The 269,750-nt window shown below is 32.5% G+C and overlaps 11 protein-coding genes and 1 non-coding gene across 20 annotated transcripts; 8 read left to right on the top strand and 4 right to left on the bottom strand.

The window, feature by feature from the left end:
- Positions 1–10,104: 10,104 nt before the first annotated feature.
- LOC131855597 (E3 ubiquitin-protein transferase RMND5B) lies at positions 10,105–14,752 on the bottom strand. The gene is made up of 6 exons (XM_059206882.1): positions 14,435–14,752; positions 13,594–13,686; positions 12,647–12,807; positions 11,312–11,881; positions 10,747–10,898; positions 10,105–10,364 (listed from the first exon to the last, which is right to left on the bottom strand). Exons 1-6 carry the CDS (start codon positions 14,568–14,570, stop codon positions 10,298–10,300), a joined length of 1,179 nt encoding a protein of 392 aa, XP_059062865.1. The 5' UTR covers positions 14,571–14,752; the 3' UTR covers positions 10,105–10,297.
- A 309-nt stretch (positions 14,753–15,061) lies between these two features.
- Positions 15,062–16,307, top strand: LOC131855613 (prohibitin-2). The gene has a single exon (XM_059206902.1). The coding sequence runs from the start codon at positions 15,163–15,165 to the stop codon at positions 16,060–16,062; it is 900 nt and encodes a 299-aa protein (XP_059062885.1). The 5' UTR covers positions 15,062–15,162; the 3' UTR covers positions 16,063–16,307.
- Positions 16,308–20,998: 4,691 nt separating this feature from the next.
- LOC131855522 (transcriptional regulator ATRX homolog) lies at positions 20,999–44,975 on the top strand. The gene is made up of 28 exons (XM_059206798.1): positions 20,999–24,047; positions 25,155–25,228; positions 27,146–27,318; positions 28,350–28,471; positions 29,148–29,179; positions 29,698–29,898; positions 30,501–30,603; positions 30,732–30,824; positions 31,358–31,498; positions 31,909–32,025; positions 32,456–32,622; positions 33,001–33,164; positions 33,536–33,673; positions 33,832–34,007; positions 34,327–34,448; positions 35,571–35,694; positions 36,459–36,527; positions 37,279–37,420; positions 38,357–38,528; positions 38,823–38,935; positions 39,422–39,530; positions 40,020–40,191; positions 40,567–40,779; positions 41,304–41,463; positions 41,724–41,860; positions 43,457–43,541; positions 44,168–44,289; positions 44,742–44,975. The coding sequence occupies exons 1-28, from the start codon at positions 21,087–21,089 to the stop codon at positions 44,973–44,975; spliced, it is 6,636 nt and encodes a 2,211-aa protein (XP_059062781.1). The 5' UTR covers positions 20,999–21,086.
- Positions 44,976–49,750: 4,775 nt separating this feature from the next.
- Positions 49,751–50,730, bottom strand: LOC131855657 (uncharacterized). The gene has a single exon (XM_059206954.1). It carries the CDS (start codon positions 50,554–50,556, stop codon positions 50,014–50,016), a length of 543 nt encoding a protein of 180 aa, XP_059062937.1. The 5' UTR covers positions 50,557–50,730; the 3' UTR covers positions 49,751–50,013.
- A 197-nt stretch (positions 50,731–50,927) lies between these two features.
- On the top strand, positions 50,928–54,990 carry LOC131855662 (DNA repair protein REV1). 2 transcript variants are annotated; one of them, XM_059206961.1, is made up of 2 exons: positions 51,459–51,532; positions 51,646–54,990. In XM_059206961.1, exons 1-2 carry the CDS (start codon positions 51,526–51,528, stop codon positions 53,886–53,888), a joined length of 2,250 nt encoding a protein of 749 aa, XP_059062944.1. In that variant the 5' UTR covers positions 51,459–51,525; the 3' UTR covers positions 53,889–54,990. The 2 variants fall into 2 exon arrangements, with proteins under 2 accessions (XP_059062943.1, XP_059062944.1); XM_059206960.1 differs by having other exon boundaries at positions 50,928–54,990.
- Positions 54,991–55,882: 892 nt separating this feature from the next.
- On the bottom strand, positions 55,883–102,675 carry LOC131855663 (tubulin-specific chaperone cofactor E-like protein). 3 transcript variants are annotated; one of them, XM_059206963.1, is made up of 9 exons: positions 102,530–102,675; positions 101,608–101,804; positions 75,895–76,145; positions 74,921–75,423; positions 74,259–74,358; positions 63,929–64,113; positions 58,327–58,458; positions 57,506–57,605; positions 55,883–57,032 (listed from the first exon to the last, which is right to left on the bottom strand). In XM_059206963.1, the coding sequence occupies exons 3-9, from the start codon at positions 76,138–76,140 to the stop codon at positions 56,904–56,906; spliced, it is 1,395 nt and encodes a 464-aa protein (XP_059062946.1). In that variant the 5' UTR covers positions 76,141–76,145; positions 101,608–101,804; positions 102,530–102,675; the 3' UTR covers positions 55,883–56,903. The 3 variants fall into 3 exon arrangements, with proteins under 3 accessions (XP_059062946.1, XP_059062945.1, XP_059062947.1); XM_059206962.1 differs by lacking the exon at positions 102,530–102,675 and having other exon boundaries at positions 101,608–101,903; XM_059206964.1 differs by lacking the exon at positions 102,530–102,675 and having other exon boundaries at positions 55,883–57,023; positions 101,608–101,903.
- Positions 89,986–92,891, top strand: LOC131855537 (uncharacterized). The gene is made up of 2 exons (XM_059206812.1): positions 89,986–91,812; positions 92,877–92,891. Exons 1-2 carry the CDS (start codon positions 89,986–89,988, stop codon positions 92,889–92,891), a joined length of 1,842 nt encoding a protein of 613 aa, XP_059062795.1.
- LOC131855675 (U5 spliceosomal RNA) lies at positions 100,037–100,154 on the top strand. The gene has a single exon (XR_009358117.1). It is a non-coding gene; the product is annotated as a U5 spliceosomal RNA (small nuclear RNA).
- Positions 102,676–103,011: 336 nt separating the features above from the next.
- On the top strand, positions 103,012–107,494 carry LOC131855612 (persulfide dioxygenase ETHE1, mitochondrial). 4 transcript variants are annotated; one of them, XM_059206899.1, is made up of 7 exons: positions 103,050–103,076; positions 103,282–103,321; positions 103,793–103,922; positions 104,114–104,258; positions 104,985–105,199; positions 106,538–106,808; positions 107,291–107,494. In XM_059206899.1, the coding sequence occupies exons 3-7, from the start codon at positions 103,794–103,796 to the stop codon at positions 107,329–107,331; spliced, it is 801 nt and encodes a 266-aa protein (XP_059062882.1). In that variant the 5' UTR covers positions 103,050–103,076; positions 103,282–103,321; position 103,793; the 3' UTR covers positions 107,332–107,494. The 4 variants fall into 4 exon arrangements, with proteins under 4 accessions (XP_059062883.1, XP_059062882.1, XP_059062880.1 ...); XM_059206900.1 differs by lacking the exon at positions 103,282–103,321 and having other exon boundaries at positions 103,012–103,076; XM_059206897.1 differs by lacking the exon at positions 103,050–103,076 and having other exon boundaries at positions 103,090–103,298.
- Positions 107,495–121,901: 14,407 nt separating this feature from the next.
- Positions 121,902–258,307, top strand: LOC131855550 (amyloid-beta-like protein). 3 transcript variants are annotated; one of them, XM_059206826.1, is made up of 17 exons: positions 121,902–122,034; positions 247,288–247,449; positions 248,362–248,497; positions 249,983–250,201; positions 250,589–250,783; positions 251,143–251,312; positions 251,626–251,733; positions 251,857–251,982; positions 252,515–252,652; positions 253,329–253,475; positions 253,894–253,989; positions 254,306–254,488; positions 254,805–255,008; positions 255,487–255,582; positions 256,170–256,271; positions 256,925–257,098; positions 257,938–258,307. In XM_059206826.1, exons 1-17 carry the CDS (start codon positions 121,969–121,971, stop codon positions 258,046–258,048), a joined length of 2,433 nt encoding a protein of 810 aa, XP_059062809.1. In that variant the 5' UTR covers positions 121,902–121,968; the 3' UTR covers positions 258,049–258,307. The 3 variants fall into 3 exon arrangements, with proteins under 3 accessions (XP_059062809.1, XP_059062810.1, XP_059062807.1); XM_059206827.1 differs by having other exon boundaries at positions 249,980–250,201; positions 251,161–251,312; XM_059206824.1 differs by having other exon boundaries at positions 249,980–250,201.
- LOC131855552 (putative nuclease HARBI1) lies at positions 159,633–161,883 on the top strand. The gene is made up of 5 exons (XM_059206828.1): positions 159,633–159,962; positions 160,056–160,324; positions 160,491–160,646; positions 160,733–160,889; positions 160,965–161,883. The coding sequence occupies exons 1-5, from the start codon at positions 159,712–159,714 to the stop codon at positions 161,215–161,217; spliced, it is 1,086 nt and encodes a 361-aa protein (XP_059062811.1). The 5' UTR covers positions 159,633–159,711; the 3' UTR covers positions 161,218–161,883.
- On the bottom strand, positions 162,551–163,689 carry LOC131855553 (uncharacterized). The gene is made up of 3 exons (XM_059206829.1): positions 163,596–163,689; positions 163,191–163,448; positions 162,551–163,089 (listed from the first exon to the last, which is right to left on the bottom strand). Exons 1-3 carry the CDS (start codon positions 163,608–163,610, stop codon positions 162,685–162,687), a joined length of 678 nt encoding a protein of 225 aa, XP_059062812.1. The 5' UTR covers positions 163,611–163,689; the 3' UTR covers positions 162,551–162,684.
- Positions 258,308–269,750: the final 11,443 nt, after the last annotated feature.

The raw sequence follows: 269,750 nt of genomic DNA, 5'->3' as shown, positions 1-269,750 counted from the left end.
TACTTACGATTTTGTACATAACATGTTACGAACAATTTTATCAAAGCAAAAATGTAACCGCTAATTTAGTATATTTGTTTTTGTGTAGGGAGTGTCGACGGGCTGCATGTAACACACCACTGTTATGTCGTCCCGCCACCAGGCATACCATCAAACGTTTGAACATATATTTTCAACGCATATGTGGAGCAAGTAAGAGTGTACCTGGAAAATGGAGAGTGCTGAATATTGAACGCGCCTCTGTGTGCACAGAATGGACACGGTATGTTAAAATTCAAATGTTTGTACAAACTTACATGTTCTCAGTGCATATTTCAACTTTATTTGTGTGTTTGAAAATATGCCTGGCGTCGGCTTAGGAGAATAGCCCTTATTACTCAGTACAGTTACAGTAAAGTGCTGGCTTTAAATTGTAATACGCAATGTGTAACAAAATTAACGCAATGATTCTGGAAATTGATTCTTATGTTCGTCATATATAGAGTTTAAATTGTAATTGTAAGTCGTGCTGACAAATTATGTACGAACGATTATTTCCTTTCTATTGTAAAATATAAGTGTATTTCAAATTAATGTACTGACATTATAATAGACTAAAATTGTGTTTGACTGAAAACAGTAGACAAAATTTATAAAAAGCTAAATTGTTTTATAATACATTAGCTATTCGCCCCGGCTTCGCACGGGTGTAAATGTATTATACATATAAACCTTCCTATTGAATCACTCTATGAAAACTACATTAAAATCCGTTACGTAGTTTAAAAGATAAGAGAACAGAGAGCGGAAGCAACATCATTTTGTACTACATAATAAAGATTATTTTTGTTACACGTTGCTTGTATAAAAAAACATGTTACCACAAGTCCGAATAATAATAAATTATGTGATTGAAAAATAATTTTAATATATAATCCAAAGGATTAAGGCGTTACGCATTTCACTGTACTAAACACTATGCTTGAACTGGTTTCTTTTTCTTGTAAAAATCCATCTGTTACAAACCAGGATTAATTCGCTGCAAAGACGTTGTACTATATTAGTAGTAGTAGTTTAAGTTTTATTGATTTGTGTGGTTCAATTTAATTGGAAGTGAAAATATTTGAAATATTAATATAGCTTAAGGTTGGGTTTGGTCTCGATACGAACTATAAAGACACAGTATTACAATATCTTTATTACAGTAGCGCAACGCGTTTGATGTTGGACAATAACGTTACGTTTACGTCTGTTATAAGGCTTCAGAATTGTTGACTATGCTTGTCTCATATTGGATGTCATTGTAATAAGACTTAGTAATTTTCCAAAATTAAAAGTAATACTCATGATAATTTATTTAATAAATAATTTTTCTTTATTATCCAATTCGAGAAAGTTTCAATGAGTCAGTTATTAGAGAACTCCTAATATATCACCCACAATATACTGCTTGCAGTATGATGATACTGATATCGATAATTATCGGTATTCAGTTGTTATTAACTAATTTATTTTAGTATTCACAAATTGTCTTATTAGGCTGCTGGCATACAGCCGGTTAACTGTCACGTTGCCTGGTTGGTGTATTTGGTTCTTATGCCACACTCTCTTTGGAAATTTGCTAATCGGAATGCATAGGAATGTAACATTAAGGCAACCTGGCATCTGAGTGACTGTATATCAGCAGCTTTATGCGGTTTATTATATATAGATATACCTAACTCAAGCAAGCTTAATAGCAACAGACCGCAGCACACGTTATTGTCCTACACATAATTTGTTTTTCGTATGTTGCCCAACTGTACGGATTGTAAAACTGTGATAGTTAATATATTACAGTAGCTTTTGGAAATACGTGCTAGACATAAAAGTGACGATTTGTTGTAATATCAATTAGTTTTCTGCTCAAACAGTTGTCTCTAAGAGTATAAAAATATATTATCTTCTAAAGTATAATGACACCAACTGTATTTAAAAAAATACGGGTCGAGGCACAGCCTCTAAACTCGGTTATGGGTTGACACATACAAAAAAAATGTTCTTGGAACGAGAAAATGTTTTAAACTAAAATTTGTTGCTTACGAATTTCTATTTTAAAATTATTATGTCTATTGTCCCAACTAAACAATAGACAAAAATGTATACCTTTCTCTAGTCCAATAAAGACAGTGTTTTAATAAAATGTATAAAGGTATAAACAAATTTTATTGCAACTAGTTAAAATATAGTTTAAAATATTATATCAATATACACTTCTTACATAGACCTGTTTCCAGTCAACATTTCTTTATGTAAAATATATTTCACAAAATAATATGTAGTCTAAATAATCTCTAAATATAATAGAATATGGTTCATAATAGTGATTTCATAGTGATAGACGTGATACTGATACGCAAAAAAAAAATAATTACAAACTATTGATGTAGCTTTTTCTATATGCATTTAGTTCCTCCGTTTATTTATGTTGATCACTTTTCTTAATTTATTATGTTTTACGGCTCTGGATACAAGTCCTTTTGAGCCCAAACTTTATCGATCACTTACATCTGTGTTGCCACATTTCCTATCAGCTGCTCCATGCCGAATGTTGCCAGATGATTTTTTTTGCAACTATTTAGACGGGAATATAATATATATACATATATATAGATTTAAGTTTAAAACGCCTAGTTAATTATTTATTTAATTCTACTTCGGTTGTAATCACATTTTCGAATTCGATTTTTTTTATTTGCGAATAATTTTATTCGAATCATAATAATTCATAATTTAAACTGAGCAATATTATAATGTACTAAATGTATGTAGATATGTGATCTGACCGCCAACCCTATACAGATACTGTATGACGGCGGTCGAAAGATAAAAAATATATTCATCGCTATATATAAAAATCATGCATATGTATATAAACTATTTAGTATTAAGTACACCATATTTTGTGTTCAAATCAAGTGATCTATTTCGTACAGTCGCCTATATTTAAAGAAATTTTATTCCTTATATAATTATCAATAGTAATTTTAAGAACAATAAAACTGACAGAATTGCAAACTGACGTTCAAACTTATATATCTCCATGACGTATAGAAATTACTAAATGTAATCTAATATACATATGTATATATCTATCTACTGACAGTTAAGTCTCTCATAAATGTAATAAAAGGCACTCGCCTAAATTAGTAAAATGTACTTGAATATGAATAGTTGTAAAGGTTACTTTTCTATATATATTTTCCTCTACGTAGTAAATCCGAGTAGGTATATACCTATTGTATGTGTAAATATCTCTAAGTACTAATAAAGCTCAACAAAATTCAATTTTAACGCTTTATATGTAGTAACATTCAATTACATTTTGTCTTCTACTAACTAATGGGAGTTAATATCAACTTAAGATATTATTGTAGACAAGTAAAGTTCTATAATATATTCTAGGCGAAATATATTTAAAAATGCCTTAACCCTTGTTTGCATGGTGAGGGAAATTTCAATCATAGTATTTAGTCAACAAAAAAAGGTACTCAAACCCCTTGTACTGTAAATTTGTTGTTGCTGGCAACATTTTAAGCGACTATTGCGTACAACAAAACTCAGTTGTTAAAAAATAGCAAACGTCACTTTCAATTACCAGGCCTAGAACTTGTCATTCCGCTGTATGTTGTGACTGGAAAAAAGGAGCGAGATTTTAGTTTGTTTTATGGAAATAAACGGATATATAAAATACAGTAAAAGTGAAAATGAGTGGAAATAAGGTTTGTTTTCATGTTTTTGTTGTTTTATGTACAATTTAACACAAAAAACACTGAATAAATTGCTCAAAACTATGTGATGGAAATTTACATCTCTATGCAGTAATTTCACTTGTAATGTATGGCAAACATTTTTTTGTAAATGTTTATTTTATGTTGTTTTTTAGGGAAACTTGAATGAAAGAGATATTGAAGATTATCTTAGTAAGTTACAAGGCGGTTGGCTCTCAGAAGATGACCTCGATGACCAAGATTCCGATGATGAAAACCGCGATTCTGTTGACGTTATAAGAGTGTTGCAGGAGGAGAACGACGATGATGATGATGGGGATGATGTGGATGAAACTGCTGACATTGATCCTCCTCTTGTAGAAACAGAAGATCAAGAACCCTCTCACCCATCAACTTCATCCAATTTGCAGTCTTCATCCAGTTTTCCATTTGACAAAAGAAGCTTGATTTGGAAAAAAAGGAATCTGGTGTATGACACAGATAAAATTACTTTCTTGGGGACTTCTACTGCTTCAGGTGGTCTATCACACCTAGAAACTCCATATCAATGTTTTAACTATTTTATCACTGATGATTTTATCAAAACATTAGTAGCGGAGACAAATTTATACATAATACAGAGTAATCCCAGTTCATCTATAACAGTTACAGAATATGATTTGTATAAGTTCTTTGGTATATTATTGTACATGTCAGTAATCAAATTTCCTAGCACAAGATCATACTGGTCGCCAAAGTTTGGATATGAGCCCATTTCTTCAACAATGCCACTGAACAAGTTTGAGAAAATAAAGTTATCATTACATTTTAATAACAATGATCTCCACAAACCTATAGGTCATCCAGAACATGACAGGCTTTATAAAATCCGCCCTGTTATCAAGCATCTCAATGAGAGGTTTGCCACAGTGCCAATGGATCAAAGACTTTCTGTGGATGAACAGATGTGTTCTACCAAAATAGGGCATTTTTTAAAACAATATCTGCCTAAGAAGCCCCATAAATGGGGCTTCAAATTATATGTTCTCTGTGATTTGATGGGATATGCCCACAAGTTTGAGGTATATTCTGGACAAGAGAATACAGAAAAGCTCACAGATGAACCAGATCTTGGTTCAACAGGAAATGTTGTAGTTCGTTTACTTCGAGGAGTGCCAAGAAAGCAAAACCATATCATATACTTTGATAATTTTTATACATCTTTGCCATTGGTAGTTTTTTTAGCTAAATCAGGCATTCACACAGTGGGAACTGTGCAACAAAACAGGATTCCAAATAATAAACTTCCAGAGAAGAAAAACTTCATGAAAAAATCTGTGCCCAGAGGTAGTTTTGAGGAAAGAGTGTCTGTGCATGATGGTATAGATTTGAGTTGTGTGGCTTGGAAAGATAATAAAATAGTAACCCTGCTATCTTCTTATGCTGGAGCATTACCTGTAACTAAAGTCAATAGATATGACAGGACAATAAAAGAAAAAATTGATATTACTTGCCCGTTTATTGTCCAAGAGTACAATAAACATATGGGAGGAGTAGATCTCATGGATAGCTTTTTGGGCAGAAACCATATAACAATAAGGTCTAAAAAGTGGTACTTGCGTATATTTTATCATTTATTAGATCTAGCTATTATAAACTCTTGGATTATATATAAAAAAAATGCTCAAGAAAGAGGTGAACCCAAAAAGAGTTTACTTACAATGGGCCAATTCAGAAATGAATTGGCCTTTGTGCTATGCAATAGAGGACCCACCAAAGACGCCAAAAGAGGTCGTCCTAGTACCAGTTCACTAGAAGAGGAATTACTATCAAAAAAAAGAAAAGGTTCTCCAGCACCACCACCTCCAAAAGACATAAGAAAAGATGGTGCTGAACATTGGCCAACAGTAGGTGGGTCACTCCGGTGCAAATTTCCCAAATGCAAAGGCTATTCCACAATTTCGTGTAGTAAATGTGGCGTCAATTTATGTTTAAATAAAAATAATAATTGTTTTTTAAATTATCATAAAGAATAAAGAAGATTGAGTAAATAATATTTTTTTATTTATTTAGTACTGAGCCAAATATGTGACAATGCATGATGATGTAAATTTCCATCATATTGTTTTTTACATAATACATATTTTTATTTACATTAGGATTTTTTTTAATATTTTTCCTTTAATCTAGAGCATTAATTACATCACCCTGATTTATTTAAAAAAAATAGCAAAAACCATGCAAAGAAGGGTTAAACTGACTTCATCTATACATACTATAGCCTGCCAAAGTCTTATTTGAAGGAATGAACTTTGAAGACACCCTTAATAACATATTTTCCATAACCCAAAATTATAAGATACTAAGATGAAATTTACATTACTTACCCGTGAATTGGTAATTTAGATAATAATGTAATTGCGAGATTGTACATCTTTACATTTCACACCAGTTTTGGAATAGTCATCATTGCGACTTTCTTACAGAACTCTCCAATGAACTTAGGGATTTATGAAATGTCTAAATTAATACTTAAAGTAAGTGTTTATTGGAATTTAAAGTGTTCTTTCAGTGTCCAAAAAGCTTTGAGAAATACACCAAGTACCTAATAAGTGTGATAATACCTGTCATATATTGATACTTTGACGCTTTATGTACAGCTTCTTATGGAGCGTCGAATGTAAAAAGTATACATTTTTTCGAACACTCGTCTTCAATTTGGCTATTAGATCGTTAAGATAGTATAGTCCATAAATAAAAGTACTACGATACATCCCTTATGGAAATTACACTCAGTAAATAGTGACTAACATATAAACCTATTTTAAATACTGGACTGTTTCGTCACTCCCTTTCAAATGAACAGAATAAGCTTAAGAGCAAAGGACAAAACAGTTCAAATTAAAATAGGTTTATAAGACATTTGAGCTAAAGATTTTCATAATAGAAACTGCAATAAAGGTAGCGTTACATGTTAATTAATATCTGAATAAAATTACATAATTTATAAGATAGTACGAATCATAATCTAATTAGTTCATAGTTACATGAAATGTATATGATTCATTAATCTGATTGACCGTGCGGAGATAAATTCATCGTAGATAATATTAAAATTACTGCATAATGTATATAAAGCACATATTAATAATGACATGATCACGACTATGTAGATGGCGAAGCAATGAGAATGCATGCATAGAAACAAAGACTAGACTGATGTAATTGACTGATTTGTGATGAAGCAATATTATTTATTAGAAAAGAAAATTAAATTATCCTTTATTTTAAAAACCCATGGTCTATATCGTTTGCAAAATCTTGATACTTTGCTGTAAAAATTGCGTTGCTATAAACGTGTCTTATGTATCTGTAGTTTATTGCAAATTATAATAAAATACGATCAGGTACAACGATAAAGAAATATTATTACGGGTGTATATTGTAATGTATGATTATACAAGTGATATCTGCATATTGCAGCGGAAATGACGTAGTCGATCTTCCATAAAACATCAATATATTTATAAACTGGATACGATCAATATAATAATGAGAGTAGCGCCCTCTGATGTTTGCTTCTAATGTTAAAAAGGAGTGTAAGGTCGTCAACGGTATTTTTTTAATCAGTCCAATGTCCATTAGATGATCAAAAAAAGATTACTCAGCGTCATCAACGAAGTTCAGAGTTGCCAGTATTTTCTTGTTGTTAAAATTATAAAACACTTGATTTAGTTTTTGACTATTTTAATTTAACAGCTTACAAATACGCATTTGTAAGCTGTTAAATTAAAATATTATAAATATTAATATGTTTGTATATTTCATTATTATCTATATTTTATATAAAACAATCTCTGAACCTTGCAACTTTATTCAAGACTGATGAATAGCTTATTTGATAATGTAATGGAACTAAACATGATGGATGATAAACAACAATATTAAAAATGTGCTAATTAAATGGGGTAATTTATTCATAATTTATCAAGAACTCGAAGAGTATTTTTAACCTATTTTAAATTGTTTTAGATTTCTATTTTAATTTGATTTTCTCTTTAGATGGTAAAGTGTAATGGTATATTTAGGCAAAGGTCGCTGTGTGCCAAATGTAAAAAAATAACATATTTACGAAATAGGAAGCAAATACAAATTAATATCCGTAATATGAGTGTATTTATATAATAAAATATAGATTAGATCGTAAGTGATATTATGATAAAATATAGGTATTGTAATTATTAAATATAATATGAATACATAAATTTTTGCTGTATTTAGGAGCGTCTTCCATCTTACTAGTATTGTTTTCTCTTAGATTATCACCGCTGAGGAGAAAAGTGCATGCGTTTTTTTTTTATAACACTGGCTGATGTTGTCTTATCTTAGCGACCAGACAAACCAGTTGAAATAATCGTTAAGTTTTCCGATATGTTCTAATTCGTTGCATGATTGCCACCACAACGTTCCTAAAATCTCTCACAGAAATATTGTGGGATCACCAAATATCAAATAAAATCCCTTTTCCTCATCTATATATCTGAGTAATAAGCTATAAAGACAAGCGATCGGTGTGTGAAAGTGAGAATGGATGTGAGAAAAAGAAGTAAGTGATATAGGAGTTTGGAAGAATAAAGTGTATCTGAGGACGTATGGTAAGAACGAAGTTTTGAAGGGTTTGTTGTATCGGCATATCATGCGGAGGAATCTAATGGTGTCTTATAGAGGTAGAATATAAACGTGGATAGATGTGGAGAAGGAATGACCAAAGAAAAGGTGAAGACAGTTTGAGCGACGTAAGAGAAGAGTAAATGCTCTGATCCTAGTAGCGGTCAAAAAGATAAAGAAGAACGTTCATAATCTTTTCTCCTCGGTTGTGGAAACCAGCCTTTCTTTTGGTGGTATAAGTAGATAAAAATTTACAGCAATAATTAGTACCTAATCGTAGTACGTTGCTGGTAGATGCTATATAATACAATTATGTGTGATAACTTGCTATTTATTTATTAAGTGCTAAAGTGTTTCATTATATTCATAAACATCATCAGAAACTTTTTAAATGGTTGTCATGAGAATTTCGAAATAATGATATATGTTTATGGATATAAAATAGCTTAATTTTTAAGTTTTTCAACTATGATATTAAAATTGTTGCGGCTTATTGTCAAAATCAATCAAATATTTTCATGAATTAATTTATTTTTAGGTATAATGAACTGTTATTTAATTTCGTGTTCTATATGTTTATAAAACTAATAATTAATATAACTTTTTTTTTAATTATTCGTTTTATGAACACTAGTGTTACCACTAAGATAATTATTATAGTCATACTACATTATCATCTCGCTCACACGTAGTTCATGTAAGCAGGATAGCAATAATAGTACGACGAATGTTACTTGGGTGACGTGAGCACTAGCTAAACTTAGTTATTATTTGGTATGTCCGAACTAAGTATGTTTAAGTATGGAAATTATTGTTGTTGTTGATATTTTGCCGGCTTTTAAACGACACCACTCTTTATTAATGCTATTGTTGAGAGTTATTGCCAAATTTTTATTTGTTCTAAAATCTTTGTCTTTGTACATATCCATTAAATAAATTATGTACCGAGGATCAATTTGTTTATTTATGTTACCCAGACCAAATCCTTACAGTAGTCGCCTAATTATGAGATTTAACATTAACCTTGTGGAAAATTATAGCATTCATCCTCATCCGTAGTAACTCAAAAATCGAGTCTGTATTTACTCGATTTGCTCTCTAACCTTCTACATTATAGTATTTTACCCGATTACTGTGGGTAAAACATTGTATACACGTGTAGTATTAAAATGTCCCCGTACCGAAATTCAATAATGACAAGGATTATCGTACGGTTGGCGTTCCTGTGTGACAGCAAATTTTAACATCGACATTCACTGATTTAATGTAATAGCGCGCGCAATATCTTTCCGTCCTATATCACGAAATCACTCCCTACAAATTGCAAAAATACGAAAGGAATAATATCATCAATCTAATTTTGTTCTGTTTTTTTTTCTCATAAACGTGGGGAACATAGGAATTGTTTTGCTATATTTCTAAAGCTATAGGTTTCATAGTGTCTGTATAATCTTTATTAGATTATAGATATCTTTATTATTAGTATGAAATATATATTTAATAGATATCTTTATTATTAGTATGAAAATTTTTCTCTGTCATATTTTTCTTTCCAATATGGGTTGGCACAGAGTAGGTTCGCCAAAGACACGTTTAGGGAACGGGAAGGCGGAGTTTTGTTGTAACTTATGTCTACTCAACACACTCAGGAAAATGTTTGTAATTCCAAAAAAAAATGACAAATTTAAAAACTTTATAATTTTATTACAAAAAGAACAAAGATTGTTTCTACAGTCCGTATTAAATATACAACGATATATTTTTTTTATCTTAATATTACAAGAATAGCGTATTTAAGAACTATATGCATATCAGTTTAATTTCATTGTCCATTTAGTTGTGTTTGGCGCTACAATACACTTTTTATAAAAATGATGTAGCTAGTCTAGTGAGATGGAGTTTTAAGAAAAATATATCTGTCTGGCCTCTGCGGGTGCTTGTTCCATAGGGCAGTAGGGGCATTTCAGTCTGTAATGTAAATATATGGAGTTATTATAAATAAATATAATAAGGTGCTATCCACAAACAATGTCACACCAATATCAGGCATTATTACTCGCACCACACAATGACACAGCTAGTCATATTTTGCTAGTTAAAATTTCGTGTTCCGCTACTAGAAGGATAATTTCCTAATTTTCAGTGTTTCTTAAATAAAAGTCTTAATTTTGATGTGTTTTTACACGAACTTTGTCAGTCCTTCAACCCTTCGTTATAAATATCATACTATGTTAAACACCCTCCTTTCCCCCATTCCCTCCAGTAGTTGAATTGTATTTTAACTTCTCCATTTTACGGAGAGTAGAGATACATAATCAGGCCCCTGTTTAAAGAAGAATGATGTACATACTTGGCACCCATGGCGAGTTTGTTGAGCGCGTCCCGCGAGATGACGTGTCCACAGAGCAGCCGCATGGGCGGGTTCTGCTCGGAGGCCTGCTGCCGCAGTATGGGGCATGCGAATACCGAGTGGTAGCCACCGCCGTCCTCGCCCAGGTCCACCTATATACACACATTTCACACACTTCATGTATATACATACAATTAGGAAAACAAATATAGTTTGTCCAGATGAGAATCGAGCTAGTTTCAATAATAGCACGTGAGAAGGTAGACAAATATGTCTGCAATCTGTGTTTTCAGAATGAATTTACAATTAAAAATAAATTTAAATATTTCTATCAATGACTTAGTAAACATAACACAAGCTCTACTTAATTTGGAACTAGATGGCACTATGTGTATTGTCCTATAATTATTTTTCAAGAATGAGATCTGATTTGATGGTTCACTGTATTAATTTAGTAGTTAAGGTAGTAGTACTTTTTATGTGACATGCCCCACATTAGGCTTTCTAGAATTCTTGTGCTCCTCACTAACAACATTAGAACCCTGAAAAAAAAACCGGCGAGTACCTCTAGCGGCAACTCGTCGTCGGACCAGGCGGCGACGACGTGCGGATGCGTCATCTTGGCGCGGATATCATGTAGCGCGGGCAGCACGCGCGCGCCCGCCAGCACCGCGCCCGCCAGCGGCGACAGCGGCGCCAGTCGCAGCAGCGCACACGCCTCCCGCACGAACAGCTCCGCGGCCTCCGCTCCGAGCGCGGCCGGCGCGAGTAGACGGCGGTAGGCCCGAGGCGCCGGGCCCGCACCCGCCCGCACCCACGCCAGCGCGCACACTGCCGCCTGCAGCTGCCGCTCGTGGCGCGCCGCGTGTCGTGGAAACTGCTCGCGCGCGTACTCTATGGCCGCGCGCACACCTTCGGAGCGCGCCAGCCGCAGCGCTTGCATGCGGTGCAGCGTGAACGGCAGCGGCGAGTGCTCCAGTCGAGCTGCGTGCTGCTCCGCCCACTGCAGCGCCGGCCCCGGATCGCCGGCCGCTAGCGCTACCGCGCATCGCTGCAGCGCTGCGAATTCGCACGACCGCTCCACGCCCGTCACCCCGCTCTCCGCCACCACCGCGTCTCCCACCTCCTCCAGACCCTGACAAGTGCCCGTGATAGATAATTTTTAAATTTAATGTATCAAAATGTTTTTATTATTAATTATATTTGTTGCGGGATCGTAACTGTGTCCCATAATATTAATACATTTTTTTTACAATACCTAAAACCAAAAGTAGTAATTGTATAATAGGTTAATATTAACCGATCGTAATTATACTAAAAAGTAAGAAAATTCACGAGACCTTGCCAACTTATTGGTCGGCATCGACATCAGCTGTGTCGGTTGAGAACGTTGTTCGGGAGAGGGATCACTGGTAATTTAACAGAGCAGAGCTCTCCACAAAAATAATAATGCTGCAGAGCAGGTGATCACTATACATACTTTATTATTAGTGCTGTTAACAATTAGAGACATTGCATAACTTTTGTTTGTCATTATTTATATGTGATTACATATTTATGTATGTTTACAAATATCCAAATAAATTAATTACAAGTATACACTGGATTTTCTCTCTTAGTGCTTTTATATATTGTCATTTAAAATCAATTGTAACTATTTAACCAATATAGAATTTGCTTTTATACGCGGCACTTTAAGATCCACTTTAAAATGTTAGAATTTTTAAAAGATTACCTAAATTTATAGGACTGAATTGTCCAATGCAATTTTTTTATAGTCCTTTGATTGAAAGTCTTCTTTATTAAGATTGTAGTTCCTTTCCAACATAGAAACCAATACAAATGCGAAGAGGACTCATAATTCTGCACATTTATCATAAGTTTGATAGCAATTTCTCACCTGTCGATATATGTGTTGGGCTATGGCCTGTTCCATAATAGGTCTGTTTATATCTGAGCAAAACAACTCTGCTTTAGGAGCGACTGATCCATAGTCGGCTATGAAGTGTTTATCAATTGATTTGCCCACTCGTGACACTGTGGCATGCAACTCTCTATGTTCTGTATTGAAAAAGATATTCTTGTTTTATACTAACATAAAATATCAAGTCATAATTATAATTATCACAATTTCCATTCTATAATAGTAACAATTATTTAATGTATATTAAAAAAATCAGGGAGAAAGGTTGTTTAAATTTTATACACCACCACCTAAAACGCAGTACACAACCTTGTGTGATTATATATTTTGCTATTTGTTGACCTTGTAATCCTTGTATCTCCCTGCGTGGGTAGTAGTAGCTATAGGTAATAATAAAACCTTTGGTTGCTAAATATCTTATATATTTTAACCTTTATAATTTATTTACAATTTAAACAAAAGACCATTATATGTTATAAGAAGGGTAAGTGGATAGTTGCCATATTTAAAATTATACTACTACTAAATTTAATATAGAGTTGGTAAACAATGGTTAAAATAAATTTCTTAAATGAAAGAACTGTAATGAACTTTAAAGTTATAGCACATAAGGGCTATTAATTATTAACAAAGGCCCTTTGCTAATAATTTACCAGGTCGGCTTGACCTCCACTTTTAGTCCCCTTCTCTTACATTTAATAGATTTTTAGTACCTATGACTAAAAATACAGTCCACATGGGAGGAGTTATGAATGTGAATGAAGCAATGAGAACACTCACTCACACACTTGTGAGAAAGTAAAGATCTAATAATACTGATCTCTGCCTAAATCAGTGATCAGGTGAAAAATATAAATATATTCTATATAAAGTTTAACTCATAATGGTTAGAATTAAAAGGAAATACTGTAACTTCTTCATACCTGTGGACATCTGAAATACGGTTTGTTTGACACGAGCAGCCAAATCACTGACCACCATCGCTTGAGTCTGAGATAATGGTGTGTCTGGAGGATCTTTAAAACAAGCATATATAAAATAATCAATATAATAATAATCCGAGGGCAATACACACAGCACTCTCTAGACCCAAATTAAGCTAGCTAAAGCTTGTGTTATGTGTAACAAGATAACTGATACAAATGCATAGATTTTTTTATTTAATTCATAATATTCATGGTGTTTTTTGCACTTGTAGCTAAATTATGTAATCTAAAGAGAGAAGATGACACAGTAATAACAAAAGAGTTAATTTATAATATTGTTTTCATTTACATTTCACTACAAATTCAATAGATTTACATGGTAAAAATTTAAAACCATTAACCAATGTATCCTCATTACATTTCATCTCTAATAGTCAGTTAGTCAGGACAGTAAAACTCAAGGAATTGCTAACCAAGCCCAATAGCAGGTATGTAATCGGTCAATATAAGACGCCTGAGAATGCTTGTGAAATGTTAATAGTTTGTAAATGACTATGTGTAAAGAAACCAAATTATATACATTTATACATATATTTAAATAACTATATAACAGATTCAATTCAAAAGGGAACATAATTTATATATGACAATTATCAAACACATTGTTTTTCTATGCACTTTGAGAGATATTTATTACAATTAGTATTGCAAGATAGGAAAGTGGCAAAGTTGCATGTCTTTCAATCAACATTTTTTCATGCTTTCTCTTTGTTACAAAGAGAATAGTTAAAATTATCTATCTGGGATACATATTGGGCTAATATGAACATACACTTACTTTGAGCAATTTCTTTCTTTAAATTCTGGACTTGTTCTATAATATCCTGCAGAACTATATCAGTGTGATCATTTATAGCATTAAATTTTGAAATAGCTTTGTCCAAATCCTGTTCAACACCAAGGCAGGACTCCATATTTCTCGATTACTACAACCTTGTAACAAATTACTAAACACTAGTATTAAAATTAATTGGTTTAATTATGATCGGTTGCTATAAATACTACGTTTAGACTAAAATAGTCATTTTTATCATGAAGTTACAACTTGATAATAAAAATAAAATTAAAGCGAAGTGAATAGCAAAGACAACAATGACAAGACAAACAAACATTAAAAAATATTGACTGATAGGAGTGACACTATATTGTCAATCTTGGTTCAGTCCACAGCACTGAGCAAATAATCACTACAACAAAAGTAACTACATAATTTCTTTTTGCTTGTCATAGAAAAACCTATATTTTTCAATTTACCAACTAACATCCAATATTAGTTAGCAGTCGTCGACCTATTATTAAAGCTCCAAAATTAGTGAGACAAATATAAGTAGCAGTGTTACTATTAATAAAAAACAAAAGAAGAACACGAACTTCTAGTCTTGAAAAAAAATACATTCTGTCTATGGTCGTGTATTGCACAATTTCGTCTACCAAAAAGTTAGGTTATTTTAAAGTGAGGAATTACCATTGAAATATCTGGAATAGTTTTAAATTTGTTTCTTAATTATGGCGCAGAGCAAGTTGAATGATATGGCTGGTAAATTCGCAAAAGGTGGGCCACCAGGATTGAATATCGGTTTAAAAGTGGTAGCCGTGATCGGAGCGGCAGCTTACGGATTCTCACAATCCTTATTTACCGTCGAAGGAGGTCATCGAGCCATTATGTTCAACAGAATAGGAGGTGTCCAACAGCACGTAATGAGCGAGGGTCTGCACTTCCGCGTACCTTGGTTTCAGTATCCTATTATTTACGATATTAGATCACGACCTCGCAAAATTTCGTCACCCACCGGTTCCAAAGACTTGCAGATGGTGAATATCTCATTGAGAGTACTGTCGCGCCCTGATGCTAGTAATCTACCAATAATGTATAGACAACTGGGAACGGACTACGATGAGAAAGTGTTACCCTCTATTTGTAACGAAGTTTTGAAGTCAGTTGTTGCAAAGTTCAATGCATCGCAGCTGATTACACAGCGCCAGCAAGTGTCACTGCTGATTAGAAGAGAACTAGTTGAGCGGGCGGCTGATTTTAATATTATTTTAGATGATGTATCCTTGACTGAGTTGAGTTTTGGCAAAGAGTATACGGCAGCTGTAGAAGCGAAACAGGTAGCCCAACAAGAAGCTCAGCGCGCCGCTTTCGTAGTAGAAAGGGCGAAGCAGGAACGCCAACAAAAGATTGTTCAGGCTGAAGGTGAAGCTGAGGCTGCAGAGATGTTAGGTAAAGCCATGGGTATGAATCCTGGTTATTTGAAGTTGCGTAAAATACGTGCAGCTCAGAGTATCTCACGGATGATTGCACAATCACAAAACAGAGTCTTCCTTCCTGGCAATAGTTTGATGATCAATTTGCAAGATCCCACATTTGATGATTTATCAGAGAAGCTTACTAAGAAGAAGTAACATATGGCGACGGTAGAGTGTGTTAGTGAATCGAAGCAAATGACCACTGCTGCCGATGATGATACTGCCATTATGATTAGTGGTGCTGCTTCTATCTCTGTCTAGTGCATTTGTGTTAGTGTATCACAAAATACAAGTAACTATTGTCTGTATCTATTGTGATGTGGTCTGTTTATTAGTTGTAGTTTTATAGTATATATGAGAATCATATTGGTTTTAATAAAATTGTTTAAAACTTTGTGTCATTAACTTGTTAAATATAACATTACTGATTGCTTTATAGTTTAATTAGATGCTTTTACTAACCTTAATAATAATATAAAACACTCATTACATTAGTCCTCAAGAAATACTTTTGCATTTGAAATTATGCAATAAATTCTTATTCCATACAAGTACTTACATCACGAACATCTACAATTTAATTTTGAAATGCAGTTATGCTTTGGAGAGAAAGATAAACAGTATCTATTACCTATCTGCACATATATCATTAACCACACTTGTAATAACATTTAAAAACTCAACTTTAAAGTTTAAGCCTTAAAGTTGATATTAAAGATATAATTGTATATATGATACCATATTGACATTTCCATTTCATAACATATCACTAAAAACCTAGTAAGATAAATGAGAATAAAAATATCACAGCTTGTGATGTCAAGTACTTACAATCCAATATATATTTATGTTCACATTTGATCCCAAACAATATAAATTGATATCAAATTAACTTTATATTTCACCCTTTTCACTATCATGTGGATACAATTTTTTACCGTTCATTCTGAACTGAACCTGATTAATTTTCATTTCAGTGAATATAAAATATTTCGTCAATAACAATTGCATATCACCTTGTCTCATATTGATGCTTTTAGAAAACTTAACACACTGTCTCCAGTGAAGAATGCCTGATGTACTACATGTATTACTACCAATTTAAAGCTATACACTATTAAAACAATCAAATTGAAATCACAACATACCAGCCATGTTATTAAATTAGTAAATGGAAGGATAATTAAGAAGCTATCTTTAAAAATTTTACTTCTATCAGGTTAAATTACCAGTAATAGAGAGTTCCCTGAGCTTTTCTACCTTGCATTCTGCAACTTCAATTCACTGATCCCTGACACTGAGTCTCTGGTTGGACTACCTGCTCAACTTCTATGACAGTCATATATTTTAGCCAAAAGAAAATACATGTTCCACAGAAAATTAATTCTTTTAATAGAGTAATCTGCATATATTTAAGTACTTAACTGGCTTAAAATTATTTCAAAATATATTTAGCATTTAAGATTGCACACAAATAAATTTTAGAATAATTGGTTTTTTAATTTGAATTGTAACAGTACTTACTCATGAAGAAGTCATTGTTATTTGTTTATTGATGTTCTACAAAACATACACCTATTAAAAATATGTGTGTGTATTCATCAGCAGTGATATAAGACATTCTCATACTGATCAATCACTATTCACCATAAGGTCTTATGCCAACTGTTATACTTTCAATCCTTAGTTATCTCAATCTCTAAACATATATAAAATGAGAATTTTAAACAATTCACATGATAGTCGCAAGTTAACAGAACTTGTGTTACAGGTACTAGGCAACTTTTAGAAATGATCAAATAAGTACATTTTTTGTAAATATGTAATATATATATAAAGCACCTAGTCCAGTACCATCATATTAATGAATACAAATTTTGTTCTTACCATGCAAGGAATTGAACCTGCTACCATTGGAAGTAAGATGAAGTGTTAAACTATCAATGCCATAAAATATTGTATCATATAAGTCCTATAAATAATTATACAGCTAACAATCCAGCATGCATACAGAATTGATGATGTTACTTCATAACCCTAGATCAATCATTATAGTTAAAATAACAATCCTAATGTCTCATCTTTCTTATATAGATATTTTATATCCTTTATATAAAGTTACTTTAAATGATATTATCACAGCAAATATCCTATTTATGTAATGTCTAAAAATGTTGAACATAGAGGTACATCAGATACAGCAGAAAAATTAACCTCAGTGAGTTTTATTAATATGTGCAAATAATTAATTTATTTAATCATTGTCTTATGGACAAAATAAGTTTTAGCACTTCACAAATGTAAAAAAAAGAACATGGGTATAAATAATATTTTATTTTATAAACTAAACATGGTAAACAAATATACAATCAATTTCCTACTTCAGGGCTGAAGGTTGTGGCAGTCTATACTTAGCCATTTCGACCTCCGCTTCGAAAAAGCTGACGTTGTCATAACAAAAATATTCTGGGACTTTGTAAGCTCCGGTCTTCCCAGGATCCACATCAGGCCCTACAGGTTGAGTCGCTGTATGGACTACTGCACTGCTCAAACCTGAAACATTTGCATTCACTTGCGTAACGGGCTTAGATGTAGTCGGATTTTGGATTGGAGGTGAATTCTCGCTATAATATCTGCCCAATATTCTTATTAAATTATTCCTTAAAAGAGGTCGGATCATTTTGGATTTTATAGCTCTAGACGTAATTTAATAATGAGGAATTATTAATTTTTAGTAAACTACAGCAAAGAATATACTACTCTCTACAGTCAATACAATAGAGTCTACAAAATAAATAGATAAAAAGTGTCGAAGTAAAATTTGATGTCACACTTTGACATCAATGTCAACGTCAAATTTATTTTTTCGCAGGCAACTGAATGTTGCCAATATAATATCATTCTTAAAACTAGATAAGTAATTACGCGTACATGGTATAAAATTATTAGTAAATAATATATATTAAAAGTTTGATGTGAATTTTTATTAAAAAAAGTAATTTCAGCAATTGTTTTCTTACAGATGGAAGACAAGGAAAGTTGTTATGTGGTATTAGACTAATAACTTTTTGCGAAATGTCTTATAAGTAATGTATTCTAACGCATTTATTAATAGATTATCAATGCTATATAAAAGTACTCAATAAAATCACACCGTAACATACCGCCTTACTTGGTCATTGGTTAGATTTCTACTACAATGCAAACATTTTTATTAGTAGTTGGTCTGGGTATTTTCTATATAAGCTATATATGTATTTACAAAAATATGTAATTAGGTAGGTATTTCTAAATAGTCACTACTAAAATTAAATAGTGACGGGTATCCCAAATTCCCAACACATTGCATCGAGGTGACGATTTTATTTATTCAAAATAGGACGTTATAGACTATAGGATAATTTTACATACTTATCACAACACTTTTCCATTTAGGAGCTGAGCAATAGTATGTTATTTAAAAATCAGACATTCTCATTGCACTTAAATTCATAAATAAAGTTTGATGGGGTTATCAGTATTTTTATTTTGACCTAGCATGTGGTGATTGCTCAGTGAGCCAACTAGGTACACAAGGGAGAAGATGTTAATAATGCGGACTCGTGTGGAGACTTACCTCAACGCGATTCCCTCTGAAAACCATCCTAATAAATTCCTACTAAATTTCCCACGATGTACTAACCGACCTGACCTATACTATGTGGGGCTCACCGCAGGCGAGTGCACCATATAATTAACAGTAATAAAAAAATACGGTACAAAATTACATGAGGTAGGTACTATTTAGTCTATTCTATATATTTTTTCGATAATGCATACAACTGCTGCTCTCTTTATAATATTGCATTATCAAGTGAGCGCTTTGTGCACGCGCACGAAATTGCTGGCACAACGGTATTAAAAACAGTTACAGTTAAGGGTAATTGTTTCCTTACGGGCTTTGTGTTCATCGAAATAGGATGCCCTGACGCCCACGTCAGGGCATCCTATTCCCAAGTCAGTAACACAAGTTGCAATATTAATATACCGATGTTTGTTGCTTACCTAAGATCAGAAGACCAAGTGAATATTATATAATTAATAATTTATAATTATACCCCACGCTATGCATAAAATATAAATTGGTGAACGGTACTTAATTATTTAATATATGTCACCGCGTCATGTATATTTGTCCATCCATTGTAATGCCGAAGCCTTTCACATGTCCTCGCTGCTTTTTGGCAAAAACATAAAAATGTCACAATAAACGCCTGCCCATTTAACTATTAGTTTTTAGAAAAATTTCGTAGTTTTCTTGTTTTACTTCTGGCAATACTATAATTCTCTATGCTCTATGGTTCTTTTTCATGACTGTTTTGTATAGTTTACCTTGCGTATTTTGCCGATTTTTCGGTCGAGAATTGAAATATGTGTATGATTTAACGTTTATTCTATTTTACAAAGTGCAATAATGTATTCCAACTATAGTTAACTCTGGTTACAACAAAGCTTTCAATAGAACGCTAGTTCAGCCATTTACATGAAAGGTGAGTATAAAAAATTGGTACCTGAATGTTTTTTTGTTATTTATAGAGGCCAGTTTTCATAGTTTCGCTATGATTTATTTTTATGTTAGTAATTTCATTGGTCTATAATCTCATTTGGTTTCAGTTAGTAGATAATTCACAAAATATACATACATCGTCGTATCTATATTATAGTCGTCAATATCTATGCATGTACCTATTTGCCGCTACTCTGTATCTACCAACATATTTATATAGGTATATAGAAGTATAACCCGTCCAAATTGAATAGGTTCTGCTACATACGTTCCATTTCATAATATTCCTAAACTATTACATCAATGCATAAATGAATTACTTTCATTCATTTAAATATAACCAAATTTAAATATATATTTGCATTTATTTTGGTAATTTTAAATAGTTTTTTTGTGGTTTTCCTAATTTATTTCAATTATAAATATACATTTTGTGTTCCAAAACCGTAATTAGGAATACATTTTTAGTCTATGGTTATTTTTTTTAAATGTATCTTACGGCTTGTGTATTTTACATGCGTATTTTGCTTAGAACTCAAGTATAAGTTATAAATTTAATTGAATAAAGATAATACTAATAATATTACTTTAATTTAAGTAACATTTACATGTTCAATATTTGTAAATACGTGAAATGGCGGACGATACCTCTGTTTGGCTTGTGCTACGCGAAGCGACAGAATATCTGTCAAAACTAGGTTCCAATTTGCGAACTCGATCAGAAAATCTAAAAGAAAAAAGAATACTCCGAGATAAGTTGAAGAATTCTCATGCAGCGAAAAAGGCAGCGGACAAAGTGCTTTTAATTTGTGAACTGTCAAAAAAGTCGCTGGAAAATGTCGAAAGTGGCGTTACCAGAGTGCTATCAGTATTACACGCTGCCCAAAGTTCAGCAAGTGGCGGGAAAACACCGGCGCCAAGAAAATCATCAGATCAAAAAACTAATTACCATTATTTCGAATATGAGTCTTATAAATTGCGCATATCGAAAAAAATTCCCCTGAAACATTTCATGTCTGTAAAAGTATTGACACGTTCTATGTCAATATCAATGCAGGATAAATATCCAGTTTATCATGACTGTAAATTGTATCGCATTAGAAATAAAGGACAGAAAGCTGTGAAAAAAAAGTGTACCAATGAACAAATTTCTACAAGTGACCAAAAATTAGATAGTGAACAAAATAAATTAGATATACATCACTCTGATAGTGATAACTTTAACCATCCTGAAGGTGTCACAAGTAATTCCTCCATCAATTGTATTAATAATGAAAATAGGAAAGATAAACTTAAAAGTACAGACGAAAATATAAATGTGCCTGAAAAAAATTTGCCAGCTTTATGCAGTAAAACTGAGGAACCCATGAATCATTTTGAAAAGTCAGTTTCTACTAATGGCACAAAGTTGAAAGAAATTACAAGTTTATCACCTAACAATGATTCTGATAATGTAACTTGTGCTGATATTACTTCGCCTCTAGAGATAATAACTGATAAAAATGTGTCTAAAATAAATAATAATGAAAAATCAAAACCTAATAGTAATAAGGTATGTGAAAAAAGGAAACAAAGTTCTGAAGGTGATTTCATTAACAACTTAGATACTGATATTCAATTAAGTGAAGGGATAAGTTCTAGAAAAGACAGTTCTGCTATGATTAGTGAAGAATTGGTTTCTAATAATGATAAGGAATGTATTAATGATGTAACTAATGACAATGTCTCTGAGAGTGACGTAGAAAGAATAAGAAAACATAGTCGAAAAAGTAGAAACAAAAAAAAGTATGTCCTCAGTGATGATTCTGAAGATGTCTCTACCATGACTGTCACTTCAAATAGTGAAGTAATGACAAACCAAAAAGACCAGGATTTGAGTAAAAGTAATATAAAAAAATCTGTTAAGAGGAAAAGATTATTACTTACAGATGAATCTGATAACGATGAAATTATAACTAATTCTGATGTTGTAACTCAAACTAAACCCACTACTAGTGCTAACTTAGAATCAGAAAAAGAATCCACAAGTAAGGAATTACCCAGATGTTCAAGCAAAGAAGCTAATGCAAGCAGTAAGCATAGTGATGAAATTAAGTCAAATAGTGCAAATGAGGATGTAGTTATTACTCTGGATGACTCTGTTATTAATCTAGATGATAGTGATAGTGATACTAAGGAAACAAGTTCCACCAAGAAAAGAAAACATAAAAAAGTAAAATTTAATGAATCTGATACAGACAGTAAAAAAAATAAAAATAGTGGTTCTGAAGACAGTGATAGTAACATAGACAAAGTAGATACAGGAAAGCCTCTTATAAAATGTGTTAGTATAAGTAAATTACTGAAACCAGATATATTAAATAAATTTGCAAATATTTCATCAAAAAAAGAAATTATCAAAAAGAAAGTTTCACATAAACAATATGCAAAACATAATAAAAGTGAAAAAAGCCTAAAAAAATCACATAAAAAAGAGATAGAAGAGGAATATTGGTCACAGAAAAGAGAAGAAGTAAAAAACTTCAAAGAAAAAGACTTTTTCATAAAGTTAATTAGATTACCTAATATTTCTGTAGATTTTTTGCTTGCACACAATTTGAGAAAGATTATTAGAAATGATTTAGTTATTTGTGAAGTACCCGATGAAAGGAATGATTTAGCTAAAGAATTAAGTCCCATATATAAAAATTCATCTACAGCAGAGAGTTGCAGTGGAATAAGTAATATGAGAAAGCCTTTGTTAAATGACTCTAGAGAAAAATCAAAATCAATTAAAAATCAGAATGATGAAAGGACTGAGAAGGATGAAACAGAAGCAGTTAAAAATGCATTGCTCAATGAATCGGATTCCAATGACGATGAGAATTGTAACAAAAGTGATAACAAAGAGGAAAATAGTGAGAAAACACATTGTAAAACTAAAAGTCCAGAAAAAACTATTGATGATGTTCAGAAATATAAAACTGCATTGCTTTTTACATCAGATTCAGAGAAGGAATTTGAAGGATTTGATAAATCAGCAGCTAATGACAATTTTAAGCAAACTCTTAAGGATAATTCATTGCTCAATGATAAAAATACACAAGATAATGAGCAATCAAAAGACAATGATAATGCTGTATCACCTGATAAAAATGAAAGAGAAAGTGAAAAACAGATGTCACCAAAAGATTCTGAGGAAATAAAAACTGCTTTATTGAACTCTTCAGAATCTACACAGTTTAGTCCTCATAAAAAAAAAGAAGACAAGAGTGTGACACCAAGGTCTAAAAGGAAACATATAATGGAAAGTATGCATGCAAAAAAAATGTTACTTACATACTCATCCAGTTCTGAAACTGAAGATGAGGAATTAAGAGGTGTTCTTAAAGAAATAAAAGATTCATTGCTTAAAGGTGTGGCTAGTTCGGATGATGAGAAAAATAAAAAAAATGAATGTCAACGGAAACTTAATTCTTCCTCTGGTTCTGAGGATAAAGAAAAGCAAGGGAAACTATCACCAGCACAACAGTCTACAGGCTCAAAAAATAATTCTGACAATGAGTCCAGGAAGTCAAGAGATGAAGATGAGCAGTCAAATTCCAGTAGCAGCAAGGTTAGGACTTAATATTTTATAGTCATTACTGCAGTGTTCCATAGAAATTAGGCAATACTACCAGCTGCTACTATTTAACTCATTACTATGGCCTATATTTCCCAGGTATAGCATTCTTATATATATAGTTCATTCTACAATGACGCAGTCCAATCCTGATCATTTATAGTAACAGCATGTAATCTTCTGGTACTACCATTATGTATATCATATACACATTAAGCTGGAATCATGGGAAATTATTATAATCAAATTAGTACTAATCACCTTCTCAAAAACAATTATATTTTGTTTCTTCAACTATAATATCACAGTTTAGTATGTGTCAAACATAAATTCCTTCTGAGTTCAATCTTTCACAAATTAAGAACCACACTTTTGTCAATGGAGCTCTTGTCATTTCCCACAACTTTTCATCATCTTTAAATGTTGATATGTCAAAACTCCAATTTAGATAATTTGATAATTCCATTCTAAATGTAATTATTAAAATTAGTACAGTATCCATGAAAATAGCATGTAACATAGACTCATAAAAATATTGATAATCTTTTTCTTTTTAATTGTAAATAGTCATACATATGTGTAGCTTTCTTTTTGGAATTCATATAATGGTTACAGAGACCAGTTGGAAATTAAGAATATAATTATGCTTTATATGTTATATATCACTAATAGAAGATGTGAAGTTAAAAAGAACAATTAATATATTATGTTTAATGTTTATTATGTGTCTCAAAGTATTCACACGTAAAAAAATATTTTTAAATAGAATTTGTTGTGCATTTGTAGATTTCCTGCCATATTACACATATATTATTATATAATATGTTAGAAATTAGTTATGTACTCACGTGACTTTAAGTGTATTTTTGACTTTAAATGTGTCTATAATACCAATTATTAAAGACTCGCACATGATTTTGATGTTTTATTAACAACCTACTAGGTTGACGTTTATTATATTACTATTATTATAATGGACATCAAGCTAATTATATTAAAATGTATAGACTAACTGATAATAGGTTCATTCTCGCGATATAGCTAATATAATAAATTAGTTTTGTAAAAGTAGTCTCTCATGTACATTGAAACTAATTACAGATTGGCCGTTCTATGGCGAAAACTGGTGGTTCTGAGGAGAATTCAGACACGAAGATTGATAAAGAGTTAGATGGGTAAATATAGTTATGGTGTAAATAGATTGGGCCCATCAGTTCAGTGCTAACTCATAATTTCTGAAGATAATGGATCTAATTTCCATAAAAATGAAGCACAAACAATTTGCTTCCATATTTAATAAAGAATTTACATTGCATGTGTTTGAAAAATAACAATAAACTATTTATATATGTTTAAAAAGTAAGGAATTATAATTCATTAAATATATATCACAACACAATGTATAATCAAATAGTTTTTTAGGTAGTCCCGCGTGAAAAAATGATTTAATAATATATGTATATTAATAAAAAAAATTACGAAACAAAAACCACAGAACACAGAAGCTTTAAACTTAGAATCGTATAGGACTTTCAAAGGCATTATATGCCTTAGTTATCTAGAGCACCGTAGCGAATTTATACAGTTTTCAAATGTTTATCATTGAAACAGAGCAGATTATTAAGGCTGTCTTTATTATCGATCGATGCTAGTATGCAAGTTTCACGGGGCGCCCATTCGAGCAATTTTTACAGTATCTCTATTAAATATAAAAATCGTATCATACTATATGAAACTACAATGTACAGATGTAAAGATCACACTGTACAGTCCTCTTCATAATGGATTCAAACCTGCAGAACAAACTAACATAAAGACATTACAAATTAAAATATTCTAACTTTTAAACAAAACATCAAAGTATTATTATTCTTCTATAGCTCCATACTATTTTTTTTTTTATAATGAAATTATTTTTCCCGTCTGCGTTAACGGTTTACTCTGGCGGGGCACCAATGATAAAATGAGCATAGGTCAGTTAGTCTATCATGACAAATTCACTAGGAATTTATCATGATGGTTTCCAGGGGGAACCACGTGGAGGTTAACCTTATGTGATACATTGTTCGCAATGAGGTTATTATATTAATCTACATTACTAACAATTTCTTTACCCCCTCTATACTAATATTATGAAGAGGTAAAGTTTGTGAGGTTGTAGGGCGTAATCTCTGGATATATTGAACCGGTTTTGAAAATTCTCTTAGTTTTGGATAGCCCATTTATTGAGGAAGGCTATATAACATCCCGATCAATAGAAGCGGCGCTGCAATGGACAATGTAGGAAAACGGGGCAAATGTGACGCAGATAAGTTGCGCGGGTTAGCTAGTTATTAATAAAGACGTACGATACGAAATTAATAATACTATAATATACTAATAGGAATCTAATACAAAATGACGTTAATATAAAAATACGACAATGTATGTATTATTAGTTATAAACCTACAATTTTATTTATAAAGGAAATTTTTTTTTTAAATAAGTTAGAGCTTTCTTTTTGGTTAAAAATAGGTCAAATAGTTTTGTATCTCTACCGATACGGTAGTGACGAAATGAACTAAAATAGGTTTCTAAAGGATAACACGTAAGGTATATACTAACATGAATAACTGGCAAATGGAACTTTTCACTTTTCCCAATGAAACAAAGCGTAAATTCTTTGTATAAAGTGGTCTGCGAGGGTATGTCAGTCTTGAAGCCGCTAAGAAACTTGCCTTAGCTGTATTTCGGTTGTAGGATGAGATTAGTCAGTGGAGTTATAGGATAAGCAGCATAACTTCTTACTCCTTTGAAATTGCAACGTTTGAGTTTATCACTAGCGTCACATGATAACGTGATGTCCGTGGTCCTGTTCATGTGTATAGACGACGGGTACTTCTTACCATCAGGTGGACCGTCAGCTTGTTTATCATTATAAAAAAAAAAATCTTACATAATATTGCTTGTGTCTATTTAGTATAGTCTTTTTTACCATTTGTTTCTTAGTGGAAGTAATTTAAGTTTTACCTGGTTTTTAGTATACCCAACATATAACATAATTGTTTATTTTTTTAAACACCTCTAGAAATACATTAACATAATTCTGCAGGCTAACGAATTTAAGTAACCTGAACAAAAAACGCCGACGGCGAGGTTCGACATCAAAATCCACCAGAAGTCGCAGAAAGATGTCAAAATCTCCACTCATAAATCCTGAGAACATGCTGCAGACCGAGAGCAGCTCAGATGTGGGTTCCGGCGCTGAAAGCGAATGTGGAGAAGGTACCTGTTACTCTTGTACGCTCTCAAAACCCTAAAGTACTGGTTTTTGAAAGTAAAATTGATACAATAGCGTGTTATGATCGTTTGGCGTTATTAAGAAGTATGTTTACTAAAAAACCTTTTATATTTATCTAAAGAATACATAATAAATCCTGAGAATAGACGATGCTATTAAGGTGTCTCTGAAAAACTCTGTTGTCATTGAAAAACATCTAAATCGTTAATAGTTCAGATTTCGTGTTTCAATACTTAGATATTTTAGTCGCGAAATATAGGACCCCTGACACTCCTTGTGTGACCTCATTTGTCCACGACCCCTAATATAATAACAAAGAAGGTAAATGGTACCGGGAGAAAAGGTTGAGAATCACTGAACTATTTATGTTTAATTAGAATGGTAAACAAGCTGGCAGCTCACCATCTATTATGTGGCGACAGTTGTCTATATACATGAAACAGATCACCATAGACATCACGTTATCATAAGAAGTTCGCTGTACCCCTCATGCGTTGTCATTCCGAAGAACTAAGAGGCACGAGCGTCCCTGTATTATTTTGTTTCTTTTCTTTTATTGGATGCTTTAGGAACGATGCGTCCGCATACGCTACTGGTTTATGCTAGCAGGGCACCAGTGGATAGGATAAGCGTGATGTCAGGTCAGTTGGCCTATCGTGACAAATTCACCAGGGATTTATCATAATGAATTTGTTTTATTTTTTATTTCTAATTTTGAGCGTATTTGACTGCAATCGCACCTCATTTTAAGTGATGAGGCGGTCTAAACTGTTACACATAAGCTCGATAGTAGCTATTCTCTCTTGACTTGAATGACCCAATGTTGTAACAGGCATAAAAACGGACTGACTGCTACTGCTGCTGGGAGAGAGTTCCACTCCTTAGCCACTCGCATAAGGACAGATGATACAAATCGGTTGATACGAGCAGTAAACTGAACTAATAATCCCTTTCCCCACGTACGCTCTAATTTTACTACATAAAATAAAAACATTTTTTATTACATTTCTTGCAGACTTGCCAACAATAACGCTATCAGGATTAAATGGCGATAGCATAGGACATATCGCCAAGGATGACTTACTCGGTGAATCTGACTCATCCAGTTCCAACGTAGACAAAGAAAATGAACCAGAGGTGATCTTAATATTATTTCGTAAAGAAATATTGACTACTTGCCCCTTAAGTAATGGTAAACAGTAACAGTCTTCTATATACATACTGTTTTTTTTTTCTTATGGATGATACCTGCGCTAGCGGTTTACGCCGGCGGGGCAGTGGAGGATGATAAGTGAGGTCAGATCAGTTAGCTCATCATGGTAAATTCACCATAATTTATCACTATGGTTTCCAGGTGGAATCACGTCAACCTGATATGGTACATTACTGCTACGCTGCATATATGCTATTTATTTGTATTATTACGTTATTAGTCTACATTACTTACAATTCCCTCCCCCCTATATAAACGGAAGGTGTAATATTATAATGTGACACTCAGGATACCTGTGTTGCATTCCAGTTCTTTTTTACACCAGGTAAATCCATCATGGACACATTTTCCATTGGAGACGAGTTATTATTGCCGGATTTTTACCTGCTAAAAACCTGATGGTATACCTCTCAGGGCCACGGGACCAGTTCACTGTCTTCCGCTTCAAATACCTATTATACTTTTCTCTGCCTAATCGCAACCGATAACCGAAACAGTTTACAAAGCAACGCTTAGCGGCTGTAATAGGGTAGACGACATCACTACGGATATCACTTTTTTTTCTATTTATATTTTTATCAACAATTTATTTATTTTCAGGACGTAAAAAAAGAAGACTCAGAAGAAGAACAGTAAGTGTCTTAATATATATAGGTTTCGATCCATAAAATCCCATGCTGTTAGTACATCACGTTTCTCTTCTATCTTCAGGATAGACAAGCAATAGAATACAAAAATATTTAATGTTTTTTGACATCTGTCTCCCCCAATTTTGTCTGATTCCGTTCAAAAGAAGGCTACCTTTATACCTGAACTATTTTTTATTTTTTAAACTTGAACAATTCACACAACGTCATCTAGCTCCAAGTAAGCAGAGCTTGTGTTATGAGACTAAAGAACTGATATAAATACTTAGATTTTGTTTTTTTTTTAAGTCCATAATATACGTAGAAAGCACCCAGACCTATACAAACAATAGTACTAAGGAATACATATGTTTGCATAGGAATTTATAGGAATATAAGGACAAAGATTGGAAAGTAAGGCGTGTGCTCAGGATTTTTTATTGATATTGAATTCTTTATCCTATGGAGCAAAGTCTATAATTGTACTACAATACATACTCTATACTTCATTAATATTTTTTCAGTGTCAAACTTAAACGTCGCAAACCGAATGCTATATCGTCAGATTCAGAAAATGGTTCAACGCGCAAAAAAAACAAAGATGTGAAGATGAGCGATTTTGAAGATTCAGAGGAGGAGAGTTCAGAACCGGCCAAGAAGAGTAATAAAAAGAAGAAAGGTACCGACAGTGATGCATCTGTCGACCACTCCTCTGATGATGGAAAGTGAGTCATTTTATCCAATAGTATTTTGAGACCTACCTTAGGTACAATTTACAGAAAGTCATCTTATTTTAATTTATTTTTAAATTCGTTCACTATTTATTACACTTTTTTAACTCTAGATATTTGGTTTGTATTCACACAAATGACTAAAAAGTGTGAAGTTATATAACATTAAATTATTGTGAGTTAGTAGTAATTAGAGTAAGTGTGAAGTTATATAAGATTTAATATTTCTATTCTGAATTGGTTTCTCGGTGCCACCTAGAACACATATTTCAACATACAAGCAGCTTGCTTTGCTTTGAAAGCTGGTTCGCTCGCAATATTTTTGCTAATTTCTGTTGATGGTGTAAACAGTTGATAAAGGCTTTGATTACTTCTTTTTTAATAATAAGTCAGGAAAACTCGCACGAAGGAAGCTTCGCACGGGTGTACATGTATTTATTATACATATAAACCTTCCTCTTGAATCACTATGTATTGCTAAAAACTGGATTAAAATCTGTTGCGTAGTTTAAAAGATCTAAGCGAACAGACAGCGGAAGCGACTACATTTTATTCTATGTAAAGAAGAACTTAACCAATATTTTATGAATTTCCAGTAAAAAGAAACGTCGCCGAATCAAACAGGTCGACAGCGAAGAATCAGGATCGGACACGGAAAATGAGGGCCGGAACAAACACGGAAGAAAAAATATCAGAAAGGTATCAATTATAAGATTATTGTAAATCTATCTCTGAATCTTATAACTGATGTTGTGTTAATATTTCCACTAGAATAATTTCCTTTTCAATATTTTATATACTATCAATAATCTATTTTTATTTTTCAGGTTATGGGAAAAAATCAATTGGAAGAGGCCACTAAGAAAGCTGCGCGGGAAGAAAAAGAAAGGATCGCTCGTATTGCGGAAAGACAAAAATTGGTATGTTTCTATGTCTCTAGATATTTTATAATATATAGGAATTTGAAGTAGGTATATAAATTTGGAAAATCAGTTACGGGATGAGAGTGATATAAATTTACAATAAATAAGAATATGTTTGTCACTAATCGCAAATAATTGACTAAAAGTTTCATAAAAAAATCAATTTATGATTCTCATAATATGAAATTTGAATAGAATATTCCTCTACAATTATATTAGGAATGGACAAACAATTAAAATTATCTAGTAGCAGTTTAGTTTAACTGTATAGTATGTTTGTGAGAAACATACACAATCTTGAATAATAATTATTACCTGGACAATATAAACTTAGTTTGCAACATTCTTCAACTAATTACAGTAAAGTATATTTTGAACTAATTATATTGCGAGGCGTTGTCTGCGTGAAATCGACAAAAAGTATCATATTAAGTACACTACGATATTATTTATCTGTGTTCCAAATTTAATTTGACTCCTATAGATAGATAACATTTTTTTAATCCAATATTATGTTTTTTCTTTGCCAGTATAACAATTTAGAGTTTGACGAGTCTGGTAAACCAGATGAGGTGGTGTTAGAGAAAGTGGTCCTTGACTTTGATCCTGAAACAAAAGAGCCGCTCATCGAAGTTGACAGGGGACTGGTGAAGAAGTTGAAGCCACATCAGGTGACTTTTAAAATCATTTAACCGGAGTGGGAAGTGAGGAATGATCTTAGACATCAGATTTGCACACATTGTAACAATACTCTTCCGAAACGGCCAGACCGATCGAGACCATAATTTCTACCTATGGGCCTCCAACGTTTATCAATTAAATAAACACCCACACATTATTTCTGAGTGACTTATAAAAATCGGTAATTAATATTAATTTCTGATAGTGGCTCTATTAAAAAAATGCAAAAACTTGGCAACGTGATAATGTCAAATTTGTCTCCAGGATTAAAAAACAGAATATAGGTGCGCCGTCACTTTGTATACACATTTCCAATGGTATAAAATAAATTTAATTAATTTTATTTTATATATTTATTGTATTATATATAGTATATTGATTATATGTAATTTGATTACAGGCTAACGGTATCAAGTTCATGTGGAACGCGTGTTTCGAAAGTGTGAAGCGCATTAAAAAGGACAGGGGTTCTGGGTGCATTTTAGCCCATTGTATGGGTCTCGGAAAGACATTACAGGTATGTTCTTTAGATCGTGGAAGCACTTTTATATTCCCAATTCCCTTATTTGCTCTCAATTGCTGAAAGTCTTTAAATAAAAAGGTCTTTGTCCATTTTATCCCAATTGTGTAATAGAGCCGAGTGTGTATAATATTGTATGACGTTTTGAATCAAGTGTGTTGACACTTGATTTTAAATAAACTGGACGATAGGGGGCGAGTGCAGATGGCACTCTAAACCCGTGGAACGTGGAAGGATGGAGCGGCTGAAAGACAACTCCCGTCTGACGGATATGACTTCTGTCAGAAGGCACCGCTAGTTGTTCTGAACCTCTGCTCAGGCCGTCATAATTTCGATCCCCGTTTGATTAATGGATTGATCGGAGGGGAAAGAGCGTGTTGTGTGTGTTAAAAATTACCTTTGTTATAAAGTGGTGTATGTGATATAGGTAGTATCACTGACGCACACTCTGCTGGCGGCGGCGGACCTGACTGGTGTGAACCGCGTGCTGGTGGTGTGTCCGCTGTCGACGGTCCTCAACTGGGTCAACGAGTTCCGCATCTGGCTGAAGCACGCGCACGCCGCCCGCGACCTCGACGTCTACGAGCTATCCAGGTACTGACACCGTCTGGACATAATATACGACAGTCTCCACCCTTCTGGGTCAACGAGTTCTGTATCTGGCTCATCACTTCTATATAGAATATATAAAAGTGATGATCCTGATACAGAACTTAGTATTCTTAACATTTTTTATGTAATTTTAATGACAATGTTGACGATATATTATTTATGTATCACATGTAAATTCAGTTGTTTTTTTTATTTATTACTTTTTGGGCTTTTGGGCTAAGACCAAAGAGCTGCACCACTGCGACGAGCATAGATATATTGTGTTCACTAGCTCTTTTTCAAAATTCACTACCTATAACCGTCAGGGACTAGAAATGAAGGATATTCTGATTCTCTCATTCTTTTAAATGTTTTACTCAGGCATAAGCAGAACTCGGAACGCGCATACCAGATGCAACAGTGGTTCGAGAGCGGCGGCGTGTGCGTGCTCGGCTACGAGATGTTCCGTAATCTATCCGCGGACAACGCTAAGAAATTCAAGAAAAAGATGCTTCGTATCTTCCAAGAGAGTCTCGTTGATCCCGGTAAGTTATACCAACCCCTTTGTTAACCTTTTCGACTCGTCACATGGATCCTCAATACTATAAGTGCTTCGCATAAAACATTTTTTATATATGTTGGTCGGAAGTGGCTTGTTAGTAATGTGAACTTACTAAGCCCATTGCTCATGTCCGGTTGACTAGCAAAGTATCATATCTCGTTGACCTCCACTCGGTTCCCCATGGAAAGCATCGTGATAAAGTCCTGGTGTATTTGTCACGAACGGCTAACTAACTTACCTATGCATGCTTATCATTCTCCACTAGTGCTCCGCCAGCGTAAACCGTTAGCGCAGCGCGCACCATTCCATAATCGTCCGTTCAAAAAAAAATATAACATTTTGTTTCTCAATTAGGTCCCGACTTGGTGGTTTGCGATGAAGGTCACTTACTAAAGAATGAAAAAACGAGTTTGTCGCAGTCTATGAACAGGGTGAAGACGCGGCGGCGCATTGTGCTCACGGGGACACCGCTACAGAACAATCTCAAAGAATGTAAGTACTTTCTCATCTATGTATATGTATATCTTATAAGCTTCCGGTATTTCTATTCCTTGACCACCAGATTTTATTCTTTTTAGAACAGTCTAGAAACTCTGGTTTTACTAGTTTTTAACTGAACTGTTTATTAATGTGTTTAATTCTCATTACAGATTACTGCATGGTACAATTCGTAAAGCCTAATCTGTTGGGAAAATACAATGAATATCTTAATCGTTTTGTGAACCCCATTACCAATGGACAATATACCGATTCGACGGAACACGACATAAGGGTGATGAAGAGACGTTCACATGTACTACATAAAATGTTGGATGGTGCCGTGCAGGTAAACCAACCTTATTACAATTAGTTTAAATAGTAATTGTGTTCCCATAATGTAAAATGAAATGTAAAAAATGTGAAAATGAAGTGTTGCTTCAACACAATATAAACAGAGCTTGGGTAAACAACCAATAAAAATAATACATATAGAAAACACCCGGATTAATACTAACAGACATATTAATGTATACAAATAATTCTATAATAAATATTTATCGAGAATAGAATTCGCTACCATTGTTGACGTAAGTTGGTGCTCTAAACCGCTGGGCAACCGAGGCGTCACAATTCACTAGTGATAACACAGTGCAAAATTATTTCAGAGGAGAGATTACGGGGTGCTGGCGCCCTTCCTGCCTCCGAAGCACGAATATGTGCTATTCATCACACTCACAGATGTCCAGATAAAACTCTACCAGCACTACTTAGATAACTACTCAAGGAGGTATGACATTTTTTTTAATGGATGATAAGGAATATTACACTTGCTTGTACTAACGGTATACGGTACGGTACTGGCGGGGCATCAGTAAAGGATGATAAAATGTATATGAGGTTAGCATTGGTATTCTGTAAGCGTTCTATCAACTCATTTCTCTCATCGCTTCAATAATGGCACTCATATCCGTTTTCAAATATAAAGAACCTACTGAACTTTCGAGCTTGCCCATATTTAAAAAAAACACTAGTGCCTGTTTTACCTCTATCCCGCTCTCGAGCATGGGCTATCGGGTTTTACAGAATGTACAACCTCACCGCAGATTCCGCTTTTGAATTCGTAAGTGATGCTTACAGAATAGCTCTGCTGGTCAGTTAGCCTATCGAGACAAATAACAAGGACCTTATTATGATGGTATGGAACCATAGTGGAGGTCAACCTAATGTGGTACATTGCTAGCAACGGGGTTATTAATCAACATTACTAACAATCCCATTCCACCATTATGACCATATTTCATTAGTTATGTCATTAGTTTTCACCCATTATTTCATTGGTTCATATAATATAAGGGGTCTATTACAATAACTTATTTTCGTGATGGATGAATTTGGAATGGTGCACCCACAGCATAAAAACCGTATATTCTAAAAAGGTGTTTAACACGCAAACACCTTTTTACTTCAATGTCACCTACATATTTATTTTTTTCTTTGTTTCTTTCTTTCTACCTATTTCAGACGCCAATTGGCTTTATTTGTGAGATGTATTTTGGTTGTAGGGTGAGATTAGCCAGTGAATTACAGAATAAGATGCATGACAGCATAGTCAACTCTACTCTATTCTATTCTCTAGAATAGAATAGAGTAGAATGGCAATGGATAAGTACCACTGGTGCCAAGTGATAACGTGATGTCCGTAATGTTATTCATGTAACCATCGCCTATATAGGCGATGGTTACTGTTGACCATCAAGTGGATGGTAAGCATGTTTCCGTTTACATAAAAATAGAAATACCAATTTATAATTACGAATAAAAAACAAAAAAATAATGTTTTTTTATAACCGTTATTTAATACCTGGCTTGTTTACGATATTATTAAATATAATGGACCCCTCATCCCCAGACCACTACCGGGCAAGTCGTCAGGTTTCCTGTTCCCTGACTTCCAGTCGCTGCAGAGGATATGGACGCACCCACTCGTACTCAAATATAACTCTGAAAGATACGAGATCATGCAACAAAAGAAAGTAAGTCCCTCCAAATGTCCTTCAATAAATAACTGATAAATTAAAAAAAATACACTAATATGAAGCATTTGAAGAGTTTGTTTGGTAAATACTAGTTCTAATTACAATATACTTTTAATGTTCGATACCGTATGTATCTAGAAAAGATAGCTTATAAGCTATATAGTATTATGCTATGCTATAACCAATAGGATCACAGCTTAAATAAAAGTAGTTGAAAAAATGTAGAAATATCACATTGTCCATTTTTTGGGTGAACGAAGTTGCACTTGTCTCTACTTCGACAAGCCCAATCAAAATGCACATTTTTTCCATAGGCCATAATGGGTTGATGCTCACGCCTAACGGTATACGGTATACACTGGCGAGATATCAGTGCAGTCAAGCTGTTAGCCGCAACTTCGTTCGTGGAATTTACTCGTTTTTTTATTAAAAGACAACATTTCTAAAATAAAAGTAATCTATGTTAATGACCTTATAACGTTATTTATCTGCGAGTGAAAGATCCGTCAAAATCGGTCCGGCCCTTTCAGAGATTAGCAAGAATAACAGACAAACATTTTTAAAATTAATTTATTCGCCCGTCATGATGAATTGAACAGGAAGTAACCACAATAGCTTCCAGGTGGTTGAGGCCATTCTGACATGGTACTTTGCAGGGAATGAGGCCACTACTTCCCGTTACTAACAGTCCCCTCTCTAACTATGAATTGAGTATGTACATGATATAAGCAGTCTATTGATTGATTTATTTTATCTGTTAGAGGGAGAGAGAAGAAGAAGACTCAGAGGGATCATTGGCAGACTTTATAGACGATGATTCAACGCCAGAAGTGAGTATCACAATTTTTATTTATCTGTTAACTTTTACATTAATGAATATATGTAGATAAAATGGTTTAACAACAATCCCTGCACTAAATTCAAGGCTTGTGTAGCAGGCAATATTTGATCCTAGCAAAACCAGAATACTATGGGTGTGTCTAATTATAGCTATATGTTTTATATTATGTAATTGTTTTGTCCGTGAGAGGATCAATAATAGAGTTTTTTATTAAATTATTGATTTATTTATAATAATAATAATCTCAGGATAAATCATACAGCGCCATCTAGACTCAAGTTAAGTTACCCTAGCTAAAGTTTGTGTTATGGGTACTAGATAACTGATATAAAAACACCCAGACTAATACAAACAACCATACTCATGAATACAAATGTTTATGCTGTGCTAGGAATCGAACTCAACCATCGGAAGTAAAACGGTGTGTTAAACCGCTAGACCACCGAGGTAGTCAATAAATTTATATATTCTTTATTGTACCAAATATTAAGATACAAAAGCAGCCTTATTGCTTATGCAATCTCTGCCAGACAACTTGTGAAGGATGGAGATCAAGACAACGAGCAAAGAAAATGGCACATGGCAATGGCGGTATAGTCGTAAAATATTGTAATTGACTGACGTATGTCACATGTAAAACAAGTGTTTATAAAAAATATAGACAATAAAAAAGGTTTATAAAACAGTTTCCAACATAACAATTAATTTATCTCCTATTTATTAATATTTTTATCGAATAGGAGTCGACAACAGAAGAATCAACCGACGACTCCTCGGACATGAGTGATGACAGTCACAAAAAGAATAAAAAAAAGAAATCAGGGAAAAAAACTAAGAAGGAACAAAAGGGGACTGCCCGGAGAGGGACGAGAGCAAACCCAGGTTAGTAATCTTATATTTTTTGTTTCTATGAATGATGTGAATATGATGCTCTGCATATATGTATATAGTTATATAGATAGTGCTTTACGAATACCACTTACCATCAGGTGGGCCGTTATCTTGTTTGATGGATATTATAGTTATAGAAAAAAGTACTAAAATTAAAATTAAACAAAGTTTTTTTATATAATTGCGGAAATCATATAAATTGTTAATGGTCAATTATTTAAAAAAAAATTACTAATTTCAATATATATTGAAACTAAGAATGTTCCACTGAAAATGATGCCATAAGCAATAATGTTATTTTCCGTTAAACGAGTGATTAATGTAATATAATATGACACTGCAAATATATAGAATATAATCTTGATTCATCATTGGATAATCTATATGTAAAAAATAAAAATTATCTATGTTCATGGAAGATATATAAGAAAAATTATTATCATCATTATAATAGAACGCAAAGCAAGTCTGTTATTTTCACCATATTGGTGACAATACAGCATACACCTGATTGTAAACGGTTAATATATAGACGTCTGAATCAGGGCTGTCATATGCGCGTTGAAACTACCCTTAAGGATCCTTAAAATACCATTCTTGAAATGCCTCATGCTATAGTCTCCATAAAAGCCCTTGGCAGGTAGTTCATCTGAGAGCTTGGAAGAAAACTGCATTAGTAGGCGCTAATCTCAAAAATGGCTTAACCGATGTAACTGATCTATGTAGGTCGCAATGCTACAGGTCTAAACATCTGACAATAGCCCAAATCCCTCAATAAAAATAAAAAACCGATGTGGGTGCGGTTATCATTGATTCCACATCACTTAATTTTAAATGTTTGTTTATTATATTTTGTTCACATTTGTTAGTTGCGAAGTTACGCTGTTTTAACTATTTAATAATTGTAACATAACTATTATTATATAGTGGAAATTGAAGACGATGATATACCTGAAGTAATGGAAGTGAAAAATGAGAACCCAACAGAGTGGTGGATCAAGTTGGTTTCTGACGATGAACTGGAGGACATGAGAAACTCACACAAACTTGTGCTGCTTTTCGACATATTGCGGCAATGCGAGACCATTGGTGATAAGTTGTAAGTACAGCGGAAATAAATATAATTAACTCTTATTTAACACTAGCTGTGCCCGTAGTTTCACCCACGTATGTTATTATGATGTATAAGCTATATTACTGTAAAGTTTCATTAAAATCCATTCAGTAGTTTTTGAGTGTAAGATTAACAAACAAGCATCCATCCACAGCTAGTATATGTATAAGTAAAGTATATTTCTTTGGGGGCGATGAACTGACTAATTCTGTTAAATTTGAATAAGAAAAAATTAAGGACAGTGTTCATTCAAATACATATATCTTTTCAACTTTTCAGACTCGTATTTTCGCAGTCACTGTACTCATTAGATCTTATTGAACATTTTCTTGGGAAAGTAGACGAAGCCACACAAGAGGGGCGTATCGATGAGAAATTAGGAAGTCATGTTGGTGAGTACTTGTTGAATTTTTAATTAATTACCAAGAAAATCTTTCAATGCCATTACTTGTGGCGTGAGGATTGGCCAACCAAAGCTGTTATTTGTAAATTGTGTTTTAGAATAGGATAGAATATTCTTAATTCAAATGAAATTTAAGCATTTTAGAGTACTTCATAGTTATACTTATTTTTTAATCTACCGCTCGTTCGGAAAGCAGTTTTGATGTAGTAGTGGAATTACAATATACGGGAACATAATCTCAGTGCCCCTGAATGACAACGCATGAGAGATAGATCACGGGACGGGCGTCACGTGATGATGTGATCGCGCTTTCGCGTATGTAGGCGACGGTTGTTTGATTGTTTAGATATAATTAATTGTTAATAGAATAAAGGTGTAGGTGATATATTGTGCCTAAATTTATAGATACACTATGTTGGTTCCATTCCGTTCATGGAAACCTCAAACGAAAAATTAATCGACACTGACTTTACAGGTTCATGGTCACCAGGAGTAGATTATTTTAGATTAGATGGGTCCACATCATGCGAAAATAGGTCTATTTGGTGCAAGAATTTCAACAGAGAAGATAATCCTAGAGCTAGGTATGATATTATAATCCAATATATTATGTAGGATATAAGATGCTTATTTTAATTTTTAATATTGTCTTTGTTTTGTATTTGAATAGTCATGTAATTTACTGTACTGTAAATTTAAGTAATTGTTTTTTTATACTAATAATTAAATATTAGTGTAGTGTGTAGTAGTATTAAAAATAAATAATTTTATACTAAAAATGCCTTGGGATTGTTGTGAGATTCTTAGTGTTTGGACTAGTGTCCTCATTGCTAATCTATCCAGTTGACCTGCACACGGTTCTCCAGGAATGAATTCCAAGTCATCAGGGTTAATTCCTGTTGAATTTTCTGATGAGCTGACTGATTTCACTTATTTCGTATCCCACCATTCTCCACTGGTGCCACGTCAGCTTATTTCGTAGCCGATAGCTGGTATAACATTCCATAATTAATAAATAATCGATGAATAATAAAATGATTTGTATTAATACTATTACACCATGTATGTTGCAGATTGTTCTTAATATCTACGAGGGCAGGTGGGCTCGGCATTAACCTGGTAGCTGCGAATCGCGTCGTCATCTTCGACGTCTCCTGGAACCCTTCTCATGATGTGCAGAGTATATTCAGGGTCTACCGATTCGGACAGAAAAAACCATGTTATATATATAGGTTTCTTGCTATGGTGAGTTTATAAATAAATAGCTGGGGCTGGCCATTTCGCCCAGGTTTTCATAACAATCTGAATCAGTTTCCTCAAGAGCAAGGGGTTTTATATTCAGGTTTCTTAAAGGTCGGCAACGTGCCTATGGACTATGGACGCCTGAAACATCAGGAGTATCACGTGCGCATTGCCGACCCTTAACCTTAACATACCCTTCTTGAAAACTCCATGCTGTAGTCTCTTTAGAAAACCTCGGCAGGTAGTTCATTCCACGATCTGCGGGAGGCGGCTTCTCTCAAACCGCACCATCTAAGATCACTTAGGTTCTAGCATGAGGGGATAAATTCCCTGACGATTGCAAGCGTTGCGATGGTATAATGGTGATTGTGACAATAGGGCACAATGGAGGAGAAGATCTACGAGCGTCAGGTGACGAAGCAGGCGATATCGAAGCGCGTGATCGACGAGCAACAAATCGACCGGCACTACGCGGAGAACGACCTCGCCGAGCTCTACAAGTTCGAGCCAACGCCGCCCTCGCCCAGGCAGCTGCCACCGCTCCCCAAGGACAGACTGTTCGCGGAGATGCTCAAGGAGCACGAGGCACAAGTAATGGATATTTTAGAATACGATAGAGTTCCTTGTTTATAGCATAGGTGACAAACGAGCTAGCAACTCATAGTTTGATAGTATCTGATTACCGCAAGTTGGAATTGAATTGCAAGTGTAAAAGTCCGACATTTTAAGAAGAAATAATCTCTTTTCTTATCGGTTTGGAAATATTATTGCTGGAAGGTGATTTCACAATATCACGTGGGAAAAACAAAAATAAAAAGATATAATTTTTATTCAAATGATAATAATATCTCAGGACAATTTACAAGGTCCCATCTAGTCCCAAGCTAAGCATAAGTAGAGTTTGTGTTATGAGTACTAGATAACTGATATAAATACATAGATATTTTTATTGTAAATACATACATAATATACATGAAAAACACCCAGATCGATACAATCATACTCATGAATATAAATGTGTGCCTTGCGAGGACTCGAGCCCGTGACCATCAGAAGTGAAGAAAAATTTCTTTCCCTGCAATTTAGGTATATTTCATGTAACATATTGATTTCAGATCTACAAGTATCATGAGCACGATTCACTGTTAGAGAACAAAGAAGAGGAGACATTAAGTGAAGAGGAACGCAAAGCGGCCTGGGAAGACTTTGAGAATGAGAAGAATCGACCGCCGCCCGCGCCTTTCCCCTCTGCCTGGCCCATGCACAATGGAATGGGTTAGTTTCCTTTTATTTTAGAAAATGGTTACCATTCTGTATAGACTCTCCTGAGGGACTCTCACTCATAGATAGTTAATGTTATAAGGAGTATGGTACTTTTATTTTAATAAAAAAAGTTTAATTCCTTGAATATGGTAATGAGAAAGAAGAAAGTTTGTCAGATCAGCTAGTATTTTTGTATTTTTCTTATTGTGTAAAACCTCTATTTCAAAACAAATTGTATTAAGTGAATATGTAAATAAAAAAAAAAACCATAGTTCCAGGATTGCTGGCACAACAACAACAGCAGTTGGCGTATGCAGCATTAGCGGCAATGTTACGGAAAGACATACCCAACATTAACGACAATCAGATACGGGACATGCTGCCACTTATATACAACAGTAATCCACAGGTATGTATGTAACACTACCGAGATCCTTCCGATCGATCCCTCGTCTAATTCTAATGGGGATCGAAATTACGACGGCCTGAGCCAAGGCGTATGCGTCAGGCGGGAGTTGGCCTTCAGCGGCTCTATAAGTCCTTCCATCTGCCATCTGCACTCGCCCCCTATCGTCCGGTGAAGCTGTAAAGGCCAGATGCGGCCAACAGCCAACAGCATTAGAGTAATCCGAAAAAAAAACTACAGAGGTACACTATGAAAAAAGTCGTCAGTGTGCACCTCTGTGTGCTTATTTCACCCGCTAAGTAGCTTGCATTGTAAGTTGAGTTTCGGTTGAAGGCAGAGATCATTGTTGCAATGGTATTCTCTTATTTTCATGACAAATTACAAGATGAAAGGCAGATATCTCATAAAGACGTAATGTCTGTGACGCTATTTATGTATATAGGCGCCTATTATAGACTAGTAGGCCGTCAGTATGTTTATTAGTACTTAACAGGAAAAAAAACATATTTTACGTTAATTTCTTTATTTAACATTCGAAAGCTTATGTTCTTTACAATATGAGTGGGATACACATTTCCTTTTTGTGAGATTTTAGTTATATAGTATGTACGTAGGTTTATAATATGTTGGTAAAAGAGAGACACTAAATGCAGCCAAATAATTGTCAGAAATTCAAGACTGGGGTATTTTGAAATAACTTCAAGTATTGTAAGGTTCCTAAATATTGTATGATGAATGAAATTTTATGTACATATAGAATAGGCCTTATATTGATGATGATGCCTCTTAGTGAGTCTTAGTGACTTAAGTTTGTATTCAGCTTCTAAATAAAACGTGATACAAAGAATAGCTTTAGAAAAAACATCTATCAAAGGAACAACAAAATTTAAATTACAATGTACAACATAATACAACAGGCCTAGTCAAATAAGAGATGTCAAATGATAAAATATCTGCACGACTGCAAAACTAGATGATTTGTCAGAGATATAGTTATATATGTTTTTATGTTTATGCAATTGAGATGCACACATTTTACTTGTAATTTTTGTATTTTTTTCTCTACGACCTTCCTTATATTTGTATATTATATGTAGTTTCTTTTAATCTATGCTATATCTGTAGAAAAATAAAATGTTTTAAATGGAGGTTATATTAATTGGTATAACATTTATCTGTTCAGATGTTCGGTGGATATGACTATGGCGTAAGTTTCATGTCGATATTACTAGTCCATTGGATGTCGTACCCAGGGGGCTAACACGATCATTTTACTGGATTTTTAAAAAAGTGATGACATTAATAACTAACAAATCTGTTTATGTGATAATCACATAAAGTGCACATTTTGCATGATCGGACAAAGTGATTATTTTAGCCTCCTACTCTAAATAATACTATTTATTTAATATTGAAGTCTATTATATAATATTTTGATATATTTAAATAAACGTGTATAAAGATGGTGTTGATGTTCACAACGATATAGAACCAAAGATATAATATAAATAAAACGAAAAATATTGTAACATCTTTAAGAAATTACTATTATATATTATTCATGTGTAATGTTTATTAAAATTAATAATCTGTTAACAGCTGATGCAGAAAATGAGTGAAATGTACAAGTACACACAACCTGGTATGATGAATCCGGCAATGATGAATGCTGTAATGAATCCCAGTAAGTACAGATATAGTAATTAATTAATTAATATGCCTTAAAGACTTTGAAAAACTTTGAATTTGAATGCCTTAAAAACTGTTATCCCAGATGGGTAGTTAAAGACATTATCAACTGTTGATGTCGTGATGAATTTAATATTTGACATGCCGACATATCGCGGTATATTTGAATCCAATGTGGAACGAGGCGGACCTACCGCCCTCTCTCGGATTTCGTTTGTTTATTATAGGTCACTTTTAAAATATATATATTTTATTTCACGTATTTTATTTTAGAGACATGTCTAAGACTTATAAATTATAAAATGTATAATTATCTCTATAATTATGTTTTTACTTCATAATCAAATGTCTACCAATTTGCAATGATATTTAATTATTAAAAAGACGCTAAAGCTCGCACACTCCAGCGTACTTCAATCGTGCGTGGCTGGCGTTGTGCGCAGTCTTTCTTGTTCTCTTAGTTTACATTTACATAATGTGTATGTCTTTCCTGCGTGAAAGCCTATTAGCGTGTAAAAGAGCGTATGTGTAAAGGCAGTTAATAGGTTGCCAACTTTGCTGGTATTCAACTGGTTTGTTCCACTGGAATGATTGATATATTAAAAGAGATATGTAACGTAGGTGGAGGCGGTGGTGGCGGTATGGGCGGCACCAGCAGTCTGCAGTACGAGCCGCCGTGGCAGCGCCAACAGCAGCAGCAGCACCAGATGCGGCTCCAGCAGCTGCTACAGCAACAACAGAACGTATGTGACATCGTAACCAATATTATATAAAGAGTGTATATAGTATCTCATTCATTGGTTGTCATAGATATACTTAAAAATATTTGTAACAATTCTATAGAACAATCTACTAAAAAACTAAATTCCTTAGGTATTCATTAAAGTTACTGTTTAAAGTTTTATAATTGTAGTATTAGATGTTTAGATTTTTTTGTAGAATTATTATAAATGTCATGCTTGAGTAACCTTTTTATCTTTTTGACTCTTGTGCGTCATAAAACACACATACGTGTTCGTTTGCGTGCCATGGTCACCTTCGTTACATCATCCGTCACCGGTATCCTGGAAGCGTATACCTTTATTGCAGGCGGGAACAACTATATCTATGTAAAAAGTGGCCGCGTTTCGAGATACTTTCGAGAGCAACTAGTAGCTATGTAAAATGTGTCGATATAAGCTAGTCGGTCGTACAGATGGGGGCGAAGTACTACGCGGGCGGGCTGGGCAGCCGCGACCCGGTGGCGATGGCGCTCCAGCAGCAGCGCGCCCGGGAGATCATGGTCGGGGAGCGCGGCGCCGCCCCCGCCCCCGCCCCCGCCCCCGGCGCCGGCGCCGGCAGGCCGCGCGGCCGGCCCCCGCACCACCCGCGCCCCACGCCCGCCGCCGCACCCGCCCCCGCTGACGTCGTCAACCTCGACTCCGACTAGTCAGTACACACACATACTTGTATCCACGTAATAATAATATCCATATATTCTATTTTTAATTTTAGCATTTTTAAGGTGAAATGTGTGAATGTACGCTATGGTATATGTTAGTTTGTCTTCATACATCAGCATGGAGTTTTTCGAGAAGGGTATATTAAAGTTTCTTAAGGGTCGGCAAAGCGCATGACACCCCATTTCTGGCGTCCATAGGCGACGGTAACCGTTTACCATCAGATGGGCCGTATGCTTGCTTGCCACCCTAGTAGTATATATAAAAAAATGCTAAAAATGTAGTTATAAATAAATTACTTAAAAGACTAGCACACTAGTTTCTTGCTCATTCGTTTTCTGATGAGACAGCTTTCAAAATAAGGGGTAGATTAAAAAAATAAGTAAAAACTATTCAAAAATGCCCAAGTATGTAATTCTATGCGCCTAATATGAAAGTACTATTTCGAATTTTAGGGGTGTGTCGCCGTAACCATACTGGGGGGTTAGAGGATCGTTAGTAATAAGATTTAGTGGCCCTGTTACTAATAAGATTTAGTGGCACTGTTACTAATAAAGCAAAACTATTAAATAAAAATAATGCTCAAATATAATTTAGAAGCCTAATGTTTACTGTTCAGCATGGCTATAAATTCGACAACAATGAGATAAAGATCACAAATAGATATCGCTTATAGTAGTGGTGCTCATGATTCTGTACTGAATGATTGTGGTTTCAGATATGCTAATGAAAAAAAAATTTTACTTACTAATTAATGAAATGGTCTTCCTTCAAATAACATCTAATTCAATAAAATGATAATAAAATCTAATAACTTATATTTCATAAATGTATTTTAAAGGTCCACAATATTTGCAGGTTTCAATACCACAATAATTGTCTATTTTATTTGCAGGTTCAACTGTGTATAATGAACTGATGTGTATAGTGAACGATATATAAGGTGCTACGTGTCGTCTGAAACAGTGCGAGGTTTTTATGAGGCGCCGAATCTAACGGGCGACGAGCAACAGGTTCCGACGTCGCCCCATACGGTTATAACAAGCACAGAGGCATACACATAAACATCGTGTTGCCACGCAACTGCTACGACTTCCCAGAATGAGCACTGGCGGGTACTGTGTCGGTAAAGTTTTCACTCTGCGTATGTTGTCCTCTGTGGTATAAACAGAGTCTGTGCTGCGGCGACGCCTGGCCAAACTGAGCAGTGATATATGCAAACGGTAGATGTAGCTTTCGCCTTGAGGCTTGCGTTTGACCACATATCATGAATCTCAATTTTATTCTCGTCTCCACTACAACGATGGTAATGATAATTTTAAATAATCTATATTTCGATACATGACTTATGATTGATATGACAAAAAGGCGCGATAATCGCCTCTCGGCTTACGAAGAAAGTTTAAAAAAAATACAATATATGATTAAACAACAAAAATAACAAAACTGAATGACTTTATAGAAAATACATGTAGATTCTATTACACAATGAAATTTTATGTGATGGAATTGTTATCTCAGTAGAATACCTTAGCCGCCGTCATGTTAACATATCAAGGAATCTCGTCTTTGTGTTTGTGCGTACATACAGTTTGTCCTACTTAAAATTACAAACAACGGAAGCCTAAGGCGTAGATGTAACATTAGGACGCGCAAGATTGTCATATTTTAAGTATAAACAGGATTATATATGCTCAAACTTAAATTGTGACACTTGTGCATTTGGTATATAAACATTCTGTGATCTGACACTCGAATTAATGTCGATTTTCTTCGTTCACTTCGTGTGAACATAAAAAATTGGCTCATTAGATATTAGTAAACACTATCACACGGCTTTCGAGTCATTGTTTTTTCAAAAATGTACTTGAATGTACGTTTGAAAAATGCTTTAATTCCATTACATCACTACATTGTATCGTAAAACGCCTGTATGAATAATCATATTTAAATTTCATAAATCGTAAATTATTAGTAGGTACTTTGAGTGTCAGATTGATAACTTTAAATATCTCTCAGTACAGGAACTTAGTATTAAGTGTACTTATGATATATGTGAGTAGCTAGAGAACTTGTGTGTATCGGCATTATGCTAAGGGGCCCTTACTAAGTTAGGTCACATGATTTTCATGATTTTTGACCCGTCCTCGTTTATCACGGTTGGTTGACTCATTAATATGACATATTTTACATGTAGTAATGATTAAATTAAGTAGTTTGAAATTGGTTTTATTAATAAAACATAGATTTTTAGTTATTTTTAAACTTTCTTGTTTAATATTTAAATTATTTATATTATTAACCGGTTCTAACATGAATAATTTTATGGTATTTAAATACATTTTTAAATGTCATGTCATGGAATTTATGTAATCCCACTCTTTGTACACCGTTTTACTTCTGATTATCGCGGGTCCTATTCCTCGCACGATGCAAACATTTGTATTAATGAGTAGGATTGTTTGTAACGATGTGGGTGTTATCTATGTATTTTATGTATGTATTTACAAAATAACTAAGTACTTATATCAGTTGTATAGTATCCATGACGTAGCTTAGCTTGGGACTAGATGGCGCTGTGTAAATTGTCCCGAGTTATTATTTTCACTTAGTCGACCGCCTCCAGTCTTATTAAAGTGTGACGTAACTTATGTATAGCCCCTAACGAGAGAATCGATCGACTTACGCCTACCTGCACCACTGTCCGCACTTGTGGACAGTTCAGTATAGTTGTGTACATTATTATGCTATTATTGTAATTGGAACACCAATCTAAATTAATATTAATGTTATATATTTATTTGTGTATCAATTAATTTGTGATTCGAATGGATAGATATTGCTTGAGGATATATGAGTAAAACAACTTGTGACATAGAGCAGACGTGAGCATAGAGAAATACTCAAACTATTGCCAATTTATGAAGCTACATTGTGAATTGTATTACATGTTGTTTTGTTTCTGATTGAAAATTATAAGTGCTGAATCAATTAGGTAACTATCGCCTATGAATATATTTGATATGATTTTGGAAATTGTAAAAAAGAATCATTTTTTTAATATATACCGTTAAGTTTTATTTACAGGTGGATGGTAGATGTAATATATAATTATATAGTGGTGATATAGTATGTATACATAGTAACAGAATGCGATATTGTATGGTATGTTGCATCAAAAGACAAAAGTTTAAATACATATGTATATATATATATATATATATATAAAATAATACATTATAAATTTCAACTTAGATGTAGAGAAATAAGTTCTGATTATATTTTATAATCGTTTGAAATAAAAATACAAATAGTTTCAATGCACAATTATTTTTTATTTGGAAATATAGTCATATCTCACAAACAGTACATTTTGACATGTCCACCTGTAATATATTATAATAAAAAAATAACTGAACATGTTTTTAGTAATTATTTTTAATTGCATGCAATATAACAAATAACATCCTATATATTTTCTTAATTTATATTCAAAGATGACAATCCAGCAATTAATGGCTGCTCAATGTTGATTTGCCAGGCAAACAAGTATACCAGCTGTTTTGTTGGGGATAAATATATTCATGTTTCTTGCAGGTGATCAGCAAGTATTGTGTATGGCGAAAACTGTTTTATTATTTATTTGACCTGATTATTTCAGGTGATTTAGTTGTGATATTGCCTAATCTTAAATTTTTGTATACGTTTACTTTTATTCGAGTCACCAGTGTGACTTTAATGTTAGATGCAGCAATTGTAGGATTTAAATAATATAGATAATAGATTAAACTAATTATCAGTTTGACATAAACAGCATTTTGTGGGTGGTTTAAGTTTTTATAACAAGTTTTTAATTTACAGATTTCATAGAATTTATTCATAAGATAATTATTTATAGTTATATATATATATAATATGTTAAAAACAAACAGTATTTCAGTTAGTGTTTTAAGATTGTTTTCTATAATTTAGCACATAATGACTTATCATTATAATAACAATAGTGTCGCTACATGATTATTGTGAGGTTGCTGCATATGAGTGAGGACTGCTGTAATTGTTTCATTATTTATGTAATATATAACTGTAGAAAACTTCCTATTATTTTGTAGTACAATTAAAGTGTAATAAATAATTTTGAAATGTGTTTATGACTTATCATTTATTGAATTTGGCAAAAAAGAGTACAAGTAATAATTTTATTTTACACTAACTGTACCCACGGTTTCAGCCGTGTGGTATCAATAGTTATATTATCAACAGTTGTAAGTGATCTCGGTGTTTTCATAATCGGAAATAATCAATTATACATTTACATTATTTATGAAGGAAAGTCAGAAAATAATTCTATATCTGGAGAAGAACAGAGTTAATGAAGCACTCCCAATTGTCTTGCACTGAGTATTCAACGATCTTGTTAGTTAACTTCCAGAGATACATATTATGTATGTAATTTGTGGGATTTTGTGAGCATATTGAGAAAGTGTAAGGATTGCCTAGTTTTGGTTGTAAATAAATAAATACAAAGGTGTATTCAATAATCCATTTACTTATTGTTGCGAATTATAAATGACTATAAGAATATAAAAAGGTCAAACAACCTTTTTCAAGTTACATGGGATGTACATAAAGAATTCACCAGTTTCATCAAAATTGGATAAATGGACTAGGAATGCATAAAGAATTTTAATGAAAAACATAATTCTTTGAGTAATTTTATTTATCAAACTATATAGTAGATAACATTATATACTATTGTTGCTTCAATCACATGTTATTTACTGTTCCATAAAGTATATAGTGAAATTATTCCAAAATTAATTCCTTTTATTCATTTTCAGTATAATATAGTATGACATATATGTATTTTAAGTTTAAGTGCACATTGTTAGATTGCTCCGACAGTGAAAGCGTCTTTATATACAGAGTTTTTTGAGATTTCCAGAAACTACAATACTTGTATGTAGATTGCAGATGCTTCCAAAATTGTAAGAATTATAACATTCCAGTTATCCATTTACATACATTTCACACATTTAAATTAGGAATTCCAGTTTTGATACCCAGTGATACTTCCATATATTTCAATAATTTTCGTGCTAAAAACATAGCTTCTTCAGATTTGTAAACATTTGATGTTAACAATTCCAACTTCAATTCTGTGTGAAAACTAATCAAATCTCCAGCACTCACAGCCATTCCATTTACCGGCAATCCACTAGCGTTCACAAGTATCAATCGTCGACTTCGAAGATCAGGATGAACTTGGTTCAAAACTTTTTTTGTCCATTCTAAACAAGAGATTCTACTTGTGTCCAAGGCTAAAACTACGAAATCTATTGCAATTTTACCCGTTATATCTGTCTGCCTGACGATTTCTTCTAAGTGAAATGAACGTAATAGTATCAATTTCCACCTAAAGTTGCCTTTGGCGTGAACTTCTTCAATGGCAACTGCGATCTTTCCAATAATTTCAACATTTGATGAGAGTATGATGACTGTTAAACTGTTTCTGCAGCATGTAGGACCCACCCAAGGGGCTATAACTGTATCTTCTTCAATTGTAGACATTTTTTTTTATACTTTGTAAACTATTTCAATATTTTCAACTTAAGATAGATTTCAAATTTGAAATAAAAATAAAATAAAACCATTAAACTGAATTCAAAGAGACAAACGGTTTCCTTAAGTCACTGTCATTAATTGTCAACGTCTACATATGACATGTGCTACTCTGTTCTATGATTAGTACTTTGTTATGTTATTGTGATGTAGAGGTTATGTTAGTTATTGTTATTTTGAATTTTCTGAAATGCCAAGTTTTATATTTATTAATTTAATTTAGTTAGAAAATAAATTATTATTCTTCTAAAATATATTATTCTAAATATTACGATCTATTTAGATTAAATAATTACATATTATATGGCAGATACAATTTATTTTCACAAATAATATATTGTTTAATTTTTAGGTTTAAAGAATGTTCTTGTGTTGGTTCACTTTATTTAATTATAATTATTGTTGCAAACTATAGGAACATATATTATATATTGAATTACTGAGCCGGTATGATTGTCGTCAGGAAATAATAGTCCAGAAATTTTAATATAATGTGGCGAAGAGATAATAAGTTCCCAGAAAATGGGTTTGAGGCATGGGGTGGATATATGCAAGCTAAAATTAATAAGCTTGAAGAACAGTTTTCTTCCAGAGCTGGAAATGAAGCGAAAGAGAGTAATATTTTCAATGGTGTAAGTATTTATGTCAATGGGTTTACAATACCATCTGCAGATGAATTAAAAGCTCTTATGGCTAGCCATGGAGGAGTCTATCACACTTACCAAAGAAGTGACGACTACATAATTGCTTCTAATTTACCAGACACGAAAGTAAAAAACATGTCCCTAACTCGAGTAGTGAAGCCTGAATGGATAACAGATAGTATCAAGTTCAATAAATTGTTGGACTATAGACAATACTTACTATATCGGAACTCCGTTACACAGCCACAACTAAATTTCATGAAAATTGCTAAAAATGAAAGGTATTCAGTTGAAAATTCTCTTCAGTTATCAATAAATGATATTGAAATAGAAAATAAGAATAATTCTGTGAAAAAGGAAGAAAATAAGGAAATAGAAAATATTGTTGTTTCAGATGCAACAACTGGCAATATACAAGAAATTACAAATATTAATAATTTAACTTCAATTGTTCAACCAAAAGTAGAGAATGATTCTAAGTTTAATATAAATGAGATTAATAAAATTAGTCAAGTCACAAAGACAGCAGCTGATCCTAACTTCATTTCCGAATTTTATAACAATTCAAGGTTGCATCATATATCACAACTAGGTGCATGTTTCAAGCAGTATGTAAACGATCTTAGAGAAAAGAGTAATTTTTTGTTTCCATTACGTGCTAAGATGAAGGAAGGAATATTATCATCAGTTGAGCAATCCAAATCATCACAATTAAATTTTGAAAAAGGAAAAGTCATTATGCATATTGACATGGATTGCTTTTTTGTATCGGTTGGATTAAGAAATCGACCAGATCTCCGTGGTAAACCTGTTGCAGTTACTCATTCCAAAGGTGGACAGTTCAGATCTAAGAGATCTGGTGTTGATAGGAATACAGAGTTCAAGTTATATAGACAACGGCAAGCTAAACAAATTGGTAAAGCAGCAGGAATACCTGAAGATGAAGTAGAATTTGAAAGTAGAGTGGATAATGTTGGAGATGAGGATGATAAATATGGTTCATTGAGTGAAATAGCTTCATGTTCCTATGAAGCTCGTGCTAAAGGCATTAGCAATGGTATGTTTATGGGGGCTGCTTTAAGACTATGTCCTGATTTACAAACAATACCTTATGATTTTGATGGTTATAAGGAGGTGGCATTTAGTTTATATAACACCATAGTACAATATACATTGGACATAGAAGCAGTATCTTGTGATGAAATGTATGTAGATTGCTCAGAGCTATTAAAAGATATAGAAATAAGTGTACAAGATTTTGCAACATATTTACGGACAGAGATAAAAAGTAAAACTGGCTGTCCATGCTCTACTGGGTTTGGTAGTAATCGTTTACAGGCTAGGTTGGCGACAAAGCACGCCAAACCTGACGGCCAATTCTTTTTAGTTGCTGAATTAGTTGAAGATTTTATGTTTAATATCAAACTCAGAGATTTGCCAGGCGTGGGAAGGCAAACAGCACAAAAATTAGAGTCCATAGGACACCAAACTTGCGGTTCTTTGCTATGTTTATCTTTGGTCAGTTTGCAACAGCATTTAGGGAACAAGACAGGATCATTATTATATGATCAGTGTAGAGGACGAGATCCCATTCCATTATCCTTTTTTACTGTGAGAAAGTCTGTTTCAGCAGAAGTCAATTATGGAATCCGATTTGAAAATAATACACAATGTGAAGAATTTTTGAAGCAATTGTCTCTTGAAGTACAGAGTAGAATGCACCAATACAAAGTTGTAGGAAAATGTATAACTTTAAAACTTATGATTAGAGCTGAAGATGCACCAGTGGAAACAGCCAAATTTTTAGGACATGGGTTTTGTAATGTTATTAACAAGTCATCCTCATTAAATAATGCTACAAATGACTCAGATGTTATAATGAGAGAAACAATCTTGCTATGGAAAAAGCAACACATTGATCCTAAAGAAATGAGAGGTGTGGGTATTCAAATTACAAAATTAGAATCTGTTAATTTTAAACCATTAAAAGGTACTATAAATAAATTCTTATTAAATGTTAAAACTAAGACAGAAAATAAACGTGAATCTCTAAATATTCCACATGGATCTGAATCAGCAAATTTGAATCAATGTAAACAGGAACTTAGCATAGAGAATAATTTAAAAACTACTCTTGCCTCAGCTAAACAGAAATCACCTGTAAGCGGATTGATGAAATCTCCATTACGGAAACGTGGAAGACCACCAAAAAATGCGAAAGGTCATATTCCTTCAAGAAATCTTGTAGACAATTTTATAAAAGGATCACTTAAAAAAGATACACCTTACAGGGATCCAATGATTAATATAGTAAATCACGAAAAGGAAGTAATTCAAAAGGAAGAGAAATCAGAAGGGTTACTTAGACTTCCATGGGAAAAAATCCGTGAGTTGCTAAGAGCTTGGTTGGACAGCGGTCAAACACCGTTGCTATTGGATGTCAGTATGGTATCTGAATACATGTGTGAAATGGTCGCAAACAGAAACATTGAAAAATTGTATGTTCTAGTTAAGTTTTTGAGAAGAAGAACTAGTGAAATTGGTAGTGAAGCCTGGAAAGAAGTTTACAGGAGTATCATTGAAAATGTGCAAAATGCTATGATAGCTGTTTATGGTAGCCCCTTATTTATAGATTGATAACTTCAATAAAACAATTCCAATAATGTCATATATTTATTTTATTATTTTGATATTTTTTCTACAGACAAAAACAATATTTTAAAGTTTATTAAACAAAAGTTACTGTATACACTGCCATTGTAAGCAATTTTATTTTCAAAAATTTGGCAGCTTCACAAATCACAGCAGTAAAGAGTAATATATCGCGTCAAAGTTACGTCTGACAATAATAACTTTTAAAATAGTTAATTTTCATATTCAATCAAAAGATGCCTATCTAATATCGTATCTTGAATATTAATTACAAATTGAAGACACATGGTATACATTTAGTTTGCATGGCAGTTAGTATCACTAGATATTGATAACTGATAAGCACTTTTATAAATAGTTTTAGGTAGGTATATAATATTTGAAATATATTTACAGAAGTATGCATAGTGATCTGACGTTTTGTGTAAAAATATATAAGTAGTACAATTTAGAATTTAATAATAATTTAGGCACTATCACAGTTGCTTATTGCAAATAAAATTAAGGTTCATATTCACACAGAATTTTACAATTCAAATTGCTAAATTTTACGCATTAGGCGGTTTGTAATTTTTAAAACCCATCGATATTGCATAAGTACCTAATGTAAAATAGATGTAGTTTCAGACATACTTCGATCTAGTTTCTTTGACAACTATTGTTTAATTTCTCTTACAAGTATTGTGCATGAACTAATATAACTATAGGTACTTTAAATAAAATCATGCTCTTCAAGCTTACAGCTTTGCACCAACTAGAAACTAAATGCATTAAGGACAACCATTGCTAATTACATTAAAAGTACAATATACCTATAGGTAAATAATTTGTGACACGAGGCAGAAAAAAATACATAATTTTAATAAATTAAAACTCATCCCAAGTAATTTGTTAGTATACAAACATGTAAACGTTATTTACACTTAGTTGGATCCGTAGACGATGAAATTTATAACATAAATATAATTAATTTCGCCAATTACACAAAAATGTGCGTTATCTGTTTGTTTCAGAATTGTGGCAACATTTTGGCTGAAATATTTGGTTGGATATTTTGTTTTATACCAGTACAAGAGACAAAATATCCCGAAACATACGAAATGGCATTAGAGAGTGTCCTAACACTTGCCTATTTAAGATTAAATTTTAATAGTTTCACATAATTTCTAATATGACTAGGTAAAATCATAATAGATTGTTAAATGATAATACCAGTATTTAAAACAAATTCACGCAATAAACTGCCGTTGTTCGACATGCGAGTATAACATAGTGCCACCTACAATGCACAACACTGAAAGGCAACTAGGGAATTGTTCTAGTTATAGGCTATAACTATCTAATAACAAGTAGATACATTGTGTAGTCTATGGACAGTGATAATAAATTATTTCTATATCATTAACAGGGGTTTAATTATGTAACACGATTGCTAACAATTCTCAATTGTAATAGATTCATATCTTCATTTATGTAGAAATTGATTACAGTATAGCAACTAAACTGCAACTCTTAAGTAGTTCATAAAAAACGAAACTTGAACAATTGAGAATAGTTACCAATTGTATTTCGTAATTAAGCAACAATTATAATATGGACTTTATTACCTATAAATAAAAGTGTAACATTGAAAACTGTTTGTTTTTTAACATTACACGTAAAACGACTGGAGGAATCACAATATTTTTTTTATGTTGTTAAATATGCGGGTAGAGGCTAAAGAAAGCTTAGGAAAATGCACCCTAAGAGGCGCAATTTGGATTTTTTATAATTTGTTTTAGTACACCATCTACTATTACATATATATATTTAAATATTGAACCGATTTTGAATATTCTTTTAGTGTTACAAAGCCCATTTATCGAATAATGTTATAAGTTATATAACATTAGAGTGGGAGCTGAGTTGCAAAAACAGTGAAAATGTGACGCAAAGTTACGTGCGTCAGCTAATTTATAATATAATATATATATTATATTATATATATTGTAATAATATACATATAATAAAATAGATGATGTAGTATAGTAGCTTTATTTATTGTTGTCGTTTGATACCTAATATCTCAGTAGCTGGCGATTTGAAAATATATGCGGCAGTAGTAATATAACAAAATACATTATTTCAACATACTGATAATAATTAAACTAGAGTGCATTGTAGGTCAAATTGTTACCAATTGCATACTAAGAGAATATCTAATAATTTTCTGATATCTGACGCTTTCCAAGCGAACCTCGTCCAATTACATGTGAAACAGCCTTACGTCACACAGTTAAGAGCGTCACTAACGAATTCTAGCATTTATCAATCTCAAAAACAATCCAATTTAGTATTATAACGCTTAAGTCTGTCTGTCTTTTATATTTTTTCACTATTAAACTGATAGCTGTTTCTAATGAAATTTGATGTGAAGATCTTTTATTATTGATTTATGATTGTTTAAAGTGCTAGTTTTGGTAGCAAATTAAAAAATGCACATATATACTTATTTTTATGGTAGAACATGTAAAACGTTTTATGACTGATTACAGTTTAATATACTGCTTTTTCAAGATTTCAATTATTTTTTATTATAAAATTACAATTTACAATGTTTACCATACAAATTAAATTTTACATCAATATCGATGTTGACTTACGTTTTAATTATATCATTGTTGCATGACTTACGTTTTAGTTCGCTACACATAGCACTTTTTAATTAACATAAAATATATAATAAACATCTATATTATAAAGAGACCCATTTTGATTTCTATTTTAATTTATGTATATTAATATGTACCAAAATCCATGACTCAAGGTTTAAAAAAATTCCGGTAGTAACGTACGACATTCTACGCGGTCAAAGCTGCAGGATAAAAGTAGTCTCCCGTAAATCATTGTTTTTGAAAATTGACAAATAATTCAGATATTGAAACTACTATAGTGCACGCTCTTAAATATATGTAGACAGCCTTACTTAATAGAAATGCATCCAACACTGTGGCGATGGCTTCACGCGGTCGAGTTAGCTGACACAGAGTGTTTCAGTTTTGAGTCGATGATTATTTCATCACCCGACCGTATGTTGTAGGAATACAGCTGCTTCGTTGGATACTTCATCTCTTCGGGCCCCTGGAAAAACTCCAGAAATAAAATACTTTGTTAATTTGTGATGAATTATATTTTTACACAATATTTGTACTAATATGGTAGAATATTTGGGAAATTTTAGATTAAAATATACAAACAAAATTACGATACCATAGTCCTCCTTTGGAAAGTATATACTATATCCTGAGGAGATAAAAACCATCGGGACAAAATGGTTTGTATCTCAGGATATAGTGACACGGGTCTAGGTAGCGAATTTTAAACAAGGCCGAGCACAGGTCGCTATGTTACAGGTCTTAGCACCTGACAATAAAACAAACCCCCCAATAAATATAAAAAAAGCTGGGGCGGGTAGCTAGTATAAATTCGAAGTCTTGATGAGAGTAATAAAGCAGTGAAATAAAAAATTATGGAGTAATCTATTAGTCCTTTGGAATGGCCGTTGCCGTTGGAAAGAGCAAGAAGAAGCGACTCCAATAACATAAAAAAGGACATATATTCACCTGGGTGTCTCTCAGCTCCTGATCGACATAGAACAGTCTCATCTTCGAAGCGGGGAAGCCTGCCAGTCGCTCTAGTCGCGTTTTCAGGTCGGAGACAGTTCTGAAAATTCCAATGTATTAAAGTTAATGCGATAATTGTGGCGTATATCAAAATTGACGATGCCGTTGGATTAATGGTTTTAGCACACCGTTTTATTTCTGATGATGGCGGGTTCTATTCCTTGCACAATTAAAATATTTGTATTCATATGTCATTGTTTGTATTGATTGTTTTCTATGCATATTAAATACAATTTTAAAATCATTTATATATGTAGGACATTTTAGCCACTTATGAACGTCAATGTTTTTAACCGTCCAGTTCAGTATCCAATTGAGAAGAACTGGCAAGAAACTCAATTGAATTTCTTACTTTTTTTGAAAGCCAGTTTATTTACAATATTTATTTATATATGTGTCTATGTCTAATATTAAATGAAAATCCTGTGCATGAACAACTATTGCCATGCACGCTCGTCAACATTCATATGTAAATACATAAAAACAACTTATACAAATACTTAAATACATTTTTTTGTAAATACAAAAAATGTATTCAAGTATTTGTATCAGTTGTTTAGTAGATCTACTACTTCTAGTGTAGACCGTTAGCGTAGGCAAGTTCAACATTCCATTATCATCCATTAAAAAAAAACAGTCGTTGACAGTTGATATACTTCTGGCTACCCCATTTAAGATAATGGCCTTGAATAACATTTTTTTTTATTTCTCTTGCACCCTTGTTAGGTAGTTAATCAGTAGGAATTTTAATGAATGAGCACCTGTAAACATCGATAGTCCTGACTTCACTGTTGTCCCCGCACGTGAAGGTGATTTGGACTCGCTTCTCTGGTCGAAGGTCCACTGACACCAATGGGTCCAGCTTACCATGGACGCCTACTAACTCCCAGTATCTGAAATTAAATTAAATGAAATTTATTTTGCGATAAACATAGGTCTACATGTAATTATAAAGATTATATAAAATTTAATGTCCCATTATGTTGCCTTATTAGGGATGCAAAATTTTAAATTATTTGAAAAGTAATTCATTATCACGGCATATCAATTATAAATACATACTTTTTTGTCTGTGTGTTTTCTATGTATATTATGTATGTATTTACAATACATATATGTACAATGCAGCATGTCAGGTTGACCTGCACGTGGTTCACCCTGGAAACCATCGTGATAAATTCATGGTGAATCTAGCACGATGTGTTAATTGACTAGACATGAGGCTCATCTTATCATCCTCCACTGATGTCCCGACAGCGTAAACCGAAGTAGCGCAGGCGTGTGCACCATTCCATTATCATTATTATTATTATTATAACACTTTATTGCACCAACATATAAAGGACATGAATGAATTAAAAACAAAAAAAAAAAAACTAAGTACAAAAGGCGGTCTTATCGCTAATGCAATCTCTTACAGACAAACTTTGGAAAGAGAGTCTTTACAAAAAAAAAAATAGAATAGGTGGCGCATTAGTGGAAACATAAAAATTGTATACACTTATGTAAACAAAATAAAATATAGTACATACACAAATTTACATATATATACATACATACGAATACACAATAATATAATATAATAATATAGTATACATCAAATAATTATACATAATCAAATATTACACATATAAACCAGAAAAAAAAAAAAATTATATCATACTAGTTAAAAAGTCACAGGTAACAGTGTAGAAGAAGGAAACATATTTACAAAGAGAGAAAATAGGATTTGACTAGATGTTTAAAAATGGCTGGGGACTGAGCATTACGTATGTAGGGCGGCAGCGAGTTCCACAAACGCACCGCCTGTACAGTGAAGGATTTTGTGTAGTAGCTAGATGTATGAGTAGGAGTCTTCAGCCGAAGGTTATTTGCACTGCGCAAACCACAGTTCTGCACCTCACCGAGAAATAAAAAACGTTCTTTAAGATAAGGCGGAGTAACAGGATTAAATAGGATAGAGTAGAGTAAACAGAGAATGTGCCAGTCACGACGAAGACGAATCGGGAGCCACTTGAGCTGAGAACGAAAATGAGATACGTGGTCATATTTACGTAATCCAAATATAAACCTAATGCATATATTTTGAAGGCGCTCAAGCTTGTTTAATTGGCTATCGGTGAGGTTCAAATAACACGTATCTGCGTAATCCAGGATAGGAAGGAACAAGGTGTGTGCTAGCGTAATTTTGGTGCTAAACGGTAAGAAATTACGTAACCGCTTCAGTGAACCCGCTACAGCAAAAATCTTTTTACTGAGCTCAGTAATTTGAGTCTTCCAAGAAAGTGTTTGGTCAAATTGAATCCCCAAGTTCTTAACATTTTCGCTATAGTCTATAGGTTCTCCGTTAAAAACAATGCGAGGAATAGAACTCCAATTTAACCTAGAGACATAGTGAGGGCTACCGATGATAATGGCCTGGGTTTTTGAGGGATTAACAATCAATCCAAAAGATTGGCACCAACTTGATATTCTCACTAAGTCTTTATTTATTATATTTATAGCAGAGCTGATGCTCTCTAAAGACGCTTGTGAATATATTTGTAGGTCGTCTGCATAGAGGTGGTAGGAGGAATGAAGTTCAAGAGTAATGGAGTTAATAAATAATGAGAAAAGAAGAGGTGATAAGACGCCACCCTGAGGAACGCCGGCAGAGGTATGGCACCATGAAGACAAATTATTGTCTATACGTATACGTTGCCGGCGACCATACAGGTAAGTTTGAAACCAGTCAGTTACGATTGGAGATATGTTAAGAGATCGCATACGTTGTAACAGGATATCAAAGTCAACTGTATTAAAAGCATTACTCAGATCGAGTAATGTAAGGACAGTGAGCTGAGAATTCTCCATCCCATAGCGAATATCGTCCGTGATTTTTATTAGGGCAGTTGTCGTGCTATGACCTGGACGAAAACCGGATTGGAAAGGGTTTAGGAGATCATTATTTGAAAGGAAATTATTTAATTGGAGGTGGACAAGGCGCTCAATAGCTTTGGATAAGAAAGGAAGAATGGATATTGGGCGATAGTCAGAAAAGGCGGACGGATTAGATTTTTTGGGAAGTGGAATAATGTGTGCATCTTTCCAAACAGAAGGGAACACACCAGAGGATAAGGATATATTGAAAATAGTTGTGATAATAGGAAGGATAATATCAAGGATAGGTAGAATCATAGCACGACTGATATCATCTGTACCGACAACATCAGATGTAATTGAGAGTAAGCTCTTCTCAACATCACAATTCGTAACTGAACTAAAAGAAAAAGATGAAATGGTTGGGGTTGGAATTGAGGAAAGTTGATTTAAGGTATTCGCTTTGATGTTGCTATTGATTGCAACTGAAGAAGAGAAATGCCTATTAAGGCTGTTGATATCTAAATCGATAGAATTGGTGACGCTATTTTTCCCGACCCCAAGAGATTTTAGAAATTTCCAGACTTTAGTCGGATTGCCATTCTCTATAGATTTGTGAATGTGGCGACGTTGTGCCTCTCTACACACCTTATTGCAGCGATTCCTAGCTCTAATATACTGTTCCCGATAGACGTCTGGGTTCAACTTAAATTTTGCCTTGGCTCTATTTTTTTTAGCTTGTAATGATTTTATTTCTTCTGTTAGCCAAGGTGCCGGTAAGTGCTTAACGCGAACTGGTCGTACGGGAGCGTGACGATCGTACAGCTCGGTAATAATGGAATTAAATAATTCTACCCGCTCATTGATTGAAGCCGCCTCATCCAAAGCATCCCAATCACACTCCGAAGCATCCTTACGCAGGCATTCTAAGTCAATAGCACCAAAATTACGCTGCAAGAGGATTTTGTGCTTACGTTTAGGAGGTCGAATTTTATAAGAGAGGAAAATGAGGTCATGACAGGAGAACGCATCTGCAGCACACTGGCCATGAGTCCCAACAAAATCCGGACGAGATACTAAAATTAGATCTAGCAAAGAGGGAGTGGAATTTGGAAAAAAATGAGTAGCTTGTAGAGGTAAGATGTCGAGATTGCAAGCGTTCACTACAGCCCTAAGACAGTTTGTGCGATGGTCATTCTTAAGTAAGCATGTGTTAAAATCACCCATAATGATAGTGTGCTCATAGGATGGGGTTAAATTTTCTAGGAGGTTTTCTAATGAGGAGAAGTAGTTAATGGCGGAAGAAGGACTATAAAATACACCAATAAGAATTTTTGTGTGGGAGAGACTAACTTCGGCGAAGAGATACTCAGCTTCGTGGGATGGATTCAGGTTATTTGAGGAATACACTATTTTGTAGGGAATATTTGTACGTAAATAGATTGCAACTCCACCACCGCCCTTGCCAATACGATCGTTGCGTAGGAGAACAAAACCTGGTAAAGAATAACTTGCGGAAGGCAAACAGGGGTTCAACCAGGACTCGGAGACGAAAATAGCGTGTATATTACTTACATCAAACGTTGCCAACATATCAGGGAAATGAGCCGGTATGCTTTGTGCATTAATATGTACAATATTAAAATTTTTAGGAACGTCGGAAAAAGTAGTATGTAATGTTTCATGTAAAGGAATGGGAATACTGTGAAAACTGTTGTTATCTGAAGAAGACGAGGAATAAATACTGTAGAAACTATCATCCTGCATGTCGTATTTAACCGTATGCTATTTTACTTATGACAATAAATTATAATAAAATATATCTATGTATATATAATATATAAAAAAAATATGATATGTAAATTATAACAAAATTAAGTTATATAAACTTATATCCACCCGCCAGTCATTATATAAAGTTAAAAATTACTTATCACAACAATTTCATTACAATTAAAAATTAAGATAGGCTAGTAAAAATAAACTACAACACGAATACAATTAAAAAGGCCCATTTAGAATTAAGGTTAAAAATAATAACATGCATGGCTAGATGAAAATAAAAAATAAAAAAAGTAAAAAAAACACAATGACAAAAATACTTGATTGAAGTCTCCAGTGCCGTAAAAATTACAAATAATTGACAGTTTTGACAGTGAGGACAACAGAAACGTCATACGTTAAAAACAGAGTCTGTGTTATTATTCTGGACAGGCTATAAAAATTATAGACACAAACAAGTCGGTGGAAAGTAAATTGCTAAATTTTAGTGACTTAAATTAAAAAGTAATAGTAGGTGAATCAAGATTCCTTCATTAAAATACACTTATTATAAAAATACCTGCAAGTCACGAGATAAGTAAGATAAAATGTAAACAAACTAACTATAAAGCAGTTTGAAGCCATGCATATTAAAATTTAAGGATTCATTTCTTCACTATGCGTTTTGACCGAGTTGCATTCACAGCAGTCGCCTTGGAGACAGTCAAAGCACTTGCCTCTGATGTATCATCCATATTATATGTAAGTATTTGTAAAAGCTATCTAGTATAACACAAGTTTTGGTTAACTTGGGACTAGATGTCGCTGTCCTGGGGTTATAAAAAAAAATAAAGCGTTGAGAATCATCTTATTAGCGAAATTCTGTAGTAATTTGGGTCAACTCGCCCACGCATCTCCTTATAGAAAGGACCTTCGAATCTATGCACATAATTAAACTCGAACCATACTAGACTGGTTGATATTGGAATTTCATTGAGAAAATATATTTTCTTAATATAAATAACCATAAATTAATGCACAAAATGTTGAGAGTCATAGTATAACATATGTAATATTTTTATCTCACGACCGTCCCAACTAGTCAGTTTTTCTACTCAGGGTCTGGTAATGTAAATTTCATTTAAATTGGTTCAGTGGTTTTGGCGTGAAAGTAAAACAGATAGACAGACAGTTATTTTCGGATTTATAATATTATTACTTTGATTAAATAAGAATGTTAAAAGTGTATAAATTTATGTGAATTTAGTGGACATTGTATTTAAAAAGTAAATATATATATTAAAAAATTAAAAACCTAATTGGGCTCCAAAAATTACGGGTCTATAGGTTGCCTAGACCTTAGTCCACCCCTGCACGCGAGCAAAGGTGGAACGGCGAGTACGTAGGTATGCCAGATGACCCGGCAACCGTTATTTTGCCATATAAATTAATATCGCTATTAAAAAACAGGGATTGGCGATAGAAGAGTGAATATAACATTACAACACAACACAACATAATGAATAATGAATAAAATTTTGTCGAAAAAATGAAAATAAATTTTTCGAGTGAGCCACTCTTACTTACTTAACACTTAGTAATAAAATTAAAAAAAATAGTTATAAATCTATTCTCAGACCTACTGAATATACATATAAAATTTCATCAAAATCGGTCAAGCCGTTTCGGAGAAGTATAAACCTGTGACACGAGAATCTTATATATTAGATGATAAATCCTTACCGATCCGGCCGGTCGGACTCCGGTTTCTCCATGTAGTATCTAATGAAGGCACGCTCGGCCGCGTCTCTCTCTTCCACCGGCACCGCGCCCCCACCGTTCAGGGTCCTCACATGGGGCAGCCGCGCCACGAGCAGTAACCGCCTCTCATGCTCCGTTGACTCGAACCGCTCCCATAGTGGCCAACCCTGGAAGGACACAGTATATTTAAATAAAAAAAAAACATCACATAGTGTATTCACACATCGCAGGAAAATATTATTGGGAGATTTAAACGTTTTATATTTAACAAGCTGCGCCCGCGACTTCGTCCGCGTAAAATGACGATACTTCTATATAACCTTTCAACCCCTTGCAACCCTTGTTTAGCATTAAAAAGTAGCCTATGTGCTTTGTCAGGGTCTAGACTGTGTACCAAATTTCATTTAAATCGGTTCAGTGGTTTCGTCGTGAAAGCGAGACAGACAGACAGACAGACAGAGTTACTCTCGCATTTATAATATTAGTAAGGATTAATATGAGTTCAATTACTTACAATTTATATTACATTATTTTGTTTAAGTCTGCTATCATTAGCAGGTGTGAGACCATACATACTGATTGCGGAAATTACTACTAGTAGAAGCATTACGACTTTATCTACTAGTGATCAAATTCCGACTGTTATTGAATCTAGACCCATATTGTGACACGTGCTTCGTCTCTGGATGAGGCATCACCAGGCAATCATAGAGCTCGGATATAGCTTGGAAGCCTAGTGTTACTTTTCAGTAACTACTACACCATAGACGATTAATGTTTTTTACTAAAGTTTGGTAGTATTTTTTAAACTTTTACAGTACATTATACTTTACAGGCTGTGACCGCGGTTTCACTCATATGAAAATTGTAGCCTATGTTTTATACTGATATATAAGCTAATATTATTGTAGTTTCATTAAAATCAGTTTAGTAGCTTTTGAGTGAAAGAGTAACAAACATCCATACATCCATACATCCATCCATATTCACAAACATTTGCGTTTATAATATTAGTAAGATTTAAAATTTAATGTTATTGTAAATTTTTTTTTTAATTTCTTTTTAAATTTAGGGACTTTTGTACCATCTAAGTACATGTCAGTCCCATTGTACCCTAAAATCAATCACTCCATTACCTCACCAGTGAACAAATTGCCTTAGCCGCACCGCCCGATTATTGTAAATTGTAAATGTTTTGCTTTGCTACGAAGGTAAATAAAGACGTGTAAGAAGTCACGGGCATTGCTGTTAATTTAATTATGGGAAAATTGTGAGAAATTAGGTTGTGTCTATCAAAAGCACATGTGCACAGTTTAGACAATGTAAATAAATATGGAACTTCACATGGACTGGGCAGATACCGGACTCGTTGCATTTTCAGCGGACTTCGTGAAAAATTCAAACAGTTGTGAAAATAAATTGTACACATATTTTTAACGCCTGATATTCAGAAACGATCGAAATGTAAACATAGTTGTTATTTAGTGCACACACCATGTTTCCATAAAAATTCTGTAATGGATTACGTAAAAAATAATGGATTTCAATTTATTTTTATCGTTTTGTAACTATCTTCTTATACGGCTTTGGTGGTCTAGCTGTTTAGAATACATCCTTTCTTCCGATGGTCACGGGTTCAATTCCACGCATAGTACAAACCTATGTATGCATGAGTCATCATTGTTTGTATTGGTCTGGGTATTTTCTTTGTATTTATGTATTTACAAAATATATATTAATATCACTCTATCTTAATGTTAAATGTAATTAAGATCCGTTTAGATATGAAAATGCATCGAACAGACAATCACGCATACTTTTGTATATGTATATAAAAATGAATCTCTATTTCTCTTCGGCACGGCATCACGCGAGAAGACTAAACCGGTATAGGTAATTCTTTTTTGTTATGTTTTTTCTTTGTCATATGAAAATTCTTATGAGAATACAAACATGGAGATCCAGTGTTTAAAGATCAGGGATGCTGCATAAGAAGAGTCAGATGTAAAATTCTTTGTATCTCTCTGAATAGTTCACTAGTACAGGTTTCACGAGCGATGATTTATATGTGCGACATGGTAGCTAGGAAGTGGTTTAGAGAAGTAACAATGAAATTTCAGTCTTATGCAAACGCGTTATAGATTGAAATGTAACGATACTATGTATTTCGTATTTCTTTGTTCAAGCCACGAAGGATCACGTCGCGTGTGCTCAAACGAGTATCGTCTGGTTTTGCCTAAAAACGGAAGGCGGAACATTTAAATGCAAATTAATATATATTATGTTTCTTATTTTCAATAATAATCGATTTTCGCAATTCTGTGTTTATATGGCTAAAACCTATTTCTATTTGACGTCTAGGATATCACCTATCAGTGTAACAAATTCCATCCCAATTAATCTAGTTATTTAAGTGTGATAGAGTAAAGATCAAACTCAAAGATATTTTGACATTTTTTAAGTGAACTTCTATATAGACCGAATAACCGACTGTTTAGTATTTCAGTTACATAAAGTCCCGACGACCCAATAACGGCAGTCTCCCTACGGGTCCACCCGTCCCATCCCGACCATACTTTCACACATACACACGACACCGTCCTCGCCGGCGAAGACGACGACTTCAACTATACCGTGCAATCAACTGGGCACCCGGGCGCTCCAAACTGGTGCCCCCGGCCGCCCCTTCGATTCACCCCCGTCCAATTCAAACAGGGATCGTAATTAGGACGGTTTGAGCTGAGGTTCGAACCCTAGTGGTACCCTCAGACTAAATTCGTATCCGTCAGACGGGAGTTGGCCTTCAGCCGCTCCATAAATCCTTCACTATCACAATCCACTCGCCCCTTATCATCCGGTGAAGCTGTAAAGGCCAGCTGCGGCCAACAGCATTAGAGTAGCCAGAAAATAGTTACATTAAAAAAAATTAACATAGACATATCAGTGTGTGCAGTAATTAACCGTTAAAACGACGTATGACGTATAATTGAATGCAGGTGTAGTATTTCGGTTTCGTCCCACTCAGTACCGGCTCCGTTCTGAATCAGTGCGTCCTATCGATTACAGCGTTTGTATGCATTGGTGACCGTATATATTTCGGTTGGGTACCATATGCTAATATTATTATTATATATAGGAAATAACTGTGCCCGCAGTTTCACCAGCGTGAAATTTACAGCCTATATCTTATTCTGCTGTATAAGCTATATTACTGTAAAGTTTCATCAAAATCCGTTCAGTAGTTTTTGAGTGAAAGAGTAAAAACAGCCATCCATACTCACAAACTTTCGCGTTTATAATATTAATAAGATTTATGGTGTAACTGTTTACTGCGATTTCGTCCGTTTTTTAACTTATTTATTCATTAAAATTAATATAACTTTGAAAATAAAAATAGCCTATGTTACTTTTTATAACATTAAATATTTCCGAATGGAAGTCCATCAAAATCAGTCCAGTCGTTTCAGAGATTAGTAAGACTGTTCTTGCTAATCTCTGAAACGACTGGACTGATTTTGACAGACAGACAGACAAAAATTTTTTATGTATATTTTGCTAAATGCGTATGAAAGTCTCACTCTAGCTAATGTTATAAGAAGTAACTTAGGTTACTTTTAATTTAAAAATCTTATTTAATTTAATTCCACGCAGGCGAAGTCGCGAGTAATGTCTTTTTTTTTATCTATGCCACGATGTGTAATACAAATTTATGTGAAATCGTCTTTAAAATGAAAGCATCAAAGTCATATATCCATTTTTCTTAATGCAATGGAGTTTATTAATTTTCTTTAACGTTATAAAAAATATAAATCTGACCGTTGATGGTGACTCGTATGTGGGCGGAGGTACAAAAACATTGTTCATCGCCACGTGAATCATAACGCCAGTAAACTGGTTGACTGTTGCTGTCACCCCACGCAGGTAATGTGTTATACCGACTTCAAAATGAAGCAATTTGATTGTTAATGTTGTTTTTTATTGTAGTACAGTTTATTAATGAAATAATAAGTCGACATATTGATGAATAAATTACTTTCTTAATAATTATAATTAACAGTAAATTTTCTATTAAACAACTACTTCTTTGTTTCATTAACCCTCTTGCGTTTTTCTATCTCTCCAGTTATGCGTTTTTACTGACAATTTGGTGATAAATAGATAGCGTATATTTTGAAGAACATACTATTTGTAATATAGTAAAGTAGATACAAATATTGTATTATAGACTTACATTTACAATAAGGTGGCCTTACCGTCGAAAGCAATCTATTCAAGGCAAGTTTAGGGAAACTAATAAAAGTAACAAGTAGGTAGATTACTTACAAAAAAGGAGACAAAGATAATCACATAGCAATGAAGGAAAATAATGTTAAGAATAACAAGAAACAGATATGTATAGTAATAATAATAATTTAAACTAGATACATATAAATGGATCTTTACAGATAAAAATTACGTGTCACGTTGTTTGTCCGGAATGGACTCCTAAACTACTGAACCGATTGCAAATTTAATTTGCACATTGTGTGCAATTTGATCCAACTTGAAAGATAGGATAGCTTACATTATAGGATAAGATAGCTTCAATTTACAGTTGCAATATTATTTGACCTTAGCCACAGCAACGCGTGGCCGAGTGTGTATATACATATATATTATAAACTATTTATATAATTATAAATTAAGCTAAATATAAATTTATATTTGATATGAATTAGACGTCAAAATATGAAGTGCAGAATGCAATGTAATAGTTCCCTTCACTTTAATGCGCTTGCGCAATTGCACCAGATATACTATATTTTCAATGACATGTAACTCTTCAGAACGGTAGCATCCAGTGCGATAAATAATTCAAAATTTCAAATTTTTCAAGAACTGACAAGAAACATAGCTCTATTCATTTCAAATGTTATACATGTTTACAATAATACAGATTTATTATACACATATTCAAATTTAGGAGATTAGAGAGTAATTCAAAGTTTACCTAAGAATGTCGCCTTAGGAATGGATGAAAATTGACGTAAAATTGCAAAATAATTTTATACAATTAACTATTATGAAACTGCGTCCAAGTAATTCTATGTTAAGTAACATAGAGACGCGAATTGAAGTTGTAAAGAGTATATTGCTGGACAATTTAATTACTGAGCATTATGTTACAACTTTACAGCCATTCATCAAAACATCAATTTGATTAATACCCATACATAATGAATGTTCAATCTCCCAGTACAATACAAACATTTATATTCATAATTATGACTCTTTGTATTGTCGGTCTCATTTCTATGTATATTAAGTATATAGATAAAATATTTAAAAATAGCAAAATCAGTTTTATTATCCATAATACAAACTCGGCTTAGAACTAGGTGGTGCTGTGTGAGTTGTCCAAGATTGTACATATTATGTACTTTATTATCACATTAATAATTGTTTGTAGTTAAATTATAATTCCGCGTTTTTAATGTATTGTTATTTTTTCATTAACAGGATGCCATCATATGAAACAACTTGTAAATTTCTTTTATGCAAGGAGATTAATCCTGAGCAGTGGGATCATATAGGTACTAGAAATTTTTAAATGTATTACTTAATATACATAGACAAACACCCAGACGTATAAACAATAATATTTATGAATACAAACATTTACGATTGGAGAGATCGAACTCGCAACCATCGGTAGGTGCAAGATACACCAGCAATGTAAATGGAAACAGCTAGAAACGGTCACGCAGCGTTTGTCTGGCCAATCCTCTCATCTCAATGGCAAACCATAAAGCCCGGTCTGCTTCTGATCTCAGTAATATCGAGAGCTTTTCACAATTGAAACGTATTTTTTTTATTTAAACGTTGGAATATTTATCATTATTGAATGGCCCGCCAAAGTGCAGAACGGTTTGTTGGAAATATATAGCTCATATTTCTTAATACCAATACTTACCTACCTAAACACATTTATAGATACACATTTATACAGATATTTAACAATATTTTACTTAATGTGTATTTATTAACATTACATAAAAGTCTTTTTTATAATTTTGACTATAGTACTGGTCTGCTTAAACTTGAATTTTATTGTTATCACTTCTAAATTATTATATACCTTAGGAACCAAATGCCCCGTTGTTCTTTCCCTGTAGTAATTGACTATTCTACTGGCGGTCCTATGCCAAAAAATAAGATGCAATTACAAGGTGTGATCTTTTGCCTACAAGAAAGTAATCGGAAGTTTAAGCAGTATTAAACCACTAATCCAATGAAGAAAAAGTTACAAGGTTAAGTAAATCAACTGTGAATGTGAACGACCGACCATGCATGCTCTGCATTGGTTCACTTATTACATTTAGGTATTGCAATTTCGATATGACTCAGCATGGGGCCTTTCCGTTAATTTCAGTTGTTATTTCGTGCAATATTATCTTTTAAGTGCCGTGAATCCATCATGCCTGAAGGCCATGTTGTTACGATGCTGAAATTATGCCATTAAATACTGTATTCGATACTTAATTGCTATTACTGTAGAACGATTCCAGATTTCGAGATTAGTTTCTTTTATTTTTGTCTGTGGTTTTTACCGCATAAATTAGGATATAATCTGTGAAATGAAACAGAAATTTCATAACAATAATTGTACAATCTACATAAAATTGATATTCAATACCAAATCATATAATTATGAGCCGTAATTAACAACTATAATTAAATAAATCTTTAAGTTATAGTACGTAAAAAGAAAATGCGCGTGCATATGCATAGATAACGAAAATAGTACAATGAAATTTTATTATATATCTTTTTATTTTCTAACGTAATTGGAAAAGAGTGTTCTGTTTTATTATTATCTGTGAGTATTTTATACGATAACCTTTCTAATAACATTAACTATTTATTCAAAATTATGACTACTGGTGTTTAATGAATTTTGACGGAATCAATGAATAAAGACTGTACGGATATACTTTCTTCTGATTTCTATTTCTTTTCTTTTTATCAGGGCACAGGAAAAGAAACTAAACAGCTTTCCTCACCAGTTTGGATTAAGAAATAACGAAGCAAACCACTTCGTATACGTTTCATATAAAAAATTACATAAATTGAAAAGATATGACGTTTTTTCACACTTGTATATGTCTACTCATATATACATCCTCACGCACGTCAGTTATAATAGAAATTATTGCATTACATGTGTAACAATGCTTGTAATCATGACTTTGATATATGGTATTAAACGGTAGTTAGTATATACTTATTTTTTTATGTAATTCGAATTGCAAACAAGCTGAGGACTACGTGTTGGTAACTATAAACTCGTCTATATACATGAACATGTCAGACATCACGTTATCATACGACAACCATGATACCACTTATACATTGATATTCATTATTTTGACGACCTCGGTGGTCTAGCGGTTTAGCACAGCGCTTCACTTCCGAAGATTCCGGATTCGATTCCTTGCACGGTGTAAACATTTGTATTTATGAGTCTGATTGTTTGTATCGGTCTGGGTGTATTATATGTATATTATTTAAGTATTTACAAAAAAAATCTAGCTTTTTCCGCCAAAGTAGATGAAACAGAATCCACGCTGACGACTTTGTACAAAGTGTAGTAAGTTATACCTGTAGTTAATGCAGTCCTATCGATCTGATACCTTAAAATAACAATACAATACCTATTTGCAGTTGTTCAGAATCACTTTCACATTCCTTGTTGCGTGACGGTCACATATCAGATGTGAGATTAACAAACGAATAGTAGCTTTATGCATTTAAATTATGGATTATATTAGTTTGCAACGAGCCACATGCTGTTTAGACCTTTCGTATTATTGCACCTCGATTGCGGGAATGTCATAGGGTTGCCCATGAACTTCTGGAGTTTATGAGGCGTAGCATATGGATATATCTAAAACGATCATGCCTAGACCTTTGTTATTTGAGTAGCTCACCTTTTCCAACAACTGGGGTTAAGGTAATATGGAGACTGTTTTTAACCGACTTCAAAAAATACGAAGATCTCAACTTTTTTTCATTTTTACATCATGCGATATGTCGTATATCATTATGTTAGCAAAGTGTTTAATCTTAAAAATTGATATTTGATCAATGCATATTGATATTTTTTAATTCGACAATGTGATTTTTATACTACTGTTGTTTCAGGCGATCCTAGGAAATGGTAAATCTTTACCATCAGATCAGTTACTTGTTTGTAAAAAAATCTCTATATCAAAACTTCCTTAAAGTCGCCTGGCATTAGTCGCTTTTAGTATACGTATATACGAACAAGCTGTTATCCGCGAGCGGATTTATTTAATAAAAATAAATAATATTTCTAAAAAAAGTAGCCAAAGTTACTCGTTATAATTTTAGCTATCTGCGAGTGAAAGTCCTGTGAAAATCGGTTCAGTCGTTTCAGAGATTACAAAGATCGAACAGGGAGTGAGATAAAAAACAATATTTTTAAAATATAAGTACATTATACTTTCATATGTAATTAGTGCTTTCATATGTAATTTGAAATTACAAACAGACACTTCAATTTTAATTTATTTCATCATCATCATTGCCTTTATCCCATTATTTGGAGTCGGCGCAGCAAGTCATCCTCTCCCACTACGTCATCATAACTGAGCATACTCTTTTTATTCATATCATCTATCACATCTATTGTATTATATTTCAATTCTATTAATTTGTATAGATATATATTGACCAGGAAGTCTATCAATTAAAAAATATCAAATAAAATACACATTCATTCCACGTTTTTGCTACAAATACATAATAAGCAGTAAATACATACACATAGAATGTAAAATCCAACTAGTTCGACACCCAAGGCTGTGATGATAAAACGCCCGATGTTCCTGATATGCGTGCGCATACGCAGCGCGGACGTGACGCAATTATGCGTGCCCGAGTGTTTATTGGTTGTGTAATAAACGAGTCAAGTAGGCCGCCACTATATCGGGAAGACCTTAACCCGCATCGCGGAGCTCCCGAGGGTTCCAACCCGGATAAATTAAGAAGGCACGCTATTAAAATAGAATGCTCGGTATCTGGTAATCTTTAAATCGGAAGCGTTATTATACAAAGCTATTGTTAATAGAATTTGGCCGGCATTAAACTTGGCAGGTATTGGTTTAAGATTTAATGGTTGCACTTCGATAATTAGGAAGATTGGGGTGTGGTGTGGGGGGGGGGGGGGGGATGATTATTTCAAGTCCTATACATTTGTGTGACTCCCGCCCTCTGACAGCCTTGGTGTATTGGTTTAGCACATCGCCTTATTTTCAATTTCACAGGTTCGATTTCTGGCACGGTACAATTATCTGTTTTCATGTCAATTATTTGTTTATATCGATCGGGCGTTTTGTATGTATTTACAAAAAAAGTATATAAGCATTTTGTGTTTAGTACCCATAACACAAGCTATGCTTAGCTTGGGACTAGGTGTTTTATATAATATTAGTATATGTAATATTATATTATCTGTGGTATAAGTATATTTCTGTCTTCATATATAAATGTGACGCCAATCGCCATAATAAGGATATGACAATTTGAAATTTTATTAAATGGAAATATTTTTATTACTTAATAGTTCACGCGTTTTGTGACATCAAAATCTAACATATATATTTTGAATATGACGTTATGAAATATAAGACCTACACCTCACGAATGTCACTGTCACGAATCGTCACACTTTGACCCCCTCCCATCTCAACGTATGACGTAATTTATAGAAGGGTTTAGTAGTGGCGGGAGCATCACAACATACATAATTGTGGTATAAAACAAAGTCGCTGTTTGTCCCTATGTATGCTTAAATCTTTAAAACTGCGCAACGGATTTTGAAGTGTTTTTTTAAAATAGAGTGATTCAAGAGGAAAGCTTTATATGTATAATACAAGCGTAATATTGCAGAGAAACACTGATAAATTTAGAGAGGAGAGTGATGTCGTAAATAAACACATATTTTTGAGCTTGCAAACGCTGGCTGAACCCCACGAGATAAATCAAAATAATGTAATACAGTATTTACACACCTTAAAAAGATCAACAAAAAAGTCCGCGATAGTATATGTCTATCTCATAAGGATAACCCATAATAACCATTTTTTATCCATTACATTATACGGGAAAAATTGCAATTTAAGCAATACAATTAGTAGGTAGGCATATTTAGTACCAGCATTGCACACGTGCGAAGCCGGGACGGCTCGCTAGTCATTATATACAAATAAAAAGCATATCGTGAAGGTAACATAGACACATAACTTACCTGTACCCGTAAACTCTTCAAGGCGGGGAACCGTGCCAGCCGGTCCACTTCATCCCATGTGGCCAGCCCCGTGTTGTTCAGGTTCAGGAACCTGAGGCGACTGGAATAGCAAAAATCATCGTATTAAAACAATAATAAGACCGCCCGATAACATATTGTAAGTCGTAACACAATGGGTCACGATTGTTCACTGGGTCAATGGCAATGAGAACATATAATGTTAGTTTGAGATAATGAATCGAAATTTTGTAATCATTGTATGTAATTAAATGTCAGACATACTTTAATTATATTAGAATGTATGTTGTATGTTCATTTATAAAATAATAAATATGCATTTATTGTCACTTTATTGCATACTAGTGACAAGTCTGGTTCCGCCCGGGTGCTCATAATTTTGGAAATTTTATATAGGAATGTCGGGTTGTACGCGTCAAAGGCACTGGATATCTATTTACCGCTGGGTACCCAGTGCATCTGGAGGTGGACATAGATATATGAACTGAGGGGATATACCTATATATTAATATTTGCTATCTTGTTTTAATTGAATAGTTTCAAAGTATTCAATATAGAATATTGAAATTCACCAATTCACGTGGGTAAAGCCAAAGATTCAAAACTAGTAATAAATAAAAAATATAAACAGATTTAAAACTTACGGGAATGCATCGTGGCTCTTTCTATTTCCATTGTCATCTTGGCATTTTTCACACGGATCTGGTGCTAATGTTGTTATGGGACAGTCGTTCAACAAAAGCGTTTCTAAATTAGGGAAGGCATAACCCAGTTTGGATATCTCCCTCCAGCTGCTGACGTGGTTCCCGGAGAAGTGGAGTTTCTTCAGTTGCTCGTGGACAGTATCGCTGTTCTCTATGTTCAGACGAGAACAATCCTCGCAACGGTCCTTCTCGTTCACCTCATTGCCACTTAAGTCCACGTACGAATACTCATTGAGGCTCAAATGCAGCTCTTCAAGAGCTGGTAGAGCTTTGAGCAGCCCGTGGACACTGGGCCAGCCGACGTACGTAGAGTTTAGGACGAGATGGCTCAGACTGTCCCATCGTGGCCGGAGAGCTTGGGCAGCTTGGATCTGTGCTGATAGCCGGTTGAAACTTAGATTCAGGAAGCGTACTCGTGGCGTCTGCTCCAGTACAGCGAAGACCTAAAGAATTGCTACATTAAGTATATATGTTGTTGTCTTCGTTAATTCGCAGGCATTGTTTGTACCAATATCAGTACCAATACTTCTTTTTATACTCTTTATAACATTTACAATCGGTGAGTGAAAGTCTCATTAAAATCGGTTCAGTCATTTCATAGAATAATAAATCAAAACGTATGTTCTCGGATATAACCAATTGTTCGCCTAGTTTAGGCGTCTCGTGACCTCTATACATATAAACAGCAAAGATGAGGCACTTCGAACACAATGTCTTGAACATAAAACACTATGGGCAATGTAATACTAAACCATCTTCCGGTTATAGAAGATCGTTTTTTGAAACGAACCTGTGAAAACTTGAGTAAGTATCGTATATATTGTCATTTCCATTTAGTGAAAAGCTGATCATTTGAAATTACTAACAAACACTTCAATTTTATTGATTTGTATAGATTCTGTTGAAGATCTTACCTCTTGCCATTCTGTGAGTTTGTTATTAGCGATGTCCAATTCCACGACATCAGCACACTTATCCGCCAGGGCGCAGGGGTCCCCAGCGCAGTCTATGTCACAGTCATTGAGCACCAGTAATGTGGGGACACTCAACCGGGGCGAGCGTTTGGGGACAAATATCGCGACTGGCATGTCATCGATGGGGGGATTCACTTCGCCCTTAGCCCCATATTTGCGCTCTAGAGCTTCTAAGAGTGACGGCATCGTACCTGAATTAAAGAAAAATAGTTTCTTGTAAAAAATATAAACAAATTTAGCTGCTATTAAAAACTAATTGTTATTCGCGACTTTGTCTAAATTTCTTCATGATATATGAAATAGACTATGTCCGACCTAGTAATATAATCTACATATTTTGTCAAACCTGCAGTCGTTAAAAGATAACTTTATCCTACAGATAGATACACACTAAAAAAAAGTGTATCTATCTGTAGGAGATAGATACACTTTTTATGATATTTATCACGGCTACGGTGGTTTAGCTTCCCAAGGTCGCGGGTTCGATCCTCGCAGGGTACAAATATTTGTATTCATGTGTAAAAAAGTAAATATTTATATAATTTGTCTAGTACGCATAACACAAACTCTGCTTAGTTCGGGACTTGAGATTGCGCTGTCTAAATTGTTCAGTGTGTATATATAAAAAATGAAATCTTTCTTTATTGAGAACTTCTATATTAAAGTAGATTTAGGCCTTATATTAAATTAGGTTTATACAAAAGCCCGTTGTTCTATAAACAAGAGATGGAACAAAGGCGTGAACAAGAATAGGAAGTAAATAATTCGCATTACGTAGTTCCATGTATCTGATTAGATTAGAATTATACAAACGTATACATAGTATATCTGTAGATATACTTATTGAATGCACATACAGAGCTAGTAAACATTTCAATGTTAAATAACGTGTCGCAAGGTTTGCTTATTTGTGACTAGAAAAAAACAAAGCCATCGAACGACTTGCAAATTGCCAATCGCTTTTCCTATCCTTACTAATATTATAAATGCGAAGGCAACTCTGTCTATCTGTCTGTCTCGCTTTCTTGCTAAAACTTTTAATGCCAAAAATAGGTTGAAAGTGAAGATGAAAGGATGCATACAACTTCTATAGAATATATTTTTTAAAGCAAGGTCTTCGAAATTTATGTTTTAGGCTGTTTATCAAAATATAAATAAATATGACATACAGTTTGTTAAAATTTTATCCATTACCCCATTTTTATAAAGAGAAAAATTAAATTTCCCCTGGACCACGTCGAGGATATGACGGCCTAGCGGTCTAGCGGTTTAGCACACTGCCTTACTTCCGATGGTCGCGGGTTCGATTCTTCGCACGGCACAAAGATTTGCATTCATGAGTATGATAGTTTGTATTGGTGTGGGTGTTTATATGCATAATATGTATGTATTTACGTTTGAAAAAAAATTATTTGTATCAGTTTTCTAGTACCCATAACACAATTTAGTTGGCGCTGAATTACCCTGATCTTATTATTATTTTAATATCGAAATTCTAATATAAGTCCCGATTGTCTATGGTAGAAACTACCTATAAGAACAATATTGTAGAAACTGGAAGTTTTTCTGTTGCACATTGCAGCTTGTGTCAAACTGTATAATTATACCACTAGAGGTTGTAATTAATGAGCCAATTAAGGTGTTTCCTGAGGTACTTGCAACTAGCACAAACAGATATTACTCACACTACATTACAGTCCTGAAGGCTATATTAAGTAGAAGTGTATACGAAGATTGTAGGGAAAAAAATACTACTACAAAAAACATGATGTTCATAAGCGACTAAAATGTCCTATATCATAAATTAATTTTTAATTTGATTTAATTTACAACACAGCCAAGTTGAGTATCCATGAAACTAAACCATTTTCAATAAGAAACAAAGTAGAAAAGTGAAGTTCATAAGCGACTAAAATATCACACACGGATAAATGATTTTTGATTCGATTTAATTTACGAAGAGAGTCAGGTTGAAGACTCATGTAACAGAACCATTTTCACCAAGAAACAAACTGAAAAATTCTTTTATAGACCTTCCTAATAACAGCGCGGTCAACATTTTGTTGATGATGTGTTAGTGATGAGCAGCGCTCTTATAATATAGACAATGGAATCTTTTGCTTATTGTTGATCGATTGATGTTTACAAAACAATACATTCTAATAAACAAAATATACTAATCAAGTATGGTTTGCATGATGCATTTATTTGCGTTGATTTATAACGAATATGATTTTAGAAGTACTTAATTAAATAGGTATCTGGAAATTAAGATTTTTTTTCGCAAATAATTTAATCGTTTTAAATTGTGGTAGACATACTGTAACGGTATTTTACCGTACCATCTTAATCCACTATCATCACCTGTATGTTTAACTCAAATAAGTCTAAAAATTACATGTTTCATTTCATTGACCATAATATAGGTAAAGACTAAAGATAAATAAAAATAATTATATTATTTACCAAAATATGAAATCGTACATTATCGTCATTTACCTGTTTAATTACGATAACGTGGAGAAGTATCAGATTTACGTTAATTTATTTGATCTCATCATAATACATTCACAGTCTACCTAGTTAAGAAGGTATCCTTAAAATCTGTCACATATGTGTTGAGTTTATTGATTAAAATTAAAAATCTAAATATTGGTAGAGATAGAGCACACGATAATTTCAACGATTTGCGTACTTTAATTACAAAGACCTGTGATTGAAATGCGTAATAAAAACTCGTAAATGCTACGTAAAATTTCAACAAAATACGTGATTAGTCTCCGAGAAAAACTCTGATGATTAATGACAATCGTAATCTATTGAGGTATTAATGATTACCAAACAGATTTCGCGACAAAAATCATTAAGTCATTTCGGTTTCAACAACGCGCGGAACGCCAGGAACTGTTTAGAAGGGGTGTTGCTCAATTGCTGGATTGTAGAGGCCATGCCGTGACTGCACCCAAGGTCTTATCATGCACTTAATGAATATAATTAGAAGTACCTATCACATCTTGGGTCCAGACTAATGTAAGTGAAATTAAGTTCAGGTGACCCTCAATACCGTAGCGCTTTATTCCATTCTGACCGTTTCGAAAGTCTTTATATATATATAATAATGTATAAAAAAATATTATCTATACATATAAATAAAACTGTAGTCTCTGTTTGTAATATTGAAATAACAGTTTTTTACTATATGCATTGGGTACATAAACGAAAATAACTTTTTTTTTATAATTTTTGTCTGTCTGTCTGTCGGTCTCTTTGTTCCGGCTAATCTCTGAAATGACTGGACCGAGTTTGACGGGACTTTTTTTGGCAGTTAGCTGATGTAATAAGGAGTAATTTAGGCTACTTTTATTTTAGAAAAATAAAGTTAAATTCCAAGCGGACGAAGTCGCGCGTACAGCTAGTATAATATATAATAACCATATATAATATAAAGAATAAGAAACAAAAGAGTTTATAAGCGTGTGTGTCAATTACATAGTCGTGTGAATAGTGTATTTTTTATGCATAACTTAAAAAAAATTACTGCATTCTGTACTCCTTCTATATAAAAGAACTATAAGTGTGTGAAATTTCATACTACTCCGTCTGAGCAATTTTTGTAAAAAGGCGTACAGATAAGAGTAAAAATGGCTCAATCGTTCTTGAGTTTTGCACTTAGCAACACATTAACAATAGCTTTTTATTTATAGAAATATCAAATAAAAAAATTAATATATTTTTATGTACCTGTTAAAAAACCTGTTAAAGATACAGTTAGAATGTATTCTACAAACTAACCAATGAATAAATTGAATGTATAAATAATATATAATAAAAAAAACTTGCTTAGACGGCCAATCTGTTTCTGTTTATTTTCTTCAGAATTTTAAATTTTAATCTGAATGAGAATCGAACCCAAAATAATAATAACGCAGAAACCGTAACACGGTTTATGAGTATCACTGTGCCACTGTGGCCGTGAGTTGATGTTATTAATATGAACAAGGTCGCGGTAATATTTAATTAAAACCTGCCAGATAACCATCTCGTATGTGTCTTCAGCCATCCGTTATAACTGAACAAGTGAATCAAGTATACATATATTAATTAGTTTATGTAATAATCACATAACTATTATATGTTGTAGTATATGTTACGGAAGACTATATTTAAATAGTTTAAAGTGAGACACGTTCTTTGGTAAGATAATTATATATAATGTAATATTTAGATCACCTTCAAGAGAAAAAATAATACAAAAAAAGGCATCAGTAAAACAATCGCTATAAAGAAAAACATAAAGAACATAAATAGAAATAATCTTTATTCAAATAAACAAAATTCAAATTATAGGCACTTTGGAATAGTCACATTTTTTTATTCTACCATTCATTCGGAATGTAGGTTCATCAGAAGAAGAACGATGAAGAAAATTTAAATTGTGTCTTGTTCTTTTAATTTTAAACGAATGTTGTTCTAAGTATACATACATTAACAAGGATTAGGTAAGCGATAATCAACATAGAAACAACTACGTACTCAATTTTTGTGCAAACAGATAATATTGTCAGCGCTATGAATTTTAAGTTAGAATTTGTATATAAAAACATTATTATCCTATGGTAGGTCTCACACCTCCGAAGCCCTGAATCCGAAGGACTAAGGCGACATGCCTCTATATCTTATCTCTGTAGTTCAAGTTATTTTAATCTTTTGTTTCAATTAAACAAAAATTTAAGAAAATTCTATTAGAAATTCTAATTTCCACTGTATCGTTCGTTCTGTTTTACCTATATATCCTTCATTTATCAGAACATACATTTACACCTAATCAGAAATACCACCAACAGCGCACGTTCACGCAGGCAACAGTATACAATTTATAAATTTTAAATTAATTAATAACAGATTCCACTGAAAATCAGCGTTTCGGCATTACAGCCTGAGTGGAAACCATAATAAAAATAAATATATTATTCTTTCTTTCTTTTAATAATTTTCTACTTTATTTACAGATTAACTAAAGAATAGAATTTCACGCATTTATTCTAATTCCACCAGAATGGCAATCGTAATCAGATTGTTGATAAACTTGTGCTATATATGGCAACATTAATGACCCGGCAGTATGATACTAATACTCGTAAAGTAATGTACATTACTCATAAAGTTCCGGGTTTAGTTCGCGTTGTGTATTTACTATAGTATTTGTATAGTTGTATACACACATACATATACATCATTGCATAGTAATAAACTCGTTCCCACTGTCTGTATGCTTAGATCTTTTAAACTACGCAACGGAATTAAATGTAGTTTTCAGCAATAGATAGAGGAATGCAAGATGAAGGTTTATATGTATAATACATGTAAACCCGAGCGAAGTCGGGTTGGGTAGCAAGTATAAAATATGTACGAGTTCCAGACATATAGACTTAGGATGAAGGAGTATTTTTTTTGTATGGTATGGTGCACTCCACTAACGGTACAAAAGCATTAGTGTAAGATTATAGAATGAGAATGCACTCAGATCAGTTGTTTCAGATTAATCACAGTATTTTCCAAGAAAACACAAGTGGACGTGGACCTACCTTAGTGCATTGCGTTCCCTAATTCCTATTACTAGCTATGACTACAACCGATGGAAAAAATCATGTTTATAATATGATATTTTCTATGATGAATGCAGGTCAATCAGACTAAGTAAGATCACTATACGTGTTTTTTAATAGGTGATAATGAAATGATACTCTCTTGCGCTGACAGTATACGAGGGCAGGGCAGTATACATATATATACAGTATAGCCTGTCTGTCTGTCTGTTTGATCCGGCTAATCTCTGAAATGGCTGGACCGATTTTGGCGGAACTTTTTCTTACAGGTAGCTGATGTAATAAGGAGTAACTTAGGCTACTTTTATGATAGAAAAATTCTTTTATGAAATTAAGAAAAATAAAGCAATATTGCAAAATTCCACGCAGTCGAAGTCGCAGGTACAGCTAGTGTTTGAATATAAAACTGTTTATCTTTTACAGCTGCCATCGATAATTGATATTTGGCAAGAGCTGGGGCCAATAATAATACATTTGAATTAATAAGATTTTCCTTTAAAGTCGTACAGTATCAATATAGCATAGACACGTCAGTGGGTTGCATAGTATGGACTTTTTCAGACGTCCACTATCCGTATTTATGGTTACACGTTACACGTTATTGCCCATAAAACTGGCGACGAACAATGATGGACGGTACGCATCGGAATATTCCACAATAATAGTATAGTCAAGGTTATACAATAAATTCACATTCTAGACCGCTATTATTGATATTTCATACCATATTAACCCTTACTAGTATTACGTTATTAGATATTGAGGGATCAAATAAAACAATTGTATTTGATCTCTCAATATATAATTAATTATATTTCAAATTCCAGACAGACAGACACTTTTATTATATTCATTTATGAATAAAATAAAAGTGTCTGTCTGTCTGGAATTTCAAATTAAAAACTTTTACAAAATGCATATGATCTTACATACCTACCTATTTTTTTGTAAATACATAATATACATAAAAAACACCCAGACCGATACAAACAATCATATCCATGTATAGAAATGTTTACACTGTGCGTGTAATCGAACCTGCGAACATCGGAAGTAAAGCGGCAAAACCGCTAGACCACCGAGGCCGTCAAAAAATGTTTCAAAAACGGGCAACATGTGACGTAGACGAGTTCATAATCTTAAATAACAATATCACCGTTATATACTTTCAATTATTCAAGTGAGGAAATAATTACGTGCATATGTCGTAATCGTAACTCGTAATATAAAACACCGTTAAATGTTTCCATAACACATAATACGATATGACACATAAATCCCGTGCCAGATTTGAAATAGTGCGTATAATGCACTATTACATATTACTACGGTTTGGCAACGATGACTATCATTGTGCAAACAATCTTCATATAGCATAATCATTTAATAATGTAATTCTGCAGTGCATCGAGTCTTCCGCGTACATACACGTACACAGCCAGTTAAACTGTACCACTGATGTCTTTTTATCTTTACATATAATCGTAGAATCGTGACGAGGCGAAATTTAGTTTACCTTTTTGCGGTGAGGTTTCGCCTAAAAACGTTTGTGTACTAAACTTTTTTTTATTTAAATGTGTATATATATATATATATATATATACATTAATTAAACGTATATACACACATTTAAATAAAAAAAAAATAAAACATGTATTAATTTAATAATAAGTATCCTATTGGAAAATGTTACCAAAACAATATTTCATTTCCTTTTTATTGAACTCCTGTTTTTTTAGTGACATATAGGCTAAAAAAACAGGAGTTCAATAAAAAGGAAATGAAATTCCACTTATTATTAAATTAATACATGTTTTATTTATTGTCATAGTTTATTTATTATAACCAGACAACTATATATATCGTCTACAAATGGACACGCGTACCACAGACGGGAATAACTACTAAAATAAAAACAAGAACTGCAAGACGAATACACAGACCAATGGTAATAATACACAAAATGGAGCTGTGCTGATCATCGGAACTGACGGTAAAAAACATCAAGTCAGTTCAGGTGCCGACCTAAACCGGCTCATTAATTTGTCTCAGAGTGTTGTGTGTGATAATACGACGCTGCCTACAACTTCCCAGCTCGTCACCGCCCAGAAGACATCCGATATGGCAGCTGTAACGCGATCTAAGCGCATTTTGAAGAAATAATCTGTTCCTCGGCAAACTGTTGTAGTGGTTGTGGTGGCGGTATTATTTACGTAGGGTTTGTTCTATATTTTACCAAATTCTGTGGGTAGGTAAATTTAACTAATGTATTTTTTAATTTTTCTTTGTATCTTGTGACATTTTTAAAACTTTTACTTTTTCTATTATCAACCCACATTAAAAACATTTTCAATTATTTTCACTCGGTTGATTTTTTTTTTTTTTTTTTTGGTTCTGTTTCCCTTTTTAGGGAAAGGCAAAAGGACTCAGCCCATACAGCCATTGTCTTCAGTAATATTTTCGTTTTTTTTTTTTTTTTCTAATACTTGTCTTCAGTAGTTATATATCTTGAAATGTTGTTATTACGTACTCGAAAATGGGTTTGTATGTTTCTGTGTTCTTTAATAAATTCTGGATGGAGCGCGGGATCTCCATTTTATCATATATATTGATCAATTTATCAATAAATATTAATCGCTGGATTGCGAAATGTTGACATTCAAAAAACAAGTGATCTAATGATTGATCTTCGTCGGCAGAACAATAATCACATATAGGAGACGAAACCATTTTCATCCTATGCAAATGCTTTTTATATCTTCCATGTCCAATTCTAAGACGACATAAAATTGAATAAAATTTTCTTTCCACATATTTTCCTTGAACGAACCATGGCGTTTTAAATTCTTGCTGTATTTCTCTGAACCATTTCCCTTTAACTTTTATAGATTCTTCCCACTGTTGTTTCCATTTAGTTTTAATTGTTTTTCTTATTTCAACGATAAAATCTGAAGCTGGGATTAACATATTTTTCTTTTCCTTGAATTTGACAGTTTGTGATGAACCTAGCCAGTTCATCAGCTTTTTCGTTGCCAGTGACATCAACGTGAGCTGGAGTCCAGATAAGATTAATATCCATATTAAGCCGTTTTTTAAAATCATATATTTTCCTTTGAATATTTTGTATAACGAAAGATGTTTTACTAGAAGAAACATTCGCAAGGGCCAACAAGACACTCATGCTGTCCGTTAATATGACCCATTTATCATTATTGTTTGTTTCACCAATATAGTCTAGCGCTGAGATAATAGCGTAAGCTTCAGCAGTAAATATGCTCGCTTTATTCGATATTTTTGTACCGAATGATATTTTTTCCTTGGCATCATAAACAGCAATAGCCGTGCAGTCTTTATTTTTAGCACCATCCGTATACATATGCCTATAATTGTTCCATTGAGATATGTAATCATAGACATCATATTTATTATGTAAATTCTTATTTATAAAAATGGGGGTTTTAAAAAAATTACAATCATATGAATTGCTATTGTGAACTAATTTCTGATTAATAAATATGTTGGAGTTATGTAGACTTTTAATAATTTCAGTTATATTATTAGAGAGGAAATTATTAGGAGAGGATGGATTTTTTAATTTATGTAATAATTGGTTATCATGAACAGAATAAAGTTTCAGTAAAAACATAAGTTTTAGCAATTCAAAACGTAACGGCAATGGGGGTATATTACATTCAACTTGCAACGAATTTATTGGTGATGTGCTCATGGCTCCCAAAATTAATCTTAAATTTATATTTTGGAGTTTTTCTAATTTATCAACATATTTTTCTTTGTTACAAAAACAGAAGAACGCATATTCAAAATGCGTTCGGACCAGCGACTTGTAAAGAATTAACAGAATTTTAGGGTCTGCTCCCCAAGTAGTGCCGACCAAAGATCTGAGAATATTAGTGGACATCATGGCTCTATCTGATACACAATCGACATATTTTTTAAAACTTAAATTATTTTGAAATATTACACCTAAAAATTTTGCTTCTGGCTCTACTGGAATTATAGCGCTCATATATTTCACCTGACTAGATGAGTCTATATTTAAATTGTTATTACTAAACACTACCATTTTGCTTTTAGAAGGACTGATTTCCAAATTTACATAAGAAAAATATACTGAAAGATTACTAAGAGCAATATTGATTTTGGATAATGTATCCACAATATTGTCACCATAACAATATACAGCTAAGTCGTCAGCAAATTGGAGATTATGGACATAAGGCCCTAAAGCATCATTAATTCTATGAACATAAATAATATATAATAAAGGACTAAGTATACCACCTTGTGATACTCCTACATGAGATAAGCGAGGACCTATACATGAAACATTACTAACTTTAACGTATAATTTTCGACCATTCATAAAATTATATAACCATATTGCTAGTTTATTTGAAACTCCGACAGAAATTAAGATATCTGCCAAAATCTTCGGATTTACATTATTGAATGCACCCACTATATCCAGAAAAATTGCTACCAAATGTTGATTATTTTCTAAAGCTTTCTTAATATCGATATAAAAATGCCCTAAGCTTTCCCGAGCTGAAAATCCTCGTCTGAATCCAAATTGATTCGACGGCAATAGATTTTGAGACTCGAAATAAAACTCTAGTCTTTGTTTAAGCAATTGTTCAAAAACTTTTCCTATACACGATGTTAATGTAATGGGCCGATAAGAATCAGCAACATATAAATTTTTATTAGGCTTTAACACAGGAATAAGATAATCTGTTTTCCATTCTTTTGGAATTATAGAATTATACCATAATAAATTTATAATAATTAAGAAGGTATTTAAATTGTTACCATTTAATGCTTTCAACATTTTGTATGAAATATTATCCAACCCAACTGCTGTGTCCCTTCTTGATTTTAATGCTGATTGAAGCTCTGCTAATTTGAAAGGTTTATCAAAGAAAATATCTTTAGCTTTATCAGAATTGTTAGGAACTGTTGTAAAAGGGCTCGCAACGTAATCTGGAGTATATTTGTGTAAAAATTCATTTAACCACATATCATCGTTACCTGAGTTGTAAGTGCGAGGTTTATTTATATATTTCTTATTAAATTTTCGAACTTTTGTCCAAACATTAGATATAGAAGTGGTTCTGTTTAAATTAGAACAGTATTCATGCCAACTTTGTAAACGCACAGTTTTAATAGTAAGTTTTTTTTCCGCTTGCAATCTTTTAAACTTAATATAATTATCTGTGGTAGGATCATATTTAAAATCTATATATGCTTGTTTACTTTTACGAACAGCTGTTGCACAAGTGTCATTCCACCATGGTACTGGAGGATGCTTATATTTTGATAGTTTAGAATTGCTAGAAGAATTACAATTGTATTGTTTTTGATGTGCCGATGAACTCTTATTTAGAACAATATCAATAGAATTTAAAATAATATTACAAAAAGTGTCATATGTTGAACACGGATCGCTCTCATTGACAGAAAAGCCTTGTAATTTGGAATTAACAATTTTACTGTAATTGTCCCAGTTTACAAGTCGCAAGTTACGCCGATTTACTGGAACTGATACACAATTATTTGCTCCTTTACAAGAAAAATTGGAATATTGTAAATTTAATTGTGTTATTGTTGGCAAATGATAACTGCCTAACGGATCTTCGTAAACATACCAGTTACATGAAAGGGATAAAGAAGGACTAACTATGGTTAAATCCAAGCCATTTGGCTTCCAAATATGACTACCTACAGTAGTGACATGACCATCGTTTAATAAAACTAGGTTACATTCATCTAAAGTTTCCAAAATATCTCTACCTCTGGGTTTAATTGAATCACAACCCCAAATGGTGTGATGTGCATTAAAATCACCAGCAATTATAAAAGGCTTAGGAGTATTATTTACAAAGTTAACAAGTTTAGATTTTGTGAAAGGTACTGAACAATTGGTGGGGCAATAAATAGTAGCTAATGATATTTTTTCATTGTTTATAATGATCTGAATGACTAAAGTTTGTATTGAATCGTCAGAAAACATATTAATTCTATTATAATGAAGGTTTTCATGTATGATAATAGCAACACCGTTGTGGTAATTACCCGAGTCATTGCGTTCTATTTTATAACCCTTTATTTTTAATTTATGATGTGGCCGAAGCCAAGTTTCACATAAAAGTGCAATATGTATGTTATTACTGTAAAGAAAATGTGTGAGTAAATGTCGATTGCTCAGCAGACTTTGAGCGTTCCACTGAGCTATATTTAAATTATTTAAGGTGAATTTTGAGAGCTAATGTTTTTGTTACTGAAATTTTCAGTAAGAATGTCTAATAAATTTTTTGTGCAAATTGAAGTATTTTGAGTTTTATTTAATGTAATCAATTTTACTATGGACTCTACTAAGAGACCAAGAGATTTATCATCATTTTTAAGAAAAGAAATCAAATCATTATTATATTTATTCTGTCTAGTACCTAGTGATGGGAAAGATTTAAATACATCTGCATATGAAGATGTTTGAGCTTTGTTTCTGTTTTCTATAATTTTTTTTTGTTTGATTGGACATTTGGAGGAAATACTAACATGATTACCATCGCAATGGAAACATTTGGCATTTTCTACTGGTGTATCGCATATTTTAAAATTATGACTTCCTTTGCATATGGAGCATGTCTCTGCATTTTTACAATATTTAGCTAGATGTCCATACCTCAAACAACGGAAGCACTGCTTCACAGGAGCGATGTATGGTGATATATCGTGTCGCCATCCTTCAAGGTCCACATAATCTGGAAGAACTGAAGCTGCAAAAGTGATTGCTATGGTCTGAGTTGGCTGTAGAAAAAAGTTAGTATCATTTTTAACTTTACGTAGAAACCGCCGAACACATATAATTTTTTTATAACTTGATATCATGGTATATATCTTCTTATTGGATAGGTTTAATGGGACATTCCTAATGACTCCTGTAACTTCTGTGGATCCAGCTGGTATACTCGCTTTAAATTGGTATTCTTTAAGAAAGGTAAAATTATTTAGGAAAGCATTTGCAAGGCCAGGTTTCTCAAAATATACTCCTATTTTATACTTATTTAAGCTTCTGAGATACTTGACTCCTTTATTAAACCTTTTTAAACAAGATGAAAGAGATAGAAGGTCTCTAGAGCCTATTATAGTTTTAGGGTCACTAGACTCAACGAATACAACGAATTCAGTTGCACCGGAATCCTCTGGATAACGTCTATGATAATCCGTGACAAAATAAGTTTTATACAGTTCTTTCTGATCTAATTCCACTTCGTCAGATTCGGATGAAGTTGAAGATTTGCAGTCACTATCTGGATCATCTGGAGATACAGGCTTTTTACGCTTTCTTCTACTCTTCCCCATGTTGTGGGTTATTTATTTTATTTTAACCACAATATATACGATATACAATTGAATAAACCAAATAAAATATAATAAAATTTTTAAAATAGCGCGCTTCCTTTCAAGCGTTCCCGCGCTTTTTTTTTCTCACTCGGTTGAGATTCGGCATTTCTGACAGTTATGACTTTGACAGAACTGACGTTGACAGTTGTTATATTGAAATAAGTATTTATGGTAGATTAGACTAAAATAGCCAACTTGCCCATTTGGCATTATATTGATACAGCCATAGTTTTTAATATTGCCACCTAAATTTAATCTTTAAGTTATTGTTATTTTTGGTATTATTATGATGTAATTTCTCTTTTCACATGTACATATATATATTTATTATCAAATTCCAACTACTAGCAGGTAGACGCTCAGAGAAGAATATTAGTTTAATTTTTGTTTTTATATTATTGTTTTTCTTTTTTATATATATTGTATTTTGTATTTATATTTTTGTGCACACATGTATATTGATAGTGATGGTGATGACACGTTTAATTCTATTTCGGATCATACCAGCGATGACAGCTTTCACAGCGCGTCTCTTCCCTTGGATGAAATTTTAAATAATACCTTTTCTGAAGTACCTAAAAACTTTAATGCCGTTCACATTAACGCGCAAAGTATTCCTGCACACTTTCCTGAAATGCTTTCAACATTTAACGTAAATAATCTTCACGCTATCTTCATTTCCGAGACATGGTTAAAGCCGTGTCTTCCTTCAATTTCCTACTCTTTACCTGGTTTCCATCTTGTTCGCTGTGATCGCACTGGCAGAGGTGGCGGTGGTGTTGCCATATACCTGCGTTCCGATATCCCTTTCGTTTTGATTAATTCCTCTTTCAGCACTAATCCTTCCCATGAACCTGAGCATCTTTTTATAGAAGTCACACTCTCCCATACTAAAGTTCTTCTAGGAGTGTTCTATAGCCCGTCACCTACGGTTGACTATTTTTCCTTATTTGAGCAACTCCTAGAGAACCTCCTTCCTTCCTATAGTCATACCATTATTATGGGTGACTTTAACACCTGCCTTTTAAAAAATGACTCCCGGGCAAATCGTCTTCAATCTGTAGTCAACGCCTGCAACCTGCATATCCTACCTCTAAATGCTACCCATTTCTTTCCTAGCTGCAATCCTTCCTTGCTCGATTTAATCCTCGTCTCATCTCCTGACCTTGTCGCTAATTTTGGTCAGCTGCCTGCTGATGGTTTTTCCTTCCATAACCTTATTTACCTCTCCTATAAAATTCGTCCTCCTAAAATTAAACGTAAAATCCTTATGCAGCGCAATTTTGGTGCTATCGATATGGACTGTTTGCGCAAAGACGCCTCAGAATGTAGTTGGTCTACTCTTGGTACTCTATCTGACGTAAACGATCAAGTTGAACGATTTAATAAATTAATTACAGATCTTTACAATAAACATGCTCCTGTCCGCCCTGTCAGGGTTAAGCATTTGCCTGCACCCTGGCTTACAGATGAGATCAAGACTATGATACTGAAAAAGAATAAAGCTAAGTCCAAATTTAGGTCAGACCCGGACAGATGTCGGAATGATTATATCAGCGCCAGGAATCTCTGTAATAGGATGTGTAGAGAAGCCCAAAGACGCCACATTCACAAATCCGTTGAAAACGGTGATCCAGCTAAAGTCTGGAAATTTCTCAAGTCACTAGGGGTTGGGAAAAAAAGTAATGATAACCCTGTTACTATGGATATCGAATGTCTCAACCAACATTTCTGTTCTTCTCCTGCTATAGATATTACTGTAAAATCTAATACACTACGTAATCTTTCCTTCTTATCCACCCCTGACTGCTCTCCTTTTTTCTTTGATCAATTGACCGATTGTGATGTTGAGAAGAGTTTGCTTTCAATTTCTTCAAATGCTGTAGGTAGCGACAGCGTTAGTCGTAATATGATCTTGCCTATTCTTGATATCCTTTTGCCCTCCATTACTTTACTCTTCAATAAGTCTTTGTCCTCTGGCGTCTTTCCCTCCAATTGGAAAGATGCTTTCATTATTCCTCTTCCCAAAAAAAATATTCCTACCTCATTCGCCGATTATCGTCCTATTTCCATACTCCCTTTCCTATCCAAAGCCTTAGAACGTTTGGTTCAACTAAGGCTTAATTCATTCCTAACCAGACATAGTCTCCTAAATCCTTTACAATCTGGTTTCCGCCCCGGTCACAGTACGACTACCGCTCTTGTGAAAATAACTGACGATATTCGTCTTGGCATGGAGAACTCTCAGCTTACTGTTCTCACTTTACTTGATTTCAGCAACGCATTTAATACTGTGGATTTTGACATCTTATTAGGCCTATTATCCTCTCTCAACATATCTCCAACGGCTATTGACTGGTTTCGTAGTTACCTGTCGGGGCGTCGGCAGCGTATTCGCATCGATGACGCTCTGTCTTCGTGGTGCCTTACGTCAGCTGGCGTACCTCAGGGTGGTGTCTTATCTCCCCTTTTATTTGCATTGTTTATTAGCTCAATCACTTCAAAACTTCAGTCTTCCTACCATCTCTATGCAGACGATCTCCAAATCTACACTCAGGCTGGTCTGGTAGATTTAACTCAAGCCATATTCACTATCAATGACGATCTTAGGCGTTTATCTGTTTGGAGTGAGTCATACGGCCTTGTTGTGAACCCTTCGAAGACACAAGCCATTATTATAGGTAGCCCCAGATATATTTCTCAAATTTCTTGGAATGACCTTCCGCCTGTAGTCTTCGACGGGGTTCTAATTGAATATAGGAAATCTGTTAAAAATCTTGGTATTGTATTTGATCGTACGTTGTCTTGGTCTCATCAAGTCTCTGAGGTTAGTAGGAAAATGTTTGCAGCTGCTGGTGGCTTGAACAGGTTGCGTAACTTTCTCCCTTTTGATACCAAAATTGCACTTGCTCATTCCTTACTCTTTCCTATCCTCGATTATGCTGACTGCTGCTACTTGGATCTCACTGAAGAGCAATTAAATAAACTTGAGCGATTTCAAAATTTATGTATTCGCTTCATATTTGGTCTGCGCAAATATGATCACATCTCCCAGTATCGTACTCAACTCAAGTGGCTCCCTATCCGTCTTCGTCGCAACTTACACATCCTATCACTCCTTTACAGTATTCTTTTTAACCCAGTTACTCCTTATTACCTAAAAGACTGTTTCACATTTCTCAGTGAGAACAACAGCCACTCCTCGCGTAATGTTAACTATCTCCGTCTAAGATTTCCCTCTCATTCCACTTCCTTCTATTCTAAATCCTTTTCTGTCCAGGCCGTTAGGTTGTGGAACTCACTGCCCTCTAGCATTCGGAGCATTCAATCGCTTGCCAGCTTTAAAGCCTCTGTCAAATCCCATTTTATATCTCTTTAATTAATTTCTTATTATTCTCCTTATCTCTTCTCTCCAAATGTATGTGTGTCTCTTATATATCTCTTCTTTCCGAATGTATGTGCACTATTAAGTATATGTATGTGTATGTATATATGTATTAATGTGTGTGTATGTTTATATTTATGTATATTTGAGTCATATATATTTATTTTTGTTTATTACGTGCGCCACCTACCCTGTTCTTATTTTTATTTCTCTATCCACCCAAAGGTAGTCTGGAAGAGATTGCTTAGCGATAAGACCGCCTTTTGTATCAGTGTATATTTTCCATTTTAATTGTTTTTTTTTTTGTTCTGTAATTGGTGCAATAAAGAGTATAAATAAATAAAATAAATAACAAATAATGCAAAAGGAATTATTACAGTATATATATATTAAAAAAAACAATTTTACTAAAAGATTTTTTTAATTTAGTTGTTTGGGATAAGTCTGATTGCGCAAAATAGAGTCTAATTTACATTACAATTTACGGTGTTTTGGCTATTTTCCAGTATTTACACATGTAGTCGAATAGTCGAAATACGAACTTGACATAATTTTAACATTCCTAATGAATATATAACAGTTTTATAAAAATAATTTTATAACTTTCTATAATAATATGTATAAGATGTATAGTCCTGTGACCTACGGAGTCCTATTGTACTCTCCTACTAGCAAGTAAATTTTCTAGTAATATTTACAACTTTATTGACATTAAATATTATAGTTTTTCGGAAAATTCACATCTTTCAGGGATGAGGTACATTTTTCAGAGGAGGAGGTTTTACATTTTTCACAGTATATCGAGAACTAATAAATATAAAATCCGGTTTTAAACGCATTCTTACTTCCAGTGATATCTTAGCAACACTTGGGTGTTGCTAAGATATCACAGTTATTATTATGTTGGCATAATAATAACTAATAAATACAAAATCCGGTTTTAAACGGATTCAATATTTCCAGTGATATCTTAGCAACACCAACATAGTACGTGAATCGACAGCTGAGTTTAAACGTGTACAATGTTTACTAACAAGGACATAAAGGCCAAGGTCGCCAGTTCGCTGCCGTCATTGTATTGCCACAGTATTATAATATCTTCTTTGCAGTAGCGCAACGCTTTTGAAATCGAAAACTCCTGCAACTTTACTGTTGTGCCTAATATAGACGTAATCCTCTGGAATGATAATAAACTAGAGGTATTTTTTTAATGGATAATGGAATGGTCTACTCATTCCAACCATTTTGTCAGTTAGCCCATCGTGACAAATTACAAAGAATTTATAACGATAGTTTCCAGGGGAACCATGGCACATTGCTAGCAATGGGTTCCTCAATCCACATTATTAAAAATCCCATTTCCCGTTTTAATGGATGATTATAGAATAGTGCACCCACCTGCGCTACCGGTTTACGCAAGCGGGGCACCAGTGGAGGATGATAAGATGAATATTAGGTCAGGTCAGTTAGCCCGTCGTAGCAAATTATAACGATGTTTTCCAGAGGGAACCACGTGGAGGTCAATCTGACTTAGTACATTGCTAGAGATGGTGTAATTAGTTCACATTACTAACAATCCCTCCCCCCCACAAGCGACAGTTACCATTTAACTTCAGTTGGCCGTCAGCTTGTTAGCTTCAACATTTTGAATCTAATTCAATTTTAGAGTTTTTCTGAGGTGTCATAAATGGTGAACCAAATAAATAAATCTAAATGTTGATTAATTTATTCAGTTACATTGAAATATGAAACAAAAAAGTAATACGTTGCTAATGTATTGAAGAAAAGGTAAGGCATATTTCAATTTCAATAGATCAGAATTGATATGTAGAGTATTTTTATAAATATAGATTTGTTACTACATTTAATTGTGCATGGCAGCGCCTTCCTCTACACAAACATTATCTTTCTATGAACGTACGTTGGGTACTAGAATGTGTACATTCATTTCTAGAGAGAACATACTGTAGAGAAAAGATACAGACTGTCTTTATTTTTTTTTTCCATATTCGTCCATCTCCTTTTCAGTGATGGAACAGGCAAAGATCCTTAGACCGTACAGCCTAGTCTACTTTTAAACTTCTTCATATTTGAACAAGTGATGAGGCCAAAGCAGACTGTCTTTAATTAAAAACTAAGGTACCTACTACCACAGATAATAATAATATTACATACTACTACTATATTACCATACTATGTGCAAATTGTGTATAAGCTGTGGTGTCCAAAGCTTATATTTGCAGACACTATAGAGAATTTTGCATACTGCCTTTATGATATAGTTATCCAAGTTGTCATTTTAGTTACGCTTACTGCTTAATAATAGGAATAATAACTAGGTATCGGTATACAATTAAAAATGGTAGATAATACTGATAATTTACGTAATCTTTAACTTTTCTATCACATTACATCTCTCGGGATATTATTTAATAAATACGTACATATACTTTTTGAGAAGTAAATTCGTATCTAAATAGTATGGAATAAAAGAGGTAGTAAACGCTATTCTTTGCGAATAGACTCGTTTATAATTTATGAATTGTTGAAATAAGATAAAGTCTAACTGAGAACATTAGAGCTGTTATTAAACTAGCGGAATTTATTACTAGTCATGCTATAGCTTACGTCGGAATTACAATATGACATAGGTATGCATGATAATAATTACTTTTTAAATTTTGAATATGGAAACATTTATCGCAGATGCTCACCGCTACGCATAGATAGAGTAATGTGTAATAATGAAAGTAAACATAGTGGTTATTTACTCATTAACTGAAAGGTTAACAATGAACCGTTATTTTAGCTGTCGTATCGAGTTTCTTTATATTAGGAAGGTTGATTGAAAGCGAGAATTCTCAAGGTTGTAGCGGACGCAACAGTTTTATTGTCTTATAATACCTAAATGGATTAAGGAGTCAAATAATATTAAACCGTATACATAAAACAATAATATTCAAATTTACTTTATGCTAGTCGTGTTAACACTAACGATGTTACTAAAAATTGACATTGAACGACATTGCGTGCCGCGTACATTTCAGTGAACAACATTTGAATACTACTTACCACATATTTTGTATTGAAATTATTATTAATTTTGTTTTATTTCGTCGGTATACTACGTATGTCTACTACGTATATCGGTATACTATGTATGTATGTATACTACGTACGTGTGATAATAGAAGTTACACTAAATTTAGACGACTATGGTACCGTAGTAGTTAGACACTATCTGATTATTTGATTTTGTGTTTATTTATGAGTATGGCTATAGGTATTATAATTATTTTAATAAAATATTTATAACTTTACAAGTCAACCTCTGCTTAGTTTGGATTTCGATATGGATACAGCTCTACGGGTGCCTGAAATTTTATTCAAAAAAATAAGGATAGCGTATACTAACAGTAGCGAACTGTCTAAATACCCCTATTTAGAAGCTATACTACTTCGGAGTATAAATGTAAGATTAAAATATATATTTAATCTACACTGTAGATTAAGAAATACAATATAATAACGTCCTAAATGCATAATTTTAATGTATATGATTAATATATTCGATGGGAAAACTAATGAAAAAAAACTATAATAATAATTTGTATGCAACACAATTTGTGTGCAGCCGGGGTGGCACACCCTGTCGAGACGGTCCGGGGGCACCGAACTGGAAGTCTCGACTCGAAATTAAAGAATGGTGAACTGTCGGGCGATCGGGTATCTTGGGTCTGGTTGATAAATGTGTCTGAATAAAACAATAAGACCATACAGTTTACGGCCCTGGTAGTCTAGAGGTTTAGTACACAGTCTTACTTCCGAGTGTCTCGGGTTCGATAACTTGCACGATGCGAACATTTTGTATGATTTATAAACATGAGTATGATTCTTTGTATTTATAAAAAGATATATTTAAGTAAATGCTTATTATTTTAATGGCTATTAGTTTACGTTATGGCTACAAACCCTTACTAAAAACGTACAAATATAAATTATTTTTATTATATCAATTTGTTAATTTTATACCTACATAAGGTATTGTACGTGGATATAGATACGTAGTACATTTTGTGTTTTATTTATTGGATAAAAAATTATGATAAGATTGCCTATAATATTTAAATATGCCACTAAAAGAAAAACAAATTATACCATTCGACCTTTTTGATTTCACTGATGTTGTTACCAGTGAATTTAAAAAGGTAAAATAAATATTAAGTAAATGTGAAGGTAAATGTTATTAAAGATATTGTTTCAAAGCCACATACATTTCCCAATTTAAATTTATCGATTTACTGATCTATTTTTTATAATTTTATTTAAGGAACTATTTTATATCTTAACAAAAGTGTAATAGAATATATTTTTATATTGCTTCTTTATTTTACTATACTTACCCTAAAAGTGGTGCCAAATTGTAGATATGACGTAAAATATGAATTTACCAACCTTTCCAAGATTGCATAGTTTCGCGATAGATAACATATTAATAACCTGTGATGTGAACGTCAGACAACGGCAGTAGATTACCTGGATATATTTCAAATATAATCTTTTTTTAAATTTCACACCCATCCATATTTTAGTATCGTTTAAAAATCAATTATAAAAACCATAGACAATACAATGATTTACTCATAATAATCGTTCTTCTGATTAGATGACAAAGCATGTCTAAATTGCGCACTCGTCCTTCGCGGTCGTTCAGAGCGTTCGACAAAAAAACTGGTTACGAATTCAAATAGGTACTTCACCGACAATAAATTTATTAATGCGCAATTTGAACATCATGACAAGTGCGCAGTTACCTAGCTAACATAAATTTTATCATGTCTTATGATTCGCTGTATCATGTGTGCTTGAGACACGTGTAGTGATTAAAGCATAGCAAATACTAAGTAAGGCCAGATAACAACCACGTAAATATGACGTATTAGAGCAGAGAAGAAAGGATGCTCTTTGCTTACATTTGCTCTCTTGCTAGATTACACTAAACCAAATTGGAGGAGCAAGGGAGAGCGGAATATATGCTTGATATAAATTATTACAACTGATAAGTTATTTTTTCCGGCTTACTTCTAGTTGACTTTCAACTATCGTTTCCATGCGAAATTATGGCAAGTATTTTCTGAGTGATTTTTTGGAATGTTTTTTTTAGTGATGGTAATGGATCTGCTGCATCCGCCTGCGCTAACGGTTCATGCTGGCGACGCCAGTGGAGAATTATAGGATTAATAGTCAGATCAGTTAGACATCATCGACATGTCAAAATCGCGAGTAATTTATCACGATCGTTTCCATGGGGAACCGCGCGGAGGTAAATTTCACATGGTACATTGCAAGCAATGGGTTCGTTTACATGGGGAACCACGCGGAGGTCAACTTCACATGGTACATTGCAAGCAATGGGTTCATCATTACTGAGAATCCTATTTTCTCCTTATTTTGTAATGTTAACGTTAGGCATCATACGGGAGTTGATATTTGACCGTCACGAGCCAATAGAGAAAAATAAAGAGCATAGTACATTATGCGAGATGAATGCAATGAAAGCTCTAAAACATGTAATGAATATGAACGTGTATGTATTACATAGCAGAGACTTTAATATGGACAAAGGAAAGTATGTGCATATAGGAGAGAGATGACTGAAACAGATCATTGACTGAAAACGACATGGGTCTCCCACCTGAAACAATAGGATAAAGGCAAGACGACAATCATGAAAGAGCAGAATAAACTAATCTTATTAATAAAGTAAAATCTTATTAATATTATAAACGCGAAAGTTTGTGAGTATGGATGGATGTTTCTTACTCTTCACGGAAAAACTACTGAACGGATTTTGATGAAACTTTACAATAATTCAGAATGACATATAGGCTATATAAAATTCACGCGGGTAAAACTGGGGCACAGCTAGTGCTAAATAATCCTCAGTGAAAAAGGAATCTAACTATCTGTAAGAGTTGACAATAATAATAAATATATTGTCAATGTATTAATTTGACAGTAAATTTTGCTAAACGCATCTTGTGGTTGGGATAGATACTGTAAAACGTAACATTAATAAAATTATTACAATAAAGTGTAATGACGACGTTGTGAAAAATAGAAAATGATTATAACTGAGTAATAATATGAATATTAGATGTAATAAATGTGTACAAGTATTATACTTAGATGTTGTTCGCAATATAACAATGACATCAGCGCGTTGGTGAATTGTGTATAATGGCTGTTTTTGCATTGTATATTGCGTTCACTTTGTAACTTAACAAATTAAATGTAAACCACTTTATGGTCAAATTTGTTAATTTTAAATCATCTATTAAATATATATTTGTGTGTGCTTATAGCCAAGCCTTTTAAGCTAAAGCATATATATATGTCTGTATTTCGATAAAAAAATATAGTGTATAGTCATTTATACTACCCATATTACTAGTTTCATTAGCTTGATTGACGGATCGCTGGTGTGATTAGGGTTTAGTTGGAGAAGATTGTATAAATAATGAAGCTACCATTAAAATAATTATAGTAAGTTATAGTGGACTCTAAGTTATAGACAGAGGTTCTATAACTATTCGATTTTTTAAAAGAATAAGAATTTAAAGTTAACGATAATTATTTTAATGGTAGTTTCATTATTTATACAATCATCTTCACTCGTCCTAACTATTGGTATGTATTTAGGTACATTTAAACTCGCCGGTGACTGTGTATTTAATTTTGTACAACGTACAGAATTTTTACAAGGGCAACTGTTTCTATTTATGATGCTACCGTGGTACGCGCTACTATGAGCGGGAATACAATGCATTTATCGACTACAATCTGGCCATGTCTACAGAATCTGCCAATTGTAAGAAAATATTTGAACAATGAGTATGTTTTAAAAAGTGTGTTATGATAAAAAAAAAACTTTATATGTGTTTTATTATGCATGACAATTTTACAATTTGGAAGTGTGTATTCACACAAAATTCTTAAAAGTGTAATTCTGAACGTCATTCATTTAAAAGGGCTACTCGCAAGTTTTATGCTCATTCTTTTGACGGGTCCTGCGTTCCGAATGAGTAGTATAATAAAAAAATATGACTATTCAAAGTGATCATTTGAATAAAGATTATTTCTAGACAAGCTGATGGTCTACCTAATTATTCGGTCACCGTCGCCTATATACAGGAACTGCACCACGTTATCATTTGACACCTGTGATGTGATACCTATCATCCGTCGCCATTCCAGAGGAATAAGATGTCACGGCTCTTATCTGGTATTTTCACTGGCTAATCTAATCCTATAATTCAAACATAATTTGGACACGTAAAAGACAGTAGCATATAAATTTATTATTACGTGGAAACTGTCTAATTAATATAACAATAAAATTAATATTAAATCTAATTTAAAGTTCAGCGATATCTATATTTAAACTTGTATAATTAATATCTTAGTAGGTACATTGTAAAAGCAATTATAATTAAGTAATTATTTTGGAGTAAAATTGTTCATTAACATTTGAATGTCAACACGTAATACGCAAATACATACTTAGTTTCTTTGTTAAGCAACTAGATGGCGCTGCAGTCAAATTAAAACGCGCTAGTAAGATGTTTTTGTGGTTACATATAAGGTTATGGAGCAGAATTTGTAGTCACTCTGGTTTCCCTTCAAAACGCATAAATCTTTCGCCTTTTACTAAAGATTTCCGTGGAGGGGAACACTCAAATGAGTCTAAATATTATTTTTGACAGCTCTGCAATAGCAGGGCTATATAAATTGTAAAATGTAATATAACTCTGTCAAGTTGCAGATTATAATGTATATGAATTTGTTGAATTGTTAACAATAAGCATACTGCTTTTGTTATACAATACAATATAAATTTTAATATAAATATTTTATTTATGAGTAAGGCTGTGAACATTTGATATAAAATTAAAAATCTATAATTAAATAATGGACAGATTTTTTAAAACTAATATTAACGGTTTAAAGACTACTTATTTTAGGTAACCACTGGGCTTTTTTTTACTACCAGCATTTTTCTTTTGTCCATGAACACTCAGTCTTGTATTTTAAACCATAAAAATATGTCTGTCTAATTGAATTTTGTTGTTATTGTATTTTTGATCTAGAGATCATACTAAAAATGGTGAGCATCAATAAGACAAAAATATATATTATGTACACTATAATTTTGATAGAACAATAATTCAATATTCTCTCAAACACTCACAAAATAACATTAATGATAGAATTCTTTACTATATATCCAGATATTGAAGCAAATAAGTTTAAGTTTAAGTGTTTTTGTATTAATTGTAAGTAATAATTGTAGTAACTTTAAATAGTAAGGTATATTCAAAACATTTCAGTCAAAATAGTAAAATTACCATAATATATTTATGAATTGGATTGTGTCTATCTGACTAAGCATAAATTACCTATGCAAATTATAAAATTAATTCTAAATATAATAATGTATGTTGTATAGATCATACATGGCTTGGCAATAAAGTTCAGTTTAGTTTAAACAGAACTGCTGGAGACAATGTGGAAAAGTTTTATTAAAATGTGTTTTATATTACATAATAATATATTCTTCTTAAGGTTTCATGCAACACTTTGCAACATTCTAGATGTATTCTTTACTTTTTTATACAACTTGAGACCTAACATATTAAATTTATTATACTGTCTATTATCATTTATACCTCAAATATGAAAGGAAATATGCCTTTATTAAAATAACAATAAGTATTTTTTTTATTACTATTAAGTTTACAATACAGTAACATTACACAATATGATTATAATTAAAATATTTACATTGGTGTTTTCATGAGTGAAAGTTAAATATCCTAATTCAATTTATGTTCTCTCTGTCCTACTCATGGGATAGGTAAAGCAAAGAGAGGGAGAAAGAGATCTTTGTTTTGTTTTATTTTCAAATAGTTTTTTTTTATCACAACAACCTGTTTTTAGCTGCACAGGAGTAAGTAATGTTTTTATATGATATCATTTTAAAATATTTATTAATGTTTTGACAGGTAGAAATTGTTATTTAATTAATTATGAAGATAAATCATCATAATGCAAAGTATTCAATTTATAGCATAGTTAGCTAAGATGCATTTTTACGAATGAATAGATACTAAAATATAATTATTATTTTAAAGTTTATTACTTAAAATTATCCGAAATAAAAGATATGGAACTGACCTGCGTAGCAGTTACACCACAATCCAGTGTCTCATGAATTAGTAAACAAAGACTTCTAAGCACGAATGATTTTTCAATCCTAGTGCATATTCAGAAAAAAATTCCACTATGAATTTCACATTTATTATAAATATTTACAACAGCTGTTCACATAATGTTTACGTCTAGGGAAACCACGATAAGACGTACCAAACGCACTGAAATAAATTGACAACAGAATGTTTACATCAATACACTGTACACTTCGCAGTCGCAGTGTAATCGTATCTGTTTCTATACTCCACTAATGTTTTCTACGCACACAATCAAACTTTACTTGTTGTATGTGTATGTATGTACGAAAAATATTGACTGCTGTAGTGGGGATGAAAGGGGTCAATGACGTTTTACAACTGACTGCTGCTAAAAGAAGATGGTATGATATACACTACAGTAATCTAGACAGAGACAAAAATACAACACTGCAATTGGTATGTGTGAACACAAAAGCACGCACACTGCACACGATGTCTTTTTTTTAATAGAAGTTAGTTTTCATTGACGTGCATGTAATTCATAGATGTTTGGCTAACAAATAGTTGCCAGTCAATTTTCGTTTTGATATAATATTCCAATTTTCTTGATAATATAAAGTTTTACATAAGCTGATAAGTGTAAAAATTGTGATGATTATTGTTTGTAGCTGCAAGTTGCATAGGTTGGGGGTAAAAAAACTTAGAGTATAGCCTATCATTACCACGGCCGTATAAATTAAACTGAGTTTACTGTAGGCTTGTCTTACATTAATTTATATTTTGGAATATAACTTGCATGTTGTAGTTAGATTACGACTTCATTGAAATAAAAGCCATGAGTAGCCATGATTCCATTTTACAACATCACAATTTACTGAATGTTGCTAAAGTCTCGCTACCATTCTTACCTTCTTCTGGTATCATATATTTAAGATTTATGTTGACTTGTATCAATTTAATAACAACATTACTATTTTTTCATTGTTTTAAGACACTTATAAGATAAAGCTAAATGTTTACATTTTAGTCATGTCTGTAATGACTGCTGATATAAGATGCCACATTCGTCATCTACTAATGTCATATTTAAATATTAGAATAACACATTAATGTAGAATATAAATTATTGTGTGTAACCGAAAAGTCACTCGTTTTCTTATTTCTTATGTTATTTATAATGTAATCGACAAAGTGTATAGTGATGTGATATGATGACTTTTATTTTTTGGACTTGAATAAATCGAATATACACTATGAATCATTAGTTTGCATTATCTAGGCAGTATGGGACATGAGCTTCGCCTATCTGAATTGACACCTTTTAAAACAACAACAGCTTGTTTGACATTACACTGATTACTGCTCTCTCTCTTATTCTTTCTTTGCTTGTGACTTAAGCTTTTTAAGTTACTTCTTGTTTGTTATGGTTTTTTATTAGCATAATAGGTGTAATAGGTAATTAATAATTTAATATATTTAATGTTATACTTCCTTAACAAAATATATTTTCACTAGCTTCTAATGTACTATAAAGTTATTTTTTAATTATATGTCCTTTCTCTTTGCATACTACAGTATCAGTGATACAATATTATGAAAATTAATTTTAACTGCCATAATTCTGTTAATGATATTATCTCTCTGTACATGGAATTATCAGTACTTATACAAGAAGATGTAAGTTTTTGATAGTCCGGCAGGTTAGTTACGATTTTGTTTATATTCACTATAAGGAACTGCTATAGAAACCCATTCCAAATTTAGGATGCAAGCAATAATTTATTTATCCACAGTATATAAACAATGTGCATTGGCTCAAATATTGCATTAAGCTCTTTAGTAGTTTCACATTGACAGCCTTATTAAGTAGACACATTCAGGCAAAATTTATTTATCAATAAAAGTTTTTTTATATAAACTAATTTATTTCACAAGTACTTGTGGACTATGTATTTTACCGCCATCTGTTTTATGTTTTATTGATTACACAATATAGTCTGTTATTTTTTTAAATTATCAACTTGTTCTAAAGAGTTTTAAAGTAATATTATCTGTGATAAGCAGTTTAGTTCATAATATACATCAAAATCAAGTGTAAAAACATATAAAGTAGTATTATCATTGCCTTGCCTTTATTCCATTATTTGATTATAAATATTATAATTTTTCAGGATGTTGCATCAACTCAAATCTTCTGTATTGTATTGTACAAGGATAGGACGAGCATCTTTATCCTCTAAAACATTTGTACATGTAAAATTCTCTAGAAAAATTGATAAAACTAATTTCTTCTTTAGGCAGGTAAGATTATTTTTTTATTAAATATTCTTTTTTAATGTTTGACAACTTAACTACTATGCTGTTTATGTATATTTATTTACCGTCAGATGGGCAGTTAACTTGTTTGCCATTCCTATTAAATAAAAAAGTAGATTAATAAGCTGTAATGATGGCAATTTATCATTCTTAGTGTCCATGCCTTGTGTTTATAGCTATTTGATCCAGTGAGCTGCACCTACACTTATGTATTGGGTGATATAAATACTCGGGATGCAGTCATTATTGATCCCGTACTTGAACATGCAGAGAGAGATGCTGGGCTTGTGAAGGAATTGGGATTAAATTTAATCTATGCAAGTAAGTGAGTTGGTTTATTACTTTCAACCTTTGTTTGTTTTAAACAAACTAATCAGATATCATTGATGAAGTGTACTTGTCAATGGTATAGTGATGACAAATAGATAGTGATACTTTACTAATATTGACTGGCCTTGCATTTATAATTGTTTGTCATTAAGTTTAAATGAAGTGGTTGTAACTCATACCTTAAGCGGCAATAAAAGCTGTATGTATTAATTCCCAAGTCACAACCATGTAATTAAAAAAGTTAAATTAATGGATTTTTGTTACTAAAATTATTGAGTTGTATGGATGGCGATCCGTTGTATTTGTTATTCATTATGTATTAAACAGTATTGTCCTAGCTGTTCCCGCAGTTTTACTCATGAAATTTATTGCCTATGTGTTATTCTGATGTATAAGCTATATTATTTTAAAGTTTTATTGAAATGCATGAAGAAGTTTTTGACTGAAAGAGTAACAAACATCCATACATTCATCCACACTCACAAACTTTATTTATAACTAGCTGTGCCCGCCATTTCACCCACATGAAATTTATAGCCTATGTGTTATTCTGATGTATCAGCTATATTACTATAAAGTTTTATAAAAATCCGTTCAGTAGTTTTTGTATGAAAGAATAACAAACATCCATCCATCCTCACAAACTTTCGCGTTTATAATATTAGTAAGATATACGTTTATAATAGTAGTAACATTATTATTATTATATTTTTCCAGTGAACACACACATGCATGCAGATCACGTCACTGGTACTGGTAAATTGAAGTCGTTGCTGCCAGGAGTTCGTAGTGTGATCGGCAAGGCTTCCGGCGCTAATGCTGACATCCACCTGCTGGATGATGATGTGGTAACATTTGGACAGCATCAGTTGCAGGCAGCTGCGACGCCTGGTCACACTAATGGATGTTTAACATACATATGTCATGAACAGGTTCGTTTGCAGAATATAAATTTGAGTAATATTATAAACCTGAAAGTTTGTGAGTATGGATGGATGGATGTTTGTTACTCTTTTACTCAAACCACCAAACGGATTTTGATGAAACATTACAGCTAATATAGCTTATACATCAAAATAGCAAAGGCTATAAATTTCCCTCTGTTTAATCATGTTTTTTGAAAACGATAGGCATTGGAAACATTTATCTAACATGGCAATGATAAGTTAACATAAGAACATAGTAAACATTAATTTATCCGTTAAATGCAATTCAGCAAGATAATGATGTTATCGTGTGATCGAAACCGAAACAGTATGTATCGATATGATATGACAGAACATAGGCATAAGATAATATGAATAATATATTGTATTCGATAAATATATAAAAGATTATAGATCCATTAAGTATAGAGAAAAGGGGTCGTCGGAAAACTGATTTGAGCATACTGGTTGTAAAAGGGAAAAAATAATTTTTAGTTTTATTATTGGAAAATTTAATTAATATCCATTCTATAGCTTTTGCGTGAAAGTGTAACAAACATCTACCCATCCATCTATTCATCAATACTCACAAACTTTCGCGGTTATAATGTTAGTAAGATAAGTGTACTATTTAATTTCCTCCTCATTACTTTTTAATGATGCCATGGCCCCGATAAAGACAAATGCAATTTTTTCCTAGAATGAACGACACATGTAATCCTTGACGTAACATGTAGGAATAGAATAGAAGGGAAGAGGGTAGTATCCAATTTTGCGACCAGTTTTGGTAGTCGAGTACAGGATGTTAGTATTGGGACATAAAAAAAAGTATTCAAGATATAAAAAACAAAAAATTTGTTACGGACCACCCTTTTCTCTTAGAGGTGTGAAAAATAGTTTACTATTCTCAGACATACTCACGATAGGGTACGCCGTTTTAGAGGACTTTTGTTACAAAACTCTGACACGAGTATTTTATACATTAGACTACCTGACCCCGTAAACGTGGTTTTACCATATAAATTAAAAACGCTATTAGAATAATAAAAAATAGGGGTTGGTGATAGAAATTTAGGGTTATATGTATTTTTTAATGTCACATTATAAAAAAATTGTGCAATAAAATTAAAAAAAAATGTTAGTGATGGACACCCCTTATCACTTAGGGGTATGAAAAATAGATAGTAACCGATTCATACTGAATGTGCATATAAAATTTCATAAAAATCGGTGAAGCATTTTTGGAAGAGTATGATAATTAACATTGTGACCCGAGAATTTTACATATAAGATGAAAACTTTAACCATCAGCAATAACTATTTTTTTTTATCTCCACCTTCCAGGGTATGGCATTCACGGGTGACACACTACTCATACGGGGCTGCGGCCGTACCGACTTCCAGGAGGGATCCTCCGAAGCCTTATACAGCTCGGTACACAAAAGGATCTTCACGCTACCTGACCATTACACACTGTATCCAGCACACGACTACAAAGGACTGACCGCTACCACGGTGGGAGAAGAGAAGAAATATAATCCTCGATTGTCAAAATCATTGCAGGAGTTCATAAAAATAATGGAGAATTTGAATTTACCGTACCCGAAAATGATTGGTAAGTTGATTTTTAGTCCATTGATTGGTAATTTACCGAGGTAGATTTTATACAAAAGCTGGTTAGTAACGATTTTAGCAAAGTCGTTAAGTGTATTTTTCGTTATTAACCGCATTTCATGCTTGGTACTTTCAGTACCCAAAAAGGATTGACCACAAACAACAGACAAATTAACTTGATAAAAATAGGCTCAACTATAAACTCCAAAAACAAGACCTCCTCAATTGTAGTTATTACACCTGACTTGACTATTTTAATGGACATGTATGAAAAGCATTATAAAATCCCAGAGGATGTAGGTATATTAAAAAAAACTACACAATAAAAAGGCTGAATTTTTCTTTTTTTTGTCGCAGTCGGATAACTAACCGTTAATAACCGCGTTTTATCAGTAGCTAACCACACATTTAGTTTAAAAACAGAAGCTAATGGTTAACCTCTGTCTTACCTAAGTCAGTATAAAATATTAATTTTTGTTTCAGATAAAGCTTTACCTGCTAATAGAGTATGTGGTATATATTAGTGTTAAATCAATACTAAAATGTCAGTCTGTCTGTCAAAATGCCTGGTTTTCGTGTATTTGGTTTTCAACAAGGAAATGACGTTTAGCGAATGAAACAAGTTTTGATGTAATATTATATGTAGCTTGAACCCTGAAGAAGTATGTCTCTCTTACAGTTTACTTACTGTTTAATATAGAGCGATGGTAGATCAATAACATCGGAGACAAATGAGATGTAATAAAATATAAGATAAGATTCGTGCAAAAGAGGCATGAATATAAAGTGAAAACACGAGGCAACAAGCACCAAAGACTTGAGCATGGAAAGATTGAATTAACGATGTTTTAAGGTTGAATGCAATGGGACCATAAATTCTTATTCCCATTCCTAACTAATCCCTGAAAAAAGAATTGCTAATTTTAAAATCATTTATATGTATGTTAATCTATAATGTATTTGTAATATGCGCCATTAGTAGCCTGAAACCAAGAAGTAAATAAAAAATAATATACCGAAAAGTGACGAGACAGTGATGTGGAAATTACCAAATTATTTTTTAGACTTACTTATTTAATTAAATGGTTGACTGGTATGTAAATAATAAATAAAAGATGATATACTATGGTATAAGTTATGGCATAAGGAAACCAGACTACCATATGCAATTGTATATATATGTATATATATATTTATTTATTTATATTATCTAACATAAATATTGTCGTTATCAATTAACATATAGATATTTTACAATTTTTTTCTGCACCATGGTTGACTTGTAGAAAATTGTACAAGATGTTAAGTACGCCATATATGTACCTTTTATTTAAGTACATTAAAGTCAAATCTAATACATATAATTATCGTGTTGCTGTGTTTTTTACGTAATTCCGAAACGGCATATCGGATAGGTCTGAAAATCGGCCAACACTATTTTTCATACCATTCAATGATCATTTAAGGGTTACCTATCCCTAAATATTTTATTTTTTTAACATTATTTTTAATTTTTATTTTATTAATATATATATATTACATATTGAAAATACTTAAAATTTTCACCCTTTTACGATCAATGCCTGTTTTATTATAGCGATATTAATACTTCAATCTATATGTCAAAACAACGTTTGCTGGGACAACTAGGCAATAATTAAAATTAATATTCCTTATGTCGTATCCTATACCAGTACTGTAATATTGAATGTAATGTTATAAATGATAATGGAATGGTGCACCCGCCTGCGCTAATGGTTTACGCTGGCGGGGTATAAGTGGATGATGATAAGATAAGCATGAGGGCAGGTCAATTAGCACATCGTGGTGAATTCACCATGACTTTATCATGATGGTTTCCAAGGGAAATCACGTGGAAGTCAAGCTGACATGGTACAATGGGATTATTAGTCCACATTACTATTACCTACGCCACTAATATTGAATGTAGCAGTAGTGACTGTTCATAGTCTGTGATAAAGCAATGTGCTCAATAAATTATGAAATAATGAGTTAATATTTTTAAATATGTATATTTTGTTAACAAATATGTTATAGAGTATATTAAAAATATTTTATTTATATAATCATTAGTTAAGCAAAAATAAAAATCAACTTGTTAAAAATTAAGACATAAATGTTTATTACTATACTTTAATTATTTTTGTTGTGTTTTTTGATAAAATTCTTATAGCGGGTTAATAAATGTTATGTTCAATCCCTCTTTATGTGGTTTTTACTTACTCAATGTATAGCCTATATGTTATTCTGAGGCATAAACTATATTACTGTAAAGTTTCATCCATATTCGTTCAGTAGTTTTTTCCTGAAAGAGTAACAAACATCCATCCATACTCACAAACATTGGTATTTATAACATTAGTAAAATTATCTTATTCGTGCTAAGAACAATTGTAAATGAACTAAAAGAGAGAAAACTCATGAAAGTAATCCATTTTCTCGAATATGCAAGGTGGAATTTGGATGCATTCATTTTGAAGGGCAAGTGCTTCTCACTTAGAAAACGATTTTTGTCTGAAACTCAGCAAGCTCTTGTTTTTTAGAACTAATACAAGTTGGTACATATATTCAATTTTGGTTCAAATCTCGAAAAAGCCGTGCCAACTTTTAAAAAGAGCTTTGTTAATTGCGTAATGATTAAGTGCTGTCGAAGTGAAACCTAAACAGCTGGCGGTTCGAAACAGGACGACAAAAAGAGGCGCTTCGTACGTTCACACAGCCGCTGCCAGGGATCAGCCCGGTCCTGCATAGACGTTTGATAAACTTCAGAATGTATAGAAATATATAACATTGAAGTTTGTAATTTACAGCATTAATAATATCCCCAAAATTTCACACAGTGCCATCTAGTTCTAAGGAAAACATCTTGTGTTATGGATACTAATTTTTTTTTTGTAAATACGTACATAATATGTAATGTATGCAAACACCTAGACCGATACAAACAATTATACTCATGTATACAAATCTTTGTACCGAGCGAAGAATCGAACTCGCGACCATCGGAAGTAAAGGCGTGTGCAAACCGCTAAACTACCGAGGCCGTTAATATATAATATTATATTATTATAATATTTTCAATAAATGCATATACTAAGTATAGGTGGTACTAAGATACATAAAAAAAAAATTGTCTGTCTGCCCGTTTGTTCTTGTTAAACGAAACGGTTAGCCGATTTTGACGGAATTCCACTTTCAGACACCTAATGTTATAAGAGTTGACTACTTATGGCGAGTGAGGCTACAATTATTTCGTGTATTTTTTTATATCCCGATGTCGGCAAAGAAATGTAAATTCACGCATCTTATTCTGTAATATCAGCTCACATCTGTTAGTACTCTACGACAAACAGCATTAGAAGCGGGTAGGGGATTGTTAGTAATGTGGACTAATGACCCTATTACTAGTAATGCACCATGTCCGCGGTTCGCCCTGGAAACCATCGTTATAAATTCTTGGTGAATTTGTCACGATGGGCTAACTGACCTGACTTCATGTTCATCTTCATCGTCCACTGGTGCCCCGCTAGCGTAAACCGTTAGCGCAGGCGGATACATCATTCCATTATCATACATAAAAAAAAACAGCATTAGAATAGTTCGAAATAAAACAATTATTTATACAATTAGATTTTAAATATGACTGTTTTTATTACATAACTCATCCATAAACCAATAGTATAGAATAGTTATAATAAAAAACTAATTACTTATACAACAAACTTGTATAGTATCTCTTTTTTATTACATAACTGACCCATAAAACGAAGGTATGTTATACTTTATTTATTTCATAAGTAATGGTAAGTTAAACACCATAGAGATCGTATCCTTTGGGATTGGATTCGCGCATGGCTATAACGTACGATAATAGCGAATGCATATTGTATGAGACATATATATGTGCACTCTCAATATCGAATAACGAAATGGTATTCGCAGAATTAATACAAAAACAACGTTTCCACATAAAGGAAACAAATTTTGTTCATCTATAAACTACAAATAAATAGAAGGATCTTATATGTATAAAATTTAAAGATATATATATATATATCTATGAATTTAATTTTCTGAATTAAATTCAAATTCAAAAATCTTTTATTCATGTAGGACATTTTAGCCGGTTATGAACGTTAAACTTTTTTGTATTATATTTTTTCCCTGAATGAAAGTAATACAACACTTACATATAAAAAATAAATAAAAAAGAAATTGTGTCACGGTCTGTTTGTTCTTGCTAATCTCTAAAAAGGCTGGATCGATTTTTTTTAAATGTATCCACCTCTTTGTTGAATTCAGTATTTTGTATACTTTCGTATTAATTTAGTGAAAAGCTGTGTTCATTTGAAATTACAAAGAGACACTTCAATTTTATTTATTTGTATAGATTATAAAGGTCATCAGACTTCTATGCAGGGTGCCGGGGGAGACCAGGGCAGACCTACGGCAACGCCAGTGTGCAAATCCTTTACGTATCGCCTCTTTTTTAGTATCAATAAATAGGCACAAACGAATGATTGCTGTAAAAAACATTGGACGGCAGGGAAAATGTATTAGTATAAAAACGTGACGTTACAATTAGCAGGCTAAAATGTCCTATATGAATAATTAATTTTTAATTTGATTTGATTGGCCAAATGAAATTCAACAACAAACATTTTTTTATTGTCATAGGCACAGTGTCCTACTTTACTTAATATGTGACGTCCCGCGCACTGCGGCAAAAGAGCGCGAACGCCCTTGCTCTATGCAGTGTGTTTCTGGCTGTCTCTATAAAATCTATACTCGAATTAGTCCACCAGTCACGATTCGCGCCAACTTTCTAAAGTAATAAGGCACGCTGACTTGCCAATATCTAGGACATAGGTCTACAATTGAATCTCCTATTCCTGAAGATTCACTCATCAGGAAGGTCAATGAACATTAGTCAGTCAGATTGATTTACTGCATTATTAAATATTTTTTACGTTTCATTTATTATTTACATTCATATTATTTCATTTATATAATAAAGAAGTAAAATAGTTGAGGTAATAACTGTCTGTTGGTCTGTATTCCACATTAAGATGGTTGGAATTAGGATGGATTTTTTACAAAATATTTAATAAGTGTCAAAAGATAGACAAAAAAATCTATGAATATTTTACTGTACAGATTGAAATAATTTCGTGAACATTTTCAAGATGCCACTTACTTATTTTATTAATCAAATTTATATATTTTATTATTTTTGTACTAAAATAATAGATTAAATAGATGCTTCATTTATTGTCGTCTGATTATCATGAATTGAGCAAGATAAAAATATAAATTACTTAAAAGTAATATTTCTAACCTTCTTAATTCAACACCATATTTTTAGATTGACGGACACGCGGTTAGGCACTCCGCGTTACTTTCAATGGACACGGATTCGATTCCTAGCGCGATGCAAACAATTGTAGGTATTCATGAGTACTTAAGTTACATCTGGCCTAGTAGCCATAACACAAGCTCTGCTTAGCTTGGGACTAGATGACGCTGTGTGAATTGTCTTAGGTTATTATTATTATTACTTTTATTTGTAGGTTTACTTACAAAGTTAAAACTTCATCAAGATTAAATGTATTCTATCCTTTTGAGTTTTTATAGCTTTGCTCACCTTAGTCTGCAATAGGTACAGGATTGTTACATTGTTTATTGTTGTTATTTGCTTTTTACTGCTCTTGTCATAACAGTTTCGAGCGACTTCGCGAAATTTACAGTTGAACTCTGATATTACCTTTGTACTATACCTTTATACCTACTATATTTAGTTGGATACGGCTTATTATTTTCATCACACGTACGACATTTTTACAACATAACAGGTGAAGAAATAAGGTGTACCTTATTAATTTATCAAAATCAATGAGTGCTTTATGTTTAAATCTGAAAGAATTGACGGTCTCAGTGGTATAGCACATTGCTTACCTTCCCATAGTCGTGGGTTCTATTCAACGCACAATGCAAACATTTGTATTCTTGAAAATGTTTATTTGTACGACTGTGGGTAGTAGCCATAACACAAACTATGCTTAGTTAGGGACTAGATGTATGAATTCTCTTCAGTTATTATGATATAATGATATACTAATATCATTATATCATATAAAATGTCATTACATCAAGAGGTCTTTTATGAAAAGGGCATTAAACTAAATGCTATTTAGTTTAATGCCATGCATTAAAATTAATTTAAGAAAGTAGAAGAAGAACGACAATATATCAGGATAATACAAAGGTAAATGACAGAAAAGTTCCTTGCGAGTTCTTATCATATAAAGAAGCTAGTGTCAACTTTATAGTGATAAAAATCATAGTACAGAAGTAGTAAAATGTAAATATTACTAAATGATTTTAACTTCAATCCGGAACATTTATTCAATTTATGTCTACCACAGACCTGTTTAGCTTTTATATAGGTATCTTTAAAAGCTGCAAAACTAGTTAAGTGGCTATGAGTGAAGTTAGTAGCGAGTGGAGAGGTTTTGACCCACAGGCAATTATTGTGTTTGACATTTCATTAGCGCCCCCCGTGGGGGATGACAGAGTGCTGATAGGGGGGCTCTCACGGCTGTGACATTAACTAAATGTCGCGGAAATACTAAGGGTATGTTGCTAGCGTTTGGTTTGGTATTATTTTAGCCCCTACTTTGTAGCCAGTAATATTTAATATGTGTCGCCTTTATTCCAAGATTTGGTCCGCCCCGGCTCATCTCTGATGCTTATAATTCTATGAGTTTTATATATAATACGTTTTTTTTATTTTATTTCCGTAACACAATTTTTACTTAATTGCATACCTATAGTTGTTGAAGCCTCAATTGAAGTATAAAAATGCATGTGCTAGCTCCACCCTTATAAGCTTATTTATATAAGTATTTCAATTAATTTATATTTTATTTTATTTTGATATATTTTAAATGTATATATTACAGGAGTATGACTGGGAATATGCTCGACATGAAATGAGTATAACTGTTTGTGTGTATATGTAACTGTGGAATAATGACCCATCTGAACATTTCCGACCCACCTGTTGGTAAGTGGTAACCGTTGCTTAAAGACATTCCGTCATCATGTGACACCCGTAGCATAATGCATTGCTATTCTGGAGAACTTAGATGTCACTGCCTTATATCAACAGAAATATCTTACAAACAAAGCTGCTTGGCGGCTGATATAGATGAAACCGAGAGTACCCAAGCAGATGACAAATTCTGCCTGGATAAAAAGTTGGTATGTTAGGATAAAAAGTATGTAATAGTTTCATAGTAAGTGCTGAGAGATTAGCTCTGATACGATTGAACAATATTGTGACGCAATAAACTGAGCTCTAATTGAGTGGTGGTGAGGACAAGTGACGCATAACATGCAAATATACTCAATACTCTAGTCTAGACAGACATTGTAACCGTAGATTCCGTAGTAGTAGACCGCATTTAACCGCATTCGCCTATTAAAACAGATTTAGATGTACAGACAGTAGTTTAGTAAACTAAATTATAGTTACTTTATGTAATTACATTGTTAAACAAGCTGAACGGCGACCTGATAGTAAGCGGTAACCATCATTTATATATATGAATTTGGATATCAAGTTGATTTTGGATGTTGAGTTTATATACATATATGAATGTTGGTTATCAAGCTCGCAAGTCATACAACTCATATAAGCCCGTGATACAACTCATCCGTTGCCATTTTAGAGTATTAGGATATGGTGCTTAGTATTCTGTTCAATTTTTTGCTTCTTGGCGACTGAAACGCAGAGGACTTTTTATAGTCTGCCTCTGGAAAAAGAAATGAAGAACAATACAAACAATAAAAGTAGAGTAGGAAGTACAGTAAAGTCGCTTTTCATTTTTTTTATTAATGCACTTGTACTTTGTAAGCATACGGGCTAGTAACCCTATTATTACTAACAATGTATCATATCTAATCGGTATTCACGCGGTCTTTCTTTGAAACCATCGTTGTTAATTCCTGATGAATCCGCCATGATGAGCTAACTAACCTAATGTCATCGTCATTTTACACCGGTGCCCTTCCAGCGTATACCGTTAGTGCAGTAGGCATACCATACAATTTCCATCCAAAAAGAAACCATGGTTTCAATGGGAATCGCATGGTAGAAATCGTCATTCATATCATTCCCCCTGTGCCCATGGTTAGTACCATAATTCACAGATCGCATGCAAATAAATTTCAGACAATAATAAATTAAAATTAAACAATAGGTTTACGTAAAACAGCATTTATAAATTTCGTGTTCATAAAAGGAAAAGCGAGTGGTGTACAAAACGAGAGGGAACGACTGTATTCGCCCATTACAATTTGCATAAGGACGGAAAAGGGACAAAAGCATATAAAACATATTAAGGGGACACATTTGTCGGGTTCGTGTGTGATCAATATTCGAACGATCATAATCCGGATGTCCGTGTCCGTTCGAAAACGTGTCCGGGCAAAATGGACACGCAAAAAGGACTATGGTATGTAATGTTTTATGAGAATGTGACATACATTTATGTAACTATTTTGTAGTTGTAGATATTTATATGTAATCAGCATAGCAAACATGCTGATCTGATAGTAGTAAGCGTTCTTTATATGCATAGGTAGGTATATAAAATTCACGTGGCATAGTATTTGTCCAACAACTCATCCGAAACGGCTTGACCTATTCTACAAATTTTGTGTTTATTTCAGTAGGTCTAAGAATAGGACGTAAACTATTTTTCATACCCTTAACTGATAAGGCTCCACACAAAAAAAAAAAACTATATATTCGGCATTTTTTTTTTATTTTTATTTTCTTATGATTTGGCATTCTATTACATAGATACATCCTTATCTTTACGCTCTTCTACAATCAACCCCTATTTTTTAATAGCGATATTAGTACTTAAATATTTTTTTACTTACAGTGGTCGACAACTGACAAGACAAAAATAAATATTTAACAATTAGGGACTGGTAATATGCTTATAAAATTTGGTATCCACCTCTATTATCCAGACTAAGTTATCTATTACACCACTAATATAATATGAAAAACTACGGTAATAACTTAATTAAAATGAATTTGTAGAAGATTTTAGTTAAGAACATATCGATCGATCGATCGATCGATAATCGATCATAATCCGGATGTCCGTGTCCGTTCGAAAACGTGTCCGGGCAAAATGGTCACGAAAAAAGTAATACAATATGTTTTATGAGAAATAGATGTATATTAATGAATATGTAATATAGTTTTATCGGAACTATATTTTTATTTGGTTCTCTTTTTCTGACACAGTACTAAAATAAGCATAACTTAAGTTTGCCAGTCACATCCACGCATATACAAAGAGAGTAGACATTTTTTGGAATAGCAAACAAGCTGGTGTTGTCATGTAACGCTTGTGGTACCCTTCATATGTTGCCATTCCGGAGGATAAAGGTGTCATGTCTCCATACCCTATAATTTTACTGCCTAATCTTAACCTACAACCGAAAAACAGCTTACAAAACAACCGGCTTGTCGACTGAAATACGATAACTCTGTACAAAGTATACCTTGGTCGAAGAATTCACTAAACATTAAATTACACCGACGCGACGGCCTCGGTGGTCTAGCGGTTTAGCACACCGCTTTATTTCCGATGGTCGCGGGTTCGATTTCTCGTACGGTACAAACATTTGTAAACAATAATGTGATTCTTTCTATCGGTCTAGGTGTTTTCTGTGTATTAAAAAAAATAAAGTTTTTATACCAGATTTTAGTTTTCATAAAACAAGCTCTGCTTAATTTTGGGACTAGATGTCATTGTAGAAATATGTCCAGGAATATTAAAAAAATAAGGAATTAAATTACCTAACGACATCATAGGTCTCCAGTAGTTGTAAATGTAAGTAAATCCATAGTAAAAGTACCTATTATTAAGTTATTGTGATGATAGAGCATTGTACAATGTTTAATGTTTATTTATTCCTTAAGCCAAATCTTGATTAGCTACTTTCTCAACTCGAGCGGAAACTTAAACGCGGGAGTTTCCATAAAACTTGGCATAAAGTTCTTAGACGATGGCCTTTTTACAGCAATATAGGCGGGAGATTATAATAATCTACAGCTCTGGGTTGTTACTTTTAAAATATGATAAAAATAACACTTCAGGTTTTATTTTTTAGATTTTACTAAGTAGTTCGTATAACTAGTTTTTACTATAGTAGTAAGTTTCTACTATATGTATAATATTATGTGGTCTGTGTTTTTTTTCAATTATACGTAAATAACACACCAAAGCTATTTAACACGTAAGTGAGTTTGTAGTTTTATAAAAAACCAACTGTATGGATACGATTGTCCGATTTGTTCCTGCTCTTATTGGAAACTGTTTTATGTACCTTTTTTATTGTCTATGTTTTTTATAATAACTATATTGTTTTACATATGTGATATAAGTCAATATAATTTTTACGACTATATCGGTGTCTTTTTCTTTGCTCGTCTCTTCTTGATCTCCTTCCTTCACAGCCCTCAAGTAGTTTTCTTCGCAAGCTAATGGTGTGGAGGGAGAAATATGACAGTAAAATATCACTTTGTAAAAATATGTATATATATAAGAAAGTGTGCCATTTTACCTAACCATCCTTAGGAATGGCAATGCATATATGAGCGGTATTAAGGATGTCACAATATATTTTGTGATGTACCTTATTCCATTCACAAGCTGTAGGTCCATCCGGTAGGTTAGCTACTTTGCTATTCCAATGATATAAAAATATGAAACTATTTATTTACCAAAATTATAATTAAACCATCTGTTCTATACACAGTTTCAATGGAATGGGATTGCCTATTAGCTTGTACTAATAAGCCCTGCTAATTAAGTCCGGTAATCCGATTTATAAATAGACCAATGCGCAGTACAGATTTCTGTATCACAAATTGGGCATGTGGTATTTCTGATGGCTCTGCACTTTACTGTGATTAGCAGGTCAATAAATACGTTACGGTCTATCAAAGGGAGGTTTACCTTTGAAATGCGAGTGGTAGAGGGTGCTTCCAAGTTGACGTGAACGATGACAAGGGTACGCGTGCTTTGGATCGTTGGTCCTCCTATTCGTAGTGGAATTGACACCGTTGTATAATTTATGAATGAACAACCACTGAGAGTCTTAAGTGAAAATATACTCAAATCAGCGCCAATTGACAGATGTCGCTTAAAGAAATTAACAAGGAAATGGAAATGTATATTTCATTTTAGCATTACATTGGAATTTATTTATAACTTTAATGCAGTACATTAGTACAAAAAGGTACAGTACATTTTCTGAAATTAAGTTACTTGATTAAAAGATTCCGTTTGTACAGTTATATAATTACCTACTTGAGTGTAAAATGATAAATATTGTATTAACATCATAAGATCCAAGCTATTTTATGTTACAAGAAGTGGAAGACTTGGGCCCAATAAACAAACATTAAAATTTTATTTTGTACATTTGACGTATTAATACATTTTTTTAGTAACTTCTTTATAATCTACAAAGCTTGATTAACTTTAATATCTATTTTTATACCACCATGGTGGCAAAGAAGAATACGGCCCATCTGATGGTAGACAGTTACGCATGAACGCCTGAAACACCAGGGGTATCACGTGCGTGTACCCGAGCCTGGATACATAGTTTATAAATATTATTTAAAAACATAATATATCTATTTGCTTCAATAAGATTTTCTATTTCAATTTCTTAGTAAAATATTTGCACAGTCACAAGCACGCTCTGCCCACGCTGCTCCTTGATGGCGACAGAAATAGGTTATTACAGGAGCAAAAATAGGCTTTTGAAATGTATATATTATATATACCTATGTACTGTAGAATTCTGTAACTTACAATATATAATTCTCGGAAGGGCTAGTGATACCAACGGATTTTTATGAGTATTTGCAAAATAAATAAATAAATCACTAAGCTTATGTAAACTTTTAATTTGTCGTAAAAAAACTAATTAAGTAATATGTATTATTTATTTAAAATATTTAATTTGTTGTTATATGTTGAAGTTTGTTATAATTTCTTTACACTAATTAAAAATATAACTATAACTTACGACTTTGCCTGCATTTATTTAAATAAAATACAGCCTCTGTCTATTCTCGTGATAAAATTTATCTTCATAGTATGAATAAGAAAATGCTTCATAGTATTTCATTAATATCCAGCTGTTTGGTTGTGAAAAGAAACAAATAACCAATCAATCATGTATTTAAATAACGTTAGTATGAATAAAAACTGTCTTTGTATAAAATCTTTTTAGATATATCTTTACCTTGTGATATATGTATATATTATTTGGTATAGAAAAATATTGTATTAGTCTTCTTTTATCTGCATTTATTTTGATATATAATTACAACTTTTTCCTAAAAACTATCCTGCCATAGTTACGTAATTACATTTATCATTTTATAACTGCATAATATATATATACAAAAGAAATGTTGACACAAAAATACATTATTATAAGAAAACTGTAAACATAACACAGAGTTAGTTAACAGTCGCCCTACCCCAATCTCGGGGCCCCGTATATAAGCACCCTTCGGGCGTTATATTTCCCAAAAATCTGATCATGGCAGCCACCGAGCGTTCTAAGCTTCTATAATTTACGATCAAAAGAGCATTCCGTATGAGTTTCGGCCGTATTGGAAATTCGAGACGATAAATTCATGATTTGCAGGACTATTTATTGGATAGCAGTGTAAAATATTACCAAAACTTATACTTCCCATAAGGGTTGTAGAACCTATTAGATTACACTTGCCGGTCGGGTATAGATACCTAGGTTTAGTGCTATGTTTTAAGACTGCTTGCTTTTACACTGATAGGTATATTATTTGACGGCCTCGGTGGTCTAGCGGTTTACCTCACCGCCTTACTTCTAATGGTAGCAGGGTCGATTCCTCGCACGAAATAAACATTTATATTCATGTTTATTATAGTGTATTGTATATTATAGTCTGGGGGTTTCCAGTGTAAGAAGAAAACGAATTGCTGAATGATTTAAAATTGAAGCAATCTTTGTCAGTTGACATATCCATTCTTATTACAATAATGTTTTGCATTTTAATCGAACTCTGTTATAGAGCTTAATATGTAAAGTTATGGATTGAATTCCCCTGGACAGTTTATAGATACCATGAAGGTTTGAGGTCAGTAATGATCGATACCTATGGTTTGACTAAATCTCTGAAGGTTACACGAGCCACTTATTCCCTAAGTTCAAGGGTCCGACGCTGAAAAACTATTGCACATTAACATGATTATATTATTTTTTAATTACTGGGTATTTATATTACTGGTTCTTCAAAACTTCGGATCTATACAGTTTACTTTATAAGAAGAATGTAATAATTAAGTTAAAAGGACTTAAACAGTTTGTTTAATAAATGATAATGGTATGATGCACTCGCTTGGGTCAACGGTACACGCTGGCGGGGCACCAGTAGGGGATGAGCATGAGGTCAGGTCAGTTATCCCATTGTGGCAAATTTAGTAGGAATCTATCACGACGATGTCCAAGGGGCACCACATAGGGGTATTAGTAGGGTAGGGTAATTTTATATTGTCTTATAAGAATAAGTTAACTTAACCAGTAAAAGGACAGGGTTGAATCTAATCGTAAATAAAGCCATCCTTAGAGGAAGGAAAGTAAAACTAATCGACCAGTAAAGATACTGGAAAAATTTATAAGCGAAGGGTAGATAAGGCTTTCAGTAGTGATGCCGTTTTAGTTAAATGCAGGGTTACTCTATCGGCAGAGGTAATCTCGTAACGGTAGTTAAATGCAGGCCTTTGGTAGTTCTTTGTTGTGAAATAAAAGGATCTGTTTAGTAGCGAGGAAGAGTTATTGCTGGCTGCTAAATCTTACTAAAAAAAAAAAATAAACGCGAAAGTTTGTATCTATGAATGGATAAATGGATGGATGTTTGTTACTCTTTCACGTAAAAACTACGGAATAGCTTTTGATGAATCTTTATAGTACCTAATATAGCTTGTACACCAGAATAGCACAGAACAGTTTTACCTAAGTGCCCTTTGACGAAACTTAGTAATTCGTTTTATGGAAATTGCGTAAGGTTTTACAACAAACTCCCAGAGTCTGTACTCAATTTGCCAGAAAAAAATTCAAATGTGTCATAAAATTTTTTCATTGTAAAAAAGCTTATTATAAAATTGAAGAATTTATAAATGATAATAATGTTTTTGTAGAAAATATCTGACTTAAAATTCATAGCGCTGACAATGTTATCTGATTGAACAGAGATTAAGTGCGTAGCGGTTTCTATGTTGATTGTCGTATGCCTAATCCTTGTAGTTAAATAAATAAATAAATATTTATTTAAAAGAGCAACACACAAGTTTCTTTCTCATTCTTCTTATGATGAATCTGCATTCCGAATAAGCGGTAGAATAAAAAAACTTGACTATTCAAAAGTGTTTATATCAAGATTATTTGAATAAAGATTATTTCTATTTGTATTTTTTCATTGTATCACTAAGGGTAAGTTAAAATTCTGTTTACATAGACATTCCTTAATTGAGTATTCTTATTTCTTATTATATGCTACTTAATGTTTATTTCGATAATTAGTAATACTTAGTCCTCTATATTTATCGATTTAAAAACAGAAATAGATAGCTTCATTTGGAGACCTTGATTTACAATCTGAATGATTGTAAAGAATGACGCAAACATATAGAGCATACCGAAATATGCTTAATTATACCCATATCGATTATTGGCTTTTCAAAAATGATGCATCATCATCGGGAAATTCAGACAAAGCCAGACGAGGACATTTGTTATTCGCTACGATATACGTCCTTATTGTACGTTGCGTTAACGGCAGTGCGCGTGCGTTATCCTCCAATATTTGTCCCGCTCTGTTCCATACCACATTGTCCTCCATCCTCCTCACTCCCGGGAGGGTCGATCTATACGACGTTAGGTACGGCGACGGTATGGTCCAGTCTAGTTAGTACGCAGGTTTGTGGCGTCTCACACAAACGTCAGTAGTGGCAGTTTAGGTTTTGGGACGCATCGCGGCCGCAAAAATGACGCGAGCCGTACTTTTTATATGTGTTTTTACCATATTTTTGGACGTCCTACATGCTGGGCAGGTAAGCTGATGTAATTTATATTTTATGCGCATGTGTATTAACAACACGCGGCACCGTAGTTTTTGCCGGGGCCATTAAGTCGAAAATCGATTGAACGCGCAACGAATTGTTTTCGCAGCGAGTGTAAAATAGTTGCTTACTGAAAGGTGCCGATTTGTTGAGACACGGATGCCATAAAAGTTATTATTTAAAGCGTTTTATGAGTCTTTTGTTAATATGAAGGAATAAATAGATTGCGTAACACAGAAAGGTGAAAAGATATGGAAAAATTCACTATCGATACTACAGAAATATTTCTAGAAAGTTTCGTAAAAGTATTTATTATCCGTTATAAGTTTGCAATAGATATTTTTTCTACATGTTCACTTATGACAAAGATAATGCAATAAAAATATTTCTTCGTAATAAACAAAATAAGCAAAAATAAATTATTATGTATTTTTTTTAATATATTTACATGATTATGATATTGATAATAATAATAATTTCCGTAGAAGTCAGATTAAAGGTTTATTATTCTTTCAGGCTAATTTCGGTAGGTCAGTCACGTAACGGCTTAAGGCAAACAATGGTAGCATTTACCTACACATTCGTCTACCTACCTATATAGGTTGTACGTCACACTTTGAAGGGTTGAGCACGACACGCAATAGCACTACTTAAACCGAAGCGCTACCCCAGCACATTAAATTCACAACGATTGCTCCGAAAATCGTGGCATTTTCAACCTTATTGAATAGGTCAATTACGTTAACGTTTGGCACTGTTGGCAATTCTCTTAAATCTCCTTTTTATGACTACCTACCAGGAGCGTTATCCGGCTACGTCCGGGAGCAACATTGTAAACATTTTCCAACTTCATTTAAGCATTCCGTAGATGTGTCTTTATTTTCTCTTATTTCTTTACTAGTAGGATTACCCACGGGTAAAATTAACGGATAAAAGAACATCAGTTGCACATTCTGTTGTAGTTTTATTTTATATGTGTAGAGGTAAAAAGAAAACTATAGAAAAAGACCTGGAAAACGGATATATATGTATATTTATATAACGGATATATATATATATATTTTAATATATTTCTCCGTTTTCCAAGTCTTTTTCTAATATTTAATGGAAACTGCATATAGACAGAATACTACAGAATAACATACTATAAAGGAACTGTAAAAATATAAATTTAGAATAATAAATACAATTTCGGTTAGCTAGATACAACACATTTATTTCTGAACATACTTATTTACAAAGATGTCTTTTAGAAAGATCTAAACAACGGTTACAATACTTATATATGATTATTGATTTATTTAAGAACAATGGTATATTTCTTGCGGATCTACTCTGCAAAATATTTCCGATATAACATTGATGTGAGCGAAGGGACTGTATTTGTATGAAGCTGATAAATGTAATTCTGGAGAGACGGTTCTTAAGAAGGAATAGTATAATTAATATGTATCAAAATTAAAGCAGATAACAGAAGAATAATGAAAATATAAAATATTTGTCTATATCAAATAATAGACAATAAAAAACATAATTATAGGTATATAAAAAGCTGCATGCACAATTAAATTGCACTGTTTTTCAGGACGTTTTCCGAAACGTCCTGAAAAATGTATACCACCCAGGAGGCTGGTATACATTTTTTTTATCTATTTATGACAAAAAGGAGTCGTTCCTTTCTTATATCAATCAAATTATCTCTTGCAACAAGAATCTCAATTGCCGCTTCTCTTTTTCCTCTGGAAGGAATATTGTTCAATTTATCCAATCTATTTGATTTGGAAGCATGTCATTGAAAGAATCATATCCAGATTCTTTTTTTCTTTTTATTTTTCTATTTCTGGGTGAGTTAGAGCTTGTGGCGAGTGAAGTGGGAGTAGGTTAGGTAATAGCAGATATGGAAAATATAGCTAATTAGAAAGAAAGAAGAAGAGAGAAAATATGTTTATTCCATAACATATATTTAATTAGATTTTACTGATATTTCTCTGTAACAGACACCAATAAAATCAAGGTTGAAAAATAAAACTGATAACATTTTTAATAAAGTTAATTAAATTTTTAATAAATTTAATATAGTTAATTAAGACAAGTTTAACAAAAACATATTAGAAATTAAATGAAAATATATATTGCCATGAATGTGGTAATTATACAGTAGAACCTTTTGTGGAAGCTTTAATATATTGTATTGAGTATTAGATTATGGTACAGGAATTTACAGGTACATAAAACGTAATATTTATTACTCAATTATAAGACGGCAATAAGCGATTTTAATGTTAGACTTAATATATTAATAACTATTACTTAAGACCCTGCTATTAGTCTTACAAGTCTAATAGTATTGCTATTCATAACATTGACTGAATAATTATTGGAGACTCGTATCGCCTTCTTTGTATAGATGACCTGTACCTACGTCTGTAGGGTACGCCTACTGTCTGTCTCTAACAATAAATCGTCCTACAAATGAAATGGTATAGAGTACAATTTTATGTAATATTGGCGACCCTTCTTAGAATAGAATAGAAATAGAAAATCCTTTATTCAAATAAACTTAATTTAATTACTTTTGAATAGTCATCACAATTTTTTTAATCTACCGCTTACTCGGAAAGCTTTCTCATCACAAGAATAATGAGCAAGAAACTTCTCGGCTTATATACGCAATCATTGTAAATCTCTATTTATAAATTAAATACAGCAATTTCTATTACATTTCTAGATTTCTGAAATCTATCCAATTTTTTCCATTACAACCAGAAAATAAAAAAATATCTGAACGTATTATTGGGTTATATCAAACTGAAGATAGCGATAACAATTAACTTTTGTAAAGCGTTGGATACTAATAATAATAGTACATTAACTTAAATTATGCTTATATTTTCGATTTCATTGTTTTCTTAACATTGCTGCTAAAGTTTGGTCCTGCTAAACAAGAGCGGTAACAAAACAAAAGAGATTGCAAACTGATAACCCTATTAGTATAATACTTCCGAGTTTGTGTTATGTTTAGGGCAATGTACAAATAATGAGATAATAAGGAGGGATGTTGCAAAGACCCAGATTTGTAAGACGCTTCACTCAGTCAGTACATAGAATAAAAGAAAGTTGCCGCCGCTGTCTTTTAAACTACACAACGGATTTTAATGCAGTTCTCATCTATGGATAGAATGATTCAAGAGGATAGTTTATATGTATAATTTATTATTCATTTCAATATTACAACACCATTACAGTATAACCAAACCTTTGTTGCAAATTAGTAGATATACATATGCATATATATACCTATATATTAATTTACTACATAACATATTTAATTATACAATGCAGGTAAAGATTATAAAAAATCTAGATACTTTTGAATGGCTTTTGTATATTTCGGCAGATTACAATCAAAAATATCAATATCATTTCTGATATTGTTCAGTATCTCGGGTTACAGGTGAATATTTTAGTAAATTGGTCCTGGCTATCTGAATACTGAATAAAACGGGATGAGTGCGCGCGCCCACGTAACCTTTGGGTACCCATAGCTGAATTTGCTCTAATATTTCTGGGTGATGCACCCACCCTCGTAATACACTCACAACATATTTTACAAGAGAGACATCTCTTCTCACCGCTAATTTATTATACCCAACCATGCCCATTACAAACAAACTCGGATACATCATGGGGTAGTAAGGATAAATACCGTATTCCTTAAAGTATATAAAACGAGTGAATTTATTTTGTAGTTTTTTCATAGTTATATATTATAGTGCAGAACAACTGAGAAATTCAAAGATTTGTATTTCACCTGTGCGAAGCCGCAGCTTGTAAATTGATAGCAAAAAAACAAAGTATGTTTCAAATAATAATAAAAAAAACCAGCAAAAGCTGAGAGAATATAAAAAATAAAAAAATAATAATTTTTATTTGTCTCAAACAAAAACTTTTCACACAATACAAATATTGCCCATATAATAATATAATTTAAAACTAATGAATGAGACAAAACGGTCTCGGTATAACTCAGTGAGGGTAGTGAGTTCACCCTCTCTGCTATAGGCATATCCACCCTCTCAAATATAGACGAAAATGTTGCAAATATAATATATTTGCAACATTTTCGCCACTACTGTGATGTCTGGGTTAATGTAATGTTTTTTTTTTAAACTGACTAAATCTTCAGTTTTGTAATTATACAGGCCGATTTGTGATTAGAATTATCTTATAAGAAGTTACAGTACAGGTTATTTGCAACATTTTTGCGTATAGAACGCTCATATGCAAAAGTAAACCATATACGTATTTTAACTTTTGGTAATTCTACAGATTTTAATAAAATTTAAAATACATTTTATTTTATAAACAAAGATCCAGTTATGTATCAAATCGATTAAATGTACAAAAATGCCGCAGTGCTCATAATGTAAAGAATTGTGATCATTGCGTCAGAAATAATTTAAAAATTCTAAAAGTTAATAATTTTTTAGGTTTTTTTATGTACATTATGTGTGTACAAAAATATGTATGGAAAAATTCATGCAGTTATCTAGAACTCATAACACAAACTCTGCTAGGTTTGGCATTAGATGGCGTTGTGTGAAAAGTCCAGGATATTATTATAGTCTATCTATGTACTTAGTTGCAGCATAAAATATTTTATCTGCCGACGGATAAAATCCATTATTAACGAGCAGAGTGCTCGGATAGAATGCTTTGGAATAGTCTGAGCCCCGGGCTATTCGATATCTGATAGAATTTTCCACAAACACCATTGTGTACTTAAACACTTGTGCAGTTGAATCGGGCGAAGAATAAAGGGATTTAACTAGTTTGAACTCGGCATTTAAGGATTTACAAATGAAAAATTAAGTTTTTAGTTCGCCAAGCATTAGAGAAAAGTGCTAAAAACGGGGATTAAAACGTATTATCTGGAAATATAAGAGCCGCTGGCTGGTTTTATTACCGTTTTCCTTTCTTTTAAAGGATTTGGGGTGGCTTAATAGGGTCGGTGGTATTGTTTGAAAACGGCTCCAGTACCCTTTGTGGAATATGCGTGTGATTACTGATAAGATGCTTAGGTACCGTTGATTCATTGTACTCGTAGCCCTTGAATTTTACAGACAGAATAAACAGATACTGAAAGTAATGTTATTTTAAACAAGTATAAATTTAGGTCTAAATTATTTATTTCATTAGAATATTCTAGTGTACTGTTATTTAGAAGGTACACTATACATACAACAATAACAGCTTGAGTAAACATTTAACTTTCGGTTTCGTGGAATTATATGTTTCGTTTAATTTATTTATTTTCGTTTAAACTGTATTTACTTTCTAGTTAACTTTTTAATTACTCTTTTTATCTATACAATAATATAAATAATAAAATTGAAATATCTGTTTGTTATTTCAAATTAACAGCTTTTTACTAAATGTGTATGAAAGAATATACATCACGTTTCTACTGGATAATCTCAGAAGCGACAGCACCGATTTTGACGGGATTTTCACTCCACTATTAAATTCCACGCGGGTGAAGTTGTGGGCAACAGTTATATATCTGTGGTATGTAATTATATCCTTACACAATATAAAACAAGGTCGTCGCCGCTGTCTGTTCGCTTATATCTTTTAAATTACACTACGGATTTTAATGCGGTTTTCAGTAATGGATAGAGTGATTCGAGAGGAAAGTTTATATGTATAATATATGCGTGTTATAATATAAAACAAGCCGAGTAATTAAAAAAATTGTAATGCATCCATCCGAAGCCAGGACGGGTCGCTAGTAAAAGGTAAAAGCCAGCCAGTTCTTCTCGTTGGAGACTACAATCCGAACTGACGGTAGATTATATATATTACAAGTGTTCGTTATCCTACACAAATACCCTATTGTACTATATTTTTAAGGATCCAATCAAGAATATGACAAATTCCTAAGCAGTATACCTCGGGGGGAAGGCGATCGTTAGTAATGTGTAATGTGGACTAATGATCCTATTGCTAGCAATGTACCATGTCAGATTGACTTCCACACGGTTCAACTAGGAAACCATCATGATAAATTCCTGGTGAATTTGCCACAAACTGATCTGACCTCATTTTCATCTTATCATTCTCTACTGGTGCTTCTCCAGCATAAACCGTGGAGCAAGCTTAGAGCTGGCGGGTACACCATTCCATTATCATCATTTAAAAAGCCATCTCTCATGTTTTTGTAGAAAATATCTAACTTAAAATTCATAGCGCTGACAATGTTATCTGATTGAACAGAGATTAAGTGTGTAGCGGTTTCTATGTTGATTGTCGCATGCCTAACAGTTAATTAAATATAAGTAAATTAATATTTATTTAAAAGAGCAACACACAAGTTTCTTGCTTATTCTTCTTTTGATGAATCTGCATTCCGAATAAGCGGTAGAATAAAAAAACTTGACTATTCAAAAGTGCTTATATTAAGTTCATTTGAATAACGATTATTTCTATTTCATGTAATATGTAATAAAATATACATAGAATAATAGAAAAATGACGCAGTTTTGTTTAAACAAGTTCTGAAATTAGGTATTTAAGATATCCCGGGGATTGAAATTAGGTTGTCACCGTTTCCAATATCAATACGGAATCGATAGATAATTATGGATAGTAATTACATTATAGTGTAATGGGGTTGTAGCTGGTAATAATGAAGCTATCATTGTTCCATTATATCGTACGATAGAGTTACCAACCGTCCTGTTTTATGAGGACATGTCCTAGTTTTTGTAGTGTTCTCGGACACCCTGAATAGTTTTAAAGTTATTTCAAACACGCCATTCATTTAATGTATGTATCTAGGTATATACCTTATTGTACCTTAGAAATCTAGGAAATTACCTGTGACTTTAATCTAGCTGTCTAATTACAGACCCATATCAAAGTCTAACCACATTTACGACTTCTCAAAATAGACTGATGTGGCATGGTAACAAATCTAGACAGTATCTTTCAAAGTTGGTATTGTATTGTCTGGTCTATATCGGACTACAATTAAATGAATCAATATAGATATTAAAATATCTTTGTGTAGTATGTAGTTCCACTACAGATAGTTATGATAAGTCAAATCTACCATCAGAAGTGTTATTCTATAAGAACACATTTAATCTCACTTCTTTACAGAATACCAAATTGAATTTCACGCACAGATCTGCGAGTGAAAATCGAATTTGTTCGTTATATACGAAACTCATAATAAAGTAGGATGAGTTGTGAGGTGAATTTTGAAGTTTTGGGGGATTTTGACTGAAGAAATGATATTTCTGATAAGATTATACATGATTAGAAAATATAAAAATATAAATTCACGTGTAAATTAAGGAAATTGTAATAATTACCAATACATGCTATTGATTTTTTGTCGTTCTTGAACAGAATGAAATCCACATCTACACCCAGCGAACCATACAAATGAATATTATTATCGCATATATAATAAGAAAAGTAAACAGAAAAAAATAATTTATTTGACTGGCTGTATACTCGTAAAACTATATATTTGTATAATACTTTCATCTTATTATAAAAGGAGATTACTATCTGAATAAATGCGGCCGTTTTATAGTAGATGTAGTATATGTGGGAAAGAGAAGGAAGCATTGTGTCGTCTCTAACGCACACTGCTGGCGTCATGGATTCATTGCGCTGTAACCGGTGATGTGTGTCTGATAGGCGACAATTTAGAAGACAAGCTGCTGTTTGTAGTACTAAAAGTATAGTAGATACTTATGTACTTATTTGAAAGGAGCCAGAGTAGAATTCCTTTTTTGTTCTTCTCGTCTCCAGCTACATTTTGAACGGACGTCAGATTTGATTTTTCATAAGTGTCTATACTCCATACCTAAATAAATAAAGTCAATTTAATTTATTTTTATTTCACATAGAGGCTATTTTACAAGATTTTAGAGCACTTTGTACGAGCCATGAAGTTTGAAGGTTGACAACCCTTATTCAGGAATATAGTCACAGCTTTGACCTTTCCGTAACATTACATAATATATAAAGACATTTTCACGTAGTTCTAATTAGTTCAAATAAACCCAGCCATGTCTTAATTAATATAATTACTCTTGGAGAGAAATTGTTTTGCTTTTGAAATATTATGTTTGCATACACGTGTGTGTTTAGGACTTCGCGCTGTATCATCAAACATCTCACGAACTGGGGATATTATCAATTATATTTTAAAATATTTTTGCTACTTTATTCCTTATCTTTTTGAGGGTAATTGAAAATAAATCTACTTTTAAAATACAAAAGGTTTTTTAATCAATACCAATAATTATGATGATATAGGTATAATTAGTAAGCCAGTTGTTTCGCTACGCTGACTTAAATTAAAAGATCGTGAGTTCAATTATAGCTGATACTAAAAAATACGAAAATTTTTGCCCTAAAAGGAATATCATGCCGAAAGTTAGGTAGAATGTTCTCAAAACTGAAATAAAAACCACTTACTCCAATAAAAATCCATACAAATAGGACCAAACATTCATAGTATTCAAAAAACTTTATTTATTCATGAACATTTGTTTAAGAATATATAGGTATAAAATTAATATACGAAGAGCGTCGCTATATTTCCTGAACAAACCATAATATACCTGAGATTTCATAAAGTAAAGGTTCTTAGATATTTAATACTCTGTCAGCAAGATGGCGCCCACTACTTGCAAGCCTGTCTTACACAACTTGTGGCTATAAATTGAGCGATTCTTAAAGAAATATAAGGTAAATTTTACGAAATTATTATACATTATTCGTAGTATCACTAAGACGAGATCCTATATCATGACTTATTAATTATGTGATATAATAAAACGATAGAAAGATATGCTTTGTAATATCAGAATACAAAGAGTAAATACTTGTATATAATATTTATTAGACATCGTTGTAAAGTGAAGGTATTCTATCTGTGCGAAAGATTCCCAATAAAACAGGCAGAGAAATCTGAATGCCACTTTCTTTATTCTTATTTACATCTCTTGTGTCAAATAAATTAAATTTTAATAATATGATTTTAAATGTTCCATTAATAAAATACTTTTTATTTTCAGGATGTATTCGATTAGTATTATACTATATTAGAAGTGAAAACGGCATGTGCCCATTTACAAGACTTTATTCATTTCTGTGTATGTTATATTTACTTTGTATTTCTTTTTCTTCATATTTTCTTCGTACTTCATATTTCGATTTTATTATAAAGATATGAAAAATATAGCTTATGAATTTACGCGTGTTTCGTGGCTCCAAACTCAAAGCGTCTTCAGCCTAACTTACTACTATGTAGTTTGTGTGTCGCAGTCTTTTGTTCGTCAAGAATAGTCCACCTCTTCCGTGAGGTAGACTTGTTCTATACTCTGCACATACATATAGCTACTTTTATAAAGAGTATGTCTGTTTGAGTTTGTTTCAGAAGCATTCCTTTCATTTTGCATTTGAGTTGGGCTAAGTTTTATTTACAGTCGTGAAGGAAATGGAAATAATCTTTATTGAAATAAATTTAATATAAGCCCTTTGGATTTATAGTTATATTTTTTTATTCTACCATTCATTCGAAACGCAGACTCATAACAAATCACCTTCTTAGTGACGTCACCAAAAATTACGATATTAAGTAAAATGACTTAATGAAAACATGAAAAATATCAGTAAATCATTATTCATATCTATTCTTATAAATGCTGCTATATAGAACATTGAACATATAGAACATGGAACCTTTTTATTGCATTTTTCGGATGCATTGATGTTTCCATAGTTCATAATGTTTGGTAGTTACAAGCAGAATTGACTTAGTCCTTAAAGAAATTAAGCATAATGTTTTGCATTCCTTAGAAGAAAAAATTATTTTGCAAAGTTCAAAATTTTGTTTTAAAAAAAAATATATCGGATAGCTTCGAATGAGGACGATGAGCACTCTCAATTGTCGTATAATCTTCAACGCTATTTGAAAAAAATGCAATGTAGGGATATGGCTTTTTTCATTTTCAACCCAGATACATCTTGGCGAACGCAACATTTGATAAGTCCACATTTCGTTGAGTGTATTTGAACTCACGTGGCAGGAGACTTATCTACCACAGTCTCAATTAATTTTGTTTGTTAACAGTATTTCTATAACTAGAAAGTAAGCCAGTAAAAAATTACGTACAAATTGATCGAATTTTTGAGAAAATCACAAACCATGACCCACCACACCATAAAAGCGATGTGAACGTTAATTTAACCTGACAAAAAAGGTCTAAAACTTCATTATAACAGCATTATAACGTATCGAGGACCGTAAGTGTGTTAGAGGCTCACAAATTCTCCAATAGAGCGGTAAATAGGCCCTTCTGCCCCAGTTGCCATGGCGACGGACCTAAACACTGATAGCCCCGACCCTCCGAGAGGATAAACTAATCTTGTACATTTTATTCCAAGGCACAGCCCGTGAAAAATGAATTTTGAGGTTCTTACCTCTCCAAGGAAAGTAAATTGAGGTTGAATAATTTAGAACTTCACTTATCTTACGTAATTTTAAAGCAAGAGAGCACTCCTTTTCTTTATTGGATTTTTACAAGACGTATTCGTGTATTTTATTATCTGTGTAATAAGAAAACAGTTATATATCATGTAGGTTATCAGTTTGCAGTTTGTTATCAGCTTTATATTTACAATGTGAATACAATTTAAAATACCATGTAGAGAATTCCTGAAGACATTTACATGTCTAATACACTAGAGTTGACTACATACTGCATACAGCTGTACTACTGCTGTCATATACAATGTAGTTCTGTGCAAAGTCAGGGCGGAACGATATACATATAGAGGCTTGTTTGAATCACTGGTTTATATCGATTTCAATGTTCAATAGAACGCCATCGATGCGTGGCAGTGAGTTAGACAGCCATATTGCTTCGTTTATTGTCTGCAGAGTCAATAGCGTGTCGGCACCATATGGCACTAATTCGATTTCCCATTCACAATCATGTGCACTTACCATCATGTAGATATGCATGACAGTAAATAATAATGATTATAATATCTCAGGATAATTACACAGCGTCATATAGTCCCAAGCAGAGCGTGTGTTATGTCAAATACTGGACATATATATGTATCTTATATATAAAATTCTCTTGTCACACTGCTAGTTACCATACTCCTGCGAAACGGATTGACCGATTTAATGAAATTTTATATGCATATTTAGTAGGTCTGAGATCGGCAACTATCTATTTTTAGATAAGAGATGTCCACCCCTAACATAGTCCTGCAAAATTAACATAAACGTAAACATACATATACATATATACTCATATAGTTACATACACACCAATACTCATACCTTTTGCATTCATCTTTTTCATACATTACCTAATATACAAAATTTACTCCCTCTTTCAACATAAGTTCCATTTTTCAGTTAGGTAATTTACTACCGGAAAACATACATAGAAAATGAACACAAAAAAAAGAACACTCCAGTTTCTACAATACGGGCCTAGTGTAGAGCTACAATAAAATTAAAAACGCAAAAATTGTGTATTAACATTACATTTTCTGTAGAATTCTTAGTTATTACATTTTTATAACAAATTAAAATCAGCGAAATAGATAGAGTAACATAGCTAAAAAATAAGACCTGATTGACATCTGGAGATCCAAATGTGATTCTATAGTAGCTCGCTAATCCAGTTATATAAATATATATTGTAGTTCTATATATGTATAGTTACAGATCCCAATGTTGTAGGTGTAGGTAATAGCTGAATATTAAATATTTCTGTACAAATACCGAATTCACCTGTGCCACAGACGTGGCGATAACAAGGGCTCGTATACATTTACATTCGTTATCCCCATGCCAGAGGTTCTCAACCTTTTTATGATTAGGAACCACTTGGTTATAAGCCGGGACAAACAAGATAAAGAAAAACAAAATATACATTTCGTATGTTTTTTTAATACAAATATAGCCAAGATTTCGGGACATTCTGTAAATAACAGTATTGGGTACATACTGTTGTTTACAAAATGTCCCGGAACTCACTTTCTGCCTTTTGACATAGGCTTCCTCGAGCTCTTTGCATTACGTTTTTTCCTCCGCAATTCTATTCTAGAGGATAGAATATTATATAAATTACTAAAAATAAACTTTTTTATGCATTAAAAAAACGTGTGTTTAAATAATCGGCTCAAACCATATTGTGATGTGAATAACAGGGCAACCAATACTTTTTATAACAGTTGGCCCTCCCCTAATGAGAATGAAGCCAAAAATTGTTGTATGTATATCTAATTCCATTTATGGTAGCAGCTCCATTTATGGTATGGGTTCCAGGGAGTCATTGCGAGAGTGTTTTAAGGAATCAAATATCCTCACCGTTGCTTCTCAATACATTTATGAAAATATAATCTATGCCAGAAGGAATATAGACAGTTTCAAAAGAGTTAGTGATTGCACTAATAAAAGCTTACGTAACAATAACAAACTGATTTTACCTAAATGTCGTTTGGCTAAAGTTAGTAATTCGTTTTATGGCAATTGCGTAAGGTTTTACAATAAAATATCAGAGTCTGTTATAAATCTGCCAGAAAAAAGATTTAAATGTCAAATAAAACAGTTCCTTTGCAAAAAAGCTTACTATAAAATTGAAGAATTCGTTAACGATAATAATGTTTTTATAGAAAAACTTTAAATCTATAGCACTGACAATATTATCTGATTACATTAATAATGAGTGCGTAGCGATTTCTATGTTGATTATCGCATGCCTCTTACTTGTTATACTGTAATTATTTATATAAAAAAACATCTATTAAAAAGAGCAACACACAAGTTTCTTGCTCATTCTTCTTGTGATGAATCTGCATTCCGAATGAGTGGTAGAATCAAAATATGACTATTCAAAAGTGCTTGTAATGAGTTTATTTGAATAAAGATTATTTCTATTTCTATTTCTATTTCTATAATGTTCCTAAAAAAAGCTTGGGCAGTTTTATACAAAACTTGTGAGGAGACAGCTTTCCGAACGAGTGGTAGATAAAAAACAAATTGTTATGACTGTTCAAAAGTGCTCAAATTAAGTTTATTTGAATAAATTATTATCTATTCTATTCTATTCTTGTATTGTTCTAAATGAGGCGAAAGATGAAAACAAACCTTCAAAATAAGTTTATGCATACAACTTTAAAAATTTTGTTTTACAAAAAAATTAACACAGTTTCTTACTATCGTAGTTTAATGGCTTGCCTTCTACCCATGTGTGATACTACTTAACATGTATATACCCAATTTGAATTTAGAACACATTAATAGTATGAAATTTAAATTTTTTTGCGGACCATATTTTGGTGTAATTTGTTGGTTTCCGGACCTCCGGTTGGGGACCACTGCCGCATACTGTTTGGTACCTCATTAAATATGTCCAAGAGGTCCGCACAGGACCCATTTGCCTTATAAATAGTGTAAATGGAATTTCTATAATGCATGGCACTGTTTTAGGAAATCGCATCCTTGGTTCATACATATTTATTTATGGTTCACCTGAATGGTAATAAATTATTACCGTATTACTACAAAAGTAGAGTTTTTACTTGACTTAGTTAAACTATGTTACAAACATTGTAGATTTCTTAAGTTCAAAAGCAATATTTTCAAAATAACTTTATATTTCATTGGCGTTTACCATCGGTAGTAGGAAAATAATAACGAATTTCAAAGAAATTCTTTTGAGATCAAGACGTTTGATGTTTAAAATTTTGTATGTAACATAATTTATTGCATGAAAGATATAAAATAATAAATATAAAATTCTCGCGTCACAACATAAGTTACTATAAGAACTCCAAAATGGCTTGACCGATTTTTATGAATTTTATATGCATATTCAGTAGGTCTTTTAGTAGTTAGTTAGTAGTAGTTAGTCTCTAGTTAGTTAGTAGTTAGTCTTGTAGGTCTCTTATTATGATTTAGCACTTAAAAATACATACCAAATTTTCGCCCTTCTAGCATCAACCCAACTATTTTAATAGCGATTTTAATTTATATGGTAAAACAACGTGTGCGGCGTTAGAACTGGTATAGATATAAAATAATAAATTTGAAATTGTGAACATACTTGTGTAAAATAGAAAAATACAAAATTCCATTCGTAGATATATCATGAACGGTGTACACAAGTCATTCTTCACACTTACCACAACTGATGCTTACTTTATTCCGAGTCATAAAACAGAACTTACGGTTTTGGTTTAGAGCTAATAATTGTATGATCTCTATAAAACGCCTTTCATGTAATGCAACATGCATCTTTTAGTGCTCTTGTGTCTAGTCGTTTATTCGTTTATAGTACGCTAGATTCCATGTATATAGATATTTCGAAGCGAATTACATCATGCGAAGTTAAAAATTCGGTAAATATGACTAAACGATTACTTGAATGACGAGCGTGCATGGAATAGTTGTTTATGTACGGGATTTTCAATTAATGTTTTTCAAAATTCAAAATATCTATATCCATGTAGATCTATTACATACTCTTATGATATCTCAAATCTACCGTCAGTTCGGAATGATATCAAGATGAGAAGATGTTAGACATAGACACCTATATAAATACCTATACATTGTAAATAAACTCGCCTAAATAAAAATAAAGTAATTCAATTGAGTTTCTTGCCAGTTCTACTCAATTGGATCTATAATAGTAATAATAGTAAATATAATAATAGTAATAGTAAAAACTTGACGTTCATAAGCGGCTAAAATGTCCTACATTAATAAATAATTTTTGAATTTGAATTTGTAGAATATAGAAGTTGCCTTTATTTATGAATTTACTTTAATTTTCTATAGTTATAGCCGTCAATTTGTACTTTTATCTTACTAATATTATAAACGCTCAAGTTTGTGAGTATGGATAGCTGGATTGATGCTTGTTACTCTTTCACGCAAAAACTACTGATTTTGATTAAACTTTATATATATGCCTTATGTGTATATACCTTATACATCATAATAAAACATGGGGTACAAATTTCATGTGGGTGAACCGTGGGCACATCTATGTAGTTCAGAATATATTTTAGATTTAATTAGATGTATTTAGAGTAACACAAAATTCGACATCCACCCTCACTTACTTCGATGAAACAACCCAAGATTACCAACCCTCGTTAAGAATCGTCCGGAATTTCGGTTCTGTGAATTTTAATAATAGCTGAGTAGAAAGTTGATTGTCCGTTAAGTTCCGACATCTGGAATTGTGAAAACGGTGAGCATGTACTGATAATATAAACCCCCTTAATGAAAGTGTATATTTTATTTTGTCCATGCTTTTATCAAGTCAAGACAAAATAAAACACTAGTACACTTAGTACATTCAATAATGAACTGTATCATTTTTAGACATACGTCTTTTTTTTTAATATTTGACGTTCAAATCAATAAATTAATAATCAGATTCAGCGATATAAACAAGGTGGTACGGTCACGTCATGTAGTGACCGTACCACATGACAATAATAGTACTTGACATGAGTACCTAGCGCAGGACGCAGCATCTATGTGAAATGGGGTCTCCTTTTCACATAGATGTTTGTTATTAATAGGGATTTTAAAACGCCGAAATAACACCCTAGACGATTCAGGACAGACCAGATAAGATGACCAGAGAGCCGACCCCAAATAAATGGGACTAAGGTAATGCAAAAGAAGAGATTCAGTAATCTAAATCTAAAAGCAATACACATTTTACATTGACGATGTCGTTACAAGGTGATGTCGTCGATTCATCTATTCTGTTATAGAGTACTCAGAACCGGGATGTTTAATGAATTTATCTTGTCAGGGGAACATTAACCAAGTTTAGGAACAAATTACGAGCGTAAAGTTGTCTCGTACCTTGAAGTTCTTGCGTAATTACCGAAGCATCCTACAGAATACCCCTGTAGCCTGCTCACGTCTTTTTACTGCGAAACACGGAGCATATCACAATTCCGTTTTGGCGCAAACGAGCGCAGATAACCGCTTTATGACTTGACGAGCTGCCAGCCGGCTCAAAACGCTCAAGAATCAATATCGCGATGTTCACGACACTACACCTTCAAATGGGCTGTAACAATCTATATCAGCAAGGAGAAGTACGTCGCCTCTGTCACTAGGGTTCAAAGTTATATAATCAGGTAGTGACAACTTCTGTACCGCTGCTGTGACTATTAATGCCTTTTTATTGCATCTTTTGGTTGCCATAAAAGTCTGCAATACTCTTCGTTACGTAAAAGAACACTGAATTATTTGCTCCCACCAGCTTCTTGGGTTTATCTAGGAAATCTGCAGTTGCTTTTGCTACTGTTGGTTACATTGTTTCTTGTTTTATGTATTGGTAGGGATACGCTTTTATAGCGAGCCATTTATATTATACGGGCCTTTTGTTTTATTGTTCTGCATCGGGTGCGAAATCACGATAAGGGAAATTTAGAGATTATTTGTGAATTGAGTTTTAATTGAATTTCGCGGTTCTGATCTTTTTATCTAATACAAGGTTTTAATTTTAAACACATTGCATACCAATTATTTTTTCTTAATTTCTAGCGAATAGACCAATTAATTAGAGACATGGAGGTAGAGTCGCACTTTGGAATGTTAGATTGAAATATACTCATCAAAATGTGGGCATATCAAGTGTTGCTTTCCTGTCGATATCGGATGATACTTATTTATTAATGCATATAATACGAGTATAGTATATTTTATTACATATAGTAAAATAATTACATTACGCTAGTGGACTAGTTCTGTAATTACGTTCAAGAAAAATTTAAGTGTAAAAAAGTCTAAGAACATTAGGTGTGAGCGAGTAGCCATCTACCAGGGTAGCAGCGGACACGGGGAGTGTCAGTAGCGTTGTTGGGAAACGGAGCATGTAGGTTAAGGGCCCTCCGCTCTTTGTTAGCGCGCTCTAATCACTGCCGACCCTCGACGCCACGCGACTCAAGGGCTCGTGGCGCACTAGCGTTTTGTGTCTATTCTTTCACCGCCACATCTCTTTATACGCTATGTTCTCTTGGTATCTGTTTCTTTGGTTATGTCGGATTTAATTTGGAAAAAATATAATATTTGTTGACTTTTGGCATAAATACATTTGTTGTACACGACAACAATAAATATATAGAGATATTTTGTTAATCCAATAAGTAATTATTAAGAAATAATGTTAACACTTTATAATAATAATGTTGTCTAATATGTCATTGCTATACCTGTTTATATCGGTTTTATTTAATGAAATATTAAATACATTGAATAAGTGGCAATATTTTAAAACCTTTCTTGTGTATATTGGTTGGTAATAAAATATATCGAATAGCCGAAAGTAAACATATAATTTAGTAAGATAATATTCTCACAGAATATTTTTTTATAGATTTTCCTATAAAAAAATATAATAATCTATAAAAAAATCTAAGAAAAAATTGGAGTATACATATAGATGTGACGGTATGATAATGAGGAGGGTTTAGTGGTGGCCTTACGCTGGGGGGATACTCAATAGGAGTGTGAGGTGGAAGGGAGCGGGAACGAAGGCGAGACTCATTTCCGGCCTGAAGGGAAGTCCAATAGGTCAATCAGCAAAATTGCATTTATGTCTATGTCGCCTTTTAATCTTAATTCTATATATTCTAACTTTGTTTATTTTATACTAGCTCAGCCCGTGGTTTCACCCACGTGAAATTTATAGCCTAGTTATTCGGATGTATAAAGAATATTATTGTAAAGTTTCATTAAAATTCGTTCAGTAGTTTTTACGTGAAAGAGTAACAAATATCCTCACTTCACATTATTATTAAGATAAGATTACGTTAGTTGTACTGTCTGATAGATTAGGTAGACTCTATTAGGGTCTTGGTACTTGGAAAGGTGTTTTTAGTAAAATGGTTTATTTTTCCATGGCGTGTATTTTAAAAGAGCACTGTTACAATATCCAATTTCGAGAAAAAGATCAAACGTCGAATCCAACACGGATGGGTAGCGTTCGGGAAGCTCCGATATATCTTTTCGTCCAAATTTCCACAGTGTCTCAAGACGAAGGTCTTCGACCAGTGTGTGTGGCCAGTGATGACTTACGGCACAGAGACGTGGTCGCTAACTATGGGCCCTATAAACAAGCTCAGAGTCACTCAGAGGGCAATGGAGAGGGCTAAGGTCGCAGTTACTCTGCGTGATCGAATCAGAAATGAGGAGATCCGCAGTAGAACCAGAGTGACCGACATAGCCCGAAGAATTGCGACTCTGATGTTGTAATGGACAGGGCACATAGCTCGTAGGAAAGATGGCCGTTGGGGCAGTAAAGTCCTCGAGTGGCGACCACGGACTGGAAGACGCAGCGTGGGAAGGCCTCCAGCCAGGTGGACCGACGATCTGGTCAAGATCGCTGGAAGGCATTGGATGCGCAGGACCGATCGTCGTGGAGATCATTGGGGGAAGCCTATGTCCACCGGTGGACGTCTTCCGGGCTGAGATGATGATGATGATGATGATGATGACTGTTACAATAAAAAGGAATGAATTGACCAATAGTACAGTGTTACCAGCAATACAAAAGTGTTACTAACAATCATTCTCAAATTTATCTAATGTACATTACTATAAATATTTTATGTGTTTAACACTGTCCTTCATTTAGATAGAATAAAATAATATTTGTCTACATACAAACTTACATACTTTCATAAAATTTATTAATATTTATAATTCAGATTTATTTATTTTGCATATAAAACAGTTTACATTTAGTTGGGTTTTTGCAAAATAATATGTTAATACTAAACATTAAAATAAACTTAAATTTGATTTTGACATGTTATAAAATAGAGTATTTACATAAACTGAGTTCAATGTTGTTCTAAATTTCAAAAGTGATAAGTTGTTGCTATCGAAATATTAAACTAGCCGGTCTTTAACTATAGTTTCTAATGTTTTCGATAGTTATACTTAATATTGCTTTAATATATATATAGATAGATAGATAGAGTAATCAGTGCCGTCATCAATTTAGTTGTTAAAATTCAACGTCAATGAAATTTGGTTAAATATTCTTTGATTCTATACAATACAAACAGAAAGACAAGTGATATCTTTTTTAATATATTTTTTACTTCATCTTCTTCACTGATATACTTATGAAGTACGTCACTTCCGGATTTCCGACTTCATGTAGATATATGAAGCCGGAAACCACGTCACGTCTAACCTTGTACGTATGTACCAACGAACTCGTTGGTATAAATTTCATACATTTTTCTTCATTTATGTCATCATATAAGCGACCACTTCTAAAGTTGGCCGGAATGGCAACGCATGAGGCACATGAATTCATCATGTCACTCATGCGTTGCCATTCCGATGGAAAAATCATTTATTCATACCTTGTAATTTCACTGTTCACGGAGTCTGTTCTAAATCTGCCGGAAAAAAGATTCAAATGCCGTATAAAAAAACTGTTTTTGTAAAAAAGCTTCCTATAAAATTACCTTTATTGTAAAAAAGCCTATAATAAAATCCAAGAGTTTATAATTGATAATGAGTTTGTATAAAAAAACTTAACACTCGCAGTGTCGATAATATTATCTGTTTGCACAAATAATGAATCCGTAGCGATTTCATGTTGATTATCGCATGCCTCCTACATGTTACTGTGTGTTTATTTAAGCAACACGTAAGTTTCTTGCTTGTTCTTCTTGTGATGAGTCTGCTTTCCGAATGTCAGGTAGAATAAAAAAATAGGTCTATTCAAAAGTGCTTATATTGTGTTTATATAGAATAAAGATAATTTCCATTTCTAATACAGGCATATTAGCTGCGGAAACAGGTGACACAGAGATATTACCCACGTAGATGACTTTTTACAAAGTCGATGTCGGTTAAAACGTCTATATGTACAATACAATACGTATTAAATAGTCCCAAATAAACTAGAACAGGGGAAGTTACATCCAAAGTGGTTTGTCCTACATTATATTGTTGCCAATACTGGAATTCTGCCAGAATTGACCCCAGTTGGACCTGGAAGCTATTGGAATGTTATTCTTGCCAATTCCAATGCTCCAGTTTACTGATGTATTACATTGTGTTGGAATTTCATAATCCATTGGATGTTTGGACAACTAGGCCAAGTCTCTATGTAGTTTCGGTAACTAAATTATTCTGTGATTATCAGAATCACAAAATTTTTTTTCTGTAGCAGTTGGCAAATCTGCATAGGGCCTTATTTTATAGTACTTTAGTTTACTTAATTTTCTTAAACGGTATGATAAATATCACGTGTCGGATACACTTATCTATTGAATTATTGTCTTGAATGGAACTCAAAAAGATGATTTTGCAGACAACTATCTTAAACCCGCGCCTTTATCCGCTATATTTTTGACGGATTAGGTAGTCTAGCAGCTTAGCACACTACAGTGCAGTGCTTTACCTCTGATAAAAGCGGATTCAATTCCTCGTACGGTACAATCATTTGTATTCATGACTATAATTGTCTGTCGATCTTGATGTTTTCTATGTACACTAAGTATTACTATCACTTGTCTAGTACCTATAACACAAACGCTGCTTAGCTTGTGACGGACAAGTAGTAGCTTTATATTCATCTCCATTTCAGATGCCATCAAAAACCTTCCATGATGATTATTTAATACGGTAATACGTGAAATTGTAACAAAGAAACTCCATTTCTTATTTATGATATTAGTTATGATAAACTTTCAGGGTCTTATTATTGTAGCCTTGCAAATTTTTTTTCATGATAACTTAGAATGTTCGAGTTTTACGGGCATTTTTATTTGCCTGTACCGGGCTGGCATGAAATGCCTACTTACCTGAAGACTGTACTTACATTATGGTTAATAGACTCGGGAGTTATAGCTTTCTAAATGCGAAAAGCTTTCCTCTACAAACGAGTAAGTTCTATTATATCTACTACTAACTTTTGTGACTGTTTATATATTAATTGTTATTTATTATATTAACTAATGGACTATACTATACTTTGTTTCTAAATGAATGAATAGAAATGTTATCGAAATTTATTGCATGGTTAAGAAGTATGTGGAGAAAAGTGAATGCTTATTAGAGGCTATAGAAAAGACTTGTTTAATTCTAAATCCATAGATTATAAATCTCTACATTCAGATACTAGGAATTCTGAATAAGATTACTTGTATCGCAGCAGATAAATAACTTATCGAACTAATCAACAAAAAAGGGTATAACGGATTTACATGGTTAAAGACATTGTAAACTAAAATTGTATATGTATCAAACATAACTAGTTATATAGTTACGTATATATTTATTCTCACATAAAATGAAATCACTACTTCATTAATATAAATTAGTAATATTTGTTTTTATTAGAAAATAGCACAATGTAAATATAAACAATTGTGTTCATATTTCTTTTACATTAATGTCACAATATATAAAAAATTTAATTATATATAACTAGTAGAATATATATATATATATAACTAGTTATTCCCGTGACTTCGTCTGCGTGGAATGTAATTTTATTTTTCTAAAATAAAAGTATCCTAAGTTACTCCTTATTACGTCAAAATCGGTTCAGCCATTTCAGAGATTAGCCGGAATAAACAAACCGACAGACAGACAGACAAAAATTGGAAAAAATATTATTTTGGTGCATGTACCGTATTTATATTCATATGCACGGAGTAAAAAAGGGTTATTTCAATATTACAAACAGACACGCTAATTTTATTTATATGTATAGATATATAAGCTTTACCTATCTACAAAAATGGTACATCGATAGAGAACTTGAGATTTCTTTACCAGACTAAAGAAAAGACAAAACCATTAAAATATCAATTTCCATCTTCGTTGGACTATACATATAAAAATATATTACTACAGAATGTCTCAAGACATTTTACTATTCCGTTTTTCCGTAGAAATCGCATCGGCGCGTCTACGAGGCAGATTACAAAGAAAAATAAATATTCTCCGCTCCCGTTGTTTTTCACTTTTTCTCTGAATTATTTCTTTCTATATTGCGAGAGAGCCTCAGTGCAAAGTCACACCATTACATTTATTTGTTAGACTATTTTGCTTCTGCTGTTGGTTGCACATTTATAACTAAATATAAAATAGATAAAAAAGATAAATAAAATAATAAATTTATGAAGATGAGACAATAATAATATTAATCGGTAGGGAAAAAAATAAAATTATAATGTAAAAAATGTTCATAAGCGGCTACATAATCCTGCATGGATAAATGATTTTTGAATTTAAAATAATTTAATTAATATTAAAGAATTGAATATACAATATTCCGTCCATATACTCGGTTCATGGGTAATCGACAGTTCATAAATTAGGCTAGAGTTATGTATTTTATAAATTTGTAAGTTCCTTAAATGTTAGGAGTAAGTTCCTTAATACATGTACTAGAATGATTATAATATTTAAAATTTTTAACTCTAATCAAGAGAAATTACAATTTCATAAATTAATATGGAATGCTTTACCGTCTGCACTAATGGTATGCAGGCGGGGCATCCGTCTTTTGTGTAGCTACTTCAGTCTCAGCAATTTCAACTGCCAATTAGTTGCATTGCAAGCTGTATTTTGGTTGTAGGGTGCAATTAGGCAGTGAAATTACAGGTTAAGAGATGGCATCTTAGTCTGGAATGAAAATGTATTAATCCTCTGTGATGACAATTCATGAGTCATGAGTTTTATTATACCTTGATGTCTATGATGTTGTTTATGTATATAGGTGACAATTGCCATTTACCATCAGGTGGGCCGCATTTGAAACCCATACAAAAAAGAGCTTAGTAATTAAAAGTTAGTTTGTTAGTTCGAACTTAAAATAATATATTATAAACAGGTTTCTATTAAATTACTTATTTTGATTTTAAGCGTAATTGAACTTAGATATATCCGCAAAATTGGCAACGGAACTGATTTTGTAAAAATGTTATTCTTTTTTCTATGTTCCGAGAGTGTTTCATATTTACTTAGTAAAGTAAACCTACTAAATTCTATACGGCCCCTCTAAAACAACAAGATAATATTTTTATATTTACTTTATAACTATTTAGGTAGCATTATTGACGGGTGAAAGATTGTTAAATAAAGGCTATTATTATTATTATTATAGCCTCGGTTGTCCAGCGGGTTGACACACCGCCTTACCTCCGGTGATCGCGGGTTCGATTCCTCGCATGGTACAAACATTTGGATTCATGAGTTTGATTGTTTGTATTGGTGTGGGTGTTTTTCTACGTATTTATATCAGTGGTCTAGTTCTACATAGCTTGGGACTAGATGGCGCTGTGTGAATTGTCCATGGATATTATGACTCTATAAACTTATTCTAAATTTAGTAATGATATATTGTAATTTAAATAATGTAAATTAAATATTGTAATGGGTGAAAACTGTGATTGGTACAGTTTATGCTGTGAATAATATAAATGACGTAGTGGAGTCACTTGAAACAGTCATGCTCGCTATAAAGTTCAAACATGTGACGGCGTGGTGGGCCGGGTCGATGTGGTCCCTCTAATATGGTTGAGTGCAATGGTGGCTGGCTCATCCGTCATACTTGTGGGGACTGGTCTGTTCAGGTTGCGAACACTGATTAGATTTTTTGATTTTTTTTTATATAGCATATGCTGGTGGTCACTCTATTCTCTCAAATTTGAATTTAAATGAAATAGTATTATTGTAAATATGTACAACATTAAAAAAAAATACGAGCTGAGTTTCTTGTCAGTTCTTCTCATCTCGAAATCATTCCGAACTGACGGTAGATTTTACATATCATATATGTAGAGTTGACATATCATAAGAGTCTGTAATAGACCTACATGAATAAAGATATTTTGAATTTGAATTTGAATTTGAATTAATAGTTGTACGTTCATATTTAATATTTTATTTACAAATCGTTAAACTCTTTTGGATACAATACTTACTTGTACTTTCTTCTGTTACAGGTACGTGTTAAATATATTTAATTTACATAACAAGGGTAAGTATTTAATAAATATTAAACGGGAACTCACTAATCGCCATTTTAGTTGGTAAATATACGTGTCGCCCAGTTTATTAATTCAATAGGGCTGTGAACGCTCGCTCGGGATTTATAATTATTTTTAATGACACCCACAGCGGACAGGGGCCATGTCGGCCATCTTGTTGAATATTCATCCGATGAAGAGATCCAACCATTATTTTTCTAGAGACTCTCTAACCTAATTTCCAGTAATGAGCCCTCTGGGATGCCGCTAACAGGTTTAGCACAGAAATGTAGAGTTTTCTTTTTTTCAACATTGCAGAAGATAACTTAATAAATTCCATGTTGATATTATTAAGTAAAAACAGAGATACATGATATTCAAATCAACAACTTACAATTTTGTTAACGTTTCACATTGGCCAGGCGGCTTGGTATAGTTTTGTTAAAGAGGACTATACATGCAGTGTATAGGCTTGTTCAGCTACTAGTTTAATGCGAATAGTGATATAATTATCTTAACAAAATCATGAACAATAAGAATTATATTTCGATGATAACATTATTGACGACCTCGGTGGTCTAGCGGTCTAGCACACTGCTTTACGACCGATGGTCGCGGGTTCGATTACTCGCACGGCACAAACATTTGTATTCATGAGTATGTTTGTTTGTATCGGTCTGGGTGTTTTCTATGTATAATATGTATTTATTAACAAAAAAAATGTATCTGTGTATATGTAACAGTTATCTAGTACCCATAACACACACAGCTTAACTTGGGTCTAGATGGTACTATGTGAATTGTCCTGAGATTATTATTATTATTATTATTATATTGAACACTAATTATTGCTATACTAATCATGTTTATTTGAAATAGTTTTAAATTAATATTATGCAATTATCATTGAAACACTTGACAATTGCGAATCGCAGTATTATTGAAACTATTATTGTAAGATTTTATTGAAACAGAAATAGTATATTGCATATATAGGGATGTAAAAGTTATCGTATTGTAATGTATTATGTCAGGTTAACCGCCACTGGTCCCCCTGGACACAATCGTGACAAATTCATTGCTAAATTTGCTACAATGGTCTAACTAACTTGATCTCATACTCATCACTTATGATACCAGCCAGTGAGCCAGCGTAAGCCATAGCATAGGCGGGTAAATATTTCATTATTATTCATTAAAAAATGCATGGGGATACAATGATGTAGATAAATCAATAATGATAATTATCATTATAGCTGAACATCATTACTGCAGTGTACTTTCGTTTCAATTCATAGAATTTCCAAGGAAAGGTAGGGTAAATGATTATTTATTGTCGCAGCTGTGGGTTTTTTCGAGTCGAGTCGAGGCAAGCGTTACAATATGTATGAGCGCTCCATAAATACAGAGATGGCCGACACTTCCTTGCCGTGTAAGATCCTCATTTCAGATCTCATCTGTCAGATGGACGTGTTGTTTTAGTTTTTATTATACCTATAAAACGGAGGCGTGACCCTGTTTAATAAATTCACTAGACGCAACAACGTCGGATAAAAAATATAATTTGTTACTAGTTTGACATCGCGACGATGCCTGCGTGAATTCAAGTTATATCCTAGATAAATAAGTAAAATTACACATTCACTTCTGGTTTGTAGATTTTTCTTAAAAGAGTAACAAATATCTCATTTAGACTCTCATAAAGACATCTTTATTAACAAGTATTTAAGTTTATAAAGTAGTGTATACCTTATGCAGTATACATATAGGTACCTACTTTATAAACTTCATTCCTTAAAGGTATTTATATACATACCTTAAAGGAATGCAAATTGTTGGGGACAGACCTTTTTTTATGTTTCTTTTCTTATTTGAACCATGTTCATTATATAACATTTGTGACTTTAAAAAAATAGTATATTATTATTTCATCAATATTAAGTGTATGTACTGTAACGTACATTAAACTTCAAAATTTATCATAAAAATGTCAGACTATTTATTATAACAACAGTTTTGTGTTTTATCAAATTCAAATACCGTGTTATCCAAGTCTGTAATATATCTAAATTTCAAAAGTCGGAACCTATTTCAAAAGTTTCCTAAGATATTCCTCTCTTCATTGCGTATAACTCACAACTTATGTCTTTAAGATTATCTGTATGCGAGAAAATTAATCAGTCTCGGGAATGAAAAATTATTTCATTTCCCCTACCTGCTCATACGGCACCTGGTTATCTGCGCCGGATATTGCCTGACTGATGGGATCCGGATATAAATCCGACTCAGTCTTTGCGTTGCTTTCTCTCACTATTTTTCTTTTTTTTATCCTTAAATTGCTCGCGATTTATTTTCCCATGGTTCCGGGACGCTTGGAGTGCGATGGTTTTATTTCTGTGAGGAATTGTCTTTTTTATTCCCGTTGAATAAGCAAAAAGGTGTTACTCTTTAAAGGAAATAATTTTATACTTCCGAATATTTTTGTTTATAAACAGCAATTACCTTCATGATATAAAAAAATTAAGCGGGCCCATTTAACTTGATGGGATGAATATATGAACAGCAAATCTTACATCACGTCATTGTGACATCACTGGTATTGCTTATGCATTGCTATTCGGAGGATTACGGTGTCATGCCTCCATGCCTGTCATTCACTATCACATCTCCAAACATTGCTTGCTTAGTAAGCAAGCTTTTTGACAACTGAAATAAGCTAAATAGGCGAGGCAAACGTGCCCACGCGGACATCTTTGTACATAATATACTTCAGTAAAATAACAATAAAAAAATATTCACAACAGTGATAGTTTAGAAAGCAAGCAGTTTGATAGCTGAAATAAGCTGAATAGGCGAGGCAAACGTGCCCACGCAGATATCTTTGTACATAATATGCTTAAGTAAAATAAAGAATAAAATATTGACATACAAAATTTAGATGAATAAAAATAAGCTTTATTGGCATGACAACTACTTAAAGGTTATTCTTATTTTTTAATTTCACTGATCTTTACTGTTTCCAATGTTTTCCAAGTATTCCGACGTTTTCTTTCGACCTGGAAGCGCGGAATTAGATTGCTTTCTATTTGCTTCTTTCCACGGTTTTTACTTTAAAGTACTTGTAGGAGCTACTTACTTTTTTTTTATTTTTATTTGTATTAAACTTATTGCTCTTAGAGCGTTTTCAATTGATAAATCTATTTTTTTAATTGAAAATGCATGCTCGTAACCGTAGTAGCATATTTTTATTTATTAAAATATCTTCAGCGAGGTATAGGCAAGTCAAACGTTGCGTTCAGTACAACTTAGACAATTACCATTGCCTCTGTCTACCCCATCTAGGATAGCAATAGTGTTGGTATATTATTATTATACGGCGTCGGTGGTCTAGCGGTTTTCCACACCGCTTTACTTCCGATAGTCGCAGGTTTGATTCTTCGCACGGCGGAAATATTTGTGTTCATGAGTATGGGTGTTTTCTATGTATATTATTTTCATTTTCTTGTATTAAAAAAAATCCAAGTATTTATATAAGTTCTCTAATACTGATAACATAAGCTCTGCTTACCGTAGGACTAGATGGCGCTGTGTTAAGGATCCAGAGGTTATTTATTTATTTATTGAAATGAACTCAAAATGTACAGAATTAAATGTTTTATATTTATATAATAATTGGAAAATGAGGATTTCTTCCACTACCAAATGAAATCTCCTTTTATAAGTTCACATCCATTATAAAATATAATGAAAGGTGGACAGAAACGCGCATACGTTGTACATTTTTGCTTCGAAACTTTAAATACACAACAATTCATTTATAATTTAACAGCGACGCTCCTGTCGGTCGAGCTCTTGCCAATACAACAATAACAGATGTAAAATAGAAAGAAACATTACCCTTTATGCAAACGACGTCTCACTAGTAATTAATAATGATCCGGGCCACGTTTCCTCATCAGTATTCACCCGGGTGGTGTGGACTCATCAGATGGCAGCATTACGTTCGCTGCCCGGCTTTACCCGGGCACCCGGGTAACACCGATGTAAATCACCACTGCATTAACTCCCGTGTTAGTTTTAGATCCTATGATAATATTTGAAGCCACTACTTTTAGTTATCGCACTCGACAGCGAGATTTTCTATTTGGTGGGCGTGTTTATTTTAATCAAACGAAAGGTTTTGAATAGGTATAGAAATAATCTTTTAGTGTAAACTCAATTTGAAACACTTTTAATAGGTTATTTGTTTTTATCCTACCACACCCCAATTAAAGCAGAATGAGACAAATGCCCAATTGAACAAAATGACTAATTAAACAAAAGTGTCTACTTGCGCAATCAGCACAGGATTATGAAACTCGACACACATATACTAAGACATAATATTAAGTAATGTTAAAAAAACACAGTTCTTGTAGGTAAATGCTTTTTTTTTCAGCAGGTGAGTAGTTCGTTTAGAAATAGAGGTAAAGTTTTTGACTATCTAAATGACTGTACATAAATATTTTGAAGCTTATGAATACATTTAATATATTCCACAGTATATTTAGTAGTCGTTATTCGTATTTATAGTAATATATCCTAACAATAATTATACTCCCAGCAAAAAGACGAAATATTTCAAGGATGAAAAACATAGGCCGTTCAAATTTCGCAATGCGGATTTACTCTTAGCTTTAAACGTAAATTATTCACATTTACTGTAAGCATCTATTTGTATGCGGGAGTATTACCTGGGACAAGATTCCACAGCAACTACAATTTGTAAAAGCTTCCCCCCTTTTTCCTAATGAATTACTTCACTACAACGTGCCTGAATGTGTTTTTAAAACTACAAAATATACGGTAGTGCTTTTTGTTTCATGCTGTATATCTTAGCTTTAGTTTAGTAGATCTGTACTAATAAGTGCCCATAATCTCATTAAGACCATTCATAATTACATAAATAAGCACTAGTAGCTTCGTATAAATGCACATATACTCTCTTTTTAAATATAAATTTAAAAAGAGAAGAACTATACTACTCGTTGATAATAGATTTTAATAAGTGAGAAAATTTTATAAATAGGAATATATTGTACTACGTAAAATATACACTTTATCGAATTTGGTGTTTTTTGTTTTGGATATCCATTTATATTATTTTGTTTGATTCCGCTACAATTAGCATGTAAGAGATTATTCAGTACGGAAACCTGACCACCAGTTCGGAAGCGTTACAATCTTCTCTATTAGTAATCAAATTACAACCCTTATTGAATCCATGTACATATTACGACACGTGTTTAATTTCTGATCAAGCTATAATCAGGAAGGCATAGTTTGCTCGTTGAACAGTCAACAGTCTTCCGAATGCCTTTATGTTTTATTTCTTGCTGTAAAATTTATTTTCTAGTACTAATTAATACCTTTAATTGAAAATAGCTTGCTCACATAGTAAAGAACAAGCATTCTTGGGTACATTACAACTTTCCAACCAGAGTTACAAACAACTGAATGTTTGCACGTTGCTATTGTAAATGCAGCAAATAAAATACCCTGCAATTATTCACCAAAACGAGCGAGAAACTTCGTAGCGGAGAAAAACAAATCGTGACCATTCAGTGTCTGGCTATATTACTAGTTCAACACAGTTTGCGCTTTGTAGCAGGGATGCCAACAGTACGGGAATCCTAGTGCAAATAAGTGATTTTTGGTTTTGGGTACAAGGATATTTATAACTTCGTATAAGATCGTATCAGATTTTGACCTACGAAAATCGGTCGAAATACTATGGTGTACGAGATTGAATAAACAAATTGTACTAATATACGAGTGTTTATTAAATTTTCTTCGTTTTAAGGTGGGCAACCCTACTTTGCAGTGACTCTACTCTCAGACAAAATAAAACTTTATATTTGGACGGAAACAAATGTGCTGTCTCAGTATTTTCTACTCACGCTAAACTAGCAATATTGAATGTAGTGGAATTGAAAATATTTTACTCTATTCTGATTATTTTCTACCAATAGAATAAGTTTTTTATAATCTGAAGACTGTATTTTAATTTCGATAATGGTTTAATAATAATAATATATTTATTAAACTATTAGAATCTTATTTTTTTATAAAATTAAAAAAAAAATCTCGGTAATAGTTAAATAAAAATATTCAAATTTAGAATGCAATCATTTTCGCTAATGGTGTACGATGATGTAGAGCGGGATGGAGGATGACAGGATGAATGTGAAGTTATATGACGGATTAACGATGACCAGAAATGGTAGATTACCAACAACGTTCCCACTAATTTATTACTAATAATCTCCACCACCACCGATGTGTAATAGACAAATTATAAAAGCGAGAGAAGCGAGAGTAGTGTGTAGGTATAGAAGTGAATGGTACGTATTACTCTGTATAGTTGCCTGAAGATAGATATATATTATAGAATATTAACAGTAATTTAATCTGTATAAATAATAAACAATAGTCGTATATACGAAAGATACTTAAAAAGACTCGCTGATTTAGCAGAGTTTTGCTACATTTATAAGAAAGGTTAGGGTTTGTATCAAAGGAAATATTTGGAAATAGCGATATCAAAATGAAAAATGGTATTTATATACAGTACTTTTTATTTTAACATACGCAGTTAAAGAGAGTTTAGCAAACATAAATATTGAATACATACTGCTGGAACAAATATTTGTTTTTACAAATTTTAACAGCAGGTATTCCTGATTCAGTCACAATTATTTAAATACAAAGTATTAAGTTTACTTTTAATAGCACAAATACAGAAGACAAATATAAAATAATATATAGTCATATTAAACATATACAAACATATAAACCTTAATAGGTGGCGCTAGTGGGTTTTGATATCACAACTATTACAAAGAATATTCTATAATAATTTAAACTTTAATCTATTTTAACAAAATCAATCGTAATGAACAAGCAATATTGGATTGAGAATAATATTGGATATTAATTTGCGAATACTATTTACTCAGAATAATAAGATTCTATTTCCATTCAGAACTGCACTAACTGGAAAGACGAGACTCTTAAATAATTCAGTCAAGCATGATTGGTTAGAATTGCTTCGATAGCCGGCCATCGTGACCTTCCATTGAATGGCCTGAGTCGGCATTTTGTGAATCAATTAAGCAAGGATTACAGAGTTTCTCTTATCTGTGGTCATGATGGCGCCCATAGTTCTTATCATTAAAACTTCGCGCGTCCTTCCTGTGTAATGACCTACCTAATGGACATACTCAGATGAACTTTACTGGGTTAATTCATATCCATTTTAGTTGACGATGTTTATTATATTGTATATTACGAATACAGTATAAAAAAACCGGTAGTGTGGGCAGTACTCACAGGCCAAGTCCAATAACATTAAATACGCATATGATATGTAAGAAACTGTCTTAACTCAAATATCCAAATTTACAAATTGGTAAATTAATTTTTCATAATTTGGATTTTTAAGAAAATCTTTTAATTTTTAAATTTTTATATTATCTTATTAACTATGAGAGTATATAAAGTGACTGTAAATTACTAATACATGACATTATTAGTTTCTAACATATAGGACTGTGATTTTCGGACATAACTTTGCGCTGTAGATAAGCGTTTACTTGGTAATAATGACGAACTTATAAAAAAAAGAGAAAACAGTAAAGTACTCATTTATTTTTCACACTAATAGACAAAATTGGGTACTAAATATAAAATGCCTGTAATTACTGTCCTTAATTAAAAAACTTCGGAATTGAATATCAACATAATCATAGTTAATTATTTCAGATTTTGTTATTCTACATACCAACTTGTAACTTGACGAAACTAGAATATTTTTGATTAAAAAAGAAAAAAACAGAGTCGATGTAGAACTGGTATCGATATTGCGTAGGTATCAAAATAGTCGAATAGAGAATCTTTTTCGAATTGATCTGTTGATCAAGTTTTAAGAAATTAGTATTTGATTAATCTAAGTAAAAATCGCATGTCTTTGACCTATCGTAAGACAAATAAAGATAAACACAACGCCTACGTCGTAGCTACAGGTATTTAGAGTAATCTTGTCTAGAGAAGAGTTCAATTTGCCGCTCTGCTAACTCCAGAACTTTGTTCAGCTTCAATCTCCGTTGTATATATTGCCAACGGGGTTTTCTACAAGGGCTGATTTAAACAACGCTGAAGTCAATCTGTTGATCTTAAAGTTTTGTAACTTTCAGGCATTGAAATTCGGAAGCTTTTAGCATTATAGAAACTTAGAAAACAAGCCCTTCTCAATCCTAGGTATTGCTTCTTATCGGACTATTTTAATGGACACGTATGAAAAGTGTTATAAAATTCTCAGAGGATGTAGGATGTGTATATTTAAACATATAATACTAGTAGAGCTCGCTGTACAATATTACAAATATTATAAATGCGAAAGTTTGAGTATGGATGGATATTTGTTACTCTTTCACGCAAAAACTTATTGAAGTTACTTATTGGATCAATTAGTGAGAAATAAATGTAGGACCATTCAATAAAATAAATAAATATTACCAACTAATAAAAAAATGAATGAAAAATGGATTTGTGGTTACTTTATATGTAGTTGAGGTGCGAAATCTCTCTACAATCTTCAAAAAGATCTTGGCCTAACTAGAACTGCAGTAAGTTCTATACTAAGACATGTAACTAAAGCTACACTAGCAGGCTCATACTCGATTGGGCTGAGCAGAGAGTGAAACAGAAGCGATGAAGGTGAGAAAAAGGGGCCCCTTAAACCAACACCCGGGTCACGAGTTCCTCCCCTGCTGAAGAATCCGGCACCCGCTCCATGATTTCATGGAATGCTAAGAAGTTCATCTCTATCATAAATGTTATAATGTTATAATTTTGTAAAGATGTTGTTCCAGACTCCATTACTCTTAACTCGCGGATAGGTTTGACTTATTCTATCGTATTCTAAATTAATAATTAAATTTAATTATTTAATAAGATTTTATTATTTAGTAACGTATGCTATCTGTTTAATATGAAGACAAAATAAATGCGAAATATGTCAAGTGTTACGTTCTACATGACGTCGCTAATGGGCAATGCGACTGACTACCATATCTGGCATAACAGTCGTGGAGGTATATTTCACATTTATCTAAATATTATCTATCTATCTATCTCTCTATATATAGTATTCGTCTATAGATAACAACTAAACTGTTTTAAATTTGACGCGGTCATTATTTATACGTATAATTAGTACAAATCACGGGATCTTACCACGTTTTATATTTAAACGTGGTAAGATCCCGTGATTTTTACTAATTATACGTATAAATAACTAAACTGACCTACTACTTTTATGTACATCATAATGTATTTATGTAAAATCTGTTATTTTGTAAAATATAGATAAAAATGTTACTCTACTTATAGAATAAAAGAATATTATATGAGAAGAAAAAAAAAATAATTGGAAACAATAAAGTTGTTGTAAGGACTCGCGAAATGAATCACGGGAAAGTTTGCGAAACACGAGAGCTACCTTTGGAATACGTTTATAAAAGTTATCCCATTTTCATAATGATTTATTTTGTTCACAGACGCTTTGTGCAATGTATCACTCCGATTTAAATTTCTTTTTCTTTTTCTATATACTTTATAATAAGATAAAGTTACGTATCTATATAGGTGTACCACATTTATCTTTTAATATTAATGACTAGTAATGCACCCTTGCTTCGTATGGAATAAGATATTTTCCTGAAATGAAGAGAATATACATTTGAAATTAGACTTCTAGCAACACATCGGGGAAAATTGCATTTAATTCATATTGTAGTTTGTGCATAATGAATGTCGAAATAGATACATATTCTAAAAATATTTATAGTGCAGTTTTTTTTATTAAAGATCTACAGGAAAAACTCCATTTTATGGAATACGGAAAATACAGTATATGATAAAAACATGACGGTTGGGCTCAAGAAATCTGGAAATCTGATTAGTTTTCTTCGTCCATAAAAAATAAAATGCTTGAGTTATCTGACAGTTATGAATTTATATTTTATTTTTACTCTATTTAAGTATAGCGATAATATCTTCCTTTTTTACACACGTTTTAATGCACTTTTATTATTATTTTGTTATATGTGGGCAATATAGACTTATAATTATTTATCTGGTTTTATATTTTTATAGATGATTTTCTATTTATGGAGGTATTAAACCGATTCCATTTTATGGAAAACGGAAAATGTTAGGGTTGAGCTGACAGACTCATTGTGCTAGCAATCGTGGTGTTGAAAGCCTCCAAAAGTATTGTTTCCCTTTGGAAGCCTCGGGATTATAGGAAGGGGAAAATACGACGACAGGAAGAGAGTTCCTAATTGTGTTTTAACAAATGATAGCTTATGTTATTAACTAAAATATACGAGTAGACAACTCGTACTTTTATCAATTCACATCATATAATATGAACTAATATCAATTTGAACGTATGTTCATCTGTTATACCTTTAAGATTAACTATAACAATTATGAAATTTGGTATACACATATAATTTTGTTTGGAGAACGACATGTTTTTAATATAATAATAATAATTCTATCTCAGGATAATTCACACAGCGCATCGAATCTGAAGACAAGTAGAGCATGTGTAAATTTATTATATATTGGCGGTCTCGGTGCTTGTATTTATGAATATGATTGTTTTAGTATTAAGAATAAGAATTTAGTAATAAGAATTTGTATTAGTTGTTTAGTACCCATAACACAAGCTCTCTTTAGCTTGGGACTCGATGGCGCTGTGTGAATTATTCAGAGTTATTAATATTATTTATTATTTCATATTCGCATAGATAAAATTACGTGACTAAACTCTGACTATCTCAATTACTATTGAAATTCGTCTTTTTAGTTGCATGAAGTACAGCCAAGTCATTAAGGGGATGCTCGGCGACGCCACTCGACTTATCTGAACCTCTGGAGTGTTCGTGTCTGCCCCTGACACACTGACTTGCATTTCTTTTTTGCATATTTAAAATTTTCCTCCCTTATTTTTTATCATGCTGAAGTTGGTAGCTGCCACCTTTCAAGTATTTATCTTTAATTTAATTTGTTGTTGTATATTAATTAAGTCTAGAATTTAACTATACTTTAGTATGATATTCTAGATATCCTAGATAATCAGAGCGATTTTCGACTATCCACGTGGTGACGCTTGACATGTAATATTTTCAGAATGTGTTAAAATATGATTAAAAAAAAGATGAGAAAAATAACACTCAAGCGACATAAAGAATTTTGTAAATATTTTCAATACCCTAACTACTATTATATTAATTAATTAAATAACAGATGACATTGTATAAGTGCTTTGTTTGTTACTAGCTGACCTGCGCTACTTCGTCTGCAACTGGTACATGACATTCATCATTATATTTCGTACAATTTACATAATATGTCATTAAATATTAGCCAATGTTTTATTATGATGTAGTAAATATATCCCGGGTGTATTTAAACCTAACGTAGCTGAGGGTGAGATTATAGGTCTAATTTTCAATTTATTATCTGTTTCCTTGACTCTATCAGCTCTATAAAATGACACAGAACTCTTTAGTTTTTCGCCGATTTCGATTTCGATCGAAGTTAGTATAGATGCATAGACCACTATGTCTGCTAAAATATTTGTTAGTTACAGTATTTATCGTATATTTGTATATCTTATTTATAAGTACTGTGTAAGTTCCGTCAAAGTCTCTGTATGGTCTGTGGTAATATTATAACATAGTATATATACATATATTATTATTCACTTTTATTAAATTTATACTACCAATATAATAATATTATAATAGCAAAACCAACAATCTTAATAAGTAATTTTAACAAAATGTAATTAGTGTTCAAGATAGAGTGCTCAGAAAGAAATCAAAATGGCGTATTAAAGCGATTAAGCCATTAAACCAAAGCACTTAATACCCAATTAAATATTTACCTAGGAGAAAAGGACAATGGCGGCAATTGTGTGCATTAAGAAAACACAGTAGTGGGGTGATATTAAATTTTGGTACAAGACACAGTTAATAGCGGATTTAATAAGACTAATAAAGATGGCGAAGTTTTAAAAGCAATAAAGGTTTTAAACTCATTGGCCAATAGTTTAAAATAATTCACATTTGGTGAGTTTTAGAGACAGATTACTTTCGTTGAGAAACTCTTTTGATATTAGTATATTCAAAATTTATTTTTTGTATTCTTTAAACTAAACTATAAAACAAAATTATACATATGTTACTTCACTGTCTAACATTGCCATCACAACATTTATGCCTTTATAAATAGTTTAACTACATATTTCTACAACAACTTTCCTTTTGTTGACAACGTATTTGTATAATTATTAATATTGTTGTCAGCTAAAAAGTCGTAAATTAATTACGACTTTTTAGCTGACAACTATTGTGCTTCATAAATATTTCAGGTATATGATATACTTGAAATAATTATGAAACACAATAATACATATAAATTAACCACATAACTATTTTTTGTTAATTAGTCCGTAATATTTATTTGTTTTTGTAAAAAATTTAATGAGGTTTGAGTGTAAACGTAATTTATTAAACTACACATGTTTAGATATCTACAAAAAAATGCGAATCTTTAATTTTTCATGAATTTATCAAAGTTCCGGAATGGTTCACAGATATTGTATTATATTACTAGGGATTAATTTTTGTCAACGTTGATGTACAATATAGAAGCGATAAATCAGATGAAGGCGTACAATTTTCTGAGAATTCCCTCGTAGAAGCAGCTTAGGTTAGATTCTAGCCATTTATTAGGATAAGTTGGAGCTCTAATGCTCCTTACCCTCATTCTTTGCGTCTTTACACTTCTGCTGAATGTCTAAGGACGTTCATGTATTAATTCAGGAACATTTTAGGGTCATACTCGTAGTAGCTTTTACTGGCTTGCGTTATAAAATAATATTTGTATTGTAAACTAGGGGCCATCCAGGCTTCGTTTAATTATTGTAGAATTTTTAATAAACTGTAGGGTATTGTTAGCAATACAACTTGCAATAGATAAAAAAATATATAATATTTTGAACTATTCAATAATCCAACACAAACAGAAAATATTTTTTTTTACGTTTTATAACATTAGTATGTGTAGCAAATGACATGAAGAATGAATGAAAGTCATTCGAGGCAGATTGTAAAAAGTCATTTCCATGGGTTTCTTACGCCCGAAATTAATATTCAATCCTAATCCATTTTTAGCAATCTAAGATTGAAATTTCAATCTATTTTTGTAAAACGCGTGCCAATAATCTATCTATGGATTGACATTGCAATCTTTCAATGCAATCTATCTTTAGGAGGACGGATCGCAATCCTTGGATTGACATTTGTATGAAAGTGACGTTTGTGGCGTATTAATAACCAATCTGTGCGTTTTGACGTTTCTATCGATCGAAGTAAACAATCTAAATTTGCTATCCTAGAAATACTTGGGATTGCGACTTGTGTGTACAGATTGAATTCATAGATTTTTACCAAAATGTCTTTTGAAATGTCGTCTAGTGATAGTGACAGTGATTTGGAACATTTAATTCAGTTATCCGACTGGGATACTAATTCTAGTGACGATGATAGTGACAAACAACGCGTTAGTTCACGGATAATAAGAAGGGTTAATTACATGCAGACGCTAGATGATGCAGAGTTCACCTTCAGGTTTCGACTTACAAAACCTGCCTTCCAATTGTTATTGACTGAATTAATGCCCTTTGTTCGGGTAACCTCAAAAAAGTAAGTAAAATATATCAATACTATTGCCTCGTGCCGCTTTTAAAATAACATTAGTAAGATGTAACATATCCACAATCAACTATTTTTTTGCAGAAATTATGGCGTGTCTCCTCTACATCAACTTCTCTTGACACTCCGGTTTTATGCTCTCGGCACTATGTTAATTTCTGTGGCAGACTTTGTTGGAGTCTCAAAATCGACTGCTGGTAGAATCATGAGAGACATGTCAAGAGCCATAGCCCGATTGTATGACAAGTATATTTTTGTACATCAGGAAGGTGCAGAAAATTTTTATAGGATTGCTGGCTTTCCTCGTGTCCTGGGTGCAATTGACTGTACACACATTCGCATACAATCTCCATGTTTGTATTAAAAGATGTTTAATATGTTATTAACTGTTCCTTTGAGATACATGCTATTTCTTTTCTTTACATACTTTCACATACAATCTCCATCTTTGTATTAGAACATGTTTAATATGTTATTAATTTATTCCTTTGAGATAAATACTATTTATTTTCTTTTAAGGTCAAACAATAGGTGAAGAGTTCAGGAATCGTAAAGGTTACTTTTCTTTAAATGTTCAAGCTGTTTGTGATGCTGAACTGAGGTTGATGAATGTTGTAGCTCGTTGGCCAGGTTCCACTCATGATGCAACAATATTCAATAATTCTATACTGAGAGGTAACAGGTTTTTCTAAATTATACTATTTTTATAAAATTGATTTTGTTTTTGAGATCCTAATAATAATTATTATCAATCTTTATAGCTCAATGTGATGCTGGTGATTTTGGAAACAGATGGTTGCTTGGTGACAGTGCTTATCCAAACAGATCATATTTGTTGACTCCACTATTAAACCCAGTTACAGAAGCAGAGATTCGTTACAATGAATCACATATTAAAACTAGGAATACTATTGAACGGTAATGAACTAACCAGTAACATATTTTATATACATTGGTAGAAATATGGCTTTTAATTAAAATATTTTATTACAGCACATTTGGAGTTTGGAAACGCCGCTTCCCAGTGGTAGCACTGACATTAAGAGTGTCAATATCAAATGTGCACGCTATAATAGTAGCTACAGCTGTTTTGCACAACATGTGTAGAAACCTGAACCTACAAGAAATCCCACCAGAAGTTGAGCTGCCACCTACTGACAATATAGAAAACAGTGGTGCACAAAACATGATTATGCTAGACATGCAACATCGAGCAGATCTTATAAATAATTATTTTACAATTTAAGAGAACAGATGAAGACTAGTAATTAGAATATTGTAATAATTTTATTAAGTAATTTACTGTTAATATATATGTGTAATTTTTTTTTCTTCGATTAGCAACACCAACGACAGTTGTCATTTTCAGCTGGCCGTAATAAATAAATAATTTTTAATAGTCTATCACACGAATATTATATTTTCAACATCGTTATTAGTGATATAATAGTGCAATAAGTGTCGATTATTGTTTGTGTACAATTTGGTAGTGTATTATTTGCAAAAATCGACATCAAAATAGTGTACCGGCCATAGAATTAGTGCTAATTGGTGGTTTGTATTCACACACTTAAACTTAAAAATGTAAAGTAATAATAAAATTATTTAAAAGAGCAACACGCAAGTTTCTTGCTCGTTCTTCTTGTGATGAGACAGCTTTCCGAACGAGCGGTAGATTAAAAAATGTAATGACTATTCAAAAGTGCTTCAATGTAAGTTTATCTGAATAAATGATTTTCTATTCTACTGTTGAGATTTGATTAATATCATAATAGTATTTATATATAAGGACAAATTTAAAATAGCTGTGCTATATTGTAAAAAATATTTAATATTATGCCTTTTCTACCAACCTTTATGATGTACAGAAATAACAGAAAAAACAATAGTTTGGGAAACATGTAATGTTATAGAAAATAAAAAGAAAAGTGTAATTTAAAAACTATTTTTATTAAAAACCTATACTTAAAATCACTACAAGCAATTAAATTAGCCAGTTAAACCTATATCTTACAAAGTTCCTAATTATTTAAAAAGAGTACATTAATTACAATAAAAGTTAAAAAGATATTGTGAAATTAATTAATTACAACTAATGATTAAGTCTAACTAATGTTTAAGTCCTATTTCTTTAAATTAGCAATTTCTAATTTTAATTTTTCATTTTCTAATTTGTAATATTCAGTTTCTAATCTGTTATTTTCTAATTCTGGTTTTACTTTTTCATATTCTAATTTTAATTTGTCATATTCTAATTTTAATTTTTCATATTCTAATTTTAATTTTTCATTTGCTATTGTACTATTGGTTAATTTCTCCTCTATCAACTTTTTTTTAACTATGAAGTATTCTGCAATTGCCGTATTTCTTGCAGATCTATTGCTATCTCCTTGTATTTGCCTTTTCCCTGAAAATACACAAAATAATTAATTAATAATATTAATGATTATTTTCTCTAGTACATTCCATAAAGAACTTTATATTCATAAAACCCACCACCTATATTAATATCAAAAGACATCATTATTACTATATTAATTGTATTTGTTCCATAACATTAAAGTTAAACAATACCACAGTGCAAAACATAAAATATAGTATAGGGGATTGTATTATTGTGTACACAATTTGTAATCATATGAAATGCAAACAGATCCTGTTATCAATGGAAAGCCTGCCATGTTGCCAAAGGACTGAATACTATAAGATACGATTATATAGAATTATTTAAAATAAAAAAATCATTACCAGCCCTTCTAGGAGTCTGAAAAGAATTAAATGTAAATGGCTTTGGTCTCTCTGGAGTTGGCAGCATGACCGGGGCACCAGAGACAGCTATATCCTCAGACAAGGATACAACTGTTACTATTTCATCAGGCAAGATCAACATATCCCGACCCTCACTATCGCTAGCACCAACAATACCATCACCAACACCACCACTAACACCATCACCAACACCACCACCAACTCCATCACCAACACAGATACCATCACCAATAACTTCCTTGTCGCCTCCAAAGGGTACTGTGAACCCGCTAACTGTACTCCCCAGGACACTAGCGACACGGTCCAATATATCATCTGGGGGTATGTAATCAGGAGCACCTCCACCAGTCTGCAAAATAAAATTTATGTAAACAAAAACACCACTACAATGTATGTAAAAAGTTATATGTATGTGAAATATTAATTTATATTAGAAAACATAGTATGTACCTGTATGTTGTTCATTCTTATTTTCGTTGCTCGTTTACGGGAGTTTTTTTTAAGGTTTTCCCATTTCAACCTAAGCTGCTGAGGCGTTCTGCGACAAGTTGTAGCCGTTGCGTTGAATTGTTCCGTTATTTTGGTCCACTCCTCTATTTTTAATTTGTTGTTGGTGGTGTTGGTACATTTAGTAGTTATAATGCGACTATTTTCAATAAGTTGCAGCAAAGCCTTAGTTTCATCTTTAGATAATGGTTTGCCCTTCGCCTATAATTGTTAAATTCATGTTAGTTTGTTTTTACAAAATTAGCGGGAAATTGTAAGCGTCATTAAAAAAACTCACGCTACGCAGCATTACATGTGCGCACGCATCAATTTAGTTACAATACGTAAAATAAAAACGATTTGACTTACCATTACTGTATCCATGTTAATTTAATTCAGAAAATCAAAAATAATAACAATTAAATATTGAGAGTCGGTACTGTAACAGACTGTAACTGGAAATAGTTTGCACTGCTGTCAAATATCAATCGTAGTCAAAGTATAAATCACGATACGTTTCACACGAACCAATAAATGATTAAACACAAAAATGGTGAATTGAAATTTTGTAATTAACATAACAAATAATAAACACAGTATTTTATTATATGTAATATATTAACATTACATTGTATATTAATATCAAATTATATACTTCGAAATTCTAAATACAGAAATGTGAGTAGCGGCATACATTTTGCGTAACACAGAACGGCGGGAGGGAACGGTCGATCCAAGGATCGATGCCTATCGAGTGTCAAAAAAATAGAGTTGTCATTTTGGGACGCAGATTGGAGATCGATCTGGAGATAGGGATCAATCTAAGATTGGTAGCGATCTTGGATTGTGGATACGTTATTAATTTCGGGCGTTAGACTCAACTATTTCAGCTGTCAAGAAGCTTACTTTTTTATTTATGTCACGATTGTAGGGCGCGTTTAGGCAGTAGTACAAGCTAAGATGCATGACATCTTAGCTTGTACTACTTTCTGGAATGACAACACATGAGTGGTATCACAGGCGTCATGATACCTTAGCCTATAGTGAATCTCATGTACTTGTATAGGCGAAGATAACTGCTTACCATGCTACCATTACGGTGGACCGTCAATTTGTTATTCCCATTATATGAAAAGCATATCTGAGACAGTTCCTATTGCCAATTTTGCATGTTTTTTTTTTTATTTTTGTTTATGCTTTAATCTTGATAATAAAGGTTTTATTTATCTATCTAAAAGTTTAAACGTAACTATAGACTGTCTTTGTCGTAAATAGTAATCATACATCCATTTACGAGTGGATTATTACGTATATTTGGTATCGTACATATGTATAAATCCCAATTTCTGTGATAGCGGTATTAATATTGGGTCTGATCCCATATAAGAGGAATATTGTTATTGGTCCGCCATATTTCAGTTCGGTCGAAGGCCTCATTACGAACGCTAAAGGCATAAATCACTAGTGCTCCGATCCGATTTAGGGTTATGGCGTATGGAGCAAAGTATAAGCGTTTTTTTAGTTTCGATTTTAGTTGTTCAGGACTATAGAATAGAATAGAATAGAAAATCATATATTCAAATAAACTTAATTTAAACACTTTTGAATAGTCATAATAATTTTTTTTAATCGCTCATGCGGAAAGCTGCCTCATCACAAGAAGAACGAGCAAGAAACTTGAGTGTTGCTCTTTTAAATAAAACCTGTAAGTTACATTTTACAACTCGAAAACTGCTATATCCGTCCTAATACCATTAAAACAATAAAATTTATTAGCCTTTAGTCTGCTGTGTCTCGATCTTTCGTACTCTTAATTTTCCTTTATATTTAGCGAAAGTTTATTATTAACTTCTATTAGTGGTCCACCCCGGCATTGTCCAGGTGCTCAATTTTGTGTGTTAAATTTGTACTAATAGCTTATATCATTGAAATGTTGTACATTTAAAATAAATATAAAATTTCTCAAATAGGTGCAGTGGTTACAAAGTTTACTTCGTCGTTACAAAATCCTCTCTCTTTCTCTTTATATAGAAGAGACAGGTGCGTAATGAGTAGTAAAATTAAACGGCATAGTTTTATTAATGATAATGAAATAATTACCCCTGATGTAGTAATAATACCTATATATTGGTAAGGTATCAGTGAGGAATAAAAGAATAAGTAAAATCAGATTATGGTTGTGAATTCAGGAACAAATTTTCAATGAGATCGAGACAGAGACCTAGCATCCTACATTCTTAAAAATGGGACTAAAATCTATGACACAAACAGTCCCATTCCTTCAATACAGTATATTAGACAATTAACAGGAAATTTCATATTTTGAATGCTGTTACGTATGGACTTTATTTATATATAGTCGTGAAACAAATATTTAAAAGGGTACACAAATTTAGTGCTGGTTGCGCGGATCCTAATGGTAACATTATTTCAGAAGCGAACTCTTATTTTGAGTTGAAGCGTTTATTTAATGAAAATATTGGGTTGACCCAAATTTCAGAACGCACAACTTTGTACGTTTGTAAATATTTAAAACGGCTTTTTGAATGGCTGTGGTCGCAATTCGTGAGTAAATTTATTCAATACAACATTGTTACCAATGTAGAATTTGCTAGCAAAATTTCTTAATTTTGTTTAAACATGAATGAATGAATAAAAATAATATAAAATAATAATAATAATGAATATATGAATATGAATAAAAAATTAAGAATGAGTAAATATATTACAAAATGAAATAACAACTAATTTGGACGCAAGTTAGTTGCTTTCCTAATGTTTTATTGTTACACCAATGGCTGAGGAAGAAGATAAAAAATATTATCCCGAATCCAAATAATAGGATAAAGGCAACATATTGGATGACGATGAACTGAAAGATGAGGAAAGCAAGTCTACGGGTGACTAAAATAGATCTCTGTAAGTCATAATGCTACAGGTCTAAAACAACTAGTAATATTGGAAAGTCACAACCATGGCCTAAACCAACATATCGTCATGATGTAGCATCTGTGGTAACACTTATACGTTGCCACTCCGAAAATAAAACATCATGTCAGGTACCTAAATGTAATTTCACTGCCATATCTCACCGTTAAAATTGAAACATAGCTTACAAAAGCAATCTGCTTGGCATCTGAAACAGGTAGGGAACCCACGTAGACGTCTTTTACTAAAGCATATCTTGAGAAAAGTGAATTAAATACAGGGAAACCATTCCTTTTTCTAGAACTTACTTTTTTATGTGGATACTGGATTTTTGCAGTCATCTGCAACTTAAATGAGGCAGTCCTTTTGAATCAGCTCAGGTTTACTTAAAATATTACTATAGTAGTTTGGAACTATATACAGTCTAATTCTAGCCGTGGAGATGTAAACTACTATGATCTAATCTTGACTACGATCTAGTCAAGATTTGATCATATTTTAGACCAATATGTATAGTAATTATGTAATATGTAAATATGGATATGCATACCCGTATATGTTATTGCTACATATTCAATGCATTATATTTTTACTATATTACGAGGCACTACTCATATATCGTCCAACACTCATGTACTAGCCATAGCTTGCTAATTCCAACTAAACCACGAACCTAACGCAAGGTTTGTTGAAATCTTGAAATGAAAATTTGCTGAAGAAAGTTGATGATTTTAGACATAATCCAATTCTTTCCAGTCACGTTTTTTCTTAATATTCATGCATTATTTTATATTCCAAGAGCAATGAATAATATTTATGCATTCACATCAAGGCGGAAGCTAGATATATATTATTATCCTTCCTTCCGAATGGCAATTAAGACTCAAACTTGTTATCTAAACAAATATTAATTAGTGTAACCGCTGTCGTTTATGACTTTCGCCGTGCCTCAACAAGGAACAATAAAACCGACCCGTTAACGTCGTTAATGTGAGAGATGCTTATCTGCGCGTGTTAACGATAACTTGGCGATAACTTTACGATAGTTCACCGAACGTTAATATAAAGTGCATTGCCTTTAATATAACTTCTCTTATGGTTTTAATATTAGCTTTTTAACTAATATTATGGAAAATACTGGTTTGGTGCGACTTGCTTTTTTTGCATTTCTTGTAGTACAAGTACAGTCAGCAGTAAATTATCTCTAATTTTTAATATATACATATAAGTAGATACTTCTAATGGGAAACCACTCACCACACCGTATAAGAGCTTCACAGAACAGATTCGCCTATAGTCTTAGGACTGATCCCAAATATGAAAGGGGAAAAAGTGTAGATGTTTCCCTACACAGTTGTATATATCATTTCTTACAGTTATATTCAGTTATTTTGACCTCTTACGGGTACTGCGGTTTTAGAGATATTTTCTCTTGTGCATAGTCAGATTCTGGAATGAACTACGTGCCGATTTTTTTCAATAGGAACAACAGCATGGAGGTTTAAAAAAGTATATTAAGGTTTCTTAATGACCAGTAATCGCTCGTGATACCTTTTGGAAACATGAACATAATTTGATTTTTATTTCTGACTCCTACAGGATGTCCTAGGCGCTCTTAATGTATATAGGCTACAGTTGGTATTTACCCCTCCGATTGATCCCCCGTCTAATTCAAACGCGAATCGAAATTACGACGACCTGAGTCGAGGTTCGAACCACTAGCGGTGCCCTCAGACTAAAGTCGTAACCGTCAGGCGGGAGTTGGCCTTCAGCCGCTCCATAACTCCTTCCGCGGGTTTGGAGTGCCATCTGCACTCGCTTACCGTCTGGTGAAGCTGTAAAGGTCAACTGCGGTCAACAGCATTAGAGTAGATTGAAAAAAAAAACCAGTAGGTGGGTGAATGTTTGCCACGTGTTGTATAAAAAAAGTAAATTTAATTAATTATATAATTATTCATTAGTAGTTGGTAAAAAATAATATTTTTTCTTTCTGACCATACTTAAGTCTTGCCTGTTCCGTTTAATTCCGCCTCTTGGCTAGGAAACATTCTTGTAAAGAATTTTACATTTTTCATTTTCCGTCCAGATGAAGTTGCAAAGCATTTTTATGTTTTCAGACTTGTTGGTACTAAGCTTTATTGCATGCGGCGGTGTATAGCTACTTTACAAGAATATAGTAGCGTTGCAAAGCAACGAGTACTTTGTATATATATATTTTGTATGCAATATGTTAGTTAGTTCCAATAATGTATCAAAAATAAGTATTTTTCTAATGGTAGTAATTAAGTAAGATAAATAGGTAAGTTTACTCTGTTCTCTGCTTGTACTATAAAGGATTTTGTTTGGATAGAAATATCACATATGTATATTGCGCGGTCACGTGATCAATTGAATATATATATAGTCAATTTCAAAATGGACTTTTTCTCTTTGGCACTTTTTATTACCCAATCGAATTATTACATATACCTACCTGGAAAATTTTACTGGAAAGTTTATACACAAAATACTGGTCTGTATTATTTCCCTCAATTATCTGAAATCAGTTTATCAGATCCTGGCTTGGTGACAGCAGGACTACCTCGGGAATTTAATTATCTAAACACATAAAGGATTTTATAAATCGGCCCACAGTTGATAGTTATATCGACGAATATAAACATAAAACATATACATATTTTTTTAATCGGTTAATTAATATAATAGATTTATTCCTTTATATGTAGAGAATTAGTTGTAGACTGTTGTATAAACAGACATACAAGGCAACGGTCATAACAAAGAGTATTTCCAAATAGTCCATTACCTGTCACCAACAGTACACGAAACGACTGCATTTATGGTCACCCTGGCGAACTAAATGACGTGTCTATATCATTCAGTAATGCTGCTGTCGCCATAAATCTTCAGTAATTGCGGACAGTCCGTGTTGATAGTTTTAATTATGGGTATTTTTGCTGTTATGTATATTGTGCTATTATAGTTGTATTGTATACTAGCTACCCACGTAACTTCGTTTGCCTTTCGTTTCCCCGCTTTTTGTAATATTATTCATTGCAGCTCCGCTCCTATTGGTCGTAGTGTAATGTAATTGAGCTTAGCCTTCCGCGACAAATGTATTATTTGACACAAAAATAATTTTTCAATTCGAACCAGAAGTTCCTGAGATTAGCATGTTCAGACATATAAACAAACTCTTCAGCTTTATACATATAGTTTCGACGAAAAAATTGAAGATTTTAAAAGTAATCATTTTAAATTATATTATTCTCATCTTCGGTGTCGGAGTATTAATGGCATCGGCGATAGTATAGGTTATAAACAACACTGTTGGTCGTAGGTTCATTCCCTCGCCGACACAAACATTTGTATTCTGTATGAGTGTTTGTATTGATCGATGTGTTTTCTATGCCTAGTAATTACCAAAACATCTTTATTTAAGTATTTCTATAATTTCTTTAGTTTAGTACACATAGTACTCTGCTTAATTTGAGAGTAGAAAACTCTGTGAATTATACTGAGTTACTATTATTATTTTGTTAATATGTACATATTTCTTCATTATAAGTTTATAGTGTCAATAGTCCTTACTATTGACAATTTATTCATCTAGATTATCTACATTCATCTACAAATGAATATATTATATTTCAGCATTGAATGAAATTATAACTGAAGTGGAATATAACGGCAACTCGAGCAAGTTTCAGTCGATTCATATTACCCAAGTTTCCCGTGGACAAAGATCAAGATTCCAATTCCTGTTCACTATTCAGACAGAATATCTTAGAATTCCCACCTTATTCCCATTGCCTTAATAAGGTTATTGTGAACTATTTGAAGCATATTGTCTCTTCTCGTCTGGCGACTGGAATAGAATAGATTCGAAATAGTTATTATTCAAATAAACTTCATTTAATAATCTCTAAATAGTACAAAGCAGATGTTTGGTTTGTTTATTTTTATGCTCAGTTACTTAAGGTTTAGAGCTATTTGAAAAATTGTTTTGTTGTTTTTATCTTATGCAAGCAATCTTCCAGATTTAATGGAATAATACAATATTTTTAATAGATTTTAAAGTATATAGGTACATTCATAGTTAGTTACGAGTATGTGTGTCAAAAGTCTAAGTGATTTGATGATAACTTTTTACCTTTCTGTTTCACACTTAAGTTAAAAGTTGATTTTGTCCTTCTTCTTCTTTTCGCTGCACCACACTATGTTAGTCGGTTTTTCTAATATTGCGTCGCCAGGGCAATCTGTCCTAGGTTGTTGGGCCAGCCAATTTTTCCATCACAAGTTTACTCATTGTGTTTCCCCAGGTAGCCGGAGGACGAACTCTTCCTCTTTATAGGCGGCAGTCGTAAAGCTTCTTGGACCACATTTGAAAATTGATTTTAATAGTAGAACAAAATATTATAGTTCAATATTGAAATTTTAGATAGGTAGGTCTCAATAGGACATATAAAAAAATATTTTTCTTTCTTTCTAATTTTAATACTTAATAATTGTACTGGTAAATGTAATTTTAGAATAAGTACATTCCTTGAAAGTACTTAATATTTAATGTAATAGGCACTAAAGAATCAAAGATTATATCTTTCACTGTAATAACATAGTCGATCTCTAAATTATAAAATTAATATTCTAATTTATATTAGAACAAAGTTTTTTTGTCTCCACCCTCTCTTCTACCAACACAAACACGTAGGTACTAGTACAAAATTATATTAAAACAAAAGTTTTAACGCAAAATGAACGTATTAATTAATTAACATAACATGCTTACTATGTATATTCACTGTCTACCCCCCTTCAAAAACATGTGGGTAGTATGTTCATCAAAATCCCGAGACTTCGGTCCTCGTTTCCAGCGAAAATCCCACATTTTTTCTCACAGTCCTTGGTGTTAAAGGTGCATAGAGTCGCGCGACTAAATGAGAAATTCCATGCAAACGTGCTCGCAGTCTTAGGGATGGGCTGAGCGTGATATATCGACTATCGATTACAATGACAGTACAATACTATAAAAAAAGGAATTGTAAAAGGTTTACATCTTTAAAAAACAATTCGACTTCTACAGGATTAGTAGACATATTGATGCCTGTATTAGGTTCACCCCGCTCTCCTATATCCATTATATGGTAATATGTTTTTTAAAAGAAAATTTTATTGCACGAATTCTTTATCTTCAAATATTACATGTATTGTTGCCATCCATGTTTATGAGAAGTAAATAAATTATATGATATTCCGATCGTACATTGTAAATATGATTGAAACTGTTGGCCATGTTTAATAGTAATTAATATTATTGGTCATGTTTTTTCAATTTATAAATATTAAAATAATATAGTACATACTATTCAAGGTTAATCTTCTAAATTGTTTAATAAGTAGTAGAAGTATTTTCTAATTATTGTCTAGTAGTTCATATATTTATATTGCAGTAAATAGAGATAGACTGGAGAACTGACAGAGTAATTAACTTACAACCTAAATGGCTGAAGCTGGAAACTTGAGTTATTGAATTTATGTTCAATTTCTACTATGTGCATCTACTATGAAAACATTTCTCGACATGTCTAAGGAAACGAGGTAATAGATTCAGTGCTAGTAAAGTCTGAGTTGACAACTAGTAAATAATGATAATTGCATCATTTATTGATATAGTTATTCCTTCATCCTACCTCTTTCCTGATGCCACTGATTAGACATTTGCTTTGGACAAAATTCTAATAGCATATGCTATGGTATACTAGGTACATACTAAGTACACTCTATTCTCCCTAATTGAATTAAAAAATAAATCTGTATTTTTGTAACCATGTACAAGCTCATTTGAAAAGAATAAGAGCTCAGTTTCTTATCAGTTTTTCTTAGTTCGAAAGTACTCAGAACTGATGGTAGATTTGACATATCATAAAGTTTGTGATAGACCTATATGAATAATATGATGACAGTATTTTTTGTTTTTAGGTAATTCATAGCCTGGCACCAATGATACGATCTACACTTAGTGAAGAGATCGTTGTAAATTTACACAAGTAATTACTTTCTCTCATTATATGTTTTGTTTAAATATTCTGTTTGCAAAGTGTCTTACAGAAACTCTTATTTTGGAAAAAATATTATTATGACTATTAAATATTACGGTAGTTTATCGATATCGATAGATATCACATTACATGCTTAAACGGTACGTGTAGGAGAAGCCTATTTGGGCCAACGAGAGGGTATTAATTTTGGCTTTCGGTAATAGGTGGGGTTTATTAGAGGGCTCCGAATTTTTCTTGAATTTTTCAATGTATGTCGAGGAGAAAGTTAATTTGTTTTCAGATTACTTACACCGGCGTATTTTCCCTTATTATTACTTCCATTTTTGAATATTATATTTTGTTTTACTATATTTCTGTACTTGGACTGACAAACAAGCTAAGGCTTATCTGATGGTGGGTGGGAATCGATGCCTACGAATGAATGGACATGTCGTCATGTGATGTCTGTAGTTCACTGTCTGTCACTTCATGAGTTCTCATTTCGGAGGACTATGGTGTCATGCAAGGTATCCTTCGGCCTCGGAGGTCTAGCGGTTCAGCACAATTCTTTACTTCCGATGATCGCGGGTTCGATTCCTCGCACAACAATCGTACAAACATTTATTTGATTTTAATTGAAGTAAAAGGCACATACACACAAGGCAATGTAATATAAATAACAAAAATAAAAAAGTACATTAGTCAAGTCAAGTCAGTCAACAAAATACAATATAAAATTGATCTCAGATTATGATTATTTTTATCGGTCTGGGTGTTTTCTATGTATATATTATGTACATATTTACAAGAAAATTGTATCTAAGCATATTTATTCGATTAGTACAAAATTTAGTCGGTAAACTGTTATAAAGTAACGCAGTTTGCAATATAAATAAATTATATACTCAAAATTTATTCGTAGACCTTCGGGGATTTAGCATAATGGGATGGACTTGTAATTTGATTTATTCAATGATAAGGAGTAAAAGTATCATGTTTTGCATATTGTTGATTTATTTTATGGTTGTTATGTAATTTAGAAGTCTGGTTTGGTTTATTTTTAGAATATAAGGAAGCCTTGTCGGTGGCATGCGTAGAACCTGGTTAGAGCAGGGACCTTTAAATCATTTTACTATTTCTAAATGGTTTTTAGTACTCATTAAGTTTGGGAGTATTATGTTTAGTATCCATATTTTTAGGAAAATATCAAATCTATATATATATCTAATATGTTTAGTGATGTCTGTACAATGCTATACTATGTTAATAAATCTTATACATTTATATGATTACAATATTAATTAATTATTTTAATGCTTAGTTTGCTTAATCGATAACGACTTTGCTTTGATATAAATAATTAACGTAATCTATACAAATAAATACAATTGAAGTATTTTCTTGTTATTACAAATTTACATCTTTTCACTAAACGCATATGAAAATATATAAGGTACTTACATCGAAGAATAATTTAAATAAGAACAAAGTTAAACACAATTTAATAGTAACAGCTAATTATAAAAATAAAATGTGTGTGTTCAGTTGTTAAAAAAAGGTAAACAGTGTGACACAATTTTTATTTATAATGTTAGTATATATTTTAATTCTTTGACAGGCGTTGGTTATTTCCTATTCCCGTGTGTACCTACTTCCTGCAAATGGAAGTACCATTTCTCCATATACTTCGATCATTCGCGTTCCAGACGTAAAATCACGTGTGGAGTCATCTCAATAAGCTCCCAGTACGTTGCCCCCGACGCTCTGGCGTTGGACACTAATGGATTCTGTAGGGCCATCCGTCTTATTTCACGCCGATAACGGAGCACGCCTCGTGCCTCTTATCCTGGTCTATTGGACATGAAGATATTTTACGCGATGTCCAATTCATATGCTTTCACAAGTTTCTTACTCATTCTTCTTGTGATGAATCTGCGGTCGGATGAGAATATAGGTAGAATTAAAGTATAACTATTCAAAGTGCTTGTACTGAGTTTATTTGAATAAAGATTATTTCTATTTCTATGAATTTAGGAAAATATTGTAACATTACTTACCACGGCTTTGAATATGCGTACTAATGAAGAAAATGATATGAAATTAGTCGTTGATATTTACCGATTTCAATCAAAATAATTAAACAAACCAACTTAAATCTGTCAACTTTGGTTATTGTTAAATAGGAACGTAACGCCTTTTTCGTTCCAATATATAAAAAAGTAATATTTCACTACTGGTACGTGATGATGCGGCTCGAATGCTCAGATGGTAGGTGATGTTGGCTTCAGCAGATTACGGGTTGTAGAAATGATAGATTTGCTTATAGTCTTCAATTTAATGGGTAAATACTGTGATAAATTACAATTTTGGTGGAGTGAACAAAAGTACGTTAGATCGATCGGTTGATTTTTTAAGTCTGTTACGTTACGTAGCGAATTTAAATTGGATAGGTGTGCGCTCCAATCCGCTCCTTTTGTGTTGCGTTTTGTTGCTGCTTGTACGCGACAACTACGATACCATTAATACAATAATATTATATATTATATAGACGACCTCGGTGGTTTAGCGGTGTAGCACACCGCTTTACGACCGATGGTCGCGCTTCGATTCCTCGCACGGCACAAACATTTATATTCATGAGTATGATTGTTTGTATCGTTCTGGGTGTTTTCTATATATAATATATATGTAGTTACAAAAAAAAATATCTATGTATTTGTATCAGTTATCTAGTACCCATAACACAAGCTTTACCTAGCTTAACTTGGGTCTAGATGACGCTGTGTGAATTGTCCTGAGATTATTGTTATTGTTATTGTTATATATAGTTTGCATTTATAATATTATATATTATATTATAAATGCAAACGTTTGTGATGTGTATTAATCTTTCACGCAAAAACTATTAAATGGATTTTTATGAAACTTTACATTAATATAGTTTATACATAAGAATAACACACTGGCTATAATTTAAAAATATACTTAAGTTATGCAGACGAAGTTGCGGGGTCAACTAGTATTACATAAAGCCTGACAATGATGCTGAATACTCCCGAGACTTCACAATTAACTTAATTTTAACTGTGTTACCTAACTAGATCATGGATATTTATAAAATAAATTGCTAGTCTCTAATTCTAAATGAATCTATTTAATACTGGTTTCCGAGTAACTTTGTAAATACGAGTTAAGTAAGTCGTTCCCGGCTTAACGAAACGGCGTGTGGGAATATCTGGTCTAGATTTCTAAGGCTGGAACGTGCCTAGACCGGTTCAATGAGCCTTACTCACTGTGGGATTGTCTCTTTTCTTATTAAATACAACTGCAAGGAATTTCGCTCGTAGTACTTTGTCTCTGAGCTTGTTATCACTCGGTTATAAATAGACAAATTGTATTAGTATTTAATAATAATATATCTTCACTGCTATTACACCAGACAGGGTAGCTAGAGGCATTGTTAGTTACCGACGTTGGGTCATTGAACTTGCCTTCTAGCAGTTTAGCATACAGCATTTCTTGTGATTGTTGTGGGTTCGATTCCTCGCACAGTATTACAAATATATGTAGAATAATTGTTTAATGTAGAATAATTGTTTGTATAGGTCTGGGTGTTTTCTATGGATATTATGTATGTATTTACAAAATAAAATATTTAAGGATTTATATCAGTTGTCTAGTAGCCATAACACTATCTCTGCTTACCTTGGGACTAGCTGGCGATGTGATATACGATGTATACGATACTGTTAATGACATTTTTATTCTCTAATCTAGCTACCTGCCCCGGCTTCTTACGTGTGTACATGTATTACACATACAAACCTTCATCTTGAACTACTATATCTATTCGACAAGTCGTACAACTTCACCTCACAAATATTAATATTTTTCAAAATGATTTATTACATAGTACAGTAAGTCCCCGGAGAGAGCCTGGAGATCTGTACTACAGGTTAAGTCGAAACCTGTCAGACTCCATACTTGTAAGTTTAAATATAATTTTTCTTCATATTGTAAGTATCCTTGTGAGCAGTAAATGAAGATTATTATTATATTATTAATATTGCTAAAAACTGCATTAAAATCCATTGCGTAATTTAAATGATCTAAGCGAACAGATAGCAGAAGCGACTTCATTTTATATTATGTAAAGAAAAATATAATGTATAATGTAAAAATATAATTATGTAAAGAAAAATAAAATGTGTGAATTGTCCAGGATGTTATTATTACTATTTAGAGTCTATAAATAGAAAGTATTCTAGTCTTCAAGCCAGGCGTCATATGTAGTCGCCATGGCATAAAATTTAATGTAACCCACGCCAGGTGCCTCCCACGCGAGTTTGGTGTACGACCGGCTCATTCATGCTTCATCAATTTGTTTACAGCATATTATAAATTCTATAGTTACACCAGAGTGCATTCGTGTTGATAAAATTCAAAATGCAAATGCACTGACAATAATTTTTAGTTCGACAACACTTTGTAACGACTTTTGTGGACGTTGTCCGCCTTTTCTTGAGTAAAAATGGAAATTCGTTGTGTAAAGGTAAAATTAGTTTAAAAATAACAAAGAATAGGGCTCTGTTCTGGCTAGAATCCAGTATCATAGCCGGTTTAGATTAGATTCAAGTTAGTCCGTCTAAAGAATTTTAAGAACGGGCTTTGTTTCAATCGTTTTTTTACATCTAAAATTACTTGTGTCTTCCGTCGCGATGTACCAGAAAGAAATAAAGAAAATTTATTCAGTGTTTATAAATAGAACAGAATGAAAATATATTTAAAATATTGAAGAACAATTTTTAAGCATAAAGCTTCGAACTTAGCATTTTGGCATGCTCTACCATCTTGACTTAAATCATAAGGTCATGAGATTAACTCTTCGGTGATGGAATCACTAATAAACCAAACTAATTAGATAGGAGTTGGTAGGCATATTAGACACGGCATATTAGAGTGACATATAGAGAGTGTTGTGTTCACTACCATATTAACAGTTGACAATGTCTCCAGTCTATCTCTATTTACTGTCTAGTTGTAATAACTGTCATGAAGATATGTTTATTTAGTATTTAGAAGTATACTAAGTTAACATTTTAAGACAGGTTATCTTAAAATATAAAGAATTCATCCCAGAAAAGATTACTACTTCCCGTTATAGCGAACCTATTCTCCGTTCCGGTCGAGAGAACATCAAGAATAAATCATATGAGACGGGTATTCATTCCAGAAAAAGGATTTTACCCGTATTACCCTGTTCCCAATTTATTTAACCCATTGCGTGAAACGGATCCCAGTTTGTCTGAATACGAACTAGCGATCTCTACCGACAGCTACCTCGCTAAATAAACAATGAGACCAAAGTGCTCATTCAAGATAGTTTCAATTGAGTTAAACTTAAATAAAACTGAAGTGAATTTACATTGTTTGTTATGTTTTAGTGTACAGTAAATACAACAGACAGGTCATACAACTTAGGCGGGGAAATGTCAACATGAGATCGACAGACGCATTGGGCTGGGCTGGGCTGCATATGGAAAATTTCGTCACATCTTCACGGCACAAATCCCTCAATGTTTGAAGATAAAAGTCTTTAACAAATGCATTCTCCCTGTACTTACGGTGCAGAAACACGGACACTAACCGTAGGCCTACTTCATAAATTAAAAGTCGCACAGCGGGCGATGGAGAGAGCTATGCTCGGAGTTTCTCTAAGAGACATGATCCGAAACGAGGAAATTCGACGGAGAACCAAAGTGGACGACATAGCTCTCAAAGTATGTCAGCTGAAGTGGCAGTGGGCTGGGCATATCAGCAGAGTCAGCGATTATAGATGGGAAAGAAAGGTTATAGAGTGGAGGCCGCGTATGGGTCGACGGAGTGTCGGGCGCCCTCCTGCAAGATGGACCGACGACATTATAAAGTTGGCCGGGAGTGGATGGATGCGGAAGGCGGAAGAGCGCACATGGTGGAAGTCTCTGGGAAAGGCCTATGTCCAACAGTGGACAAACACAGGCTGATGATGAATGAATGAATGTACAGTAAATAACACGGTGACCGTTATCCCTGATAGGGTAGTCAGGAGTATTATCAATTGTAAAGGTCTGTGGTGTCGTAATACTTGATATCTTAATTTCACTCTAATATACTAAATATTTGAAATCAACGCAGCAGTGGACTAGCGTTGTCGGCGTTCCCTTCATTGGATAGTCAGCAATATAAATTTACTCACAAAGTTTTTTGACTAGGTTGTGTTTTGTCGATGATGTGGCGAAGTAAGGCGATGTGCTAAACCGCTAAAGCACTTAGGCTGTCACAGCCGAGACCTGTGGAGCTTCTAGGAAAAATACGACGATAATTGAAATCAGTATGAGTTTAATAAATTGTTACGTAAAAATTGTGTTAAATAAGAAAAAAAACATCAAGGAGTTCGCTACAGGTATGATAGATGGTACCCTATCATGTATAAAATCGACTGTTATTACCATCAAGTGGGTTTAATTCAAAGCTTTAATATTATAAATCAATACAAGAGAGGGTAACGGTTGGTGACGCGCGTAGAATGACCTTGACTAAAATAATCAATATCCTCGTAAATCGGCTTTTGTAACTTTGTTCGCTCTATCGCCCTTATAAGTATTGATTTATAATATTTAATAATAACTCTTTATTCTGCACAGAGAACAAATAAAAAAAACGTTAGAAAATGGTTTATTGAATGCAAATGTGACATATTTTAAGTAAATGCCAAATATAATTTATTCGCTGATCGTTAGAACTGTAAGTAAACATTAGAATCAAATCATTAGGACTATATTCTAATATATTATCATACTTAATAGCTTCTCTTCTTCTCTTGGATTGGTCCATATGTAACTGTCTCCATGTAAATTATTACGTGTATTACGTAACATTACATATATACCATATTTTATATTATTTGGTCAAGTATGAACTTTTATGACATTAGTAAAGATAAGGCTTATACTTAAAGACAGAAAGAGAAAGAAATAGGAAGTACCCGATTACTCCAGTACTCTTATTATTGGTTACTTCATTATTCTCCGTAAGCATCGCTAATTAGAATGCGGGTAGTCGGCAAAGGGCGTGGCATTTAGACGCTTACAGCCCGTTGAGCGCTCATTCGAGCGTTAGGTCTCGCATAGCATAGACGTAGCGGCCGATATTGTACATATATATTAGAAATTGTGAACGATCAAAGCTCGATACTAAATATAATCTACACGTGCAAGGTTCTGTTGACACATTGACTTATATTAATTGTATTATTTAAAATAATGAGCAATTATATATTGATTATAAATATGGTAGGAATGATGTTGAATGATTTTGTTTATTTCTAAAAAAAAACATGATTGGTAAGATAAAAGAGCTGATGATCTACTAATTGAAAGTAACGAATATTGTCTATAAATATGGAAAGCCATCATACCTATATCATCTCTGGCATGTATTGAAACATACTATCTTGCAACTATATGTATTTTGGTGGATATCTCGATTGCCAAATAAAAACTGGTCCTAAAGGAAAAAAGAAGTTTTATGGAAAATTTTGGTATCCACTACATAGAATATAATAAACGGCACACAATACTCACCATTTTAGATTAAATATACCAATAATTTTCCGCATAAAAATCTGTTTTCCTCATTTTCTTCAAAGTTCAGATCCCCGTATCTTTTGTAAAGATATTAAAAAGCTCTCTTTTTCTATCAAACGGGACCATTTCCCTCACTGTCTCGTTCAATTGACATCTATCGACGTCAGGCCTCACAATGAAAAAGTATATTATATTTACGAGATAGGGAGAAAGCTTCTATTTGAAACCTTATGCCGTTTTGATAAGGGTGACCTACCTCTGTATATATCGATTCCATTAGATAGCTTGTTCAATTACCGATACATTTCTGTGAGAGTATTTCAAAGGGGAATCCATACGTACTTCTCTCTAGGTCACGTCCTGAGGAGACAAAGTATTCTTGGGAAATTACGTTTTGGTTCCATTTATATTACATATATCATATACTTCTATACAATAACATAATAAAGATAGCAAGCAAATTTTATTGATTGATATTTGACGATATTGTTCAACATTTATGTTAAATCAGCCGTAATTATTTAAATGAAGTTTTTATATTGCTCCTATACCAATATTTGATACTTGCTATATGGGTGTTTCGCCAAGCCATACAATTATACTACATACACACACTACTCAAAGTTGCAAATTTTCGTCAGAAAACAAAAGACGTCTCGCATTCTCTGTTAGTATAAACATTGAAACCTATATTGTACGATAAAGTTGATCGCATGTGCTAGAAATAGGAGGTCCTGATCGGATTTATATATGGCGGCGGAACATTTTCCAAGCAACAAAGACGAGTAGTAACCATATTGTTTCTAGAGTAGAATATAATGGGGGTAATAGACGTTAGGTCTGGCATGTTGCGTTGGAAATTTAAATCGAGATCCGATATTCCTGTTGGATACATGAGTCGGCATTATTTTGCTTAGACAAGGGTTGTGTTCGGAACGTCGGGAAGTTAATATTGTTTTATATTTAGGATAGTTTGTAGATATCATGTTACATGATATTTATTTATTTTGTTGTTGGAGGCTTTGGGGATTAGTTGTATTTTGCGGTTTCATCCGAGTTCGTTACTATAAACGTTATAGTTATTTTTTTAACTTTCGTGAACTTTCGTGTTTAATATATATTATTTATATTGATAACCCGGATCTTGGGTCTTACACGAATAATTTTATGGTAAATAAAGTTATTTATCTCTCTTGAGGTTTCAACTACTGTTGATACCAGGATAACAATAAAAATTACATAAACGTTATAGTTAGAAGTACAATTTTATCGATCTGGGTGTTTACTATCTATTATGTATGTATTTACAAAACAAATGTGTTTCAGTATTTAAATTTGCTTAGCTTGGGTCTAGATGGCGCTGTGTGAATTATTCATGATTATTATTACTATTATCATAGATTCCCTCATACCAACATAGATGCAAGTTGTACCATCATGCGTTACTATTCTGGAGAACGATATAATGAACGAATATGACGATATGCTTAAACATATCTAAATTATAAGCGTTTTAGTATTACTGTCTCCATTACGCATAATATAAGGCCAATTAAATTATTCAATCTCCGAGTGTGAATACAGCTTCAATTTGTGTCACAGTTCAGTACACGACAGTCCAAGTTTCCGCATATGAAAGGAACTAACTGCCTTTGAGTAAAGTCCACAGTGATAACTGCTGTTCAGAGCAAATATCTAGTGTAAACCAAATGTATATTTAATAATAATTAATATTCGGATTGTACATATGTAGTGTTCATGTGATATGATGAACATGTGATTGTATATAGTGCATCACTTCTGAAGTACTGGACTGGATAATTCTTTTGTATTATATTAGTAGTTGTTAGGACATAGGTTTCTAACAAAAAAAATCCACCGGACAATTCACACAGCGCATCTAGTTCTAAGGTAAGCCGAGCCTGTGTTATGGGTACTAGACAACTGATATAAATATTAAGGTACTATTATTTTGAAAATCTGGTATACCTATAATAATAAAAATACAAGCAATCATACTCAGGTATACATATGTTTGCTCCGTGCGAGGCATCGAACCCGCGATAGTCGGAAAGTAAGGCGTTCTGCTAATTCGTTAAACAACGTTAAGTCGTCAATTAAATGATTTATCATGTACTGTAATTAGAACTCTGTTTTCCGTATACATTCATTGCTTTTAATTTAGGTTGTAGTGCATATAAACGAAATTTTATAAGAAAAAGTACAAAATTAGGTTTACAAGTCTTCATCTGTATACTGAACTGAGTCTGTATTAGTCTGAGTCTTCGCTACCGTCCAGTTCAATATACAGACTGACACCAGTCCGTATATTGAACAGGACGGCAGGAAAATATATTTAATTAAAAAAAAAGACGTTCATAAGGCGCTAAAATGTCCTACATGAATAATGATTTTTGATTTGATTTGATTCCATATAGAAATTATAATTACATATTTATTGAGAAGTAGTTATTGCCTCTCCTATTTTAGAGATCAAAATATTATTAGGTATTATTTATTTTTATGTAAAATTTCATTAAAATCTATTTAGTCGTTTAGTTGTGAAAATGCAATAAACAAATAGACTGTTCCATTTTAGATATTAGTATGGAATTTACATAAATATAAGATGTCTCTTTAGGAAAATCATAATAGAATTACGAATTTATATTAAAATGATGTAATTAACAGTTTCTAAGAAATTTCTATTCATGAAGAAAATTTTCCATACTACGGAACTCAAACACAAATAGTTCTGCCCATTCTCTTTTATCTATAAAAAAAGTATCTAGATCTTTTACTCAACTTGAGATTTCTCTCATTTGCACTTCAATCTTTGCTATTTCTTTGAAAACTTACTTCAAGTTAAACGAAGCTTTGAACTCTGAAAAATGCTGAAGTTTTTCTTTGAAATTATTTACACTCGGAGGTACTATAAGGAGGATTTAAAGGAAGGATTGTTGAATGCTAATTAGGAATTATAGTTTGGATTTAGTTATAGCTAACTATAATACTGAATATGAATATAAAAAAAGAGAACAAACTAAGAATAAGTTTAGTACATTCAAATATCTGCCTGTAATATATGTATTAAAAATGTATAATTGCTTTTAAATGTGATTTTGACAATTATAAATATAATTTCCGAGAATCTTGAAATAAATAAATCGTACTAGAAAATATATTTTTTTATATAACAAGTTAATTTTTAATCCTGTCGAAATTGTGTAATTGATAGTAAATATATACTATAATATAGAAATATATAATATAGAGGAAGATATGTATATTATAGTATATTAAAGTCGCCAAAGCGCACGTGGCACGCCTAGTGTTTTAGGCGTTCATAGGCTACGGAAATTGTCTATAATTAGATAGACCGTATGCCCGTTTGCCACCATCGTAGTGTAAAAAAATGTAGACTGTTAAATATAGTATAGTAAATCGAAATAGTATAGTAAAGCGAAAATATAGTATAGTATAGGCGCAGAAAAAGTCAAATTGAGAACAACATTAATGAAATCCGTTGAAAGCCTTCCTGAGGGAGATACGGAACTAATGCGCGAGATGTCTATACCATTCTAGCATGTTAAAATAATAAACTCATTTGCTCCCTCCTACCCCCTACCTCCCAAAGGCCTCGTATAGAAGTTTCAACAAAGTAAAATGTTTTGTAGAGCGATCCACGCTGAATAGAAATAAGGTATGATACGTTTTAGGAATGTATTAATATTACTAGACTCATAAAATTTATGCTGATAAATTATGCTTTGAAAAGATTTATAGTTGGCTAAAATGACACAAAATTATATTATGGAGATACGAGTAGGTGCTTCATTAGTAAAAATTGTTATCGAAATAACAATCTCAATTTAAAACTTACTTTCATTTTACATTAATAACTTTATATCTAATTAAGGGAATGTATTGAATTTGCTTTATATTCGTTTCTCTCGATAATTGTTACGACATTATCCGAAATTCTTCTTCAGAGTCAGTCGCAGCTGTCAACATAGTATATCCTGTCTATCTTGTGTCTGTAACAGGTAAAAATATAGTTAATAGAGTACCTAATTATACAAAAATTAAATTTATGATTACTTACAATTACCGTTGAAATAAAAGTAGTTAAAAAGTAGTCATCTAAAATATCACAAAGTACACACAACACTGATTAAAAATATAGACGCATGGAGTAATTTCTTTTTGAAACTAAATCTAAAATTATGCTAATGAAATTATAACACCGGCAGCACAAGACCTCTATTCTATTTAAATTTGGAATGCATAAAATTAAGAATAAAATTTTAATTAACATAGATGACGCCGGAGCCGAAAGAAAAAAAAACAGAAATGCGAAAATATCATTTTGGCGTTATATTTATCTTCACAATTTTAATTATGATTTACAAACTTTTACGGCCTTATTACAAAAAGATAAACCTGGTTTAGCACTAGTAATAAACCATTCACCAATATATTCCTTATTACAAAATGAAGTTTATCTCTAAATCGTGATTCGTCTATGGTCTAAAGTTAGACCTGCGATGCCCCTAGTTTAACAGTGGTCTAAATGCAAAAATACAAACTCCATTTTAAAAATTCTATTGTAAGTTGTAGTTTTTGGAAAAATATTTTAACTAAATTAAAAATATATTAACTAAAAATATTTAAAGCAAATTTTACGACAATAAAAATATATAAAAGACGTTATTTGTTATTTTTTCACTCATTTGACTTTGAAATAGTCACCATTCGAACGATCCAATAAAAATATCTCGCCGTTCCTTTTCTCCGTATAGGACTCCTACTTGTAATTTAAAACTGATTTTCAGCCTAATAGTACATTAATAAATATTATATATTAATGAAATAGTTATAATGAAGACATAGATGAATAGAAATAAATTTATTTTTAGTTTATACATTTTTCTTTGAACTAATATTATTTTTGATCTTTTCAGTTTTCTGGTAAAATGGAACGTAATTGTACGGTGACAGACATGAGTGACTGATTTCTGTATGGAATACATAATGAACGATTTAACTGTAGTACTAAGTAGTCCTCTGTTAGATCTGGATTCGTAATAATGTTAGGTTTATTCCAAGTATTAACTTCAGGAATGGTTTAAACCACGACCATTTAGACCACGTTTCGTCCGAGTTTTAACAGATTTTTTGTAATAAGACCGTTAGTGACTATTATTAACAACGTACGTATTATATATATATAATAAGTAAATAATAATGGAATTTGTTTTAATTTAAAATGACCATGAAAATGACCCGCCAAAATTAAACCGCATTTTAATTTTTAATTTTCTTTTTTTTTCAGGTAAGTGACGCTAAAGAACCAAAGTTCTCAAACGCAGCGGAGTTTTAATTAATACAGAAACTGGAAACAATTCTGTGTTCAATCAAGAGAAGTATTTCTAGTTGAACATCAAAGGTCCCTTTCAGAGAATGTTTTGTAAAGCGATCCTCTGCAATGTATTGAACTGTTATATTTTATTTGATCAGTATTTATCTTTCGGCATAATACAATAGATATTATATATATATATTGTTTAAGGAATATTTGCGTGTGAATATTTAATTTAAGACTTTAGTTTTATGTAAATAGGTATTATTTTAAAAGAAAAAATATTATTAGTTGATTACGTTAAAATAATTAATGAGTTAATTTAGTTTGTTATTAATCGTTTACTGTACAGGGTTAGAAATAAAGGGTACCAACTGAGCTGAAAACCAGTCACAGTACTTATTCATAGAACTGAATAATTGTCCCATAAGAAGTGGAAAATTGAATAGAAATGAATAAACTAAAATAATCAATTTTAAAATGGGCGATTACATAATTAATATGAAAAAGTAAATATCCATTCATTCATTTATATAATATATAAATAATATAGTTTTAGATAATTTCCAAATTATACAATAGATAGCCAAAGATATCACTAAAGACTATAAGCACGTAATCTCCAAGGACCCAATGTGAAACTCCCTCACGCCGGAACTTCCATAAGACGCCATAAAAACTGAATATACTACATTTATGAGTTCTCGCTTTGGACATAGTGTATATATGTATCTAGCGCAGTGTCATAGTAGTCATACAAAATTTATAAAGCCCCGTTTTTTACGTGGCCTCATAAAATGGGGAGCATTATAAGACTTCTTTGACGACGTGTAATTTCAGGACGGCTGAATATTATACTTTGTTATAATAAGTTCTGAATTTTCAACGACCTTTATTTTACATATAATAATATAGTTTTTATCTTTATCGTCCCCTTTCACTCTCACATACGTATGATCTAATATAAAATTTTCGTATCACAGTGTTAGTTGTTATACTAGTACTACGAAACGGCTTGACTGATTTTGATGTAATTTTATGTGTCTATTCGGTAGGTCTGAGAATCGGCTCCTATTTGTTATTCATACCCCTAAGTTATAAGAGTGGTATATCCCTAACATTTATTTTTTGTTTTTAGGACAATTTTTATTTTTTTATAATGTGGCATTAAAATATACATACAACTCTAAATTTACCCATCTATAACCAACTCTAATAATGTTTAATAAGCGGTTTTTATTTATATGGCAAGACAATGTTTGCTGGGACAGCTAGTAAACTACAAAATTACTATAGCCACGTTCACATATTTTAAATTAGTTTTTTACATTATCTATGGTTAAGTATTACAGGATAAGAGGCATGATATTTTGATCCACTTGAAAGGCAATGTATCAGTGTTATCACGTCTCATATGATAACGTGATGTACGTAATGCTGTTCATGTATATGGGTGATAGTTACCGTTTACCATCAGATGGATAATCAGCTTGTTTGCCAGTCCAGTTACATAAAAGAAAATATGTGTAATAATATTTTTATTACTGACGGCCTCGGTACTCTAGCGGTTTAACACACCGCCATACTTCCGATGGTTACGGGTTCGATTCTTAGCACGGCACAATCATTTGTATTTATGAGAATGATTGTTTGTATCGGTGTGGGCTTTTTCTATGTATAATATGTATGTATTTACAATTAAAAATATCTATGTATTTGTATCAGTTGTCTAGTACCCATAACACAAGCTTTAGCTAGCTTAACTTGGGTCTAGATAGGCGTTGTGTGAATTGTCCTGAGATTATTATTATTATTTTTACTTGTTTATTACAAACGTAAATTCTTGCCGCACATATATGTATCTGCTAAATTGGCCGGTAATTTAATACAATTACGTTGTTCAAGGATAGTAGGCATAGAATACAATTTTCTTACATTATCATCTATTTGATTTCTATATATGTAATGATATCTATTCATATAATAGCTTCTTTCATTGGTAATTTTGTAATATTATAATTTTTTGTACAGAATTCAAAAAGAGGTTTTATTCGACACACTATAAAAAATATTAATGTAATAATGTAATATTTCGATTTTTTAGAAAAGTGTAGTACGTTTTATTAATAAAACTCTTATAAATAACAGTTATAAAATAAACTTATAGACTACTACCTACTACTACTACCTAAGTTTAAATTATAATCGTTGTTTATAATTTTACTATATATTGTACGTCATATACTAATAAGACGACAAACCGACCAATGAAATCAGTGTCATATTAACAAAAAAAGTTGAATTCCATTGTTAATTAAAATACATATGCAGAACAAAAATATAGATGAGATGTGAAGCTTATTTTATGAAGACTTAAATATTAACAAATTAATAAATTACACAATAATTTTGAAAATATGACATTCTACCTAATAAAATAGAACTGCCTTTAGCCTGCACTTATGAATAAAAAAACCACTACAGCTTGTGTTGCATGACTCAGAAAAAAATAACACTTGTATGGCATTATGCAACCAATTATATTTGCACAGCATATTTGCAAGCTATTGTTTGTATTTCATTTTGAAGGTATTGCCTTCATCTGCAAACCTGCCTTAATTAAAACCAGAGCAATTTGCGTGTGAAAATCTGCAGATGTTTATTTTTTAGAACCGGTATATACTCGTATATAGAAATAAAAATAGTCTTTATTCAAATAAACTTAATACAAGCAGTTTTGAATAGTCATATTTTTCTATTCTATCACTAATTCACAGCCTCATCACAAGAAGCATAAGCATGAAACTTGTGATGCTCTTTTAAATAAATAATTACACAATAATAAGTAAGCATGCGATAAACAATATAGAAACCACTACGTACTCATTCTTAATGCTGTCATATAATATTGTCAACGATATGAATTTTAAGTTTTTTCTACAACAACATTATTTTCATTTACAAACTCTTTAATTTTATAATAAGCTTTTTCACAAAAAAAGTACTTTATACGATATTTGAATCTTTTTTCAGGGAGAATTAGAACAGACTTTGGTAGTATGTTGTATATATTAAATTTTTATAAGAGCGGTTTTGAATCTTATAAAAAAACGTCATGCCAAAGTGCTGAGTACTATACCTTGTTTTTATATAAAGGTCGTCGTCACCTAAAATACATTTGTATTCAGAAATTTAAACGTGTGATATTAGATTACTCTCAAAGGAATAATACACGTGGAGTCCCCTACTCTGAGGGGTTATTAAGCTATTAGGAATGAAATGGGAGCCCGCCTCTTATCTCACTCGCGCAGAGACAAAATAAACAAAACAAATCACTGTAACAACCCTGGGTGGAATTAACTTGCTTGTTCGTTAGATATCAGATTTAATTGCCTTCAATTTGTAACTTCAAGTTCGATTAGTTTTATAATATTCCTGTTGCTATCTGATGAAATTTAAGACGCTTATTCAAGGTGGACTTTGTAGAAAGTGGACGCAGACTTCTGTCTTATCGATGATGAAATTTAAAACGCTCTTATCCAAGGTTGAGTTTGTATTATACAAAGAAGACGCAGAACTGTCTTACCTATTTCCGCTGCCAAACAGCTTGCTTTGTAAAGTGAGTTTCGGTTAAGAGTGAGGTACAGCAGTAAAATTTATTTATTTATTTTACTTTACTGCACACAATACAAATTATAGTAAAGAACATTTGGCGAACACCATGCGGCATTTTCTATCAGTCAACTATAGGTGGTAAAGTTCCAGGGTATTGAGGTACAATATCTTAGGCGCCTCAATTTGTTAGATTACACATTTAAGTCACATAATTTATTAATTTAAAAAATTATATAGTTTTTATGACTAAACTGTGTCTGTTTGTAGTCTTTTAACGTCATGCTACTCGATTGACTTTGGTTCTGCTGACAGAATATTACCGGACTCCAGTCGATTTGAGGGCGGTTTTACGGCGGACGTAAAATTTTTACTGTTCATCCCATCTTTAGATATCTATAGATCACTGCCTTTTGAGATGAACCGTGAAGATAAGAGACAAATTTCTATTAGTAACTGTTAGGGCTCTACGCTATGAATATATATTTTACAACCAATATATGTATATTATTTGTCTATCCCTAACGATCACAATTATCGAAGGTTTAGTTGAGGGCAAACGTTCTCGGGGTCGATCACCAACGCGATGGACTGACATTATAAAAACGGCTACAGCAGTCCATTGTACAATGTTCTCGTACAGCCAAAAACTGTACCACATGGATGCAAATTGCGGAGAGCTCTGTCGCCAAGGAACATAACGAAGAGAAACTAACATAAAAGCCAAGCCTGAACAACTGAAGAAGATAAAGGTTCTATACTGAGTGAGAGCAGAGATTCTTCTCAGTTCTTCTCAAATCGAATAGTTTTCAGAATTACTAATGGCAGGCACAGAATACTAGCGCTGCGACAGATAGCTGTCATGGCAAATGCTTTTTTTTTGTAATTGTTATGTCTATATATATAGGTGTATACTTGAATGTAATGGATGGATGGATGTCAATATGTGTTTTCCTTTCTTTCAAAGTAATTCGGGTCAAGAAGAACTCATCATCTGAGACGTTGTACAAATTTTGTCATAATTGAAATCAGTAATTTCTAAGTATAAAATTTTAAATTATTAATAAGTGAAACTAGATTTCAAAATGGTTTGTATTACTCTGTATTTATATATGAAGTAACGAAAATAAACGAGTAAACGGGGAAGTATTTTTTGCTGAATGTTGCTGGGTATTTGATCATTTGATGCGAGCGGGTGATAAGGGAAACTTGGAGTGACGCGGCATCGGCCTCCGGGGAACGATCACTCGCTGACCCTCGTGTAAATGTAGACTTGTTTACGTATACATATATATGACGGCCTCGGTGGTCTAGCGGTTTAGTACATTGGTCATCACATCATCAAATTTGTAATCATGAGTTTGATTTTTGTATCGGTCTGGGTATTTTCTATATATTATGTAGGTATTTAACAAAAAAAGTATCTAAGTATTTATATCAGTTGTCTGAAAACAACTAAATCAAACACAATGAAAGCCTTTTGTGTATGACACTTAATATTAGTCTAATCTATGATCAGTTGACAAATATTATATATTGTAGTTTCGCGTATAGAAGAACTGAGAAGAAACTCAGCTTTTTCATACAAATTTCTTGCTAATCTCTGAAACGGCTGGATCGATTTCGATGACTTTTACTTTCAGAATATGTTATAAGGAGTAACGTAATCTACTTTTAATTTGAAATTTTATTTACTTTAATAAAAAAAGAACATTAAAAGCTATACAGACGAAGTCGCAGCTTGTATATCCCGAAATTCAACACTAGGCACCTAAATCTAAAATATATATGGCAAAAAAAGAAATAACAGCTAATCCGTATCCATTTATTTTTCAGCAGCGGAGTTAGGTACCCATTAACTTCACGTACAGTAAAATTCTTTACATTATTGCAAATTGGACACACTCCACCTCCTTAAATCTGAAAGTGGGGGTTTCTTGCAGCCACATAAAGTTAGGTTAAATCGGACAGAGCCATAATAGAAATATCCTACTTATACGTTGAAAAGTCCTTTTTTAATACAACTGTAGAGACGGACGTATTTTTTTTGTGAACAGAAATAATTGAAGTGGAAATCGTATTTAAAAGGACTTCTCATTTCTACTCTAGTTTAGGATTCGAATCACAGAGTTCAATGGTATAGCCGTTCGAAGTCTAAGTCTTTTAGATATTTATTTCTTAGATATTTTAAAACCAAATAAGTACTAATAGAACGGAAGAAGTATAATTATTTATTCATACAAATAATGGTATAAAGGCAAGGCAATGATGATGTTTATACATAGAGGTGAAGATATTAAGACTGTATGTGCTTAAATACTTATTGTCTATGACGCTAATAAAGTTATTAATTTATGAAGTACCAACAAAATTCAGTATGTTGACAATAAAAAAAAAATATTGTGGACTGGCAGACATATAGTTTTTTTTTATTTTCAATCTTATAATGCTTATATAAAGATTATATCTGGAATAATAATATTACCGTTTATTACACATTTATCCAGTTAATTAACTTACATATCGCGAAATTTTGTATTATGATACTAGAAAATAGCACAAAGTTGTTAAATATTTAAGACAGGTTAGATTAAGTAGTAGAACTATGTGTCTGATGTTCGAGTTAATTATTTAACTGTTTCTTATAAGTATTGTTCTATTGTCTATTCTTCCTTAGACATTATCATTCCAGTAACGTGAAAATAGCTAGAAAATGTTCTGCTACGTTCAGGACGCGATTTTTACCATCGTTAGCCGGTTTCACAATATATCTGTGTATTTATATGTATTAATGGAGAAATTCTTGTATAGATATGTACATTAATATATTTATGTAAGAATAGATAATTGTAGCAATTTTATTAAAATTTTGCACAATGGCTAACCATATTATTGATCAATATAAATTATATCATCTATATAAAGAAAAAATTTTACTCGTCAGAGTCGAGATGTGTCTGCACTAATATTATTCTGCATTTTATATCTCTGTAACAAAGAAACTCAAAAATATTTTACTAATTTAAAAAATTCATCCACCATTACAATGTTACAGTATCTTTGTATAATATAATTAGGGAACCCTACAAAATTAATAATATGACCCAATGTGTAAATTCCACTTGTACATATAAAATTACACACAGACTGATAGAGCTACAAACAATAACTAGTAACATTTTGCGTAATTATGTTGGTGTACAACAAAAAAAATGGGCCATTTACGAACATTTTTTCGGATCATATGTTATGGATGGTTCGCAAAACTTCGCTGGCTTTTTTTGTAAATTAGGGTGCCGAATTTCGTGTGTATCCACACAAAAAAGCTCTACCCAGTTTCGGGCTTAGGCTCAGCATTGATGATGCATTCAAAATGGACACAGTTCGAATATTTAATCCGTAGAAATCCATGAATGTATATATTTGAAATAAGTTGGTGTTGACATATTTTGCACTAGATACGATTCCTAAACCTTAAAGGTTTAATGCGAATTTAGAAAGATCCTTAGATAGATAGTTATGTTTTTTTATAAAATTATCAGATTGCCTAATAAACTTACAAATTTTAGTTATTGAACTAAGTATTAGTAAATCTTTTCCTTGTAAGTTATTTTCTACCCTTGTAAGAGAGTGATTAATAATGGAGTATTTTACCAGAATCGGATAGGAGAAGAAAATAGAATGTGACACTATTACTACACTGACTTACTCTATCTTTTGTAATATTAATACGGAGCAAATCTAAAGGTAATATTTAACTTTTATATTGAAGTTTATTCCATATATTTAATATGGAATAAACTTATTATGGAATTAACTTAGTAACAATATACAACTTTTTACAGTTTTCCCAACTTAATGATTATTGTATTTATAAAATATGGGTGATAGAATGATTAGACAGTATATATGAGATTAATAAAAACAATGTTTTCCATTGTTTTTATTAATCTCAATCAAAATGTAAACACTTGTAATGTAGTTATGAACAGTAACAGAGAGAAAGGTGCCAATGTAATATGTGATAATTCTAAAAACCGTAAAGAAAGACATTCAAAATTGATACAAAGTAAATATATAAAATGTGTAAAGACTTTGCAACATATGAGTATATAAAATAATCATCAAGTTGAGAATAGTCTGTAAAAAGTTGCATATAGTTATTTAGACGACTTTTTATGCATCGTCTATGTCAGGCTTCGAATGGGGCTATAGGTACCTAAACTTTTTAATCTGTAGCTTGAATGTAACGAAAATCCATTTTAAGGCACGAACAAAGCTTTGAGGAGTACATAAGCGCTATTTTTAAAGGGTTTTAGGTCAAACACACAATTTATCAACCGTAGGTCAAATGCAGACAGGTTTTTTTAAGCGACCGGAACGTATTTTTTTTATAATCCTTACAATGATTTTATTGCAAAGTTGATTGCATACAAATTATTTCAAACTTCACGCAGATTACGTTTTGTAACATATATGTTTTAGAACAACATATAGGTTACAAAACGTAATAATTAAAAAAAATGAATCGATATTCGGATAATATTAAAAGACTAATTTCTGAGGAAGGTTTAGAAGTATAATTCAATAAAGTTTTATTTTTAACTTACGTCAAATATTATGTGAAGCTGGAGCAAGATTTAGTAAAAGATATTTTAAAGCTTATAAATCCTTCATCGACTTTTATAATAATAAATAATAAAAGGGGTAAAATAACTATTCTTGACAATATATTCAAAACGCCTTTTATTATGTTATTACAATTAATTTATTGGTTGATTAATTAATAAAGGAATTTATTGATTAATTCATTACTAAAAGAATATATTGATTAATTAAACAATTCATTAATTTGATTATTGATTAATTATTTAATAAATGCATTCATTGATTAAATAATGAATCGAATAACTAATAAATAGTATCTATAAACGTATATTCACAAGAAGGAGTTACTACATAGTTTGTTTTTAAATAAATAAGTAGACGAAACAATACCTAATGTTAAGTACAATTAGCATAATTACACAGATATACAAACACTCGTTTTCGCAATATAGATTAACCTGAATATTTTATTGCATGATTATGTAGCGGGCTGTCTGTACTGGCTAAACTATCATACATAGTCAATGCAATGGCGTTGTTCTATCTGGAGCTTTTAGCTGATGAACTTTCATGTCTATACATAGGTGTATAAATATAAATACTGTTTGTTTTATATATATATTTTATATATAACTGGTTTATAGTAGACTCTTAACGTGATCGTATCTAATTCAAATGGTTGTCTGGAATACAGTCTATTTGAATAAACTAGTGGTAGCCCATTGGTCGAAATTCGAGCATAATTAATTTAATATTCAGTAAGACTATAGACAATATTAAATGTATTAAATTAATAAATATTAGCATTATACACTCCTTCTCTATATAAACCATAAGTGTGCGAAACTATATACTCCTCCGACCACACAATTTTCGTAAAAAGAGGTACAAAGTTTTTGCTTCACTTGTGAATTTAGATAAATAATAGTTTCAAGAGTTATGTATAACACACAGCGCTATTTAGTTCGAAACTAAACACAGCCTGTTTTATAATATGTATACCAGACATCTGATAAACATATTTGGGCGTATATGTCTAATATTAAATTGAAAATTTCATGTATGAATAAGTATAACTTATACATTTATTGTTTGTAATCATTGTTTTGCGCGTGCATTTACTCAACTTAGAACATGGCTATATATAGATCTGAAAATCATGTAAAAAATTTACCTGAGAAAATGTACAACCTATGTCGTATCTTCATTATTTCCGTGTAACCCTTTCCCGCCATCCATTTTGTCGGCGAAAAAGAAAAAAGGAATGGAACGTCTCACTTTTGTTTCTTTTATTGAAACCGCGACAAAGAACCACTGCATTTGCTTTTTTCTAATGAAAACTTTTTGGTTGTGTTGTACCGTAGCCAATCTTCTAATGGTAACGGAGAAAATAAACAGGATAAAGTAGTTCTCGCAGCTAAGAGAATTCTTTAGAAAATACAAAATCAACATTCGTTGTGTGTTGAGCAAAGTTTTGTAATAAAGTAGAAGTGAAGTCAGGACATGATTAAGTTACTATTCTAGAACTGAAAAACTGAAATTATACCATCCTCCGTTCATGTCTTATATTAGTTAGATATAAAAACAAACTAATAAATGCCTCAGTGGTCTAGCGGTTTAGCACACCGTCTTATTTCCGATGGTTGCCGGTTCGATTCCTTGTACGGCACAAACTTTTTTATTCATAAGTACAATTGTTTGTATCGATTTGTTTGTTTTCTATATATATTGTGTATGTTACAAAAATAATACATTTATGTTAGTATTAGTTGTCTAGTACACGTAATCCAAATTCTGCTTAGATTGGACCTAGATGGCGTTGTGTGAATTGTCCTGAAATATTTTCTTTTTTTTCTGAATTTTTTCTTTTTTTAACATTGTTATAATTATAATGTTAAAAAGAGAAAAAAGTATATTTATTAACTCAAGCGTTGCTATTCCGGAGGTCTAAGATGTCTTGCCTCTTTATACTGTAATTTCACTGCTTTCAGTTCTAGAATATTCCGCTTCAGCAATGCGCCGGGCATTAGCTGGGTTTTCTATTATAGAACATGCAAGGCCACAAGCATAATGGAGAGGGCAAGGCTGTTTATTATGAGAAATCACACAATGCTATACCTGGACCTGACATTCTCATTTACACAAACTGACGTTACATGGCTCTCTTGCATTAATAAAGGACAAGTAATTAAAAATTTAACATATTAACTGTTATTCGTGACTTTGTCTGCTATTTTAAGGTAAAAGGTAGTCAATGTTCATCTTTGTAATATAATCTACATTCATGTTGACTTTGATTAACAATCGTTCAGCCGATTAGTGATTAATATGTTACAAACAGATATACGAACTTTGGTATTTATAATTTGAAATACATTTTTCGATAGGTTCATATATAGTATATATATATATGTATATATATATATATATATATATATACATATATAATGTACGGTAATAATAATATCCCTGGACAATTCACACGGTGCGATCTAGTCCCTAGCTAATCTTTTTTTAAAGATTATCCCTAGCTAAACAAGCAAAGATTTTTTGGTAAATACCTATTTAATATACATACATAGAATACTGCTAGGCCGCAACATACAGTCAAATGAATACTAAAGTTTGTGCCGTACGAGGAATCGAACCTACTACCACTGGAAGTAAAGCGATGCTATATTTCTAGACCATTCAGGCCGTTAAACCAATATACATTTAATTGAGAACTGGATAAAATGTGATTGAAATCGATTTTGAGGTTAGACTCCCGAGTAGAATTACTGTTTTAAATCCACGTAATTACTGAATAATTAATTGTTCCATGTCACGTATCATTAATTATGGTATAAATGATTTTCCAGCAAAACCTTTTATTATCATTCCATTTATCGTCAGAATGGTAGCATTGTAATCACTTAGAGCGGCTTTATTAAATGCCTCGTCACTCTCACATCTGAATATTTATAACACAGTACGCAATCGTACTGACAGACACCCCAAATTATAGTCACTCGTATTATGAAAGCAATATAGTTCAGAATCCACTAGATATCTGTAATTAAATGGACCCAAACAGTAATAAGCGACGCGCAATTGTTCATGTCAAATTGCGGTTTACACTGGTACCGGTTCAAATTTGTGTCTTATTACTGGTGTATAAAGTATAATATAGATCGTGTGTGTATTCAAATGATATCTGATCCGTTGTAGCTACTGTATTAGATTAAACGCTGTAGTTTGTTACTACCGTTATCAAGAATAGGGGTTGTATTAAGGAAGCGACGTGCTCTTGTTGCAAATTCTATGCATGTTAATAATTTCATATCGATGGCTATTTTCGTATACAATGTTCGAGTATTATATATTATGAGAAAGCAATGGATGAAGGACAATGTCGATGCTACGAGTATTCTACGATATCCAAAATCCTGATTGTATTGATCCATTACGACGAATGATGATTACTTATGTTTCATGATTTACGTTTTGACGGCCTCGGTGGTCTAGCGATTCAGCACACCGCTTTACTTCCTATGGTCGCAGGTTCGAATGCACGCACGGTGCAAACATTTGTATTATTTATGTTCTATGTATAATATGTATGTATTTTTAAAAAAAAAATCTATGTCTTTATATTAGTCGTCTAGTACAACCCATAGGCTGAAAGACGTGATACAGAGGTATCCACGTAGACGAGTTTATACAAACTTCACCTCAATAAGTTTAAAAGAATTACATAATTCCGTATTTGTAAATATTAGCGACCTAGAATTTTCGAAGCAAGACCTAGTACTTTGAAAATTCTAGGTCGCAGGCACATGTAGTTAAAAAAATTTAAGTTATATTATCCTAGCAGTAATTCGCAAATTTATGGTCTGTATTATTTTGATGTAGAAGCTATATTACTGTAAAGTTTCATCGACATCCGATTTTTAGTTTTTCCGTGAAAATGTAACATACGTCTATCCATGCATCTATACATCCAACTTTCGAGTTCATAATATTAGTAAGATCTACAGATTGTAATTGAAAAATTAATTATTAATAAAAAAATATTAATTGAAAAAGCCAAAGCAAGCAACAGGGGTCTAGGCTCCGAATACGATTTTGTTCCATTCGGTGTCGAGATCCTTGGTCCGTGGGGTCCTAGCGCTATAAGACTTTTCAAAGAAATAACGAAAACTTTAGTCGACATCACAGAAGACCGTAGAGCGGGCAGCTACCTTGGACAAAGAATTAGTCTAGCTATTCAAAGAGAGAACGCTGCCAGTATCTTCGGAACTTTGCCTGAAGGGACCCTTTTAATAATATATTTTAGTTATTATATTATATTTTTTACGCTTTTTAATTTTAGATTCTTAGTTGTACATATATTGTTTATTTTAATTGTAACAGTGGTTATAAAATAAATGAATAACCTTGGTCGATTGTAATTTACATTGAACACAAAGTAAAAAGGTAATACGGTTTTTCCTTTCCGCCATAATTACCTGCTACGAAATTCTCTACGCGTCGATGTTTCGTAGTCTTCATCTCCGTTATCATCTAAAGTTATTTCTTTTATTTGCGAGTGGTTCGTAATTATGATGAGGTTCATATTATTTTACTTATAAGTTGTTATTTCATGAAGAAGAGAGAAGAGAATATTGAGGTTTCTTAAGGGTCGGCAACGTGCGCGTGACACCCCTGGTGTTTGAGGCGTCCATAGCCTACGGTATCTGTTTACCATCAGATTGACCGTATGTTTGTTTGCCATCATCGTAGTATAAAAAAAATATCTACGTTACATAAAGTAAGTCTCGTATTTTTATTGAAACTCCAAAGAGAATAATATTAGATTTTTTTATTTGTAATAAGTTAATAACAGATTCATTCATTCATAATTAAGGAGCTGAACTCTTGCCGGGGGAGCTCTCGCCACCTTTCACGATCTTCTATCAATCTTTTTAGTTGTTGGTACTACATGACTCCAACTTTTTCCTTAACTTACTTGAATGATATAGCTGTGTTAATTAAATGAAAACAGATAAAATAGCTTAATTAACCACTAACAAAAAACTTTATATACTTAAGTTAAGTTTTTTTAATGTATCCATTACTAATAAAAACTTTAAAATAATCCGTTTTACAATGCATATTATATAGGATAAAGGAATGTCTTTGCTATTATTACTTTCCTTAGATTACACATTAATTTTAAAGGCAAATGCGTCCTCTAGGATTTATGTACTAGCAAAGGACTCGGGGAAATATTTTAATAGGTATTTCAACCAGCTATATTTTAGGTATGGAAGTCCAATCCCTCCGGCATTGCTTACTGCCTGTTTATACCTATATAATAAGTAGTTTCGCAAATAAAATCAATATCTAATCTATCTATCTCTGTCTGCCATCGTATTTAGTTGAATAAGGTAATTTACTGGTATAAAACTGGAGAAATGAGAGTGTATCAATTTTATAGATAAAAGACTTGAAGTGTTGGATACTATAACACTTAGAAGTTGCGGTACCTTGGACATGTAATATGCTTTTTTCCAATTAAGAAATTACTAAATTAGCAGCTTGTTCTGGCTAAAAAACTTAAGATAGTGGTTCGGGATTAGCACCAGATTCCTGTTCAGAATAGCAGTAGACAAAATTAAGATCACCAGGATGAACGCCAACCTCCAGTAGGAGAAGGTGCATAAGAAGATAAAGACAACCGGAGTAGAAAAATCTAGTCTCGCCTCTTTTAGCTGCCAACCTTTCGCCCTCTTTGTGAGATGTGTTTCGAATACTATATGAAAAATCTAATGAACTATACAGGTACATGATAAGGATATATACAGGATAAGAAGCATGACAATTTAGACTTTCTGAATGGTAATGTATGAGTGGCATCACATTACAATATACTTCGTAGTGTGTTCATGTATTTTTTTGTTTTTCCTTTCACTTGTAGGAAGTTACTATAGCAGAAAGTAACATAGGCAATATTTTATTTAAAAAAAGTCATGTTTATATCGTAAATGTACCGTGAAAAGGTGAGACAGATCGGTAATATGTGAATATATCTCGGGTCAGACTAGTAGAAATATATATAGTATATAACTATCGGAATCGTTTTAACTTTTTAGTTTTTTTTATACATTAGAAAAGGCAAAGGGATTGTGTACATACAAATCTGTCTGTTTATATTTTTCTTATTAGTTGTTATACTCTTTTTATCTTCTGAGGTCACAATGTTTTTTTAAAGGATGTTTTTGTCAAATAAAAATGAAACATATGAAACCTATTTCCGCATATGTATCTTATCTTAATAATTCATCGCATCAAACACAAAAGTTTGTGACTATGGATGTTTGTTACTCTTTCACACAAAAACTACAGGAACGATTTTCACGAGGATTGAAACTTTACAGTAATATAGCTTATGCATCAGAATAACATATAGACTATAAATTTCATGCGGGTGAATCCGCGGGTACAGCTAGTACATATATAATTGGATACTTTTAGTGTAAAGTTATTTTCGGACATTAAGTAAACTGTATAAAAAGTAAATTGTTTTGAGAGTTTTTGTAAGTCAGAGGAATTTCGCAGTAAACTTCTTTCAGTTTATTACAAGTAATGAATAGATTGTAATAAAATTTGAAACAATCCCGTTGTCTTTGTTACAGAGAGGCCTTTCACCCATTGTTTTATAATGACGCGGAGTTTTGTAGAGATATAAGAAAATGAAGCTGTTTGAGCGACTGTGAAATAATGAAAACAGCAAACAAATTAACGTTACTCGCATTTTACAAAAGTAGGGTCATTGTACGTTTAACGCGACAGTACTTTTAAATATATATCTATTATATATTATATTTACATATATACATAGAGATTTACGGTATGTGTATACTATCACTAATTGTAGTTCGCGAATTCGAGTCTGGCCACTTTTAAACATGTTTCCAGCTAGCTATGCCCGCGGTTTCATCCCCATGACATTTATAACTTATGTGTTATTCTGATGTATACTGAAAAGTTTCATCAAAATCCGTTCAGTAGTTTTTGCGTGAAAGAGTAAAATACATCAATCCATTCATCTGTCCATCCATACTTACAAACTTTCGCGTTTATTATATTAGTAAGACTAACTCCCTGTAAATGTAAATACCGCAAAAAATAAATTAGTCTGAGAGACGGTGGCAGGTTGGCCCCTAGCAGGTTTGATTGAAATATAACAAAGGTATTTATACAATATACTATAACTGTTATGAAATTTATTTATTATAATTATTTTGCGTAGATTAAATTCTACGAAAATATATAGGTAATTTTAGAATGTAAATTTAGTAGTTAAAATATTGTACCGACAATTTCTATCTAAACCATCAACAGCAGTTCCTACCCACCACACTTCCGGTACACAAGTTCGCTCAGATAAACTTCCGCCACAAAACACCAGTGAAGTTTTGCTGAGTGCGTTTTATCTATAATAACTATGCAAGTTATATTTCAAGGGAGTACTATATTACTCGTAAATTCTGCTGTAGTATCAAAGTCTTAATAAATATAAATATAATATAAATTTATCTCATTTTATACATAATATGTTTGATAGAGAGTGATCTTAGTAACGAATGCAAATCGTAAAAGCATTTGTTTAGAAAAATGTTTTTTTAACGCTAATTTTGTAAAATACGGCATTTTCAAATATAATGATATAAATAACATGTGTACTAGTAGGTATTTGTAGAAATAAATAAGGTACTTTTTACGTACGTACGGTATTCCCAACATACGAAGGACAATTTACACAGCGTCATCTAGTTACAAGCTAAGCAGAGGTTGTGTTATGGGTACTAGACTACAATTAAAAATACTTAAATATATTTTTTTGTAACTGAATACATAATATACATAGAAAACATCTATACCGATACAAACAATCGTACTCATGAATACAAATATCTGTATCGTGCGAGGAATCGAATCCGAGTCCAGAAGTAAAGCGGTGTGCTAAACCGCAAGACCACCGAGACTGTCTTTACCTCAACTTTATTAACTCATTCTTCCTTCAGAATTCTAGAATATTCTGTTTTAGTAGTTCAGGCATGCATTAAGTAAGAATATTCTTAAAAAAGAAGGACGTTAAGTAAAAATTTTAACTTTCTAGTGACGGTGAGTAAATAGAGCCGTCACTCAGTTAAAAAGGTTTTTTTTTATGTATTCTTTACACGTCCTATTCTAGTATGTTCTCATTCATTTTATATATCACAACGAGCAGAAAATGTATAATTTTCGTCACGCGACGTCGTGAAAGCATACTATCGTTTGTCCTTTGTTCCATATGGTAATGAGATGAAAAAACGTAATTTAATATGTGAGTACAAGAATATGGTAGTGCACCGTTATATTGCCCAAAATCATGAAAGTAAACTGAAAAGACTGTAAACTATACAGTCTTCTTTGTTCGCTTATAACAATTTTCTTTTGCGAATTTACATTAATTTTCTAAATTACTTTTCATTAAGTATATGCAGATTATAGAGGTTACATTATTACATTTTATTTAACTATTTATTACTCCCGTTCCCTCAACTTTAAAAATCTTTATAATCCCAAACGTTTGATTTGTTTATTATTATTTATTTGATTATTATAAAAGTACTAGACTGTATTAGAAATATTGTTTTATTGTCTTTTAATTTTTCCTTATCCGCTAGAGAGTAGATTATATCTAAAATTCTTTTCGATTATGTAGCTTTGTGGAGGGACAAGAATTTAGATGGACATAGTCATGCCATATGGCTTCCTTTTTACTTCATTATCTCCATATTAGTTATGGAGATACTTAACTAAATTTTATCGTTTTACTGAAAATAATAAAGAAAATAGTAAAGACTCGATAGTCTTGAAGTTATTTGTTATCAGTTGTCATAAAATTAGTAAAGACTTCCATTTCGTGTCGATGGTAACCTAAATATAGCGTTCATGCAGGATCATCGATACAAAGGGTATGACAGGAGATGCCCACGAAATCGTCTGCACAAACATTCGATACCTTTTTTCAGTAAGTTCCGTTCAGCCGTATAGTCGTGAAGTAACTATAATACACACTTTAATAATTATAATATGTATTACGCAGCATATTCATAAACTATACAGTTAAAAATATCACATTTTTGCAGTCGGTTGAAATATAAAAACTCATTGATACACCGGGATTTGAACGAAAAGAGAAAAAGTATTTTTCTTTATATAATAACTTTAGCTCCTATTCATTTCTCACAAGTTAATTTGAACGCTCGAAGGCAGTAAAAGACTCTTCATTATTAAAAGTTATTTGGATATCCGGTGAATGGTAGCCGAAGTTTTTTTTTTGCGACAGTTTCTATCAATTCAAATTTATCAAGTTTTATGCCCGTTCTACTTTGCTCTTATTTTCTCAGAAGCAATTTGGACATGAAAGGAATTTAATTAACACGACTTCACCTATACTAAGCCCACTTTCATTTAGCTCTCGGAGCAAAATGAGAGCTTACGTGCTTACATGCATGTAGACTGGTCCTGGGTTTGATATTAACTGAATGTAAATTATTATTTCGATCAATAGGTAGGTACTTTCAACGCCTAAATATAAGTTTATATCATTTAATTAATTAAAACTATTTCACCCCCTAAATTCTAGTTTCACATGTAATATTTTTTTGTAAGAAATTTTGTTTTTTTTTAATCTTAAATCTATTTAGGGACTTTTAATATATATTATCATGGCATTAGCCTGTTCCATCGCATCTTATTACTAATATCTTCTACTATATAATGAAAATAAAAATATTGCTGGCAATGATCAGAAAATAAATGGTTGTATTATAACAAATTTAGTAGTTTCGATTCATCATTGTTGGATAATGAATCAATGAAGAAGGAAAAGTCCTAACCTATTGAATTAATGTGCTCAATTTGATCGTGAAAGGAATTTAATTACCACGATGTCACCCATCCTATGGCCCACTCTCATTAAATTCAGAGATGCACGTGCAGTAGACTAAGTGCTAGCTTTGGCATTAATCGAATATAAAGCATTTCTGTACTCAATAGGTATATAATACTTTAAGAAAAGACTTTCAGCAATATGGCCATTTTGATGTATTTATACATGTGTTCTTTATATATATTTGTCTTTTCTTCACTGTATATTACGAATAAAGTATATTCTATCTATCCACATATCTACTTTAATAATTTTATAATATATTGACTGTAATAATTTCGAGCTATTGCTAGTTTATATTCTATTTTATTATATTTATACTTCAAAATATAAAGTTACAATAAAGAGCAACAAGCAAGATTCTTGCTCGTTGTTCGTCTACTGCAAAATAAAAAAAAGTATATCCATTCGAGCGTGCAAAATTTGCTTATTTATGTAATCCATTTTATATTCTATAATCTAAGTATAATTTTGGCAGTTTGAAAAGTTTCAATAACTTTTTTTGGACGAATTATTGACTTAATGGCTGAATGGCTTCATATTTTCTGTTTGTAAAATCTATATCTCCAATAGATTTGACTTCTCATCACCTGCGTAATGAACTCAACCAGGTCTGAAAAAATATAATCTTACCTTTCTCTATCTAAACTCAAAAACTCAATTAGATACTGAAAGGAATTTAATTAAGACGATGCAACTTGTCCTAAAGCCAACTCCCATTTAGCTCGGAGGCTTACGAGTACACTAGAGTAGTACTGGCTGTGACGTTAACTGAATACAAAATGTCACTTCACTTGATAGGTTTCAAACTAAATATAAATTTTAAGCTTCGAATTTACACAAATTATTAGATACAACATTTTAGCATTCGCATGACATGAATATTGAACGAATATTTCTTATCGAAAAAGAACTTAATATCTCGAACATCTTACTTTTACATGTTACTCTCACATCTCGCTCTCACTTCTCAAATCTCTCTATCACTTGTCACTCTCATATCTCTACTCATCACTTCTGGATGACGAATTAGTCTATATCAACACTGCAAAATAACCTCAAAAAAAAATTCTAATTGACATTTGTATCGGGATTCTATTTCATGTGAAATATTACGCAAATTCTGTATTATACAAGTTTTTATATTGATGTTAGCATCTAGTGATAATCTATTATAGTTTTAACAACTATAAATAATCGTATAAATTAATTTAATTAAAGAGATTCGTTTAAACATTTTGAAACAGGATTCTAATCTGCAAAATACCTACGTGGAAAATATAAAGAAAAAAAACGTTACTAATTACGTCTATTGAAATATTTCAATCGAGTATAATATGTTTCAAGTTTTCCGTAGTTATTATAAGTGTGCAAACACGAGTGCTCTTTATACCTAAATAAAACTGGAGCACAGTATTTTTCCTTTTAATTTTCAAAGAGATTTTGCTTGGATATTATTTTTCCACGAGAAGATTTTCTCCTATTTTAATTTAAATACTTTCCTGTTAATATATAGACGTAAATGGTATTAAATATGTTTGAAATATTCCAGCAATAGTTCCTTTTTACGTTTTTACTTTTACGTTTAGATGTTTAAATTTTCGTGTTTTTGTATGCCTAAAGTGAAATGAGGAAAAGCAAGATTGTTAACATGAGATAATGGTATATTTTAAATGTATACATAAACCTTTATACTGTCTCTTACACGTATTATGCCTATTTCACTATATAATCCTTCATCTGTACCCCACTTTCATCCCTATTTCACTTTCTTTAAGATTATTAATATATGAGTTGAAAGTAGGTTTTGTTTCTCTTTCTGATATATCAAATGTGTTTAAGATCGATTTAACAGTTTTGAAAAGATAAGAAACAGATAGACATGACAGAGAGAATGACTGAATGTGAAAGTATGTTACTTTCACATTCATGATAATAGTCTGTCTATCACAGAAAAACAGTTAAGTTAAAAAAAAACTTCAAAAACATGTCATATATGTCAATATATGACATGTTTTTGAAGTTTTTTTTTACATATATTACATAGTAGCTCCAGTTATTATGTTCCAGGAATACATACAAACAAATTCCGCGGCTATATCCGCCCGGAAAACAAACCGGATATCTCGTTTCTGAAAATGTTGCTAAAACCTTTCATCATGAATCGAATTGACGACAGACTTCAAAGTCTAGACTAAATTGTTTTTCTCATGCTGTCATAGACAGAACAATCAGTTTTTTTGTTAAAATTAGTTGCTGTTCCTGTATTTTCTAAATAAATAACATTTAGAGAATAAATTTCTGAACTGAACAGCAACAATTTACTACCCCCAAGGCTCGTAAATGGCTGGATTGTTTTCTTGTTTGGGTAAGTTTCATACCCAGAGATACGTTATAAGAAATATTATTTTGTGCAAAGTAGTCAGCGTAGGCACTTCTATTTCACCTATTTGAGTCACCACCATGTAGTCTGTTTTGTAAGTTGTGTTTCAGTTGATGGGTGAGATATGACAGTGAAATTATAAGGTATCGACAACAGTAATAGTTTGTCATTCCAGTTGCACGAACACACGCATTTAACATCTTATTTAATTATTATGTATATGCTATCTTAATTATTTTTCTCTATTTACATTATGTGAACATAGTCTTATATGTCTTTATAAATATGTATTACTGCGCAGAGGTTTCTATGTTAATTATAGCAAACCTAATTTATTTAGAACAACACTTATTTCATTCATGCTCTTTTAGAGAAACACGCAAGTTTCTTGTTTTTGTTATGACGCGTCTGCATTCCGAGTGATAGCATTAAAAATATGATAATTCAAATGCACTTGTATTAAGTTTATTTGAATAAAGATTATATCTATTTCAATTGCGTGAGTGAATTTATAAAATAGCGAAATCGGATTAATTAAAATCAATTGTTACGGAAACATGTGAGTGAAATATACTTGGAAGCTGTCATTGTGTTACGATTTCAAGATCCAATCTTAACAATTGATTCATTCTTCAGAAGATGTATACGTGTATATAAAATACGAGAACGTGTGTATATTTGTTAATAGGATTTCATCGGCATTGTTTTTAAATAAGTACTTTTGTTCGTTTTCGTAGGTAAAGGTATAAATTAAAATTGTTGTTTGTAATGTTACTGATTGATGATTTATACTGATTAATTTGAATGATTATGTCTTAAAACGATATGCAAAAGTGGGGAAAGAATTATTAATACTCACGCTAGCATTAACATCGCGCATACAGCCATGGCGCGTTCGTTATCCTACTGCGTCTGTGCGCCGTGCAATATTGTGCATCTGTGGCGCATTACCGTTTGCGCGGGAAAATAAACAAACTACAAAAATGGCTTCTTCTGCAGACATATGATTGATTGTTGTGCTCTTATTTATTAATTATTTTATAATATTGATTATAACTTTATATGTCTGCAATTTACTTGTATTATAATAAAATACTTATACACACAAAAAACATGAATATAAATACAGCCCCAATTGTTACATTTTCAAGTATACTTGTTTTATTTTGTCATCCATCGGTGGGCGAATGCGAGATGGCGCTTTTTAAATAGAAGAGGATTAAAAAATGTGTTTGTTTTACTTGGAATACACCTAAAAACATTTGAATAAAACACACGGTTATTTAATCTGCTTTTTATACAATCAAGAATTGTAAACATTTTTAACCCTAAGCATTATGTTAATAATATAATTTATTTTAAAAAGTTACACATTGAATTTTCAGCTGCTAAAACTAATGACATCTGATATTTTGTGTGATATTTCTGTTAATATATTTTTCATAGGTTTATATTTCGGGCATAGTTATATCTAACGCCATTTTTCAAGTAAAATGCCGGTGAAGCATTAAACGTCGGCCAGTAATATTTGCGATTTGATCAAATTAGGTAGCCATTTCTTTTACTATAAGAGTTTAGGTGAAGATTTTACTGTTCTTTGTGAGAATTAACACGTAATCTTAAACATATATTACCTTCTAACACGATTTGAATGACTATACGGGACGTAAACAAAATGACTTACGTGAAAATGTTGTCCCACTTTAACTTAATCGTCTCTTTTGAGGAGAATTGACGTGTTTATCTTTAGAGAAGTTTAAAAGCAGTAATAAATGATGAGATATGCCTTTGTTTCTTTAATAGTAGGTAGTAATCTGTATAGATTTTTCAAAATTATATTATTATCATAGATTTCCTCCTATTTTCTATGCTTGAGGCAGAGAAAGTCCTTGACAACTCATTACATTAAATAGTTTATATTATGGGTAGTATGTAGATAACCGATATATATATCCTTGAAAATATGTATGTACGTAAACAATAGTGAAAAAAATTAAACAACTGTGTTTAATCTGTTGAGAGATTTTTAAACATTCAAAGGCATTTGAACGGTCGTTTGAAGAACATGTAAATGATTAGACGACGCGTTTGACCTTTCCATCAGGTGGGCCGTCACTTGTTTGCTATTCTTTTACATAAAAAAATATAATACTACAAAATAATTCCTTTTCTTCTAAATTCAAATCTTTATAGACGTGCTTTATTGCAACGGCTTTGGTAACAAGTTTATATTTACTGAAATTCTCCATACAACCCCCCTGAGGGGTGCCCCAGTACGTGCTGTGAGATATCGTCAAAAGGAAACGCTCTGAGAACCTCGTCAACAACCTCTTATCTTTTGCTTTGTGACGTTATATTCCATTTTCAACCGATTTCAAAATGCTTTATTTATTTTAAGGACCTCCTTCACGTTCCTTTATAAACAACTTAAAATTTACAACATATATTTATATAAATTCTAATGCCATTTAAATGATACTACCAACTTTTTAGATGAAGTCATCATCATCATAATTTCAGTCCGGAAGACGTCCACTGATGAACAATGGCCTCCCACAAAAATCTCCATGATGATCGGTCCTGCGCTGCAACCAACGCTTTCCAGCGATCTTGACCAGATCTTTGGTCCACCTTGTCGGAGGCCTCACCATGGTTTAGATCAAATACATAATTATTATACAGATTAAATCAATGTTATTTTCAAAACATCATAGAACCACAGACTATAAAAAGCTATAAAGAAATAATTGAACATATGTTTGATTAATTAAACGCTCTTAAATCCCCTCTAGAAATTTATTGTACAAAGTTATATATTTTATAGCCAACTATAAAACGTTCCGGAACATTCCACAAATAGACGATTTCTGAGAGTTCCCTTAAATTAATGTTGAAGGCGATTTATGATAAGTCATAAAATACATTTCCTCTGCAGACAATTATTTTGAAAACGGTTCAACTACAAAGATGGTGTGCTTTGTTACTCACAAACGTTAATTAATTTATTTCAAATAATATTAATGTTGAAAGTGAATGAACTTAATGAAAAATTAAATAATACTTGTAATTATATTCGTGGCACTGCTTGTAGGGACTGTCTTCAGATAACTATGACTATGAAACTAATAATAAATATAATATGTATATATATTTACAAAAAAATATATACATCTATGTATCAGTTAACTAGTACAACAAGATTTGGCTAACTTAATTTTCAAAGTTCACATAAATAAATAGTTACTGAGTAACAAAATAAATCAGTAATACCACAGATAACATAATATTACATAGTAATACATAGAAAACACCCAGTCCGATACAAACAATCATACTCATGAATGATGAACTCATGTTGGTGCCGTGTAAAAAATCGGGCCGTCGAATTTGCTACAACCGACTGTTAGACAAAAAAGAGTCTCTATTCTTTGTATGTATGTTACGTGATAGATATTATGATGCTATAACTGAACAAATTTCCATGATTCTTTCTACAAATGATAGGGTTTCTTTTCGTATTGGTTTTGAACTATCATTACGGTGGTATATTTTGTGGAACGAAGTATATTTGTTAGAGATAGAAATATATCTTAATACTGGATCACGTATAGGTAATTATTATATTGAATGCATGAGGCAACTCATTACCGGCTATAATTATATGGCCGTATAAAGGGATAATGTTTTTCTTCACGCAACTTCGCCATTCCGCCCGGAAAAAGCACGTATTTATCAAAAATTATAGCCGCGTTTGCGACGGGAATTAGAACAAAATGTGTCCTATATTAACTTAGGATACGGACTATGTATGTACGAAATTTTGTTCAAACCTGTTGACAATCACACTTTTGCAATAAAAATAAAAAAAAACATATATGAATGTGCTTTTTTTATCACTTTGACTTTACCCGCGACTTTGGTTTGTTATAAAAGATGGTAAATATCCGTCCTTGTGATATAAGTCTTCCAATAGGTGACATAGTCCGTAATCTATCATTCTACTGTCAAATTTCATTCAGATCTGTTTAGCCGTTTAGTTGTCTGGATATTATAGATGACCTACGTATGTTACTATTATTACATATAAGAACATGACGAGTTCATGTATATAAGCGACGGTTACCATTTTTCATCAGTCTTTGTCATCCTGCTTCCACAGCGCCATATAGATCCAAGCTAAATAGAGCTTATGTTATAGGTAGTAAACAGCTGATTTACCTAAACACATAGATATTTTTTTGTCAATACATATATTATATACATATAAAACACACAGACCGACCAATTATACACAGGAATACTAATGCTTGTACCACCCGAGGGATGGAATCTGCGACCATCAGAGTACAGCGGTGTGCTAAACCGATAGGCCAGGCTGTTATGTAGTTACATAAACATTCGAACCCTTGCATACAAATTGGTCGATGGCATACAAAATATTGTGCATTTTCCGACGTAGTTACCATAAAAATGCAAATATTCGATGCGAATATTGATGGTATACTGTATGACGCATTTACCCCTTGTTCCAGGTGAGTGAGTCAATCCGGTCGGAGGTGGAGGGTGGGCGCTTACCCTAATGCGCCGCTAGTGAGGTGACTCATGTACTATTTGATTCGTATACAAACTCCACTATGAAGTAAGTTGATTCGATATAAGAATAAGGATAACTCTTATTTCGGAAAATTTAACTTGTGTAACATTTTATCTCTGATCAGGATCACACTAGGCTATACAAAATTAACTAATATTTATATATAGCATATATATAAACTTTAGTTGATTTTGTTATAAACTCTTTCTTCTTATTCGACTCTCTTGACAGAAGGGTCGTGGTCATTAATAGTGGAGTGTAGTGTGTGAGTGGAGCTCGCCATTTCTCCCTACTGGTTGCCATTCTGGTACACTCGTGGAGTTTAAACTATTTACTATTAAGTAAAATACTTAATGTTTTCCTATGAACTACTGTCATTAAATATACATAATATATAGTAGTAATAAACTGATAGTACTGAATTATACATCGGTATTTTAATTTTAAAAAAAGGTTTGGGTCTGCTCTATTAAGAAGAAAATAAATAAATTTGCAAGTATATTTTTTTGTTAATTTGAATCTTGAATGAATTTTGATATTATAAGTGCTACGATAAACTATAAGAACATAAACATAATCCTAAATGACAAATTGGAAGAATTTTGATGACTCATGAATATATACGAGTATTCACATATGAATGCTAATATTATATTGCTAATGCTGTATTATATTTATTGTGATTGCAATGTACTTGATTTTACTATTATTAAGTACATCAACAGAAAGCGTTTTTATATAAATATTTGTGAGTAGTAAAGAATATTTTCTTATTTTGGAAATCGAATATCAAATTCTATAACCCGTAAAATAGAACACACATTTATTGGAAGGCAAAAGTACGAAATATTATATTGGAAACACATAACGCAGATTCTGAGTCGATTATTTTAAAAATCGAATCGATATAATATATCGAAATAATCTTTACGATATCTGTGTTATCACTAGCACTAAACGACCCGTTGAGTAAATAACAGTGGGAAGTTCAAAAAAGGAATATAATACGTTAAAACCGCTACCGAAGGATATTTGAACATTTTGAATCTTGAATGAATTTTTATGCAAAAGTCATTGTTCGGTTGAGGACATTTAGATTCCTGTAATATATATGGTGTAATAATGAGTAAATTAATGAAAAAAATGCAGTAATTAATTGTCGAATTCTTTGTTGCAATTTTACTATTTGTTCCATCAGGAATTCCAAAGGTACTTTAACGTTATGACTTCTTGTTTAATGAGGAAACAGAATAGTTTTTGTATGAATAAAAAATGGATTCCCGTGCTAACGGCATACGCAGGCACTACTGGAGGATAATAAGATGATCATACGGTCAGTTCAATTAGTCTATCATGACTAATTCACCAAGAATAAACCACGATGACTTCCAGGAGGGATCACGTTGAGTTAGAACTGACATACTACTAGGAATGTGAACATCAGGTCCCATTACATCAATGTAATAATAGCTGGACATTCGTTCGCTTAGAAATATTTATATGGTAGAGGGGAGAATTTCAGGCTTTTGTTACTTATCATAGTTCATTGAATATGTAGGTCAGTGAGTTCGTTTTCGTTGTGATAAACATTGTTTCAGATTATTCTCATATATTTTATGGTACAATTTAAGGTCTACTTTGTTTACTGTTATTTGGATCTATTGTTTAAATGATTTAAATGTGTCTTAATAAAACAATCTATATATGATATACTGATATGGAAAATAGATGGTAATCTGTTTCTACTTTGGCCATATCATCATCATTACATAGCATAAAACAAAGTCGCTGTCGCTGTCTGTCCGTCCCTTTGTCCGTCCGCCTGTCAGTCCGTATGCTTAAATCTTTAAAACTACGCAACAGATTTTGGTTTTTTTTTTTAATAGATAGAGTTATTCCAAAGGAATGTTTATATATATAATACATGTACACCCCGTGCGGAGCCGGGGCGAGTAATGTTCCTAATATATATTATATATTAAGAACATGAAACACCATTGTTGTTTTTAAACAAGTTTTCTAATCTTAATTTCCTATTGAAGTTAAACAAGGAACTTTCAACGTGAAGACGCTAACATGTCAAACTAATTTAAAGTAGATATCAACCGGATATACAATTAGGTAAACTGTCATGGCCCATTACCGGTCTAAATATTACATCCCAAATTCTTTAGAAATATTCTCGACCGACTTCGAAATGGAGGATAATTTGGTCTACTGTTTGTGAGTTAAATTACGCATAATTTTTCAATAAGCTAATATTATACGTACAAAAAAGAGTTAGAGAGCTAGAACTAAAGAACCAGGATAATAACCGGATCAGATGCTAGTAAAATTATACAGACACTGATCATGTCTATACTTAATATATTATTTTTTACATTATAACGTTGAAAAGCTTTGAATAAAATATTTTGCTTTCTTCCTTTTTCTTTCTAAAATTGGTCCTTCCTAATTTTAAAGAAATATTTTGAACTCAGTCATGTTTCTCACGTACTATTATCAGAAAAGTTCAAAATTTTTTGGAAACAAAATACAGTCTAGTAATAGATTTGACGGACTCAGTGGTTTAGCTATGTAACACAGCGCTTTCCTTTTGATAATGGGTGTGAATTCGATTCCTCACAAAGTACAACAAACATATGTGTACTTCTTTTTTCTTTATTATTCATTAGTTTGTGTTAGTCTGGATGTTTTATATGTATATTATGCACGTATTTACAAAAGAAATGTATATCAGTTATTTAGTACCCATAATACAATCTTTGCTTGGACAAGATGGCGCATTTGAAATGTCCGAGAATATTATTATTATTTTTTTCGATATCATTTCGAATTATTTGCGAATCCATTCGTACTATGTAATATATGTGTGTCGTTATTATCAGACATCCATATTTCTAGCATCTCACCGCAATATCAAGAGATATCCAATCAATTCTGATACCGTTGTAGGCAATCATAGTTTTCAATCATATCAATTGGGCGCCGGGCGACCTGGCGAGGCGAGTTTTAGGGTCCCCATTCAAATAGGTAAAACATAATATGCCCTGTTTGTCTGTTAGAGTGTTATATTGCTAATGCTACTCGTATCTATGAATATTTTTGAAAGGACTTAGACACTGTAGCTATAGCTATAAAGCAAAGGAAAGAATAAATTAATATTCATACTTCTTGTTGAACCTTTTTTTTTTAAATTTTGAGGTACAATATTTTTAACAACTTAAGTGGGATATCGTATGAAAGAGTAATTTGTACATTACAAAAAATGCTTTTTTTATTCTTTGTGCCGAGTAGCAGTCATCTTGAAAATGTACCAAATACTATGTCTTTAATCTTATAAACTTGCTCATGTAGACTGAGTTTATGGGCGTAGTCTAAACTGAGTAAATTATGACCTACAGTAGATACTATATGTAAATAGAAAGTGTCAAGAATATCTAAGTGATATACAAATAGACTAAAAACCTATTTTCATTGTTTGTCTGGAACCATCAATCTGTATTTCCGAATCGCACTTTACCGGTTTTTACAACGACGTCCTTAAAACCACTGCAATATTGGTCGAAGCTATTGTGTTACATTTTTTGCATCCGATCGCTTGGTTGGGCATCTTCTTTGTATAGATTTTCATTCAATACAGTATTGATGCAAAATAAAATCCACTCTACATTTTGGAATGAACTGTTGAGAGCGTGCAGTCTAAGTGGTTACTACCTTGACTTATAATGCTCTAAAATCGTGGGATCGAACATTTGCTATCATATTGAATAGCTGTGCCCGCGGTTTCACTTGCGTGAAATCAATAGCGTATATGTTATTCTGATGTATAAGCTATATTACGGTAAAGTTTCATCAAGATCTATTCAGTAGTTTTTACGTGAAAGAGTAAGAAACATCCATCCATGCTCACTCTCGCGTTTATAATATTAATAATTTCCACTAACTTTCCAGTAATGGAACATAATGATAATATATGTAATTAATCTGGCGAGCGAGTTTCGACTCTTACTCTTGTACTCTCTTACGCGACGCTGACTTGAATAATTTGGGGAGACTGATAATAATAATGGGGACTAATAAAGTGACCATTCACTGCTAATAATGTAGCCTGTTAGATTAACCTTTAAAGTACCACACAGCCTCCCTGGCAACCATTAAAATATGGCAAAAATGGCTATTTGTTTTATATTCTGTTCTAACGTAAACTTTTGTCTGTTTACCTCTAGCCAAAGGTTGTCTGTAAGATATTGCATACGCCATAAGACCGCCTGTTATACCCTATTACTACCCTGTAACATGTCTGAGTAAAAATGGCAATAATATATATAATGTTATTGCTATTTTTTTTCTATTCTGTTCTAGCGCCACGTTTTGTGTTTTCGCCTCTAGCCAAAGGTTATCTGTAAGATATTGCATAAGTGATAAGACCGCCTTTAAACCCTATTACTTTGTTAAATATGATTTGTAAACATATCTAATAATGGGGAACAGGATTGTTAGTAATGTACCATGTCAGGATCTTCACGCAATTGACCCTGGAAACCATCGCCATTTGCCTAGATGACCTGACATTATACTCGTTTTATCATCGTCTAGTCATGCCCTGCAAGCGTAAACTGTTAGCGCAGGCACAGCATCATTCCATTATCATCCACATAATAAATGTTATAATATGTTACATTAAAGAATAAATAAATACAGCAGAGAAACAAGTAATAACAAAAAAGACCTCTGTGTACAATGCCTCTATTTGGCAATGTCTCTATTGAAGCGCCGTCCAACAGTTGTTTGCAGTTACTGTGGAGCACTTCACTATCGCTCGTACGGAAATTACAGAGCGTTTTGCTCGATTTTATTTGAGTACCCATTCCGAAACTCGTACGGCGTTAATTGCTTGCAATCTATTGGCTTTTAATACGTTTGCTGCGATCGTAACGTTTGTTTTTGTTTTGTAAATGGTGACAGTATATGTAATTGCTGTATTGTGTATGATTTTGTGTTCAATAGAGTCATCGTTCAAATCAAAAAACGCAAGACAATAATAATCTTTATACCATAACTTAATTAATTTTACATGTTAGTGATCCTACTACATATACACTTCTATTTGTATTCTACTACAGTAGGATACAGATTACTACCACTGTTTATCACACTATACTGGGTACTGTCATGGTACACGATGGTATACCGTCATGGACATCCACGACAGTACCTATCTTCCGACCCAGGAAGAGAGAGGAAGGGGAGGTGGGGGCAACCAGAAATGAACGCAAATTTTAGGCATAATCGAGATATTTCCAAAAGTGTGCATAAATACATTGTTATGCATTTAGAGAGGTGTAAGTCTGCCGCCTTTTGACCTTTGACCGAGTACGCACGTAAATTGTCTAAATCACTTTTTAAGCAAAATTCTTCGACTTCGCACATCTGTGAAAAATATGATAGAATAAATAAATATTCTTGGTTACTTTATACATTACTTAGTGTTAGATTGAACTCTCGTTACAGGCTTGTCCATACTAGCTTCGGTACTCTCCTTGATCGATATATTTTAAAATAGAAAGCTATTCAATGAATACAAATGAGCAAAATGGTAGACAACCTTTCTTAACTAAGCTTAAGTATTTAAAAGGCCCATTTGAATAAGTAATTGTTTCTATAAAAATGCTAATAAAACCTTATTTCTCAGTACTGCGGGTGTCATGCTCACTCCATGCTGTTGTTCTTCTTCAGTATCTATTGGTCCTCTGCTCTGGTCTATCTATGGACGTATATCTTGTCCATAGTTTTCCACTTTCTTCTATCTGCGCATCTTGTCCAGGTCGTTATGTCAATAAGCAATATTTTGAAAAGGTTGTTTGGCTTCTTGATATCGGTCTGATTCCTTTTTATAAAAGAAATCCGTGGCGAATAATATTTAAAATTAAATAATATATTAACAAAAACTAAAACTCTACTACTCATCTTAAAAAATACGGAAATATTGCCATAAATTGCTTCGCTGTACTCGGGTAAAGATACTGAAACAATATTAAAAACGTATTTCGATTTACTACATATTTTTAACGAGTAGTAGTTTTTAGAGACTATTATTAACGAGTTCACACGACATTTATCGATCGGTTAGACGTTTTAAGTAAAATCTTTACATAGTATACAATAAAGTTGCTTTCACTGTTTGCTCGCTTATATATTTTAAACCACGTAACAGATTTTCATGCACTTTTAACAATAGATAGAGTGGTTCAAGAGGAAGATTTATATGTATAATACATGTATACCCGTGTAAAGCCATGGCGTTCATTATAAATTATTTAGCTGTAATAAATGTAACAACATACATTATTTATAATAGTGGACCGCTCATCACCCGTGTGGTCTTATACTTGTCACTTTTCCGTATATTAACATAACTAGTCCCTTCCCTGCTTCATACGGGTGGACACCTTTCCTTTTAAGTTTAGGTACCATATGTTTACATTATCGAAGATTTTGTAGGTATTTCTAATTCTTCCAAATAATAAATATAGCCTGTTTCTCAAGTAGCTATATATTGGTTATAGGGTTTATTCGTTACAAACATAAAAGTCGTTTTCCTCTTTACAATACTAGTTTAGATATACGAATGTGTCATTCTGCATTAATGTACCGATTTTTATCACTGTTTGAAAAAGAAAAAAATACTTTAATCGCAATTGTTACCGAATTTTTGTTTTTGTAAAAGTAAATAAAATAAAAGTAAAGTAAATTTACAGTTATAATCACAATTATAATGAATTAATGTCACAACTATACAAGTTAAACAACAATTTGTTATTACCATTTCTGCATTATCTTCACTGTGAATTAAATGGCAAAATAAACTTGTCATACCACTTAAAATGAAATATTAGACGTATATTTCTATATTTTTATGTATCTACAAATATATACGTCTAATATTTCATTTTAAGTGGCATGTCCCGATTAAAATCCAAGTCCCTTTTGAATCACAGTTGTCTAGACAATAATATCGATTACGGCTGCCCGTTCATCAGTTTTCCCCTGTAGACTACTCTATGACTCACAGACTTACACTGCATTCGATGTTATTGTGAAAATTATTGTTTCCTTACAGACACCAGTAATAATAATAATAAAGACATTTCTTCAGCATTACATCAGTATTTGTATTTACAATAATGTTTACTATATGACTGAAAAGCTAAAACATACTAACGGTAACATTGAATGTGACTCCCACTCAGCCTTTATACTAGGCTATAACTGAGTTATACCACAGCGCTGATTTTCAGTGGGGCCACCAGACACGTGACAGCATAGGTACAGATAACAAAACGATTTTAATGCAGTTTTTAGTAATAGATAGAATGATTCAAGAGAACTGGAACATTGATGCTTTATACCACCATCATTAAAAGTAGATACAATTAAAAAAAACATTGAAGAAATAAGCAGGTACAAAAGGCTTATCTCTAACGCAATTTATTCCAGACAACCTTAGGAAAGAGAGTTTTAGTAAAAATAAAGACGGCAGATGAGTGGAAATAAGTTAATAAGTATATTAATGTATATCATTAGAATGAAACTAAGTACAATTGTTTGTAATAATTTAATACAATCTGTATTGTAAAGTAAAGTTTAACAAATTTAATTGTCACAGTTATTATATTCATTTAAATTACAATACGGTAATTAAATACTTCTCAAACATTTAATAATGTTTAATTATAGAATTGTCCTGAACATTTTCTGTATATATATAGTATTTAGATTTACTATTCTGTTTGCATAAATGTTAATTGGATGCACTGCAATAAAGTTGCAAAGCGTTCAACCGGCATTAACAAGCAGGCGACGATTCCTCTTTATTTCTAATAACCTTAATTGAAAAAGTTATTTATAAAATACTAATAAAAACTACAATGCACATTATTATACTGGTATTAATCAAGACATTGTAGACGATAAGGTAAGAAAAGAGGCATGACTCAGTCTTGCTACTGGCAACTAATTTGTTTTATTTATATACATATTTCAGGCAACTAGGCCCATATTATACATACCTTATAGACTAATATATATATGAATTAATATTATAAAACTAATATATATTGAAATTGTCTGTGGTCATGGCACTAACGACGGCAGTCTGCCACGGTAGCGCCGATATACCACACTCTTCGGCCAGTAGTAATCGTTCATAAACCCGGGCCACAAATGCCTTGAAACTCGCGTTGTGACCCTCAGTGTCAGATTACTCTTGGTATGTACGAGTATATAATCGACAATATTCTGCTCTTTAGTGGTCTAATGTAGACGAGACAGGTATATCGCCGTGGTCGGTGTAGCAGTACGCAATGAATATTATCACGGACTTCACATGTTAACGTGATGTCCTTAGTGCTGTCAAAGTATATAGGAAACTGCTACTACTTACTATCAAATTCCCTGCAATTTCACTCACATATCTTCCTCCACTTTTAAATGGAAACAGCTTACAAAGCAAGCTGTTGGCGATAGAAATACTAGAAAAACTGCCGGGGCACCAGATATGATGAACATGAGGACAGGGCAGTTCGCAAATCGTGGCAAATTCAGGAATTTATCACAATGGTTTCCATAGGGAACCGCGTGGAGGTAAATATGAAACGGTACATTGCTAGCAATGAGCTTTTTTAGTCCAGATTACTAACATTTCCCTTCCCCCGACATACCAGGTTGTAGAGCCAAATTGGGCTAATATATATTACCTCAATTTGGCTATGAGATTTCACCAGATATTTTTATTCCCTCATACGAGGTTAAGTGTTTTGAGGTTGGTAACCGAAAAGTACAGTGGGATAAAATTTTTCGTTGCCATATCGAAGTGTAATATGGAAACCCTAGTAGTCGATATTATAAGGTACTTGTGTTCACGTATCACGTAGGCTTGCGTCGTAGGCTGGTAGGGTCGGCTTGTCGACCCCTTGCGTGTTGGATGCTTCAATTATATCCACACAATACGGGGTAAAACCGATAGCACTTTTTAGGGTTCCACGAACATTAGGGTGTCTATGGCTCAAAATCACCAAGGTGGAGAATTAGCTTTATCAGCAAATAAAAGTCTAAATTTGGTGTTTTTAAACAAATTGATATTGTAAATATTACTTAACTATGTTCATATTAACTGTACCTAATATTTTTTACTGAAAAAGTAAAGCACATTTATTAATATTTAAAGAAATAACTTCAAAAATCATTTCGGGAACGCGTCCCAAGTACCAATCTTCAAAAACTAACGTTGAAAATATTAATAAAATAAAATAAATTTTAAATGTTTTTCTTACTCAATGGCCTACAATTTTATCATAAATCAATTAATTATTGTTATTACTAAAGAAAGAAACGAAATTAAAGAAAATCAAGTCAATATATTGTGTCCCGCAGTGTAAGCATCATTTCAGTGAACGCAATTTTGATTCTCAATAAAAATTTTGTTTTTTATCGCAACCCTTAGTTTTCTATGGTATAGTGATGTGAATGATGTAAACAAACGGTTGTCGTCTTTCGTTTTTGCCAAAACAATTGAAAATAAGAGGTAAGCATCTTTCAATTCAATATTTATAGAGCGTACATCAATACGTCATCATACCGGGAATGCGTTTCTAAACTTGGGAAATTGAAATATAAGTTTTGTAGTACTTTATAGCAAATAGTAATCTCAAATATTTTACAATAATAAAACCAAACATGATGTCAAAGATTACTGCGATCTAAAAAAAGCACGCTTATTTAAAAAAGTCATTTCGGGAACGGTCATTTTGGGACCGTTTCCGAAGTTGACGGAGGGTTCTCGAAATGATGATGACGTTCCCGAAATGACTTTTTAAATAAACGCAGCCTGTTATTATTACTAACGGTTAATCAATTCAGTGTATGTTGTGCTAACATATTGTTTAATATATGTTTAATGTTATTTAGCAATATGGAGTCTCATATGGCTGAAAAAAATAAAGAAACGTCCGAAATAGCAAGTTAATAAGAATAGTTCGGCTTACTTGCGACAATGGGAGAATCCAATGCCAGGAAAAAAAATTTTTTAGATAAGATGATGGTGAAAGAGAGAGAAATAAAAAGGGCTAAGGATAGAGCCTATTTTTAGAAAAAAAGCTGTAGAGAAAATTAAAAACATTGATGAAATCAATGAGAGAGTAAAGCAAAATAAAAAATTGGGAAAGGGGCATTAGAAAAATACAGGGAAGAAAGGAAGGCAATATCAGGTATAGTAAACAATACTTTGCCAGATTCTAATGATGAATTAAATGCAGAACGGTTTTTAGGGAGAAAACAACGGAAAGAAAAATTGTTCGGAAGGATAGAGCCAAATCATAAAATAAAACAACAAGAGAAATCAATTCCTAACATAATATGTAAATATAAAACTTTAAAGAAAAGACTAAGAAGAAAAGAAAAAAAAGAACAGGAAATAGTTCAGGTACCAACAACGACTCCTAACAGCAAAGTTGACGCATTGATTTAAAATGTCATAGAACCACCTAAAGTGCGCAAAAATCTCTTATTCAACGAAGTACTGACAGCGCAATTAAAAGAAAAGGCCTGTATTTTATGAAAAAATTCCAAAGAGAGGGAAGTCTTCCAAAAATGTGTTAGCGATAGCAAAGAAATATAAACTGATTCGTATGGCTAAGACTTTTATGCCAAAGAAAGAACCAGTACATTGATTCTGAAGACCGATATCAAAATTCGTGTATATAATGACTAAAAAATAATAAGTATAATGTTTAGATGGTTTAATTTATTTACATTGGAATAAAACATTATTGCCATTGTAATAAAAGTTTAATATGATTATTAAAACTTTCTAATCAGCTGTGTACAGGTTATTAAAAGACTGTAAAGTGTTTTAAGTTGCGGTTTTTGATAATCAGGAACCTTATGCAAAAATGAATAAATAAGTACGATGTTCCAAAAACATTGCTCATGATTTTTAACCCTAAATTGTATCTATATCGTCATTTAAGGATCACACGCATCATTCCGTGAACACCTCATCCCTTCCGGGAACATCACCAAACTCGCAGATAATACATGATTATTTTAGATATTTTAAAAAAAGCTCTAATAATATTAAAATATGACGAACTTCTCATACCTAGAGCATGTTAATTAATATACACGACACATCTATTTCTCATATTTAGATAATTTAGACTAAAAAATAGTCATAATATCACCCATTTGCACAATATTTTGCTTTCTAACGTCTTTATTGGCAATTTCATTAGATTTCTTTAATTTCTATGTATAGGTAACATATATCCGCTATTGAATAAGGAAAAAAATAAATACTTATGTTATATTTTAATATTATTATAAACCTTACAAAAACGTTCCCGTAATGATTTTTTTCAGCGATAGGTCTCTTTAAAAATAAAATTACAAGAGTTGTAATCAATTCCATGCTCTGCCAACGTAAATATTGTTTAAACATAAGTTTATGGATCATTTAGGGTGATCATCAAAGTAATAGCTGCTAGGTAAATTCATCATAAAACAGATCTTGGAATTTGCCACCTTGGTGATTTTGAGCCCTATATAAGTATACTATATAGATACTATAGTAGTTATCGATTTAGATTGTATAAATATTGTAAATTATTGTTTTGGAAAATGTAATGTCGACTTCATTGCTCTCTGATAATGTAGCATTTGTATTGATTATATTTAATCAATACAACATCTTTAAAATTGTTTTATCTTTTTTTGTGTGTATCTATCTTTTTTTATCTTTTATATGATTCGAATGGAATGAACAAGTGGACTGCCAAACTGATGATAAATGGCAACTGTTCCCTATACATGAACATCACCATAGACAAGATCTCATGGGCATTATATATGGCATATGGGCATGGGCCCATGTTACCAATGATGTTTACCACTTCGGAGTATTTTCATTATAGCTACAGACCATACTGTTTGCCGGCTAAAAGAGTTAAAACAGAAATATTAGAGATATCAGATGTATTCAATTCAACCTTGCAAGTAACACCATTATTTGTTTATTTATTTTCAAAAATATACACAGTGCAAGAAGAATTTATTCTTCTCAGGTTTCTATAAGAGCTACTTGCCGAGGTTTTCTCTAGAGACTGCAGTATGGCTTACTTCAAAGAGGCGCAATAGGGGTTTTCCGGATCGACATGAACCAGTGGAAATTACAAATGACTCACGCTTTTGTAGCCTACGGCATAATGTTTAATAATTAATTAATTTCCTATCATTTTATAATACTAGTTGCAATAATATGAATATTTCTACCTACCTACAGTTTTTATATCAAAATGCGGATAAGAAAAAGATCAAATACAGTACTGAAATGAAATACATTGCTTGTGTATTTTTTAATATTTTATTCGTTAATATTATTCATTACCGTTTGTTTATTATTAAAAAGTGTATTACAAAAAGAGGTTCTATCGCATGGCAATAATTCTCTCATAGATAACCGATTTTAATTAAAAGTTCTCTGCTATTGGAAATATTTTTAATTTCCAGTGTTACCTGAAACTTGGAGATTGCTTTAAACGCTTCGTATTTCAATCGCTACTCAGTTTGAATTATTCATAAATTCTCTAAAGGCTCATTTACACAAGGCGACACTCAGTTTCGGAGTCATAAAAGGTATACTAACAAATACCTACATAATATTTATGAGTACATAAGGTTTTAAATAAGGCAACTAGGTACCTCCAATTGAAATTTAGTGTGTGATTTATTATAAAGAAATCACACGTAAGTACGTAACTATATCTATCTATATAATACTAGCTATCTGCCCCGGCTTCAGCACGGGTATACATATACATATTATACCTATAAACCTTCCTCTTGAATCACTCTATCTATTGTTAAAAACTGCATTAAAATCGGTTACGTAGTTTAAAAGATCTAGCAAAGAGATAACGGAAGCGAATTGATTTTATACTATGTAAAGATACTTGATGACTCGCGCGACTTTGTCTGCGTTATATTTTCCCCTTTTTAAATAATAACATTTATTTATTTTTGCTACCTAACCTTCTTCGATAAATGGACTATCTAACACTAAATATGTCTGTTCGTATTACTGGATACTGAGATTAACGCGTACAACTAAACAAACAAATTCTTCAGCTTTATATTACTATAGGCAGTACAATAGTATCCGGTATCTATTGTGAGCCTTTTATATGTAAGAATTGCCTATTTAAATTTAATTTTACCTATTTCTTTAAATACATCTGATCCATTCAAATTTAGAATATAATCCAAAATTATGCTATTTTATTCTAAAGTAGCTGTACTCTCGACTTCGTCCGCGTGGATTTTTATTTTATTTTTCTAAAATAAAAGTAACCACCTTACTCCTTATTACATTGGCTACCACCCAAAAAAAGTCCTGTCAAAATAGGTCCAGCCATTTCAGAGATTAGCCGCAACAAACAGACAGACAGACAGATACAAAAATTGTAAAAATGTTATTTTGGTGTATGTAGCGTATTTATATTCATATGCATGTAGTAAAAAACGGTTATTTCGATATTACAAACAGACGCTGCAATTTTATTTATATATATAGATATTTTTAATTATAAATTGAAACTGTTCTAATCGGTTTCGAATGAAACGAGATTCAAATTCAAATTTTGAATTAATCCAAAATAAAATTTGTCCCAAACTGGAGCGGAAAAGGAGACAAGCGGATAATATATCACAAGTTGATTAATCAGGAAAAATGTTTATGGCCTTTCTACGAGCGCGTGTTCCAAATACGACCTACAACGGACACATATTGTAATCTGTTATGAAGAAATTTATTGAGCAACGGTTTTTGTACGTGATTCTGGATTATAATGTAATGGATATATTTATATAATAATAATAATAATAATAAGACTATTCATTACAACAGACCAGACATAATACTACAAGATAAAGTAAATAAAGAAACCTACCTCATAGATATTGCAGTTCATAATACCCACAATCTCCAGAAGACAATTGCTGAAAAAATAAACAAATATGCAGAGCTAAAGGAAGAAGTAACAAGAATTTGGAAACAGGAAAAAGTTTATATAATACCCCATAGTCCTCTCATCTACAGGTATCATACCCAAACACCTACATCATAGCCTGAAACAATTAGATATACAAAAAACACTTTATATTACCCTTCAAAAAGCTGCCATCTTAAATACTTGTCGTACAGTCCGAAAATTTCTAGAAATCGATGAAAATGATATAACACCAGTCACACCAGGCACACAATAAGTACACACACACACACACATACATACACGCGCACACACACATACACACACTCTGCACTTACTTGGTTTCGGCCCGTAAGTGTGGAGAAAATCAGCAATAGCTGAGAAAAAATAAAGAATAACAATAATAATAATAATCTTAGGACAATTCACACAGCGCCATCTAGACCCAAGTTAAGCTAGCTAAAGCTTGTGTTATGGGTACTAGATAACTGATACAAATACATAGATATATTTTTTTTGTAAATACATACATATAATACATAGAAAACACCCAGACCGATACAAACAATCATACTCATGAATACAAATGTTTGTGCCGTGCGAGGAATCGAACCCGCGACCATCGGTCGTAAAGCGGTGTACTAGACCACCGAGGTCGTCAATATATAACTACAGTTCCTCTGAATTGAATCTGTATACTGAACTGGAAGAAATATTGATACAAAAATTTAATGTTCATAAACGGCTTTAATATCCTACATGAATAAAGGAGTTTTGATTTGATTTCATTTGATTTACAAATATAAGTATTATCACTGATTTTATACTTATATCTGTAGTTCTAGTGACTATTATTTCAAATTAAAAATCATTTATTCATGTAGGACAATTTAGGTGTTTACGAACGTCAAGTTTTTGTATTAATATTATTTTCCCTAAGCTGTGACGTGGTCGTGTGGAATGAGTAGTCATGCTCACTAAAATGTCCAGACATGTGGCGGCATGGTGGGCCGGGTCATTAGGCTCCCTAAAATATGGTCGAGCGCAGTGATGGCTGGCTCATCCGTCATACTAGTGAACGAGTGCTGCTTGTAGGGACTGGTCTGCTCTTATCACTACGACTGATTTATTCTTAATGTATATTTATATTTGACCCAAAAAATTTGTGCTTGTTACTAGTTTGTATTCACACGTTTCGACTTGTAAATGTAAACTTACAAGGATTATTTAAATGAGCAACACACAAGTTTCTTGCTCGTTCTTTTTATGACTATTCGAACAAATTATTATGACTATTCAAAAGTGCTTAAATTAAGTTTATTTGAATAAATGATTTTCTATTCTATAATTCATTTCAGTACAATTATGTGTTATTAAGTGAAAATATTCATATGACTTTTATCCATTTTTCCTTACAAATTTAACTATTTGTTGTTATTAATATTCATATAAAAGCCTTGTGCATACAAATGTAATCTACAAAATAGGTCTAATATTTTCATTAATAGTATTTACAATTCCTAATAATAATGAATGATATAGACTACACTAATTCCCAACATATAGAGTTAGCTAGAGACCCTATGTTAGTCATTACTGCAATATGATATTCTGGAGGGTAGCTCATGACTTAATTTGGAACAATCCAATTAAAAAAGTTTAATTTCTAAACCGGGGACCGCGTATAGAATCCGGGATCAAAGCAACTTGCTATCCTACCATAACTATAAGATAGCTTATCTACCATTAGACAGGTGAGGATTTACAATTATTTTTTTAAAGGCTCATGTTATAATTAATCTACTCATTGGAAAAAATTGCCAGAAATGTTAATGAGATGAAAGGAGAGTCATGGACAAAAACATTTATTCTCATGAGACATTTTTAAAATTTCATAATAATCGGTCCAGCCATTTTGGATGAGTATGGTAACTAACATTATGACACGAGAACATGACATTTCTTCTCAAGAAATGTCAGGTAAACTTATATATAAAAAAGTTTACCTGACATTTCTTGAGAAGAACTTTTTTTTAAATAATTACAATGGCAAAAAATTTGACAGTACATCTCATAGAAATTAGTAATCTTTGTATATATATGAACAGTATCACACCCATGCAATGACATTATGTCATGCCTGCCAAACATTGTAATTTAATTTGTCACGATGGGTTAACAGACCTGACCTCACACTAATCTTATCATACACCACTGGTGCCCCGCCAGCGTATACCGTTAGAGCAAGCATGTATGGTACACGCCAATGTCATGCATTAAAAAATCTTTGTTAACTTAAATTAAATATTAACTCAGCCTTCAACCGAAACACTTCTTATAAAGAAAACTACTTGGCAACTGAAATTAGCAAAGCAAATACTTGAAACAGACGACTCTGTAAAAAGTCCTAAAAACTGGCTATAATAGATATAATAGATATAATAGTAGATATAAAAAGATATCAATCCATCTATGTAGATAGAAAATAAATATAACATATATATATCCATTCACATTCTTTTCTCGTGAGAGCAAAATCTTATCACGCCACTGCCGGTGTTGCCGTGGTTACGCAGTTCGATGAAATTGGGTCAAATTCGAGCAGAACTTTATAAAATACCTCAGTGTTGCCGCGTGCCAAAAAGAGGGCTCCTTCCGCAATGCAGCAGCTTCTTTGACCTCCAAATATAATTTGCTTAATGTTACATAGCGACCTATATAGAGGAATACTCGAATAATAGATCTGATCACCGACGGATATTGTTATGCGTGCCACGTGCCAATTCCACCGTTACGGATATGGATATCTCGGAACGGATATCCGCACTGCAGTATGCATACCGCTGTTAGTATAAATATTTAATGTTGCTAGTGATTTACAGGTAAGTGTAGTAATTAGTACGGCGAGGGTAATATACATATTGGTATTATATATATACTTGCGACTAATATGCTTAGAACATATCTCTCATTTAAAGTTAGAGTGAAGATTTATAGTTGTATCCCTACTTCTTTTTAAACATAGAATATTATAAAACGCTCTTATTTAATTCTAAACAAGAGAAAGTGACTTCAAAATAAGATTATTTAATTCATTAAGTCGTCTGTATAGTACTTAATATAATAATAATTTAATACAGATATAGTATAGGTGAAAATTTGCGAAAACTCAAAAACTTGCCAATTATAAAATACTAGTGACCCGTCCTAGCTTCGCACGGGTCCATTACAAATCTTTTAATTTTGCGGCTTGCTCCATACTGTAACACACATGTATTAGACATATAAACCTTCGTCTTGAATCACTCGTATCTATTGCTGAAAAATGCATTAAAATCCGTTGCGTAATTTAAAAGATATAAGTGAACAGATAGCGACTTTGTTTTATGCTATGTGATGATAAGTCATTAGCTGATTGCTGCGACTTCGCATGCGTTTTTTGTTAAAGATAGACTATGTGGGTATCGTGATACAATCCATCATATCTTTAGTCGTGAAAAGTAAAAATTATTGTACTATAGTATAAATTTATTTTTTCATCAAAGCCTACGATGATAAATTTACCCAACTACGATGAATCAAAATAAAGAGTTGTTAAAAATGATTTATCTAATACGTCAATTACTGTCTGACAGTATACGATTCAATTCATTAGACGAAGTGTTTGCAAAATATTATGAAAACAAATACATACATGAATGTATATTCGCAAATGGGTTAGGGAAACGGTTCCGCGAGCGGACGATAGGAAATTGGCAATTTCAGGGTTAGCATGCAGTTAACACCGTTAGCCGGCTACCTGTATAATGTTCAATATTTGTAATACTGTGAAATATCATAAAAAGGAATGCCAATTTGGTGGGTTTCCCTGAAAATTTTGGAGATTTATTGGCGATGGGGATTTTTGGGGAAAACAGGTTTTAGCTTTCGTTAATGGTAGACTACAAACGAAGAATAGAAGCGTGCCCGTAAAAAAATTAACCACAATAAACTATTGAATATTGATGTACTAAAAAAAAAGGAATGTCTGTTGGGACACATAGTAGAAGTATGTAATATTATGTTATCTGTGGTAGAAGGGAAACTTTCATAGACAAGTCTCTTTCTCTCATAAACGCGATAGCGAACTCCTCGCACTCCACCGCCACCTTCACGCGACGGTAAAGCTTTTTCGTGACCGAAAAATGCTAATATGTCTATATAGAAATTTCACTTCAAAAGTACCAAGACATGTGAGACGTTTGAATACAATCTCAATTTATGGGGGAATTTAGGCAATTTTTGAGATAAAACAACAGGGACATTAGACAACACTGTGTATCACTTTAAGTGGGGCTGAAAAGAACTTGTATCCAGAGCCGTAAAACATATTAATAAAAAAATGTGTCACTGTTTCCAGTGTATCGCGGGCCACAGGGTATTAATCTATTAGTTTTTAGTCACGTCATTCTCTGAATTCTATCAAGAACCCGAATCGTATCTGGGTCAAATGTTTTTCTAGCGATTGCTCCCTTCCATAATCTTACTAATATTATAAATACGATAGTCTGTGAGTATGGATAGAAGTTTATTACTGTCTCACGCAAAAACTACTGAACGGATTTTTATGAAACTTTATAGTAATTTAAAAAGATGTTATCTAAATTGGGCAATCTATAATGATAAGTATGATGCAGACGAAGTCGCATGGGTCAGGTAGTCATCTATAACAAATATCCATTCGCATAATAAACCTGGTTTAGCCAGTTGTCGTGTGTAGAGTTCATTCAATTAAGCTGCCACACAATATGGCGTATCGAACAAAGCAATCAGTCCGATAAATTCACCAATAAATTCACGTTTTACAAAGCTCAGACTTTAGTGCTCAAGTCGTGTTTATCTCCATTTTCATGCCAGTGCATTTGAATTCAATGTATATGAAATTCAGTCTTCGGTCGTACATGCAAAGAGTACTTAATGTAGTGTACCTTGTTTTCAATTATTTATTAATATTTAGTATTATTAAACGACTCGCCAAAATGCAGAACAGTTGAACTGAACAGAACAGGCAAGATATAGGTTATATTTATTAATACTAAGACTTACCTACTAATAACATCTATACACATAAATACATACAAATACATAACAATAATTTACTTAGTATTTATTTTTTAAAATATCAGTTTAATAGTGTTTTTTTTATTTTAGTTTCAGTACTGGAAAATGGAAAAAATCTTGAGCAAGTAAAAATTTTTCATCAAAATTATATGTATTTTTTTATTTATAATATATAAGTTTTGTGTATGTATTACATATATCATTGAAATTATTGCTATCTCGCTAGATGTAAATTTATTCTATCCATCTTAAGGTTGAATGGAAGAGATTGTTTATTAATATGTTTTTTATATTATTATTATTATGTGCAGAGGTTACTATGGACAGACAGAGGTTACTATGGGCGGTCTTACTGTTAAATAGCGCTTAGGCCGCTCTTACTTTTCAGTTCTTTGCATCAACAGTTAATGTAACAATACTGTAGAGTGAAAATCAACAAAACAGCGCTTCAATGTTCAATTATATGTATATAGAATATTTTCAGTCCGGTTACCCATCCAAGTAATGTAACTCATTTGCTTGACGTCATTAATCGGTGCCAATATCGATCGCAACGGTCGAATATTTTATCTTTAAGAGACTATTTACATAAAAAAATATAGGCGCTTCATTATGCAAATGAATATTTTATAATTGATAATATAAAGGTCCCGCGGGATTATTTAAGTTATTTAGACGTGAAGCTTTCAGATTACGGTCGGCCGACCTGAAATTTCGCTCCACTTAACTGATGCCTGGGAATATTATGAAAATCAGATTGTAGTTATTTCCAGAATTCGGCTGATTCAAGGATCAAAGCACCGTGCCGGTGACTGTTGTGCGGCAAAGGTATTTTGTTATGCTGATTCAAGATTACTTGCCTATCTACAAAATATACGACATCGGGGTGGGAAATAAGATACTTGGCGTTTCCCCCAACACTGATTGCCATCGTGGTGTTTTCCCCTAATCAATATTGCATTAATTAGAACGTTGTATAAAATTATATCGTTAATAGAGGGTCTATTAAAGATTCTAGTAGTTAACTGTCAAAGTATGACATGTTGTTTAAGATCTTTTATATTAGTTGCTATGAATTTAGCAATTGAAACGTAAAGAATATGATTAGACTAGTAACAGCATTGACTTTTCTAATATATAATAAATCTTTTTCTTTATTATAAATTACAAAAGTCAAGACATCATATTTTAAAGTTTATTGTGTAATTAGTTTGATCAGTAAAGATAGGTATTGAAAAGTGGCCATTTGTTTTAATTGATTAAAATTCATACTTTATTGGAAAGACTTAGCAGCTCTTGGTAAGTATACAATACTGAAGTATATAGGCGGAAAGAGGAGCTATTTGCCCAACAGTGGGATTAAAATTACATAATAATAATATCTTAGAACATAGTGCCATCTAGTCCCAAGCTACGAACTTGTGTTATTTATTACCTACTACACTTTACATATTAATTATTATTACTCAACACCTGATAGATTAATACATAATACATACACATAAATACGTATATATTATACATAGAATGTCTATGTCACTCTACTTACGCAACTTGGATATTTTTATTGCACAGTTAATGAAGCATGCTTATCGTTGTACCATGACGATAGATTGGTAAAGATAATAATATGTATATATGAAGTGTATAAAAAAAGGTACAATCTGTATTAGATACCTTATGTTTTCTTTAGAAAATTCAGTGAAAAAAGATACCTAAAAACCGCATTGCATACATGAATAACATTGTACCACTTTCGCGTTTGTCCCTTGAAGTTTCTGTAAGCCGCGAACTCAGAAATCCGTGAAGAGTGACGTTAAGATCATAAGGAGGGTGCCTTGGTAACGACTTTGGGAGTCTCGATTTCACGAGCTGTAGATACGATTTATTTACGAGAACTTACTTAGTCTGTGGTCGAAAAGTTGACTTGAAATTATCTTTGTGGCAGTGAGTTTCCATCAGATGGGTGGATTGTTGAAAAAAAAGGGAATTGGTTGTAAAAGGAAGGAAATGTAAGAAATTGTAAATACCGAATTAGAGAAACTTAAATAGAATAAATAAATATAGAGAAATAGAAATAATAAAAGTAAAAAAGTAAATATAGGAACGTATAAAATAAAATAAATACTATATATACATATATTAGTATGTGTACGTCATAATGTGCTAATATATTGCACTATTCTTACAGCACGAATTGCAGATACCTTGGAAACATTGCAATAAAATAATATTCGTGAATAATAAATGAATAGTTTATAACTGATTAATTAATACTACCATTTATATGAATATAAATAATAATAGTAATTAATTGCCTAATAATGATATTTATATTCTATGCACAACACAATTTTATTAAAATTACGCAGTAATATTTCAAAAATAAAGGTTGTACGCGGCATATTTATCGCCGTTCCGTGATTTGACTCCCGTTACGACTTTGTTTCGACAAATAAAATAAAGATTATTTATTTTCAACAATAACATTTGTTATCATTTGTTATATTGACATTCATCTTGCATATAACAAAATTTCCAAAACGGACATACAATTTTTTTAATAATACGAAAACTCATAGAATTTAAGTTTGCACGCAAAAATGTAACTAACAAAATAAATTGATAAAAAAAGTGATATAAGTGATACAATATATAGTTTTACGTACAAATATCTAACTGTGTTGTTAGAATTTATTCTAATTAATTTAATAATTCTAATACACTAGTTGAATTATTAAATTAGGTAGATATAGTATTTTATTTTATTTTTATTTTTACTAGCTAATAAACGGGCTCGCACGGATGCATTACAAATCTATCAATTTCTGGTCATATTCCGTACTATATACATATATAACACACATGTATTATACAAATAAAAATTATTCTTGAATCCCTCTATCTATCACTGAAATCGAATCGGCGACTTTATTTTATACTATGTTAAGATAAGCGATAATCCTGCAAAATTTAAAACAATCCTTTCTTCTCCTCATAAGTTTTTCTCTGTACAAATTGTCTTCGGAGTCTCAAACATAACAAAAATATTTTAATTAAAGCATCATCAAATTAATAAATATACTATCAAACTCGTGTATAAGAGATTAAAGTGATAGATTGTCAAACAGTGATTGTCACTGCAGACACCCTACGATTAGACAATTATAAATCAATGCATATAGTAACCAATTATTTGCACAAAATAATGATTCATACTTGAGTTTAACATTGTAAAGTGCCAACTGACACGCGCTCGTTAGAATATGTGGTGAAGGTTTGATTAAAGTTTGTACAATAATAATTAAATGGTTTACCGTGAATAATCGAGAGGAATCGATTCCTATTAAACTAACAGTGTATTAGATTTCGTTTCATTGAATTTAGAAATAATAGGAGTATATTATAGTATTAAATAAGGCATTGTCATAAATCTAAAGTAGTATCCAAGATTTTTTATTGTATTTAATTATAATTGCGGTAAAGTCACCGGGGCTGTTGGATTATATCTTTTAAATTACATAATGGATTTTAATACAGTTTTTAGCAAGCAATAGTGTGGTTTATATGTATAATACATAGTGTATTATAGTATAGAATAAGCCAAAAAAATAAAATATTTCTATTGCATCTCTAGATGCCGGTACTGGTCGTTAGTATATTATAAATTAAATATGTTTATATGCATATTTTTTTTATATATTTTTAATATATATAAAAAATGGAGAATAAATATATTAAATCAAGGTTTTTTTAATAAAACAATTAGACTACCATCAATGGTAAGTGGTAGCCGTTCTCTACATACATGGACTGCATCACGGAACTGAACACGTCATGTGGCGGTACCTGTATCTCTTATAAGTTTAAATAAATTAAATATAAAAGCAATAAAGTTATACAATAAAAATTAAGAAATCAAAACAAACATTTGCATGTTCTGATACATCGAAGCATTAACCTTAGGGATTCTAGCGCCCCCATAAAAAGGTTCGATTCGAATCGTCGTTTCACCCTTGCTCCTTTTTTGCCCCCTTGCCCCCACGAGGGGTGGGATGCGCGCGCACACAAAATCAATACGGTTGGTGTTACGCACAAAATGTGCGGGCTACGAATGAGTTAGAGATGTCAGTTGTGTCGATAATAATCGTAATTTTTATCAGTCACAAAGTTTTTTTTTCAATGGCATAATTATTGCCATTAACTGCGTCTATTTTTTTGTATACTATACGTATTAGTTCGACTAACTACTTCAGTTGAGGTGAATTATCTAGAAAGACAATGGGAACATTTATTTTAAAATAGCCTTTTTAAAACTTTTGTTTAAGATTGTGTATATTTATATGTTATATATTTAATGTATGTAATATTATGTTATCTGTAATTTAAAGTATCGATAGTCCTGTGCCTGAATAACTACGGCCATAGATGCCTATCTCCTATGAAAAGTTTCATTATAACAGACTTTACTCAATAAGTACTTCTTAATGATAATTATGATTTTACTGAAAATTCAAATTCAAATCCTAAACTCAAATTAAAAAAAACTAAAGTTACGATTATATAGAAAAATGAAAGTTACCATTATAAAGAATATACATCTTTCGGTATTGATTTTTTCAAAGACTATTTTCAGTTTTCACGATTCTTAAATATGCATAATATACAAATGACAACATGACAGTTCGCTTAAACTAATAACCACGTAGATAAACACATGAATAATACCATGAATTTCAGAGATAAATAAAAATCCCATCTTACACCCCATGAGTTATGACTCGCATGGGGATTATGGTGTTATGCCTATTGCAACGTTGATTATTGCGTTCGGTATCTTATCTTTTGCACTGAACAAACACAAGCCTCTCGGATATTTATATGAGCTATCGTTTATTACGTACGAGTATGTGGTAAGTTATGTAGGTTTTAATAAGTACATGTAGTTTAATTCAAAACTGTCCAACTTAGTTTCTTATAATAATTGTAAAAACTTTTCGACTTATGGCGCTCTTGTAATTATGTTATTAATGTATGCATTTGTTACTGATTAATAAAGTAATATTTTTATATTTAGACACTTTCTGTTGTAACTATATATATAAGTATTAGGTATTTTAAAGTCTGTCACACTATGACGGGAGCAGGATAGCGTAGCAGAGAGAGAAACTCCGTGCAGTTACCGGTACTTGTGACTCGGGTGTAGGTTTAAGAGGCCCCATGCTGACGTATTTACTTCAACACTTACCTTACCTTCACCGCTAAGATATCTCCCTTGTGCAACCAAATCTGGTAGAAGTCTGCTAGTGCAGCTTTAGATACACGTACTAGACTTTACTGCATGATTAACTTATTGAATTATTAAAGCATTTTATGATAAAACGGCTAAAAGGTAAAGAAATGTGCATCTTTTATTTCAAATTATGGAAGTAAGTGAAATAGGTACTTTCTTTGATGAATCAATAATTATACAAGAGAGGTAAATACCATCACAAAAATAAAAAAATGGAGTATACCAAATTATGTATAACTTAGGTACCTGTAAGAAAAAAATAAACAAAAAAAATATTTATCAGCGATTTTTACTTACAATAGACACAAAAACAAAAAAAAAAGATTAAATAAAATGTATATATATAACTAAAAATAATATCTATGGTATTTGAAATTAATCAGTCATAATTTATGGTTGGTAGAATAAATTATTTCACGTCCCATTACTGATATGAATGCGGGGCTGACATCTGTACATGTGTATAGTGGCTGCCAACACCAGCCGCGTATTAACTAATAGCATTGCGGTGACCAGCTCATTAAATTATCGATATTCTCGCACTCGATATCGTTCCATCTCTATTTCAGGAAATGATTTATTACCACTACATTTTGAGAAGTCTCATCGACATATCCAATATTCAATTCGGTGTATTAATAATTTTAATTATGTTTGCTAATCGCTGGATATTTACAGGCGTTTATGTTGGGAATTCATAGAATTTATTATTATGAATATTAATAAATATTTGTATTTAAAATTTAATTTAATTAAATTTCAATCATATGTTGCTACGAACAATGCTTGCTTTGTTTCAGTCGAAGGGAAAAATATGAGGTAGTGGAATTACAGGATAAGAACAATAGGCTAATATTGACATTACTGATGTTTTCCAGTTTCATAAAAAATATTTAATTTATTATCATATAATAATATCTAAAGACAGAACGTCATCTAGTCCCAAGCTAAACAGAACTTATGTTATGAGTACTGGGCAACTAACTACTACATAGAAAACAGCCAGACTGATACAAACAATCAATGTTTGTACCCAACGTGCCAGGAATCGAACCCGCAACCATCGGAAGTAAGGCGGTATGCTAAACCGCTGGACCACTGAGGCCGTCATACATAATTATAAACCTGTAGGCAATAATTTCCTCTGTGTTTAAATTTACTTCCTTTTTATAACACGGTAGATGGTTTATAATGTTATTAAAAGCATAAAAAGTTGTCTCAAATTATAAATGATCCCGTAAAATCAAGTTTTACAGGAGCCCCTCATTCCGGGAGTTATGGACGTGATCAAATTAATAAACCAATTAATTATGAGTTCAGTCAACAATAATATCTTGATTATTATTTGTTGCGTATCTTTCAATGTTACAGTCGCCTACACGAATATAAACAAGTACACTCTTGTGTAGTTAATTTTTTACTTTTTAATCCTGATACCATAAAGATAATGAGTATTATGGCCCTATTTTGATTAATTATTATACTTAGTTTTAAATAACATTCTGATTTTTTAATATGTATTTCTTATTAAAAAATATGACATTGAATTAGTAAATAATAATTTATGCAATGTAATACAACACAATGTAGGTTTTCAAGAATAAATAAAATAAATGAAACGCGACAAAGGAAATATAATGATAAGCTTAAAATGTAGTGAAATGTTAATTGGATAATGAAAATTATTACAAAATGATATTCCTATTTTTGGAGTATTTGTGTTCGTTACTTATATCTTTGGTATTGAATAAATTAATCGAGCAGTTACATGCTGTTATATGTTATATATTCTTATTTATATATCTAAAAACATATTTTAGATAAGAGGAACGGAAAATAATGTAATGGATTAAAAAAATATTCTTCTCAGCTACTTGCTATTAGGCCGTCAGTATATTTGACATTTTTGTCGTATAAAAAAACACCATCGAAATGAGAATCCCCTCATTTTGCTAGGTAAGTAACTAAACATGGCGCGGCATGTTCATTCTCCTGTAAAAGATAAAGTGTAAATAAATGAGCTCTTTCGTAGAGGCATTTTAAATTACATTACAAGCTGACAAAGGCGCTCCCGATATGAGGCAATTTAGCGTGTTAAATTTTAACACGGTGCAGCTCTAAAGTGGGCACGCTACTGAAATATTGTTAATTAGACTTTAATACATATAAGATAAAAGCATCTAGAGCTCATATTATCTCTAGTATAAAGCACTGATATTTACCTCTTGGCAATAATATTTTATATTTTTATTTATCATTTTGTATAATGGCAACTCTCTATCGCCGACCGTCATATTATGCATATATTTAAATTGACCTGGCTTTACATTAACAAATTGATACTAATTATACGGTTTCATTTTGTTATTATTAATGACGAGAAAATATAAACAATGCCCTCATTACCACCGATTATAAAATATGTATATTACAGACTCCACAACATCCCTTATTACATTAAATAATCTCCTTATATAAAATATTATTAATTTTTCCCTATTGCCTAAATGAAATCAAGCCGCGAGCTTCCCTAAGTTCATTTACTTGATAAAAGCCAGCCGTTGTAGAATATATTTCATCAGATGTCTAAAGCTATACATTTTTAACAGTCTAACTTATTATCTCAGTCTTACCTATTTTTAGGCATTAAATTATAGGATAAGAGGCATGACATCTTAGTCCTCAAAAATGGCAATGCACGATGGTATCAAGGATGTCACATATACAACATACCCACACACTAGAACCTAAGGTCTCGTACTTTCTGGAAAGACTACACGGGTTTATTAAGGTTTCTTAAGGATCGGCAACGCACATGTGACACTCCTGGTGCTTCAGACGGCTACGATAACCGTTAACCGTCAGATGTCCCGTATGCCTTTGCCACCATCGTAGTATAAAAAAAGTTCTTTCGTGACGAATCTCACCTATTACAGAATCAAATAAAGTAAAGGCAGTAACACAGGTACACACGCACGTAGTATAAAAAAGAGATCCATCTATATAAGCGTCGTATCATGTCTCTTTCTTTATCCAATTACATAAAACTAAAAGTTATTTATGTGCAACTCAATCTCTGAAGTGTTAATCCACGATCGCATTTACAATTGGATTTCTCGGGTCGCGGACATCGGTATTGGCAGGATGTATTCCCGCTGTGAGGTTAAGGGTTAAACAAACCCTCTTGGGAATGCGCAGTATCATACCTCACGTATGAGAGGGATATGATATTGATATGGTGTCGATAACATTTTATGATTGGTGAATAAGACAATAATATTGATACAATAAGTTTTACTGGGATTGCTTCCAGCGATAAAGCAACTTAGTTTCTGCTTATTTAAGTATTTACAAAATAACTATCTAAGTAATCTGTCACTGGTAATACAAATTAAATAGTATATACTCCGATTGGGATTAGATGCTGCGTGTAAATTATCCAGGGTTATTTTCATTACGTTTTGCGTACCCTGTGATTTCACTGCCTTATCTTATAACATATTTTATAAAGCAAGATGCCTGGCAGAAATGAGTGATAGATACTGAGCTGATGACGGCTTCGTAAGTGTACTTAACTGTATGTGATACTTTATTTGTGTCTCAGAGCTTTTGATGCTGCTGATGCTGTGAGATTCATCACGAAAGATTTATACTACAATGGTAGAAAACAAGCATACGACACTTCTGATGGTAAACGGTTACTGTTGCCAATGGACGGCTGAAACACCAGGAGTGTCACATGTACTTTGCCGACCCGTAAGAAATCTTAATATTCTTATTATAATTATAACCTTATGGAAATGGATGCGTGACCTTACAAACATTGATATTTAATTAAAATTTTGTTAACATACTTTCGTGTTTATGGAATTAAACTATTATTATAATAAAGTCGCTATTAATTCAAAGTGTTCGCCAACTGTTTGTAGCGTTTTGGGAACTTACAAGTACAACTAAGTACAGCCCTCGAATGTCGTAACCACGACTATGTTATCACTTTACGCCAACATATGTATGTAATATATCTTGTGTATTGTGCCACATTATTAGATGGCGAAGTTTCGTCACCCGCACTACCTCTAAACTTACCCTAACTTAGTTCTGTACTCATGCGTGACAAATACATCCCGTAACATACCTATTGATACGAAATCGATATATATGCTTATTTTTTATATGTTTCTTCGGGAAACTTATTCAGTTTCGTGACTATTTTGTTTCAGTTTGGTTATATTCTTTCAGCATAGTCGTTATTGAGACTTGAGCAGACATTGGATACCTACACTAGTTGATACGGCAAACCTTTTGCCATATAAATTTAAGTACTAATGTCTCTATTAATAAATAGAGGTTGTTGGCAGAAGGGTGAAAATTTAAGGTTGTATGTATTACTTAATGCGAATGACAAGAAAATAAAAATAAAAATATTATCTACAAAATAGAAATAAAATTGTTGGCCATCCTGAACACTTAGGAGTATGAAAAATAGTTTGTGTCCTATTCTGAGAGTGTACTGAAAATACACGCAATATTTCATAAGAATCAGTCAAGCCATTTCAGAGGAATTTTCTTACAAACATGACACGATAATTTTATATAGCGTGATTTTTCAGAGAATAGATTTTTGTATGAATGATGATGGAAAGTCAGGTCAGATAGTTCATCAGGAACTAATCGTGATGATTTCTAGGGAAATCTTGGATATCTACGTGACATGGGACGATCCTAGCCTTGGACACATTACACTCCATTACTAACAACCCATAAAGATTTTTTTTTTCTTTTTTTAAACAATTGTTCTTAAAATGTAATTCTGAATGACATTTATTTATAAGACCAATAAGCAAATTTCATGCTCTTCCTTCTTATGATAAGTCTCGAACGAAGACTGTGAGTGGTACAATAAAAAAAATATATATCACTATTCAAAAGTGCTTATATTAAGTTTATTTGAATAAATATTTCTAATTATGGAAAAAATATACACTGATGATATACAGATTTATCAAGGTATTCCACCCCCATAAAATATTGAAAGCGATGTAAGGTCTTTAACAATTTATGGGGCGATCAAATTAATTTATCGACCCGCACCATTCGTAAAACATTGGCGAGCTGAAGCAAATTATGCGAGTCTTTAACAAATTGATTTTGTTTAAGACGTCGTTTGTTTATTTTAAATAGCAATTTTCGAAGAGATACCGTTTAAGGGTCTCAAGTACACTTGTATAGTGATTAGTGTTTTGTGTCTATTTTATCTTGTTAGAAATATTAGACGTTGTAAATTAAATTAACAAAATTGTACTTTAATTTCGCGTATTTTGAGTTTAATTTTCAATTAACTAATAAATTCTTCAATAATAATAATAATAACAATTATTCTAGATAATTTACAAAACTAGTTCTAGACCCAATTTAAGCAGAGCTTGTGTTAGGAGCACTAGATAACTGATATCAATATTTAAATATTTTTTTATAAATACATGCTGAAAACACCTTCGTGTATATTAATACAAATGTTTGCGCCGTGTAAAGAATCATCAAAAGGTGTGTGTTGTGTGTGGGTGTGTGTTATATTTAAAATACATTCATAAATTCTATTTTAAGGCTTCTTACGAGTGGTAAATAAGTAATACCGTTTTTGTTACAACTTTACTATTATTATAACACTGTTATAAACGTTAACCAATGGAAATTTACAGTTGGTACAACATATATGCTAGGGAAAACATATTTTCTGGTGACTATACTGGTAGAATATTTAAACTAACCTAGATATATTATGTAAATACGATTTCCTTCTCCTTTAACATTCAGGAGACAAATGGTCGCCGTGTCAAGACGTGTCTTGGGCCATTTATCATGCCTATACGGAATCTATAGGCGAGTAATCCGGAGTCACCCGTCTTACTACTCACAAAGAAGTTAAAGTCTTTTCAATGACGCGGGTACTCGGAGGGTCTTGTATACATACTATATAGGTTTTCGCTTTGAAGTTAACGATGTTTGATCTACGATATAAAAGATTTTAATTACCTTTATATATTTTTATACTGTGACAATTTCATAATTTGTGTTCGCTGAAAGAATAGATTAATATTGAAATCAAGTTTACGTAAGTCAATTCCAAAGCGAATAAAAAATATAGTTACATAGTATTTATATATTTTACCAAAGCCAACTTTGTACAAAGTCAAGGCACCGGTATTTCTGTCTTATTTCTCTCCTAAAGAAACTTGCATTGAATGATGTATTTCGTTTGTGAAGATTAGGTAGTGAAATTACAGGATAAGAAGCATGACCTCTTAGACCTCAGAAATGTCAACACTTGAGCAGTATCACGGGTTTCATATGATAATGTGATGTCCGTAGTACTTTTCATGTGTATAGACGATGGTTTCCTTTATGACTTCATTACCTTTATGCGAATGAAATTGCAAGTACCACAGTTAAAAAAAATATTTATAGTTGGCTTAACTAACTAAGTAACATAGACTACATTCTACAGATAGCTACAGATAATAAAAAACTAACATTGTAACTACTTCTAATGACTTTCCAACTACTTAATTATGATTAAGTCCCAAGCACAAGTTTACGAAGAGACAGAGATTTTTTGCTGGCAAGTTTAATTCAAGAACTTGCAAGTATAAACTGGTAAGAGTCTACTACCCTTACCTTGAGTGTTGAGAGCATTTAAGTGCGGCGGCATGGTGCACTGGAAATCGTTGCAGACGGTCCAGGGTTGTCAACTAATAACTTGTAAAATAATTCAATTGTATAAACGGGATATTTATAAGATTTTTAAAAGTTTTGGTTAAAGTAATAATCATCTGTACAAAAATTGGGCGGACTATGAAATTTCGCACTCTTATAGTTTATATAGAGAAGGAGTGCAGAATACCAATATTTATTTTTTAATTATACTTAAAAAATACATTAATTGAATAAATAATATATACACAGGCTACTAATAAGGAGAAAAACTCACGGATTAGTATAAAGATAAAAAATTTTGAAATATTGCAAGGAATCGACAGATACAAGTCCTCGCACAGCACAAACATTTGTATTCATGAGTACGTTTGTTCGGGCTGGGTGTTCTGTGTATATATTATGTATGTATTTACGAAAAAATAGTATATCTATGTATATATATATATATATATATATATATATATATATATATATATATATATGTATTTGTATCAGTTATCTAGTAACCATAACACAAGCTTTAGCTAACTTAGTTTGGATCTTGATGGCGCTGTGTGAATTGTCCTGAGATTATTATTATTATTATACAAGTGACTTACGATCGAATTTTCGGTAAAATGTAGGTGTCACACGCGATTAGATCCAAGCTGTAGTCAATAATAAAAGTTTCAATAAATACATATATGTTAAAACCATTTTTTTAATAAATATTTGTGACAACCCTAACAATTCGCGTTGTTCGGACAAGTGTCCGTTCCAGAAATCTGCATGCATTTGCATAAAAAGATAAGTACATTGTGAATTTCTCTGGATCCGGCACCTGTTTTAATAATTCAGTTATTTCATTGCGTCTTGCGGAGATCTCAGCATCTGGCACTTACAAATGTCCCTGAAGTTTTGTAGTTCTAATTATGCTTTAGGGTTTTCTTGTTTCAGTTCTGTAACTTAAGTATACATAACGATATAAAAGTGTTTCAAATATGATGACAATTTTAAAGGTTGACTGTTAAAAGTCGTCTGTTTATGTACCTCAGTCTCACCTATTTAAGCTACCAAGCAGCTTGCTTTGTAAGCTGTGTTTCTAATAGGGTCTATTAATCAGTATAATTACTGGAGGCATAACAGCTAAGTCTTCCGGAATGGGATCCCATGATACCACTCACGGGAGAGGCATGACAACGTTATGTAATAGTACTGTTAATGTACACTGGTGACCGCTACCATTTACCATGAAGTGGCCGTTAGCTTGTATACCATATATTCTTTCAGTTACATAAAAATCATATAAGAGTTATTTCTTACCACATACGGATGCAATATTTTATATCACTGTCTGTACCTACAATTCGGCTGGCTACTTCAGATGAGAAGAACCGGTAAGAAGGTCTGGTTATTTTTTTTATTTGTCATCAATATCAAACATTATAATAATAATAATAGTATAAACCTTCATCAATGTATAGTTTGATGCAGTCCTGACTCCCAAGTGTGAGTTGTATGTTAGGAGTCAGTTCCTTACAAAAAAAGGATTATAAATAAAATTTACTTGAAGAATATTTGCTAAACTTAATACTTAAATTAGATTTATATGTGTGTGTGAGTGTGTGTATTTGAATGTGTAGTTAATATGATTTCCGCTATATATTACTAAACTATAAATAGAGCCAGTGCACAGCCTCTATCCTGCTTCACATACACATATATATATAGCGAATTGTATAACAAACAGTCTAGTCAAAGGTAATTAAACCCACGTAAAGTGTATGTTATGTATCTGCCATGTTCATTACTGTTCTGTTTGGTCGCTGAACAAACGGTGGTGTCGACAGCTAACAAACAACTGCCTGCTATCTATTTGATTTCGACTATTGAATACATATACTAGCTGTTTATTGTGGCTTCCCTCATATATACAAATATACATTCATATTCTTAGATGGGGTAATCAGAAGCATTGACAACTATCGACATGACAACCTAATACGTCATTGAGATTATTCGAAATCCATTGTAGCAGTGGAAATGCTTATTGCCGTGTCTCGGATTATATTTCGATTTTCATTTGGTTTGTTATCGCCGTTTATCATTGGAGAGTTAATTATTTAAATTGGCAGATAACTTTTTTGGTGTTGGCCAAATTGGATATTACGATTTATTAAGTTAATGTAAATCTTTCCACAAAAATTTAGAATGCTCTGAAAATGGTGAGCAAAATATACATTAATTTGTTGACAGCAATTATATTATTTGTATTACCAGACCAAGATATAAAGTAATAATAACAAATTAGTATACATAATAGAATTTGATTAATACCAGATTTCAAATCATAATGGCGGCGACGTTAGAGTCTAACTGACGATTAAAATAATGATTAACGTTTATGGATGTCGTTAACTTCGCTCTGATTAATAGCTTACATCGATAAGCCCTTATAACAGCGTTATTTAACATACCAGATTTCTTATTATAAAAGCGACATGCTGTAAAAGTCGTGTAAAGATTTAACAAGCGTTTAATTACCGAGGTAGACTCATGTACATGGGTATCCATATTATTCTATACCAAGCCTGCCCGCGGTTTCACTCGCGTGAAATTTATAGCCTATATGTTATTCTGGCGTATAAGCTACATTACTGTAAGTTTCGTCAAAATCCGCTCAGTAGTTTTTGCGCTAAAGACTAACAAAGATCCATCTATACTCACAAACTTTCGCCTTTTATAATATTAATAAGATTTCTACTGCCAAGTAGAGTTATGTTAGTTGTGTTTAGCTGTAAAGGGTGAGAGACGTGGTGTATAAATTACAGAGCAATGTAATTTTTTATATAATTGCATAAACAAGCTAACGGAAAGTTTATTACTTAAGGATTTATAATATTTTATTTAATTCCGCTACCATTAGCATATGTGAGACCACAAAATATTCACAGCCATTGGAAGCGTTACGACGTTCTCTATTGGTGATTAAATTCCGACCGTTATTGAGTTTGCACCTATATTGCGACACGTCATTTGCCTCTGAATGAGATATCATCAGGCAATGAATATAACTCGGAAGTTTAGTGTTAACAGTTCGCCGAACAAACTGTGGAAGTTTATTAATCTTATTTATATATGTGTAAATATTTAAAAACCTCCGAACTTCATTATTATTATTATCTTTTATCATATATTATCAGTGTCTATTACATAAACGCAAAATTGTCATCTCTCTGCCGTACGAATTTTACTTAACTGTTAAACTCGCTTTGACTTCCATGATACAGCCATAGCCTAGTGTGAAGTAATAGATTAAATGCTTAAGTTTTTCGAAATAAATGTTATTCTTATTCTTATAAATAAAATCGTAAAAATACTTGATAATTTCGTTGTATATGTATACAAAACAAATTCTATATTATGATTCGTATAAAGCGCCATTTTCAGAAGCCCTGAATTCGTATAACATATATACTAAACATGACACCGTGTCACTTTCCCGGTGGCCGCTCCTCCCTTGAACTTTCCGACTACAGTTCCCAGTTTCAGTACTACAGTTTGCACTTAGTCGTACACCGCCACCCGTCAAGTTGCTAAGTTATCCAGTCGACATGCCCGACTTAAATGAAACACAGTTATTTAGAGTTGCCTTTTATATTTTATTTAATGTTTTCGAGGTAAATTCTGTTTAAAATCTCTCCCTCTCTCTCTCTCAATCTCTCAAATGGGCCCTTCATTTATTTCAGCAAATTTTTATTACATTTTGCCAGCTTTTGCTACTTTTTCCATTGCACCTTCGCTCCTGTTAGTGATGCCTTCGTTGATAAAAGGGCCATTAAACACTAATACAGTTTTCAAAATCAGTTCAGTAGATACAGAGATTACTGCCCTATTTATAATATTAGTCTAGATGTTTCGATAATTTCGTTGCGTCCCCTCTCTTGCGTCTCACTCTTCTGTAGGGAAGGTAATGAAACTACAGGTTACAGAGTAACGACAAAACCAGTACTGTGGAATGGGAACGTGTGAGTGGTGCTGTTCATAGTTAAGGATGATGATGAGGATACCAGTAATTTTACTGTTATATATCTTCCGCGTAAACTTTAATATAACTTAACTTTCATATCTCCTTTAACAAGGAAAGTCTTTTTCCATCAATACAGTCCTATTTTACGGTATTTAATAGTGCAGTATTTTATCTGTGGTCTGATAATAGCAGAAACATAATCTCATTAACATTAAGTACATATTTCGGGAACCCTACAACGAATGTCGTTTGGACCTTCAAGACATTTGACGGGGCCGGCGCTAACGAGCCAACTTGCGCATCGGAACGTGTCGTAACTACCACGCAACAACAAAACTAATACTGTAAACGTATATTCAGTTGGAAACCAACGATAATTTATTAAGGGAGTTTTGTTACACTATAAACTTGTTACTATAATGCGGATAGCAGCGAACTTAATAGGTAATAAAACTCTAAATAAGGACTAAGTGTGCATACAGCCGAGCATGTGGGTATAGTAGTTTATTAAATACTTTATGAAGAAATGAAGTTACTTGTTTCTTTGAAGACTGACATGAAATAAATGAAAGCGAATTTAACTTAGACACAGAAGAGTAAATGACTACTCTTTTTGAAATAAAGTTACGTCTTAATGAGGAATATTTTTTATTAACAATTTGGTTTTTGTTTAACTTACTAAGCTATATTATTTACTATCATTGCCAGTCAGAAAAAAAGGAAGAAAATGGAGTTTACAACGGTTTCTAGGGTCCTACTTATAGTCATCCAACAACGAATCCAACTTTATTATAATACTTAAGATTTGTTATCGGTCGTTGTTTCATTAGTTTGTACATTTATACTAAATAAACTTTTTTATAAAAATAAAACGTCTCATAAAAATATAATAGTTACATGTTACGTCATAAATATAAAATAATTATATAAAGGTCTATCTAACAGCATTTGTTTTAGAAACATCTACATTTCAAACTTTAGGCAGAGATTCGTAGTTTCTTTGTTAGCAAACATTAATAAAATCAATGTCTACCATTGCACTCTCATAAAAGGGTTGGCAAAGGTTATTGTCCTATAAGTTTGTTTTCCTTGCATGTAGACGATGTTTGCATTCTAAACGTAGACTATATCGTATATTAAATATATGTGTATTGTACATTTGTACATGTATAATCAAATACTCTGTTTCACTGCCACTTTCAGTGAAATGAGTCTCATTTTTTTCAAGACCAAATGCTTATGATTTATGATCTCAATTTTCGCCGGCGCAATGTGTTTGGCAAATTTTATGTCGGCGTTTAGAAGTTATTAGCTTATAATGAATCTCTTTATTCTTAAGAGTTCTGTACTCAAATTCTCTTTTATGTAATTACAATTTCATCGCAATTCGATCATTCATTTTCGATTTCTTACTCACATAACATATATAAGAAATATGTTTATTTGTATCAGAATAATTGTATGTAAGTCCTTTTGTTGCTGGCATTATAAAAAAAAGTAATGGTGAAAATTATAATTCTTTATTTAAAATTGCCGCGAAAGCTCAAAATTGATTAAACTCCAATGCAACTCATCAATGAACGTTTTATTCATGAATATAAAAATATATATTTGTAAATTGCAACATTACATTGTGTAGAAAGTTTATTAGCATTATTAATATTTATAGAATATACAATGTTTTAGAAATATGTTTTTTTTTTATTTTAATAAAAAGAAATAGCCTACGGACAATAAAATATTAAAAAAACAATATTTACTTATAATATTTTTTTTTCAGGCCAGTACGGGCGCGGAGCCTCAAGTGGCTGTGCTGTGCGAAGCGGGTGCCACCTACCATCCGCAGTACATGTCAGCGGCGGGCAGATGGACACCCGATCTCACCACCAAACCTCATAACTGTCTGAAGGACAAAATGGAAATCCTCGACTACTGCAAGAAGGTAAGGCGTAGACCCTAAATATAAATCGAAACTGTGTAAAAGAGAAATTCCATAGATATTGTCGAAAGTTATGGCTTCGTCTATTGTTTGTGGTCGGTGCAGGCCAATAGTTAAAAAATAAAAACTAGCAGATATGCTGTAGCATGGTACATTTAAAAAAAAATATCCGAATATAAAATGAAAACAAAACTTCGTCTTCGTCGACTTCATAAAATTTTATTTTTTTTTTTTCTTAAGCAGTATAGTAAAATTTATTAAGTAAAATTGAAAAATTGAAAAAGCCTCTATTACTGTTTCTATAGTTTATTAGTATTCTAATTTATTGTACATGACATTAAATAAATGAAGTTTAGTTTTGTATGAAAATGTACGAAATACTTATACTAATATAATTCACAATTTTGTTGCCTGAACGACTGTGATGGCATGGCCGACCATCATTAGATTTTACAAATATTCACCTCGAATTATAGCTTATATTTCTCTTCAAGGGCTAAGATTATCAGACAAAATAAGTACATAATCTGGTTACCTTGTATCGTTTAAAGTAATGCGATTAACTTAGCTAAGGTTAGACGTTTTCAATGTTAATAAATGTAAGGTAAATATGTTCAATTTGTATTTACTTATAATACTGATAACTAGTCGAATATAAAATGATTAAAGTATCTATTCACAGGAGATCTAAAATGCTTAAGCAGTAGTTTATACTCGCAGATAGCTAGGATTATAATAAGTACATTGTAATATTAGCTATCTGCGAGTGAAAGTCCCGTCAAAATTGATCTAACTTTTTAAGAGATTATCAAGAACAAAAATATAGTTTTTTTTTATTAACGCACTTTAATTTTGCTTATTTGAGTACAAAGTAAATTTGTTACCTTTTATAGCGTTACTGTTGTTATTGTCTAGGTCTACCCGAGTCATGATATCACTAACATCGTGGAGGCGTCGCATTACGTGAAGGTCGCCAATTGGTGCAAGCTGGGAACGGGCAATGCGGCTAAGTGCAAGGTCACCAGATGGGTCAAGCCATTCCGTTGTCTTGGTATGTAAACTTCTAATAAGCGCTTGAAAATCTTTCTTAAATGCATAACCTTGGACTAAGAATTTTTTGACAACCCCGGTGGCTCTTCCGATGCCGTTGCCATTGGAATATGACAGAGAGTCATATTCCAATGGTAATCTTAATGTTGACGGCCGAAATTAAGCCAACACAATTTAGCAGTGCCCTCAGACTAAGTCAGTCAAGAGTTTAGGTCTTTAACCGTGCGGTTTGAAGTGCCTTCTGCTCTTATTTCTATTTTCGTCTAATAAAGTTGTAAAGGTCCACTTAGAAAATAGCATTAGAAAACTTTGAAAAAGAAATCAAAACCACACCTCATAAGATTGTACATGTGATAGTACTGTATAATTCTATCCTGTTTTATCCTGTATAGATTAGGAATAGTACAGGAAATTAGGAATAATAATGACTAGACTTAGATAAAGAGAAACATACGCCTTAAATAAACAAGAGACGTACAATACAACGAGCAAAACAAAATAAAAATAAAGGCCTGAATTTGCGACATCTAAAATAATTATCTGTGGAATTTTCCTAGCCATTTGGAAGTGTAACCAAAATTCTCTTATTTCAATGAGTCCAAATATACCCCCATTTGTGAAATTTCACTTACCTATATTAGTAAACTAGTTTATGTTAAAACAGATTATTGTTATTGCTTAATTTATCTTTAAGTGTAAAAAATAAGTGAAACAAAAGATTGAAAAGCGTGGAATAACCCGAACAAGATCGCACAGCCCATTTAACGACCTGCTCATCAATAATACCTACTTCGTTGGTCCAATAATACTAATGAACACTTGACATCAATATTTCAAAATATAGCCTTCTCCCTGATTAATGACTGCTCATTTTTCCTGTGCGCAATGAGTATTTTAATAAACGCTTTACAAATTCTGTGCCTTTCACTGTGTTGATAGTCTTGATACTTATCCCAGTGTTGGAACAGCCTGTTTGGAAACAAGTGTTTTAATTTTATTACTTGTAAATTTATATTTCAGTCGATAAAATGTAATAATACCATTCCATACTATACTTTAATTCCCCATACTTTTTGATACAACGTAATCTTAACGGGTGGTAGTGGGAATTCATAGGGAGTATTCCCATTCAAACCGCTTTAGTAGTTTTTTATATATTTAGATAATAGGGTATATGATAGATATGGTATACTTCTTTTGCCATAAATTGTAATTACAAACCACATTATATAGAAAGTTGTGTCATACACCAGCAGTGAGTGGTGCTTGTTCTTAAAACTTAAAAGACTTTATTCTGACGGGTGTGTGATACAATCTTTTAAAGACCACGTCTAGACCGAGGTCTGTACCTCGAAGCTCCAGGGTCTATATCAAGGTAGCACTCCATCTTAACAATTTGATAGATGAAAAATTCTGTCCACATTAATATAGTTTGTTTTTATACGTTGCGACATCATTAGCTACAAAGATTATTTGGTGGCAGAAGGTCCATTCCAATCGGACGCGTTGCTGGTGCCTGAGAGTTGCTTGTTCGACCACATCCACAACCAAAGTCGGTGCTGGCAGTTCGCAAGGTGGAACGCTACAGCTGGCCGTGCGTGTGCCCAGCGTGGTCTCCGGCTTCGGACTTTCGCTATGCTGTTGCCTTGTGGGATCAGCCTGTTCTCGGGAGTAGAATTCGTGTGCTGTCCAAAGCATTTTAAAGGTAAGCGTTTTAAAACATTTATCAGGAATATTCAGAAAGGAGTAAATCTGTTTTAAGAAATGTCTTTTATAAAAATCTTAAAGCCATCCATATAGTGTTTTAAGACAAATGATTATTATTATAACGGGATAATCCTAAAAATACTTCATCGATTTTAAAATATATTTACGTCTATAAATAACTATACATTATTAGCGAATAAAATAAGCTAGATAGCTTTATTTAAAAAAAGTCTTTTAATGATTGTGAATAGCTTAGATATAGTATAAGATACTTTAACAATGTCCTGGATTTGTATGAGTACGATCCAGATCCAGGGCGAGGTGTTAAAGTATTATCTACTCGTGCTGAGTAGATAAATTTTACTTAAATTTTATTTTATTACAGAAAACGTAAAAATGCACAAGCCAATGGATGTCGGTGTTCCTGTCAGTCCCGGTGGTGAAGAGATGCTCGCTGCCTCTGCGGCTATGGATGAGCGTGATGATGATCTTCTTGATGATGATGATGCATTGGACGATGATGATGACGACGACACTCTTAACCTTAGCGACGATGACGATGATGATGACACTGATGATGGTAAGTCGGAGTTTGATTAGTAAATGTTGAATGCAGGAAACAGGATATTTATGATATCTTATCTTATTATCTTCGTAATAAGTTAAGAATTTTGAAGGACAGGATGGGGTTTTCAATAAAAATGGATATTAAGAAATAAAATATGTATGTACAATTTGGTGCACTACTATTAATTTATACTCGTAATTTATATAGGGACTTGCTGAAACCTGTTGATCTGCTAATAAAAGTCAGGCTCTTGTTACAACATGTCCTTGGCTAAATGAATTCTGTTTTTAATATAATTTTTAAACATCTGTACAAAGCGTTTATAATTAAAATATGTGTGTTATAGTGCAATTATATTTATCTATAATCAGATGCCGTTCTTCCTTCAGACATGGATGAGGATGAGGATGCGGATTTATCAAGAGATGATGATGCGGAAGATGATGACTATACCGACGGTGATGATAGTGCCTGGCCTCGACCTGAATCGTCATCAGCACCTTCCACCACCACAACTACTACCACTACAACCACCACCACGGTAAGAAGCCAAATTAAGGTTCATTCGCCCTCTTTTCCATTGTACAATTTAAGCCTATCATTGTGAAATTCTAAATTATCATGCTCAAAATACTATTACTCTTTTAGTCATTTATCCTCATAATTATTAATTCTCATCCTTTATTTACAAATTAGTCATCGAGAATGCTTATAATTACAATGAAGAAATTTTTCAAGGACTTAAGATGTCCTTCAACATGTTTCGCTAAAACACTAGTCACTGTTCCTTAAATTTCCTTTCATTACCATGTTTGTGAAATAAATTATAATAAACAATATCTAATAATTTACAGGCTTCTACAGCGACATCTGATCCTTACTTCTCTCACTTCGATCCTCGTACAGAGCATCAGAGTTACAAAGATGCCCAGCAACGCCTAGAAGAGACACATCGCGAAAAGGTACATTAGTACTAAATCAGCCACCGGCTTCTTCTATTAAAAATGTTCAAAACTTTTTACAACATTAGTTTCAAGTCGTATTTATCTTTAATATCTAATTTATAAGTGACATAAAATTTTCAGATAACGAAGGTGATGAAGGAATGGTCTGAACTTGAAGACAGGTATCAACAGATGATGTCAACAGATCCTACTGCCGCCCAGACTTTCCGACAACGTATGACTGCTAAATTCCAAGCTAACGTACAGGTAACTATTCTTTGCGACAAAAAATTTGACCAGACTTTTTTAACAGTTTCCCCATTACTGGCAATACATCAGGTCTCTAAACCGTTGTTAATTCATGTCGATAGTTGGACTAACTGACTGACTAGATCCTCGTCTTATTATTCTTCAGTGGTGCCTCGCCCGCGTATATCATTAGTGCAGGTGAACCTTAATTTAGTAATAGAATACCTAATTTAATCCTATCTTACGATATTCTGAGTATACAAAGGAGTTGTATTATATCAACTTTGCTATGTGCACATGTTTAGTATTCACACAAAATTCATAAAAATGAAATTCTGAACATCGTTTATTTAAAAGAGCAACACGTAACTTTCTTGCTCGCACTTCTTGTAATGAGTCAGCATTCCGAAAGAGTAGTAGTTTAAAAAAATATAACTATTCAAAAGTTTATTTGAATAAAGATTATTTCTATTTCTATACGGTATTTCTCATCTTGAGTGTATAACACTCGGTGCTAATGTAATCGGTGTCGCTGGTGCTTTACCCACAGTCGTTGGAGGAGGAAGGCGTGGCTGAGCGAAGGCGGTTGGCTGCTCTGCACCAGCAGCGCGTGTTGGCACACCTTGCGCAGCGTCGCCGCGCCGCGCTCGCCTGCTACTCGCGAGCACTGCGTGATGCTCCGCCCAACGTCAGTACCACACCTGCATTTACTAATCTATGCAGCATTGGTTTTAAACCACTGTTTAGGACTAATGAATACCATCATAGAATTTCTTTTCGGTACACTTACCGAAAAGTATTCAGGAAATTTATTTGTATAAAACAGATTAGTTGCACTATTCGTGACACAAGAACAACTGAACTGGTTTTCATGATCTTTGATTTATTGGGTATGTTATTGCTGTTATTAGAATAGCTATTAAAACATCGGAAAAATTAACGGAATAAAAGTACGAAGGAAAAACTATTTTTCTTATATTAACAATCGAAATATTATAAATATTTTTAGAACAAAATGAGAAATCATTCATTGTGTATTTGATAAGTTTTATGTAGCATTGGAAAAGTAAAAATGCAACATTATTACTTTTTTGATGGGGAAAATGTTAGAGCAAAGGCGACATTTGGACGTAACAGCTAGTATATATTACTAGCTACTAGCCCCGGCTTCGCCCCGGTACTTGTATTATACGTATAAACCTTTCTCTTGAATCACACTATCTATTACAAAAAACTACTTCAAAATCCGTCGCGTAGATTTAAATATTTAAGTATACATAGGGACGGACAGACAGCGACAGCAACTTTGTTTTATACTATGTAATGATATGTGAGCGAGTTACGATGGTATCGTGTACGTGCAGGCACACCGCGTGCAGAAGTGCCTGCAGCGACTGGTGCGCGCGCTGGCGGCTGAGCGTGGGGGCGCTCTGGCGGCCTGGCGCCGCGCCGCAGCTGCGGGCCGCGAGGCAGCCGCTGCCGAACGGGCCAGCGCCGCTGACAGGCTGCAGGTATGAACTTCAATACCTAGTATTAATATACCTTACGAAGAAGGAAATCATAAGGTATGGTGATCCTTCTTTAGCGTCGTGATCTACTTGTAACTCTGAATTACAATTAACTAAATTGTTTAAAAGATCAACACACAAGTTTCTTGCTCGTTCTTCTTGGGATGAAATAGGTTTTTGAATAACCGGTAGATTATAAAAGTATGTATGAGTCATCACATACTTTTATAATCTACCTTTACAAAATTCTACACCTAAGAGGTCGTGATTTAAAATTTCAAGTTTAAAACCAACCCTAAAAAATACTTTGTTTAGCAATATATATTACTAGCTTACTATCCAGTGAAGGAAACACCGATATCAAACTAAAAATCAAAATCAATCCGAGAGACGATTGGGCTTAAAGTGATATAATTTCCAGGATGCTGACCGTGCTCTACAACGCGCCTTGACTGCTCTACGTCGCCGCCCACACCTGTATGCCAATATTGGAACTGCTATTGAGGACTATGTTCAGGTACTTCAATATCTAACAGTGTATATAAAATAAAGTTTAATAAAATACAAATATTATTAGAGCTGACCGCATGATGTAAAATGTACTGTAATATGTGTTGTATGCATATATAAATTGTGATCTATCTGTATAGCAAATTGTATACTAATTTATTCAGTACTTTTTTCGTCAGAACAAATATAAAAAAAATCATTTATTCTCACAAGCTTTCGCTACTACTATTATTAGGACTCTATTCTCATTTAATTATTACCTCGCACACGTACAATAAACAAATATGAAGTAAGTGATTTCTGAACCTCTATTTCTCTTCCAGTCAATGCAATCTAAAGACGACATGGCTGTATCTCTCATGTCTATGACTCCTGAAGCTGAAGAACTGTTATTGGACCGCATCGAAGCAGAAGTACAACGTGAACAGGCAGCGAGGGAACAACTTAGCGCTAAACGTGATCAACGCACCAGGCAACGGCAGGATATACAAAACGAGAGAGCTAAGGTAACAGTGCAGGGTTCTTGGATTCAAAATTGATGGAGGCTATATCAATCCAAAATGTCTTCTATTTAATAAACTAATTTTAAATTAATTAATTTGGAAATTTTTGTCACTCAATTGATCACGTATCGTGAAGGGACATGAATAAGCAGGCTATGAAATCTTAACTTTATATATTTTATAATTCTTTATACACTTTAAGTGACAGTAATGGGTCCTTCATATATTAGATACACTTTCAAGTTCATTACCTTTAAATTGGCATTATAATTTCTAGATTAAAAGATTCTCTTGCTTTATAAATAATGCATGTGTGCAGACATCAAATGGCGTGAAGGAAAGCGAAGAAACTGATGACGAAGCCAGTGAAATAAATGATGGTGAAGAAACTACGCCTGCATCTACTACCCATAGCGTTCCTCCTTCAGCCGCTGCTTCTCCATCGCCGCATCTCACCGCTGCCTCTGTCTCCGTACATGATGCTACCACCAGGGCAGCATACACACAGGATACTACAACCACTGTAAGTCTTTATTCAAAGCTTCCCATTGCTGATATTGTTACAGGAATATTTAAAGTCGAAGTATTTATTTGATTGATAATCTCTGCAAGAAGTGAGATTTGATAACTTATTTTTGTATGTAAAGCAATAATTCTTGAGGATGATAATACGACACACGTGTAAAATTTAACAACGTATGCAACTTCACGAAACTGACAACTGCACGAAGTCTTAATAATGGTAATGATATATGTGTGTTAGATTCGGTATGTTTTATGTTTTCATTGTATATTAGATGTAGTTACAAAATAATTAATACAGTTAGTTAAAAAATAATTTATTTGAATATTTCTATCAATTACTTAATACACAAACTATGTAGCGTATAATTATTACTGTAAAATATGGCCAAACCGTGGTGACTTTACGTGCCTATGTGTCTAGCATCTATAGTCAGACACTATACAGTTATATTTAATTGTTGTTATTGTACGTATAGGAAGTAATCACGAGTACGGTCACGGATGTGCCCGAGAGCGAGACGGCAGACATCGGAGATATTGGCGAAACTTCCAGCCGGCGGTCCACTAGCGAGGTATATATTTTGAATCTTATTTTTTTATTGAGGGTTTTGGGCTATTGTCAGGTGCTAACCTGTAGCACCGTGACCTGCATTGATCTATTGTTCTTGCCATTCTTTGATATTCTTAGAAGCGATAGTTTTTATCTCCAGTATAGAGTGACAATATTTCAAAAAGTAAGAGATATAACACTATAAGGAGATATTTTGCGTAAGCATGGCTACAATCACATAGGATGTGTAAAATCTGCAGATTGTTGTTAAGCTCAGGCGTAAGTTTGCCATGTGTTTATTCAATTTAAAACTGGGCCTATAACCTATTAGAATATTTCTGATACTTGAATTAAAATAAGAATTTTAAAATGGGTGATACGTATTTACAACAAAATTAACTTCTAACATATCAAAACAATATTTATAATGGTGATAGTAGATTAGTTGTTATAGTTTTTTTTATGAAGACAATGAAATGTGCTTCCTCCTGTTTTAAAATTAGTTATTTTTACTTCAACGAAACGCACAATCTTAAGATAAATATTTTTTTAATCATCATATTTTTTCTTCTATATATTTATCATATATTTTTAAATCATAATTTACAGACGGAAGGTGAAGGACTGCGAGCTGCATTGGAGCATGCTGAAGAGCGCGCACCGCCTCCACCGGCACATGCACTGAAACATGAACTGCAGCATTCTCAGCCTGTAAGTATTCGTTATTTTTTTTATTCGGTTTTATGGGCTATTGTCAGGTGCTTGGACCTGTAGCACTGCGATCTACATGGATCTATTGTGCACGCCCTTTTTCAGAGTTCTCGCCCGTCAGGGACAAGAATTGAAGGATATTTTAGGAGCGATGGTTTTTATCAGCTCAGGATAAAGTGTAAACTTTCCAAAGAAGATATTACGTTTATGTATGAGTGGGCTACAACCACATAGGTTGTGTTGTGGCGTTTTCTCTTCAATTTGGCAAAATCTGCAGATTGTATTGTATGTTGTTGACCAATGTAATTCTGTATGTACTTTTTTATTTTTGTTGTTATTATTACTGTGCCTTGTGTGTATGTGTGCCTTTAATGTAACTATAAACTTTATTTATCTATTTCAAATTCAAATTCAAAATATCTTTATTCATGTAGGTCTATTACAGACTCTTATGATATGTCAAATCTAGCGTCAGTTTGGAATAATTTCAAAATGAGATGAACTGACGAGAAATTCAGGTCGTATTCTTTTCAAATTATGTTGTACTAATGAATATACAAAATTTTATCAAAATCGATCAAGCCGTTTCGAAGGAATCTGTGACACGAGAATTTTATATATTAGATATTACGTAATGTATGTGTTTGCGGTAGGGATACACGGTGCGTGGAGCGGGTGCTGGCGGTGTCGCTGGCGGTGCAGGCGGCGCTGGTGCTCTGTACCCGGCGCTGTGCGTGGGCGGCGCAGGGCTGGCAGCAGCCGCCTGCGTGGCGCTCGCAGTCGCGCGCCGTCGCGACCGGGCGCCGCAAGCGCAGGGCTTTGTGCAGGTATGTACATACATGGTGATGGTAGCACCAAAGGCTGCCGTCCGCCTAACTGTTCGGGCAAAGAGCTCAACTCGAGGCCCGAACTCTGCGGTCCGCAAGGACCTGCGACCAAGAAGCAAAGTCGTCCGCCTAAGGCGACGATGAAAGAGATAGATGCTGAATGTACCCGAAACGTAGAGATTTGTGCAGGTCTGTACACGTACAGGAAAGGCAAAGGGCCCGCCTATGGTGGCGATGAACGAGATGGATGTTAAATGTCCCGTATAGCATTGGCAGCATCAAAAGATCCCGTCTGCTTAAAGCAGCGATGAAAGAGGTAGATACTTAAGTACACGTATAGGATGGGCAGCGCCATAGGGTACCGACCCCGGAGCTGCAGAGTACATCTTGTGGTTATTACTTTTAGATTTTCCACAAGTAAAAAAAGGTATGTACATATATGTACTCGTCGCTGTATGGCATAGTATGCATCTTGTCAAAATGTGAATAAATAAGAGAAAAAACATGGACTAACATTTGATGTCTATGAGGTAATGACGACATATAAAATCAGACTACTTCCGAAACACGTTAACTAACATAGATTTTTATATATATGAAGGCATCAAGTATGAAATAAAAGGACAGAATAAATCAGAAACAGATTCTCGCAAAATTTTGTTAACTAGTAACTAAACCAATATCATTGTCGAACACTACAGAAAAAATAAGAAAAAACGAGAAAACACCCTAATGTTTAAGCTTTGACAATACATATAAATTTTAACGCTTCAATGTTTAGTAGATTAAAATATGCGGTTACATTAGGAACATTCTCTTAAATCGCAAATCTATTACAGGTGGAGCAAACAGGCGCAGTGGCGCCAACACCTGAGGAGCGACATGTAGCCAACATGCAGATCAATGGGTACGAGAACCCCACCTACAAGTATTTTGAAGTCAAGGAGTAAATTTACTGTCCATCGCCACTGCCTTCCCACCTGACGTCGCTGCTGTGTCTACTAAAATAAGAACCTTAGACATATAAACAGAACAATTATATTGATGTCATGCTGTATGTAATCCTTCTAGAAGTACTATGAGCAGGTTCATTGGTAAAGATGTTTTCTCAGCGTATGTTTCCTCTATAGTATCTAAATCTACCCCCACCTAGGAGCCATGAAGCTATTATACTAAAACATGTTTGAATAAGATCATATCAAACAGTCTAATAATAATTTCTTAATGAAATTGTTGCTAAGTTTACTTCAAGCACATGAATTGAAGAGTTTAAAACTGCTCGTAAAGCTTAATAATACTTGCTTCATTGTCCATGGAGGTATGTAATATTTTGTATATCAAACCATACATCGCAAATATTATGCGTTTTCTGTGCGATTCTCTATAATTAGTATTTTATCCTTCAATTTTTATTTGCAAAACTATTGAGGAAACATATTTATTGACCGCTCGTCTAAGTCCAATACTGATTAGTTTTTCCTCATTGTTGTGTATTAGATATATCTTGTGATGACTCGTTTTAAGTTCTTGCTTAATATATAATCAATGTGAGTGATTATAGGAAATAATTCTGCGACGTCGAATAATGAATACTGGTGGGAGGAATATTATATAATCTTGTTTATCGTAATATTAATTTTATCAAAGCTTGTGTGATTAGTGACATGATATTATTTTGTTTGCGAGAACTCGCGTCCAGTCGAATATTGTTTAAGTTTAGAAGTGATATTGGTTTTATTTGTTTGTTATTTATTGCACCAAAATATTTATTATACTTTCATAAGATTTTAGATCTAAGTTTTTTGTCTAGTGTTCTAGAAAACATAAGTGTCACATCGTAGTCGAGTTCTTTAATGTTAAGTTTTCGAGACCGCCGCCCAGATGGTAATGTTGGATGTTGGATAAGCTTTTCGTTTTTGAAATTTCGATGCATTTCATTAATATAAGACATTTCCAGAATGATCTCAGATTTATTTAAGGTAGGATCGGTTTCTTTTGTAATTTTTTATTATGAGCATATTGAACATTACCATTGGGGCAAGTGGAACAAACGTCCATGGTACGCTGTGTACATAGGCTCCGCGTACAAATTTGAACCTAAATTACTTAATACTTAAAACCCGCTTTCATTTAATTTTCTAACGTAGGTAGATCATAACGTGAATTTTATGTAATAAAATGCGAAAATATATTTTAATAATTAATGTGTACTTAGCAAGGAACGGGCGGCCAAGCCGACGCGGGTGAACGCTCTCCGTCATTCTCATTTCTCTAGTCTTCTTCTAGTCGTTGAACAGCTTTATGTAGTATATCTATATATATTATATATTGTGGTTCTAGTAAATGTTCTTGAGTAGTATGTAAATCTATCTCTTTCCTTCTTCAAGCAATCTATATCTCTTCCGTTCACCCGCGGGACAATACTCGGAGGTTCCGAATATGAAAAGCGCCGTGTAGGTACTCAACGTGTGTTTCGTAATGCGAATTTCGTAGACTTCTAATTCTTGGCATCATTAAAAATCATGAAGTGCCATCGCTTTGTTAATCTAGTCAAGATGATAGGGACATGTATTCTAATTTATGTTTACGGTTGTGTACACACTTTGGGTATTCGGTCACGGCGAAGCAAATAAGCTTAGTAAGTGAGTGTATGTACGGTTAATATATAAGTAGATGTACAAAAAGTAATACATTATATAGATGTTTTAGCGTCAGATACATAGATATAAAGCAAAATATAATTATATATCGCATTCGTCCGTATAAAGTAAGGGCTTGCGCTCGTGTCTAATCCCACGTACCACACTTAATGTTACGTCGTAGTTAAGATGTAATTCTGCCTCAGTATTATATACATATAAGCTTATTTGTTATATAAGCTAATTTATACACTATTTCTATTTATTTACGGGCGCAGTGGCGTTGCTACAAATGAAGTCATATCAGATTACGTCACAGCGCTCATCGTTGCGCTTGTTTTGGGGACGTGCGTTCGATTTGACGGTCAGCGATAGAATGAAAATTGATAGTAATTGTAAGCGATCTAATCATTATTACGTAATGCATCGGTAGCGCAACAGATGGCGCTGATCGGAATAGTTCCCATTTCGACAAAAGAAGCGCGATTTAGGCGCCCGCCCGTGGCTTGTACGGCATTTACGTAAGTATTCACTGTTAACGTAAGATTAATATTCCCGCATCAAAAAACTGCTACGTATTTTTACTCATGATAAACAAGCAGATGTATTATAGATTTTTATTTACCAGAATTTTTTGCTCAAAGCCAGCCTCGTTTGAGGACGTTCTACTGTTTGTCGATCATCTATTTGTCGTTGTAAACAATATTCGGTGTTAGTATACCTATTTAAAACCTAATTGTACTTATCCCCGTCACTGTACTATGTATTTTGATATAAGGAAACAATAACTAATTTGTGTTTACTGTGCTACATTTCATTGTGAGTTCGAAGTTCAAATTGAATCAATAAATAGAATATAAAATATTGGTGTTATTATTGGCATCTACTGCCGTATCATTTCATTCATACAGACACTAATAATATACTCATCAGGGTTGCTAACCTTTAAACACTACAAAGTTATAAAAAATTGATAAAATCTTGTTCATTGGCTGAATTTTGCTGTGTAACCTTGTATATCGTTTATTGTACCCAGTTTATTGTCCTTTTGACATAGTTTATTGTCTTATGGACTATTATTATGGGGAAAAGCGACAGATATTAAATATATATTCATATTACAAAAAAGAGCGATCTACTGTATGAGTATTCGTGACTCATTAAGAGGAAAATATTCTCACCGTTGCTTCTTTAATAGTTAATTATTCAATTTATATACATACCCAAATATTCTATACGTACTCAATAATCTTCACTTATTTCCAAAAAACAGCAATATTCATAACATAAATACTAGATTTAAAGACAAACTAGCTGTTGCTAAGTATTGCTTAGAAAAAGGTCTTTTATGGAAATGGCTATATTTAAATTTACATTAAAATGCCAAAGGATATATTGGAATTACCTTCAAATAAATTGAAAACATTGTTAAATCATATTTACTGAGCAAAGCAACTCACTAAACGATTACTTGAATGACGTGCATGGCAATAGTTGTTCATTCACTATTGTTAATTCAGTATTCTATACATCTATAGTAGTATACAAAGTAAATAAACTGGCTTTAAAAAAACTATTGGGTTTCTTGCCAGTACAATTGAATCTGTATACTAAACTTGACGTTCAAAAGCGGTTAAAATGTCCTTACATGATACATGATTTTGTATTTGAACATCTATAGGCTTTGACCGATTTTTTTAGCCAGAATCTCGTACAATCATGTAATATATGAGGGTGAAAATCTCCACGTACCAAACTAACAAACCTTCCGAGGATACTCGTTCGGATGGTAGCACTGATAATAAAAAGAGGTGATAAAGAGGTGTTGTAAGTTTGGATGTTCGGGGTAATGTCCGGTACTACTGATCAGATTTTTTAAATTATTTTATTGTTGGTTAGCCTATTTATAAAAAGCAGAAAGCAGCGTATATAATACATATATGACGACATCCATTACTAATACAAAAAAAAAATTACCCAAAAAACACAAACAAACAAATTAAATGTCGAAATTGTAGCTGTGAATTGAGATTGAGTACTAAGACTTCATAAATTCTCAAGACCTTCATTGCAACAATACAAAAGCGAAACATAACATAATAGAAGCATTAAAAGATTTCTTCTGGTGTGTTATATTCAAAATTACTAGGAATACATAACCCACTGAAGGCACTCATTTTCGTAACCAGATTCCATGCCATGATCCCTAGGATCATGTAGTACCAGGTTGGCATAAATACAAAGAAGTAGCTAATTTATTTATATTTCATAGAAATTGGTTATGGCAGTGCTTCTTTTTACTGGGCTATCATAAACTGTATCACGTTTGAATAAAAATATTTAAAAAAGAAATACTTGTACGCCTTTACATTCATTTTCGCATCTATAGTATAAATTAGGTACCCACGCAATTATCATTACATTTTTATATATACATATGTAAATTAGTAAGTACTTAAGACGATTAAATATAGTATTGCATATTTTGTCTTACCTGTGGTAAAAGGTACGAAACGTAACATAAAGCTATAATATATATATTTTTTTGTTTATTATGTCATACATCTAGGGTTATAAATGCAAAAGAATGTCTGTCTGTCTATTTGTCCATTTGTTACGACGAAATGGCTGAACAGGTCTTAGATTGTGTGACAAGGATAAACATGTTTTATCTAAAAATTATCTGAAATACTATAATAGGGAGAACGTTTATACAGACCAAATCGCGGATAACATTTAGTATAATACAAAGGTCATTCTTAAGCATTTATTTAATGACATGAAATCTTAAATGATTTTAATGTGGTGTCTTTGCTAACCAAATTAGATAATCCTCTGCAAAGAGTAATTATACCAGAATCTACTGTTAACACCACTAAATAGTAAGTAGGGGAGGATGGGGGAATTACGGACGCGGGGTAAATGTATTACGGTCATTATAAATAATAATTACGGTCTCTTCATCAACAAGGCCATCTACAAGTATCTGTATTTATTATTAGTACTATTTAAGAAATAAAAAGCGCCTGACAGTAAAATGTAAGTAAGTAGTTACTAGACAGAGTATTTGTTATACACTGGCAGTGCTTTTGAAAGAATTAAATTCAAGTATTGATACTAGATGGCGTTAGTTGTCTTAATGTTTGCGTAAATCTAATTCTTGACTAATATTATGTTATCAATGGAATATAATTTAATCTGTAATATTATCTGTATTAAAATAAACCTGTAGGTATTTGATTTATATTTTCTACCAGCTATTTCCCACGGTATTACGCAAACAACAACCTATCCCTCTTTACCAAGGGAATTTGTTAGATAGATTTTCAGAGCTTTAAAACAGAAATATTATACACTGTTTTTTTTGGGAATTCTTTCTTAGTGGGACATAGATGACTACGGTACGATACCCAAAATAAAAGGAAAAATTGGGGTAATTGTGCACTATTTTTTCATTTTTAGGTTGTGGACACGTTCACCCACATACCTACCTATAATATAGATTTCATTATTAAAGTTTAACAACAGAAGTGGCGGTATGGCAGATATATTTTTACAATTTGATCCTTTTCACGAATAGAATAGAGTTCACCTGTTTGTTTACCTAATAGTTGTTATAACCCTTTGTCTCCTGAGTACCGCATTTCAATCACAAAAAGATCAAAGTTCATGTCAATATTCATCCCCTTTTGATTATTTAAATGAAATTATATGAGAGTTAACAGATTTTCTATTTTAGTAATGGGTTACAAACGATTTTTTTGTTTATACCTTACCATTGCCATTCAAACTTTTATTATGATAATAACGACAATAATTCATTTGTATGAATGATGATGTGTTTGCTGATGTCGGCCATTTTGAATTGCATGATTTTTTATGGAATGGACTAGACTGGACCTTACTCATTATACTATTCAAGCATTATTAATGACATTCTCTTTTCATGCAGTTTTTTTATTTTATCTTTCCTTTTCTGTAAAATTTAATTAATAAACCTATTCGATGAAAATACCTATCATATATTGAGCATTCGTTCTTAATATGTAAAACCCTATTCTATAACTACGTAGTACATGACTCACATCTAATGCATATGAAATACAAATAATACACACACACACACACATAGACACACACGCACACACAAAAGTTAAATTAAGTAAAATAATTAAGTTTACTAATAATTTTACATGTAAATTAAATCTGTAATCCTTATGTTTCTGGGAAAGAACTGACTTCTGATATACTGCTCACACTAGTTTTAAATATTCTATCATTATTATTCTAACTCTATCTTAACTTAACATTCTTCAGAGTTGATCTGGTACAATACATGGAAATATCTCCTTTGTGACGTTTCTTACCTGCATTACAATGTAAAAGAAGGTATTATTGTACGAATGTTATAATATATTATTTCAATTACTCCTTCACTTTTCTGGTTAACTGATTTACAAACTAAAGTATATGTAGTATTATCTTATCTGTGGTATTTATTTATTTATCTATACAAATAGTCGAAATTTGACCATATTATAAGTTGGAACATTATTAAGATTCTATTCTATATAATCACAGGCACTGGCAATCGAGCAAACAATAAACAAAAGATATATGTCTGGGTGTGTCAAATACATGGTACTGTGTGTACCTAATGTTTTTTTATTGATTAGCATTCTGTACTACTTCACTATAAGTGTGCGAAACGTCATACTGTTTCGTCTGCGCTATTTTTGTAAAAAGGGGTACAAAGTTTTTGGGTATTAATATTTCATTTATTGACCAAGTCGTATACAGTAATGATATTTTCCAATTATAAATTTCCAAAAATAAATATAATTACAATTATATTAATAAATAAAATTAAATACACACACAATCTTTATATATAATAATTACGTGTCACGTTGTTTGTCCGCGATGGACCCCTAAACTATTGAACCGATTGCAAATTTGATTTTGCACATTGTGTGCAATTTAATCCAATTTGCTCGATAGCATAGGTTACATCTCAATTTATCGTCGCAATATTATTGTATTCAAGAACCTTAGCCACAGCAACGCGTGGCCGGGTCTGCTAGTATAACAATATGTTTAAAAATCACAATTAAGATATATCTTTTGGTTTACGGTTTATTATAAATAGGTTGTATTTCAAGGTAAGATTTTATTTTAAAAGCAGGTATAATTCTTTAATTAATATATAAAAAAATGTCAGTTGTTTTTAATAGTTTAACATCTCTATGTAATCTTTAATTAATACAGTTGAATCATACTATATTAAAAATTTCTAAAATAAGACGGTCTGTCAGTCTGTCTGTCTATTTTTTTGTTACTTTTCACGTCTAAATTACTGAAGAAATAAATTTTAAAATAGAATATGAAAATATGTATTAATTAATTTTCAATAGTACGTAAATTGACAAGACAAAGAAACAATGGATAATGTACTAAATAAAGTATTTTCATATAATATATCTATGGAAACTGAAGTTATTGTGAATAAAAAAAAAATCTATTGGTATGGTTTCATATTATCTTTTCTCTAATATTAACAAAAAAAGTCGCTTACGTCTTTTTAACCGTGTAATGGCCCATCTAATGGTAAACGTGATAAACTTTTTATTGTCACTTTGATAATTTCGTACGAAAGGTTTATACCTATCTAGGTATAAAAGATACATATATATACCACCTCTATCATATACAAATACCCGTGCAAAACAAGGGCGGGTCGGTAGTATCTAATTTTAGAAAACTGACAGTCTCTAATCATGATTTGATAAGAAAATCGTTTCAGATTTTTTTTGTAATTCTGACACAACGCAAGTTGATTGGCGGCTAAAATTAGTGAGGCTGTCCTCAGTCTCACCTATTTGACTTTGTATAAAGTCTAATAATCTGTAACCGTTTCATGTTTAAAATGAATTAAAAAAACATGGGTATGTTACATTTTCAATTAAAATAACTGAAAAGATTTTTTATTTTCCCTGTGTGACATCTAAAATGTAATATTTAAATATCATTTGTTTCTTAAAAGTACCTACTGTAAATTTAATTTATTACTTGATTGACATTGATAAGAAGAGGGCAAAGGGTAAGAAAATATTATGCCCCCAAACGTCTGGTACGATCAAAGTTATTTTTTATACCTTTGATGCCTTATTACGTGAAAAGTCTTAATAATTATGTAACTATTAGAAGTAAAATTGAAGGTTATAAGTTTATGTACTTTAATAAGTGATTCTTAATATTACTTCAATGACTTTCTCTCATGGGACTATTTTATAAAAATTCTGACTCATCTGTCATAAACCACTAACTGTTAGATCTCATATATATGTTATATAGTGAATAAAATCTAAAAATATTTCAAGACAACTCACACAGTGCCACCTAGTCCCAAACTATGCAGAGCTTGTATTATGGGTACTAGCCAACTGATATAAATAAAGATACATTTATTTTTTGGAAATACATACTTAACCTACGTAGAAAACACCGTAACATTTGTATATTAACTATATTTTTAGAAATCAACGAGGAACTGAAGTTACGACCGTCGGAAGTGAAATGGATTTTTATTTTAAAAAAGCAGATTAATTTGCTAATAATAACAATAGTACGATATAAATCAGAGAGTCATTGTACCTGTCTACAGTTCAACCAAATTTCACTAGCACTGAATGGATGTAATAACATTCAACAGAATATCGACCAGGGATGCCAACCGTATAATAATCCTTGTACCTATACGAGATATTTGATCTGCTGTACGAAGTTCGAAGACATGTGCATCATAGTACAAATTTGTACGGTATATAAGTTCGTACAAGATTTTTATCTACGTACGTCGCATAGGTCTAAACACGATGACGTATGAAGTTAAAGAGCCAATTTGATGTAGGTATGAGAATTTATCTGATTTTTTTATTTGTTCGTATGTTGGTAAATGTTTTAAACCTGCATGGTATGTTTTTACCGTTCTCCGTGCCACAGATAATATTACATATCCATATAAAACGTGCTACTATGAAAATTTTTCTACAATAAATAATTAAACTCAATGAAATTTGATCTATAGGATAATGCAATTAATATCAACGTTCCACACATATCAGATTTTCTTTATATAAATTTGTTTATTATACGTAACTTAAAAACTCTATTATCACAAAAAATGATTTTTCTTTAGCTCATTCGCATAAAATGACAGTACCTACATATTTTAAAAAAATGTTCAAAATATTGAAATTATGTATAGTAATGAATTTTCAGAATAACGAACACCTTTATATTTACTGTAGCAATAGAGTAAGCTGAGTAGATACGACCGTAAATATTTACAGCAAAATTTTGATTGAAAGTATTGCTATCGCGCTTGGGTTAGACGAGACAAGGTCTCTGGATAGAGATGGAACGAATACTGAAGAGTGATTCTCCAGCCTGCGCTAACGATTTACGCTAGCGGGGCACCTGTGGAGGATGATAACATGAGCATGTCAGGTCAGTAAGCTCATCTTGACTATTTCTCCAAGAATATGTCAGGATGGTTTCCAGGGGGAACCGTGTGGGACCTCCACACACACACAACCTGACATAGTACATTGCTAGCAATAGGGTCAACTGTCCAATTTATTAACAATCCATTTTACCATCGTAATTTTATTGGCTTAAGTTAGAGGAGACAAGCAATAGAGATAGAATGAGTACTGAAGAATACGTAAATTGCAATTTTATTGTGTAGAGTCACTTCTCTTAAGGTTGGCAACCCTGATATCGACCGTCAGTCTGTTCTGTCTGACGCTGGTTATTCTTTGAGTACGATCGACGAACTTAACGATCTTTACGAACAGTATTGAACTCTTTTAATGTTCGCATTGTCTGTCAATTTACAATAACAATGAAGTTTACCCAATAATATTAGAAATGGAAAAGTTTATATGTATGTCTAGATGAACGGAATGGACAGTAGTTGTATTAAGGGACAGACATATGTATACATTCTAGAAATTGTTGTTTTGGCTTATGTACCTCTAATAATAATAATAATAAATATGTCTTCGGTATATGTTTCATTATTATTATTATGTTTATTTTAATTATTATGCATTCTTATAAAAACAAATTCATGACTAGATGAAAACATAGACGAAGTTTGGTTATATATGAAGTTTCTCGAAAAACGACTGGACGAATTAGGATGATATTTTCAAGTTATTAAATATGCCTTAACATATAGCCTTAATAAAACTAAGAAAAATATCTCCTTTGAGGGAGAAAATTATTATTTGTGTATTTTTAACAGGCTATCTACTTTTCTTATAAAATTATAGATACCGTTTTTAGATACACAAATTATTGTTGCCGATTGATCATCTTAAATAGATTCTGATTTAAAAATGTCAATGCGTACGATGCCGCGGGCATGACTAGTATACTACAGTATAGCATTAATGCACAGACAACAAACTGTGACAATTTTATTATATAATTATAGATAACTTTTGACATTTGCTTAAAATGTGCGAAAAATATCTACCGTCCTATCTTCCATCCGCCAATCTTTAGCACCAAACTTTTTAAGTTAAATCTTAATTATAACATCATACTCGAGAACGAAGGCTTGATATAATACTCCGAGAATAATTAAACGAGTTCATCATACAGAATTGCCGGCTGCCAAGATTTTTTATACAATACAAGCATATTTTATGAGTTATTATAATTTCATGACTACATTTAATAATACTTAGGTTTTTTTTGACAAAAGAAGTACAGTGCTGTTTTATTTGTATATTGCTTTGATAGGATTTGTCACAGACAGACCCACTTTGCATTTGTATATATATTTATGTAGTAATTACTAGCTTCCCGCCCTGACTTCGCACGGGTGCACATGTATATCATACACATACATATCGTATAAACCTTCCTCTTGAATCTAGAGTGATTCTCTATCTCTTCTATTAAAACTGTATTATAATCAGTTGCGTAGTTTAAAAGGTCTAAGCGATCAGATAGCGGAAGCAACTTTATTTAATATTATGTAAAGATAAGCAATAATGCTGCAAAGTTTCAAACAAATATATCCTTCCTTCTCCTCGTAAGTTTTTCTTTGAACAAATTAGTCTCTAATTATCTCTGGAATCTCACCTATCTTTGTACCAAAATTCATCACAATCGATTTAACGTTTTAGGCGTGTAAACGTAAGGTATAAATAAACATTCACATTTATATTATAAGTTAGGTTACAATTATAATCAATAACTAAACATTTAGAAAATCAATCCATTTCGCAAACAATTTAGCCGCATAGGTACATCGATTCTTAAATTTGACCAAAACTCCATGACCTACCTCATAAATTGTTTCCCATTGTCACTCGAGAACCATGGGGCCTTTCAATACAATCGTAAGTTTCATTTTATGCTGGATAACAATAAATATTACCCCCATGTTAAGTACAATGCATGGTGCAAGGGGCTGCTACCCTCATATAGAGATTATGGGGAACGTAGTCTGATGGCAGGAAGCGATGGTGGTTTAAATCACTTGCTTGATATATAGATTATAAATTCTCTTAAGTATTTGCACCATCGTATCGATATTATGGTTGAGTTCATACGTAATAATAATAACACTTGACAATTCACTAAACGCCATGTTGGCGTAGTAGGCCGTAGCAGAACTTGTACTAAGGTACACAAAAATATATAAATAAGAGAAAAGATTACAATTCAATATAAACAGACTAATATAAACATTTATACTTATGAATACAATTTGTAAGCGCTTGTGTTGTAATGTACGAGAATCGAACCCACGTAGTCTTTCGAAGTAACATAGGACGCTAAACCACTAGAAAACGACGGTGAATCAGTGCATGCTAGTACTACAAACAGCTTAACCAATTTAAATACGATTCCCAGATATATCGCAGCAAGTTTCCCGTAACATTAAATGCTTCTTCCATTCTAATCGTTTCACATAATAAAATTTAATAATT

This window comes from Achroia grisella, unplaced genomic scaffold (genome assembly GCF_030625045.1).
Source record: "Achroia grisella isolate CSIRO2021 unplaced genomic scaffold, CSIRO_AGI_Agris_v1 utg146, whole genome shotgun sequence".
Classification (NCBI taxonomy): Eukaryota; Metazoa; Arthropoda; class Insecta; order Lepidoptera; family Pyralidae; genus Achroia; species Achroia grisella.
The sequence above is the reverse complement of the archived record's forward strand: the minus strand, read 5'-3'. Positions and strand labels throughout refer to the sequence as shown.

Coding starts and splice junctions, on each gene's coding strand:
- LOC131855597 (XM_059206882.1), bottom strand. CDS start 14,570: ATGGAGTCCTGCCTTGGTGTTGAACAGGATTTGGACAAAGCTATTTCA. Junction 12,808..13,593: donor CGTATTTCAGATGTCCACAG/GTATGAAGAAGT, acceptor TTTTCAATACAG/AACATAGAGAGTTGCATGCC. Junction 11,882..12,646: donor CCCAACACATATATCGACAG/GTGAGAAATTGC, acceptor GGCACTTGTCAG/GGTCTGGAGGAGGTGGGAGA.
- LOC131855613 (XM_059206902.1), top strand. CDS start 15,163: ATGGCGCAGAGCAAGTTGAATGATATGGCTGGTAAATTCGCAAAAGGT.
- LOC131855522 (XM_059206798.1), top strand. CDS start 21,087: ATGGCGGACGATACCTCTGTTTGGCTTGTGCTACGCGAAGCGACAGAA. Junction 34,008..34,326: donor TGTTGGATGGTGCCGTGCAG/GTAAACCAACCT, acceptor AAATTATTTCAG/AGGAGAGATTACGGGGTGCT. Junction 38,936..39,421: donor GAAATTAGGAAGTCATGTTG/GTGAGTACTTGT, acceptor CTGACTTTACAG/GTTCATGGTCACCAGGAGTA.
- LOC131855657 (XM_059206954.1), bottom strand. CDS start 50,556: ATGTCTACAATTGAAGAAGATACAGTTATAGCCCCTTGGGTGGGTCCT.
- LOC131855662 (XM_059206960.1), top strand. CDS start 51,099: ATGTGGCGAAGAGATAATAAGTTCCCAGAAAATGGGTTTGAGGCATGG.
- LOC131855663 (XM_059206963.1), bottom strand. CDS start 76,140: ATGCCGTCACTCTTAGAAGCTCTAGAGCGCAAATATGGGGCTAAGGGC. Junction 75,424..75,894: donor AACTCACAGAATGGCAAGAG/GTAAGATCTTCA, acceptor GCAATTCTTTAG/GTCTTCGCTGTACTGGAGCA. Junction 57,033..57,505: donor AGGAGCTGAGAGACACCCAG/GTGAATATATGT, acceptor TTATTTCTGGAG/TTTTTCCAGGGGCCCGAAGA.
- LOC131855537 (XM_059206812.1), top strand. CDS start 89,986: ATGGGTGACTTTAACACCTGCCTTTTAAAAAATGACTCCCGGGCAAAT.
- LOC131855612 (XM_059206897.1), top strand. CDS start 103,249: ATGATATTATCTCTCTGTACATGGAATTATCAGTACTTATACAAGAAG. Junction 103,299..103,792: donor CAGTACTTATACAAGAAGAT/GTAAGTTTTTGA, acceptor ATAATTTTTCAG/GATGTTGCATCAACTCAAAT. Junction 104,259..104,984: donor ATTAAATTTAATCTATGCAA/GTAAGTGAGTTG, acceptor ATATTTTTCCAG/TGAACACACACATGCATGCA.
- LOC131855550 (XM_059206824.1), top strand. CDS start 121,969: ATGACGCGAGCCGTACTTTTTATATGTGTTTTTACCATATTTTTGGAC. Junction 247,450..248,361: donor TCCTCGACTACTGCAAGAAG/GTAAGGCGTAGA, acceptor GTTATTGTCTAG/GTCTACCCGAGTCATGATAT. Junction 257,099..257,937: donor AAGCGCAGGGCTTTGTGCAG/GTATGTACATAC, acceptor AATCTATTACAG/GTGGAGCAAACAGGCGCAGT.
- LOC131855552 (XM_059206828.1), top strand. CDS start 159,712: ATGTCTTTTGAAATGTCGTCTAGTGATAGTGACAGTGATTTGGAACAT. Junction 160,325..160,490: donor CATTCGCATACAATCTCCAT/GTTTGTATTAAA, acceptor TTTTCTTTTAAG/GTCAAACAATAGGTGAAGAG. Junction 160,890..160,964: donor ACTAGGAATACTATTGAACG/GTAATGAACTAA, acceptor ATTTTATTACAG/CACATTTGGAGTTTGGAAAC.
- LOC131855553 (XM_059206829.1), bottom strand. Junction 163,090..163,190: donor TAAGAATGAACAACATACAG/GTACATACTATG, acceptor TTTATTTTGCAG/ACTGGTGGAGGTGCTCCTGA.